The following is a 217,534-nucleotide window of genomic DNA, read 5'->3' as shown; positions in this document are numbered from 1 at the left end:
ACAACAAAGCTACTGCACTGAATAAAAAGGGATGATGTGATTGTTAACATTATGACAATATGACTTTCTTTTGGAGTTACTGGATGTCAGGATATTAAATGAGCTGAACCAGTTATGCTGCATGTAATATTTATAAAAGTCTTTGACTTTTAGATGTGTGTGTGTGTGTGTGTGTGTGTGTGTGTGTGTGTGTGTGTGTGTGTGTGTGTGTGTGTGTGTGTGTGTGTGTGTGTGTGCTTTTTAAACAGGATTCTCTAGCCAGTAGGACGTGTCTTGGTGCCTTTGTCTCCAGAACCGCCCATTCCTCTGAATAGATCAGGTTTATGAATTCTCTCTGTCACACACACCATTAGCCTCATAGCATTATAGCTAAAGTCATATTTGAAAATTTTCAGAAAAGAAGAAAAAACACATTTTTTAGTGTTTATAATTATTATTTTTTATTTGTATTTATAATATTGTGTTTAAATTATCTATATTATTGTAATTGTTAACTTATTTATCTTATATTTAAATTTCTTTGACTAAGGCATTTATGCTATGAGGCTAAAATCATGTAAAAGATAACAATGGTAAACCAGATTTATAAAAAGACAGAGAGCATAGACAGAGAGTCATGCAGCATCTTTTTCTTGCGTCCTTTCAGTGAAGTGTGTAAAAATGATAAAAGCAGCCGAGAGGAGTGATGGAAGGACATCATCAGCTGTTCTGAGTGTATGATGCAGAATAAATGAGGATTCTCCGTAATGGCTGCTGACATTGGCAAGATGAATATTCACTACCTGTTAAAAATCTAATTTGCCACCTTGTCATCTTTACGTCGGGATTAAAATGGAGCCGAATCTGATTTTTCACAGTTTAGATAGCTAAAGAGAGATAAGGCCTGTGTCAAACAAGCAGAAAAATCTGATTTGAGCAGTCACTGTGAATCCTGCCAGTGTAGAGATGAGTTTCATTACAAATTTCCTCAGGCAGTTTCAGCATGGCTGACGCATCTAAATTCCCGAGCGTCCCACACTTGCCCCGCCATGGGAAATTTAAGGAGAATGCAACAAGGATAAAAGAGTGGAGGGCTTTATAAGGGACGGATAAAATGAGCCGGTGTGTTATTTACGAAGGGAAAGTGTCCCCCTCAGTTTTTGTTTCTCTGCACTCCGTGTCATTTTGTGATTTTAAATATCATCACTGCAGCCATTTTCTCTCCCTGTGTGGACTGGTGTTGCTGAGCAATCACTCCTCATCACATCACACACACACTTCCTCTCCTCCGCTTGGCATCTCTTCAGCCCTCTCCACTTTCCATCTTCCAAGCAATGCTGCATCTTTAATATTGTATTTGTCTCGGAGCTATTTGTTGAAGAGTTCCCCGATTGTTTTTATCTGAAAACTCAACCTCAGATACTTTATCAGCAGCACGTAATCCTGCAAGCTTTAAAGTATTGATTTACTTATTTTGGACTCGTGCCTCAGTGGTTAAAAGAAAGACAGGGTGACTGAAGGCAGATGTTGATTACGTTTAAAAGGAGAGCCTAGCTCTGATATCTACAGGACCTTTCGGCTTGCAAAGAAGCTTTCTTGTATCTCTGCAGAGACATCATTTTAGCAGAAAGGCTGCAGGGACAGAATTATGCATGCCCTGTACTGGACCATCAAGATGAGAGGGGCTGACTAGATTGCAGAGTGGATTTAATTTCAAACGGTCATAACCTCTAGGTAGTGACAGGAGAAAAGGGAAAGCAGATACAAGTAGTTTTCCTGCCTGAAGACAAGGTGAGAACATTTCTACGGAGCATTAAATGAAGCCCTTTGAGAGTCAGAGCCGTCAGTCTGAGCAAATTTACATTTTCCATCTAACTAGTTGAAAAACTTTGTCGTCACATTAACAAAATGGTGATAGATTCAGTGTCAGAGAAAAACTAGATCAGCCTGCAGAAATTACATCCATATAATCCCAAAACTTTACCCTTATGTTTCAGGTGATGGCACTTTGCCCCCTTTGGATTTGGATTTTAATAACTTTCAGGTTTGATGTGTTTGAGGCTTTATCTTTGTGACAAGCATAAATATTAATAGAAAGTTCTTAGACGTAACAAAGGTTAAACCTATTGGTGCTGTAGCTAGTACAAACATTTAAGGTACATTTTTTACTTTCAGTTCCAAGATTTAAAATTAAAAAATCTGTTGCATGCTGACCACATACTTTTCTATCCACCAACTTACACCGGCTTGGTGTTCAGTCCAGCATGTACCAAGACTATAGACTGTAAAAAGAAATGGACGTCATCTTGCTTGGCTCGAAGTGAGGTTTGTGTAGTGAAGATTTGGTCCCCCTGGTGGCTGGCTGCAGTATATCTGTCTCTCCAGTCATTCCAGATGGGCTGTGGGTCAAACTTAAAAAAATTAATACACCTCTTGGAAATGTTTCTCACGTCCGATTGTTGTGGTGATTTGAAGATGTCAGTTGGCTGTCTTGTATTCAAGTCCTTATTTTATTCTGAAAAGTTTTATTTTCTTTAGTTATAAGAGGTCAAAAACAAGGCTTTACATCACGTTTAGCAATGATAGACAGCTGCCGATCTTGTGTATTTTTTTTTTTTTTTTTGGAGATTGTAAAATATGTCGGGAGGTAGAGTCAAGACGTGATTTGACTCTCGAAAGAAAAAAAATATGTATATATTTTTGTAACTCGGCTCCACTCAGATTCTCCCTCACAGTCTCTACTGCAGACTCTGGCTGCAAAACTGCTATAATGGCGGCGCTTGTGATGGAAAAATTTTGGCTTCAAAACCGTACAATGGTAAATGGTAGAGCCACGCTGTCCACTTTATAAACAGTCTATGGGCAAGACAGCCAGACAACTGGAGTTCCCTTGATTCCCATCCAATGTTGAGCCTTTCATTATTTATATTGGGCTGTAAAACCTCAAACCTCTTGACTCCTAGTCTACTCTGCTTGTTATGCAGTTTTTTTTTGTTATAGTCAAGACTATCTGGTTTTGACATGGTTTGTTTTATTTTGAAAGTCAGTTGGCGTTTTTGATTGGTTCCTGTGCATGACTCCCTGTCCTGATTGATCTGCATTTTGTAAATTAATGTGTCACTGCTCTGGCTTTCAGTAAAAATAAGAGCCTTGTGTATCAAATGCAGAGAGCTCTGACTTGCTGCAGTAGGGATGCAATAACCGAACAAGTCCAGTGCGAGTTGACACATTGACTCAGACAGGAATCTATCAGATCCAGTGCATTTGGTGTACTTTGACCAAAAGTAACTGCACTACACAATCAGACAAGTAGAGAGCAGGAGGAAAGAGACAGAGGACATTAAGCAAAGATGATGCATACAAGGAGACAGACAGGCTGACATCCTCGCATGTAATGCTACAGTTCGCCTGTGCTGGTTTTGATCGTGCTTTATCATTAGTAGATTCATTGACTCATCCGGTGAAGATTTGACATTAATAGACCTAATTTTTATCCACCCAATCATTCAGTTTAAGTTTGACTCAGAAAATATTTTTTTGTAGTAAAAGAGTTATCACAGTTTGAACTTGGGAGAAGGGCATTGTGTCCCTACAATTTTGGGTGAGACCTTGTGATGAAAGCTGCGGAAAAAAATGATGATAAAAGATGATTAAATGAAAGAAAAATAAATGTTATAGCAGAATCATCGCCCTGTTCCTAAATTCTCATTCCATTTCCCTCCCTCCGTCATATTCAGGATTTGGTGCTCTACTGTCCCTGCTCAATCCCAACCCTACGGACACAGCGCTGATATTGTAAGAGGGAGATAAAAGGTAGAATTCAAGGACACTGGCATGTATAATAGATTCCTGTAAAAAGGAGATGTACTGAAATATTGAAAAGTTTGAATGTGTATATATTATGTGACAGGAGAGAGGAATATTAATATGACAGAGTATTAAAGAGTGACGGACACAGAGGTGAATGATATGAGCAGATGAATTCTATCAGGCTTTATGTGTTGAGGTAGGGCAACCAGGTGTGTGACAAAGAGTCTGTTTATCTGGTTAGATGTGATGCCAAGGGCTCTTTGAATTTAAGATTAGGATATATATCATCTTAGTTTACATCTACTTTGGATTTTGTCTCCTTCAAAAAAATGAGAATGGATGGGGAACATAAATCCAGAGGGAATCATGTTTGTTTGACCCTGAGAACCAAGACCGTCATCAGCATAACAAGATATCAAGCACAGTTTTTGTTATAAACTGCCTAAATCTGAAGAAGAGGCAGAATAGCATGACACCCTAATAAGTTTTCAAATTGTCTTCCAGAGGAGGTTGTGATAAATGTTGGGGTTAGATTCTGATATTCACCAGAGACAATAATTCACATCACATCCTCTCCCATAGGTCTCAAAGGTCTTTAAGAAGAGACACTGACTGATATCCTATTTTGTTGTTTAGCCACAGGGACACAAACATTTATGTCTAAAAATAAAACTCATCTGCAGGATGGAACTTGAACCTCTTTCATGAATGAACTTATGAGATGTTCCAGGTTATCATAGGAAATATTATCTTATTCGTACCAGCCATGATGTAAAGTTTGTAGATATAGCCATTTGTGCGCACACGTTCCAAGTTCTTATGTCTGCTGTGTGTGATTAGAGAGAGCTTTGGGAAACAGATCTGCACCCTTACCTTTCCCACTCCCCTCACATTTATCAGACTTCTCTTTCTCCTTCCTGTTTCCCCTTTAATTCCTGTTTAATGCAGCCCTGGTTTCATCAAAGTCTGATGATGATCTGAGTCTCATATTTCAGACTATTTAACACCCCTGCGTTAATCTTGTGAGTAGAAACTGGTGTGGGAGAAAGGTCTAAAACATCCACTTCATTACAGCTTTATGACCCAGCACTGACGTCCCATCTGCCACTTACTAAATCATTGTGAAATTTCATCATCTATAATTCATTCAGACCTAGGAAGCCGGGATCAGGCCGAGGTCAAACGTCCATGCTTCAACTGCTCGTATAGATTGGAGCAGGGGGGAGAAATTGCAGAAGAAAATTTGGTGGAGGTGAGTCGGTAGCTGCTCTGCCAAAACACCAAAACATAAATCACAAGACCTTTTTTCTTTCTGCACCATGGCTCAGTCTTCAGGCTAAATGAGGAGGGATCGTCATCACATCTCTTTCAAACTTTTCACAACCAGCTTACTTTCCTTTTCTGTCCTGGGGTGAGATTGCTCATGGAGAGAAAAGCAGAAGTAAAATTCACCTCCAAAATCCCCCCAAAATAGTCCCTGTCAGAAAATAGGAGCTGGGATGAAAGCCTTGGTTTGGTACAGCTTGTCTCCTTTTAGTTATAAAAAAGTCTGATTTTTCAGAGTCTGCTGGGAGATTTTTCGACTGACTGAATGAGTGGAACCACATGGGAACTACCTTTCATGAAGTCTCAGCCTTTTTTCAGCTGGAGCCTGTTCCACTTTAGCACATCCTTTCCTCACTTCCGTTCCTCTCTTTCCATAAGTGAGCTCTCTGCTGAAGCCTTTTCAGATGCACAGACTAAAAAAAAAAATTAAAAAAGGGCCCCTCTGCTCCTCTGTGCATGAGCAATTCGTTGAAGGAAGGGAACGGAGTAATTAGAAGGGGATTGGCTCTCTCAGCTGGGACAGTCCTGCCAATTTCTGCTACTTCTGTCGGGTAACTAAGGAGCAAAAGTTTTAGAAAGTGTTAGCAGTTTAAGACCTTCAGTACTGCCTCCACTTCCTTATAGAGCAGCAGAAGACTGTGACATTCTTCCTGTTTTCAGTCACTTAAGATGCAGGCTATTAAACCGCTACCAGACAAGGCTCCAGCTGACAATACAGACATTCACAGCAAAACTCAGAGAGCTATGGTCGATTGTCGAAAGCACTGAATTGTGCATGCCTCACATGAGAGTACAATTAAAGCTTATATTCAACTGGAAACAGTGCAAAGACACAAGTGTGGGACCTGACTGGAAGAAGTTTCAGTTGAAACACACAAAAAAGAAATCACTGTGGTCTAACTACAAAAACAGAATAAGCAAACGTTGTGACGCCGGGCCACCAAAGTTCAGTCACCTGTAAACTTTGGAGCATTCCACCTAAGGAGGTGAAATGATGAGTCAGGGTGAATTAGTTCAGCTACATACTCCAGAGCCACATACTGTAGCACATAATGCAAATCTGCTCTCCTGCCCGGCTGAAATATCTTTTTTTAATACTCTGCAGCAAACGGTGTCACGACTCTGTCCATGGTGCTGATTGTGGGAACACGGACAGAGGAGTCGCCTCAGGCTCTTAGTACAGTGGAGGGTAGGATCTCTGCTGCTGAAGCACAATCTGAACACTTTATAGCTCTATAAATATGATCTGATGACACTTAACATATAAGATGTTATATTGTGATGTCATATTCAGTGACCCTACATTAATCGACCAATGAAAACGGTCTTGAAAGAAACAACATGCGAGAGAAATGAAAACATCCTCTCATGGGTCAAAGATTGGTGCAGAATTAGAATATCTTCTGTTTTCTCTATCAAGTGTTCATTTATTGAAATCTTTGAGTGCTAAAAAGTTTGCTTGCTTTGCAAGGATGTAAGTTAGATCTCTTACCAGAAACTACCTCAGCAGGGTGGATACATACCCCTTTTTCCATCAAAGAACCAAGTGCTCGTTGATTCTAATCATGTTCTTTTGAAAAACCAACTTGGTTTTTCATCTGCAAGTAGTCAAGTTGGAGCCACTTCATTGCATCACTGTAAAATGTCAGTAGGTCATCACATAGGTCACCGTTTACCCTAGAACACTGTGCAGAAGCTCACAAAGCAACAGTGGAGAAAGTCATTGTATGTATGCAATTGATTATCTTGGCTTTGCAAGCCTACATAGTAATCCAGAGCCAAAAAACTCAGCTGATACAGGCTCCCTATCTTTAGTGATGGCTGATCAAGGCTTTGTTCAAACTTTGACACTTTTTTCAAAACATTTTTTGTTACTCGCGACTTCACAATTTGCTTGAAAAGGACACGTGTAGTGGTCAGGAATATGAAATCCAGTGGATACAGATTACCGTTTCATGAATTGTTTGCCTGCGCATTCCCTTTCCAAAACACTGAAAGACTGTGTGATTACCGGTGGATACACTACTAATGATTCATTTTAATATAATGTGTATTATTGGCACTGGGTCTCCTCTTCCAACCACTGCTGGTTTAGTTTCACCTCCACTTCAAGTTTTGAAAGAGAAGCTCCAACAAAATAACCATAGACTGTATAAAACATGGACATAGTCTCCCTTACATCACCCATCTTTTTCTGAAACGGAAAATGAAGCACATTGGCTATAGCGGCCATGTTGGTAGTGGCAAGGGCTTTGTGTAAAGCTATAGGGCGCCTGTTGGTCATGTGACCCTGAGCTGTGCCTCTGATTGGTCATGCTCGGGATCTTGAGTTAGAAAAAAATTCACCCCCCTTACAGTGTGTGCCAAAAATTAGCGACTCAGACAGGAGACAATTTTTTGAACCAGGCTGTAAAAAGGTTAATTTCTGCTTTGAAAATGGCTTTTTTTTTGGCTTGGTTGGACTCTGGTACTTTAGGGGCCAGCCTCAAGCGGACACTCAAGAAACAGCAGGTTTAAGCACTTCCACATTGTCTCATATTCTTAGACCGGAGGTTGCTGCTTGAAAATAACGGATAGCTAGCTTGGAAGCTTTAAAATGGCTATGTTCCACGGTTATTAAGATAACCCCACCCCCTGGGGGAGGTGCTGTGCTCTAGCCCAGAAAATAGTTGGTGCTTGCTAAACACTAGTGTTGCCAACTTAGCGATTTTGTTGTTATTTTTAGTGACTTTCTGGACCCCCTCCCAGTGAGAAAATTAGAAAAAAAGCAACTAGCGACAAATCTAGCAACTTTTTTGGAGGTTGGAGGCTCTGAGATCACTGTTTTCTCTCTTCCCCGTACAGAGAGCGACAGAGAGAGAGCGGCAGGGCTGTGCGCCATGTATTGTGTGTCTGGCTGGCTGCCTGGCCAGCTGAACACTACGGGCACTAGGACCGCTCAGTTGACAGGTAGGCAGCCTACCACCCCCCACCCCCGCATGTAGCAGGAGACTAGCAACCCACCCCTTGACAGAAAAAAAAAAAAAATCTGGCAACTTCTAGCAACTTTTAGGCGGGTTTGTAGCTACTTCCAATGCAGAGGAGTTGGCAACACTGCACCACTTTTTAGCACCGGGAGCTGATGCTTTGCTGGTGGGAAAAGGAAGAACCAGTGCTAACCCAGGCACTAGCCTGAAGCTAGCAATAATGCCAGCTTGGTCAAAAAGGGGTAAAAGAGAACAAAGTAAAGGGCCTTATGTGTCTGCTGAAATCCCACAGTTAGTAAGGGAGAGAAATTAAAATGTACCCTACTCGGAGACCAAGCAAAGTCATCATTTACCACATGTGCCATCATTAATTTATTCCGAAAATTTGCATTGTAGATCAAGAAATGTGTGTGCAGACTAACATTTGTAGATCTGTTCAAATCTGCGTACATACTCATACAGTATGTGAGACGACCTTTACATGTGTGTACGCTTTTGCAGATCTGCATATACAAATTTCTTGATCTATGTACAAATTACAGGCACTAATGCCTTTGAATTTGTGCATCATCTTTTGCATTTGCATTTCTGGATCTGCTTCCACGTTTCTGTATCTATCTTCACATGTGTAAATCATTTTGGCACAGTAATAGCTTCATACTCGCTCTGTGGCTATCAGCTTAAAATAACCTCTAAGACTAATGCAGTCAGACTGTAACACGCGTGCTGTGTTTTCTTTAAGAGAGTGATCTGTGGATTCATACTCATGTGCCAGATAGCCAAAGGCTACACTGAAGCAGACAGGCTTCTCTCTATATTTACACTGGGAGGATGTGGAACAATCCTCTATCGGATGATGTTTTGCCTTTAACCCTGCTCTGGGGACAGATATATTAAATGTTTGTTATGTATGTATGTGTGTGTTTGTTAGCGATGTCTGTGATCTGCCTTAACTTAAGAGTTGGAAAGAGGACAGGGTAAGCACATAGCCGGTAGCTACAGTGTGTCAGCACGAATAACACAACGGAGGAAGAGAGAGGGGGAAACATACATATGCAGACGCACTCACTACGAGGAAGAGTTTGTGTGTGTGTGTGTGTGTGTGTGTGTGAGGGCTGCAGATAATCAACCCTCATAAGATTCAGTGGAAGAAGAGAGCTGACCCTATTTCACCTGGCCTTCTCTCTCCGTCTTCCTCCCTCTTCTCTCTGACTGCAAAGAGCTTACGCAGGTCTTTTCATTTTCGTCCATGGTGTATTTTGGGAATTTTCCCCCTCCTCTGCCTCCTGCCTTATCCTCTTTTCACTCTCAGATTTGGAGCACACACGTGTGGTGGCTACAAGTAGGAGTGACGAGAGCTGTTTAGCCACATGAAATCCTTTCATGTTTAATTAGATGAATAATGTTACCGTGAGAGACAGACTGTAAGCTAAAAACATAATATGACACTCCTGCTTTTTAATTAAAGATCAGAAGGAACACTTGCACAACAACAGCATCTTTAGAAATGAGGTGATTACTGGATTTGCTTTTTTGTTATGCTAAATTATCTCATGGTTTGGTGCAAATTGTGTGTAAAAGTCACATGAGGCAGATGAGGGATGCTTAAGAAAAGTGTTTTTTCAGAGCCACTGAGCAGTCTGAAGAAGCAGTTCTCTGATAAAAACCGAGTTCAGTCATCTTTTTTAATTCAAACAGATGGAAAAATGTGAGACTGCGTTGAAAAAGCAGCACAAGATTTGTATCTCAATGTGCTGATGATTGCACATTTTACTGGAAATGCTGGTTGACTCTGATGTACATTTGCATTTGTCAGATGATAACTTTGACAGGATTTTCACAGCTCCATGGAATCCGAGCACAGTTTACCTCCAAGCTCAGCGGCCCTGGGGATACAACTGTCACTGTCCATACTGAGACTATTTTTCTCCCCCTGCTGTCGATAGCATCTACCACATGGCTAAATAACTCATGGAATGGTCGGACCTTGGGGGTTTGAGGAAAACGCCTGGGACTGTGAGCAGTGGGGCTATGTCAGATGAATACAGTTTAACAGACGGGTTTGAAGGAAAGAGGAAAAAATAACTGATTGTAAAATCTTTGTTTGGATCAACAACATCCCACTACTTCTTTTTTTAGCATGTATGTTCTTGTACCTAATGTGACAGATTTGGAGGTGTTGCTTTGCCTAAGTCACAGTGACCTCTTACAGTGTGTTTGTGTGTATGTGTGTGTGTTCAAGGTGAACAGAGCTGATAGCTGATGGCAAGCTGAGTGCTGACGAGACAAACGTTTCACCTTCTCTTGTTTACTTTGCTCCCTGTTTGTCTCACTCCTGTTGCATCCGTGTCCTTCCTTCACTTACACACACTGTATTATTGCTTGTATTACACTTTTAGCTGTACAAGCATTTTACAGCATATTAAAACAAGGTTGTAGATTTATCACAGATTTAAACCTGCTGTCAGAGTTTGTAAAACTAGAAAGCAAGATATGACAACATCCTCTCTATATTTGTTCTGCTCTTCCACTCTCCATCATCTTACACATCTCTCTCTTTCTCCGGCCAATAAGAGCAGATGACTTGATTTCATGCTCCACTGTTGGAATACACTCTCATAATTACCGCCGTGAGAGAAATGAGGGATAACGGATTCCTCTTCTGCTCCCGTTCTGCTGGTCACACACTAAATTAATTACACAGACAAAGATGACGATGATGATCTGGTTATTAAACAGTATTTTATGTTTAGAAAGCATGTAAGTGAGCACAGATTATGTTATTTTTTGAGATAATTATTGTTTATCAAGTTCTTATTCATACGTTTTGTCTCTTCTTTAATTGCTTGCAGTTGGAAATGAGAGTGGAAACATCTAAAAAGATGTTTGCTTTAAGATCCTGTTGTCATTACAGACTGAAATGAGCTCCAAACCAAGACTTGAGGCTTTAATGTTGTTTGTGTTTTGCACATTTCTTGTTATCGTCCCCATCTCCTCTAATGTGCACAGTCTTCCTTCCTTAAGTTTCTCATTTTCTCCCCTCCCCCCTCTCTTCCTCACTCTTCATGCCTCTACGACTCTCACTCACTCATCTCCCATCCATCCTCTCATTCTCCTCAGTCCCTCAGCGGCCACTCCATTAACCAGAGGGTCACTTTTCCGGCTGGTTAGCCCAGGTCAGATTTCCATCAGGTTGCTGACGTACAATACTGTCCCGACAATCTGTGTGTGTGTGTAGGTGTGTGTGCGCGCTGACAGACAGGTTCATTTGTCAGTTTTACTCCCGTCTTGTCCTCTGGTGTGATGTGCACCGCTGCTGTTTGCATGCATTTAAAAGAACCATTAGATTTGGCCTCTGCCTGAGCAAATCAGCCTCACCTCATCACATGAAATGCCATGTTTACACACACTTGAGTTGTTAGTGTAACTTTTACAAGGGCAACTTGTTACTTTGACACCTTGACTTCTTTATGAATGCACATTACTTCTTACTACATTTTGAATCTGAACAGCAATAAACTGTGTTTGTGTATATCCCTGTGTGGTTTGTCTCTGTGGTGTAGCTGTACCTGTATATTGCATTACCTGTAGACTGCATAAAACATGGATGTAGCCTCCGTGACGTCACCCATCTGTTCCTGACACCGTGAAATGAAGCCAACCTGCCACATTTGCTATGACGCCAGCTGTGAGTTTCCTTTTGAACAGCTACAAGGGGCCCGACAGTCACATGACCAGAGCTATGTCTCTGATTGGACAATCAAATGATCCTAATAACTTCTAAACCACAATGTTAGAAAAAATTCACTCATCGTACAGTGTGTGCTGATAGCAAAATCAGCATTCTGGACCCAAGCCGTTATTTGAACCAGGCTGTAAATATGCTTTTTAATGCTGTAAAAGTCAGTTTTTCTGGCTGGATGTGTACGTGACTTCCGGTCTTTCTGCAGCCAGCCTAAAGCCAATTCTCGATGAACAGCAACTTTTAGCACTTCCGCATAGGCTTCAATTTTTCTAACCAGATGTTGCCCATTGGTTGAAATTTAGCCTTAACTAAACTTTAATGTCATCAAAGAGGCAATATGTGGTACAGCACAGCATACAAACATTAAAAGCACATCAGATATGCACAGCAAAGATCGCAGAGCAGACTTAACTTGGTTTAGACTGCGTCAGAAAGTATTGACAATTCCTCGACTTAAGCCTGTATGGTCATTGGGTCAGTGCGTGTATTAAGTGTTTAAAGTGTTTGAAAAAAAGAAAAAAGATTGCATCATTCTTGGTGTTTTGCATAAAACAAATAAAGCAAAAATCCAAGCTGCAATCCAAGTGAATTTATTCTAAGAAAAAGCATATTCAGTACACATTTCAGGCCTCCTCATAAACTATTTGGCTACAACCAAGATGTGAGGGGTGAATGATTTGTAATCTCTTTACTCACCATAAACTCTACCTGCTCTTTAAATGTTCTACACATTTGCATTAAGATTACCAAAACATTATTCAAATATGTTTTGCTTAAAGTTCATCCTCAGATTGTGCTGAAAGAGCATTTTGAAATTGTCAGAACACCCCTCTAACTCACTCAAACATGGTACCTCCCACCAGGTGATAAACCAATGGCAACCTGTGGTTCTGTTTGTCAGTTCCTGGTTATGAAGTGGGATATCAAGCACTCTGGAGGAGAACAGGTGATAAACACATGCTTCATATAACACAAGGAACAGTTATTAATAAATACTTTAGGCAAAGAAATAATTAGTGTGTGTCTTTTAGTAGTTTTAAGATAAAACCTTTGCAGTCTTTCTGCATTAAGATCATGAGGTTGTTTCTAAAGGAGTTGTCACTCACAGTGGTAGCATGCCAGGCTAGCTTTGACGCAAGTATTTCAGGAGGCTTGTGTTCCAAAAAGAGTGACTGTGTAACTTCACAGCATTCAAATGTGTATTGTTCTCTACAGGATACAGGGCAGAGTGGAGATGCTAACAGCTGAGCTCCACGAACACATGAGAAACAAGAGCAAACTGCACTGATCTGCAAAAGGTATGGGTGCGTTTATGCTCTAATATCATTGGTGCTACTGGTTTGTGGATCTGAAGTCAGTGTTTCTGCGATTTTCATCGGTTCATTGGCTTTACCTTGGTTTGACAGCTTTGAGTGGTTTGGTGCTCAACAAGCTGTGTAAGAGGCAGCATTATTATTCAACAAGATTTGGAGGTTGGTGAACAGTTTGGTGAGGTCTGGCAATTTTGATGGTGGTTATAAGCGGTCTAAGAGTCTTCTAGCAACAAGCGTAGTTTTCCTTTATTGTATAATGATGACGAAATCATAAATAGGTAGAAATGGACAGAAACAATAGAAATAATGTTCTGATTGGTTTTGATAATTTTTTTAATTAACCTGATAATTTTAGTCAAGAGAGTGAACAAAATCCCTGTTCCCTCCGTCATCCAGATCTGCTGTACTACGAGGCTCGTTATCAACTCGATAAGTGAATCCGACTGGGATCTGTGCGCACACACATAAAATGGGCGTGGTTAGCGGCCCCGGAGCATTATCCACAATGGAGAAGAGAGCAGCCTACTTTACAGCGGAGGAGCAGCAAATAATCCTTTAGAAATACGAGTAGCCTACTGCAGTATTATCCAGGCCAGGAGCAACACTATTGCAGCCGCGAGAAGTCGGAGGGATTGCTGGCAAAAAATCGCCAACTTTGTGAATGCGTAAATTTCCTAAATGCTGATATTAATAGACCTATCTCATCATGTGACGACACTGCCAGTTAGGTCCTTATTCATTTATGTTGTCAGTCAGTGTGTGTGTGTGATCAGCATCATATCCGACCTCATAATTAGAAAGAGTCCACTTTCCTACAAATCCCAAGGAAAACGCTCATCATAGGCAGTTTTTATTGCAGATGCAATAGCAGTGGGGAAAAAAGGACGTGAGAGCAAATAAAAAATAAATATAAAAGCATTCTTCAAAGTGGTCAGTATGAAAGATTCCATTTGCACACATTTCTACTTTTCCCTGACAATGTCTCAGTCATGATGATCAGTAAGATATTGTTTGTTCACAGGCCATAAGAAAAAATGTTGGGCCAAAAAGACAGGGGGCAGTCCTGCGCCGGAGGACTTCACTCCGGCTGAGCAAATTGGTCAGTGAGTGGTCTGTCACACCCCGTGAGCTCTTATCCTGGAACTTAACCCGCTCCGGACCAGGTTTGGCGTTCAGAATCAGTTACCGGGGCAACGTGTCTGGATAAAAAGAGATCCACATTCATAGTACGGAAAACCGGAAACTTATCCAGGAAGTTATCTCTCTAAGAGCTAATCCAGCTTCATAGTACAGGCACCTGATTCAATGATCAGCTCATCATCAAGCCCTGCTCAAGCCTGATAACGGGCCATTCATTTGAATCGGGTTTGATGGAGTAGGGTAACATCTAAAACATGCAGGGCAGGGGTACCCCAGGACCAGGATTTGGAAACACTGACTTAAAGTATAATAATAATAATTTTTAAAAAATGTAATACAACCCAGGATGTAATAACCAACCCAAAATTTAACAATGCTAAGTCCATATTCTAATGAATTTTGCCCAAAATGTAACATATTCTCATTACATTTCTGTAATTAAATTTCAGGCTCAGCACTTTTGCTTTATCAATCTTTTTTTTTTTTTTAACTTTTCAGGCTTTATTACATTTTTTTTTAATTATTATTTTTACATTTTGGGTTGTTGATGTATTTTGGATTTTAACAAGCAGTTTTCAACTTTTTTTGGGGGCTGTTTATATCTGTTTGGACCAAGAGGTAATCCATTCTGAATATTACTGACAGCATACACTGTATGGGGGGAATTTAAGATCACAAGTTTGGATAAACTGCAACACAGCTGTATAAATTTTTGATTAGAGTATTGGGTTTGCTTCAAGAGAAGGATCTGGCTCACCAGTGAGCGATTACTATTCATACTGGCTTTGGTTTTCATTTCTAGCAGTGTTTAACTTCTCTCAAACATAGTTATGTATATTCTTTAAGGCTGAACAGCTTTAGTGAGCATTCATTTCAGCCTGTTTCAGCGCTCCACGCCACAGGCCATGTCTGCAGTCAGCTTAGTTTGTTTGATCCAGTGCATGATTAGCCTTTCTATTGCTTTAGCCTGTCTCATTTAGCTGAATTTCATTATGTTCATTTAGCTTCTGACAGGAGGTAGAAATCTCTCCTGCACTCTCTCACCACCTTATCTACCGTCCTCCCTTTATCCCCACTCCCTCATCCCATCCATCTTTCCTCCCCCTTCTTTCATCCGTCCCGTTTTAGATGGAAATAAGTTTACCCGCAAGCAGAACAAGAATGATTATTATTATTAATGACTGTGTGTGTGTAAGAGTGTGTGTTTGCAGGAAGGACTTTGCATCATTTCAGGGAAGGAATAGAAAATCTAAACTTCCTTGAAATGTGAGGTCATTTCAGGTGTTTCACAGTAAAATCAGAGAAGTTGCTTTTGTTGTATTAAGTGTTTGTAATTTGGAAGATTTAATTGAATTATTGAGTAACCTTGTACAAACCCTCTGGAGTTTTGTAAAGGTGATGGTTTTCATCTTGTGCACTCTGGAAATACTTCATAGGTGCACAAACATCAGGTGAAATTTACCCCTTGCAGTCAGAGTTAAGAATTTATCCAGACCACACTATGATGATCAATAATTTGGATTCTATAAGTAACTCATAGAGTGAGAGAAAAACTGGCCTCCATAAATATTGTTCCAGGAGTGAAGTCATCTGACATTTAAGACTCAGCCAGCCATAGCCAGCCAGAATAGTGTGTGTTAGTGTGTGTTAGAGTGTGTGTGATATGTGCGGGCAGACAGAGGAGCCCACAGGGCACGCAGCTCGCACAGAATCATTATTTAGTGACACACAGATGACGGGGTGGCCTTAACAGGGACGCCAAATATACACATGCAGACTGAATGACACTCACACTTAGACAAACATGACACCTTTAAGACCTGAGGTGGAAGGGGTGTAACAAGAAACAGCAGCAACAGGGCCTGCTGCTCCCGCAGGGCGCACAGAGCAGGGCTCAGCCAGCATTTGTTGTTACCTGCTACACAACACAGACAACGAGATTATTACCACCTCATTGCTCCTTCTAATATAAAACCCTTTACTGTTTGTAAGCAGTGGCGTCTGCATGTCAAACAGCACAAGGATGATAACCACTGAGAAAATGCAATTTTACTAACTTTCCTCAAAAACCTGTCCAGAAAATTTGAAAAAAAAAAGTATTTTACCCCCTTTAGAATTATCGTAGTTTTTTTTTTGGTCCTTATAAAATGGCGAATGTCACAAAAACTTTTATTCAGTAAAACTGGTGGCTGTTTTCCAAACCGCCTACTACACTAGCAGTGCCTACTATTTTGGCTGAAATTTTGTATGTAGTAGGAAAACTTGCAAAATCTGCAGCATGCCAAAAATCCCTGGATGTCCCACTGATCCAGGAAAATTCTCAGTATGCAACGGACCAGTCTACCTGGCATACTGTTTCCCACAATGCACGGCGCTAACGCTGTTTGTCTATGCGGTGGCAGGTTTCGGTGAATGACTGCCATCTACTGGAATTAATCAGCATTAAAATCACAACACAACACCAACGTTAGACGGTCCATGAGATAGAAGTAACTTCCAGTCGTAAAAGAGGTGTTTACTTCTTTAAATTCATTAGCCCATATAAATCACTGATTCACTTTATAAACCTGTTTTGTATATTTATATTTTGGGCAAAAAACCCAACATCATCTGTAGCTCCACCTTCCGAGACTGGAAACCAGACCCAACAGAACAGTCATACTACATACAACATACTACAAGCAAAAGCAGTAGGTAGTATGAAGTGCCTACTACAAACTACATTCAAATGTAGTATGTAGTAGGTGGTTTGGAAAACAGCCATTGTCAAATAAAATCTACCAGGTTCTTAAGTCAAACAATTCCCAAAGATCACAAGAGGATCCATTTCTCAGTTCAGCATTTATTCTGGTCACAGGTTTACAGCGCTGGTCCTAAAAGAATGAGCCTCGATAACCGGAGCAATACAATTTTATGACAGTCATTGTTAGCCTATCCAGAGGTTGAGTTTAACTAAACACCCAAGAGTAATTGGCTAAAAAACATGACTAACACCACTGTCTCAACCAACAGCTGGTGTCAGGTTTCAGATGTGCTACCAAAGAGTGTTACTGTTGAATCAGAGCATGGAGCTAGGAGACTGGATGAAAGTTTACACAGGGTCCAAAAAACCTCACAGACACAAGCTGGAGACAGAAGCTATCCTTCCATCTGCCAGATAAATATACATCAACCCTGAGACTGTACAAGAAAACAAGATTAGATAAAATGCTGAGCTATGTCGATTATTATGAAAATACAGGATATAACAATCGTTAATTTTTCAAGCAGTTGTGGTATCATTTTTCAAAATAAGTATTTATTGCATCCAAATAATGCATGTTTACCAAAAACTTTACCTAAAAAGTTGACAAACCGCCCAATTCAATGAATGTGATTCAAAAAATTCAAACAAAATCAAGGGGTCTCTAACCTATTTAAACTGCTTTTTATATAAACCACAGGTCTGAAATCAAATTGTATAGAGGGATTATTTGTTTATTAACAACGGCGGATGCGCGCCCAACTTGGGTGCAGAAGCACTGCGGAATATAATGGTTTGTCAACCCTTGTGGAGGAGTTAACCACCAAAAAACACATTTTTTAACTTAATGTCATCACTTTGACAGACGGTAAACTGCTCCCAGGTTTGTGAAATAGCAGTGAGTGGACAGAAGAAATCAGCGAGTGAACAGATATTAGGTGGACAGACGTTTTTAGCAGAGAAACCTAGCGTGTACACCCAAAGTGGAAACACAACTTTCACTCAATGCTTATGGCTGCATTATCTGTGGACACTTGTCAGACTGTGACATACCAGGATGTAAACATCATTTCATGATACACCCTAATTTTACTTTGCTCATAAAATCCATTTCTGTTTATCATAATTGATAGGTTCACTCATTATTTACAGCCAATATTGAGTCCATGTTTGGTCAGGACCTCAGCCCCAAACCAACTTTTTCATTAAATAAGCAAAGTCTAATCTGTATTTTGAGCATCAGCAGTTATTATTGCTTGCTTGCAGTCAAACCTGGCTAACTGAGGTTGGATAAAGAAGACACATTTAATTACACTCTCTGCCGTTAATCGCGGCTGCCGTTGGCTGAAAGTCACCAGTTAGCATAGTCGCCATTAATGACAAAACGCCGGTTGCGCTGTAACGGTCGAAACTTGACAGAAGTTGCCTCTATTGTGTAGTATTGTTTTTGACGGCTGTCTACATTAATAAACGTACATTTTGATGCTTCTAACAGGTTGAATTTAGTGTTAAAAAAAACGCTTACTTGTCTGAATGAATGGAGCTAAATGCTGCTTCTGCGGTTGAGATGCGTGCACATCTTTATGACGTAGACTGATGATCCTTCATTAACTTACATTTGTTAGGTCTAGTCTAACATTGCACAGAAAAGCTGCACAGACAAGCTGCACATCCCCCACTTTAGACTAGCAGCCATCACCGTTTGTCTGATGACGCTGCTCCGAACTGCTCTTGATTCTTCTTGGATTTATGTTAACCTGAAGAGGGCTTAATGTGTTCTTCACTTTGACACTAATTTAGGTCAAAGATGATGTTTTTGTAAAGCTTTACTCTGAGTCTATGACCCAGGCTTTGAAAAAACTGCATGCTAAAAAAGCGAACACACACATGTTCACACACAAATCAACAGACGTGGCTGGAGGCTGCAGTGTGTGATCGTAAGCCAGAGAGAGACAGAGACAGAGAGAGTCAGCACAGCTAAAATTACAGCCCTGTCACGCCGAATCAGTGCCAATGACTGTGTGTGTGTGTGTGTGTGTGTGTGTGTGTGTGTGTGTGTGTGTGTGTGTGTGTGTGTGTGTGTGTGTGTGTGTGTGTGTGTGTGTGTGTAAGAGAGGAAGTGTTGTGTTTGCCTAAAGACACGGGGTAAAGTAAACAAACATGCATGTATACACACATGTGGACGGTACACAGAGTCGTATGCACAAGCGTTGTGATGATGTTGTGCAGTCAATAGAGATTAGTTAATAGGCAGATCAGAGCGAGGGTCTCTATTATCTACACAATACACACACATTTACACACAGACCCAGGCATTGTGAGATAAGTAATTACATTAACATTTAACCCTTTAGACCCAGGGAGAAATTTAAGATGGGAACTGACAAATAAGAAGAGTCACGCCTGAAATACACCAGATATGTCTTCAGTGCGACTCTGTTGCACTGCAACTCCATTGCACTGCATTTTGACTGCATTTGTCAACTTACACTAGCTACATGTTCACTCCAACAAGCTGTATGACTGACAGACAGCAAGAGTCACGAGACCAAGAAGTTCCCCCACTTCCCACTTCTTTGATAACTCTCTCTTCATTCATGTTGGGCTGTAAAACCTCAAACCTGTCGACTCCTGGTCTGGCTCCACTCATAGTGTCTGTTCGTAGTCGTAGTCAAGCTAAATACCAACTGATTTTGGCATAGTTTGTATTTTTTTGAAAGTCACTTGGTGTTTTTAGGTAGTTGCCGGTCACGACTTCCTGTCCCACTCATCTACCCTACGCTGAATTTATGCGTCACAGCTCCGCGTCTGTCAAAAATAGAATAGCTGTGTATTACCTGCATCATGACAGACCAGCCACGCAGTTGTACTGCAACAGAATAGATCCTGTGTAAGTTGCACACACATTGATTTGAATAAAACCTATCTGATCCATTTGCCGGAACACAGACGCATCCAGGGTGTTTTAGCCGTAACAGTTCCCTGTACTGACTGATTTGATGACATTTAGTCCTCTAGAGACAGCGGTTCATATTAAAGATTATCTCAAAAAGCTTTAAAAAAAAAACAGGTCTAAACCTTATAACATTATAGTATTAACAGAGACCCAACTTCAAGAGGATACAAGTAGACTGATCTCACGTTAATCAACTATAAGTAGAGATTTTGAAGCATTTAGTATGGGACAAACTTCTTTGAACAGGCAGAAAACTAAAGAAAAACCAGGCTCTTGTTAGACAGACGTCTGCTGAGCCTGTGTTGGGGTTAAAGAGAGGGATAGAGATAGAGGAAAAATAGACAGTCATAATTTAGCCGTCTGGAAAGGCTTCAGTTTTTGCCTCTCTGGACTTGCTGCTGCTCCAACCGCCAAACTACGATTCTCAACAAACATGAGTCAAAAAGCTGAGTATAGTGGTATAAATGAAGACATCTGCCTCCATTCAACATAAATTAGGTTCATATTCTTTTGTCGGCAAACAACCAGACGACTAAAGTGTCCTTCAGCAAGAAACTAAGAGCCCTTTAGCTTGATGGCGCGCAGGTCAACATGCTGCCTCTGACCTCCACGTCCCTCAGAGTTAGAACAGCTCAGCAGAGAATGAAACCACACCGTCTGTCCTTTGTGTGTGCCGTTTTGAATATTTGTGGTTGTGTTTGTGTCGACTCTGTGTGAGAGCTTGTGCTGACATTGATGAATGAGGTCTACATCGGAGCAATCTGTTAGCAAGGCTCCATAAAACAGCTACAAATCACTTCTGGAAACATGTTTCTGAAGAGGGTCTCTAATGTCAGATGTTGTCTTGTGTGGGCACATCTGTGCATAAATCAGTGCCGATAGGCCCTGTGTGTATGTGTTTTTGTGCGCGTGAGATATGTAGGTATGCATTCAGTAGCACTTAAGATTACGGCCCACATCTTACAGTGTAGTTTCTCGTCTCTTACAGTGAAGTTTCCTCAACTGTTGGGGTAACTCTCACACATGTACCATGACATTTTGCGGTATCTATGGGGTAGTAAAGCAGGTGTCTTACATTGTAAGTCCTGAAGTCTTACAGTGCAGTTTCCCGTATCTTACCTTATCAGGACTGTAATTTTCCTGGACACACGCTTTTGCTGTGCAAACTTTGATGTGCCGCTTCCCCTTTAGAATCAGTATGGATACAGATTATGTAGACCAGTGATGAACTTAAACACTGTAATGTATTGATGAGTATGTTTCACAAAATAATGACAAGACATGCAGATGTATAAAATATCTTTATAATCTTATATCTTTATAATTTTATAATCCAGCCTTGTTCCAGATGTTGACCAGCAGTTACAGGTAAAGTGCATGGTTGTCGCAGTGAAACTCCTGGACAGTTAGACAGTAAGCAAAGGCAAGGTTGATCTTAATGGCTGGTTTACTTAAAAGGTGAATTACTATGTGGGGTGTCTGTGTGTTTAAAATAATAAAGATATTTTATATGTCTGCATGTCTTGTCATTATTTTGTGAAACACATACTCATCAATACATTACAGTGTTAAAGTTCATCACTGGTCTACATTATATGTATCCATACTGATTCTAAAGGGCAAGTGGCACATCAAAGTTTGCACAGCAAAAGCGTGTGTCCAGGAAAATTACAGTCCTGATAAGGTAAGACACGGGAAACTACACTGTAAGAAGCAAGCGTAACTACCTCATAGATACCGCAAAATGTCATGGTACTTGTGTGAGAGTTACCCCAACAGTTGAGGAAACTACGCTGTCAGAGACGGGAAACTACACTGTTAGACGCAGGCCGTAATCTGAAGTGCTACCATGCATCCTTGCCTGGTTTGAACTCTCAGTATGCTTCCTTATATCCAATGGCTAAATCTACAATACTTACATCACTGAGGCCTGGGAGCAGATCAGTCCCTGCACCCTGATAATATTTATTGTGACAGTAAAAGAAATGAAAATGTAAATGTGCTCCTGAATAAATGCATGTGTTTCTGTTTGGGCTGTGCAGCTGAACCAATATGTCAAGATTAGTTGCATGTGAATCGTAAAGACATCTTTAAGAGTCTCACTGGAGAGCTGCTGGTTGGTTATTTCATCAGGACTATTGTCAGTCAAGTCAACTAAGCCCTTATGTGGGCAATATTCGAGAGTATGAAATACACTATATGTGTCTCTGGTCTGGCTCAGACAATAATTCTATCTGCATCAACTTACACTGGATTCCCTTTGTTGTGGTCCAGCTGCATCCCTGCTCCAGCAGGTCGCAACAGATACGCAACTGTCCTATTTCTGCTGTATGCTGGAGCTGTGACACTTCACATTATTACCTTAAAAAAGGCCGTGGCCTTCAAAATAAAAACAAATTATGTCAAAATCAGATTGTGACTATAACAAGAAACCGACAGTATGACCGCAGCCAGGATCATCAATGGAGTGAAGTGCAGGAACTCCTCAGTCTCCCATCTCCAGCCGTCTGGTAGTCCTTACTCGTGCTGAACTGAACTTGCAGCCTGTGTGAGCTGACGGATGCAAGAGCAGGCAGTCAACACTCAGTGTAACCGAGTTGGACTGTAAACACATCTGGTGTACTCCCGGCTGATAACTTCAAAATGTAACTTTAGAACAGAAAAAAAATCCCCATACATCATGTACTGATAGAGAAATAAAGTATTTCAACCAAGCAGCAATCCCCAGTCTAAAAATATGAGACAGTGCAGAAGTGCTAAAATCTGCTGTTTCTTGAGTGTCTGCTTGAGGCTGGCTCTGGAAGTACTGGAAGTTATGTACACACCAAGCCAAAAAAAGCTGTTTATAAAGCAAAAATTAACCTATTTACAGCCTGGTTCAAAAAATTGTCTCCTGACTGAATCCCTAATTTTACTATTTGCACACACTGTAGGGGTGTGATTTTTTTTTCTAACTCAGCAGTTCAGAGGATATTAAGATTGCAAGCTCTCCCAATCAGAGGCACAGCCCAGGTCACATGACCGACAGGCGCCCAATAGCTGTACCCAAAGCCCTTGCCACTACCAATATGGCCGCTATAGCCGATGTGCTTCATTTTCTGTTTCAGAAAAAGACTCCCTGGGAAGATGTGTTTATTTCTGCTGTAAAGATCAGCTTTTTGAATAGGTGTGTATGTGGTTTCCTGAGTTTCTGCAGCCAGCCTCAAGTGGCCACTCCAGGAACTGCAGATTCTAACAATTTTGCATCAGCTTCATGTCATTTTCGATGTTGTATTTTATTAAAGTCTCTTTTTACTGGGTGCCAACAATAATGAGCCAAAATGATGAACATGTTAAACAAACGTGCTGAACTTCCTGCTCAAAGTAAAAAGCCTCACTTAAAAATAGTACACTCATCAAATTATCTGGAATTCAAGTTAATACCAACATTATTGAGTTATCAAGCAGCTTCAGAGTGTGTGTATGTGTGTGTGGGGTAAATAAGGTCCACTTTGACAGTTACCTTCACTACACGCTGAAGGGCAAAAGCACCGCGTTGCTCGGCCACCTGGGAAATGTTCCTGCTCTAAACCTGGAAACAGAGGCGAGATCGTTCCTTTCATCTCTCCCCTATTCTCGCACCCCATTTTCTCCTAACTTGTCATCCCCTCTTTTTTTCAATCGCTCCCTCTACCACTCTCTAACTCCCTCTCATCTCTCTCATAGCACCTGTAATCCCCGCGTCCTCCCTTAATCAGATCCTAATAGAAAAAAGCTTGCTGATGTCAGCACCGGTTAATCACAGCTCTCTTCTTCTCTCTCACTGTCTCTCCCAATCGCTAACTCTTACCAGCTCCTTCACTCATTATTTCATATTCAGAGTGAGTATTGGGAGGGTCCACTGCTGTGTCTTCTGGATAGTCGGAGTCTGACGGTGATTATTAAACAGTAGGTAGCCTATAGTCCAGAATCTGGAAACAAAATGAACGTCTGAAGCACTTGTGTGCACATGTTGTCCAAAGATAGTGTACATTACCTCCACTCAAGAAAATGAAAAAATTGATAAAGTGGACTCTTTGCTGGCGCGACCAAGCCTGTGTGTGCTTCCTTGTAAAATGACTAATAACTCACATCCTTGTGACTCACTATATCTTTTTAATGACATCTGCCAAAACGCACGTCACTTTCCATCCTGCTGTCCCACCCCCTAACGTCTGTTTGATTCTTCTGTGTAAAGCTTTTTTTTTACTGCCTTTTAGTGTTTAATACACATGCTCACACACACATTATAACAGAAAGTTTTCATTTATTTGTTAAAGTATCAAAGCAGCATTTCAGGGATCAGTGATGTGCGACAGGAGTCAGCATGCCATCCATTTGAACGAAACACATTCTGGTGAAGCTTCACTGCTGGAAACTTATTACTGTAGTCAAAACTGAGCAGTACAGCAAGTTATGAAGTTATCAGCATTTTACTGCACACAGCTGGTAATATTTGCTAAATTCCACCATCGGTGTGAGTTTACAAGCCTTCTCCTGAAGCCTCTTGCATTATTTGGGTCCTAAAATCATCAAATTCTCATCATTGTTCCATCTTTTATTGCAGGCATCAAATAAAACCATACCCTCTCTTTTTCAGTTGAGCAAAATAAACAGATTATTGAAGTTCTACAAAGTCAGCCCTAAGTTCCCTCTATTGGTCCCACTGCATTATATTCCATCATGTCTAGGACATTTTGACAACAAGGTCTTGTGTTCCTACATTTCCCTTCAGTTTAACAGTTTAACCCCTATACCTCCACAAGATTTCTGAAAGCACTTAATAGTAAATGAATGAATGAGTAATTTTATTTCAATCAGGAGCAGCAAAAATTGTCATAATCACAATCATGGCAAAATGAAATAAAATAGACTGACCAAAAAAACTTTAGGCCAAAGCAGAGCTTAAAGATGCCAAACCCTTGATTCATTTCTTTAAGTCAAACAAACAAAACCAGATTTAGGAAAAAATATTGGAAATGTGGAAACATAGGGCAGTTGGAACATTGGATTTTCTGAACCTAAGCACGCTTCCTTATAACAAACCTTTCCATCACCATCAGTCCAGATAGATAAAAAGAGAGTAGATAGTTTGAATGTTTCCAACCTCTCACCTGCCTCCACTCTGATATTCAGTCTCTCTTGAGTCATGAGTCTTTTTCACAGTGTGGATTTTTCTTTGGAGGTTCACCTGACAGTCTCCCTTTGACACTTCCCTCATACATCGACAGCATGTCTGTGTTTTATTGGACAGTAAATCACTCTAGCAATGCACCCTGAAAGCCCTGGTGTTGGTCGGCTGAGCAGGCATGTTTCCTGTATTTACGACATGTCCCGAATCATCACCGTACCCTTCATCTCCCAGACGAACATTGTCTTATCATTCTTATTCATAGTTGCTGTATGATAAACAACAGAATGTGTCAGCTTTGATATATAATAATAAACAAAAAAAAAGAAGATTGGCAGGACTATAATCAAGTAATCTGATGACGATACAGACCACACTGCCCTCATGTGTATCGGAGGAGCATTGCAGAGCAACACATCTATTCAGAAGTATGTAGAGCTCACACATGACTCATTTTAACGTTAAATATACACCAAATCTGATGACATCTTTATCTGGAGAACATTTACAGTATCTGTGTGTTTTGCTGGGGCTGTGTTTGGCTGAGTGTTAGTGTGAATGTTTGAGTCTTTGTAGAAGAACTGCTTCTAAGTATAAGTGACAACTGTGTCCAGAATGTCAAGCAAACTGTCGCAGGGACAAAACCTCAGGGTCACTCAGCCATCTGCTCTTCTTCCTCATGTATATATGTAGAGAGAGAGAAAGAAAGTGTGTGTGTGGTGAATGCAATATATTTGTTGTTGTGCAAAAAGTCTTTGTGTTAGCTCTGAGGAACAAGATAGTTGTAACCGAGATCTGTGTTTGCCTGTGTGTGTGCTCGCCTGTGTGTGTGTGTGTGTAATTGGCATGTGTAAATGAATTCGCCATTACAGCGTAATGGCCAATCATTGTGGATAGGATCTTAACGTCCGTGAATGCGCAACATTTGAAGCATGAAAGTAATAAAGCAGGAAGTGGAGGCTGAAACTCACTTAGAGTAAATGTGATGCATGTCCCTCTTAATTACCTGCTGCTCTCTTTTTGAAGAGCTCACTCTCATCAATTACACACTGGCAGCTTTTTATTGTGCGTCCAGCCACCTGTCAGGGATTTTCAATTCCTCGTACGGCAGCCGACAGATGTGAGCAGCTGTTGGGTCCATGGTTAAGTTTTGATAAAATGATACATCCTGGAAAATGTATCATCCAAAGGCGTTTGTCACACGTTCATCACAGTGAGGTCTTTGACTGTGAATGACTTTCAGATACCTTAAAAAGCACTTTCTATTGTGCAACAGTTGCAGTTTCTAAATTTATACCAATACATCATATAAAAGGACTAACGTACCGACATCTTATCTTCCTTCAGCCATACACTCAATGGCCACTTTATTAGGTACACCTTGCTGTTACCAGGTTGGACCCCTTTTGCCTTCAGAACTGCCTTAATCCTTTGTGGCATAGATTCAACAAGGTACTGGAAACATTCCTCAGAGAGTTTGGTCCATATTGACATGATAGCATCACACAGTTGCTGCAGATTTGTTGGCTGAACATCCATGATGAGAATCTCCCGTTCCACCACATCCCAAAGGTGCTCTATTGGATTGAGATCTGGGGACTGTGGAGGCCATTTGAGTACAGGGAACTCATTGTCATGTTGAAGAAACCAGTCTGAGATGATTCCAGCTTTATGACATGGAGCGTTATCCTGCTGGAAGTAGCCATCAGAAGATGGGTACACTGTGCTCATAAAGGGATGGACATGGTCAGCAACAATACTCAGGTAGGCTGTGGACTTTAAACCATGCTCAGTTGGTACTAAGGGGCCCAAAGTGTGCCAAGAAAATATCCCCCACACCATTACACCACCAGCAGCAGCCTGAAGCGTTGATCCAAGGCAGGATCGATCCATGCTTTCATGTTGTTGACGCCAAATTCTGACCCAACCATCTGAATGTGGAGCAGAAATCCAGACTCATCAGACCAGGCAACGTTTTTCCAATCTTCTATTGTCCAGTTTTGGGAGCCTGTGTGAATTGTAGCCTCAGTTTCCTGTTCTTAGCTGACAGGAGGGTCACCTGGTGTGGTCTTCTGCTGCTGTAGCCCATCTGCTTCAAGGTTGGACGTGCTGTGTGTTCAGAGCTGCTCTTCTTCAGACCTCGGTTGTAACGAGTTGGTATTTGAGTTACTGTTGCCTTTCTATCAGCTCCAACCAGTCTGTCCATTCTCCTCTGACCTCTGGCATCAACAAGACATTTTGTCCCACAGAACTGCTGCTCACTGGATATTTTCTCTTTTTTGGGACCATTCTCTGTAAACCCTAGAGTTGGTTGTGGGTTAAAATCCCAGTAGATCAGCAGTTTTTGAAATACTCAGACCAGCCCGTCTGGCACCAACAACCTTGCCACGTTCAAAGACACTTAAATCACCTTTCTTCCCCGTTCTGATGCTCGGTTTGAACTGCAGCAGATCGTTTTGGCCATGTCTACATGCCTAATTGCATTGAGTTGCTGCCATGTGATTGGCTGATGATGTAAATCTCAACTATCCTCACTCATTTACACAAATATTTCCACACACATCATTTCCCTGACTTCATATGGAAATTCTTGTCAGGTTTGATTTCTTAACCAAAAGAGTCTTGTAAATAAAAACCGACCCTGTCTCCTTGCTGCTAGTTTTCTTCCCTGGTCCCTGCATCACTTTGCTGCTTGCTTCATGCCCTTGCCACGCCAAGCTAAACTCTTTTCTCCCTCTCTCTACTTCATGTCCTCATCTTTTCTGCCACCCCCTAAAGTCTAAGTGTGTAAGTTAATGACCTTGCAGTAGAAAGAGAGTAAAGACAGAAAAGGAGAGGGAGAAAAAGGACAGATGAGGTGGAGGAGGAGGAATGTTAGTGATGCAGAGCCCTGACTTTTCTTTGTACTTTGGAGAGTGCTCTCGTTCTCTCCTCACTTTGTTTCTCCTCTCTCTGTATGTCGAACACTCCTGAGTACGAGTGTGTGGTCGTGTGAAATGAAATGTCAAGTAGTTGTTCCTGATTGTTCGGCTAAAGCAAAAGCCAAAATGGAAGGAGGAGGAGGAGAAGGGAAGAAGTGCAGGGAGGAAGAGCGTGATTAACAAAGGAGGAAGAGGGAGAGAGGAGAGCAGAGGAGAGGAAAAGAAAGGAAAGGAGAAGGTTTCCTCCCCCTCCTCTCCGTGTCTCTTTGAGATGCTCCAGAAGATAACAGGGTCAGGGATGGAGGGATGAGCAGTTGGAGGACAAGATAGAAGATGAGAAAAATGATGTCGGAGGTGGAGGAGAAGTGACAAACAAAGGTTGACACAACAGTGAGGGTGTGTCAGTGTGTTTCCCTGCATGAGAGACAGAGTGTGTGTTTGTTTATACGTCTGCATGTATAATGTTTGTGTGTGGGCCATGCATGCATACATGTGTGTGTATTACATATGTGCATGCATGTGTGTGTGGCTGTGTGGAGAAACAGTGGTCAGCAACTTCCATTAAACTCTGAGTGTGTGTTTGAAGATCATGTGTGTTTTTATTTCAGTTTAAATGTGCATGTGTTTTCAAAGTAGGAGAGTGTGTGTGTGTGTGTGTGCGTGTGTGTGTGTTTCCTCCGAGTTATTTTTAACCGCGCGTCAGAGCTGGAGGAGGAGTTTTACTCCAAGTAGGTCACAAGTGGTGATCTGGAATAAGGATAAATAAGGATAAATAAAAGACACTTACCCAACAGTTTGGTGTTGCCGTGGGCCTGTGTGAGATTTATTTAAGCACATGTGACTCTCAGGTGATCACACACTGGTGAATTTACATGAAACAGTGCAGACACACACATGCTTTGTGGTGCTTCATGATCAGCAACCTTTGAGATGATTTCATCAGCAAATTTTGCGATACAGTCAGCTGGAGAGAATAAATTTTTACATGATTAGGAATTTGTTTTTAAGATACCCTCAGTGATGATAGTGATGACGATGATGATGAGATGACGAGTACAAGTGAGGTGAAGTAATGGTAATCAGGGAGCCATAAATAGCTGAGGCTTTCTTGTGTAATCAGACCCGTCTCATCGCAGATTGTCAAAACACCAACGCTTTGTCACAACCCTCAGGGTCCCAACCAGCCACACAAGGTACACTTCAGCATCAGACTGACACACACTGGGGTTTAGCGTTTAGCTAACTACAATAAAAAATCCAAACATGGTGAAAGAAATCAGTCACACAAGGGAATCCTGAAACCCATAGCAAGCGGTTAAACAACTTAGACCAGATCTTGTCCTTATCTTAACCAAAGAGTAAGTGCTGAAAAACATTAACTTGTTGGAAAATGCAAAGAAGAGAGAGCCACGCTTGGAGTTTTCTCTTTGAATCAAAAAACATGAGAAAATTCACTGAGGGCTCACTGCTTGCAGCTGTCAAGTGCCGTTGAAATTCAGAACAGCTGACTGATGGATGTTAATTGGACAATGTAACTACAGCTGATTAGTAACAGCTGTTTGAGAACAACCTCAGTTTAGTCAAAATCCTGAGGTTGTGAGCATCTCTTAGCAGTTAAGTGTGCAACAATGCTCTGTTGGCATGTTAGCAAAATGTGTTCAAACTGTGTGTTTATACAAATTTGTTTACTCAGAATACACAAGCTCTTCAGGTGATCTCAACGAAACTTGCTGAAATGATGAGGTCATCACATAAGGATCTCCTAACTGCTTCATGACATGTAGGAGGGGTTGGCCCATAGACTGTGTAAAACATGGACGTAGTCTCGCCGACGTCATCTGTCTGTTTTTGAAACGGAAAATGAAGCACATTGGCTATAGCCGCCATATTGGTAATGGCAAGGGCTTCGCCTACAGTCATAGCTGTGCCTCTTATTGGGGGAGCTCGCCATCTTAATATCCTCTGATCAGCCGAGTTAGAAAAAACACACCCCCTGAACAGTGGGTGCCAGTAGAAAACTGAGTGACTCAGACAGGAGACGTTTTTTGAACCAGGCTGTAAATAGGTTAATTTCTGCTTTGAAAATGGCTTTTTTTGGCTTGGTGTGTATGTGACTTCCGGTACTTCCGGCCACTACCGGCCTCAAGGGAACACTCAAGAAACAGCAGATTTTAGCACTTCCGCATTGTCTCATATTCTTAGAGGTTAAATGAGGTTGCCACTTGTGTGGGCCCCAAACAACAAGTCCACCCCAGACAGGCCTCCAGAGGGCTGGCCAATCAGAGGGAAGGGATTCATGGAGTGGGGAGCCTCAAAGAGATGGCAGCTAAAAAGTAGTGTTTCAGACAGAGGCTGAAATGAGATTTTTTTTAAACGGTGATCTCTGTGGGTTTTATGTTTTTGAACTGTTGATGATTTGAAGTTGCTATGGGAGCACTCAAGGGACAGCATAGATACCTCAAAAAGCATAGTACTTCCTCTTTAATGTTCTGTAAATTCCCTCTCCAGTTAGTTTTATTCAGAAAAGCTGTGTCTGTCAGCTGGTTACAGTATCATGTTGCAGGGCCTTGGGTCCTCAAAAAGCCATCAGGACTTGCAGAACATTCTTGCAGCAACTCCAGGCTTGGCCGTAGGGGAAGCTCAGCTGCAGGTGACGCTCCAAGGCAGCCCCGGGCCCAGCTGCTGTGTTCTCCCTGATGGATTTCTGGAGGTAGAGTGGTTCACGTCAAACTTGTTTGGACAGGTCTGAAACAGTTTTGTAAAATTGTATTCAGAATTTTTGGGATGTTTTTTTTTCCCACCTGTTTTAAATCAAAAACAGTCCTCATTTTCATGCAGTAAGTTGTATTTGGTGGCATGTCTCTGTTTTGGGGCTTTCCGCCCTCCCACACGCCTGTGTAGAATGCCAAAACCTGAGGTTTTTAACACCAAAGGTTCAATTGAAATGCAGTCTTCTTCACAAAACAGTGGGTATAAAAGTTCCCCCTACTTTTTCTTCCAAAAGGCAACAGCAGTCTGAAGAATGACACAAACTGATTTCAGACTTTATGTGAGTGGCTGATGTTCAGATATAGAGATTATAAAGATTTGTGATACATTCAGGGCTGTTTTCACTTCATCCTAATAACATTCAGGGATTTTGGCGGCCTTGGCAGATAGATGCACTCTGTGTATTTGTTCCCATATACCCTTAACTGTGCTCTCAATCTTCAACAAATGCTCCAGCAGAAAAGCAGAGTATAAACAGAGCTCTGGAGGAATAACCTTGAGTTACCTGACAACCGGCGGTTAGCTCTCCAGAGGTGCAAGGCTAACATCTGCCTCTCATAATGATGCTCTGCGGTGGATTTGAATAGAAGTCATCAGAAAAGTCGTTATTCATATAAAGTTTAATCTGCTTCTTTTATTTGTATTTAGTCCTCCTCATATGTTGTCAGTTATGAAATAAAATTATCTGAATTCCTCTTCTCTTTACTTACATGTGACATCTTGAAGCGACAAACATCACTGCCTTCCACATTATTCAGTGTGACTGACCCCACAGTTCAGCCAAAGGTTGTAGAGCCTGCAGTGGATGATGAACCTCACTCTCCTGTCTTTCCTGATTTACCCTCCTGTGTTTGCTCCTCTTCTACAGCTCATACACTCCAATGAGCTTCTGAGAGGGCCTATCTATATTTCAGAGGGGGAAGGAGAAACATACATGCAACAGTGAGGCGTGAGATTGGAACAGACAGAACACACTCCAGTAAAATCTAGACTATGTTCTGCTCTTGTGTACAAACACACTTTACATTAACACCTGGAGAGTTCCCAGCTCTGAGCTGCTTCTAACAGAGATCTTAATGATTTATCATACTGCTCAGGATCTTTGTACTTATACTTTAGAGTAAAACCCCATCATCAGCTGTAAAACCTGGATATAAAGATTAGGTATGTTAGATAAAAACATACGTTTTTCACCAGGGAGAGGAACAGCCTTCTTGTAGCACAGTTAAATGCACTTTGCTAACATTGTGCCAGCACGAAGTCCAAGCACTTCAGTCTCTCACTTGACTCATGTTGCGGTGAGTTCACACTAGGGCTGCAACAAACAACTATTTTAGTAATCGATTACTCTGACGGTTATATTTACAATTAATCGATAAACATGCGTTGTTATTTTAGTTGATGGCTATTGTTTGCTTAATGATATATACACAAAGAAACAACATATTTGAACATAATTAAACTGACCAGATGCTACATTTATAAAGAATAAAAAGTGATATGAATGTATTGTCACATAAAGAATTAACAGTATGGGCAAAATAACAGAAAAGATATTATGTCATCAGATTAAGAACTTAGTGGGCCAAAAAGGCAAATAATTAAAAGTTTCCTCAATATTTTCACCTGAGGGTCAGAAAGTACACCCCATCTGCCCTACCACTATCTGTAGCAGCTAAAGCTAATGCTAAAGTTGGTTTAATGAACTCCTCGTGGTTTTCAAACAGGGTGACGATTTAATAAAAAGACAAAATGAGTCCTAAAAGACATACCATGCAATTCACAATATATGAAAAGAGTGTATGTGGGATTTTGTAGCTACTCACCTCACTGTTGAGCTCCCCGGCTCGTCATCGATGAGCCCAACATGTTAGCGATTTAAGCGCTGGATCACTGCAGTCGTACTGCCGTGCCAGGAGAGGTCATTTTTTTGTCAATAAACACGTTGTGTGCTTTTACTCAGTGTGAAATACTCCCAAACTCAGCAATTTGTTGGACAAACGGCTTTTCCAGCTCTGCCATTACTTGTGTGTTTACGCATTTCCCTCACCTGCGGGCTCGGCTTCTCCTCCACCACGCTGATCTGTTTACATGTGACATGTACAGCCCTGCAGCCCAGGTAATCTACACTCCAGTCAACTAGGTGGCAGTAATGCACCTTTAGCCAGTTGCCAACTGCTAAATAATCCAACAAAATGGAAGAAGACAAATAAACTGAAGAGAAACTAATACAGTAATGACGCAGCACAGTGCATTACTGATGGAAATAATTTGCTGATGCTTTTACTAATTAATTTTATCAATTCTATCAATTTGTTGTTGCAGCTCTAGTTCACACTGGGTGCTAACTACATTATTTACTTGCTTTATTCACACCAATTTGAATTCAGAATATTTCATCTTTACTCGCTTAATTCAGGCGAATAACATGCTCCCTTGGCGTGCTGCCCGCTTGAGTGACCAAAGACATGAGGCTGGTTGTGCTAACTGGGGCAGTGCTAACTTGTCAGTACAACCAATAGCTTTAATCAAAGGACGAAGGTTTTTACAACTTGGTAGATAATCCTATCTCTTCCCATGAAAAACAACTATAAAAAAAGGTGGTTATTATACTGCTCAGTTCCTACACACAACAATATTAAATTATCCTCCGCTCAACTTGTTTTGTGTTGAACATGTCATTAATTTGCATCATTCTGTGCACATAGCACCCTGTTATTTATATCTTTCACAAACTTATGGCTAATCCTGTCTATATACTGACTACTGAGGACTTCATTTGGTTTATCTGTGAATACATCAGGGGTGGAAAAGCTGGTCTCCGAAATGATGTGACTATTTTTTTTTTTTTTGAGTTTCTTGTCTTCCTTAACCTGTCCAGAGAGCAGACCTGTGTTCCCAGACTTCTAAGATTGTGTTTTCCAAAATCTGTTTTTTTTTTGTCTGACTTTAAGGAAATGAAATCAAGAATAACTCTTTCAATCAGCCTGTTTTAATTTCTCTTGGGATTGTGACAATATCTGCTGCTGATGATCGTAATAAATTTACCCATTCATTAATTCATTGTGCTGTTCTTCTGTAAGTGCTTTCAAAATTTCTTGTGGGAGAGTAAAGCTTCAATTGTAAACAAATGTAGGAACACAAGACCTAATTTTGAAAATGTCCCAGAAATGTGGGACCAGTTGGCTGAGGGGACATGGTGCTGACCCTGAAACACCCCATTCACAGGTGTCTACAAAGCCATACAGGTTAATAGCTTTAAACTATTTTTTTCAATCTGCTCACATTTAAACCTCAGATGAAATACTTTGATTTATGCTACAGCTGCAGAACAGCAGAACTCAGAACGCAGGACTGAATAAATCATGGATGTGGTTTGGCCTAAATTAATCTTGCAAAGCAAAGTTCACAAAGGTCAGTAGTGTTTATACTTTAAAAGTTAGGGAAAGGTGAGGTGGTGGTGAGCTGTCTTTGAACTTTAGATCCCTATGATTACATCTGAGAGGGGTTATTTGGACCTTCACCCAAAGATCACATTTCAAAAGCTGAAATCTGACATCAGCTGTTAGAATAAAGACGTCGGTGTGGCTTCTCACTTTTGAAATGTGACATCAACATTCAGACCCTATCCCTCAGGTATCTGCTGTACTTCACACTGAAGCTCAGGTATCCTGTTGCATAAAACCTTCATTTTATTTCCCTCTCTACTCCCTGGCTTTGTAAATCCCAGCAGCTCTTTCTGCCAGCCTGGCGTCTTCTGGAAATGTGATCTCAGTCTGTGTCACTTTTCTGTAAACACAGTCAGAAGTGTTAAGGTCACTTTGTGTGTGTGTGTGTGTGTGTGTGTGTGTGTGTGTGTGTGTGTGTGTGTGTGTGTGTGTGTGTGTGTGTGTGTGTATGTGTGTGTGTGTGTGTGTGTGTGTGTGTGTGTGTGTGTGTGTGTGTATGTGTTCTCCAGTGATAAGAGGAATAGACAGAGACTGACAGGTGGTTCTGTCGGCCATTTTATCACCTTTGTTTTTCATTGACGCTGCATGTTGCCTGCTTAGCACACATATCTCTTGGGAGTTTGTACGCGTTGTGGTTTCAGAGTTTGTGTTTGCACTGAGATGAATCTGCATAAGCTTCATAGCTTGTTTGTGCCACTTTCAGCTTTGGCTTGTCTGGTTTTGGCTGATCATGGCTTTGCACATTTCTCCTTTAACGGAAGGACAGACTTCCCCTCCGGGTTTGAATAAAAATGTGACTCTTTCAAATGTAACCTATTTTGATTTCTTTCTCTCCCTCACACACACACACACACACACACACACACACACACACACACACACACACACACACACACACACACAGACACACTCTAGCATGTCAGAAAGAGCGCCACATTGACAGCAGGACTGATGGAGGAAGAAAACAGGGATGACAGAGAGAGAAGGATGGAGACGAGGAGGGACACACAGGAGGATAAAGAGAAATGAGTTAACAACAGAGCACACAAAAAGAGTCATACTTAAACAGAATTGGTGTAATGTAAACAGCCCTGATAGCCCTACTTATATTTATACTTTCACAAATATTCATTCTAGTTTTTTGTGTGAGCCTTTCATCTGATGTGAGGAGCAACGACTCTCAGTCCTCATCCATAATCCCATATAGATGCAAATGTGGCAGCGAGCTGCAATCTGAAAGGAAAACAACAAAATGATTAATATTTAACGGTACACACAGAGAGAGGAAATCAAATATGATTTTTCTAATGATGCTGAAATTCACCTAACAGTATCACAGAACATTCAAAAGTCTGAGAGGATTTTTCAGACCTAAAATTTTCACAAATTATTTAAAAATTCTTTGAAATATATTCACAAAGTCTAACAAAATCTGCAAAAGCTACAGCCTCCAGCTTTTGTGATCCAGCTCTGACTCCGGTAAAGGCCGGTTAACATAATATGATATTAATGCAAAGGTACAGATGTCGAGGAAAGAGATTCAAATTTATGCCTGGCTCTGACCGGGCATTTTTATGCATGCAGTTTAATGGCTCTGAAAGTAATATCTGGAGGAAATTCAAGGATAAGACAAGGATGTTTAGTCAGATTTGAAACATCTATCTTAACCGGTGGACCGTTTTGTAAATTGATTATGAGGCCGTGCTGTCACTGCAGGCAGAACTGCTCATTCATTTTAAATCACTCGTCCTTTTTTCATCATTTATAATCTAGAGGATGGTTAAAGCTCCACTTCGTTTATGTTTGATACAAAAATGTGCTTAGAAATCCATTCATTCAACTTAGAACATCTGTGATATCCATCATGTGCCACTAATATTCTGATTATGGATATTTTCAGTCAGAGATGTGCTGATCAAATTTTAGAGTTATGAGTCACTTTAACTGACATTATTTCACTCTAATATCTGCAGTAAGTAACTTACTGGGAAAGATCTATTGGTACATTGTTGCTAACAGTAAAGGATTGTGGGAAAAAACAGATATTACAGCAAATTAAAATACAGTAATAATTATAATGTAAAACTTACAGGAATCTTTTTACAGTGTAGTGAGTACAACATAAAAAATAGTCGTATTGACTCCACACATTGAGGATTATTTGGATGGCCTAAAATTGTCTTTTGTGTGGCCACCCCCTTAACAAGGTGTAGTCGTTGAGTTTTAATCCTCAAAATTTCAAATTCACCTTCTGCTTCGTCTCTTTCTTGATTAAAACGTGATGACAGTCTGTGTTTGGGTCCTTTGTCTGTGTATCTGGATGAAAACCTGTTATTACCAGACCTTCAGATGGAAACAGAGAGGACAGCAGCTTTACTTAGACTGCGTCACTGATTTTCAGGTGAAGCCAAGGCAGCATCCAAAAAATGAAAAACTATTTAGTGTGATTGAAAGAGAAGTGTCACAGTGAAAAGAAGAGTACAAGTTGTCTGAAAAGGTGAACAAACCAGAGGCCAACAGACAGGCGGCAAACAGACAGACATGCAGGGAATGAATAATGAACTTGGGACGCTCTCTTTCCTCTGCTGTTGGGTCTTTTTTTTATTACCAACATCTTTTCCTCCTTCAGCCTCGGATATCCCCAGATTCTATCCATCCCCCGACCTTACGTCCTCCCTCTCTGCTTCCACTACTCTCCTTCCTCTCCACCTCTGAGCGTGTCTCCTCTCCTGCCCTGTGCTGCCTCTTTTGCCAGTTTTCTGTCTCATCCTTTCATCTCTGTTGTTCTCCTGCCTTACTCCCCCGTCCTCCCCTTCTCCCCCCTCCCTCCCTCCCTATGGCCGGCTGTGGCTTTAACAAAGTTTGAGTTGTGAAAGTTGAAAAGTTGAGCTGATTGGTCAGGCCATCACAGAGCTGGAAGTTGCACATAAAGTATTTACACACACAAACACACACTCACTCAGAGAGCTCTTCTGTGTTCTGCTTCGCTTCCCCTAAAAGAGAAATTGTAGCTGGGGGCAAGAAGCTGAGCCTGATGTTATTATAGTCCAATGGAGAATGAACAAAAGACATTTACAATTGTAAACTTTTTGTTCAAAAGAAAAAGAAAAAAAGTTCAGCGAAAAACAGAGAAAATAAGAGAGCTAAGAAATCTCATGTTCTATTTCTTCCCTTTCACCAATAACAGAAGTAGGTGAGGATTTACTTTAGCATGCAAAGAAAAGGAGGAAAGGAGTGACGTAGGAGAGGAAGAGGAGAAGGAGGCACTGCAGTTCAACCTCCAAAGCCTCCTTCATCTTCACCACTCTGTGTTTTTCTTCCTCTCTTCATCATCCCTCTCTTACTCCAGCCTGATGAGATGCTTTCTGACACGGCCACTGGCTGAGGGTTCCTCAAGACATCTGCAAAACACACAGAGAAACACACTTACACACTAACACAAACACTAACACACAAACGTACGTAAAAACACTCAAAAATACCTTCATGACACATACTGAGACACTTTTCCACACACATGCATGCACGCACATACACAAGTAAAGTCCTAAAACATATAAACATCCGTAGAATCAGACAGACAGGAAAAAACAACAGATAGAAAAACAGTGTTAAGAGGAATAATATGTTTAACCATGCACCAACAGAAGTGATTTTGTAACAGCTGCTCTCTGATGTATCAAGAAGAAATCTTAGTGTCAAACAAACCATAAACACGGCACATCTTTACAAAAGTGACTTTTTACTTTACTTCATTTCCAGCTCTGACATTTATGCCAGTAATTTCTTGTATAACTTTTCTTTTGACCTTTAATTAGCTCTACTTAGCATCACATAACTCTAATCTACTGAGTCACACAAACCAAAGAGGTGTTCAATATGTACAGACCAATCATTTGGCCACAAAACCAAGATATGAGAGCAGAGTTTGTATCATGTCAACAAAAAATAAAGTGAAAGATGCTAAAATGCCAAATTTAAGTGTTTATTTAAAATGTACTTTGAAGGGATTTTGCACTCATGTGGTGATTTCATGTGGTCACATCTGAAAATACCATTCAGTCTTGGGTTTGGTCTTTGTCCCTTTTGTTCTACAGATTCTTTAAGAATCTTTAAATGACATAATGTACTGAAGGTGATGAAATCCACTACAGCCTGGCTCACACAACAGGATTTCAATAATCTTAAAAATTTTTGAAAAGGGCTGTTCCCTCTTTTCCATGAGCTGAATGCTATGCTTAGCATAAATCGTCCATTAATGAGCAGAGCAGCATAACATAATGAGGCACACACTGACAGGCAGGGTCGTGTCCAGACTTTTTGACTTGTGTGTGCCTATACTTCAGTATTGTCTATTTTTATTATTTGTACTACAAATATGGGATCAACAGGCTACAGATTTGACAAAAAAAAGAAAGAAAGAAAGAAAGAAAGAAAGAAAGAAAGAAAGAAAGAAAATGAAACTGATAAAAATCAAGCTAGACCAAAACAGAGAACTTTAAAAAATAATAATTTTAAGTTAAAATTTAACTAAACAGTACTGTAGTGCATTAAAAACAATACAGCATACACTTTCTTTAGTTACATTTTAAAACTTAAAATGTAAAAAAAAAATCTTTGATTTCATGACTACTAATAATCTCTGCATGTTCCTTTATAACAAAACATGTCAACTCATATTATTCACTGTAATCTTAATCACACATTTTTTTCAAATCATGCAGCTCTGTAAGGCAGTGTGGGGGTGTTGTCAGCAACTGTTGGATGTAACCAAAAGAGTATCTTGTAATCTACCTTAGTTACTTTTAAAATCAAGTAATCAGTAAAGTAACTAAGGTTCTTTTTAAAGGAGTAATCAGTGATCAGATTACGTTTCATCAAACACATTAGGAGAATCTTCAAAGATTATCTTCTTAATCTTAGTTGGGGTCAAATCAGCCTGAGAGCCAGGCTTAACTTTTTCTCATTTTACACTGCTGGACATTATTCTGAAACTGTTGAAATATTTGCTCACGCAGCCTCTCACAGAGTTTCCTTTCTATACTTGGTCATGTAACGGACCTGTTGCATTTTACCCTCATTAGCTGGGAGATGTTTCTCCAGCTGTTTCTTCTGTTTCTGTTTGAGAGCTTCAGACACAGAGTGTTCACAGTCATCTGCCATCATTTATGCTTCTGTATTGATGCCACTGATGTGTCGAGAGCTGTCTGGGTTCACGGCTGATTCATTAGTCGTGGCAGCGGTCGGCTCCTAAATGCAGCTGTGCCAAATTCAAACAGTCAAGTGTTTGAAGAGAAAATCAGAGTCAGAGGACAAATCCTCTCTCTGTGATTTCAAGATTTATTATATACTGAGGGGGTGAAATCCTCACTGTTATACAAATTACCCTTCATCTTGCCATTTCTACTTGTTCTTCATGGTGACTTCTTAGAGAGCAGAAACAGAATAGATGTGAGAATGCTGTATTCTTCCATGAGGGCAGACAGAAAAAAAGTTGAAGAGATCAAAATAGGGGGGAAAATGGACATGAGAAATGGCTTTGATTTGGATCAAAGACTTTCTGCTTGTGGGTGATGAGATGATGTCATATAATTATGTCAATCCTAAGGAAAAAGAACAGATACAGGCTTTGATCCCTGCTGGAGATTATTTGATGAGAGAATAAATCAGACATGTTAGCATTTATGAGAGTTCGCCTCTTTCTTTCTACTTTAAAACCACTTTACATTTTACCGCAGTCTGACCCATACAGACACCAACTGTGGGCCTCCAAAATCCTCACTCAGGAGCTAAGATATTGTGAGAGTAGCTTTTATCTTTTCTAAAATCTGCTCTCACCTTTTAGGGACTATTCTTTGAAAACCATTTGATGTCCCTGGATTGCAGGTCGTGTGCTTACATTCCGCATCAGCTGATTTGTCATTGTGTAAAGCCTTGGTTTTGGTGTGATGTTGTTTTGAGGTCTGAGTAGGGATGGGTACCTTTCACATTTGAAACGAAACGGTACCAATGCCCGGTATCCTGCAATCTGTATCGGCACTCAAGGGTACCAATTTTCGGTACTTTCGTGTGTCTTTATATGGTGATAGATATTAATTTGTTTGACGATAAAGGATGCGTTTGGGTACAGAAACATGGTACCGTTTGACTTTAAGAGAACTGGTACTTGGTGCCTGGTACAGACCAAATTAAGTCAGTACCTCTACCTAATTTGGTACCCAACCCTAGGTCTGAGGGATGCACGCGCACATACACACACACACGCACAAACACACACACACACATACACACACACACGGGCGCGCGCACACACACACACACACACACGCACACACATGTAAAACCAAAGGGAAAAGTTCTGAAGCATCACATCCTCTTTGTTCACCTATGTGTCTTCAGGTTTGCCTCAGGGACTGTTGGTTGTTTATGACTCAACTATTTCTGTAATATGTGTATATGCTTGTGTGTAGTGTGTGTGTGTGTGTGTGTGTGTGTGTAGTATTTGGCTTACTGACTCACCCCCCTTGTGTCCAAAGAGTGATTCTGCTGACTTTGGTTTTATGTCCTTAATCACCATGTGTGTGTTTGTGTATGTGAGTGTGTGTTTGTGTATGTGTGTGAGTTTGTGTTTATTGCTTCTCTCTGTACAGTGTATCCTTGTTTGTATGTCTTTAAGTGTGTGTGCTTGTCCCTGTGTTCATGTGTTGGCTAATAGGTTTTGTCAGTGTGACTGAACTGAACTGGGGTCAACGCAGCTGATTAAAGGAGCGAGCCATGCCGCTCATCTTGGTCTACCTCTCCATTCTAAGCCTCCACTTCACTGGTGCTCAGATTAAAAATTTACTGCTCGCAGTCACAGACAGTAAATCCACTGCTCCACATTATTAAAAGTTTGAATGTCCGCAGGCTAAATGAGCATCTGAACTAGTATTAGTGGATGGAGATGGATGGAGGGGAAAAAACAAATTCACAGACTGAGGGATCATCGTGGAGTCCTGAAAACTCAACACTTCTCGATTGGCTGCATTAATGTTCAGTATCTAAGTTTGAGCTAGACAGACAGACAGAAACATTATGAGAAACCATTTTAGCTTCCTTCTACCAAAGTTTTTACAAAACTGTTGACTTCTCTTCCTCCAGAGCAGCTATTCTTGTGCTGTCCTCTGGCAGAAATCTAACTGCAAATGTCGTCAGGTTTGAGATTTTTGTTTTGGCAAAACAAACATTTTGGAGTTCTAAATTTAAGTTTTAAAAATGGTAAGGTTTCGGTTTTAAATGTCACAATCCAACAAGATCTTCCTGAGCAGACTGTCAAACCCACGGATTTTTTTTTTTATCTTGTCAACATATTTATTTATTTATTTGTAGGAGGAATGCATCTTATTTAACATTTTTGTAAATGTGACAGAGTTAGCCTAAAAGACAGTTTCTCTCTGTGGGCACACTGAGAAGAACAAAATTGATCAAAATAAAGTTACACAACAAGAAATAACCTAACAGAAAAAGGACATTAAAGAGGGGGTATTCTGCTGGCTCATATTGTAAACACAGTGTTTTTGTTTGGAAATAGTACAAGATCTTCATGAGATTCACTGAAATGATGAGGTAATCTCAAAAGGATCTCCTAATTGGTTTAAATTGTGTTAGCCCTTAGTTCCATCCTCAACAGGCCTCCATAAGGCTGGCCAATCAGAGGGAGGGGGGTTTGCGGCGCAAAGAGCCTTAAAGAGACAGGAGCTTCAACCAGAGGCTGAAATAAGAGTTTTCTAAAACACCAGTGTGAGACAAACAGGATTTTTTTTAACTGTAAATCATGAAAAAGTACTCCGTTGGAAACCAGAGGGCCTTTATTTGACCAAAATGAATCCAGTCACAGTTACCAACATACTGACTCTGTGAGTGAGTGACGTCAGGTTTTACTCCACCATCCTCGGTCTATTAGTACTGATTCCCCCTTCGTCTCCTATCCCGTCTCTCTATTCCTGTCAGTGTGAGCAGAGCTGGCACTTGACTGCTCACACAACACCACATACATTAGTCACTGAACCCTCTGTCTGACTGGGACACACACACACACACACACACACACACACACACACACGCACACACACACACACACACACACACACACACACACACACACACACACACACACACACACACACACACACACACACACACACACACACATTATATAACTGAATTTATGCCTCACAGCACTTCCCAACATCTTGCTCACACATTTGCTCTCCTGTTTACAACATGTGTGTGTACTGTTCTGTCTTAGTGTGTTTCCATGTTGGTTTTAAGGTGTGTGTGTGTGCGTGTGTGTGTGTGTGACTGTACTGTATTTGTATGTTGTTGAGCCGTTCTCTTATGATGAGCAGTGTTGGCATTCTGTTGTTGCTGCATCACTCTGCAGTGCTTCCTCTGTATGTTGTGCATCAACACGGGTTACTAATAGCTTGCTCCCAAACCTTCTTGTGAAATAATTATTAGCAGCTGAGAGAACTCTGCTTTTAATTGAAACACTGTTTAAAAAAAGGTTATTATCTGCAGCAAAGAGGGAAATATGAGGATAAAATTAATCTGCTGTAAAATCGTTCCAAAGTTGCTCTTACATGTGAACAAACTGAATGTTTACGAGGCTCACTGGAAGTCCATGCAGCTGTAGTAATTCTCTTTTACACTCGAGTAAAAGCAGCAACGCCCTGTTCAGACCAGAAGTGGCCTGTCTCACGTCATCGCCTCTGCATATGTCCCAGGATGCACCAGGGCCTTTTGGGGAAGTCTGGATATTCTTCAGCTCACAGAGCCGACATCAACACAGCTGTACAGTCAGTGTGAGTCTGAGATATGTCGTTGACTGGGTCCATATTTGACATGTTTAATTAGATGAGGCCTTCACGCCACTTTGGTAATTCTTGTTTTTACATGGCTGAGTTGTTGTGGAGCCCTGGTGAACACCAGAAGTGGTCCAGCGTTGTGGCAGCGATGAATTATTGTGAAATCAATGACAGTTGTACTCCTGTGAACTGTTTTTCCTCTCAAACTCTTGTTGTTGTTTCCTTTTAAACTCATATCAACCCAAATACCAGGTCACAAAGTCATTGCTTTTCATTACAGTTTGATGTTTTAGAGTTTATAAACCAAAAATGTAATTCTGGATGTGTCATCCCATCCTATTAAGACCTTTATTCGCACCTTTCATTCAATCTTGACTCCATTTTCCCACAATTTGTAGTCCAGGTTGCTAGACTTTAAACTGTTACCAGAAACATGATAATATTTCCCCAATTTCATCCCTTCTCTTGGTCACTGCTGCAGATTACTCACATCTTTCCAAATGGACATGCCCTTTCAAACCAGTTTGATCTCTGTAAACCTTCTGTCCCATTCTCAGCTCTGAGCTTTTTGAACAGTACTCCAATCTCTTTGTCAGTCAGGCTGCATTCTTCAAGGCTTTTAAATCAGAGCGCATTCACAGAACAGCCTGTCATTACTCCACACCTGTAACCACTATTCTAAAGCCTACATTTGTCCGTCTAATGACAGTGATGGAAGTGAACATATCTAACCCTGGACAAGTTTCTAATCCCGTCCAAAACCTTCTCATTTCTCTCTTGCTGCATCCTCTCTTCTCCTGTGTTTGGCTCCTTGATCTAAGGAAAAAATAAATGACAAAATGATGACAAAGCAAGCAAATAAATACCGGCACAAAACAGAATTCGCTTGATCGCAGACAGTTAATCATCCTGACTCCACAGAATAAAGCGTGCTTGTGTCGAGAGATAAAAGTTTAGTTGGGAAGGTTAAAGCAGATGTGCTCTTTCAAAGTGTCAGTGTTCTCTACAGAGGACCGGGCTCTCCACCACTTTTAAACTGTGACCTAAAGGCCAAAAGTGTGACCAAACCCATCTTCTCCCAGGTGTGACTGTGTGTACTATACGCAACCCTCACTCCCCCGTGCAACTAAACCTCAGGCCACAGCTATAAATAATGGAGCTTGTTCTTGTTCCCCTTTTATCACATGCCTGCTGCAGTGCTGCTGCAGCTTAATGTCCTGCCCTCAGTCAGTTTTAGCAGGAGGAACTTTTTTGAGGATCTGCTGGCTGCGTTTCCTTCACTCACGCTGGATGAAGCAGCGTCTGCGTGTGGAACGCTGGGTCGTGTCTTCAGCCTGACTGGGCTGACATGAGATCAGATTGAACACCTGATGCAGGATGCAGTCAGGTGCGAGAATAGGAAGTCCTTGTTTACATGCTAACACACAATTTATTCACTCACAAACCAGACTCACACTCTTCTATGTGTATGTACTGTACAAAGTGTCCTTGATGCAAGGCCTGAGGAGCTATTTTGAGTGTCCCACTTAGGCAGCGAGGCAGCTAAAATCCATACATCTTACTGTGGCATTGAGACAAGAACACACATGCACACATTTCACACTTTTGCACCAATCTCACACATATTTATGTCACATGATACACATCTTCGACCCTTTGCTCTTGCGTTTTTGCCAATAAATCCATCTCTCTAATAAAATCCTGCCTAGAGTTGTGTGGCCTACAAATTACACATTCATCCAAATGATTTTCCCAGCATGCATTGCAGCATTCCTTTTCTTAATCAGACAGAATCATCTGATCAAGATTCAAGGAAGAATGACTCCCAGATTTGCTGGTAAAGCCATCACAAAATCATTAAAGTTGATGAATTATGGTGACAAAGGACGTTCAGATGTTCCAGTCGTTTGTCTCAGAAGACAATATTTCAGATTTATACTGTGTGAAATCAAATGGTTGAAAAGTTTTTTAATCTTTCATCATCATCATCATTTAAACCCTGTAAACATGGCTTTTCTCCTGCAGGGTTTGGGCTGAAGACTTAGTGATGAAGAAAGAGTGGAAGATATATAGGATTCCAAACAAGGGATGAAAGACACAGAGAAACAGAAACAAGCAGAAATTTTATCCTTTCTTCATCCCTCAGAGAAACACAGTAAGACAGGCACTTAGGTAAACTGACTGAAGACGGGAAGGACGAAGATAAGGGTGAGGATAGGATTGAGGTGTTGACAGGAGCGTTGGAAAAGAAGGTTAGAGACAGTGTTGATAGAAAGAGGGAGGAAGAAGCAGATAAATGTTGCCCCCACCCTCCCCCAGGGGAAAACAACAGGATAACAAGGGATTGGAGGAGGCAGCTTATGCAGGTGGATGACAGCGAGGGGACAGAGCAGGTGCAGGGATCAGTGGTGTGTGAGGAGGTAAAGGAGAGGTGAGTAAATGTGCAAGAAAGAAAGAGAGTGAGAAAAATAAATCAGGTCAGAGAGCACAACCAGGGGGGATAAAATTAAGCTCATATGGAAATGATGAGAGCTGCAGTTCTTCAAGTGTCCACTGGAGACTGGGTCCAAGTGAGTCAGTTTCACTTAGAAAATAACTGTTAACAACCTGGTACTAAAACAGTTTGACGTTACTATGACAATAGTATCTATATATAGCCTTGTGATGTAAGGTTAGATTTGCTTAAAATAAATTTAAAAAAGATCTGCTCACATTTAAATAAAGGATCTTCCGCAAGAAAAAAAAACCTTACCCTGACAGTGGATCCTTTTATTCTTTACAAGCAACTTAGGAGTCATTTTGGCTCACTATACATTGTAGTGGGCTGCACTGTGGAGCATTGGTTAGTGCTGCAGCCTCACAGCAAGGTCACCCATTCCCACTCTGGCGGGTGGGCCTTCCTGTGTGAAGTTTGTATATTCTCCCTGTGCATGCGTGGGTTCTCTCCGCGTACTTCGATTTCCTCCCACAGTCCAAAAACATGCTCGACGGGTTAATTGGTCATTCTAAGTTGCCCATAGATGTGAGTATGGTTGTCTGTATATGTGTCAGCCCTGTGATTGACTGGTGACCAGTCCAGGGTGTACCCCTCCTCTCGCCCAATGATAGCTGGGATATAGGCTCCAGCCACCCGCAACCCTGGACAAGGTTAAGTGGTTCCAAAAATGAATTAATCTTGTAATTAGAAATTGTTATGGAATCACAGGGTGAATATGGCTGATATGAAGTATGATAAGACTTGCTTAGTTTTGACTTATTGCATTCTACCCAAAACATTACAAAGTGTGACGTTAAAGCAAAGTGTAAAGCAAACTGTGTAAGGCAAACTTCAAAGTGTAAAGTAAGTGTGAAGCACAGTGATAAGTATAAGGCAAAGTGTAAAGAAAGTGTAAAGCAAACTTCAAAGTGTGAAGCAGGTGTAAAGCAAAGTGTAAAGCAAACTGGAAAGCATAAAGAAAAGTACAAAGTGTAAGGCAAACTTCAAAGTGTGAAGCAAAGTAAAAAGTAAACTGCTAAGTATAAAGTAAATTTTAAAACAGGAACTCTTACCCCCCTCTCCATTTATATACCACCATAATGGAGCTGTTCACAGGAAATGTCTGAATGAACAGGTTAGGTCATTTGTGCTGATGCATGCACTCACCGGGATGGGGTTGGGACATGTGTGTTTGGGGGCACTATTTTTAGCACATTTTTAGCATATGATAACACAGCACCTGCACACCTGTCTGTTCCTTCGTGCCACTGTTAAATCTGCCTGTGCCTGTGTGTGCCCTATGCATGTGTGTCACTGTGTGTGTGTGTGTGTGTGTGTGTGTGTGTGTGTGTGTGTGTGTGTGTGTGTGTGTGTGTGTGTGTGTGTGTGTGTGTGTGTGTGTGTGTGTCTGTGTGTGTGATGGCCTAGAACAGTAAAGTATGCCTTTTCCTCAAGCTGGGTTGATCTCATTGTGTCAAACTCTGGGCTTTGACTAATCACTCTCAAATAAGAGGAGTCAGCAAACTGTTCCACACAGAATAACATGACCACAGATGTACGTTTCTGAATCCATAGTGCTGACTATCTCAGTACGTCTGTCTGCTGTCTGTCTCTGAGAGCCAACATGTTCACAGCCATTCACTTAGTGTATGGATGGTTGAGTTAAACTTGTTTTCCAAAGCTGCTTGGTACCCCAGTCACTTCTATTCAGGCATCAGCTTGGAAGTTAATAATAAATGTCTTAAATAAGCATCTTGCATTAAAATGGATCAAACAGAAAGCATCTACATCATGTTCTGTCTTTGCTTGTTAAACAACCAGTGGTATCCCCAGCCATCATCATTTGGCTCCATAACCCGCGTTTTATACTGTCTGTGGCGTATTTGTTGGTCCAGTTTGTGTGTTTTACATTTCATCTCCGGTGTAAACATCTCTTTTAAAGCTCACATTTACTGTCACCATTCTCATAAATAGTGAGGAGCAGGTGCACGCTTCTGTGACTGCGTGTGTGTGTGTGTGTGTGTGTGTGTGTGTGTGTGTGTGTGTGTGTGTGTATGTCTTTTGAGTGATTGCAGTTCGACCTTTCCCTCTGGCAACCTCTTCTGGATTGCACTCAGATCAAGATGGCAAGTTCTCTAAATGTGTGTGTGTGTGTGTGTGTGTGTGTGTGTGTGTGTGTGTGTGTGTGTGTGTGTGTGTGTGTGTGTGTGTGTGTGTGTGTGTGTGTGTTTGGGGGTGCATGAAAGTGTGCTTTGATGGATGCCACAGATCATGGCTGTTGGATTGCGCTGGGGTGAGCACAGCCTAGCCAAGTCATATCAAATTAACACACACACACACACACACACACACACACACACACACACACACACACACACACACACACACACACACACACACACACACACACACACACACACACACACACACACATGCACCCTTCATGAATGGATGAATGAAAGAACGCTCCGATGATTAAGAATGATTGGAAAGTGGTCTTGTGAGGGTGATTTGGTTTCTCGCCCACATTCTGTGTATTTGTGTGTGTGTGAAGTGTGTGTGTGTGAGAGAGAGAGTGAGAGAGAAAGAGTGTGTTGTCCCTTAACAAATGCACCTATAAAATGTCTATTTGAGTGGAAGATTTCTTTTTCGAGAGATATCCATCTGCATGTTTAAACCAGATCAGTGCAGCTTTTTTAAAAACAGAATTCTTAAACAAAATTCATCAACCCATCCTTCTTAGACCTTCACTTTCAGCTCACATTGCACTGATCTGTATTATTTGTGCTGTATTATTCATCTACGGTCAGTAAAAAAAAAAAAAAATCCTTCAGGCTGTGTATCCTTCATGTTTTCCCATTATCAGATCTTTGTTTGCACATCTGCAGGTATGTAGCGAGCGGTTGTTGATGCACATCTCTTGTCTAGCCTCACATTGCGTCATCTCCCAGCAGGAGAGTCACGAGTGCTGCTGCTGCTGCTGCTGCAGCTGGTCTCGTCAGGTTGAGACGCAGTACGCACCGCAGCCCACTGGGGGCAGTGTGAGCTATGCATGACACGCCTGCTATCAGAGTCGAGCAGCAGCAGTACTCTGAGCTTTGCTCTACTGTGAGTGTGTTTGGTGGGTGTGTGTGTTGAGCACAGCAGAGCACAGCACAGCGCAGAGAGGGGGAAAAGGATGGAGGGGAGAGAAAGATAACAGTTTCCAAATAAGTAAAAAGGTGCAATCGCTTTCCTCGCACGGCTGCTAATTAGCTACTTTCCTGCTCCTGGGAATCCACACTGCAGGGCCAAATATGTGCTTGCTGTGTGATTTCACAATTCTATAATGTTTTACATATCATTTTAGCATTAATTCTCCACGGGGCTTATGCTACATAACCAAAACCTCTGAGACACTTTTCAAAAAAATGACTTTATGACCCCCCTTTAGTGGAATCTAAAAGTGGAACATGTTTTTTCCTGTTCATCACATTTCTTAGAAAAGCTTTTCCTGGCATTTGTGTTACCAAGCTGCACATGGGCACTTGCCAACTCCCCCCACAAGTGTCACATATTTCTGCTTTCAGCATGCTGCCCACACAACATGGGTGTTCATGTCGCCATCAGTCAACACATGAGTGATCAATGTAGACAAGAATGTCAGTGGAGTCACAGAGACGCTCCTCTGAGGGAAAATTTATCAGTTATGGTATATCTGACGAGGGTTTAATTGTCTCTGCCTATTAGCTGTTCAAACATGCCATTTACATGTCGCAAGAGCCCTGAGGTCCATGCAGCTCTTTTGATACTGTGATCATTATCCAACAATTCAATGCAATGACTTAAAGCTCCTGTGAGGAATTTTGAGAACTATCAGTGTGGATGAGAGCATCAGCAACAGCATTGACAATGCTTATTTTCAGGTTTTTTGTGCCTTCTAACACTATGAGGAGATGATTGCCAGCAGAAACAGCCGTTTTAAACCTTCACCTCAGAGAATATTAGCAGTTAGCAATGTGGCTAAGGATGGGTACCTTTCACATTTGAAACAATACGGTACTGATTGACAGGTATCGGGCATCATTATTGGTACTCAATGGTACCACTTTTTGGTACATTTTTGTGTGTATGTGGTAAAAAAATGTCAGCTTGTTTAGTGATAAAATAATACATTTTTTCAATTTCACATATTCTGCAATGATGTGTTCATGTCTAGTATGGAAAATTGCCTACTCTTACACTCTGTCACAGTCACTCAAAGATGCATTTAGGTACCTAAACATGGTAACTTTTGGTTTGACATGAATCGTACCCAGTACTTTTGACAGAATTTGGTTGGTACCAGTGGCAATTGCTCTAAGACTTTTTTAAGGGAAGCTCAGCTTCCCATAAAATGTCCCAAAAAAAGTGGTGATATGTACTGCTGTGTGTACATTTCATTGACAAAATATGAGCTAGAATTCCTTCATCTTTGGTTCAGAATCAGCTACCTGTCACAGATAACTGGCTCCACCTCCTCAGTTATCCCCGCAGCGTCTCAGTGATTTAACTTAGTCGGACGCTGAGCGTCTTCTGACTTCAGCGGGGAAGCGTAGAGTGGGTTGTTCCACTGTGGAAACTGGACGGTCATTGGATAAACCCTGGGCTTTGTCGCGCCCATCGGACGCTCAGCATCTCTGGGGGTCTATGAGGCAGTGGGCTGGCAGGACGCTGGGCTTCTGCATGATGATTGGATGATCTGTCTGAGGCTGAATCCCTTTTTGATTGACAGTGAAATGAGCCAGTCAGCGATCTTGAAGAATAACCCTCCACCGGAGCATCTTCTGAGTTCTACAGTCAGTTTTTCTGGACTGATTCGGAGGCTTTACCGATCCCCAGGGAGTTTACCTTTCTTAAAAACCACAGGCATTGTGTTTAAGGATTCTCTCTCTTTTCACCAATAAGCAGCTGCAGCTGCAGCTGCGGAGTTTCCCCCACTGTCACTCACACTTACAGCCTGTCGTAGTCTCACGTAGCAGCTCCAGCTACTAGCAAGCTGGCACTGAGGGTAGGATTTACATTTAAATAAATAAACAAATTCATAATGTAGGCCGGAAAAAATGAGCTTCCCCTCCTTGACTGACCAGGAGCCCCCACTAGTTGGTACCCATAAAAGTAGCTAATTTGGTACCCATCCCTAAATGTGGCGGTTGATAGACTGTAGGGTCAAAAAAAGCAAGGAACAAAGAAAAAATTCAACTTCAGCAATTCGTATCCATAGTCACTTAAACAACAAGAAAATCCCCAAGGGTTTTGAGCTCTTCAGACTACATCATCTTTCCGGATTGGTCATGGCTACACTGATTTAAAAGTATCACTCACGTTAAGTATTTTAACCTGTTGGATGGTGGAACCCTGAAGACAGCTGAGCGCCCACTTTGGGAGCACACATGTAGTTTGAAGAGTTTATATCAAGTAAAAGGACAGTGTTTTCAAGTACAAGCAGCACATCTGGATGAGACAAAGGGAGTCAAAGAGAATCTCCCTCATTACCGCTGAGACCGGAGGCCTCCATGTTTCAATCGGCTCTAAATGCACAGATGAGAGCCAATCCTGGACGTCTGTTAGTGAGAATATGGGTCAGTGTGGATAAGTGTGCATTCTCTCCATCGTCATTAGCGTCGGTATTCATCGTGTGTGTGTGTGTGTGTGTGTGTGTGTGTGTGTGTGTGTGTGTGTGTGTGTGTGTGTGTGTGTGTGTGTGTGTGTGTGTGTGGAGGAACATGTGTTATCTGAACACAGAGGGCTTGGATTCAGCATCAAAGGCCCATTCACAGTGAAGTGGCAGGGCTCCCTCTCTGCCTGCCACCAGCTCTAATTACTCATTCACACTGCTTATCGCCAATCAGCATCTTCTTTTAGCTCTCGAGAGCTAACACACACACATACTGACACACACACACAAACAAATACAGACAAACAAACATGCCCAAACAGAAGCAGAAGTACATTTGCATCTTCCCTCCAGAAAAGATGGCCGGGGGTATAGCGAGTATATCACAACATAAACAGCCTGAAGCTCCTTCAAATACAAAGACATTCAATAATAGAGTTTGATGCTGGAGCATGAAAGTTTAAAGGAAGCAGTGAGGAGCTCAGGAAGCAGAGGGAGATCTTTATACAGGTACATCAAAGGCTAACTGAGCAGGAGGTTTACATTTGCTGGTGTGATTAAATCGTACCATTAGAAAAAAAACAAATTAACATCACTTTTCCCTCAAAATGCAAAAAAACTGAAATCTTAATCTCATAAAGATTCAGGGTGTGCACAGCAGGATGCGCTGCAGCAGAGAGATTTTAGGGGAGCTGTTGTGTCTTGCCAGGACACTGAGGCCCAGAATTTGCACATGTTTTTGGATGCTGCATAGAGGATATGAATGTGGACTCCCTGATCTGGAAAAGCAGAGAAATCTCTCGCTGTGAGCGGCAGAGTTAGAGAGAGCTCACTTGGGGGTTAGCGCCTGGTCAGATCATCTTTTTCCAGGTCAGTGTCCACGCTGATGGGACGGTGAGCATGTGCACCTGCCTCAATGCTGTAATTCATGTGTGGACTTGGTCAACTATGTGCGACACATGACACATTTTAACTCCTCTGGGATTTGTAGTTATCTCTGATATATCGTCCTTTTTTCACCTTCCCTTAATGTGTTTACCTTCCCTTAGAATGGACTCCCATTTTTTTTTTTCACCAAGCATCAAGAACAGTTTGTCACATGACCCTGCAGAAAAGTGAAAGTGAAAGAAAGCATTGACCTTAAAGACAAAGGCTTTCTGCATATTAAACAGCGAGTGTTTGGAGCTTGCAGATGGTTGAACCTCTGCTTGTACAGCCGGCCATTACCATGTTCAGATCCACTGTCACTGCTGTCACCACAAACCACACACACACAACTGAACACGCACGTACAAAGAGGAGAAAAGGGTAAAAGGGGTGAAGCTTTTTCTTCTTTCTTCTAAAGATAAAGGTCAATGTGGTTGCTTGGAGTCAAACCGGTGACGGTGATACTCATCCCAACATTCAGTATGGTGAAGGTCAATCAGATGTTCTTTGGCTACAGTCCTTGATTTCTCCTTGCCAGTCAATTTCTGTCCAATCTGTAGAGATGCTTCAATCAATTGTTGATTCATTTCAGGATTGAAGTTTGTTCTATGACTGCCAGCCAGTAGTGGTGTTGCCAACTTAGCATTTTTCATTTTCAGAGGTGGCTATTTTGACTTTTTACAAAGCAAATATTTACAGTAAGTGATTCATTTGGCTGTTAAAGTATCAGTGTGTCATTTGTTCATTCCATATCTGTTTTAGAATCCAAAATCAGAAAACAGATATTGACTTGTTATTTCATTTCTCGTTTTCAAATCAAAAATCGGGAAACAAATAATGGCCTATTTTTCGCTGTTTTGATTTTGTTTTGAAATTTAAAAGAGAGTATGAGAAAATGGAATTATCATGGGATTTTTGTTGTATTCGCTTTTGGTTTGTATCATTTTTGATGTGCTGTGACCCAGAAGCTGTTGACTTTTTTCTCATGGAGGCCAGTCTTTAACCGCTCAGATCTTGAAACCTATTCACAGAGATAGAGAAGGCGATATACACTGAGTGACATATAAATAGACCACTATGGCCACACTAGAACAATACGCTGTTATTCAGCAGTTGTTCGAAGCTGGTAAGACCCACACAGACATTTCGGAGACGCTGAAGGAGATGAGTGTCCGGAGATGCTCTGCAATGAGTGTCAGACGTTTCTGCATCCAGCACAACCTCAGGCGGAAACATCATGTTACTGAAATCTGACACGCTTCCCCTCTTTAACAAGCATGTACACATCTGCCATCCTTGACAAAAACGTGAACTAATAATAACTGTAAAACATAGCTGCTCGATTCACAAATCAGTGGAATCACCCTAAAGAGACTGACTGACCTTTCTAAGAAAAAAAAAGTCAACAACTCTGGGATCACAACACATCTAAAATGACACAAACTAAAAACGAATAGAACAAAAATCCCATGATAATTCCAATTTCTCATATTCTATTTTTGATTTCAAAACAAAATCACAACAGCAAAAAATAGGCTGTTATTTGTTTTCCAATTTTGGATTCTAAAACGGATTTGGAATGAACAAATTATACGCTGATATTAAAGGAAGGCAGAATAAGTTATAGTGAGGAAATGTGACTTTTGAGCAGAAATTTATGAGGAATCATTTTGTCCACAGGGGGCACCAAATTTGACACAATAACAATAATAATAAAAATCCTCACTGTAACTTTAAGGTTAATTAGGCAAATTAATTTTTTCATCAAAAAAGCAGTACACAGAAATGATATCACAAGGAGGCTTATCAGAACTCCTTTTTTTTAAGAATAACAGGAGTTATAACATAAGTGATGAAGATTAGCTACTGATAAACCTCCTGAAACCACCTCTATGTACGTTTTGTTCAACTGACATGTATCAGTTGCAATTTGCTGCTCATCACACATTTCTCTGCTCTCTCCTCTGTAAGATTGGTTTTTATGACATTTATTCAGCCAAGAATTTTCAAGTAGGGATTTTTTTTTTTTTATCTTGAGCTGGTTGAGACTTCTGAATACAGACAGGACTGACAGCCGCAACTCACACAGCCAACAAGCAGCCAACATGCCAGTGATGTGAAACTGTATCCTTACTCAATGTTGTCCATCTTACTGTCAAAATCTGCCCAGTGGAGCTGATTTGTTTAGTTTCTGCTGGATTGTAAATTTATCAACTGTTGGAGCAAAGCGGAGAGTTACAGCAGACCCATCTGTCCAGTCCATGTCAGAGCTGCTGCAGACTGAAGTATGTGATGTGGTAGACTTGTATAGGGAATGTTATGAAGGGTATAAAAATCTTATCTGAGATGTTTTTTTGGCCTCAGCCTTAAGATTTTTTTTTCTGTTCTTCCTGTTTAAGTGCTTTATTTTAAATCTTATTTGAATTTTGGTTTTGTGTTGTTACTCCTGACCTTCTGTGTACATTGAAAACCTGTCTGCCTTACAGTAGCCAACTCTGGGCTTTCTGATCACCAAATAAGCAGGTGCCGGTTAGCTAAAGTTTATTTACAGAACTCTTTCTCTTCACATACCTGATGACGGCTCACTCTTGGAATAACAAGAAATCCCGACACTCCGCCAATGACCCCTTTCAACATTAATTAACACTTCTTTGTCTCACCAGAAGCTGTTTCCCTCCCTGGGACTCCTGGTGTTTCTTTGTAACCTTTCTCACCAAGTCAAACAACACAGCATCTCTTTAAGGTGTCTTATCAGGTGACTGCAGCTTAAAATTTGCAACAGCTGCTTTACAATACACACAGCTGAGAAACCACCTGCTCCTACTTTGCATTCTGCTGTAAGTGACATCAGTTGATGTGTGCGTGCACAAATGTCAGAGGTGTATGACGGAGCTGATTGAACCACAATCGGACAATGAATACCAATCTGTGCTTCTCCAATCTGTTCCATTCTGCCACTCTCCTTCTCTGTCCTTGTGCGAGCAGACTTTTAAAAGCAGACGTGTCTGTGGGAGTTATGACATAAAGACAAGACATCCCAGGAGTCCTTCACTGGGTGCAAAGGGTAACTAACAAGCTCTTAACTTCAGACAGTTTCTCAGACATAGTTATGAAAAGCTCATTTTTAGTGTTTGCACCAATCAATCTGTATTTATGTCACAACTTATAATAAATGTTATCTCCAAACACTTTACAGAGAGAGCAGGGCAAGACTGTACTCTAATACAATATTGCCCCACTGATGCAAGCCAAAATCACTTAACTATGGGCTTCATCAAAAAGAGAAGTTTACACCTAAAAAGCGGAGAGGGTGACTAGACACCTCCTGGACACTGATTGGTTAATCATACTAAAGGATATCCAATAGAGGGGGTAATGTATTTCTTTTCTGTTTTTATATTGTCCTTCCGATATCTCTGTTGTGGTTTAATATGATTCAAAGCTTTAAAGCACACCAGGTTCAAGCACTCTAGAATCCTCCTCAACTGTTGCCATATAAGGTTGTCATCATAAGTGTTTCTGGTTTAAATTGACAGTTGGAGACATACATCTGCATTGTTAGGGTCCTATATTTGACCCAGACAAACAAAGACACAACCAAAACATCAACACACAGTCTGAGGAGAGGGTTCAAGGCTGACTCAGATACTGACACACATGTAGAGGCTCAGAAGAGATGATTGAGCAGAATTATTCATGTAAAAGTTGACTTTGTATTTTTTAGGAAATCCTGCAGACACTACCTTTAAGGCTCTACCTGTCATAGTACCTGTAAAAACTTCAGATTTCTCTGTCTCGCCCACCATTTAATTTGACAGACTTCGGTATTCATGAATGGACTTTGTGTTTAACAATTCCAAATTTTGAAGTCTTTGTACTCTGTAGGAGTGTTGTGAAGCTTTATACAAAATAGGATGCACAGACCTACAAGATGTGTTTAATTCATCTGGGTAAAACTCATTCAAAAGACAAATCTCTTTTCCTAAAGATTCTGAGGCATGTAGAAACCATAAAAAACAAACAACACAAGCTCCATGTCTGTAAAACATTAAGGATTGAGACACTGAGCCAGCACCCTGAACACTAACTCAGTCCCTGATTGTGGTCAAAATTTAAATCAGCTTTTTTTTTTTTTTTTTTTTTTTTAATGAATCTTCATATCTTTCTCATTAATACATCTAAATATCCGAAATAAACAGAGGGCTTTGGGGTCCCCGTGGAAATAAGACTCAGACAAACAGAGCAACACAACAGAATATTAAACAGGCAGAGGTGTCACACTGTTTCCAGCGATAAGAGCACACGTTCTTATGTCAGGCTTTCACATGAAAGAGCCACAAAATACCTCAGGGAGGAAGCAGCCTGGAAGCATACATTACAGTTCATGACTCCCTTGATAGGGTGCACATAAAGCAGGCCTCACGGTCATGTGTATGAATTTTGATCTCTAAATGTATCACTGAACTCTTTTGGAGAAAAAATAGTAGAGATGTGAACTCACCTTCACCCTCATGGAACCCTTTATCAGTAATCTCCTTTGACCAGAACATTGACTTAAAGGCCCTATTTACACAACGTTTCAACTGAAAACGCTAAAACGCAGTGAAAAAAATCTGTGTTTGCATGGAAACGCTGAGGGACTGAAAACCCTGTAATAAGCTTGCCAGGCCTGTAGTTGGCACTATATCTGTCTTTTCCAGATGCCGCTTTTATGAGATCTTCACTGAAGTAGAGTTGAGTCGATCATCTGGTGTATTGGGGAATACTAAGTGCAGAAGTGGAGTAACAGATGCACATTTTGTTGAAAGACAGTCAGCAGACTCAGCAGATTAAGCAACACAAGCACAACATTGTAGTCTGTGAATATCATGACAAAGGTACTGTCAGCGTTTCCACTGAAAACGCCGGCTTTCTGTTTATATGGCAACGGTGTTGGCAGCGTTTCAGAAAAATTCCACAGAGATGTTGTTTCAAAAGTTTGCGTTTAAGGCCAGCTAAAACGCCCCTTGCGTGTAAACCCGAGGCTGAAATGCGACAATACTTGTGTGTTTCACACTAAACCCTTGTCGTGTGAACAGCCCCTAAGTTACGACTTTCCCTCCTTCATTTGCTGATACAAGGCTTGAAATTCATCTTCAAACTCTCTGCAAATTGAAGGGTGAAGACACTTTCCAGCTCTCTCTTTATGTCTGTCTCAAAGCGAGAATCTTTAATGTCTCCTTCTCCCTGTATATCTCACTTGCTGCCTGCTTTCCGCCTCCATCCGTCCCACCTAGTCTTCACACACTTTTCTTTGCATTTCTGCCTTTGTCTGAACACTTGTGTTTCCATGGCTGTCAGAACAAATCTCAAAACAAAACCTGACTCCAATGTAAAGTATTGCAGAGAGAATGAAGGGAAGAAGGGGGAACAAAGTAAGAGAAAGAGGGAACAGAGAGAACAGCAGGGGTCAGGGAAGAGGCAGGGGAGGGTCAGGCTGCCTGGAGCAGAGTTCACTCTTGTTATTTTCCTCTTTGATTCTTGTTTCAGTTCCCACTCTTAATTATTTTGGTACTTTCGCTGCAGTTTGTAGACACAGACTCATGGTTTTGCCCTGCGGGTGGAAATGCAGATGGCAAGATGCTGCACTCCTCCCTCATCCCTCACTTCCCTGCTCATTTTTCCCTCTTCTCCTCTCCTCGGCCTAATGAATCAAGAGAATTAATTAGAAAAACATGAAATTAGAAGCGTTGAGATATGAGGGCAGATGAAGGAAGTGAGTGTGGGTACAGAAAATGAGTCCTTTTTTTGGGGATGAGCAGTAACTCTTTTAATTTCTGTCCATTGCCTGAGATCTGACGGTTTTGTGCGATGTGACAGATGTGTTTATATGAGTTGTTCTTAACAGTTAATCAGCCCCCATTAAACAACATTTTGGCGGAGAAATAAACTGTGCAGAGCTCATTTAAAAAAGCTGTCAGTGTGTGAAAACAGTGTTGATTTGCAGCAGCACTTTCAGCTTGGAATTAGTAAGCGTACAATTATTCTGCAATGTCTCAATAAAAAGAAAAAAAGGATTTTTTTTCCATTTTTTTAATCAATAAAAACAAAACTGTGCATCATATTTGATGCCTGCTCACACAGCTGTGTCTGAACTACTCCAAACAGCACATTTTCTTTCTGCTGTTTCTGATAACCTGCATTTATTTTGTTTCTTTTTTTATTGTTGTTGAAGTCAAACTTTTGATTGAAATTCTCTGGGAATTGTATTTTCTAGTTTGTTATCAGTAACTGGGGCTATTGATATCAGCATCTTACTCTGTGACTTACCTGGAAGTGGCATGTGTGCCCGTGCTTTTACTTTTAAAACACAAAAAATGTACATGTTTGTTACAATTTAAAGATCAAAGTGAAACCGTCATCGTTATCAGACCACAGGACAGTTTTTTTTTCACTTCCCCTCAGTCCATCTCAAACAGGTCCAGGTCCAGAGAAGTTTCTGGTGTTTCTAAACCATGTTTATGACTAGTTTCCTCTTTACCTGGAACAGTTTGAACCTCTATCTGTGGATATTTATAGTGAGGAACTGAGTTCACTGATAATGGTTTTTCGAAGAGCTTTCGAGCCTATGTGGTAATTTCCACAACAGAGCCATGTCTGTTTTTTATGCAGTGCTGCCTGAGGGGATGAAGATTATGTCCATCTGGTATTTGTTTTGATCCTTGTCACTTTTTTCAGTTTACACCAAGGGGCAAAATCGGGTTAGTAGAAATGAAGCCTATGCGGAAGTGCTAAAAGTTGCTGTTCATCAAGAATCAGCGTGAGGCTGACTGCAGAAAGACTGGAAGTCATGTACACACCCAGCCATAAAAACAGACGTTTACGGCATTTAAAAAGCACATTTACAGCCTGTTTTAAAAAAACAGCTTGGGTCTTAAACATTGATTTCACTATCGACACACACTGTATGGTGAGTGAATTTTTTTCTATCTCTGCGATTTAGAAGTTATTAGGATCATTTGATTTTCTAATCAGAGGCCCAGCTCAGGTCACGTGACCGCTGGGCGCCCTGTAACTGCTGGAAGAAAAACTCATAGCCAGCGTCATATTGAATATGGCTGCATCCACGGATTGACTTCATTTTACGGTTTCAGGAACCGAGGGGTGACGCGGAGGCTATGTTTTATGTGTCATACACTCAGGAAGTCCAGAACATATTCAAACATTTTGAATAAATGACTGACAACATTATTTTTCTATTATGTTTTTCTAATTTATTTAGGAATACCTCTATCTTTTAGATGATATTAAGATGCAACTTCTCAATAAAGTTACCTGCCATTCAGCGGTTTGTTTCTGTATCCTCACTGAATCCTGCTCGTCTCAGATTCTTCCTCTTTAAAAGACCATGGTCAAAAAGCTCTGACATCTGTTGTCAAAAGACATCAATTGAGTGTGAACTGAAGCGAGAAGAGAAAGAAAATGATTGTGCAGATTTTTTCTGACAAGAAAGAAGGAGACCCAACAGATAGTGGAGTCAAACACACAGTCAGTTTGACCCCCGGTGTGCATGAGAGGAAGAAAACAGAACGGTGGGGTAACAGGACTCGGGACGGGAAGGATGTGTAGGACCAAAGCAACTTAGCATAAACCAAAAAGTCTCTAAAGTTGTAGCAGTGCTCTCTGTGTCTCATTGTGCTTACGTTGATGAGATCGCACTTCATGTAAACAGATGCTTCACGATGACGTAGGCAGGCCATGCTTGTGTGTGTGTGTGTGTGTGTGTGTGTGATACCTGCTGAAATCTAGTTCATATTTGAGAAGTGTGACCGCTGGCCGTACTCTTCAGAGGGAGAACGGCGCTTCAGGGGGGCCATCGTGCTTAAGTACTGCACAGTTTGGATGGCCAATGTGACCCCGCCCTCAGTCTCATCTCTTCCCTTCAAAACTCCCACTTCTCTTTTCTTTTTGCTTCTCTCTCTTGCCTCCTATTCCTGTATCTTAACACCTCACCTTCAATCTTTTTCTCCCCTAACCACGTCACTACCCCTTCTTCATTTATCCACTTTATCCCCCTCCCTTTACAAGCATCACCCTCTCTCTGTCTCTCTCCTGCTCCTGCTGCCAGTATGCCCTCTCTCTCTAGCTCCCTGAGGAGATAGGGTACAAGGGTTTCTGATTTTGAGCCAGGGTAAAGATGCATCAGACAGCGACAGCTGTGTGTCACACCAACATGCACAAACACACACACAGGCAAACACACAAATGCATATATTAAGTGATGGATGTCTTGGTAGAAGGTTAATTCAGGGAAATTGAAGTCAGTGTGTCACCTTAGGGTCATTTGTTTTGAGCAGAGAGACCCCAAACTGAAAGATGAGTCTATTACATGACAGATTGTGTTCATTCAGCAGAAGGAGCTCCTGAGTCACTTGGGTGTCTCACTCTCACTACTGTCCTGAATTTGGTTGGACTTTTTCCTGTTAGACAAACTGTTCTCACGCCATGGGTCTTTGATAGAGTTTTTGAGGATGTTTTACCTCCCCTAGAAACAATCCTGATGATCGGCGCTTGAAAATAAAAGCCTCTAAGGGTTGTCAGGATGGCAATGGGGTCATTGGCAGAGTCGTTGACCTGGTCCCTTAAGGCTGATTTATGCCTGATGCGTCTGTGGGGTCCGTGCAGCTTTTTGCGGATGAATGACATTATTTTCGCACCTACCCCTCCTTGCGGGGTCCTTTTTCACATTAAAATATTTCTGCCGGCCCTCACGAGATAATTTCTAACCTGCCGGACGGAGACGCGCGAAAAAGATGGGGGAGTGCAGAAATACAGGTATGACTCCTCACGCAGAGATCACCACGAGGTAAATAACTGATGGCTTGAAATTGCGGTCACTCTCGGCAGAGAAGATCAGTTAAAAGGACCTAGAAATGTGTTGTTAACAAAGGCAAATTTCTTTGTTTCTTGTTCAGTACTCTGGTCGACAAATGTTTGTGATACACCACCACCTGCAGTTTAGTAATGGACACCAACGGACGCCACACGGCGTGTCAAGAAGCATAAAAGCGTCACACATTCTTTTGTGCGGGTCTCGTGCTTCTCATTTCCACACGTCATGTTAGTGCGGGAATCATAACACAGCCCTTGGAGTCATTGGCGTCACATGATCCCAGGTGTGAGTGCAGCCTTACCTGCTTGCATTGAGAGTTCAGCACTGCATTATACATCAGAAATTGGGGGGGGGTCTACCGATGTGTCCCGTTGTTGTGGGCTAGGCCAAGTCAAAGTCCCGGGATGTTTTATCAGTCCCAGTCCGTCACTGGAACCAACTGTCCATCCCATTCTCAACGCTCTCCAAAAAACCTTCCCCCAAAAACCCTCTTAACAGCCTTCCCAAAGAATCCCCCCCATCTGTCTAGCAGAAACCCCCAAGGCAGAAACAGCTTGTTTTATCTCCTAGATTGGTAGAGGTGTCATCTGTTCACGTGATCTGAAAGACATCCATTTCCCCAGTAGAACATGGTGATTAGCTATCTTTTTTGAGCAACTGGAGTTACCTATTAAAAGTGCAGATGTATTTTCTGAAACTGATGCTAAAGGTTTCGCTCACTAAGCGTCTTTTCTTGATCAATATAAACATCAAAACATTGTGTTTGAAATTTGGAAGTGCAGAGATCAAGTTTTCCCTTTGAATTCACGGAACAAAATCTAAAAGAAGAAAAACAAACGTGGCCTTGAGGTGGAGGAGCACTGGGAGAGCGTTTCAGAAACCTTCCTCTTCTGTTCCTGAGCAGCATTATGAGTTACTGAGGTTTACATGTTGGCATGGGAATCAACTTTTTGGAGCTTATCTGGCCTTAGTCCAACTCCTTCTTTTCAAAGGTGCACACTCTAAGAGGAACAGAAGCTTTAACAGGAGCTTGATTGCTTTCATGGTGCAGTGTTTGTGCCTTGATCCAAGGCCCACACCCCTCAACAGCATCACCTCTGCTGAACTGTATGTTACATGCTGGAGTGAGATGCAGAAACACCACAGCAGACAGGTAAGAATTTTGTCCAGAAGCTTTAGAACAGATGTCACTGCACTTTTTATCCTTGATGGGGAAACAGTGAAGCTGCTGGAATCTTGGCTGGCAGGTTACAACAAACTTCAGCTTAGATAGCATCATCTGAGCACTTAGACTGTGCCTTAACATCACTTATTTCATAGTCAGAGAGGTTGTACAAGGCCCATTTGAACAGACTGGGCTTTCAGCTAGATGTGTGAGAATGCTGCTTTCTCTGTGCTGAGGTTTCAGAACTAAACATTACAGCAACATCTGTTGGCAGAAGATGTGATGATTGGTAGGGGTTGGACAGTAAAGCATATCCAAAGGGCTTCAGAGCACAGGACACATTGTTGTCTTGATTTTTGCCAATTTTCCTGCCCTTACGTGTTAAGGTTTCACCAGTCTCTGCTGTGACATGTGTGTTCTTTTGTGTGAAGCTCTCTGTGAAGGTGTGAGCCTCTGGCCCTTTCCTGAGTATGTTCCTCTGACAGGAAACAGACCAAGTAGACTTATTAAACCTGCACAAACAGAACCTCCAAATGTCAAACGACAGCCCTCCAACACCTGCACAATCACGCCTACCAAGACTGACAAATAGAGCTCTCCATCCTGCCATAAAGCAGATTTACTCAAACACATAACTGCAAATACTCTCCGTATACCATAAAAACAATTGGCCATATGTATTTACAGCACACATAAACACAAACAAACGCAGACACCAGGAGCTTATCACAAGTTTGCCAGAGGCCTTTGGAAATGCCAGCAGATATCTCAACAAGGTGTTGCATTTGCTGCCTGAAAATGCCACAAGTTGAAGACAGCGAGATGAAGGAAAGAGCAGCTGAGAGAGGGAAATGGAGGAAAAACAGATGATACGGGAGAAGGCAAGAGAAATTGAATAAAAAGAAGTAATAACATTAACACAGATTAACATACTTTGATTCAAAATTTAAGAGGCTATTACAAGCTAATTTCGCTAAACACGCATTTAAATTCAGGCAGAATAGCAAAATTGATAGCTTAATTAAATTCTGGAGGGAGGGGAGAAACGGGGAGCAAACTGGGTCAATGGAAAGAAGATGGAAAAGGAAGAGAACGCCAAGAAGACACAACAGTGACAGAGAAATAACCACCTTGTCTTTGATGTCTTGTGCGTCAAATTACCAAAGCAGTGACACAATCTGTAATGGGAATTCCACATTTCCATCAGCCCTGCTTTCTCACTCCTGGCCCGACGTTTGTCGTCACAATGATTCTGCAAACATGAATCGCTTTTCTTTCTCTCCTTCTAGACTGGAGTTTTTCTTCCCAGAGGATATAAAACTTTACAAAGCAGAGAAAACCTACTGTACATATTGTCATGAATATCAAATACCCCCCTACACACACACACGCACACCTTTTACCGTTTTTAAATTGCCTGAGAAATAGAAAGACAGTCATGAACCCTCCCTAAATTGCTGAATCTGAATGTGGGCTGGGAACATTATCTGCTGCATCTCTTTCCTTAATTCCCTTTTTATGGAACCAATACCCTGATTAGATAGACTGCTACCCTAATAAAGACAAGGAGATCATTTCACCACCAAAGAGACTGTAATTTGTTACCTGCCGTCTCCTCTACCTTTCTTCTTCACTCATAAATTGAGCAGAAATGACTGTTTAGGAGTCTTAGTCAGCTGACAAACTTCCCCCTTTGTGTCTTTGTTATTGAGGTTTGGGAGGCTGTATGAGCTGATTGAAGCTACTTAGAGCAGAGTTTGAAAACATATGGAGGGAGAGCTGTTCTACTGCTGATTTAAGGCTTGATAAAGGGAATGTATTGCTGCAATTCATCCTCACTCAAAGTTTAAGGCTCACTAGGCGCTGTGCCGACACATTGCTCATTTAGGCAGCAGAACATACAGGAATACACACTTAGACAAATATTACAGATGGATTGGGCCTGTACACCAACCATGCTGCTCTGCAATGTGGTAAATGATACATGACACATCTATATGCTGTAAACCATTCTAAAAATAGCTTGAGATCTTAACAAGATCTTTACAACACCTGTTGGACCATGATGCATTGTAGAGGTAGGCCAACAAAGTATGCCCATAGCGCCACTGAACGGGGATCTTGAAAGAAAAGTAGCTAAAACAAAGTGCATCAGATGGAGGCTGAAATGAGGGTTTTCTAAAACATAAGGATACTCCTTTTCCGTCAAAAGAACATATTTTAATGCTAGTCAAATGCTAGTGCTAGCGCTTCAGTTGTTTTAATAGTTGTTTCTCAGAATCACTTTGATTTTCCATCGACGAAGAGCCAAGTAGGAGCCACATCATTGCATCACTGTAAAACATCAGTAGATCACTGACACTGTAACAGGCTTGGTGGATTGTTTGTTAGTGTTAGATAACGCAGTGTTATGGCCTCTGCACACTGAGTTAGTTTTTTCGTCCGAAAGTTACACGCGTTAAAAAATAAATTCCATCCTATGTTATGTCAGTCATGCTTGCGCACTCGATCTGAAACTTTTGTCCGTAACTATTTTTTCGGAACAGGTTCGTTTTTTTTTGTGTTTTTTCGCATCTGCCCAGCTCATTTCCTGGGTAGTTTGACTAACCAGAGACGCTGTACGCTACTTGCTACATCACATTTTCACATTTTCTGACATATTTTCTCTACACATTTTGGGCCATGTTTAGATGATGAATAAAGACTCACGTATGTGTGTGTGATGGTGTGTCTGTGTGCCTGTGCCTATAAATGTGCCTGTGCCCCCATGGGCATACCTCAAACATACCGACAGCTGCTGCTTAATCAATTGCTTGATCACTGCTTGGTGATTCCATTTGTCTTAAATTTTTGCAAATAATACAAAATGAACACATTGGAGACAGTGTGCAAGATATCTGTGCGGGACATTTTTTTTTTTTTTTTTTTTTTTTTGTACTACCGATGCATCCGAAAAAAACTGACTGAGTGTGCAAGACCTTTACTGTTAAGAAGAGGCATTGTGTGCTTGAGAATTACAAGGCTGAAGTGAATGCATAAACAGTGACATTTCAGTAGCCAGTGTTTTGCATTTGTGTTTGTGTGCTTTTCTGCTCAGATTTTTGGAACCAGTTCATTTGACACAGAGTACGGTTGTTGCTTTGGTTGTTGTTTTTTTGATGTGATTATGGCCAACAGTGACTCATATTGAGCGTTCCAGTAAACCATTTCAAGCTATGAATGAAACTCCAACAAAATAACAGAGGACTCACTCAGCAGCTTTTTACAACAGCTGATCATTGGTCTAGGTGACCCCACCTCTGGCCGCTAATGTAGTTGGTTCTTTGCTCTGGCACAGCAAGAAGTTGGTGCTTGCTCAGCACCAGTTTTATCACCTGGAGCCATTGCTTTGTCAGTTGATATACAAACAACCAGTGCTAACCTAGGCACTAGCCTGAAACTAGCACTAGCACCAGCTCTGTCAGAAAGGGGCATAAGGGAAAAATATACATTTTTTTAACTGCAAATTATGTAAAGCTACAATAGGGGCACAAGAAGGACAGAATAGACTTTGAAAAAAACACAGTGCCCTCTCTTTAAAAACTGTGGATCTCTCTTTTTGGGTTTGCTTTTCTGTCCTTGTGGGGACCAGTTGTTTTTTTTTCTGAGGTTTCTGGGTTTAGCTGCTGCAGACTCAAACATTCAAAGCAGTGGAAAACAGATTCTGTGCATCTCAGTTTTTAAAAGCTGTTCTCACTGAGTGTATTGCTAGACTTTGTAAACTTGAGCTGAGGAAGGACAGTAAAGAGCATTTTCTGATAAAGTTAAAGAGCATGTGTTGTTGTTTATTCTCATTTCCTGTTGGGGTTTGATTCAAGATGACTCAACCCTGCTTTCTAAAACAGAGTTTTTAAAAAGTAAGAGGGGAGGGAAAAGTTCTTCTGTTCAGATGGATTCTGCTGTTTCTGACTCATCCAGCTGAGGTGTGAGCGTGACTCTCGCTGTATGAAAGTGTGAGAACACCAGTATGAAATACCAACCTCTAACATTTAAAAGTTCTAATTTGAACACAGTGAAGAACAGCATGGTGTGTGTGTGACGTAATTGTCTACGACACATCAGGCTTCAGGGGAACTGGCAGAGTCATGATGTGCAGCCTCATATTGTATGGAAGTGATGTGACAGAGTTCGGTGCACACACAACCAACACACACACACAACAACAGACACGCACACAGTGCAAAGTGTCACACCACTGGCATCATATCCTGGTCTTAAGTGCAGATGAGTAAAGTCTCTGCATTTGGATCTTGTTGTTGAAAAACAGTCATTGATCGTTTAAAGAGAAAAAGTAAATCTGATTATCACAACATCACCTGCCTACTCTCGGCCTCACGGCGTTGTGCAGCCCACACTTTACTTCTTCTACATTTTGCCCTCAACTTCACTTAAATCCGGTAAAACTCCTCTACTTTCCTGTGTCAGTTATCAGCTCTTTGCACCGTCTGACCCAAATGTCTGCTTACATGTTACACTTTGTAGGATCACATTATGACGGCCATTTACCGTCTAATCTTCAGAGCAGTAATGATGTCTGTTGGCTGCTGCTCGTGGTGAAATTGCATTAGGCTATTGGGTTTTGCACCCATAATGGAGCGTTTCCTGCTGCTCCATGAAAGATGATGTAATTTCTCCTTTAATCTGGGCCACATTGGTCTCTGTGGACTGTAAATTTGCTTGCAGCTGCATGCGATATTAACCCAATTTAACCTCGTGTACTTTACTCTCTGAAGGTGGCTTCGGGTTGAAGCTTTGTTTAACTGTTTTGGATAAGTCTGAGATTTCATTTTTATGTTTCCTTCTCTTTTTGTGGTCACAGTTTGTTCCCTCAGAGCTGGGAACATGGCCATTTACTGTTAATTATTGCTTTTATATTAACTTAATACAGGAACATTAATCTGAAAAATGATTATTAAAAAGTTTAGCTTCTATTAAATTCACTTTTCTTTAACCCTGTCATTTTCACAATACCTAATCACACTGCTGACACATTAATATGAGAAAATCTATGATAGATAATACAAATCTGAGTCATAATGGTGGTCACACTGGCAATCCGTACTGTGCTTCAGCATGTTTCAACCTTAAAGTCCAGTTAATTTGGCCAGTGTTACCCCAAGTGTGCTGTGCTTGAGCACTGTTCACTTCTTTCTTTGGCACGCTTTGGAGAGGTGGGCTTCAGTTCACTTTATGCGGGTAAAAGCATACGAACATGAGGTATGATCCACAGGCTATAATCGTACCAAAAAGTCACTAAAGTTGTAGCTGTATTCTCTGTGTCTCACCGTGATGACTCTGATGAGATCAGGCTTCAGGATGACGTAGATAAAGTCGATAAAGTCCTGACACCACATGATGCAATGGTCATGGCCCTCTTTCAGATATTGGATGAAAATGATGATTTCATAAAAGAGACTGCTGCACTTTGGAGAGCAAGAGTCAGTCACATGCGGGACATAGTTTCAATTGCGGGACATTGGAAAAGTGATTAAAATGCTGTGCAGTCTCATGCAAAGTGGGACACCTGGTCACCCTACCTGGAACAGGAAGTAGATGACCATGATAAATTGTTTCGCTGCGTTTCAACACAAGAAACAAGCATCACGACAATCCATCTCAGCCAGTTTACCTTAGCAGTAAAGGACACAGCACTGCCTTTAGAAGTCTGATTCCTTTTTCTGCATGTATACACAGACAAGACTAGATCAACCACTGTGACTTTGTCGGACCATAGTTGAACTGCTGCATGTACGTTAACCCCTTGATGCCTGTCGTTGCAAATTTGCGACATACCCTGTCAGGTCTTGATGCAGCTTAAATGACCTTTGTATCTCATAATTATCTATTGATCTATAATCTACACAAACTAAAGATTAATTGAACATCTGTAAAAATGTGAAAACACATTAAAACAATCTAATTCAGGCAGTAAGGGGTTAACACTGACTGGTGTTTAAGAAAAAGAAACTTATTTAGCCTCTGTCTGTTAGGCCTTCTTTTAGCTGCTGTGTCTTTAAGGCTCCCTGCTTCATGAGCCCCCTTCCCTGTGATTGGCCACTCCTTGGGAGGCCTGTGGAGGGTGGAGATATGAGCAGACCTTGGTGTTTGAGGCCTGCCCCTCCAGCGTGACAAGAACCAGTCAGGAGACCCTAATGTGATGAAGATCTTGTGAGGATCTCATGGAGATCTTGTGCTATTGTTTGACTGGGTTTTGGGTCATTTTCAGCTATTATAGTAAATCATCCAACACCCATGTGGAGGCACTTTGCCACACAGATGCTCCGGAGTAGAAATAAAACATTTTTCTTCCACTCAGCCTTTGAACAAGAACAAAAAGAGCCTCCTCTCATCTCATAACCAGCAGCACATAATCCTAAACACTTCTCACTTTCTTCTTCCCTCTTTTTTGCAGCAATGTTACCCCCTGTCAAGGCTGCACAAACTTGTGTTATTACTCTAAGCCTTTTTCTCCAGCATGCCTTAATGCTTACTCTCACACTCCGACACCGAGCATACTCGTCCGCCGGCGAGGCTTCAATCAGTCTGCTGTTAGCTGTTAAAGTCTTTTTAATCTGTGCCGCAGAAGAAGAAAGATAATTGGAAACAATCAAGGAGAAAGTAAAAGGCACCGAGGCGAGCACGGTTCGGAGATGTCGGTGTGGGAAAACGTTGTCTTTTATCTCGGTGAGACAAAACAGTGATATCAAACATAATGATTTGCTCTTCACACACACACACACACACACACACACACACACACACTACACACGCTCACAAACAGAAGGAGGGATGATTGTTCAGCTTATCAGTGTGCAGTTTTTTTAGAGAGGCAGTAAGAAAACTAAAAAAATAATTAAGCTATGAGAAATCAAGCTGTCAGGTTCAAACTCTATCTTTCCTCTTCTTCTTCTCCTCACGCAAAGGCAAACTCACTGAGGCATTTGTTTAACTCAGAATCTATCCGAGAGGGCACAAATTATTCTAGCAACAACCCAAACCTGAATAACTCAGAATGTGTTCCTCCTGCTGTGATGATGTTGTTTCTCTCTCCTCTTCTGCTCAATTGAAATGCAAATGTATGCAACCCTCCAAATTTCAGCAGCGCCTCCTGATACGTTATGTGCTGCGCCTCCGGTGGACCACGTGTTCATCGAGCTGTCAGTCAAGACAGCTGTCAAACACACCACTGACAGGGTCGTGTCAAACACACCACTGCCAAAATATCAGCATCAGACTGCCTACGAAACATACAGCACGTATCGCTTGTTTCAATGTGGTTGAAACACGTCGGTTAGATAAGACGAAGAGATGGAAAGACATGACGATAGTTCTGACTTGATAAGAGTTAAGTCAAAAGATAGAAAATCATGAATTTATGCAAACAATATATGGGGATGAACTAGAAAAAAACTCTCAGCACAAGAAATCCTTGAGAGAGGCATAGATTCATTTGCTCTGGACTGGAGAACAGCTTGTCCTGAAATACTGCTGCTCCTCAGGTGTGGAGTTTCTCTTCCTTTGCTCTCTAACTCCCCTTCAGACATCTCCACTCGAGCTGTCCCTGGTGTGGGCCTGTAATTGCTCTGATTATTGCTGCTGTTACAAGTAAAGGATCTGAGTGTTTGTGGATTATTTTGAGTGGTCTCCTCTCTGCTCCAGCTCAGAGGACTCAACAACCTTAAAAACAGGAGCACACTGTGACTGATTTTTGTGATTTTAACAGTATTTTACCTTAATATCTGCAGAAACTTGCAGATAAAGGTCTTATAGGTATACGCCAGCAAAAGGCTGTTGGGAAAAAAATCAGTAGAGAAACTTTTGATCAAAATAAAGCAATGATACAGTAAATGAGGATACAGTGACGATACTGTCAATAATTTACCGTAAGTTACAGTAAATTTAGTTACAGTTTCTATGACGTCACTCATCAGTTTCTATCACAGCTTTTTGAGGCCTATCTCTATTAATTGTGAAAATTTGAGGTATGAGAAAAATGGAATCATCTAGCAGTGATCAAGCAATTGGTACTGAGTAGTCAGCGTCGGTAAGTTTGAGGTATGTTCACACACACACAGGCACACACAGACAGAGACACGCAGACACACATTCATCATCAAAACATTGCCTTAAAAAGCATAAAATGTGTCAGAAAATGTGATAGAGCAAGTAGCATACGGTGTCTCTTGGAAACGAGCTGAGGGGGATGCGAAAAATGCAAAAAATTGAACCTGTCCTGAAGAAAATAATGACGGGCAAAAGTTTTGTGTGAATGTGAAAACATGATTGACTCAACATGGGATTAAAATTCTTTTTAAACGTGCACCAATTTCAGACAAAAAAAAAAAAAAAAAAGCCTAGTCAATGTGCAAAGACCTTAAAGGATAAGTTCAGTTTATACAGTTTTTACATTGTTTATAGAATGAAGTAGAACAAAATACTCACCCAGAAGGTTTTCCTGATCCAAGCAGTGCTTCGGGAGATATTTAGATCCAAAATCGTGCAGCAGACGTCCGTATAATGGGATCCATCGGGGCATAGACAGCGCCGCTCCTAAAACTGCATTAATCGTCCAAAAACTTGTGTTTTTCACCAATACTCCATGATGGTCCGCTCCGGGTTAGATATCGATGATCTGCTGATAGCTGTTAAAGAACTGCATATGCGCAGTCGGCTCTCCAGAGAGTACTGCGCATACGCAGTACTCTCTGAGAGCTGACTCCTTTCTTTGAGGGACAAATGTAAACAAAGTCTTCGTCAGTTCAGAAGTCATTACAGCCACACAGCGCTGTCTGACTGCAGCAGATGACTAACCCCGAGTGAACTATGATGGAATATTGGTAAAACATACGTTTTTGGACGATAAATTCAGTTTTAGGAGCAGCGCTGTCTATTCCCCGATGGATCCCAATTTACGGACGTCTGCTGCACAATTTTGGGTCTAAATATCTCCCGAAGCACTGCTTGGATCAGGAAAACCTTCTGGGTGATTATTTTGTTCTTCTTCATTCTATAAACAATGTAAAAACTGTATAAACTGAACTTTTCCTTTAACAGCTATGGAGGACGTCAGTCAAGTGAGCTGTGTCTCTGATTTGGTAAACTCCTAATCTTAATATCTTCTTAACTGCAGAGTAACTGAGTATCGGTGTAGTTAAATTTAGTTTCTTAGTACAGTTGTTTCTTTTGTTTTCTTTCCTTTTTGGGTTTTCTAATTTCTTATCTTTTACTATTGATGTTAAAATTTTTGGTCTATTTGGTTTGTGTTGAGTCCATGGGAAAACATGTTTTTGGTAAAATTTGTTTCCATGAACTACCTTAAATAATTTCCTTACGTCCCTTTTTTTCTCCCCCCCTGTATTTAATGGTTCTTCTTCGTGTTTAATTCCCTTTTTTTTTTTTCTATGAGAAGTAAAGAAACATTTGCGTTTATTCTATATTGTTTATTTGGTTGTTTTGGCAGCACGTTTGATTTGCATTATTTATCTGGAGGCTACCGCCCATACTACTTAGTATAATTAATATTATTTTGTGTTGTGTTTTTTGTTATCCTTTGCTTAGTGCAACCCACAGATCCCCTTTTTGATTTTGACCCTTTTTATTTGCTGAGAGCTGACGGTGGTGGTTCTTGAAGTCCTGTTGGTGGTTCCCACTTATTGTGTTCTGTGTATCCCTGGACTTGAGTTGTTTTACAGAGTAAGTGTTGGTGTGTGTGCCATGAGTGATTGGGATGCTTTTCTTCCTTAGGATCCCAGCTCCTGTTCCTGTAACCACAGCACCATCTGTGAGCCTCAGCACCTAAAAAAGGTTTTCCCTCCGCTGTCTGTGTAGTGATATTTTTATTCACTTCTTTTTACTGTTGTTAAAATAAAGAATTTAAGGGAACCTGAAACCACATATCCCAGACTATACAGAATAGAACAAACCTGAGTGCTTTAAAATATATATACATATATTTCTTTGGACGATATTCCCAAGGTGGCATTGCATGAATATAATTTGAGACAAATTGTATGGTTATGCCAAACTAAAATTTGACCTCCTTATACCCCCGAGTTGCCACATGAGAATTTGATGTAAAAGAAGCATCTAAGCGTTTGAAAGCTTTGCAGCGTGTTTGCCGTCTCTGAGGTCATACAACTCTGACCAGTGAAGATGAAACATCGCTTGAATCCAAAAGCGAGAGACAGACTAATAAGATGTGTGAAAATATGTGTTTGGTGTAATTAAGTCAGCAGATATTGTGACATTTCATCAAATTCTTTATTTGAACTGTTTGATCAGTGTGTGAGATTATTAAAGAGAAGGTGACTGCGAGAAACCTGCAGCTCCGTCTCCTCATGAGATTGAGTCTGTCTGTGAGGAAGCATTGACAAGTAAATGAAATTCTCTATCTCGTCATCCCCCTCCACACACACACACACACACACACACACACACACACACACACACACACACACACACTCCCTGTGCAGTTGAGGCCTAGACTGGAGACAAACATTCAGAAACAGAGCCAAAGGGATTTGGATGGTATATCTGTGTTTTCCCTTCACTGTGACAAACAGCGATACAGGAAAACCATGAAACACACACAGGCAGAGGAGAAAGGGCTGAATAAACAACAACATAATACCTCACAACTGTGATATGTGCCATGGTGCAATACGTATCCACCTTGTTAAGCCTCATCTTTGTCAGAAACGACAGCAGCTGCATGTTGTCATTTTCAGTTAGAGTTAACTTTGTTAATAAACTTAAGTTAACAATCTGTATCAGATCTGACGCCATAGTGAGAGGTTTTTGAACAAACCAGTTGGCAGGATATCTCCACATCGGGAAGAAGAATTTCAGGGATGTACGAGCATGTTTTTCCTCCTCGAGGTGATTACTCACATGAGTGTTGCTTTCCACGGTTTTGGCAACACTTTAGGTGACGAGAGGTTATTGCTTTGCTGTCTTGCACTTAAAGCAGGTACTGACCTTAAACAGTGCAATAAAAGAAGACTGAGCTCTGAGGCTACAAGGAAAAACACTGTAAAATGGATAAATGCTTAGGGCTAAAGGCTTTTCAGTGATTTAAAGCAGTCAATGTGAGAAAGGGCAGGTGGTGGTATCAGCACAAACCTCTTTTTTTGAAGGTAAAGAATATGCAGAGCAGGACATGATGAGGATTCCAGTTTGCAGGGATATTTTAGAAAGTTAGGTTCATGTTTAATGACGCACAAAGGCTGCTGTAGTTCCAGGAACTTCTCTCAATAAGCAATTCGTTTGAACATTTTTGGTTTTCCATCAGCAAAGAGCAAAGTTGAAGCCACGTCACCGTGCCACTGTGTCACTGTAAAACGTCCGTACGTATCTGCACACATAGCCGGTATTACAGAGTTGGTGCTGGGAGTGCTTAAAAAAAGGCAGGTTTTCTTTCTTTAATCAGCTGCGCTTTTTGTGGTGGTTGTGACATTTTTTTTTCACGACTGTCTGCTACATGGAGTGTGTGTGAGGGCATGTGTTTGTGTGTCTGTGAACGTATCAGGGTGGTTCTCTGACATGTGCAATGCAGAGAGCAGAGGAGAACTGTGAACCAATGACCATGAGGCAGAAGTACTCATTTAAAGATGGAAAGCCCCAAAAAGCATCTGAAAAAAAATGAGCTGTGGTTTCAAAAGCATGACAGAAATGTGTGTGAAAGCCTTGGAGATCACAATCAAGGCCTGCTGCCCTCCCTGGTAATCCACCTCCACTGGCCCTGCCTGGCTGTTCCCTGCGACCTCGTCCTCGACCTCCGACTCATGTTCCCAGAGGTCTTCCTGGGGATAATGAAGAGGTTGAGGAAAGAGAGGACCGCAGAGAACTTCCATCATTTCTCTGGCTCTGCCCCTGCCCCGCTCTTTCCTCCTCTCTATCAGGCTCAAAACTCCACTGAGGAAAACACAGTCGGACTCAGTGATACCCCGTGCAGGCAAATCCAGCTGAGAACGAATATTTACAGAACTTACCTTCAAAATCTGTCTCCTCAGCGACTTTCAGCCAAGCCTGCTCCTTTTTGTCCAGTCTCTGTAGAGTACACACGTCGTATCGTATAACTCCGGATGATGACACACCACACAGATTATTTTCTCCACCATCTTCCGGCGGGGTGGGAGTCAGAGCAGGTGGTGGGAGCATCACACGTCATCAAAACAATGATGTTGTTGGGGAGTGTCATCGCTGATTGGCTGCCGTGGCACAGCCTCATAAGACTTAACGTCGAAAGTTCAATATTTTCAACTCAAACGTAGAGGCGTCTGACACCCCAAACGCGTTCAACGCACCGTCCAGGGCGAATCGGCATCCAAACACGTCTTTGCATTGACTTTGTATGTAATCTCAATGTAAATTCGCGTCCGGTGTGGCCGTACCATAAGAGAGACAATGCACTGCTTCATGTTCGCTTCCGTTTTAAGTTTTGAAATAGGAAATGCTAGCAAGACGACAGACGACTTCCTCGACAGCTTTTCATTTAAAAAAATGGCTGTTTTCCACCACTGATCGTTGGTCATGGTATCCACAACCCTGGCCCCTGATGTAGTAGGTGCTTACCCCTGGTTCAGGGAAGAGTTGGTGCTTGTTAGGCATCAGTTTTGAGCACCTGTACCCAGTCCTTTGTCAGTGGAAACACAAAGAACCTGTGCCATCACTATTTCCATCTTTGTTGAAAAGGGGTAACAGAGGCCTGAAGTTCCATGTAGATTGCAGATCAAACCAGTGTTGAATAAAGAAGCAGTATTTGTTGCTTCCAACACAACACTGGTTTATAAAAGAAGATAAATGTGGACCTTGCATCATGCGGTGCAAAGCGTTCTCATCATTTTGCTATTTGTTGTGATTTAAAGAGAAACCATCGATCATATGTTTTTATATCTGACGCAAACAGCCCAGAGCTGTGTGCAAAGCCTCTCTAAACTTTATCTGTGCCTGCTCTGACAGAAGGCTCTGCAACATTCAAGTCTCTGTAATCCTGTCATACACACAGAAGAAGAATACATTAACACATGTACGATGTATAACTGCATATGTTCTTCACTATGCACACATAAACTGTCCCTGGTTCAGATCCTTAATCCTAGCATCCTTATCACGCCATCACGTCCTTTGATATGCAAAGTAGGCCTGCAGAGCTTTGACGGAGGCAGCACGCTCCACCATTACTGTTAAAACACGAGGGAGAGCCAAGCGGGGAGGAAGAGGCAGCTGAAGAGGGAGTGAGGGAAGGGAAGAGAAGGCCTGGAGGCACAGAGGTGAGGAGGGAGTGGAATGATTGAGGGTGGAGAGAATTTAACGTAAGGGAGAGGAGAAGGTGAAGGGAAAAAATGAGTTTGGCCATGACATAAAAGCAGACCATGCAGGCGAAGTTATCTCCCCGAGCACCTGGTTAGAGGGAAGCTCCACAGAGCGCGAGAGTGGGGGAGAGATAGATATAAGAGGGGTGGAAAATCTCAAAATGTGTGGCTATGAGTTTAAAACTTACATTTAAAGGCAGAGATTTACATAGAGCAGAAAGGGGGCATCAATATCTCAGAATAGGGTCGCTATAAATCACTGTGAAGAACTGCAGCGATTCCCTTTAAGATCTGACAGCCATTTTCATAGCTGTAATATGTTTACTCCTTTTTTGGCTGCATTAAAAAGCACTTCCACATCCTCAGGGACCTTAAGTGGTGTGCATACCTTAGAAATAGATTATGAAAAGCAAAGACCTTTATATGTAAAAATGGTGGGTTCCACATAAATCCACGTGAATTTCTTCACCTTTAGCCTGATACATCTGCATTTATGTTTGCGAGTTCATAATCAGTGTTGTCACAGTTACTTTGAAAAAGCAATCTGATTACTGATCACTGATTACTCCTTTATAAAGTAACTTAGGTACTTTACTGACTGCTTGATTTAAAAAGTAACCAAGTTATATTACAAGTTCCTTTATTGGTTACTTTCAGCAGCTGCCGACAACACCAGCTGCAGAATACGGCAAAATTGTGTGATGCAACTAAAAAGAATAACAATATGAGTCTACATGTTTTGTTTTAAAGTAACATGCAGACATTGGTAGTTGTGAAACATGTACTTTACAATTAAGAACAAAAATATTCATTTTATACAGTTTGAATTTTAAAAATACACCTAAAGAAAGCCTTTAAAGTACTATTTTTGATACACTACAGCACTGTTTAGTTAAATTTTAGATTTCAATTATTTTTTTTGCTTGGTTTTAGTCTAGTTTGGTTTTGATCAGTTTAATTTTTGTTAAAGCTGTAGTCCGTTGATCCTGTATTTGTAATACAATAAGCAAAAACAAATGTTATTGGAGTGTGGGCTCATATAATCCTCAGTACCCTGCTCAGGGCTAACCTGACACACCATACGAACAATTTCATCTATCCAACACGGAAATATTTTACTACTCCATCTGCGTAGCAGCTCTCCAGATTTGTATTCAGAGGTGGGACCTTCAGAAAAATCAGCAGCTGGTGATTGGACGACCGTTCTGATTGACACTCTCACCACAGACCAATCCACATCAAGCCACGGTATGACGTATCTTATGTGCACCACTGCTGAGAAACAATAGATGAACAACTACAGGAACACGGGAAACAGCTGCGATAATGGCGTTTGACGACTGCTGCCATTTTTGTAAAGTTAACTTAAGAATCAAAGAATGCTGACAAGTACGAAAGTCTGCTGACGTCTTGTCTGTTCATCACTTCCACAGCTCCCGCAGCTCTTCCCTGGTTGGGCTGGTTAAAATTTAGCTGAGTGCATTGGTCAATGAAGCCTGGCAAGATGGATCTGCAGGATTTCAGAAACTGAATCAGGCAGCTCCATCTGCTCTGCAAGGTTAGCTCAGGGTACCCCAGTCTAAAAAGTCCGGGCACACCCCTGCTTGTCACTGGGTGCCTCATTGTAGCCTAGGTTATGTTGCTCTGCTCCTTAACAGATGGATTTGTGATAAACTGAGGGTTCAGCTCTTGGAATAGAAGGAGTTACAGTGAAAGACGGGACTCACCTTTTCCCCAGGTAAAAGTCAAACAACTTCTCAAGGGTTTATAGCCACAGAGCGCTGATCTCTGTCTAATTGATTCCTAAATGTTTCAGTCAAAGATCTTAACCAAACTGCCAGCACAGAATGAACAACAAACTGTAATATTATCATCTTTAGCTGACAAATTCAAAACAGTGACTATGTTTCCAGCTAGAAAACGCGCATCTTTCCTCTCTACCTCTGTTAACCTATGCGTCGCTGGCTGATTTTACATGAGTTGCCCTCATGCTGAAAACATTATGAACATGCGACTCTCGTCACTCCCCAAGGCACAAGAAAATAACACTTTTTTTTTTTTTTTTCCAAGAAAAATGAAAATGAAAGTAGCACACAGTGATTTGGATAAGTAACATTAATCTGATTCCCGCATTAGATTGTTTGTTACCGGAAAATCATCATCGGCATCGCAGTCTCGTGAGACCATTGATCCCTTGTGCCTCGGGGTTAGGAGTCAAGGCAGCGTCTCCTGTGGCTGTGGAGGCCAATGCGTGAGAGGCAGACTCGGCCACAGATGTCACAAGTGTAGGTCGGTCCCGTAGATGTTGGTGGTGTAGTGGTGCCCTGTTGTTTCTTTCTCTTTACTCTCTTCGCTTCCTGGTGTTCAGCCAGAGTGTCTTCAGTCCACCGTGCAGTGCCTGCTGCCACTGGAGACGGTCCTGTGCCACATCTTCCCAGGTGATGGGGCTGATGTTGAACGTCTTGAGGTCTTGCTTACAGACGTCCTTGTAGCGTAGATGGGAATGTCCTGTGTGCCTCTTGGATGTTCTTTGGCAACCGTCCGTCGTCTATCCGACGGACATGGCCCAGCCAGTGGAGTCGTCTCTGCCTCAGTATAGAGCGCATGCTGGGAAGCTGTGCTTTCTCTAGGACTGCCTGGTTGGTGATCCTGTCCCTCCAGGTAATGCCCAGTAAACGTCTGAGGCAGCGGAGGTAGAAGCTGCTTAGCCTCTGCTCCTGGTGGGAATATAGGGTCCAGGTTTCTCTACCATACAGGAGAGTGCTGATGACACAGGCTCTGTAAACCTGCACCTTAGTATGGACTGTGAGCTTGGTATTGTCCCATACTCTTGCTGTTAACTTCCTGAAGGTTGAGGCTGCTTTTCCTATGCGTCCACTGAGTTCAGAGTCGAGTGTCAGGTTGTCGGTGATGGTGGATCCAAGGTAGGTGAAGGTGCTCACAGCTTCCAGAGTATAGTTATTGATGGTGATAGAGGGTGGGTCATCGGTTCCCTGTCCCATCGTCTTGGTTTTGTTGAGACTGATGGTCAGGCTGAAGTCATGGCATGCTTGGGTGAACTGGTCCATTAGAGTTTGCAGGTGCTCCTGGGAGTGTGCTACCACCGCTGCATCATCAGCAAACAGCATGTCCCGGATGACAAGTGGCCTGACCTTTGTTTTTGCTTTTAGGCGGGCAGGATTGAAGAGGTTGCCATCTGTCCTTGTGTAAAGATAGACCCCTTCAGTTGATTTGCTAAAGGCTTGGCGCAGCAGAAGTGAAAAGAAGATCCCAAATAGGGTGGGGGCTAGCACCCATCCCTGCTTGACACCACAACTACCGGAAAATAGTGCTTGAAAAAAAAATGCAAAATGCTTGCTTCCAAACTTCACTGTCTCACTGTACGAGCAACAGCCTCTCTCCAGAAGACATGACTCAACATCCTGCATGAAACAGGGCATTAGATGTGTGTAACACTAAGTGCATATGACTTCATAATGAATCATCAGAGTACTCAGCCTAAAAAAAAACTGAAAGAGAGAGGTGGAGAGGTCAGGCGTGGTGAGGCAGAGTGAGCCAGGCCATCAATAAGCAGATAAAAGGAGCAGAAGTGAGAGTGAGGCAGACCAAAGGAAGAGCTAAAAGACTGAAAGACTCAAAGAGTAGATGAATGGAGGGAGGCAAAAAGAGCTTCGAGCAAAGGGAGAGGCGCAGATGGAGAGATGAGGAAGGGAGGAAGGAAGATCAAAGGGTGACTATAGGGAGGAGAAAGAGGGGGACAGGTAAACAGAGTTTGTGTTTGCTGTAAGGAATGAGCAAGGCTGCAGTGTAATAAATCACAGAGAATAGTCATTTGGACAAGTTATCTGTTCCACTTCTTGGCAATGTGGCAACAAACACGCACACACGCTCACAAAACAGCAGCCAACAAATCCACAGAGGCTCTATTTAAGGAAACAAACAGGAGTTGCTGATAAAGGAATAATTAGAAAGGGTTTGAAAACAATGGCAGTAAAATCTATATCGTTCAGAAGATTTAGTAATTAACCTGTGAAACCTTTCTCAGGCTTCCTTCTCTCCTTCTCCTTCTCTTTCTTTCTTCCTCTGTGGAGAGATAGAGGCTGGGGTTGCTCACTTGTCCCCCAGCAGACATGGCTAATTGAATACAGAATCAACGCTTCTCCGCATTGCTTACACGCTACACATGCTAAGTACCTCTACAGAGGGAGAGTGAGAAGTGAGGCTGAAGGGAGAAGCTGTAAGGTGAGGAAAGCGAAAGAGCTTTTGGGAGGGAAGATATTTTAAATGTGCAAAGAAGTGTTCGTGGAAACTCTGGAAACTGTGACAAAAAGGCCGGTTCCCCTGAGATCCAAGAAAGGGTTTTCTGAGCCTTTAAAACGAAATCCAGAGGAAAAATTTCCCCATAACACCTACACCAGTTAGTTACAATATTAGCTTGAGTTCTGGAAGCCTTCATGGTACATTAACTAGGATCCTCCATCCTGAACAACTGCAGTGTGTGCCGTATACCGCAGGGCTTGATAGCTGCACCATCTCTTGATAAGTTGCACTGCTTTCTTTATGTCCACATATATTCTGATGCAGAATCATTTAAAGGAAAAAGCTGTCTGTTTTGAGCTATCCTCCTCACAGACTCCTCAGTGACAAACCTTTATTTACCAACGCTCAGCCCTGCATTCTTCAGTCTGCCAGCCTCCCTGAACAAATATCTGGATCTCTCCGGCTGGCAGCTCTCGTCACCAGCCACTTGTTCACGTTGGCTTCTTTCCACTGTGCTCCGGGAAGGTAGTGCACAGTGGACTTGTATGAGCTTGTAAAGCTGGAAGCTGCTGTTGGTAATTTGAAATGAGCTGGCATTGTTACGATTTGTCTGACAGAACAATGAGCTAAGAGCCATTCTGAGCTGCAGAGTTGTGTCGACTCTCAGTGGGTTTGTCAGTACGCGCCAGCCTTTCACAGCAGGGAGTGAAGATGTCATGTTATTATCAAACTATGGTGTAATGCTGGGTCATGCATGGTAGCCAGGAATCTGAAAAAGACATTCACATGGTTTAAGTTTCAGTGTTGAATCATTTTTTGTCTTTAAGAAGACGCCTGGAGTGAAGCGAAAGCCGGAATCTTCAGCTTGGATGCATGTCTTTTCATGTTATTTGTTTTCTGCACATCTACCTTCAGGGGTCAGACCTCAGACAGTATTGATCAACATATTGAGCATGTGATCAATGAACAGCTCATTATTGATCTCATCCAGATTATAGAAAAACCACACGCTCTTTTCTCATTCTTCTCCCACCCTTCACTGTCAATCTTTCCATCCGTTTACTGACTTCCCTTTAGTTGTCTCACTCTCTCAGAAAGTCCTCAAAATCATTACCAACACCTTTGATGGGGAAAGAAATGAGGCTGCGACTCAGTGGAGTCACAGGTCCTGCTGCCCACATGCTGCTGTGTCCTTGGGTGAGATATTTCACCTGTTTGCTCTGCCCTTAGAGTGTGAATGTGATGTGAATTGGTGAATGTGCCATGTGATGTAAAAACACACTAATAAAACTCAGTTTACCACTGTGTAATATATTGGATCTTCTCTTTCTCCTTGCTGTTAAAGGTCCCATCACATGCAAAAATCACTTTATCAAGTCTTTTAGTGCAATTTGTGGGTCTTTGGCTTTCCACCAAGCCCACAAAATGTGATATTTAACAACAAAACCTGTACTCAGTATTGCTTGTGAATGTAAAATCCTAAGACCTAAAACAAGCTGTTTGGATTTTGGGGATTTGCTGACGTCAGCGATTCCCTTTTTGACCAATCAGGAGCAAGTGTGACCTGATTAGTCCACCAGAGCAGATACTCCCGAACCCCCTCCCTACCCACTCCCCTCCCCGCTGCTGGAGAGAAATCTCTCCAACAGCGGAGAGGAGAATGCCGAAGTTGAAGCGCCATCACTGCTTTGTTTTTGGCTGTAAACGGCCACATCGTTCCATGCACAAGCTTTCCATCTCGGAAGAAGACATGTCTAAGTGGCTGGAGTTCCTAGGCTCTAATTTCGTAGACCAGGCGCAAGCATAGGCGCACCTGCCCTGCGCCGGCCTTTGCGTGCGGACAGGGTGTGACAGGCACTCTTTGCAAGTTTCCTGCAGTGCCAAGAGGGGCGCAGTCAAGGCGCAGTGAGGCGCAGAGGAACGCAAATGGCAGAGAGGGAGGAGAAAAGCCGTGAGTGGGTCTAACACAGCCGAGTGCTCTTTTCACCAATCAAATGAGCACCTCTCCTCGCCTTTAAATGCACTGCGGGCAAGGCGCAGCGTCTGATTGGTCTGACTGATCCTTGCCACCGCGGAAATTGTGCTGGAAAGACCCGGTAGTGGAGACGGTCAGAGCCGCTGTCCCTGAGCAGGAGAATGGACAGCGGGGCGTATCGGAGGACACGAAGCGCGTCACCTTGTGGGCCAGCTCCCCGGACGGTTGTAATCTGTTCCTTTGTCATTAATAGGAGTACAAAATTAAGAGACAGTTTCACAGCTGGCTAATTCATTCAGAATACTTTTGATCCACCTGCACTCCTGGTTTGTCATCGCCAAATAGCAGAACCTTTGGTGATATACTGTATACTCTCCCGGTGTCTCCAACTCATCCTCCTTACAATAATGTACTCCATCTTTTTTAGATCAGGTTAAAAATAAAGACACTAATTATGTGCATTTAAATAAATTGTTTATTATTATTATTATTAATGGAAACTATCCTCTCCAAAAATAATTCCAACAATTTCATTTTATTTTTGTGTTCCTTCATAATTGCCTTAACTTCCATTTTGAAGTAGAACATGGACAATAGATTTCGTTGTTTTCGTTGTTCTGTTCCCTCCACAATGAGTAGATCCAAATATAAAACTGAATCCACGTCCTCTGCTCCATAGATTACTCAGCAGTCCCTCTCCTTGTTACAAAACATTACAATCAATTCAATTATCATCAGAGGAGGAAATGGAAGTGAAATGAAGGTGAGTAATCCTTCTTGCTTTTGAAAACTGCCGTTCTCCTTTACATGCATCTATAGACCTACACTGTAGGATTAGAAGAACGTAGGAGTGGGCTAAATGAGTAAATGCTCTGTGTAATTCTGGCAGTCACGCCATTTCAACCTTCTCTGGTGTAGCTTTAATGACACCAAAACATACATTGAAATATGCAGATTCCACACACTCAGCATGTAGACCGATGACAGTCCTTTTTGTCTGCTGCTGCTTTAGTAAAGACAAAGTGCTCGCTGCTGAGCCGATTTGGAGCCAGGCTGAAAGACAGTTTGGTTTGTTCATTGATCTATGGGAGCACGGGATGCTCTGCACACAAAGTCATGAGCATAAAGAAAGGATGCTCAAACAAATATGTCATCAAGATTGTGGAGCCAGCCTCAAGTGGACCCTGAAGGCATTGCGTTTTTTTTCACTATTTTTTTTTAAATCATACAGATTTTCTATTGTTGACAGCAGAATATAAATAATACATTGATAAACTTACACAGTGATGTGGTGGATTTTAAAAAGCTCAAAGGCACTAAAAACATCAAACTTAAAGCAGAGAATCCCCAGCTTTGATTTCCAGAAAGAAGAAAATATTTTTTGGGAAAGTGTCTATTATTAAACAGAAATGCTGTTAGTGGTTTATTGTTTCAGTGTGAAGATTGTTAAATGCTCTCACTGTGTCCTCTGACACAGCTCCCCAAAGGCACATTAAACACAGTCTGCTGTTTTTGCTTTTAAAGAGTGTTCATGAAAAGTTTCTGACTCATTCTTTCCAAGGCCTCTCTGGACCCAGAGATCTGTCGGAGAGATGTTCTGATGGTTTATGAAACTTTTGAAGTCTTTGTATAATTGATAAAATCATTCTGTAAACTAACTCTTACCAAGTGAGCTTAAAAGCTAGAAGCTTCCATTAGTGGTGCTGCGATATGAACTCAAATCAGGCCGTGAGATTAAAGTGCTGCAAATTGTTTCAAAGCAAGCATCCTTCTAAAGTCAGTGATAGTGCTGGATGACAGATGGGGATTCAGCGTCAGAAAGGAGGTTGAAAACAGGAGATGTGGGGATGTGGTGGAGGCAGTGCAAGCAGAGGGCAACCTCGATAAAGGGATGGAGAGCTTGAGGAGAAAAGAGAGGAGAGGATAGAGGGCGAAGGAAGGGATGAAGGTTAGAGAGCAGAGAGGAGTGTTGAGATAAGAGGTAAAGGGGATTGAGGGGGAACAGGATTACCAAACCCCTGCCTGCAACTTACAGGCACATTGGAGAGCTTAACAAGAAGAACATAAACAACCACATGGAGAAAATAACATCTGACTTTCACCCTCTAAAGCTGCAGCTGCTGAAACTGCAAGAGCAACAAAGTGTCTTCTGCAGGGAGTCTGAATGTGATGTGATGGGATGGGATCATCATGGACAAGATTTAGGGTCAACGCTGCATTTAGTGAAAACATGATTCCTAAGCAACACTGGCAAACATTGAATATATTGACACTTGAGCTGATTCAGCCACTAGGCTGAATTTTAGATGTGATCAATAAATGACTTAAACTTGAAAAGACCAGGGCCTGTATGCATGTCCAGCCATTATATTTAACAGTAGTAGATCCTATCATTACAGGCGCTAACAGCAGGGTTACTGCACCTTGTTTCACAAAGTTGCTTTCATGTTACGCAATCTAAATTTTGAGATTAGAGAATTTGCCACACTTTCCCTATGTCCTTGCTCCTAATCTTTAAGAAATGGATCGGGACAGTGTTGGCAGTGATGTGGACGCTCCAGATGAGCCAGAAGGCAAGGCTCACAATTTACCGGTCAAACCAATCAATGTTCCAACCATAGACCGTGAAATAAATGGATGTCATCTTGCTGGGCTCGAAGTGAGGTCACCACAAAAACTGCTCCCCCTGGTGGCTGGCTACAGTGTAGGTCAAAAATCCAGCTCTCCAGTCATTCTAGAGGGGCTGTGGTCAAACTTAAAAAAAAATTAATACATCTGGTAGAAATATTTCTCACATCCGATTGTTGTGATGCTTTGAAGATATTTTTGGGCTACCCTGTATCCAGGTCGTCTTTTCTCTGAGGAGTTTTGTTTTCATTACATGTTAAAGGTTAAAAATGAGGCTGTAAGTCAAGTTTAACGATGATCGAGAGCTGCTGTTCTTCTGTATTTTTTTTGTAGGTTTTGTAGGTTGTAAAAAATGTCAGTAGGGAGAGCCAAGATAAGAGTAGACTCTCCAAAGAAAAAAAGTATCATATTTGTTATCACCAGGCTTTACTCAGATTCTTTCTGAGTGTGTTATTGCCTTCATTGCGCAGACTCTGGCTGCACAACAGCTGCCATTGGCTTCAAAACCATACAATGGTAAATGACAGAGCCATGCTGTCCACTCTATATACAGTTAATGGTTCCCCAATGACCACAAGCTGTGGGTAGTGACTGAAAGGACGAGATTGCAAGTGGCTAAATGAGCTTTCTCCACAGGGTGTCTGGGCTCACCCTTCAGACATCTGGGAGAAGCTCAGAGTAGAGCTGCTGCTCCTCCACATCTAGAGGAGCTAGACAAGGTGAAGCTGAGATTAAATAAATGATTAGCTGTTACAGCTGTTTGTTCAGTCTATATTTTTATGACAAAATCTCAATTTCTTCAGCAGAATTCCTTTCTTTAATCCTTTCTCAGTAACACCTTTACCTCTCGCTATGTTTATGTAGTTATGTGGAGCACAAGAATGTGTGCGCAACTTGAATCTGTTGGGTTTTCCAGCAAGTTTCCTGGACTCCCATGGTGCATTTAGATGATTTGACAATTTTTGGCACTAATGCATGCAGCTAACGCTATGACAAAATAGGCCTTTCCTTATCAATACAATATAACTAACAGCCCTCTTTGTCTATTGATGAAACATGCACATGGGCCTAGATCTTTAAGGTCTTCAAAAAGAACCAAGGGATGAAGACACAATTTTGAGCATTTAGAATCAGAGTTTAAATAAAAATATGCGAAATAGTTGGATTAGCCAAAAAGATTCATGCACTTGCATGTATATGTTGACTTGAATTCAAACATAATACACCGAGCTAAAGTGACACGACTTCATGATTTCTTTTCAGCATAAAGGTCACTGTGGTGTGGATGATGAGTGTTTACATCCTGCTCCACGACTCTGCTGAATGTAGTGAAACACTGCCACAGACCTCACACACAAGCAACCAAAACACGCAAGCATGCATTGAAACATACACCCATGCACCAAAACACACATCCAAATCTGGAGAGGAAGTGAGCGTATTAACACTCCTTACACGTGCACAGACCTACTCATATAGATGCACCCTTGGGCCCTGCTGAGCAGTCATTCCCATGGTAAATAATAGGGATTTGACTTGAAAGATTACTGGGTCTAAAACTCTGTGTGTGTGTGTGTGTGTGTGTGTGTGTGTGTGTGTGTGTGTGTGTGTGTGTGTGTGTGTGTGTGTGTGTGTGTAGGGAGGGAGGGAGTATGTGCTGTCGTTGCCTCCAGCAGCTACTCATCAGGAGCACTAAGCTTGATAAGCGATGTGTGTGTGGATGTGTCAATGATTGTTTACATCACTGACAAAGCGTTTGGCATGAGTCAAGTTATTTGCACACTGTGTGTTCGTGGACACCAAGGTGAAGTAGTTTCATGAGTAGTTTGTGTGTGTTTGTGTGTGTGTGTGTGTGTGTGTGTGTGTGTGTGTGTGTGTGTGTGTGTGTGTGTGTGTGTGTGTGTGTGTGTGTGTGTGTGTGAGAGAGAGATAAAGAACAAACCAGGTTTTGACTGATATGACTAATGGCAAACATTTTATTCATTCCCACCTCTGTCTTTGACGTTTGGCCATACACACACACACACACACACACACACACACACACACACACACACACACACACACACACACACACACAATCACAATCAGAATCCAGAAATCTATACTCACACACATGCTTCGAAGCTTTGTCTGTCAATACATCCATTACACGGAAGAAGGCGGGGAAGCTGCAATACGTCAATTCCTCTGTGAAGCACATTCATATTTTCCTCACGTTTGTGTGTGTGTGCGTGTGTGTGCTGTCATCCCATACATCAAACCAGTCATGGAAAGTTATAAACCAGCCTTTCACACCTCCATGTGCCGTAATGCTCATTTATCTCAATTTCAAACCCCTGACCCTCAGCTGTAAAATGACTGACCTTTACCATCAGCCAATCAGAGGCAAGCATCAGCAAAGTGAAGAGCTACCTGTCCAATCAGAGCAGAAGCATAAAACCAGGGTCAGGGAGAGACTGCAGAGCCCTGGAGAGAATGGATGGAGAATAGTGAGTATGTTTCTGCGTATACTTGTGTGTATGTGTGTGTGTTTCCTGCAGGCATGGCTTACCCAATCACTTGCCATCAATGTTTCTGTCAGTCTGCCAAGTAAAGCCCTCAGCGGTGCCATTGTCTTTATAGCGGGCCAAAGACAGCCACACACACACACACACATTCACATGCACACATACATGCACACACTATTCCAAATCATCGCTTATATTTTTGTTGTTGAGTGAGATCGAGCGGAACATTTGCACAAATTCATGCTCACACACTGTCACGTAAACACACTGTCATGTACAGCACTCAGGTCTAAAAATAGAGATTTATTTATCTGATTTTTTTTTTTTAAATCCAGCTAGTGAACACATTTTCTCTCTTTAAAAGTAGGGTCTACAGGATTTTTTGTTACTTGTTAGCCAACACAGGTTGACACTGGGCTCCTCCCCCTTGCATCAGTACCAGCGGCAGTACATACCCACAGCCTCAGACCATGACTGCATGAACACACTCAATAGCCCAGAAACCACCTGTGACATTGTGTTTCTACATGGGAGACTCGTGACCCATGTACCAGACTTTTCATGTTAGCACAAGCTAATCACTGGGTTATTTGAGTCATACCTGCTCAGTAGAAACCCAACTCGCATCACTCCTCATCCCATGCTGCTCTCAAAGTGCCTGAAATCGGATGATTTAAATTAAGCCAAGCTTCCCCCTCAATTAGAATAAAGCTTTATCTGTTTCACTCTGGTTGTTTTTCTTTCTCAATGCTACGCTCTCTACCGTAATTGCTCCTGACTCCCCCTGACAAGTAACCACGCTTACTCCCTGCCCTGAAACATCCCAAAACAACAAAAATATCAACAATTTCACAGATGAGAGGGTTTGAGGCAAACACTGACACTGACACGCAAGTATAGAGGCCCAGGGGTGACAAGTGAGCAGGATTAACTGTCTAAAAGTTGACATTTTATTGTTTAGGAAAATCCTGCAAATCTGTTATTTACACCACACATGCCTGTAAATAAGGAGAGCTAGCAGTGACAGAGAGTGGAGCAGAGACACACACACAAAAAGAAACATGAACTGTAATTAAAAGAAGCAGAATTCATGTTGACATGTTGACCCCGGTCTCATACATGATGGTCTTGTGTGCTCAAAGTCTACGCCCTGATATTTAAAGGTCTGCACATGACCCACAGATAATATCACAGGGATCTTAAAGTTGATGTAAACACTGTCTTTTTTCTCCGAGGCTTTTCTTAAGGCAGAAAAACATTAGCCTTGACTTAAAAAGTAGGGCCATTATAAGTCTTAAAATGATTAGCTTCCTTTTTACAGGCAGTCCTATTATTAAAACATCAATAACTGTCTCCAAATGAATATATATGAGCCTGTAAGGTAGCACTTAAAACAGAACTAAGATGGATCCAAATTCGCCCTGCAGTTGTTCACCTCCTTTTAATCACCAGCGCCCAGCTTTTTTTTCCTCCCCTCATAACGTTACCCTAGCCTTGTTTCAGTCCCGACGGCCCGTCCTGAAGGGTAAAAATACTCTTTTTCGTCTTCCCCATTTCTCCCTGCATCTCTTGCTCGCCTTTCTGTAACACCACCCAGGAGGCAGGTTGGTAGCACTTTAGATTACAGCCCGCGTCTTACAGTGTAGTTTCCCGTCTCTTACAGTGTAGTTTCGTCAACTGTAGGGGTAACTCTCACACATGTACCTTGACATTTTGCAGTACCTATCGGGTAGTTACGCTCTCGTCTTACAGTGTAGTTTCCCGTCTCTTACAGTGTAGTTTCCTCAACTGTAGGGGTAACTCTCACACATGTACCTTGACATTTTGCAGTACCTATCGGGTAGTTACGCTCTCGTCTTACAGTGTAGTTTCCCGTCTCTTACAGTGTAGTTTCCTCAACTGTAGGGGTAACTCTCACACATGTATCTTGACATTTTGCGGTACCTATCGGGTAGTTATGCTCGCGTCTTACAGTGTAAGTCCCGGAGTCTTACAGTGTAGTTTCCCGTGTCTTACCATGAACTTATCAAAACAGTGTAATTTTCCTGGACATATGCTCTAACTATGCAAACCTTGATGTATCACTTCCTCTTAAGAATCAGCATGGATAAAGATTATGTAGACCAATGATAAAGTTAAAAGCTGTAATGTATTGATGAGTATGGGTTTCACATAATAATGATATTCAGACGTATAAAATATCTTTATTTTTTTATACACACAGAGACCCCACATTGTAATTCTCCTTTTAAGGTACTGATCCATTAAGATCACACTTGTCTTTGCTTACTGGCTAACTATCCAGTATTTTCTGTTATAAATTGCCTCTGTTCTTCGTTGATGTGTTGTAAGCATTTTGTATATAATTTTATTCAGGCAACTTGGAGGGCAGACCGGGGTCCTTAGGATTTTGCGTATTTGCGTTCATGCCTTTATGCGGGCAGCCTGGGGTCCTAAAAGTTGTATAGCCCGAACGGAGATTCCGCGATTGTTTAAAAGCATCTTCAAAACATCTTATAAGTCATCAGTGATGCATTCTTGAGGAAGTAAGTACTTTAATAGCTTACAAGTTATCTTTAAGGAGTGTTGAGAGGGGAATAAACATTTAGTTTGTTTGATTATGTGGCAGGAATTTTGGCTCTTGTTTCCCTTACGTTGCACTGCTAATGCTAAATAGCTAGTGGGCGCATCATTAACGTCTGGTAGACACTGTCTTTGATTCACCTTCTGTTATTTATTGTTTCAGATACCATACACTGCCAACCCTGTTGAGATGCACTACTGATAAGTGGCTGTTGGACGTTGATGTCACACACATTATTCATCCTCTTCGTTCATTCATTCTCCATGCATCCGGCCGTTGCTGTAATGCTGTTTCTAAAAGGATACATAAAAGACTGAACTGTGAACTGTGGATCTGCCTTTACTCTCTGACCGGAGTATCTGTATGGATAAAGTGTCCAAGCATTATTCATCATAGAAACACAGATGTCAGTAGCTTCAACAGTTCCACTGCAACAACCCAGCACTTTACCTGTAACTACTGGTCAACACCTGGAACTGGACTAGATTATAAAATGCACACTAGTAGAGGGTAGTTAAACATTAAGTACAGCGAACAAGTGTGCACTTTAAAATCCAGCCCGGTTCCAGTTGTTGACCAGTAGTTACAGTAAAGTAGTGGGTAGTTACACAGTAAGTAAAGCCAACAAGTGTGCACTTTAAAATCCAGCCCGGTTCCAGTTGTTGACCAGTAGTTACAGTAAAGTAGTGGGTAGTTACACAGTAAGTAAAGCCAACAAGTGTGCACTTTAAAATCCAGCCCGGTTCCAGTTGTTGACCAGTAGTTACAGTAAAGTAGTGGGTAGTTACACAGTAAGTAAAGCCAACAAGTGTGCACTTTAAAATCCAGCCCGGTTCCAGTTGTTGACCAGTAGTTACAGGTAAAGTCGTGGGTAGTTGCACAGTAAGTAAAGCCAACAAGTGTGCACTTTAAAATCCAGCCCGGTTCCAGTTGTTGACCAGTAGTTACAGTAAAGTAGTGGGTAGTTACACAGTAAGTAAAGCCAACAAGTGTGCACTTTAAAATCCAGCCCGGTTCCAGATGTTGACCAGTAGTTACAGTAAAGTAGTGGGTAGTTACACAGTAAGTAAAGCCAACAAGTGTGCACTTTAAAATCCAGCCCGGTTCCAGTTGTTGACCAGTAGTTACAGGTAAAGTAGTGGGTAGTTACACAGTAAGTAAAGCCAACAAGTGTGCACTTTAAAATCCAGCCCGGTTCCAGTTGTTGACCAGTAGTTACAGTAAAGTAGTGGGTAGTTACACAGTAAGTAAAGCCAACAAGTGTGCACTTTAAAATCCAGCCCGGTTCCAGTTGTTGACCAGTAGTTACAGGTAAAGTAGTGGGTAGTTACACAGTAAGTAAAGCCAACAAGTGTGCACTTTAAAATCCAGCCCGGTTCCAGTTGTTGACCAGTAGTTACAGGTAAAGTAGTGGGTAGTTGCACAGTAAGTAAAGCCAACAAGTGTGCACTTTAAAATCCAGCCCGGTTCCAGTTGTTGACCAGTAGTTACAGTAAAGTAGTGGGTAGTTACACAGTAAGTAAAGCCAACAAGTGTGCACTTTAAAATCCAGCCCGGTTCCAGTTGTTGACCAGTAGTTACAGTAAAGTAGTGGGTAGTTACACAGTAAGTAAAGCCAACAAGTGTGCACTTTAAAATCCAGCCCGGTTCCAGTTGTTGACCAGTAGTTACAGGTAAAGTAGTGGGTAGTTACACAGTAAGTCAAGCCAACAAGTGTGCACTTTATAATCCAGCCCGGTTCCAGTTGTTGACCAGTAGTTACAGGTAAAGTAGTGGGTTGTCGCAGTGGAAGTACTGGACAGTTAGACAGTAAGCAGTGGCTAGTGTTAACTTAATGGCCGGGTTACTTAAAAGGTGAATTACTATGTGGGGTCTCTGTGTGTTTAAAAAAATAAAGTTGTTTTTTTTTACATCTGCAAGTCTTATCATTATTGTGTGAAACACATACTCATCAATACATTACAGTGTTTAGGTTCATCATTGGTCTACTTTATTCACCATACTAATTGTTAAGAGGAAGTGGCACATTAACAGCAAAAGCATATGCCCAGGAAAATTACACTGTTTTGACAAGTTCATGGTAAGAGACGGGAAACTACACTGTAAGACGAGAGCGTAACTACCCGATAGGTACCGCAAAATGTCAAGGTACATGTGTGAGAGTTACCCCTACAGTTGACGAAACTACACTGTAAGATTCCAGGACTTACACTGTAAGACGAGAGCGTAACTACCCGATAGGTACCGCAAAATGTCAAGGTACATGTGTGAGAGTTACCCCTACAGTTGACGAAACTACACTGTAAGAGACGGGAAACTACACTGTAAGACGCGGGCTGTAATCTAAAGTGCTACCGGCAGGTTTTATTATTGGAAGCATTTAGGAGTAAAATTTGGAAGTTGTGGCTGGGACTGAGGGGCCGCACTGCAGGCAGGCATGGTGCATGTGGGATATGGCTCTCACACTCACACACGCACGCACACACACACATACACAGAAGTGAACAGATGTGCTGATGATGCTGCACTTTTACTACCAAGCTCAACAGCACAATATACACTCACCGGCCACTTTATTAGGTACACCTTGCTTGTACCAGGTTGGACCCCCTTTTGCCTTCAGAACTGCCTCAATCCTTTGTGGTATAAATTCAACAAGGTACTGGAAACATTCCTCAGAGAGTTTGGTTCATGTTGACATGATAGCATCATGAAGTCCATCCATGATACGGATCTCTTGTTCCACTACATCCCAAAGGTGCTCTATTGGATTGAGATCTGGGGACTGTGGAGGCCGTTCGAGTACAGTGAACTCATTGTCATGTTGAAGAAACCAGTCTGAGATGATTCCAGCTTTATAACATGGAGCGTGATCCTGCTGGAAGTAGCCATCAGAAGATGGGTACACTGTGCTCATAAAGGGATGGACATGGTCAGCAACAATACTCAGGTAGGCTGTGGACTTTAAACCATGCTCAGTTGGTACTAAGGGGCCCAAAGTGTGCCAAGAAAACATCCCCCACACCATTACACCACCACCAGCCTGAACCGTTGATACAAGGCAGGATGGATCCATGCTTTCATGTTGTTGCTGCAAATTCTGACCCTACCATCCGAATGTGGAGCAGAAATCCAGACTCATCAGACCAGGCAATGTTTTTCCAATGTTCTATGGTTTACGTTTGGTGAGCCTGTGTGAATTGTAGCCTCAGTTTCTGCCTCAAGGTTGGACGTGTTGTGGGTTCAGAGATGCTCTTCTGCAGACCTCGGTTGTAACCAGTGGCTATTTGAGTTACTGTTGCCTTTCTATCAGCTCCAACCAGTCTGATGATCCTCCTCTGACCTCTGGCATCAACAAGTCATTTTGTCTCACAGAACTGCTGCTCACTGGATATTTTCTCTTTTTGGGACCATTCTCTGTAAACCCTAGAGATGGTTGTGTGTGAAAATCCCAGTAGATCAGCAGTTTCTGAAATACTCAGACCAGCCCATCTGGCACCAAAAAACCATGTTACATTCAAAGTCACTTAAATCACCTTTCTTCCCCATTCTGACGCTCGATTTGAACTGCAGCAGATCATCTTGACCATATCTACATGCCTAATTGCATTGAGTTGCTGCCATGTGATTGGCTGATTAGAATTTTGCATTAACGAACAGTTGAACAGGTGTGCCTGTAAAGTAGCCTGTGTTATATGATCAGTCTGCACCTGAGCTCCAATTTTTAATCCAGGTTACTTAGAGTTTGAGTTTTTTATGTTCGTCCAGTCCCGTGTTTTGTGTCTGGAAGTTTAAGCATCTATTTTTCCTGGTCATTTGAGTCATTTTGATACAAAAGTGTTTGGAGATATTTATTTGGAAAGAGTACGTATTAACAGAGAATGCTTGAGAGCTTGCGTTGGTTGTCGAAATGGCTCCATTTCAAACAAAAGCCTCCCTGTATGGGGCCACAAAATGCAGCAATTTTAATAGGAAGAAACAGCGGGTGAGGGATTCACAGCAGGCTCATGTTTGATGGTGTATCCAGACACTTCTTATTAGCTCATAGGGTCATGAAAACTCACACTGCTAATCTTGTTATCCGCTTTGTTTCCTAACAGCCCTTGTAAACAGAACATTTTATAAACTCTCCAGTAAAGATGGAGCTCAGCGTGGACTTACGTCACACAGTTCATCTGCTGCTGACCAGAGAAGAGGCAGAGCAAACACAAGCCAAATTCAACATTTACATCCTGGTAGAAAAATATTTTCATGTCTTCAACATCTTTACTGAATGCATTTTTTTTTTCTTTTTGATAGGATCATGAAATGTCTCATCATGCCTTTTGTGTCTCTATTTGTACACACAATAAAGACACAAAAACACCCCAGTTGGATCCCTGAATGCATCATGAATCTTGATTTTGTTCCGCTGTTGACTTGTCAATTAGCTTTTCTTCCAAAGCTTCCTCATATTCTTAAAGGCCACCTGTCTGTGACACATTAATATCCGTTTTTGTGTCTTCCCCCAAAAAAGCATAAAATCATGTCTTTTCAAACACACTCCTCATTTCATGCTCAGGAAAAACTACAAAGGGCCGGCAGTCTGCAAAATGTTCATTTCCATTCCGTCTTGGAGCCAGTTATTATAGCATGACAAGCTCTCTCACTCATATTTAACAGCCTGGGAATAAAATTATACAACCCAATATTCTTAAAGGCCTAAAGATGCCGTTATCAGAGTGGCACCACATAAGTCAGCAGAGGGAGAATTTAGGAGGGGCAGAGGACGAGAGGAAAGAGTTTCTGATGTTTGACCCTGGGTTGAGCTTCCATCCCAAAATAATGGAGGCAAACAGAAAGTGAATGTATATTTAAGGATATCATAGCACTACAAATTTACTCTAAAATCTCTGCGATAAAAATATATGCTGATTTTTGTTTTTACCTCAGGGTTTTTGTTTTTTTCTCTCATCTGTGAAATAATTCAAGTGAATTTAAATTTGTTCTCCTTGTTCTCCTGCTTCTATAGTTTAAATTTCACTTTCCACTGATGAGAAAATCCACTGCAGACTGTTAACAACATCTTCTGCCATTTAGCGTTTTTAGCATAAAGGTTATTATTACCCCACTGCTTGTTTGATGAACGTAGCCTTTAAACCCAGCCTGTTAACTGGTCCTTTTGTTAACGAAGCTGCATTGTAAAGGTCAACCAGTCCAGTCTTTGTCACTGCAGGCAGTAACCGTTCAGAACTGACGCTCTCATTCTTTCTGACTGTGAAGCAGCTTTGAAACACTGACTGTAAGGAAAATGCAGATTTTGGGAACGTGTCGAGGCGATCTCATTCATGCAAAGTGTTCACATCCAGATGTGTGAACATATTGTTGTGGAGAGTGAATTCAGCGCTCACAGGAGGTTCCTCCCTGTTGACGCTGGTCTCTCCTCCCTCCTCATTTCCTCTGTTTAGTGTGATTTATCTACTCTATTTTTTTCTCCCTCCTTCCTCCCTCCCTCTCTCTTCATTTCCTTCATTAATTACACTGATTGTTGTCCTTTTCTCTCTTGGCCTGGATCATTATTCATCATCCTCATCCCTCTCTTCCTGTCATGATTTATCACTCCACTTTAACATGTTGAACTTTCTACTTCTGCCTCTGTTCCATGAACTCTTCTTCACCATTTTCCTCTCTTTTTACCCTCCTTCATGATAAGTCTGCAACCTAAATTCTGTCTTTCACACTTTCCTTTTCATCTCCTCCTCTCTTAAACTCTGCATACCCTGTAAATCGCTCTCTCTTATCTCAAAGCATCTTATCTCAGTGAAAGGAGGTCTATTTTATCCATGCAGATTAATTTGAGCACACAGATGATGAATTTGCAAAAAGGACAAACATGGTAGAGCATGAAAACACCAATAATGATATATCAACATGTCTCCATCTCCTCCCCTTGTACTAAAGCGAAGCCAAAATACGTCCTTTATAGATACAGAAGCCATTTTTTTTTTGAAAAGTGACCTCACAGGTTGAGCCACAGGTGAGTCATTTGTTGGGAGCTTTCAGGAAAGGAATGATGCATGAAGGAAGTGAGGATGTCTAAGAAAAGGAATAAAGAGCAGGAGGATTGATGGACGATTGATCTCAGGTTAAAGAGGAAGAAGAAGAGGATACCAATAGATGCTTCTTTTTTTCCCTCTTATCTGATTGGTTTCTCTGAATGTTGCTGACTGTTGTGATAATTCTGCTGCTGCATTGATCCTAAGTCACTCTGAATAAGAGCTTTGGCTAAAAGGCTGTGACTGTAAATTACAAGGTGAGAAACAAGAACACAGGAAAACAGAACGCTGAGAGTGGCAATGATGGATGGATGGATGGATGGATGGATGGATGGATGGATGGATGGATGGATGGATGGATGGATGGATGGAGGAATGAAGAGAAAAAGAGATGAGTGGAAACATTTGGAGGGTTATAGGCTTAAAGTGACAGTGATTACCTTCCTAATTTGCATCTCCAACCACACCTGAGTCACAAATGAACCTGTTATTTTACGCTGACTGATTTCAACCTCATCACACAGGAAGCTCAAATTGTCATGGATGAATATGTTTTAGTCAATTTTAACACTTTTTGTGCCCATAATTTCTGTGACAGTTAAAAAACAAGAACTTAATTAGAGTTTCAGGCCTTCCTTTGTGCCGTGGAATATTTAGTCACTTGTGATATATAAGGGATGGGTACAAGTACTCGTTATATTTGTTATATGTGTGACCCAACTTTTTGTTTTCGCCTAACTGAATATACTGGGTAGGAAAATAATTAACAAGATACATAAGATGACTTTCCCAGCCATGGCTTAAACACACCGCGCCAGCAAAAACAACTGTTTCATGGCAGCCGCGGGCAACACTGTAGGAACACACAGTGTTACATGCACCTGCTACAAGCCAGTCAAGAAAAGTTATTTCTGGAAGTACTTTAACAAAAATGATTAAATGAATTTGCAGTGTAAGATAATTCTGGTTAAACTTGCAATCTATGGAACAACTAGTTTGATGCTTAACCATATACGTTTAAAGCACAAGGTGAAAATAGGGCAGGCAGAAAACAGGTAGATTCACATCATATGCTAGCCATGTTACCTCACGTCTTGACAAAACCAGAGCAGAGAATATAAGCCTGCTAGTAAGCAAAGTTACCAACTGAAAACATGTACCATTTAAGTTTTGTGGAAGGAAGAAGCTTCAGAGAGCCAATGAGGTTTATCGAACCCGAGAGAAAAAGCCACCATCACAAAGAAAACCGGAAAAGTGGAAAGATGTAGGTGAAGTCTAGAATTACAGTACAAAAGTTCCATGTCTAAAGGACCTTTTTGGTTGTTTTTTTTAATGTATAATAATAATAATAATAATAATAATAATAAATATAGCTGCATGCAGCAATGACGGGCCCTCGCCCCGCGGAAAATGGTCCGTTTTGGGGTAATTCCCAAGCGGGCTAAGTGCAGCAAAATGTGCCTCAAGCAAGAGCTCTGTGTATGGATGAGGTTGTTCCCCCGCAAGCAAGCATACATGGTACATTGAAAGCATAGTTGATATGATTAGTGTACCATAGGGGGAGCAGCATTATCACTGTAATTCATGTCAACAGCAGTCAGGAGTGGGAGTGACTTCATGTGTGTAAAATTTGGAGCAAACGTTAAAATGAATGTAATAATATGATCAAGCATTTCCAGTGGGTGGCGCTATTGCAGTAGCAGATATTTGAGGTTATAGAAGAGTTGGGGGATGGACTTTCATGGTGTGTGTGAAGTTTGGAAGAAATGAGACCTTAAATGACTGAGTTAGTACTACTTCCTGCTGTGTTTTGACATTAGCGAGGTGAAGCTAGTGCCATAGACACACCCTCGACCTTGAGGACATGAGCTGATTTGTAATGCTTTATGAAGGCGTGCCAGACATTTGCAAGTTAAATGAAAAAGAAAATGGCAAAAAATGAAGAGGCTATAAATCAGAGAGTAAAAGACATGAGTTCCTGTTAACAGTAAGGGGCGCTGTAGTGTTAGATGAAAAGAAGTATATGGATGTGTTGGAGATGGGAGAGTTAACATGTGTGTGCATTTTGGGCCTGATCCAACATTGTACAAGAGAGCTATTAAGATTTTCATGAAGTAGCAAAATGGTGAACTTTGGCGGCCATTTCTGGCCGAGCCATACAAGATGATAAGAATTGTATTGTAAGTGTTCATCTTCAATGTGTGTAGTTTCCACAAGGCAAGTTTGGAGTTCATCTTAGTCCAAACCTGGGAGTAGTTCATTGAAATACATAGCCTATAAACGTAATTTTGGCAATTTCAGGCCATTGCCATCAGGAGGCGTTGTAATTTCTGGGAGGAATAGGGACATGGCTGTGTCCAGGGCTTAACACTGAACATGTGTGTAATTTTTGGTGCAGATTAGACAAAGTTGAAAAATGCCGAACTTTGAGCCCGTGTCCTAGCCAAACGGAAAAATATTCCGAAAATTTAGCTATGATTATTAATGTTCAATGTGTGTAGTATACACATGCCAAGTTTGGAGTTGCTGTGACAAAAGCCCTAGGACTAGTTCGTTCAAATGCGTAGGCTACAAATCGTCAAAATCCCATGTTTACGTGCTAATAGCGAAGTTCGTGTTGAGAATTCACGATAGTCATAAGAGACTTTTTTGTTCATCTGGGCATGCTTGTTATACCCACCAAATTTCAAGGCTGTAGCTGAAAGCAGACCAAGGGGCTGCAGTTTTAAGCCCCTAGGGGGCGCAAGGGGGGATGAATTTTTGCAGAGACAGTGGAATCATAAATTTTTCGCCGAGTTTGAATTTTGTGGCTAGGTCATTTCGCCTTTTTTTCAAGCCAAAGGCACGCAAAATGGCATTGTATTGGCAGAAACAAAGAAGAAGAAGAAGAAGAAGAAGAAGAAGAAGAAGAAGAAGAATAATCCTAACAGTTACAAGAGGGCTTCGCCCCCCGATTCTCGGGGGCTCGGGCCCTAATTATTATTATTATTATTATTATTTGTAGTAGTAGTAGTAGTAGTAGTAGTAGTAGTAGTAGTAGTAGTAGTAGTAGTATATTTAAAGCAATCAGGTATACAGGGGTTACTGTAAATCCCCATCTGTAATAAAAAAGGTGACAAAATTAAACATTTGGTTTTGCACCTTTCAAAGAATGGGGACTTGTCACACGCTGATGTTATTAGTTATAAGAAGATCAAAGAACAATGGAAACTGAAGAAAATGAAAGAAGCAAAAAAATAAAAAAAAAACCACAGGGAAAGCGGGAGAAGTTATGGAAGGTGAGAAAAATAGATGAGAAGGATCTGGAGGGAAAAGAAAAAAGGATGAAAAATAGCAGTAATAGAAAAAGTAAACCAAGATGTGTAAGGAGAAGAAAAGGAAGAAAGACAAAGCAGAAATGAGACAAAAAAGGAGCACAGGAAGAGAAATATGTGCAAAGTAGAAAGGAAAGGAGTTACAGAAAATGAAAACTACAACAACAACAACAAAAATTAAAAAATGACATGACAACGAAGAAAACGAGAAAAAAAACGTACTCAATTTGTTTGTTAGAATTGTGTGATGTAGAATTCTTGTGTGATGTAGGCCTGAGGTGTGCTATCGTTTTATTGCATCCCCTTTGCTTAATGTGATTGTCTATTCAAACACACACACTCCACACTCCTGTTATTTATTTGAGTTGATACACTGAGTGACAGCTTTAAGTTAAAGGCTGTAGTTCTGTGTATGTGTGTGTGTGAATAGAGTCCTTTAAGTAGCCTATATAACGGTTGTGATGATGAAGTGTGTGGATCCTCAGAGTCAGTGCTGCTCTGAATAATGCCTGAGGATGCATTTAGACATCCTCAGTGCCACAGCCATCCATCAGTGTAATGGCCTGTTTAAATGATTCTGAGTGTGTGTGTGTGTGTGTGTGTGTGTGTGTGTGTGTGTGTGTGTGTGTGTGTGTGTGTGTGTGTGTGTGTGTGTGTGTGTTCAGGTTTGTGTCTCTGTTGAAGCGACTGGGTGTGACTGTGTCTGTGGTTGCAGACAATTGTTTGGTACAGAATTTATCTATACTCGTTCTTAAATGATGCAGTGAGTCACATCATTTCTGAAACAGGTCAAACTTTGGATTCAGGTGTTATTCATCAGACAAGTTGTGTCTGTTATTTGTCCCTGTAGGGCAACACCCCGGAGACTTTTATTCTGCGCTAAACAGTCAAGTAAACAACTTTTTGCAGGGAGAGACAACCGATTTATTCACCTTGGAGCTAACAGGATATTTTACCAACCTAGAAGCAGAAATGATGAGCTTTCTGTACCCGACAGTCTTTGTGGTTGTGTGACATCGGTGTACAGATGAAGAGAGTAATGAGGAATCCTAAATTAAACTTTTATTTCTCCCCTTATTAGCATCCTCAGCTCCATCCCGGTCACTTCCTCATATCTCCCCTCATTAAAGAAGTCACATCTCCTCTCTTTCTCTCATCCAGCTCTTTCATTTCAACCTCTACTTCCCCTTTAGAGAGCTTTCATTCACTTCTCGCACTTTCCTCTCTTTTCACCCTGCCTTTCCTCTTTCTCCCCTTTTCCCTTTACTTTACCCCCTTCTCTTTCTCCCTTTCTCTCTTTTAACATGACCTAGATTCTAGCAGCAGCCAACGCAGACATCTGGGCTTCAGCTCACGTGCCAGAGACGGCATGACACCCCTGCTGGGGGGAAAAATAAAAAGAGGGAGGATGGAGCGATGCAGAGAAAAGGGAGAGGGGTGAAAAAGGGGCAACGGGGAAGGAGAGAAAGAGATGCAGTGATTATAGGAAGCAGGAAAGAGGAGGCAGAGGAATGGAAAGAATCGGACTGTGGTAAGCATTTAAGCAAGGAAAGGGAGCATGTGGTCAGATACTTTGAGGTTGCAAAAAGTGCATTCGAGGGAGTGAGAGAAGAGGAGGAGGAAAGTTGACACACATAAAGCCGGCTGTGCAGGCAGCTGGCGCAGAATGGTCTTTAGCTATTAGCTATTAGAGTTAGCTTGGCTTAGCAGGGTCACGGTGACCAGGGCAGGCTAAGTCTTGTGTAATGTCTACGCTAACTACACATCATGTCATGCATATGCAGATTTAAAAAAAAAAAAAACACTTCCAGCCTCATTTTTTTATCTCCTTCTTCCTGTGTTTGTGCGGATACAAGGCTGCTGGAGCAGGATCTGAGCTGAACAAGTATTTGTCTTTACTCAAAAGCACTTTTAGAAAAAAAAAAAGCAACAACCTCAGATTCTATTTGTCAACGCTATTGTGCCGCCTTATCTAACACGAGACAGAACTGGGTGTGCGAACCTGAGCGGGAAGACAGTTCATTATTCGGCTGCAGACAGATTAGAGGAAGTAAAATAGAATCCTGTGATTCTGGAATAACTCGGCTGACAGAAAGACGGATTATTGCTGCTGTCACCTGGTTTAATGTTCAACATTTTATCCGTTATTCCCTCCATCAGCAGCACTCTTTCACCTTTTGGGTCACTTTATGCTCCCATCACTCCATTGGCCCTCATTTTTCAATCCAACATAGGGACTAGCGCAGATTTGGGTTTAGAAACTAGCATACGGCAAAATTCATGCGAAACTTGTGAATAGAATAGAATAGAATAGAATAGAACTTTATTGTCATTGTAACAAATACAGCAAAATTAAAGTCACAGCAGCAATCAAGAAAACAAAAGTAAGAAAGTGTATAGAAAGTGCAAAAAGGTCCATAAGAAAATAGATGCTGACAGCTTGTCCATCATTCTCCAGTTCAGCCAGCCTCCACCTCAACAGGGTCCAGGACTGAGCTTCTTCGGTCATGCTCCATCTCTGTCTCCTAGATCCTGTCTGCTCAAAGCAGGTGAAGCTCTTCTGATGTTAGCACCATTAGCCATGTCTGTGAATAGCATGATACTACTCTGCCCTCTGGTATTCCCTCTGTTGCAGGGTTAGCATGGCTAGCTCAGCCATCTTATTGGAGATAGATCTTACATTCCCAATAACGATGGATGGAAGGACAGGTCCATGTTGTCACTTCTTAGCTCACACCTAAGAACCAGCACGTCGTCCTCACCTCCTTCTCCTCACCTTGTGGGAAGACATCAGGCCTTGCACCAGTTAGCACTGACATGCTACAGGCTGCTAACAGCTGATTTCACATGTAAACAATGCAGCCAGGGTTACATGTAGGATCTCCAGACAAACACAGGAGAAAAAGTAGTAAAAATATCGCTGAAGCCACAAAACGTTTGGTGTCCATAACCAACAAATGAGCCATACAAAGTAATGATCCACTCCAAATACAAAGATTACGAAAAAGAGACAAAAAATTACAAGAAATAGACAAAAAAGAGAGAGCTGCTGCAAAAGGCAGCCATAGCCGACAGGGCGGTGCCTACCAACCCTGGATGGATGGGTTTTTTTTTATTCTTTTTATTTCTAACACTTCAATGCAACAACTGTGCATACCTGGGCCAGTCACACAGTCGTCATTTTGGTCATAGTTCAACTGGCATAACCCAGAGATAAAAAAGAGACTTCTCTGTCCTGAAAATCGACATCAAAGGAACAGAGATATGTAAAGGTCATATTTTTCCGTTTTCTTCATGTGGTCATGTTCACCGTGGGACTTCTCAGTGTTTTTGTGCTTCCCCTTTCACCTCCTCCTAACCTTACTGTATTTCCCCTCACTACAAGTATCCACCAACCCTTTCCATCACCCTCATCCAGTGTTCCCGTCATGTCTAATCACTCTTTGCTGCCATTTTCTGCCAGCTTCTCTATCCCCCCCTTTCAGATCCTGCAGGCATCCTCCAGGTGGAAATGCAGGATGCTTTGTCTTATCTCTGTATTAGAAAGGTTTTAACATGTTCGCTCATAACTGTGTGTTCAAGTGTGTTCGCATGTATGACTAAGAGCGTATAAAAGGAGGAGATAAATACTGGAGATGGCAGATCACCATCTGCTCCTGCTGAAACAAGTGAAACTAGAAGCAGACTGTTGATCTGTAAACCAACAGAACATGCTCCAGAGTTTTTATGACCTGATTAAAACTCCATCACTAACCGGCCTTTAGTACGCCAAGTTACTGGGTCTGCTCTGTCAGACTTTAAAGCGTCTTGTCTCAGCCACTTTAACAGCTTCAAAGTGTTTAATGACATTATAATAAGCTCCTCACTTGACGTCAGAAAGTCCCTGTAGGGTTATTATACTTTTTATTATTTCAGCCCTTCGTTTGTGAGATTGATGGTAACAGTGAAGTTTTTAGCACCTCAAGATTGAATTTTAAAGTTTAAATCCAAATTTTTAAACCACTCTCTGATATTAACAGACATTTGATTTAGAGTAAATATAAATATGATATGTTATGGAACAGACTGATGCTGTCATTTAAAATTAGGGAGATATTTCTACATTTTGTTCATCTGGAAGTGAAGTGGAGGAATCTCATACACATGCAGGGGTTTTATCTTGCATAACCTTAAATTAACTCTGGTAACTTTATTTTACTGTATGAGCTGTGTTTCCTTCTGTGGCTTTTTCAAAGTAAAGTTTTTGATGAAATCATACAAGGGACTTTTATTGTGAAGAGTTTGTCAAGTTGAAAATGTTTTATCTTGACAAACAGCGACAGTAAGCACTGATTGATGAGGGCAACATCCGCTTAAAAATAATGAAGCCTGTGTGGAAGTGCTAAAAGTTGCAGTTTGTTAACAGTCCACTTGAGGCCGGCTGCAGAAAGACCAACAATCACAAACACACCTTCTTCAACAGGAGGTCCCCAGACTCCATCAGAGCACCACGAGAGCCAAGACCCAAAATACGGTTCAACAACAACCTTACAAGAGTTAAATTAGCTTTAAACTGCACCAAACAGCCAGAAAACAAAGTCAGGATTAAAGAATAAGTAGGAAAACAGGAGAAGAGGAAAAAAAGAGAGTAGCTCAGAGAGATCACATGTAACTGGCTTTACTGGTCAGAACTCCATGCAGGGAATTCTGGGAAATCTTCTCAGCACAGAAGCACTGATGGTGTTCACAGTTACAGTTTAGTTTAGTTATGCAAGAAGAGAAACACTTTGACTGACACTTCCACTGACTCAGCAGCATCTATTTCTGTGATACTGTGTGTGTGTGTGTGTGTGTGTGTGTGTGTGTGTATGTGTGTGTGTGTGTGTGTGTGTGTGTGTGTGTGTGTGTGTGTGTGTGTGTGTGTGTGTGTGTGTGTGTGTGTGTGTGTGTGTGTGTGTGTGTGTGTGTGTGCGCGTACAATCTCCCATATTCTCCAGCAGCACAAGGTGCCCTTGATTGAGTAATCGTTTTGTAGCACGGTTATGTTTGTGCGTGTGTGTGTGTGTGTGTATGTGTGTGTGTGTGTGTAGTTATTCCCGGCCACCATCTGTCCTCTATAGGCTGCTGATCATCCATCTCCCCATTAACTGTCAATCACTCCACTCCCTGTCGACATCTTTCCTCTCACCGTCTCAGCTGCAGAGCTTCAACGCCAACGCCGCCGCAGAACAACGGATGCTGCAGAACCAGGAATTGGTTCTGATCTCTTTCGCCATCCAGCCGTTTGAACGCTGAACTCAGAGTTAAATTACTAAGATTCTTTACTCTTTATGTTTTGGGCCAAGCATGCGTTGGCTTTGTTTGAGTACATTTTCAGAAAACTGCTCAACAGTAAAATCTTTTCTGCCCTGTCTCTTCCTCTCTCGTTTCCCCCCTGAAAAAATTATATTTGGTTCTCGTAAAATATTCATTCCTCTGTCACAGCACTGGAGCCATGAATCACAAAGGGGGGGAAACCAAGACAGAGAAAGGGAAGAGTAGGAATAAGATGGATACAAATGTAATGACAGAAGAAGATAGAGAGTGGAGGTTGTGAAGGGGACGTGTCGTTTATCGGGCAGCGGAGGTGCAAAGGGCAGAAAGAGACAGAGAACAGTAACAGATGAAAGGAAAAGATTCCTTTCTTTCTGTGAGACTGGAAACAGAGCGTTAAAACTCTGTGGGTTGTCTTTGTGTTGAGTTAAAATGACCCCACACAGATTCATGTGTGCCTTTTTATTAAGGCACAAATCCGGTCAAGTTTGGCAGACGTCCAACACCAAAAAGTGTCTTCAACATTTTTATTTGGAGTACAATGAACCCCAAAAAGTGAGAGCTGTTCATTCAAACCCTAACTATGTGCACCAATCCTCTGGGGGATTTGTTTGGGTTTTCCCAGGAGATGTGCAGTTATTCTCTGAAAAGCTGCCACCTGGGTATTCCGTGCCCCTGTTCCAGGATCAGCACCCATTTGTCTAAATCTAGCTTTTGTTTCACTGTAAAATATGAGAACACATCCTTGAAAATGAAACAGAGCGTGCTGCTTTCGTTATAGCTCACCGCAAGGCCGGGTCAGAAAGTTTGCAAACAGAATATTCTGAGATGTAGAGACAAAACCTTCCTGAAAAAAATTTGCCTTGGAACATTGAATACTGTACATGATATGCAGCCATAAGCAGATGTGCAAATGTTACCTTCTTTATGGCCTCACAGCAGATCATCCCAAGCCCTGCAGGAGCAACAATTTGTGCAGGAGGAACAGAGCCCCCACTCACCTCTACACATCTAAAATCGAATGTAATGGATTAACTATTAGTAGTTCAGAGGCAGAGAGTTAAGATGCTGATACACAGATAAAGTGAAGAGATGGATTAGCATCCCTGATAAGAATTATCTCTTACAAAGAGACAAAAAGAAAGAATACAAAATGGATGGGGTATTAGAAGTACCTGAAGGAAGGAAAGAAGAAAAGGGGGAAAAAAAGTTTATCGAGGAGAATTTGTCACTGCAGGAATCCAGTTGGGTCACATTCACTTTCATCTTTCGTGTTCAGTGCAGCTCAAACTTTATCCCTCTATTGCCTCCAGTTTCTCCTTCTTGCTCCTTAAAAACAGTGAAAAGACGGCACAAAGAAAGGGGAATTCAGGACAGATGGGAAGGAGGGAATAAGGACACAGGGAGGGAAAAAAGAGTCAGCATCATGGGGTTTTTTGGGGGGGCAGGATTAGGTGGTTACTGTGAATGCAGCCTGTACCACGCACATACCTAGATTCTATTCTTACACACTCACACACACACACACACACACACACACACACACACACACACACACACACACACACACACACACACACACACACACACACACACACACACACACACTCACACACACACACACTGCAGAAGGCCAGGGCTGTGAGGGAGGTACTGTACATACTGTGACCTAGATGGTTAAAAGTAGGCTGGAAAGAACTGAGAACACAAACACATATACACACATGTACACACACACATGCAGATGGTCAGTGTGAAGTATGCAGGTGTGTTATTTCATGTGAGCACCATGTGGTGATGCAGAGTTATGATGGATGGCGATGATGACCAAAGGGGTCCTGTTTCACCCTGAAGGTTTCTGACACCTGTTCACTAAGCATGATCCTACTTCCAGCCTTGCAGCCTAGATGGACATAACTTTCACTAAAGGATAATGTTATTGAGTAAAAAATGATGTACGTGAACAGGTAAATATATATATATATATATATATATATATATATATATATATATATATATATATATATATATATATATATATATATATATATATATATATATATACATAGTCATTTTGATTCCACTTAGACTTCCAGGGCTACTCTCATCAGCCTCCTTCAGGAACAAAGGAACTTTAAAAAAAATTACCTAAAGAGGGGTGGGACTCTGTAGAGCATAGAGTTCTTCTGTAGAGCACTTTCACACAGACAGACGATGTTCTGCACACATCTTACGGTGTGTTGTCAGCCATAAAAGTCTAAAGCTACAACAGTTTCCTGGAAAGTGTTGTAGGACTAGAATGGAAAAGATGTTTTAAAAAATGAAGTTGGAGGGGAAAAAAACATTTCGAGCCACAAATTGGTAACATAACTTTCAAATCTGTCAGGAAAAAAACAGTTTGTGGAGAGAAATAGTGATTTGTGAGACTTTTTTTGTGTGTATTTTATCAGATTAACCTGCAATTTTGCTAAATTATGAGGTGGCTATTTTTGAGATTTACCATGAGAAAAAAGCCCTGTTTTTGACAAACTTTACAAAATATCTAGCATGTTTGGTTTGTAATGCATTTTAAGGGATAGATTTGAAACAGAGTTGCACACAGTTGCAATTTTTTGAGGTTGTAACGTTACAAATTAGCAAAGGTTGTTGTCGTCTCTATGACTTCCACCCAATGTCAATACCATGCATCATGCTGACTGTGCTCAACTGCATCTTGTTTCTAACAAATTTGATGCTCTTTCCCCAAATTTGTCTTTCATAATAGAATATCAGCCTGTACTATCAACTCCTTTAATGCATTTTATTATTATTTTCATTTTTTACAATGGCCCTAATTTGCTGTTTTGTAATGTTGTAGCTTTTTTTCCATTGATTTGTTTTCTATCATCTGTTCAGGCATTGATCAGAAAAAGATCTCATGTTAATGCCTCTTGGTGTCTTTGTGTTAAAATAATGTTTATCAGTGCACACTGAACTCAGTGGATAGGTTAGAGGTAGCCACCTGCTGAGTGCCAGAGAAACTGGAAAGAAATGAAGACGGAGAATCAAGTGTCCCCTGTATCCTACACTCTTTATCTCAGTGAATTCACTGACTCCACCTCTTCATTCTGTCAGTCTGACTCTGACCTCTGTCCCACCTGATGATGGCCTGCTGCTGATTTGTCACCCAGGCCTGGCATTTGGCTGATGAGCAGTTTGCCTCTCGGGCTGCGAGTGCGTCCGTCTAGACGGGTAAATCTTAGGCTTTCACTGATTCCCCTCTCCTCCTTACACACAAAGGAACACACACTCTTTCTCGTGTTTTTCTTTTGTTCTGTCTCCAACGGTTGTGTTAGACAGCCGACCTTGAAGAAGCCGTTTGATTTTGGTCCATGCTGTTATTTGTGTTCCGCTGGGATTTTTGATTCGGTGGGGCTTTTTGTCGCCCCTCTGATGCACTGTTCTCACTCTGTCCTCACTCACTGCAGTGACTCCCTCCTTCTCTGCAGGAAAAAACGGTGTTACAAGCTGCCATCTACTGCTCAAAACACAGTACTGCAGTGCTGCTGTGCACGTCACCAGAATGGGAAACCTGCAAGAAATCGTCTCTGGCAAAAGGTTTATCCCTTCTTCTTTTGCAATAAATTTTAATGTAAGAGCCTTGATTGAAACTTTCTGGACATTTTAACTTCTGAATATATCACAGGAAGCTTGAATACTTTGTTTTCAAGATTTTTCCCGTAGAGACAGGACTGCTTTTCACAAAGTGGGAAAAAAAAAACAAGACAAAACAGAGAAAGTGAAGTTTCTCAGTGATAGCACATTGTAAGCGTTTGACTGAGGAGGGGGACTGCTAGGTAACAGTTTCTGAATCTGTGGCACATACACTTGTGTAAGGGATTTGCAGATTAGAGACCCACAAAGCCAGCGCCTGCAGAGTACAGCTGCGCCAGCTGACAGCCAATAGAAAGCGAGGGACCCCGTGAAACAAATGCATATCCTCCATCATTTTGTGTTAGGGCAAAGGCCACAGCAGGGGCGTGAACCTCAATGAATCCTCATGAATAGAGGAATGAGTACAGTATTGATCTCTGTGCACAGATAGGTCAGGAAGGCTCAGCTGTACGACAGCATCTCTCTGTGAGGCTGGTTGGGGCCCAATGTCTTGCTCAAGGACACTTCAGAGGAGCAGATGTTTGCTCTCATGGGACTGACGTGCATCAAAAAACCCATGGGGTGAAAACATACCACCCTGCTGCCTGATGGAGAGGAGTGGATCACTGCCTCCGGCAAAAGAGGAAGGATACAGCTGCTCAGTTTGGGATTCAGTCGGCTTCAAAGATTCAAGAGTGTAATATTCTGCCAAACTCGCTCCTCTTTTAAATGTGTCCGTCCTTTTTTCCATTCATGAGCTCATTGCTGGGTTCGAGCAAATAAAAGAGCAACCATGAGCTCTGACAGCTTTGACTGAAGGAGTCAGATAATCCAATTACCACTGACTAAATTCACTGATTCGTAGGTTTTGTCTCATATGGCAGGTAATAATGTTGGATGGTTAAATTCAAGACAAGTTGTGAAGGTGTCTGTGGATGTTTTTGTGGAGGGGGCGGGAAGTGGGACAGCAGAAGTGACTGCTCAGCCTTCTGGAGGTGTTATGAGCCTGATTAAACATCTGTGGTGATGTTGTTTACAGCTCACTCACAAATTAACCCACAACTAAACATTGAGATCAGATAGAAATGTAAGGTGGTTGTGTGAATATATAGCTTATGTGCTTTGCTAATAGTATTATAAATGTGCTCATAAGGCCACAGATCGCCATGTATAAAGATGAAAAGTGACCACAATTGAAGGTAATACTTGTGCCAAATAATAAAAAGAATTAAGTGTGTGTAATTCTAAAAACTAAACTCAGGAATTGACTTTTGTAGAGTTTAGGTATATGTTTCTTTTAAAGTTGTGAGGATAAAGGGATAGAGGATAGGGAGAAGTGTGGTTTTAACATTTCTTTGCAGACCGTGATGTGTGGAGGGGCGTGGATAAACAGATGAAGAATGCAGGTCTCAGATTGCCCAGAGGCAGAGAGGGATGCCAACAACCAATGACGAAGAGAAGACACCCAAAAAGACTCATCCTACCCTTAGAAAACCATTGTTAGCCTATATAAGGGTTCGATGGGTAGACAGACAGGGTTCAGGAACGAGACCCAGCACATGTTGTCAGGGAAGCATAACTGAACCCTGATACTTGTTAATAAATTCAAACTCATCCGAGAACCAGGCCTCCTGCTTATCCTTGTCCATTAACGATTGGCACAGAAAGAGGCGAGAGAAGTATGGAATCAGATTAATAAATTTTAAGGTGTTTTGGTAATACATGTAGTACCTCATTTCCATCATGGTGAAAAAAAGACAACTGACTCTTTACAGATGGCTTTTATCAATCATGGGCAGGAGGACTTCTTCAGCTTTTTAAAGTTCACAGTGTGATCCAAAAGGTCAACTGAACATGGCTGTGTCACTGATGTTAACAGGTCTGTTGACTCATAGTTTTCTTGAGTCATTGGACTTGGTGTTACCAAGGCTTTTAACCTCATTCCTCCTGGCTCCTGGACAAAAGTAGAAACATTAGCCTTCGTGGTTCTTCCTTATTTCAGGGTTTTGTTCAGGAGTGAGAGGAAAATGGAGGGAGAGATTGTCAGATGGAGCTGGACAGCATCGGCAGTGATGCAGATGCTATACCAGTTCACTGTGGTGAAGAGGGAGTTGAGCTAGAAGGCAAGGCTCCCATTTTACTGTGTAATCTATGTCCCAACCCTCTCCTATGGTCACAAGCTGTGGGTAATGACCAAAATAACTAACTTGCTAAAATGAGCCTTCTCCACAGGCAGAGTAGAGCCAGATAAAGTGGTTTGGGCATCTTGTGAGGATTCCTATAGCACACCTTCCAGGTGAGGTGTATCGGGCATGCCAATCTGGGAGATTACCCCAGGGTAGATTCAAGACACAATACAGAGTTTATATCTCTCGGCTGGCCTGGGAGCACCTTGGTATCCCCCTAGAAGAGCTGGTGGAGGTGGAAGTGGCTGGGGACAGGGGCTGCCCCCGTGACCCAGACCTTGATAAGCAAAGAAAATGGATAGATTAACGGTTCATGCTTATACCAGTGATCATAGCAAATGAGCTAACAGTGCTGGTGACCCATGGTTGTTGGAGTTGTAATTGGTGTCCTGACTTCTACTAGGGTTTCTAAATTCAACCAAACTCAGATAAAAATTTTAAAAATTCCGATGGTCTTGACAGTGAAATGGTAGTCAATGACGCTTACAGGACTGTTGATGGCCCACAGTTTCCTGGAGTTGTTACAATCTGTTTTTTTAGGGGAGTTGTTGGAGTTTTGCTACCAAGGCTGTGGACCTAATTTCTCCTGATAGATGGAAAAAGCTAGAAACAATCCTTTGTGTTTCCTATGTTTGCCACCATTCATGGCACATAAACAGCAGGTATTAAAGAGGACTGGTAGCCCAAAGGTCCCTGGAGTCGTCAAAGAATGATTGTAGTTGTTGTTACAGAGGCTGATGACCTAACTTCTCCTCAGTGCTGGGCTGAATATAACCCTGATGTGTTTAATGTGTTTGCCACCAGTCGTGGTACATACATAGTGGATAGGGCTGCTAACCCATCATTTCCTGGAGTCGTTGGAGTAGTAGAAGAGTCGATAGAGTTGTTCCTAGTGACTTAGCTTCTTCTACGGTTGCTGTTCCTGAGTCTGGTGAATGGAAAAGAAACACAAGCCTCTGTGAATCACATGAATTGTGGTTGTGAACTGGCCTGTTGATCTGTGGTTGGCAGGAGTCATGAGGGAGTCAAATTTGTTGTTGCCAAGCCTATTAGCCTTTTTTTTCTCCCATATACTTGCACCAGCACTGTCTGTTTTTGTGTTCATCACACAAATACAGAGAAAGATAAGGGCATCTGAAAGTTATTTTGGTGGGTCTGGCCTTTTTTCGTAGAACTCTGACTTCAAATTAGTGAAATAAAAGTCAGAATTTTGCAAAAACAGGTTGGACTGTAATTAAAGCCGGTAATTTGAGGAAAAATAAAAAAGGTCAAACCTCTTAAAAACACTTTGCATAATGCTCCTCTGTATACTGGAGATATTAAACCTGCAGAAAAACAGTGCAAACCAAATGTTTTTCACTTAATGAAATCATGAAAAATGTTTACCTTCGAACATCTGTTTGCCCCTCTTCAGTGGGAAAAACTTAATGTACACGGTGACGTCAGAGAACACTCAGAGAGACGAGACCAGGCATCAAAGATGGTCATTTTGGGTCACAGGATGGATGGTTTCCTGAGTTTCCCTACTGTGTTTTGCTGCTTTTCATTCTGACTTTTGACTCTACATTTATATTTCAGGTGCTTTGCACAAGCTTTTATGCATTAAGGTTTTACAAGTGCAACCAAAGAGTAGGTCTGGAGTCCTAGAGCTGAACCTGCTGTTCATTATGTGTTTGTGCCTGATATGACTCTGAAATGGTCACATGTGTAAGAGCGATGCAGAAATTACAAGATTATAGAAGATGATTAAAGGGACAGTTCAGTTTTTTTGAAATGGGGTTGTATGAGCTCTATGTGACCACTAAGGACATTAGATACAGTAGAAAGTTGTCTCTTCTCCCTCAGTAAGACACAAACTGTAATCGATGGTGACAAGGAAATAGACGCTAACACGGAAAGACTGTACCAAATTCAAAGGCTATTTTCTCTGCCTACAAGAACTAAAATCAAAAAGTAATACCACCGTTTAAGAGCGCGCTACATAAAATATTTTTTAAGTGCATTGAGTTTTCGGAAATATAAACATTTAGTAACATCCGTGGATATTTCCTCTGTATTCCTTTCAGTCGCAATCTGTAGTAGCTCCTCTTCTGTGTACTCCGGTTCACAACCGGCGCCCGAAGCATAGCTTCCTACAGCTGAAAGGAGGAGGGGGGACGGAGCGCACTAGCGCTGCGCGGAAGGATACATGACCAGTTAGTTAGGTCCGGATAAATGTTTATATTTCCGAAGACTTAATGCACTTAAAAATTATTATATGTAGCGTACTCTTAAACTGTGGTATTACTTTTTGATTTTAGTTCTTGTAGGCAGAGAAAATAGCCTTTGAATCCGGTACGGTCTCTCCCAGTTAGCACCTATTTCCTCGTCACCAGTGATTACAGTCTGTGTCTTACTGAGGGAGAGGAGACACCTTTCTACTGTATCTAATGTCCTTAGTGGTCACATAGACCTCATACAAACCCACTTCAAAAAAACTGAACTGCCCCTCTAAAGGTTTGTATTAAAGGTCCCATATTCTGCTCCTTTTCTACAGTTTAATATGGATCATTGATGTCTTCATGAAATGGTAGTAACATATTTTGGTCCAACAAGCCAATATATCAAGCACAGCAGCATTGTTTCCAGGCTCTCATAGCCCCTCTGTTCAGAATGATCTGATTTAGTGGGTGTGACCTTCATATGTAAATGAGCCACCTCTGATACCGCCTCGCTATTCCGCGTCACTGAGAGCGGCGCCACGAGCTCCGAGTGCACAATGTTTAGAAAACAGCGAAGCTCTTACTGTAACATTACAGGCTAAAACAACAGGCTAACCGCAGCTAAAGTTAGCATCCTGAAGCTAACACAGAGACATGGGGGACATTGAGGAGAAGCTCTTACATCTGCTCCACAGCATACAGCATTTAAAATACTCACATTTCCAGAGTCCGAGGTTTGTTGGCAGATGGTTGGTAATGCGCCTGGATTCAGGACCAGTCTATTCGCTAGCCCTCTGTTGTACTGTCCAAAGTTGGAAAAGCAGTTGGCCTTGAATGACTAGCACACAAATGTACAGTTGTACTGAGTGTAACTGGCACATTTCCTTGATAAATGAACTTTTGCCACTTAGTCTCGTCTTCTTCCGAGATGGGAAGCTTGTACATGGAACTATGTGTCTGTTTACAGCCAAAAACAAAGCAGTGATGGCTCTCTAACTTTGGCATTCTCCTTCCCCTCCAGCCGCGGGAAGAGGAGTGGGTGGGGAGGAGGGGGTTCAGGGGTATCTGCTCCGGTGGACCAATCAGGTCAGACTCGCTCCTGATTGGTCAAAAAAGGGAATGGCTGATGTCCGCAAAATCCAAACAGCTTGTTTGAGGTCAGGATTTTACATTCACAAGCACTACTAAGTACAGGTTTTGTTGATAAATATCACATTTTGTGGGCTGGGAGGAAAGCTAAAGACCCACAAATTTCACTAAAAGACTTGATAAAGTGATTTTTGCATAATATGGGGCCTTTAACTTGTGGGCACAGAGAATGACTTTAACAGGGGTTTTTTTTGTCTTTAACTGGAAATCAATGTGTTGAGGTAGAGATATCAGAAGAAAACAGAGAAAAAGAAAATTAAAAGTAAAGGAAAAGTTTACACAAGAGGAGATGCAGGTGTTATATTTTCTGCAGGATGATAACTCACTCAAACTGTCTCTGCCAATCTCCTATTCCCTCTCCCCCTTCACTCACTGAGATAAACACACACATAAAACACACTCACACACTGTCCTGCATTTATTTCTGCTTTACAGAACAAACATGTTACACACACATCACGACTCTGCTCAGTGAAACCACTCAGTGGTGCAGAAACCCCGACTCTTTCTCTCTTTCTCTCTTCCTCTGTGTGTGTGTGTGTGTGTGTGTGTGTGTGTGTGTGTGTGTGTGTGTGTGTGTGTGTGTGTGTGTGTGTGTGTGTGTGTGTGTGTGTGTGTGTGTGTGTGTGTGTGTGTGTGTATCTCCATCTGGCAGAACTAGACAACATGACTTTTCTCTGCTCCTTGCTGCAGTGAAGCACTCCAGCACACTCTAAAAAGGCTGAGGAGGCACATAAGAAAATAAGGAGCTGTAATGGCCTCGTAGACGATGTGAAATGCTTGATCAACTTCACTGCAGAGACGGTGGAGCAGTTTGTACCTGGAAGTTAACACCAGCTTTAAAGAACACATTGCTCTTCTTGATGCTGATGAAACAGAACAGCAGCTCTGAATATGTTCTCCTTTTTCAAGATGTTAGATTAACAGCAGTCTCTCTTTGTGAGGTGTTTTTTGTCTGATGTGATTTGATTGTTTAGGTTTTCTGGGATAGTTTTTGGTCCACCTGTCACCCTCTCACTAAATTTCCTAAACTCTGTTCTGTCTTAAAGCAACAAAGGAAAAATATGACTGTGAAAATTAACACCTGAGGGACATATCACCCATGTTTAATCCATTTAATGTCCTAAACACATAAAAGGAGCACAAACAGACTGTGTCCTCCTCCTGAAACATCACAAAACTTGGTTTCAGTATCCTTTCACATTGACCAATGAGCTTTGATCTGTTGTTTTTAAAAACTGAACTTTGGCTTTAATGAGCCGTGTGAAACTTTCATAACCTGAATCAATATTTTTGTTTGGCTCTTTTGTAACACGTCTGGAGATATTGATAAAAAGATTCTTTCCAGAAGTCGCCTGTAAATGAGTTTGCTGTCAGCTCAATCACTTTTCATCACATCTGACTTTCATCTCAGCCGCTCATCTGTCTGTCTGTCTGTCTGTCCAGAGTAACCTCAGTGTCGCTCTCTGAGGCTGAGAGGAAGAGACAGGAGACACTCCGGCTGAGACAGATAGAGAGCGACAGGTCGCTAATTTGGATGAGGGGGGATTTCAAATGATGGGGGCCAGGAGGAATAATCAGGGTTTAGTTTTTATCTAGATTTAAGTTAGTACAACATGGCATTTGCATGCAGACAACTACATCAGTCGGTGTGTCTGGAGATATGAATTATCAGTGAAGTTACAGAGCTGTGTGTTGTGAGGTCAGAATATGGTCCTCTTGATAACAAGGTCTTCAGGGTTTTCTGCTTCATTCGCTGACAAAGCGCCTAAGATGTGTTGTGCTCTGACGTTTTTTTATTTTTTTCTGAAAGGTTTACGTCAAAGTTGAGAAAATCTCCTGCAGATGTCTCACATTTCCAGGAGTGACAACAGGCGACAGTTGAGGCAGTTCACTAACTTACAGTTCCACTTAAAGTACCAAAAAACAACAAACCCACACTTTTATTGGTTCGCCCTTTTCTTCCCTCTTCTTCTCTTTTGTTTTCCCTTTAAGGACTCTGTGCAGAAATACACTCTTTACCAGGTGAAGCTTAGCCTCGCGTCTCGTCCTGCTTGTCCCCAGATGTCAGACTTAACAGGGGAAAGAGCCAGATAGATATGGAGCACTTGTTTGTGTGGTCAACTTGTGCCCTCCTTTTCCAGTCTCAAAGTGCTGGCTCTGCTCTTCTGCAGAAGGAGGGTGAAGAGGCGCAGAAGGACAGAGAATAACTTCACCCAACGCTCTGGGAAGCAGGGTCAATTATGACCAACTCCTCCGCCCTGCCCTTCTTATTACCTCCTCAATTTTTCTTGCTGTGGCTGTCAGGCACTTTTAACCCATCTGGACCAATAAATAAGTGTAGGAGTTGACATCAGCGTGTGTGTCAAGTATCGCTGACTGTGTCGAAGACTTTCTCCAACAAGGCCACCACTGCAGCAGAAACCAGTAATTAGAGATGGGAATTACAAGCGTTCACATGTACACAGTATGTATACATGCAAGTACCTGAACAGGAGCAATGAGCCTCTGAGGACAGGGGGTGAGCCCATGCAGAACAAAAGGTTATTACCTGAAACACTTATTTAAACAAGGAGGAGGGGAACGCTGAGAAAGAGAGAGAGTTTGTGAACGCAATAAGGCTCTTAATGGCGAGGAGAATATTAACAGGGTGCGGAGGCAGTCCCAAGGGCATATGCAAATCCAAGCCAAAATGCAACAGTAGGAGGCCAGATGTGTCCTGTAAGCCTGTGTTTATGTGTTAGCGCTTATTCCTGTGCACAGAGTCGAGCTCCCATCGAGACAGAGTCAAGCATGATGCACATTACTCTGTGTGCTGGTTCAGGGAGTAATGAATCACCTTGAGAAAGCTTTGTAGGCTGTTCAATTTTACAGTCTGATGACTGTTCATAACAAGTCAATCAGAAGACAGGACACTAAAGCAGGAGGTGCATTACTTTGACAAAGACAGATGTAAGGTTTAGCTCTCAAACTCTGATTTGGGATGCACAAAGCGGTGATCGAGTAAGCTGAGGGAAACAGCAGGTAATTGGACTATTTCTCTGTATCAGAGTTAATTTACCTGTCAGCTTGATAAACAGTCAAATAGAAAGGTACATAAGTTCGAAATGTACCCCACAGCTCACTTCAGCATGAAGCTCGCTCTGCTAATTTCCCAATATGCAAAATGTTTAATGGCTTACTTCCCCGAACAAGAGGCTGCTTTTCTCATTTAGATTCTTGTCTGAAATATGATTAAGACCCCTGGTGTACATTACGAAACACATCCAAGCGGTATTAGGATTATACATTTAGAGTTGACTCTGAGAAGTCAGACAGAGGATGATCAGTCCTATTTTCTCTTATGAATCTCAATTTTAAAGGTGCACTCCACTGTATTTATGGGTATTTATCAGAGCAGACTTGATCACTGGGAAGTCCAGACTCAACTAGGTGACTTGATTATAACACTGCAAACAACTACACTAGTGTATGTATGATAAAATTTCATATATTGATGTTGACTTCTGGATATGGGCTGCACGGTTAGCGCTGCAGCCTCACAGCAAGGACCGGTCACCAGTTCGATTCCAGCTTGGCCGGTGGGCCTTTCTGTGTGGTGTTTGCATGTTCTCCCCGTGCACGCGTGTGTTCTTTCCGGGTACTACAGCTTCCTCCCACAGTCCAAAAACATGCTCACCAGGTTAATTGATCTCTGAATTGTCCCTAGGTGTGAGTGTGTGCGTGAATGGTTGTCTGTCTCTGTGTCAGCCCTGCGATTGGCTGGCGACCAGTCCAGGGTGTACCCCGCCTCTCGCCCAATGACAGCTGGGATAGACTCCAGCCACCCGCTACCCTGAACAGGATAAGCGGTTAAGAAAATGGATGGATGGACTTCTTGATATAATCACCCATGCTAAATTTGCCATCCTAGCTCAGACCAATAATGACTCAACCTAACTTTTTTTTCACAACGACACAACGAGAAGTGTGTGTATGTGGTTTCTGGTGCCTTTGTAGCCACCCTCAAGGAGTCAGTAGAAGAACAGGGGGGTTGAAACTGTACATTCTCACCTGTGAAATCCTCACTGGCTTTCCTGTTGTCCATTTAACTTCCAACAAAACAAACAGCCCCCTCTGCTGTTCACAAAAAGTATCACAATTACCATATTGACCCAAATATAAGACAAGTTGGTTTGGGTTTTTATATTTTTACTTTTTCTCTAGTCAAAAAAACGTGGAAGGGGGGGGTCTTTTAAGCCAGTGACCTCACGGACAAGAAAGGAGATGAGAAATGGAAAGGCAAGGTGACTGTCCAGACCAAAGTGGACCAAAAGTTGGACAAGTTAAAAGACAACTGAGGCAAAGTTATGATGCTAATACCAAGAAAATTATGGTCAATACAGCAGAGACCTTAAACAACTGTCAGGAAGCCAACAAGTATGGAGTTACGGAGTGTTATGTCTGGAGATCGTGCGTCAAAAAGAGCATCTGAAAAATGATAACTGTTGAAGAAAATGCTTAGTGTGGTCCTTGAAACAGCTGTTTCCAAGAGATTGACAGGAGGGTGTGCGAGTTTTTTCTATTTTTGAGAAACGTTAATGAAACTATGCCCATGACCAGAGCGATAATCAGAATTGCATTTGAAATACAGATCTTAGTGATTGTATTTAAAGCCAAAAATGAAAGCATTCCCTCTATTATTTCAATGTTTTTCCCCAGAATTTCACTAAAAAATAGTTTCTTTAAATAAAGTAGATTTTGGTTATCAGAGTCTTTTTCTGAAGATTGGTCTTGAATAGAGGGCTGTTGCTCTATATTAGGGTCATTACGGTAGTTGTTTTTTTGTTTTTTTTTGAATGTATTTAAATAATCTTTTTTATTGCGTTGTGAGTTATTGTTTCATCTTTTTTGCAGTAAAGCATGAGATTGATTAAAATTTGACAAACAAGTTCTCTAAGAGCTTGGATGAGGTTTTGTGTCTGAATTTTCAGAGGTTATTTGTGCTTGAGTGGAATATAATAGAACACTTCCCTCATTTTTCTATCAAACCAGAGATAAGACTCAGAACAGTTTTTGATTGGATAATTAAACTTTTATCAGCCTCCACATGGGAGCATCATAGCCGCCCCTTGATGATCAATAAATATTGATGGAGGGATCATCCATCATTTATATCGCCTTGAGAAGGGGTGAACTACAAAAAACCTTCAAAGATGAAAATAAATATCATCATTTGGTGCTTGGTGTCTTTCAATGAGGAGGATCTTTAGGATACAGTTATTCCAGGATATATTAATAACTTTGTTTGTATAAGACTTTTAAAAACAAGTTAAAGTGCTTTGACAAACAGTCAAGACATAATAACAAGAAACACAAGCTTCAGCAAAAGTAAAAAAGAAAATAAACAAAAGGTTTACTCTCTTAGAAAGTCTTGGAAATACTGGAGTTTCATATGACATGTGGACCCAGACAATACAAGAACCATGTAATATACAATGAGACTATGATGACCAAAACAAGAGCTAACAACATCAATCAGCAAGAAAAAGAAATGGCAACAAAAAGAGGTTGAGAGCAGAAAATAGGACGGCAAATATAAATAGACAATATTACAAGTGTTAGTAGAATAATAAAATGATAGCATAATAATAATAATAAAAGAGATAAAATAATGAGTAAGGGACTAAATAAAAAACTAACAAGAGAGTAAAACTCAAGATAGAAATAAAAGAGATGAAACATAAAAGACAAGATAAAGGACAAAAAGACAAAAATACATCATTTTTAACTCCAGTATCTGATTGGTTAACTTCAATTAACCCTTTAGCTTCACATCTCTGCCATGCTTGGTTTTGTTAAGGGCAGCATCTCAGGAAGTTAAAGACAGGACTGCTCTTAGGGGGTATCTTCACTGTGGCCCTTCGGCTGAGTTATGTGGTCATCTGTTCAGAATCGACATAATAACCTCCAGAGCCGTGTTTCATGGTGTGTACTGGGATTGAGGCTGTGTTGGGCAGTGGTTTACATCAGCAGTGACAAATTTATCATCCTTGGGCCGTCAGCAGTCTGTCATTGTCTTTACAACCAGAAGCCTGCAGCCGCCACAAGGATCTGGCAGATTTGTGTTTATGTGTGTGAGAGGGGGACTGGGAGGGAGAGATAGGTCTCCCCGGGGACCCTCACCTTAAATAACCCCGTATCACACGGATGCAACAACATAGAAAACATACTTTACACCAACACTGTAGACTTCGTCCTTTTGCTTCACTGTGCTCTTTCACTTTGTGGTCATGCACTGACCTGGGTGTAAAATTCCTGAATTCCTGTTTTGCAAAGAGACTGAGGCACTATTAGCTTGAAATCAGTATAGGGAACTTCTGGCATCGGTGTTTGTTGTAGTACATTCACACAGGATATGCAAATGTTTTTGTCTATTTGCAAATTTTTATTTTTATTTATTTCTATTTATTTATTTATTTATTTTATTTATTTATTTTATTTATTTATTTATTTATTTATTTTTTTGGGGGGGGGTTATTGAGTTCATCTGAACTTAAATATTATTCAAGTTTGGTATATAAGGGTTGGATTGACAACAAATTTTTAATGCAAAAAATGACACGACCACAGCATGTAAAAATGTAAAGATGTGTGATAAGTGCTTTCACTGTTCAATACTAACACATGCAAAGGTCTTATACTCCATATTCAACACAAGCACTGTTACACCAGTAGTTTGGCACAACTCTTCAAAAGATAAGTATGTTTTCTCCATACTTATGACATTTTTTGTGGTACCTTTTTTTTAAAAAAAATATCTTTCTTTTTGAACACCTCTTGTACAACGTACATTAACTTACCTACGATAAAGTTTTGTAAACTGATGATGGTTTCATAATCTGAAGTTTTGTCTCAACACAGAAAGGCAGCTCCTCCTTGGTGAGAGCACCTCCTTGCTGTCTGAGATCCTTTTTAACCAGCACCAGCTTTTTGAACCACGTGAAAAATTTGGGGCAATGAATCATCTTATGTTTGTGTATGAGTGTGTGTAAGTGTGTGTCAGTGTGTGTCGCCATCCATTTGCTACATGTCTCCTCGGTGAAATCGAGGAAATGACAGTTTGGTTTGAAAATTAAATCAGTTTACTGTAGACGTGGAGAGGTTGAGCTTTTTCTGCATAATGGTCCAGAAATAGTTCACGATGAGTAATTTCAGAGGAGACAGAGTGCCTGGCAGGTCTGCTCAATGAGCACTCAGTCTACAATATAGTGACACATCTCGTGGAGTGAAAATAGGAAGTTAATGAAAGCACTCACGTACAGGCAGAGGCAGAGTGATTCACACCATGCTGATAAATGTAATTGTAGAGGGAAGAGTTCAATTGCTGCCTCTAAAATATGAGATTTCGACAAAGGCCTTCGACACCAGTATGGGTATTATTACACTTGACATCTTATTAACATCCACCCTTTACCCCCTGAATGCCTCACTGTCTCCTAAGCTCTTCCTTTCCGTCCGTCTTCTCATCTATCCTTCTGTTTCTCCCTGTTTTTCCACAGGCTTACCATTACATCATTCATTTAAACCACTCCTAAGTGATAATTAAGCATTTCAGCTTCTACTGGGTTACAAAAACATTCATAAAGTGCTGGTTAAGTGTCCTCTAAATCTGTGACTCACAGTCAATTTGAAATTGAACATATCAAACTTGACTGACTGTTTGGGAGTTAGTTACATGTGCAGAGATCTACTGTCATGTTTCAGCTATCGCGTTAGCTTCTGACTTAGTCTGTCCAGGTGGCAGGTGTGATAACTGTGCACTGCTCCTCTCTTATAGGGGGAGTACTCGTTTCTGAGATGGCAGTGGATGTTGAAAAACTCACAAATGCCTGCTATTAATCAGAATTTTAACAACTAAAATCTTGTATCCACAGGCTAACACAACCATTAGCATGCTAGAAGCTAGCCTCTAAAAAATATTCACATTTTGTTAATTAGTTAAATAAATCCCAATGTTGCCAATCTTACATCCCTGTGAAAATTTTTAGGAAACTGTCTTGGAATTTGCTAGAAATGTTCTACTCCTTTTCAACCCTGATGTAAAATCTTTGACTGAGGGGAACACACATGCTAGCTCTTGCACCAAGTGGGAGAATAGAATAGAATAGAATAGAATAGAATAGAATAGAATAGAATAGAACTTTATTGTCATTGTAACAAATACAACAAAGTTGAAGTCACAGCAGCAATCAAGAAAACAAAAGTAAGAAAGTGTATAGAAAGTGCAAAAGGGTCCATAAGAAAATAGATGATGGCAGCTTGTCCATCGTTCTCCAGTTCAGCCAGCCTCCACCTCAACAGGGTCCAGGACTGAGCTTCTTCGGTCATGCTCCATCTCTGCCCCCTAGATCCTGTCTGCTAACAGCAGGTGAAGCTCTTCTGATGTTAGCTCCGTTAGCCATGTCTGAGCATGAAGCTACTCTGCCCACTGGTATTCCCTCTGTTGCTGGGTTAGCACAGCTAGCTTGTCCATCTTATTGGAAATAGATCTTTCGTTCCCAATAATGATGGATGGAAGGACAGGTCCATGTTGTCACTTCTTAGCTCATACCTGAGAACCAGCACGTCGTCCTCACCTCCTTCTCCTCACCTTGTGGGAAGACATCAGGCCTTACACCAGTTAGCACTGACATGCTACAGGCTGCTAACAGCTGAGGTCACATGTAAACAATGCAGCCATGGTTACATGTAGGATCTCCAGACAAACACAGGAGAAAAAGAAGTAAAAATTTCTCTGAAGGCACAAAAAGTTTGATGTCCATGACCAACAAATGAGCCAAACAAAGTAATGATCCACTTCAAATACAAAGATGATGAAAAAAAGATGAAAAAAATTACAAGAAAAGGACAAAGAAGGGAGAGCTTCTGCAAAAAGCAGCCAAAGCCAACAGGGCGGCCCCTAGCCTTATGCTCATCATTAGCAAAAACAGTTACACAGTGTAACAGTGAAAAAGTCAATGCAAAAGTCAAAGTCAGTAGTGCTGAAGTCCAAGTCCAGGACTTGTAGATCATAAATCAATGGAAAGGCTCTCTTATTCCAATGTATGGAAAAAATATGTTAGAGAACAGTAAAAAATTACTGGTTATTGCTGAATTTGACTGGATCTGTTCAGGAGCAGAAGAATCAGAGTTTTAGTGCTGATCTGTGTTAAATAACAGCCTTTCTGTTGCTCCCCAGCCCCATCCCACCACGCTCACCCCCTCCTGGCCTGTCATGTTGATAAATAGAGACCTGAAGTCCACAGGGGGGTCTGAAAGCTGTGATTAGTTGAGATTGAACCTGTCAGAGGAATACACACACACACAAGCTGACGAAGCAGAGGGAGGTGACCTGAACACAGACGTGGTCACATCTCCTCCCAGATAAACACAGGAGCTCGGCCCCGTCGATAGCATTGACAGCTGCAGCTCCGAGGGTCAGTGTCACAGTTATGGATTATACCGAAACTCTGCAGACACACGGCACCGCTGTGTGCCTGCAGATGTGATGTTTCTGCACATCATCTTCCATTGTAAACCTTTACACTGTATGCAACAAAGACCTCAGTGGCTCAATAGTCACCTGATTTTATCTGGGATTATGACTTGTGCTTAAAAAAATTGTTTAACATTTGTTGCATTAATAACCACCTCTTACAAAACGAATCAGTTGTCCTACTTTGTGCAGCTTTGCTCACTGTGTTTCTTCATCTTTCATCCCCCTGACTAAGTCATGTCAGTTATGAGGTGTACACTCACTTTCCACATAGATGACGATGTCTGCTGTCATGCGTGTTAAAATATGACAACTTAACCCTAAGTACAAGACCATCCTACACTTTTCAGGTTGGTTTCCAGAAACAAAAAGGATGTATCTTCTAGTCAGTAAGGTAGCTTTACCTAACTTTCTGTAAAGGGTTGATAAAGAAACATGAAAAAGGAAGATATGTAAAAGAAGAGTAGTACATTAAGAAGGGCTGATGTTGCAAAGTGAATACAAAATTGTTTTAAGAAAAGACACAAGAATAGAAAAAAAGGAAAGTAGTTTCATGCTTTAGTTCTCTCTCTGAACGAAGAGGGAGAGGTGGAAACTCTAATTAAGGATAAGAGACTCTTTCTGTCTCTCCTTTCTTTTGTGTGCCTCAGCAACTTTTACAGCCCTTCTTTTTTTTACCCGGCTTTTTTTTCTCATTTACTGCAGTGGCAAGCATATTCCCCCACTCTCTGTTCAGAGCCTGCGGCATGGGGGAGTGCTGTACTGCCTCCTCTCAGGGCACACACACACACACTAACAGAGGGAGAGAGAGAAATGCATTTTGCCCACAAACTTGAGCTGGTAACTTCAGTATTTTGGGGGGCAACAAATAAACATGCTCATGTTTAATCATGTGGAGGCATATTCACATAAATATTTGCGCTGTGAGAGCCCCGCTGGGCGTCAGCAGGGGGTGTAGGGTTTAGGGATGACGTGATCGCCTCTCTGATCTCTGCTAATGTGTTTGTTTTCCAGAGAGAGTTAACGAAAAATGGAGGAAGCAGTGGGATGGAGGGGGGAAATGAAGTAGATAATAAGGAGAGATAGAAAGATGCATTAAAAAGAGGTAGGGATGGGGGAAGATGAAAGGTGGAGGAGAGGAGAGGTGAGTTTGAGAAGTGAGTGAGAAAAAGGGAATAAGAGAGGAAAGGAAGAAAAGGAGTCAGATGAGGATAAAGGAGAGATGCTTTGGATGTCTTAGCTAGGAGACTATTAGCATTCACACCCTGATGCCTCCCCCTCATTCTCCCATTGCTCCCTCTATCTTGTCCATCAGCTTCCATCTAAGCCTTTAGGGTGAAAGATGCAGTAACACGCAGGCACATCTCCTGCATACACAAATACAAACAGCACAAACTCATTTTCTTTAACATGGCAGGGAATTCATTTTTTAACTTTGTCTCTTGGCAGACTCCAAAACTGGAGAAAAAAAAAAGAAAACCAAGCCTCACTCTCCACCTCTCTCTTCTTTTCTCTTGTTTTTAGGACATTAGCATGGTTTGATCATAAATCTCTCTAATAGTATCTGATGGGCTCTCTATAAACCCTTTTTTTTCTCCTCACATCTTCATCCTCTGCACATCAGTTCATGTTTTCACTTCTGAGACCAGAGCTGTCATTGTAGCGCAGTGTGACTCACTGAGTCACAGAAACATTGACTCAAAGAGGAGGTCACAGCAGAGAGAAAGTGAGTGTTCAAACCACTCATCAATCTTCAACAGATGAGGAGAACACAAAGAATGACTGATAGAAAGATGTTTTCAAAGAAAAAAGCCAAAGAAAAAACTCTGAGAAAGATTACTCATTGGTCTGTTGGATGGATGGATGGATGGATGGATGGATGGATGGATGGATGGATGGATGGATGGATGGATGGATGGATGGATGGATGGATGGATGGATGCATGGATGCATGGATGCATGGATGGATGGATGGATGGATGGTTGGACAGATGGATGGACTCATAAATTCTAAATCAATCAATGAATAATGGAGGATTGATGATTGGATGATAAATGGATGGAGTCAAATTGATAGGTGGATGGGTTTACAGTCAATGTTTGAAAGAAGATGGATGGACGAAAAAATAGATGTATTTGATGGATTGATAAATAAATGATGGAAGGTTGGATGTTTGGCTTAAGGATGGATGGATGGATGGATGGATGGATGGATGGATGGATGGATGGATGGATGGATGGATGGACTCGTGAATTCTAAATCAGTTAATGGATATTGGAGGATGGTTTTGATTGGATGATAAAATGGATGGAGTCAGACATTGACAGGTGGATGGGTTTACAGTGAATGTTTGGAAGAAAGGTAGATGGATGGATGAAAAATAGATGGATTTGATGGATGGTTGGCGTAAGAATATTTTGATGATGGATGGATGGGGTGATGGGTTGGGGAATGGAAAGTGGATAATTATATGAAGAAAAGGATGGATGGATGGATGGATGGATGGATGGATGGATGGATGGATGGATGGATGGATGGATGGATGGATGGATGATCAACGAATCTTTGGGAGATTGGTCATTAAATGGATGACAAATAATGCATGATGTCTGGAGGATAAATGGATGGATGGATGTAAACACAACAAATGATGGATAATTGACGAAGATGTGGTTGATGGATGGTTGATATTTGGATGGTGGATAAATACTTGGATGTATGTATGTATGCATGCAAAATAGATATGTTTGATGATGGATGAATAAATGTTGGGATAGTGGATGTTGAACTGATTGATGGATGGATGGAGTGATGGGTCTGTGGATAAAAAATGGACAATTAAACAGTAATGAATTAGAGGATAGATAGTTGGATGATAAAAAAGATGGGTGGATGACAAAAGTAAGGACAGATGAATGGACTGACTGATGAGTGGATAAATGATCAACAAATGTGTGGAGGATGGATGGATGGATGGATGGATGGATGGATGGATGGATGGATGGATGGATGGATTGATGGATGGATCACAAACATGATGGTTGGATGACAAAATGTGCAGTTCGGTGGATGGATGTTTGGATGACAAATGGAAAAGCTGAAGGATGCATTTTGGAATGTGTGGATGATAGATTGAAACATAGATGGACAAGTGGTGGTTAAATAAATCATAACAAAATGGAATAAGCAAAAGAACTTGCTCCTGTCTGGTTTTAGCTAATCTTGAAGTTGTTATGTATGTATTTGTGTAACTTCTCAGCGCAGGTTTTTGCTGTCTGTGTGTGTGTTCTTAAAGAAACATGCCTGTTGTATTCTGTGTGTAGTAGTACCATGAACACGCTCCATTTGTATGTCTGAGTGTGTTTTGTAACAGAATTATGCAAAGGACAGACGAGCAGAGGACATGTAAGAGGCTAAAAAGGTGTTAAGTGAAAAGGTTAGAGTGAGCCAGAGGAGAATCAATAGACAGGATGTTGACATGGCCTTCCTCTCATCCTGTGTTAAGCACACCCTGGTGGTTTGTGGCTAAGAAAACATACACACATAGAGACACACACACATGATAAACACACACTCACAGGGTTGAGTGCACTTTGTAATGTATCACCTGGGAGTTAACAGGGATCATACATATCTTCTACTCGGTGTGTGTGTGTGTGTGTGTGTGTGTGTGTGTGTGTGTGTGTGTGTGTGTGTGTGTGTGTGTGTGTGTGTGTGTGTGTGTGTGTGTGCGTGCGTGCGTGCATGCGTGCGTGTGTGTGTGTGTTCCTACACCTCTGTGAAGTTACTGTGCACTATAAAAATTCATCGGCCCATTTATCACTCTTATCCCTTACTTATTCCCCATTTCCTTTATTTATTTATTTTTGTTTTGTTTTTACCTGCTGTTCTTCAGGAGCACAAAGGAGGTTTAAACCAGCGCCACATTCCCTCTTTATGTTTGTGTAATCCATGTGCCAAAGAATTTATCCTCAACATCCTGGAAGCTCTTCTTTATTTATTGAAGTGTAACTCCTTGATTTCTTTTTGTTAATTTTTTTTTTTTTTTTTATATAAGTTTCAGACCAACATCTACACAATGGAAGAGCTGCCGTAGCAATTTGGACACCAGGACTTCACTATCTGCCAAGTACAATAAAAATACAGGAGTGTGTGGAGACATTGCTGCAGGACATAAATGACAAGTCATAGGGACAAATTGTACTGCGACAGCAGCATCTAGCTCCAGTGGATGGGTACCAAAGACAGACCTACATCTGTAATGATATGTATGATCATGAGGTGGTGTGTGTGGGTCTTGAAAGTAGTTAAGAAATACACTTCATCCAATACTTTTTATTATTTAGACAAAAGCAGGTTGAATTATTACAAAAGTGAAATTACATTGAAACCAGACATCAGAGGGCAGGAATTGCTTTGTTATCTAATCTGGTCAAAAAAGGATGATCTTGTTTTCTCAAACCTTGACAAGCAGGTATACCTGTGTATCATCTGTATATGAGTAAATCAAAACACCATGCATTAATATCAGTCTTCTTTCACTCTGTAAGGATTGAGAAAATATTTGGAAACTTCTGCCCGCCTGTAAGAAAACAGCCCAAAAAGTTTGAATTTCAGTCTAATATCTGACAGGGCAAAATGAAAATCATAGTTAAGATTTCCAGGGGCAGCAGTGTGGTCCTCACTGACAGTCATACTGGGTGGCATGTTGAAAAGATCACGGAAAGCCGTCCCCTCGATGCTCTGCTCATGAACTTGATAAATAGAGAGAAAGGACGTGTTCGCACGCATTTCGACTGTGTGGCACTTTCTAGAGGACCCCGCTTTTAATTAACAGCAGCTGCAAGAGCCTTTTTTTAACGAGGGGCTCTCTTAGACCTAATTACTTGGCTTTACTTTTGCACATATGAACTCAAACACACACACATGCAAGCACACATCTCCCTACTTGAGACCAATTAGAGATTCAACATTTAGAGCCTCTTTCTATCTGCCTGACTCTCTGATTTCCTGTTTTCCCTCCTCTGGTGTTTTCTTATAATTGGTCCTTGTAGGCTCTGTTTTTTTTTTTTTAAAGTACTATTTACTTTGGTTTCTAATCTTCAGTTTTAGCTTTTATTGCATATTCCTACATTTCTTGCCGTAGCCTGCAGGCTCTCACATTAAACAGCGTCTGACACTAGTGACTCACACAGCATGTTTTGGCTTTTCGACAAACTCATTTTGTATCCTTGAAATTGTCAAACCCAGGATGTCTTTTATGTTTATTATCAGTGTGATTTGGCTTCAATTTCACTGGGCAGGCTGATTCATGTCAGCTTTTATAAACTGTTAAAACCGATGACTCAATCCAGATTCACAAGGATGCTTACAGTCGACAAACATTACAAAAGCAAAGTCCAAAATATTGTGCCTGTATAAACGTGAAGCCTTGATAGAGTCGGCATTTGTTTGATATTGTGGTTTTCAAAGGCAGGAAAGTTTTTGTGTTCCAGGTATTGACTCCCTGATTTGATGCCTGCTGAAGGTCCTTTCATTCAAACTCATGCATAAATTTGTCCTTTTGAATGCAAGCTTAGACTTCTGAATTTTAAACTCAAATGAACTGTTCGTCTCAGGCAGGCATTTACAACAGTTGCTCCTAAAACAGAAATGTGTGATTTTTTTTTTCTTAAGCAGTAAAGGTATGGGATCCTGTTTGTGACGCCAAAACGTACCCCTTTACGTCTAAAAAGTCTTGATTTTTTTCTTTTTAGTATGGCTTAAAGACATAGTCACAACTCTTAAATAGAACTTTCAGGAACTTTCACTTTGATTGGCTCTCCTCCAGTTCCGCTGTCATCACCTCTCCTTTATTGATCGCCTTTCATCTGCTCACCCTTGCATTTAAGCCCCACTTAACGCCCCTAAACAGTGCCGAAAGCTCACTTCTGTGGGTTGTGGTTTTTGAGAAGAAAAAAATTCTGACGCTGCATTCTCCCATGGCCTCAGGAACAGGATGAGAAATATCCCAATTAATCAACAGAGCGAGTAAACAAAGGGGGAAAAAAACCTCTCGAGTCCGGTCCACTCTGTGTCTCCTTTAATCAAATCCAGCCCAAAGACCCTTTTAACAGCACTCTTTTTTTTAATGCTAAATAAAGCGTGGAGGGGTGAGAAAGTCCCCTGGAGACGGTCTGTCATCTGTTGGGCTTGTTACTGGAGTGGAAAATTAACCTCTTCATCAACACCTGATACAGAAAGGCAGCAAGGTGCAGACATAGGTCCATCAGGAACAGATTTCCCGTTCGGTTATTTCTATCTACAAGCATCAAAACTTGTGTGAAAAAAATCCCACATTCTGTCTCTCTATCTCTTTTACTATGAATGAAACACACTAAATGAGTCATGCTTTTGGAGAACCAGACATTTTGTTCTGTCAGAAAACATCTTGTTTCTTTCTCAACAGGGTCTCTTCCTTTTAACAATTAAAAAAAGGCTGGATCTCTGCAAAATATGACGTGCTAAAACTTCAAATACTCATGTCTTTGCTGTTCTGTAAGGCCTTACTCCTTCACTGATGAAAGCTGCTGCAATTGACTCTTCCTTGCTAGAATTCTTTCTCTCCATCTCTCTATCTCTTTCTATCTGTATCTCTTTCTTTCTCTCCGTCTCTCACCCACACACATGCACACGCTCCTGCCACCAGTGTCCTCATTAGGGCTTCCTGCCACTTCAGCACTTTGTATACTGTCTGGTTTTAGCAGAGCCAATTTAAATGACTTGCTTGTACATTTGAATTATTTAAGGGTAAAGTTTGGCATTTGTGAGTCATTCTGGGGTTTTTTTATTCTGCAGTGAAAGTGTAGGTACAGATAGATGTGTTTATTTTTAGATATAATGTGTGGCTCCAGCATGTTTCAGTCAGTCTGAGCAGCTTCCTCTGCATCATGTAAGAGTGTTAGTGCTACTTTACACAGTGTCGTGTGTCAACAGTCATATCACAAACACAAGACTTAAACTTGTTCAGCTTTTCCAGCTCTGCGTTCCTGTTTACACTAAGATTAACAGACATCTTGAAGTAACCAGTGCCCAGGGCAGCAGTTTGACTGATGCTCACCCTGTCCTGTAACCCTAGAAGGGTCTTTAATGCTGCTCTTCCTGCAACTGAAAGGAAGGAGTGAGCTGTACCAGTGTCATATCCATAGACTTTGAAAAATAATTGGACGTCATTTTGCTTTTTTTTGTCATTTTGCACCGCTAGAAGTGAGGTTGCCACAAAAATTCCCCCTGACTGGCTGCAGTATAGGTAAAAAAAATCTGGCTCTCCAGTCATTCCAGATGAGTTGTGGTCAATCTTTAAAAAATTACTACAACTTGTGGAAATGCTTCTCACGTCCGATTGTTGTGGTGATTTAAAGTTTTTATTTGGCTGCCATGTATTCAAGTTCTCTTTTTGCTGAAAAGTTTCATTTTCATTAGTTATGAGAGGTCAAAAACAAGGTTTTTATGATAACTTTAATGATGATTGACAGCTGCTGCCCTTGTGTATTTTTTTCAAGGATCGTAAAATATGTTGAGAGGGAGAGCCAAGAAGAGGTAAGGCTCTTGAAAGACAAAAAATATATTAATTTTTGTCACCTGGCTCTACTCAGATTCTCCCAGAATCCCTCAGTCTTTACTGTGCTGACTCTGGCTGCTGTATTTTCCATACGGCCTATCCTGTGCAGGGTCGCTGCACAACTGCTACCAATGGCTGCGCCGGTGACGAAGGTATTTTAGCTTCACAACTGTACAATGGTAAATGGTGAAGTCATGCTGTCTACTCTATATACAGCCTACGGTCGTATCACTGATGCTCACTCTGTCAGAATGTTCTTTGCTGTTGCTCTCCCTTCCTTGATTTTTTTGTATCAGCCCCAAGTGGATGTTTTGGTTGTTCCATATCTTGCATGGAGATACTATAAGCTAGTTGTTAACTTGATCTGAAAACTGTTGTTGTCTTCTGTCTGATAATACATTTGCCATTAACAACAACTGTGAATTCTGTTTTCTTCAACATCCTTTAAATGTTGCAATCATTCAATCCTTTACTAACATATCTTCCTTATCATTTTGTTTGTCTGCTGAGTCCCTGTGATACAGCTTTAACTTGGCAAAGCTCTAATATTGTCGACCCTTTGTGAACATGTCACCTCGATTTTCCCTGATGTTGTTGGTGTGTGTGTGTGTGTGTGCATGTGTGTGTGGGCGAGTCTCTGTCTGAGTGTGTATGTGAGCGGGGGCTTGTTTAATCCGACGGTGTAAATGATGTTTGACGTTAATGAAATGTTTAATGAAGCCATGGCTGCAGGGCAGGAGAGAGGATAAACATGCATTGAAAAAACTCACTTACACCTCAGCCACACACAACTCAGTGCACAGAAACAAGTGCATGCTAACAAATTTACAGATGAGCGTGTACATTCAGCCCACAGGAGCAAACTGGGAAAGTACTTTTGCCTTTTACTAATTCTAGTCTATCTTCATGTTTAAACAAATCCTAGGTGCACATTGTGATGCACTGTATGCATCTGTGCTTTCTGCGCTGATCATCAGAGCATTACATACTTTCAGCCATCCCCCATTTAAATATGTCCCTTAAGATGGCAGGTGTATTTAGCTCTGCTTTTAACCTTTCACACAGCCTGGGCTCGCAAAGCGAGAGGTCTGTGATTTGCAAATACCTGAGTGCTTGGAGGGCAGCCAGGGCACCTCGGGCAGGGCACCTTTGCTTTGCTTAGACCATAGGTCTACAAATCAGGTCCTCGAGGCCAATGCTTGCTGAATTCTGCTGAGGTGTTTTCATTTGGATTTTCTAATCAGAGACTGGTTAGCAATGGATGACAGCTGGATGCAAGTTGAGGCAGTGTGAAATGTGCACCACTCAACTTTGGATAAAACTTCAAAGGCCAGGTGCAATGGCCCAGTTGTTGAAAAACACCAACAGAGGGCCTACTTAGGAGCCAAAACATATGCAAAAATGCCCACTGGTTGGGAACTCATACTGAACTGATCTCTTGGGTGTAAAAAAAACTCTTGAGGCCCAATTGTTTAAAAAAGCAAGTTGAAGTGCCCTCTTTGAAACAAAAAATGTGGTTGGCAGGAATACAAAAAATTGCCCCCTTGCCTGGTTAAAACATAATAAACTGCCCCCTTGGGTGCAAAAACCAGGTGGCAACCTCCGGTCTAAGAATATAAGACAATGTGGAAGTGCTAAAATCTGCTGTTTCTCGCGTATTTGCTTGAGGCTGGCTCCGGAAGTACCCGAAGTCACACACACACCAAGCCAAAAAAGCCATTTTCAAAGCAGAAATTAACCTAGTTACAGCCTGGTTCAAAAAACGTCTCCTGTCCGAGTTGTTGATTTTACTATCGGCACCCACTGTTCGGTGGGTGATTTTTTTTCCAACTCGGCCGTTCTGAGGATACGAAGATCCCGAGCTCCCCCATTAAGAGGCACAGCTGAGGGTCACGTGACCGACAGGCGTCCTATGGCTGTACGCGAAGCCCTTGCTACTACCAATTTGGCCGCTATAGCTGATGTGCTTCATTTTCCGTTTTAGAAACAAACGGTGACGTCGGAGAGACTACTTCCATGTTATATACGGCCTATGGCAAAAACACATGCTAAAGTGCCCCCAAAAAGACATGGAACTCAGTTTCCTCTTTATTAGGGATGGTTTTCTTTCAAATTTGGAAACGATACAGTAATGATGCCCAGTAAATAGCAATTGGTATCCGTACTCAGCAGTACCTATTTCTGGTACTTTTGCGAGTGATATATTTTCGTTGAATAATAAAATCTCAAAGTTTTTTGATTTAACATATTCCATTCATTCATTTTCCATACCCCTTATCCTGTGCAGGGTCACGGGTGGCTGGAGCCTATCCCAGCTGTCTTAGGGCGAGAGGCGGGGTACACCCTGGACTGGTTTCCAGTCAATCACAGGATCAATTTAACATATGATATTTCTTAATACAACTTGCAATGCTGTGTTCATGTCCAGTATGGAAAATCACTAACTTTTCCACTCCCTCACAGCCACAAAGCTGTGTTTAGTTTAGGCACCTAAATATGGTACCGTTTGATTTTATGTTAAATAGTATTCAGTATTACAGACCAAAATTCAGTCAGTCAGTCAGCCACTACCTCCACTCAGATGCCTCAAAATTAAATGGAAACCAAGAGCAGTTTGTCTCCTTTCTTTTCACCAAGGCTCTGAGATTGTTTGTTTTATTTTTAGAATACAAACTTGCGTGCGATGGGCAGCGTACCCCCACCATGACCACCCTCACGTTGTCTTCGCTGCCTCTGAGTGGAGCACTTAGCTCCAACTGCTCCAGCTGAGCTGCTTGTTTTTAACAGCAAGGTGCAGCTCCCAGGTGCGACTGTGTCTGTGTATCTGTGTGAAAAACAGGCTACAAGCTCGACAAACCCTCGCCTGAGTAAATCACGGAGAGAAAAAAAAAAGAGACTCCAGCGGGGGGAGAGAAGGTGCTTTGAAAGGCAGATTAACATCTTTCTTGTTCTTGCAATCAGCGTCAGCAGCGCCAGAAGGAGTGCAACCTTACAGGAGATGAAGTAGAGAGAATAGGTTTGATTCAGGGGAAAATTGCCCATTACAGCAACTGCATCCACCATGCACACACACATGGGTATACACAATCCAAGTCACACATGCAAAGACAATAGGAGGGGGAGACATTGAGAGAGTGCAGAGAGAGGAGAAAGGAGATAGCAGAGAAGAAGCAGGTGGAGGGAGAGTGCGAAGATAAGAGTGATAGAACAAAAAGGAGTAAAAATGCATGTAGGGAGGAGTCATTAATCTTTTAGGGCCCCTTCCTCTCTTCTTCTAAATTGCCTGCTATTTATAGGCTGTCGTCGAGGGCTGCACCCAGGTGTCCAAGATGCTCTCATTGGTCCAGAGAGGGGTCAGAGGTCAAGTGATTTACCTCCAATCGTAGACCGTGCGTCTCCTGTATAGATATGTGTGTATGTGTGTATGTGTGTGTAAGAGAGGAAGACGTGGAGAGTGTGAAGTGATGTAACTCTACTGTGAATGTGTGCGTCTCCAGCGGCTTCATTATCCGAGCCGGAGAATCACACACTGAGGCAGCACCATCACCTTTTAATGGCACTATTTGCAGTGAAAAATAGAAACGGATGAGGAAAGGCAGTGCACATATAGGCTCAAGTTAAAGACAATATTTGTAATCAGTAACAATGCATCAAGTTCTTTGTAGCTATTAGTGCTTGTTTGTCCTAAAAATACAGCAGAAAGTGTCTGATAAAGCCCCGGAGGAAGAAGGCTATGGGTTTGAAACTCTAACAAATTGTGTCCCTAGACTTTCCACACTGAAAACATATATAACTTTTATGTAAAAGCTAAAGTCTATAAGAGTAAGAGTGCAGATTACAAGAGCATGGCTCGATAGCAGAGAAGTCCAGGTGCAAAATTGCCCTGCCTGCTGTCCTGATTTCTCACCCACTGAAAACCTTCAGAGCATCATGCAATAAAAACTGACCTATGGACAAGCCCCCACCACTCGAACAAACAATGAACATTCAGTGATAGGCACTAAAGCAGGTGTCACAGTAGAGGGGGAGTAGTGTTAGAAAGACACTTTTATATTTTTTTCCAGCAAAGCAACAAAATGATGCCTCAAATACTATTTAGAACAGATGGAGACATCCTTGTTAATTTTATTCATGTTGAGTTGATGATGTGGTCAACCGCAAAATTTTACCTAAGGTTAGGAAAGGGAAAAAATACATCCTGTCACTAGTGATGGGGAAAAGACGTTCTTTCCGTGAAATGAATCATTAGAAACAGTTCATAATAAAGATTTGTTCACTGAATTGCGAATCAGAATTTTACAAGCTGAATCATTTTAAAATGTTGTGTTCTACTTGTGATCAGACTGAGGATGGCAAATGAGCTGAGAATTTAGAGGGATAAAGCTACGGTTTGCAAACAGAAAAAAATACAATCAGATATATTTTTCCTTACAGTTCTGTTTACTTCAATCAGTTCACAATTGATTCACTGTCAGTGAGTCATTTGAACATTTTTAAAATATAGACCAATGGGATTGTCAGTAGTTTCTACCTGGCCAATTAATATTATTCTTTTTTTCATATTATTTTTCATTTGACCTGATTAGAAAGTACAAAATATATATAATACAACACCTCATTGCATATGTCTTTTATTTGGGTAGGAAAACCACAGACTGTATATAGAGTGGAAAGCGTGGCTCCGCCATTTACTACTGTACGGTTGTGAAGCTAAAATTCCCCCGTCACAGGCACAGCCATTGGTAGCAGTTGTGTCTGCGCAGTAGAGACTCTGAGGGATTCTGGGAGAATCTGAGTGGAGCCGGCTGACAAAAATAATTATCTTTTTTTTTTTCTTTCCAGAGTCTAATCACTTCTTGACTCTACCTCCTGACATATTTTACTATCCCCCTGAAAAAAATACACAAGCTGTCAATCATCGTTACACGTAACGTAAAACCTCGTTTTTAACCTCTTATAGCTACTAAAAAACGAAACTCTTCAAAAAAAAAGAGGACTTGAATACAAGGCAGCCAAATGATATCTTCAAATCACCACAGTAATCGGACGTGAGAAACATTTCTACGAGGTGTATTGATTTTTTAAAGTTTGACCACAGCTCTTCTGGATACTGCAGCCAGCCACCAGGGGGAGCAGTTTTTTGTGGCGACCTCACTTTGAGCTGAGCAAGATGACTTTAATTTTTTTTTTACAGTATATTAGTCAAACCTACAACATGAAAAACAGTTGATGAAAGTAAATCATGTGTAAGTCTGTAAAATACATTTATAAGTCTCTCCCCCTAAGTCAGCCATTAAGTGAGTGATTTGTATCAAAACTCCCTGTTAGATCTTTTAATAAATGAAAGTAAAAGCATAAGGCTGCTCCAGTTTGTTCTCAGGTCACTGAGTCAGTGACTTGGACCACTGTCCTTAGCCATTGGACAGTTAGGACAAAGGAGAACCTGAACTAGAATCCACGGGTAAGAATAGGACATTTCACTGGACAACTTGCCTCCTTAGTTCCCAAATGTTCACAGAGTGTTGAAGGTTTCTTCAGATCATCATTGTATCATCTATCATCTTTTCACTTTGTACGATATTCTGCTTGGCTCCAAATCCACCTGCTGTGACAGGAATTACAGAAGCCTCTAAGCTCAGCGTGTTGACATAAACCATACCCATGTTGTCTCCTATAACAGGTACACAAAATAGTTGTAAGAGAAGTAAAATTTCCATCTTCACATCAGTTCACACCCACCGAGTCCTGAGAAGATTACATGTCAACTAAAATGAATGAAAACTCCTGTGTAGGTGGGCTGAGCTGGGCATTAAAGTGAATGACTCATATGAAAAGGGTTTACCTCATATTCTAAGAGCAGAAACTTTTATATTTCACCTAAACTAACAGTTTTAAGGCCAAAATAGGGGACAAGTGAGAAACAAATGTGATCCAAACCGTTCCTCCAGGCCTTCAGAGGGTGCTTTAAATAATTATCTTGTAGCGTCTCCAGCTAGATTCATAGTTAGATTCTTAACAGATGCTTTGATTTATTCTTTATTTCCTTATTTTAGTGTCATAGATCCACATAAACCAAGTGAAAGATGTACAGATGACTATAACCAAAGCACAACTGCAGTAGCCCAGACATGTGCACACGTTAAAAGCATTTAAAAATCTGACCGTGGGATGAAACAACCAGAACATCAAAAACAGTGTGTTCCTTAATCAGGTGCTTTAAATAAATCTGCTGGACTTGAACCCACGCAGAGCCTTAAACTTTCATATCTCCCTCATCGGTGTCACCGCTCGCTTCCACGCCAAGCTCCGGCAGCCGGTGTCCTGCAGGGACAGCCGCTGTCACGACAACCACAGTGCATGTGAAGGCCAATCAGACGAGAGCCCCGGCCCACGTCAGGTCCCATGACGTCTGTGAATCACTCGCTGTAAACTCTGTGTGTGCGTGTGTGTGCATGTGTGTGTGTGTGTGTGCGTGTGTGTGTGTGTGTGAACAACCTGCCCACTGGCTGTAGTGTCCATCTTGGCTGCGTCAGTGTGTTCTAACCTGTCTGAGCTGATGGTGTGTGACACCCTCACTCTCCCTTCAGTCTCTGTGTTTGTGTGTGTGTGTGTGTGTGTGTGTGTGTGTGTGGGGGGGGGGGGGGGGGGGTCTCCTTAGCCACACATTAACACTTTGCAACACTTTAAGTTTGGATGTATCCAAAAACTGACGTGTTTTTTTGCAGATGTGTACTTCATAGCTGCTTGTGTGTGTGGGTGTGTTTGTGTGTTTGTGTGTGTATGTTTGAGCCAGAGGACTTGTAAGAACTGGAAGTCTGTTTGTTTTGTGCTCGTCATTGATTATGCGAACGATGATGCTGTTTTAATTGCATCTATGAAAATGTATCCTGACAGCTCAAAAGTGTATGAGTGTTTTTGTGTGTGTGCGTGTGTGTGTATTTGTTAGTGTTAGCATTCTTTAGCCCTGAGGGTATTATTCTCCTTTCCACGATGTAGAAAGTTTGCTCCTCATTTGATCTCAAAGATTGTGAAGCTGAAAGTAGGGCACATCAGTAAGTACACATTAGCAAACACACTCACACAGAGCACTGGAGTATTCATGTCAAGAACAGCACGATGAAGTTAAAATGATTAAGCAGACCAGATCTCGGTTTTAATGTGAAGGCCCGTCAGAATTAAGTAAATGAGCTTACAGATACCTGAGGTCAGAAAATTTCAGGACAATCTGTCATTACAGCAGGTGAACACTGTGTCACTGCCAAGAATCAGAAACCAGGTGATTGAGCCATCTTTTATCCCTCCTTACTACCTTTACCCCCTTCCTGCTGTTCTCATATCCACAACTCTTCCAGAAAACCTTCTGAAGGTCACCTTTGTTCCCCGAAATGCTCGTCTGAGTGGAGCCAAGTCACCCACACAAACACCAAAACTAGCACTACCTGACATGGCTGAACACAGCTGGACATACACATTCATACAAGAATCACCATGAAGGGCAGAGCCTGTCTTCATTTATCCCAATAATCCCAAACACTTTTTTCTTTTACCTTTTGTTTCCTCTCTCATGCTGAAAAGGGTAACAACATCCACAATCTCTCTATCTCCCACACACACACACTCATATACACAGACTTAGACCAAGTCTGTCAGTCTGTATGTGAGTGTCTCCTGCATGTACCCCCAGCATCTGCTGCTCCTGTGCTTGTTGGTGAGGCTCTTATTTTAGCTTTCATTTTGATAGAACCTTCTGGAGATGCTGTGCCGAATCAAATATTCATGATTGCAAAGAAAGGAAACATCAAACTCTGTGAGCCTGCTTCCTGAGCACACACACTGACTGTGTGGTGGGGAAAAAGACAGAGGGGGGAAAGATTTACTTGTGCAGAAACACTGAAGCTGAGAGAGAACTAATCAGATGATACAAACCGGTCAAAAACCAAGATAAATGTTATGACAGCCAAGTTAAGTCATGAAACAGGCTTTCTTATTTGGATCACTGTAACCTAGAGGGATGGGGACTTTTTTGGGTGGTGGGGTGACTTTGGGATTGAACCTTTACAAAATAAGACTTCTGTATAAACAGGAATAAACCTTCCATAAGTATGTGTTTGTATTTGACATGCTCTCTGTGGTGTCACAGTCTTTGCTTTCTTTGAGAGACTACAGAGCTCAATCATTGGCTCCCTCGCTGTGTAATATCTGTCAGGACACGCAGCTTGACCTTTTGATTTCTCCTTCTCTGTGTCTCCTGCTCGGGGAACCTGAAAAAACTGGAGCTTTTAGATTTAACCTTTTACTTTTGAAAGCTTGCTTCTTGAAATATTAATGCAAAATCTTGTCAAACAAGGATGTTGCATTAACATTCCTAACAGAGTCGCCATGGTCGCTGTTTCCACTCCAGTCTACCTGTACAATGCTCGCAGGGAGGTTGTGGTGGTGGGGGGGTGTTATGTTAAAATTGGAAAGGACAACTTACTCCCTGTGGCTTCTAAAGACATCCATTAAAACAAAACCAAAGAAAAAGATACACAAATAGCAACTCAGAAGACAGGAGTCAGGAAATACTCAAACACAAGAAATGCAAATCAAGAGGTAGCACGAAAAGTCTTTAACTCAGACTTGGTCTTCATGAAGTGAAAGAAACAGCTGACCTTTTTTTGCTCTCTGCTTTATATTCTTTAAAAACACAACTATGTTTTTCCCCATCGTCACCAAGTCTGGTCAGAAGTAGCAGCTAATATTAACTCACTGGCTGCCACTGACTATAAATGTCATTTCAATTACCCGAGATCGCTCAAAGTGAGTTCACCACTAAGACTTTTTGTTTTGTTTTTTTATAGAGGGGTTCCACTTTTTGAGACCCTTTTGTTGGGGTGCCAGACAAACTGATTTGACCGCCAGAAGATTGATGACCAGCTGACCTTTAAGGCTCACATGGCCTCGATTGCTCGATTTTGTCGATATGCCCTCTATAACATCAGGAGGATCGGACCTTACCTGGCACAACAGGCCACGCAGCTTCTGGTATAAGCCCTTGTGATATCACGTATCGACTACTGCAATTCCCTCCTGGCAGACTTCCCTATGTGTACATTTAAACCTCTGTAGATGATCCAGAATGCAGCAGCACATCTGGTCTTTAACCAGCCCTAAACAGCACATCACTGTTAATCTCGGTTCTCTGGCTTCCAGTGGCAGCTCCAATCAAATTCAAAGCTCTTCTTCTGGCTTGCAAAAAATTGACAAGAATGGCCCCTGCCCAGCTAAGATTCCTCATCCAGGTCTACAGTCCTTTTCGCCCACTACACTCAGCTTGTGAAAGAATCTCTAAATCTCTAGCCAGACTCTTCCCCTCTGCTGTGCCCAAACGGTGGAATGAATTACCTAACAATCCACAGAGTCTTTTTCTACTTTAAAGAGATGTTTGAAAGCTCACCTGATCAGGCAACACTTCAGCACTTAAGCTGACTCTTCTCCTCTTTGTCCTCAGGGATTGAATGAGACTCAGCTCGTATTGATTTTTCAGCACTATTGGTGAATGTTGTTGAAGGTTGTAGTATATTGTTGCAGCAATTAATTGTGGTTTGTTGGCTAGTGTATTCTACTCTACCTTTAAAAAAAAAAAAATCCTGCACATAATGGCAGCACCTGCAGCCGAATTACTTATAGCTCTGTTGTCGCATCAACTAGGTTTTCCTTCTGTCTAAACTCTTGCTTGTGTTGTACATCATTTTGGACAAAAGCGTCTGTGAAACTGTTGAACTGAAACTGTAGAAGATGGAGGTACAACACCATAGGCTGTTGATTGGTCTGCAGTGTCACTTATAATCTTCACTTACAATCATCACTTACTGTGCAATGGCGGTGGCTGTAGTTCCCCTTGTGGCACACAGCCTTCTCTGACGAAGCTTGATTGTGCTTTGTCACAAAGAACCACATGGAAAACACAAAGAAGACGACTTGCTGGATGCCTTTCTTCGTTGCTCTTTGTTTACTGTGCCAAGTTTTTCTTCTTTGTTGGATTTATTAGTGGGGTATCTCATTGCTATAGCGTATACCTGTACCAAACTGTGCTGATCCATACCAGACAGCTTGGTGGAAAAGGCACTTCAGTTTTAGTTTCAGTTTTGAAAGGAACCAGCTAAATACTAGATCGGACTGTTTTCTCCTTTTAGCAAACTATGCTAACATCAACTCTGCTCCATAAGAACTACAATCTGATTCACTCTCAGTGCAGTAAAAACAGCCTACAGACTCTCCGTTTGTCTTAATTTTCAACCTGTTATCAATTTTAATTATGGTTATGCCATCTACCACAGCCTTATGTAACAGCTCTTAAGCCTAACTATGTGGCTAGTTAAAAAACAAAAAAGCACTGGAGCCTGATGCATTAGAGTTACATTTTACTGCTTTACATACACATACACATCCCTTTATGTTAAACATGCTCTGAAGTCATCAGTCATGAGCCTAGCCTCTGTGCACTTTGCTAATTGTTTGCTCTGCGCATATTTTCCCTCAAAAGCAGCCAGGTTTTTCTTTTTTTTAACAGATATGATTTTTCATAGTAATTGCATCGGTCCGTGTGGAGTTATTCTAGTTGCTGAGAGGTGAAAGAAAAAGCAAACAAAATGAAAATAAAACGAATAAAGTTCAAGGGGCTTACTCTGCAGCTAAATGATAAATGCTGGCTGGTGAAATGTTTCAGGGAAATGATGTTTAAATAAGTTAAAATACAAGAAAGGAAAAGCAGAGACGGCTCATTTGTTTGTGCAAAAAGCCAAAGCGAGGCCGTGAGCAAGTAAAAGGTGCAGTGGGACATGTAATTTGGGATTTTACTCTCAGAGTTATTTATACTGAAAATGTCGTGTTGTTTATGGCCAGCATGTCTCTCTTGATTATTCGCCCCTGAACACACGCACATGCACTCACTCCTCCCACGTTTCCTCACCTGTCCGTACAATTACTACATCATGATAAAGTGATAACACAAAATTATGACACGCTTTAAAAAAAAAAAAAAAAAAGAAAACTCAATGAGTCCAGAGAATACACACAGACAGTCTCCGGTGTAAACCAGACACTGACAGTAGTGAAGAGGCTATTTTGGTGTCTCCCTTTGCACGTCCAGGTTGGACCACTACAGAGGGCTAGAGAAGAGGACAACAGGCAGCAGAGACAGTGATAACAGCAAGTTAAAACAACAACCATATAAGATTGATGTGAGACTAATTCAGTTGCCAGTAGCTCCTGTGGCTATCAAACTGTTCTGCAACCATGTCTGACAGCACAATAACAGCAGAGAGAGACAGACAGTAAGAGAGAGACACTAAAATGAGACTCCAGTGGATCTTTCTACTCCAGGGTAAAATATGGAGACATTAATATGCAAAAATGCCATAGAAATATGCTTTAGTAGTGTCCTTTGAAGATGTTCAAACTGAAACAAATATCAAACCTTTGGTAAAATTACTCTCCCTTCTAAAAAAGGGCCAATCTGGATGAAGATTGACACAGCTCTTGAATTTTTAAAGTAATTCTAGCCTACAGCTAAATGTAGTTAGCACAGCTGAGCATAAAGATGGAAAATGGAAATGGAAAAACAAGCCTGCATCTTAACTATGATAGGAAAACACATCAACAAAGTTCTTCAAAGTTTAAAGACTCAGTAAATATTACAAAGTGTCAGACTGATGACAGTCTGTATAATTAATGGATGTTGTCTCCATGACATCACCCATCTGTTTCCAATAGAGTTCTGAAGTCCTCTGTTGGTGGTGGCAATACTGAAAAAACAGAACTCAAAGGGGCTGTTAGGGGTTTCTAAACGATCTTGAAAAAGTCTCCCTTCTAGATATATGCCCAATTGTAATCCACAGAATGACATTATCAGCACCAATACAGATAATTCTGAAATGCTTCCTTTTAGCTTCCTGTTCAGGTCGAGCAGGACCAGGTTGATTTACAGCACATTTAAGTCTCTATGACAACACCACACCAGCTGATGAAGTTTAGAAGTGAGAAGAGAGATGCTGAAATCAATTTATTTGATTAGTTTTCTCTTAATGGAGGACACAGAAGCCTAACTGTCAGATAGACTAAGGACAGAAGAGCAGAAGAAAGCTAAACGAGAGAGTGATAGTGCACAAGCTAAAGTTTATAAAGGCTAAACTGTTAGTGATAATGTTCATTCCAACACACAGTCAGCAGTTATTCTGCAGTGGTCTGTTCAAACTTGAGAGTCTATCAATAAGATGAAGAGTGAGGCTACGTTAGCTCTGCTTGGTAGATGACTGGCCGGACATGACCAGGATTCACTATTGTTACACATTACGGACACATCTCAGAGCACCAGACTGTCAGTAACGCTACATATGGACGGCTAATAAACTATGTACAAACTGACTGTGTTTGCGTGTTGTCACGTTTCAAACCGACATGCTTCATGGCTGTACTGATAAATACTTTGCCTTGGCACGTCGTATTCAGTTAGAAGTTGTCTTGAACAAAGAAAATTTGTTTCAAACCAATCTCCATTTAATTTCAAAACAAACACACGTGTTGTTAAAAGTCATGTCTTTACGACAGTGTGCATGAGACTCCGGGCCAGAAGGTGGCGAGGCAGTCCAATTAAAACAGATCCTCTTCATAGCATCTTTAAATAAGTTATGAAAATATCCTGGACTTTATCCTAATTTCCCCATATTACATCTCTCACCATGCAAACACTTCAATAGATAGTTGATATTTTGGAAGAACTGAAAAATCACCATGAGGTCTCAAACCAGGCACAGATACCATCAGAAACAAGCCAGCACCAAGAGAGTCTGAAATATAATAAATGAGAAAACTGAACAAAATAACCTGCTTTTGTTACAGATGGAGCAGATGTTTAACCTTAGGCTGCTTTTCATGTCAGTCTGGTGCCAATAAAGAATAACTGCTGTAAACAGCAAATAAAAAAGGAGCTAATGAGTGAAACAGGTGCAGTTAAACAGAGCGACATGTGTGCCGTGAGGCCAGAGACAGCATCCTCTGAAGCAAGCACTTCCAAGGTTCCTCTAAATGGGTTCATAGTTCCTGAATCAATAAAAAAGGGGAAAGGTTCCATCAGTTCTTAGCACTACAAAAAAAGTTCTATGTGCCTCCTTTTCTCTGTGTTAAAATGTTCAACAGGCCTTCTGTTATGTTGCCCTTTATAGTCTCTAACTCTCCTGGGACCAACATAGTCCCTAAACACTCTTTTATTAAGCCTCCTAAACTGTTGATTTGCCCTGACCTCTGCAACATATGCTGAATTTGAATAAGAATGAATAATCTGCATAAATGAGCTTGAGCAGAAGGTGACTGAAGGTACGTGTCAAGGAATTGCTTCTGCCTTTTTAAAGCAACATTTCTGTGTTGTCTAAGTCCTGTGTTAGAGAGTTTTCATCTGTTCCAAGGTCCCTGTGTCCTCCAGGTATCATCCAGCTGATGTCACAGTAAACCATTTAAATGCTTTGAGACTTGTTTTCCAAATGGAGCGTGATTCTTTCAGAAAAAGAAAAGCTGCAGAGCCGATTTTTCAACAACCTATCGTTGGTATTTCATGGGAGAGTGAAGAGAGCAGGTTGTGAGTTAATGATAAAGGTCGGTGTATGCAAAGGACAAGCCTTGAAATGGTGATTATACAAAGACTGGTAAACACAATAAACCAACCTTAGTGCACCCTGGTTGGCCCTGAATGTCATTTACAATTAAGCATCGCCCTCTAGTGTTGCTATGGTGAACATCAGCTGCAGTAATACACAGAATGTAGAGCAGCAGAGCCTTTGAGACAGAGCTGTATCCTTTCAACTGCCTGTCTTTCCAAATGTCCATCAAACAGACAGTCAGGGAGATGGCATGTTTAAATCTCAGGGCTAATATTGCTGTGGTGCTTGGTATAAGAGCAGGATGAGTAAAATGATCTGGACTGTGTGTGAGTGCAACATATACTTCTTAAGATGTATAAATCTAAAGATCTAGGTAGGAAATATTCAGTCCTGTGATGGAGGAGAGGTGGTATTTTCTGAGATAAGGTTTTGAATTCTTTTCTGTGTGAAGACTTTCATCACATTCAGAAACACACTGTATTTATGCAGATGTGACGCTTTTTTCATCAGCATGGCAGCTACCCTTACAGTAGTTGAGTGCATCCAACAGTAGAATGACTACCTGCAGAGACTTGCACCACTGCCCTCTGCTGGTGGCTTGCTTTAGAAGATTACTGAAGTCATGAGCCCCATTTCCACCAAGCAGCCCGGTTTAGATCAGTCCGGTTTTGTACAGGCTGGTTTGGTGAAGTCTGGTCCTGTTTGCATTCCCACAGCCAACCGTGCCCCCTCGTAGTAGGCGGTGAGAAAAAGCAACATAGTAAACAAAGGGCAACAATAGAAGACATCTAGCACTTCACCTTCTTTGTGATTGGCATGTGGCTTTTTGTTACAGACTGCAATCAAGTTTTGTTTCAGAGAAGGCCATGTGCCACTGTTGCACGGTAAGTGACAATTCTTCCAACCAGTCATCGGACTGCCGTGTTGTAGCTCCACCTTCTGGGATCGGATCAGTTTAGTCTGGCACCCCTACGGAAGGGTCTCAGAAAGTGGGACGACTTATCTCAGTTATTTGGGGGCCTGTCCCGGGATTGGTCAGTGGAAACGCCATAAAATGCGTGCCATGCTGAGACAAACCAAGCCAAACCACTTGGTTGAAACAGGGCTTGAAGTTCTGATGAGTCTCTTTCGGTCAAACCACAAGGTTCCTTTACTTTAAAGAGGGGGTACCGTGCTTTCTTTATGTCTTTTTTATGTCCCCTTGTTGCCCCTATTGTAGCTTCACATAATTTATAGATCAGAGATCCCCATTTTTCTTACACTGGTGTTTTGTTTTGCTTTTTTAATCTTATTTCAGAGTCTGTCTGACATGCTGCTTTTTGGCTGCTACTCCACAAACCCCCTACCCCCTACCCCTTTATTGGTCAGCCCTCTGGAGGTCCGTCAAAGGCTTAGTTATGGGTAGACCTTGGTGTATGAGGCCTGCTCCTCCATTGTGTCAAGAACCAGTCGTGAAATCCTTGTGTGATGGAGCAAGTCTCGTGATGATCTTGTGCTATTTTCAGAACACAGCACTTAGAGCAGTTTACAGTCAGATTCAGGGATTTCTACAACATATGAATATGAGCTATATCAAAATTTGCAAATGTTTAGTATGAAGATCCAGCATTGTTACCTTATATCCCTGTTTAATATGGTAAAGCAGGATACCCCCTCTTTAAAGTGTACCACTGTTTTCTTAAATATGTGTCACTGCTTGACTAGCATGATTTGCAAAAGGGATAAAAAAAATTACACACCCATTCACAACACCTAATCACCACCAACTGACTTGTATTTGATTGAAATAATTTAAAAAGGGTCTTTAATCCTTTTCGAGTGCCCCAGATATATTTGATATGCTTCTTAGCATCATGCAGCCAAACATCACAGCTCAAGAGTTGTAATTATACAAATTAGATTCTGTCTTAATTATCATTGTCTCAGTAGATTCTAGTGGAGCCAGCCTTCTTCATTTCAACTCTGACTGATGGGAAATAACACATAAGGTAGACATTTATTACAACATCTAGACTTTGAGTTAAATCAATGAAGGGATCTTCAAACAATGATAGAGCCATGTCTCTTCGGCATTCTGTTTGAGCATGCTTGAGTTTCTCCAGATTGCAGCATAAATCTGTTTTTCAGACCGTGCACCGACTCCTTGATCTGCCAGGTGATTAAAGCGTCTGTCCACCTCCCTGAAGCTGCAGACCTCTGAGCCGAGGCCGAGTAGCGGATCCATCTCCTGTCACTTTAAGGAGTGACAGCGTACAGGAATCAAAGCGGGGGCTGTTTAAGCTTGAGGTGCAAGCCTTTATCAGCAGTAAGTTTCATTTGTTCACATGACATGAGGCCCATTTAGTCCAGTAACTGTCACTTCTTAAAGACACAGTGCAAGTTAAGCTTTCTTTACCTGTTTATAACCCACTTATCTGCTCCTGTTTTTGAGTAAGAGTCCTGGACTCTACTACACTGGTGTCTTATACTGGCCCTAAAAGCTTTAAAACATGCTCTGCCTTGTAAGTGTGCCATGTCTGCATCTTTCTCTGTAGTTGTATTCGTGCCCTGTCTCCTAAAACTGGGAGTTCAGCTGTGGAGTCAAATAAAGAAGAAGGAGAGGTCAGGAGAATATAGAAAGGTTCTTAGTATTCTATATATTTCAAGAGTTTAATGGTCCAGAGTTAAGTGTAAAATCGACCAAAATTGAGATGACAAGTGGACCATTTTCCAGTGGCCCTTTGTGAGAGCATTAATATTCCCGAACCACTTTCCGTTTTACAAGAGGAAGGGGACTGAAGAAGCAGGTCACCGTTCTGCAGACACTTCACTTTAAAACTTTAAAGAACACATTTGCTCCCTAATCACATCTCTGCTCCACCTCTGCTTTTTTTTCCATCAGGCTCCTCTGCACCATCTTCTCCTCGCCTTCTTTTCATAAGCTCCCTCTCCTCCGCTGTCAGCTCTAATTAGGACACTGTGTGTGCCTGTGGTGTGTGTGTCGGTGGGAATGAGGGTGTGTGTTTTTAAGTGGTCTTAGGAGGCCGATCACTCAGCTGTGTGTCTGTGCTGTGTCCTGCTGTGTGAAGGGGAGACACACATACATGCAGAGAGTAATGCTGATGCATGGAGCAAGTGTTGATTGTGGCTCTAATGACTCCCTTTACGGTTTAGCTCCCACTCCTTCATACACAGCCAAATATCAAAATGAGCCTGACTAAAAGGAATCTGCTGGTACAAGCTTTGTGTGAGCTGATTGATGGATTACAGTTTGCAGGGGAAAAAGAACTCACAGGAGTCCTGCAACCAAATGCACTGTTATAACAACATGACCTTATTAGTAATAACTCTACTCTCTCTGATGTCCTGAACATGCATACTGAGAGTTTTATTTAGCCCTTTTTTAAATGATCTTCAATTCTTATAAGTGTAGTTGAGAGCAAGGTAAGTCAAATTCACTTGACAACTCAAGAAATACATATTGTGTTGAGATAAAACTACCAAAACAAAAGCTGAGATTAACTTGTGATGAGTGAAACTTTAAATTAACTTTTTTGGGGCCTGTCTCTTGAATATGACTTTTACTAAGTGTCATGAAATATTTCAAAGACATTGGACACCTCGCCCATGACATTCAGTTGGAGAAAACACCTCTATCTTTTTCCCTAACCCTAACCACAACCCTAATCTTTTTCCGTGGTCATGTAGATTCTGCAGCAAGAAGAAAAGTCACGGCTTAATGCTGAGCTCTTATGCCATCTGGTGGTGATGTTCACAAACAGCAGTCATGTAGTAAGTACTTTTGTATACAGAAATTTTCTGGCTTCATTTGGATGTAACATTTGCAGGTGATTTGAATTCACTTTGCTATCTTAGTTTCAATTTATTTGGCTTCTTTTAGAAAAAAAAAACTAGCTTTTTAATGAAGAGTTTCTCAGAATTTCCAAGTGAAAGAGTTTCAAAGATATTTTTAAACCTTTCCTTTGCTGAAATTGAAAATACAGATTTACATTGACTCGTCCAAATGGCTGCAAAGAACTTGAAAATGAGGACTTTCTCCTCTTCCTTCAGCAGTTTTGACTTTTTATGCTACTAACAATAGGGATGAACTCGAACAGGCAGAAGTGAAATGCAGAAGCTGGTTTGAGTTGCTATAAGTTTTTCTTCACTCAGGTTGGTTGTGACACATATATCATGCCACAAAAAGGCGGCACTGTCTCTCAAGTTATGGTATAGAAAAATATACGTTTGGGATCAGAGCTCACCAACATTATCTGCTCTGGGGTAAGACAAAACTTGAGGTGAGAGGACTTTCCTGTTTCTTTATGTCAAATTCTGCTCTTCAATAGGCTTTTATTTAATGGGCTTATAACAAAACAATTGTTACCCTTAAAAAGTGTGAAGTTATAGTTCACATTGTTGTTCCCCAACTAGTTGATACACAGTTTTAGCCTTGATGCTCGCAAATAATTCTAGTTGGAGTTGATTTTCATTCACTTTGGGGGTTTATTGTCACATGTACATGTTATACAGAGTGGGCTGACCTAAAAAAAAGTCTCCTGTTCATGTTCCTTGTTCATTTTGGGTAAAAATCCATTAAGTTATGTGGCCATTTGTCAACTTGTCAATGCAGTTTAAACTTTCGAGGTTAGTTCTACCGAAAGTTGGTTCTTTGAAAGATGTTTTTTCTCATGGGGTTGGTGTGTCAAGAGTCACTTCTTTGTTACAATGAGTTGGAAAATCAGAATCTATTAAGCCAACACTTTCAGCTCAAATTTAATGTAGGGATGACTTTTGAAATATCTTTCAATGATGAGCAATTCACAGTGTAGTAAAAAGTGTGATAACCAACCCTGTTCTCCCCTACCTTAGTTTTGGTGTACTTTCCTCTCTCAGCTGTGTTATCAGCACTCTTTTGTGTACTGGAGGAGAAAATAGCATGCACTGACTTTTTGTACTTTCAAAACACATGCAAATGTTCATTAGCAAGCACACACAGTCAGCGCGCTGGGTTCTTCCTCTGTGGCACAGTTTCCATGGTTTCGTTCTTGGACTGTGACCTGCCAAGTTGGACATCAAATTAAATTGTGTCACGAAATAATTGAATGTAAATACAGCTGAGACAGACATTTCAGTCATTTGAATAAATACTAAAAAGGGCCTGAAGCTGCTGGCATAGACTTGATGATTCCCACGATAACATCTTCCTCTGGATGATCATTCAGAGAGAGAAACATGACTAAATGACAGATTTGGCACATACGTGAAAGTTTTATTTAGTGTAAAATACATTTATTAAGATTTACATCTGATTTAGCAATAAAAGCACCTGAATAGAAATGCAGATGAGGTTTGTCCATTCTGTTGTTTTGATGTAATTCACATCTGTCCACTAGGGGTCACTAACTGAAAATAATTTTACTTGTTGAGCGCAGAAAAATCTCTCAAATCCCAAAACTGCTAAACAAACTCACAAAACACACAGTAGACGATGTTATATGAAAGAGAGAAGTATTTTCTGGTTTTCAACATCAATTCTTGATTAAAAGGAAATTAATACTTTAACATGCATTTAAAAATCATTTGCTAAAATAAAAATAAAAAAATTAAAAACCAACACATTTTTGTTTCTCCTTCAGAGGATCTTCTGCTGAAAAAAATAATAGATAGCACATCTCACAAAGAATAACTCACAATCACAAACAAATCACAGGTATGATCTAAACAAGATTTTTTGTTCCTAAAATCAATCTTCTTTCAAAAAACTACTTTTATTTTTGATTAAGTGAAAGGAATTTTCAGAAAGACAAGCATTTGCATGCAAACAAGCTTAAATGTAAAGAGGATCATTCCTAAGATGACAACTTTTCATACACAAATGCACCACATATATCACAATCTTGACCTCCAGTATCTTGTTTTGTTTTCTGTTTTTCAAGTATGTTCTTTTGATAGTAGAGCAAATCTCCAATTTCCCATGTTTTATGAAACTTCATTACTGTTGAGTAAGATACAATAAAGACTTCTTTCCAGTCCAGAGTTAATACAGCTGATGTCCTCAAACAGTTTCATCTCAAAACTAAGAGAAAAAAAATCACCCAGTGCTAATTTAACATCAGACACCACCCAAAGGGCTCCAGATGAGAGTGATTCTTACATCTTTGCAGGCATGATACAGCAACAAATTCAATGCTAAATGCAAAAGCTAACAGACCACATGAACATCAGCCCGATGAGACTTCATTACTTCATACGACCCCCTGTCACAAAAGAGTGGTATTTAACAATAAATAACTGCTTTTTAAATCACTTAAGCCATGATAGAAAACACACCACAATATAAAAGAAAGAAAAAAACATCTGTGATTCAAGTTTGCATGTTTCTATGTGGTCTGAAATATCACAGCACATCACTAGTTCCTTAAAACAGAAAGACTACAAAGGGTTTATTCCTACAAACTACACCTCACTATATTTCCTTCCTACATGCTGCAAAGTAAATTCTAGCTTTTAACATTTTCAGACTAAGAAATAGTTGTTAAGAAATTCACTGAGCTATACATACTTAGAAAATATGTACACAATGAATTCCTTTCACTGTAGCTTCACAAAAAAAGATGAGGTGGACCTTTTCGGAAAGTCCAAGGTGAGTCTAAGGTTAGACAAATCTTTCACTTAATCTTCTGTCCTTTCTGATCAAATGGGTTCTTTGTGGGAATCGATATGGGGACACAAATCAGAATGCAGAAAAGCTTCTCATGTCTTGAGTAAGCAGGATGGTTAATGTGTGTTCTCATTAGGTGCAGCAAAGAGTTTAAACAAAAGTGATATTTTTCAAATTTTGAACTAAAGGTCTAGTAAAATCTAGGATATAAATCACATCATTCGATATAAGGTAGTGTCTTAAGAGGAGTACCTGAAAGGAAGTACTTGTCTTAAAAAGGACTCCACACATTTTATGTTCTAAATAGTAGGGATGTAATGATTTCAAAAAACAGCTCTGAGTAGCTCAGGAAGTCTGAATTCTTCATCATCCACCACAGATTCTGTCTTTTGGGCGCCGTGTACGCAACAACGGTTTTGGGGTGAAATGCAAAAGTTTTGTTGCGTTTCGGCCTTGTGTTTACACGGAAATGGCGTTATAGCCAACCTAAAACGCAAACTTTTAAAAAACAGCTCCCAGAGTGGAATTTTTCTGAAACGCTGCCAACACCATTGGCTTGGAAACGCTGACGTCACGCTCCACTTCGCCCAAGCACATACAACAGGACAACAGTATCATTGTTACGATCGTCGCAGACTACTGTGTTCTGCTGGTACTGCCAAATCTGCTGACTGTCTTTCAACAAAATGTCCATCTGTTGCTCCACTTCTGCACTTAGCATTCACCAATACACCAGATGATCGGCTCAACTGTACTTGGGTGGAGATCTGCCAAAAGCAGCTCCTAGACAAGACCGTTATAGCACCACCTACAGGCCTGGCATTCTTACTACAGCGTTTTCAGTCTTTCAGCTTGTAAACGCAGATTTTTTCACTGCGTTTTAGCACTTTCGGATGGTGTTGTTGTGCCTTGGTCGTCAGTGATAAAATGCCTGATTTCTTGAGTTCTCCAACTGTTTTGGCTTATTTCATAAACTTAGACTACACACCTACCACACTCAATGAGTAAAACATTAACCAGAAAAAGAAGTTCATGTAAGTATTTGAGGTTTTGAGTCCGTGGGGGGGGGGGGTAAAATTCAATCTCTAAAAGCTTCTAGGTGAATTGTCCTGTTCTAAACCTGAGAGGTGAGATTATTGCTGATTTGTCTTGTAGATTTTTTTCTCTGATGGTAAAAAAATACATCAGTTACAAAGAAACATCTGCATGTTTGTAAATGTCTCTTGGATTACTGTCCATTTGTTCCTATTACTACGACTGAATATCTGTGAAAAGCACATCTGCACATCTATTTGCGTTTCCTGAGCACCAGGTACATGAGGCCGCCAATGAGCGTCATGGGGAAGCTGATCCAGGCGAGGACGTAGGAGGAGCCGTAAGAGCCTTGTTGAAGACTGGCAGCATGGAAGCTCTGCTTCTGTGCTGTGTAGATGGAGGCTGCGACCATCACACATAGAGCTGAGAAGAGAAGAGAAGAGAAGAGAAGAGAAGAGAAGAGAAGAGAAGAGAAGAGAAGAGAAGAGAAGAGAAGAGAAGAGAAGAGAAGAGAAGAGAAGAAAAGAAAAGAAAAGAAAAGAAAAGAAAAGAAAAGAAAAGAAAAGAAAAGAAAAGAAAAGAAAAGAAAAGAAAAGAAAAGAAAAGAAAAGAAGAGAAGAGAAGAGAAGAGAAGAGAAGAGAAGAGAAGAGAAGAGAAGAGAAGAGAAGAAAAAAGAAGAGAAGAAAAGAGAAGGTTGATAATGAAGACATGAATTATTGGAGCACAAATCAAAAGCAGTGTGGAACAGGTAAAAGTCAGTGTCACTCACAGGTCATGAGCTGTATAATAGCAGTGAAAATGAATCTCTCTCCTTGGTTGAGCTTGAAGAGCTGAAGGATGAAGACAAAGAAACTGACGCAGCACAGAATGGTGGCAAGGATCATGGCTGCCTGGACAGCCTGCAGATATGCTGAAGAAAGGAGAGAAGAGGTTTTATATCCAACCATTTGTCACAGTCAACACACAGGCTTCAAACTACAGCAACACATTGGGCCAATTCAAAATGACACTTTGCTCCTTCTCTAGTTTAAGGGAGGATGATGTGACAGTCCTTCTGTGCTGCCTGGTGCTGGTTGTAAGCTTACGCCACCTGTCTTACCTGCATCAGCAGTGTGACTGTTCTCCAAAGAATAGCAGGTAGCATTGCAGGCGTACCACAGGTCAACATAAAATGCATCACCTCCGGCCGGTGACACCACCCACCATGCCTACATGAGGAAAGAGCACAACAGGAGTTAAAGTGCCTGCTACTGCACTGTCATGCTGTCTTGTGCTCACACTTGGTTTTTGCTCACATTGTGGATGGTTGCGACGAAAAGCAGGATGGCTGCAGCCAGATGGAAGAGGATGATGAAGGCTAGGACGATCAGCATGGCGGCAGTTCTATGGGGTTAATCTTTCTGATGGTCGCTGCTCGTTGTCAGCACAGGTGAGGATCTTATAGTTGGTCTCAGAAGCTAAATGTCCTGCTGGATGTTGTTTTTCTGTGGTGGTGTTGGTCGTACGGCTAGATTACTGGTCAATGCCAGTCACACAAAACAAACCTGTTGAGAGAAATATAAATGTTAAAGTGTTCTAACAAAACCAGCTTCATACACTCCAAAACTGAAATCTTATCAAGTGTTTTTGTCTTATTTTCAGTAGAATATTCCTTTTTAGACTCAATATGAGCCAAATTCACATGACCAATCCAGAAAAATGTCTTGTTAAAAGTTATTTAAGGACAAAAATGAGGACTGAATTGCCCGTAACCAGTAAAAAAAATCTGCCAATGGAACGAGAGAAAAGTTACTTGTATTAAGACATTGTTCTAGTCTCAAGGAAATTTTCAAGCAATTTTTTCTTGTTCCATTGGCAGATTTTTTTACTGGTTACAAGCGATTCAAACCTCATTTTTGTACTCTGATAACTTGAAACAAGACATTTTTCTGGATTGATAAGTTGAAAGTGGCTCATATCGAGTATAATAAGACAATTTTTACTTAAAAAAAAGACAAAAACTCTTGATAAGATTTCAGTTTTTTGCGGTGTAAAAAGTTATTCCCTCAACTGGCAAAAACATTCATCAACATTAAACTCTCCTCAAGGTTTGAAGCTCTTTTTCAATCTTCACATAAACTAAAATAAACTGGCTTCAGGGATGTGACAGTGAGTTTGTTACATAAAACCATGCTTATGTTAGAGAAAGGTGGTGTGTTTGAGTAAACTTGAGTAGAGTGTTTACACTGCTTTGATTGTTGGTTTTAGTCTTGACTTGTTGATGGATGCAAGGAGTCCACAGTTTACATACTCAGATGAGCTACCTGAGCGCTTTCTAGTTAAGCTGGGCTGTGTTTTATAAAATACTGAGCTAAAAGTCTCTCCTATGAATGTAACTAAAAACTCATAAAGGACAAATTTCTCCAGGGCAGTCACAGACACTGGAAAAGCCCTGGGAGGGTGAGGAGGTTGGGAAGCATGCGTAGCGTGTAAATCACTTTGCCACAAACATAGTTTAGTTCTCTGACATCACTAAGCTTACAGTATATGCTTTGCTGAATTCAAACTTCGCAAATTTCTGGGTGAACATAAAATTGCATGCCTGCACACATACACACACACAAGCACACACACACATGGGCTCAATTACAACAGTCTAAACTTCCCCCAAAGTAGTAAAGAAGCTGAGCCGGCAGAGACACAAACATGTTAAAGCACATGTGAGTGCACACACACACACACACACACACACACACACACACACACACAAACCCAGGGCCAGACAGCAGAGGAATTAGCCCTCTCCGCCAAAATGGAGTCACAGTAAAAACAGCCTCTCCCCACCGACAGGAAGCAGGCCACAGTTTTTGTGTGAGCATGTGGCCGCGGGTTGTGCCAGAGGATCGGCCTCTCCTGACTGAGGTGGGACCAGGGTAAAACAGAGGGGAGTGAAACATCAGGAGTAAGCTCAACACTTTGATTCATGAGGCGCTGAGGTTTTGCGGTTCAGACGGGAATGTAAACAGCAACAGTTTCTGCTCCAAATGTGGCTGAAGCTGAGGAATACAAGAACGTGGCAAAAGAGTGCTTCAATTTACACCTGAGCAGACAAATGGTCATGTGTGAGGCTGGATTCAAAAATAGGTCTTTTCTATAAACAAAGCTATAGCAGTCAATAAATACAACATTTTGCTACTTTCAGTTGACCAATCAGGCTTTTGGTTTAAGAGTGGCATCAGATGCAAGATGAGTAACGACAGTAGCGAAGAGAAATCTATTCACTAGATTTAAAGGGATAGTTCAGTTCTTTTGAAGTGGGGTTGTATGAGCTCTATGTGACCACTAAAGACACTAAGGCCGGTTGTAGCCTCCTGTAAGTTTGATCAAGTATCATAATTCTTTTGTTTGTACTCTGGATTGTGAGGCAGCGTAGGAAATTCAAAATGAGTGACTATGACAGCGACGATGAAGTTCCATTCACTTTGAAACCAAAAGGATACCTGTATGAACCGGAGTACACAGAAGAAGAGCTGCTACAGATGGCGACTGAAAGGAATACAGAGGAAACATCCACGGACACTGGACATCAAGTTAGAGTAGGAAATACTCAGTGGTGTAAATGTCTGAGCTGTGACTCAATGCCCACGGATGCTCAGTGTTACTTCTGCCAAGAGTGGAACTTGGTTTCAGACACTCCTCAGGATTTGTCTGAGTTAGAGGACACTGCTGGCTCTCAAGCCGTCTGTATAACTCATCACACAGATTTCCCTGCTCTTCTAAATTCTGGAGCAGCAACAACAACAACAACAGTCGTGGCAGCAGTAACACTCAGCATCTTGATGTCCAGTGTCCGTGGATGTTTCCTCTGTATTCCTTTCAGTCGCCATCTGTAGCAGCTCTTCTTCTGTGTACTCCGGTTCATACAGGTATCCTTTTGGTTCCAAAGTGAATGGAACTTTATCGTCACTGTCATAGTCACTCATTTTGAATGTCCTACGCTGCCTCACAATCCTTAGAGTACAAACAAAAGAATTACGATACTTGATCAAACTTAAACAAGGCTACAACCGGCGCCCGAAGCATAGCTTGTTTACATTCCCAACAGCTGAAAGGAGGAGGAGGGACGGAGCGCACTAGCGTTGCGCGGAAGGATACTTGACCAGTTGATTAGGTCCGGATAAATGTTTATATTTCTGAAGACTTAATGCACTTAAAAAATATTATATGTAGCGTACTCTTAAACTGTGGTATTACTTTTTGATTTTAGTTCTTGTAGGCAGAGAAAATAGCCTTTGAATTTGGTACCGTCTCCCCCTGTTAGTGCCTATTTCCTCGTCACCATCGATTACAGTCTGTGTCTTACTGAGGGAGAGGAGACAACTTTCTACTGTATCTAATGTCCTTAGTGGTCACATAGAGCTCATACAACCCCACTTCAAAAAAACTGAACTGTTCCTTTAATGCAAAAGATCTCAGTGTTTGAGTCAAATCCATCTGATCTGTAAGAGCATTCTCTAGAGCAGCAAGTACTCTGTGTACAAACACACAAAAATATACACACACATAGCTGAATTTTACACTGTCTGCAGCTGGCCTCTCATCTCCGTGAAAAAATCTAGAGGAGGAGCTAGATGTGAAGGAGGAGGATCAAAGAAGGGATCCCCCTTGGAGAAAAATGGAGGGGAGAGATGATGTACACACAAACATGTAAGCTTCACAAAACCACAACTATTCAGCCTGCACAGAAACTTCAGAAAAATGTAGGACTTGCAGCCACATTTGCCACATTTCGTATGTGCTATTCATGCTGAAATGTCATCATGTCTGTTCATTTCAAAACATCTGGTATTCCTCAGGGATCGTTGGGGATCTCGCTAGGACTCACCTCGAGCTCCATGCAACAGCTGCAGGCACATACAGCATGCCTTATGTCTGGTATGCATGTTGTTAATTTTCACAGATCATCTTGCTTATCTTTCATCAAGAAATTCAGTCACACTGAGGGCTTGATCCATTCACTGCGGTGCGATGGTGACTGAAACAAGTGACTGACAGTCCTCATCATGCATAATCCTATTTTCATCATTTAACAGATAAACACAGCAACTTCTAACCACTTCTACTAAGTAGTATGAAGTATGATGAACTAATGTTTATGGGTCATTTTTTAACCCTTTTTAAATCCAAATACCACAGACGCTCACTTTTCTGTCAGCGTAACAACCTGATTTATGCCTCTGTCACAGTTTCCCTCAGGGTCCAACTTTGAAGAAACTCTAGCACAACACTTTTCAGCAAAGGTACAGGACAGCTGAGGTAACAGAAGAGTTGATTTGTGGCTTATAGATTCAGTCTGACTGCAGCCACCTCGTCTGACACATTCACCAACACTCAGACACAGATGCTGCCATTCCTCCTCTCCACTCAGCCTTATAATATGAGGCTGGGGGGACAGCAAGAGTGGAAGTGTGTGTTTGTGTGTGTGTGTGTGTTCATGGATTCCCTTGCCTGGTGGAAAATGCTGACTTCTACCGTCCTTTTTTTTTACTCTTCATAAAACACAAAGCCACAGACTTAACTGGGCCTCTGAATCTTACTCCCCCGTCACTCTCACTGTCCCACTCTCATCTCTGCCTCTTTCTGCTTTGGCCATGGAAAAACTGATTGAAGGGGAAAGAATAAAAAGCCAAGGCGGCTTTTAGCAGAGCCCTCTGACCCCTTTTGAGGTTGTGGGGTATAGAATCAAAATGCAATATTTCCTTCCACAAACTCTCTCTAGAAAAACCTCCTGAGATTCACGATCAGATAGTTAACTTCTTAATTCTTTTGATTTTCCAATTTACTCAGCCTCACTTGTTACTGACTCAAAAAGTTACAGATTGAGCTCTCACATGTAGCCTGGGTCGAGTGCTGTATTGACTGATCTGTAAAGGTGTAACTGGGCATGGAGCTTGTGTCTAAAGTCAGAAAAAACACTGATAATTTGGACTGGTTTGTTAAAGTTAGACTTTTCTAACGCAGTCTGTCTCAAGAGTATTGTGGGTCCGATGTCCCCAGATGTGACCTGTGTGTCAGTATATCTGTGTACATAACATGAGCCAAGCTAAGGCTTATTTTTAGAGACAACACAAAGGCGCATCTTCCTGGAATAAAGCCATTGGCCAAACAAAGCTTTGTTTAGGAAGAGCATACACAAACTTGCGGACACACACGCGCACAAATCTACACCAACCCGGGATCACAGCTTGTTTAGAATGCATCATCGACGAGGCAGAGCAGGTATGGAGTAACAAATACAACCAGAGTGCCTGTTCAACTACAGTTTGTTACATAATGAATTTAGAAACACAAGCTGGCTGCTCACACTCTAAAACAGCCTTATGAAGCAGTCAGCAAAACTGCATGACAGATACTACAGGGTATATGCTGAAACCCTGAGGTTAAATTCAATAGCTTTTTAAGACTTTTTTAAAAACCTTTCAAAAAGTCTTAAGACCTTACCGTGACTTTAAGCTGCTGTTAGCAACCAATCTTTGATGATTGTAGTTTTCATTTTAATATAAATTAGATAAGCTGAGAAGGAATAAAGCTTGAAAGTATAAATGAAACTAAAGGCAGGTTAATTGACATTCCCATTACCACAACAAGTAACACTTATTTAAGGCCAACTTGCATAAAATACATACGGATGGCTACTAAACTACTGTACAAACTGAGTTAGTTGTCACATTAGCCTATGGATATGTTGGGCTGCTAGCGCTACATATAGCCCGCGCCTCACAAAATTACAACTTTGCTTGTTGTCACGTCTCAAACAACAGCGCTACGTAACTGTATTGATAAATACCTTATCTCATTGCGTAATATCCAGTAAAAAGATGATTTTAACAAAGAAAATTTTGTTCCAAAACAACTGAGATCAGGGGAAGCTGGGGGAAGCCTTCTCTAAAACGTAAGAATCCAAGAACGAAGGTCGTCAAAAGTCCGAGAAATTTTCTCAGGAAGCTTGAGAAACTCTCATGATCTAGAGTGAAATATTTTGAGACGCTAAAGCTTTTTCTAGCTCCCCACACTGGTCTGTGATGAGTGTGACGAGCAAAATGATCGTCCAATCACCAGGTGTGGTTATTTTTGAAGGTTCAGACCCTGAAAACATTTTCGAAACAGATGGACTATTTCTGTGGCGGATATATGGAGCTGTCCGTCTGGTGTGTCAGGTTAGTTTGTAACAGTCACAAGGAGAAAAATAAATATTCATGGATACTTTTGGAGTCAGAGCTTGAATACCAATAAAATTTAATACCTCTTTTAAGGGCATTAATTTTCCCACAATTGATTTATCAACATTTAATACTTTTTAAGACCCGGCGGACACCCTGTACTACAACAGCTCGGCTATTTGCACATTATGCTCAACTAATAAGAAATTAATGTAGCAGTTTAGGCTGAAAAGATCGAACGTGTTGGGTGCATTCAATGTCACTGCCTGGATCCTCTGCTCTTCACATTTTGTAGTTGAACTGTTGAACGAAAAAGGCTGCGCAATTGTGTCTCACAAATTCACAGATTCATGGGTAAAAAAGACCAACACTTGATTTGTCAACCTTAAATCAAACCCTAAAACTTTCCCTTAATTCCTCACCTTCTTGCCTCTAAATCAGAGAGGAAAGGATCTTCTTCTAAAAAGGCTAACAATGGGCTGAATTTCAACGTCTGGAATTTGAGTTATGGGAGTGCACAAATAATAAATTCACAGTCCAAATTGGAAACAACAGCGTCATTAAAAGCAGAATTTTTTTCACAGGGTCATGGGACCTGCTGATATGAGAACTTGACATTTCCTTCATTTAATCCAAACAGCAAAGTTCACCGGTCCCTCTGCAGTTTTCAAAATAAATATTTAAGTTATGTTAAGTTTCGTCAAATACTGGGCGTAATGAAGAATCCACATGACATGCATTGTTCTAAACAATGAAGCCTGTACTGAAGGAGAGAGCTCCCTGTGTATTAAGGCGTGTGTGTGTGTGTGTTCTGCATGGCTCCGTCAGGAATCTGCACCCTAAAAAATAACAGATGCACGAAATCGTTTTCCTGCTGGGTTTAAAGACTTCCCCCCGAGACAGGAATTCTTTCATGTTGGACACTAAACATGGTTTTTAGGTGTGCGTGCGCACAAGTGTGTGATGGTACGTTTTCACACACATTCCTGCAGTGACAGCGTTGAGGAATGACTCCCACATGGCAGATAAATGTAGTGGAACACCTGACAGACTCATCGCCCTGTTCTCTTTCTGTAATCCCAGTGTGTTCACACTGCGCTTCCCTGACAGTTTTCATCCATCTACACCTTTTACTTTTCGACTGACACCTGGACGAACACTTTCAAATATCACACACCTTGCTCTTTTTGCTTTATCCAGGAGAAACTGACTGTTATTCCCCCTGCAATTATACGATACTTTCCAACCTTATGTTTAGTGATGCAACACAATCCAAAGCCCACATGGCACAACAACGTTCAGGTACTGAGACGACTTTTCTGCAAAGAAACTGTGAAAAAAGACTTGAGGACGTACTGGATATAAAAATCAGAGCTGATACTGATGTTTGGAACAACTATTTGGCAGAAAGCATGAAATTTGATTCTACCCTCCCTTTAAAATGTCACTACGACATGTTTTACAAACTGATCATCCCAGATCTTTCTCTTTAACAGTGCAATACTCCCCCCTGCCAACATTTCCTTTTTTTTGACAATGAGAACAAATCAAAAAACCCTTACCCGAATCAGCAGTTAGCTGAACTAGACTTCCAGCCTTAAATTGATGCCATAAAGATGGAATAAGGGACAGATTGTCAATGGCTAATGGCATAATTTGCACACATAGCCTATCATCAGGTCCTGTATCGAAACTTGTTCCATGTGCAGGGCTAACCCTGCACTTTCTGATTCAATGCAAAGCTAGTCTCATGACAAGCCGTGTCCATGCCTCCCAATGAATGAAGTTGTTGATGTTTCAACCACAAGAGGGCGTCTTCTTGTAACAAGGTAACAGCAGCAATGAACTGCCAAACTGTAGCAAAACTACAGTCCAACCATGTCATCAATTATAAATAATCAATAGTGAGAGGTAAATGTGTGTTAGAACTCAATAAACTCTAAGAAATATACAGAAGCTAGAGGTGGACATGTTTCCCTGTGGTTTAATTACACTGTTCTTCCATGACAATAAGAATCTTACAGTTGTTTTCTCCAAATGTCGACTTAATTTTCTCGTTATCGCAGGATAACAAAGCGAGTTCTCCTGTTATTACAGTTTTGTTTACATTATCTCAAGCTCACAAAACATGTTTCCTCTTGATAACAGGGTGAAAACAGAGTGAAATTCTGCCAGTCTAGAAAACAAAACAATAAGCTGGTTAATGAAGTAGGGCAGGCCATGGCATGACATTCTACCACTGTCAAAATTTATGCGGTTATTTAAGCCTATTTCTGTTTGTTTCATGCTTTTACAACTCTTGGTATGAGTAAAAATCTAAAAAAAAAAAAAAAAAAAAAAAAAAAAAAACTATTGAGATCAACTTATTATCCTTGGGAAACTGAGTAGTGTGTGAGAATTTCTTCCCAGGGCTTGTCTCTGAAACTATTAATTCAATTTACTTTGACTTGTACTTTACTTTGAACGTTTCCTGTCTATTTAATAGCAGACTATCTTACTACACAAATGACTGGTGTGTAAAAAAAATTACACACATGACGACATCCCGAGGAAAGTTTCGCATAAAACTTTCAGACCACTTGCAGATACAACCAAAAAGCCCTTATTACACGTGAGATCATATATGCAGCCATGGCACGAATTATCGTAGAATTAATTTCAGTCAGGGTACTGGTAGTAAATAAGAACCGTGAAGCTATGAACTCATCTTGAAGATTTAATGTCATTATTTAAAGATTTATAGGCAAAATAAAGATGTTATAGCAACCATATTGGATTTGAATAAACCATGAAAACCACATCGTACCTTCAGAGCAGCAATCAGACAATATGCAAAGTAAAAAAAAAAAAAAGTTTACGCACCGAGTTTTTCACCGTGGAGGCAGCAAAGCAGATGAGTTGTAGATGTGGCTTTGTGACTGTTAAAAGAAGGAAATTAAGGAGTAAAAATGAAGGAAGATACTTATAGAAAACGAAACTCAAATGTGGTTAAAGGCAGCTGAAGTTTCTGGTGCTCGTCCCTCAGAAAAATTTAGAAACGCTGTCGTCGTGAGCGCGCGAGGGAGGAGGACTCGAGCGTAGCAGCTGGGTGTGGTCTGGAGTTTGATGTCCGCGCGCGCCTATGTGCAGCCCCGTCACACGAGAGGGTTGCTGGCAAGGGTTTACGGCGAGGTGGAAAAGTGGGTGTAAGAAAGTCATTAAGGAAGTGAGAGACCTAAAAGTTTCCTCTTATGGCGGACTGACTGAACAGGATGAAAGAAAACTGAGGAAAACAGGGGTCAGGCGGAGGGAGAGGAAAAGGAAATTAACAAGATAAAAGTGGATGAAATGTCAGGAAGAGAAGGATTTGAGGAATGGAAAAAAATATATATTAAAATAGAAAGGTAACAAGGGCAGATGTTGCACACCAATTCGAAATAGTCGGTCCTTATAATAACAATAAAAATATAACAAGCTCAAAATCTAATGACTTCAGGCTTAATATTATGTTATGTACAATTAAGGGTGTGGCTGATTTGACTGGTAGGTGTTAGCCCTCTGAGACTACATCCATATGTCATACAGTCTATTAAACATAGAACTTAAGTTCTGCCAGAGGTGCACCAGACTAATAACAAGCCGTAACATTATGCTTTTTTCAGTATTTTTTGAAACTTTTCTAAGGAATACAATTTAACACATGATTTTGACCCATGTCCTTGTCTAACAGATGTTCTGCTATTTTGGTCTTAGCAAGGGGAATATGTTTCTTGGATCACTATCAATTGGCACATTTAGTTTTAATGTTCGAAGTCAATGTGTTTGAAGGTAATTCATTTAAAGTGAAAACACTTAAGTGCTTTGTGAATGTGTACACCATATCACACCCACATCTAAAGGTGTGTCCGCTCTGGGGCTGACAGCAAACAACTCACTGAGATTGCACAAAAACCCTGATAACTAAAAAATCCACTCTAAGACCAGTTTTACACCATACCAGGTTTACATTCAAAACTCACCACAGGGTCTGTGTCCTCTGCTCAGAGGCTGGATGTTGCCAACGTGATGGGATGGTATTCTTTTGTGCAGTCATGAGGAGACATACCCAAAGTAATGAAGAGTGCATTGTTAGGAAGTGATGTGCTTTGCATTTTTTATACACAGGACTGGACTGCATTGCTAATGCATTAATCCATACTGAATCCAGACTGAAGTGGTTGGACCAAAAACAAAACTTTGGACATTTTATCTATCTATCTATCTATCTATCTATCTATCTATCTATCTATCTATCTATCTATCTATCTATCTATCTATCTATCTATCTTTGATAACCTGATACTAGACAAAAGCTAACTCTAGTTTTTTAGTTAACATCACCTGATAATGACTGTGTTATCTGGCCAGCCCTCTTGTTTGCATTTGCCTGCAGACAGCAGACAGAAGAGCTATTAGCATTCTTGCACAAAGCCTCAGGATGACCTGCCCATGTTGCTAGTGACCATGGACAAAAATCCTCGTAAGACCACAAACTGCTTCAAGAATGTGTGCACAAGTTCACATTATGTCTGTATGCTGTGCACACACTTTCCTATAAATTCTATAGGTTTGCTGAATGACATGTGCATTATCATACACACACTCTCACTGAATGTGTTGGAATGAGTCTGCTGAGCTGATGATGCAACACTTAAAACAACAGACCCTTATTCGCAGTCTGTTTTCTCTTTAAATTTTTGCCTGGCATGGACAGCATGCACAAACACTCATTCAAGAAGTCATGACAAGAGTGTATGGCTTCTTTCACACACGTGGAAGTTTATTGACTTCTAGTGCTGCAACCAACTGAAGAATGTCCAGTCTGTACATAGTTTATGTCTCTCCTTGATGACTAAATCTGGAATCGAATTAGGAATTTCAGTTTGATCCTGGAAATGCTTCGAGAGAATGAGAAAAATAAGACCAGTGTGGGAGCATCTGTAGTTTATGAAATCTTTCCATCACCTTTAAGTGTGCTGCACTCTTGTTGTTTGTTTAAACAAGGTATCACTGCACACAACAGCACACAGACATGCAGATTCAGGCCTACAGCTCATACCTGTTTAAACAACAAAGCAATCCAGTCATGCTCTCCACCTCAGGCCACTGACCCCCACTGCCTCTGCTCTCATTAAAACACACTTTTACTCCCAAACACACACACAGACACACACAGGAGTAGTGGGAACAGGTTAAACCTCTCTGGCAGGTGTCAGGTGTCCATCAGGTAAACACACTGAGGACCCACACACAGTGTACATCGCTTCTGACTCATATCATTTACACACTGCTGCAACCTATAATTGTTGAAACAATCTAAGCTTGAGCCTTGCTGACATGTTAAAACAACCTCTTCTGGATAAAATAAATTTGTGGAAAGTATTGCCCAGCGGCAAAGTCTTGCATAATAAAATGTGGAAGAGGTCCAACTGACAGCCTTAGTGCTATTAACAGAAAATTTTACGTTTTTTTAACCCTAAGCCTGGGACTGCTTCCTTTTTTCACCCTCACCCACTGTATTTTAGCTTATTTGAGCTAGAGTAGCACCTCCCGTATGATAGTCTTCCTATCGTTTATTCCTCCGTGGTACTTCAAGCATCTGGATGCATGCCAGACAAATACAGACACGCATTAAAACACACACACACGCATACACACACACACACACACACACACACACACACACACACACACACACACACACACACACACACACACACACACACAGGCCTGTCAGGAAGCACACCCCCACCTCCCCTGTTCCTGTTTCTCAAAGCACGCATGTCTATGTGTGAGTGTCTGTGCTTGCTGTGTAGTGGCCTGCTGCTGTAGGCAGACTGAACAGCACAGGATTCAAAAGAACCTCACACATGAACATGGTAGATGAAAGTACAGGAGGGACGGTAATTAGAGAGGGGATAATGTATGATGAAAACAAAAAATAAAGTAGCAAGTAAGCGATGTGATTGTGGGACAATGCTGGCAGTTAAACTGTTTTTCTACACCTCCCATCCTCTTCTCAGAGGGAGGGGCCCGAGTGGTGTTCACAATGATTGTAGATAAATGTGAAATTACTACATCATCAGGGAAATTTATGAACGAACTTTATGAAAACATTTTTCAGACTCAGATTTCTACTCCAGGAAGTTGCACCAACACAGGGATACCAGCAGTACGAGATGCTATAAAAACTATCAATGTTTACTCCAATTTTATTTGTGTATTGTGTATGGGCAGCAGGTAGGAGACCCATGGTAACGTTAAGCTGACTGAAATATCAGAAACTTGTCTTCCTTTGCTTTAACCTCCACTTTTATTTTCTCTCAAACTCCAAGCATGTCATGACATTTGTGGATGCGTGTGTGTGTGAGACAAAACCAGTCTGATGAAAGCCCCCACTCTGCTTTCCATAGCATTTGCATCCTCAGACTTTCATTCATTTGCTTAAAAGCACCCGCCCATACGAGACAACATCGTTTGAAAAGAGAAAGAAAATCAGAGCATCCTGGGATTGAATTTACAGCATAAACTTGAAAGGATAAAAAATGTGAGTGTAAGGTTCAGAGCTCAAGCAGTGTGAAAGCTTGTGTGTTTGTGAAAGGAGAAACACAAGAGGGCAGAGCCACTTGAACCAGACAACTCTACAAGGAAATGAGCACAATCAAAGAAAGCCAGCGGTAAAGATCTGTAATTTACACAACTATATCTTATCAGCACTTAACACAGGCACACCTATGAACACACTCCCACATACATATACTCACACCCTGACTGTGAAGGAGCTTTTTTGTTTGAATGTTCTCCTCCCACAGTCATAAAACATGCGCTTTGGTTGGTTACTCTAAACTGCCCATAAAGGAGTGTGAATGGTGAGTTAGACCCAAAGCTAGCTGGGGAGAGGGACGTCTGTGTCTACATGCTTCTACCTGAAAACTCACCAGTGTAAATTCATATAAACGTGTATTTGTTTATATCAGACCTATTGCTCATGTGGAGATGTTTGTAAAGCAGGAAATGCAGTGTGTACGTGCACCAGGGAAAACCCCATCCATCTGCTGTAGTACTGTGTCACTACAAATAGGACACTAGCCTCGCTAATCTTCCTTCCTTCCTTTACATAAACACTTTGCCACATGACTACACCGGCCGCAACCCACTCCCCTTCCTTGGAACAGATATATTTTAGTTGTCATCACAACTGCTCACCAACTGTCTAATTCTGACACACAATCATATAACAAACACAGACAGAGAGACAACAATGGCTATTCTGGGCTTATTCTGACAGCTGAAGAGGGAGCAGCTACACATGACATCTCATCCTCACTGACCTCTGACCTCTCCAGACCCTGAGTGAGTGTGTGTGTGCTTTTCAGATATGTGATGGATGCTGTTTGAAGTGTGAAGGTTTTTGGGCAGGTTAAAGGTCAGGTTAAGGTATTGCAGTTCCACATTCACTCAGACTTAAACTGACTTTTTATACATTGTGAAATGAAATCTCAGGAGGGTTTCATTACACACACTCTCTGAATGTGTTGGAGGTGAAGACAGATTGCTAACTTCTGCCAAATGTTGTAGATATTGGTCTGCATTTATCAGCCTGTGGTGGCAGGCTGAGGTCAGGTTACGAGGTTGTTTTGGGTGAAGGAGCTGGAGTAGGGAGGCTGTCAGTGGTTTGAGTTGTGGGCTGGTGAGATTTAGGCTGAAGGGTTGAAGCATGAAGACTGAGTGGATGTCTGGGATTCTTTGGCTGCAACCTGAATGGAGTAACTGCCAGAAATCTAAAATTCCTCATCTAAAACACCTAAACATATGTGGACTTTTGCTAAATTATGCTGCACAATACCACCCAATATACTGCATCCTTATTCCATTTCTTTATTTTTTTTCATGCATTTACAGGAGACTACTGCAAAGATGTTTGATGGTTGATGTATTAAATGTGTGCGTTAAGGTTATAAGAAGTCTCTTTTTCCATGACTGACTTCTGATTGTTGAAGTGAAATTCTGTGAAGAGGTGTCCACAATAAGTCCTACTTAAATCACCTGTTCAGAGAGATTTAATGGCAAAACTAGACAAACCAGATACACACAACACACCAAAGTGTCGCCCAACAAGGTGCAGCTAAAACATCTAAATTAGTCTCTGAGGGGACGACCTGACATGACCCCAGCAGCTGAGGATTTCATATGAGAAGGAGGAAAGAGCTGGAATGGAGGGAGGAGGAGAGGAAAAGAAATGATGGGGGAGAAAACTGGTGAGATAATCTTACATGTCAGATTTGCTCATTCCCCCTGCTGGGCTGGTGTTTCTGACCTTCAGGCTGACTCATTAATTTCAGGAGGATTGAAAATTCAGTAATACCTCATATCCAAAACATAGAAAGCTTTTTTAATAATTTATCCTGAAGAGCAATGATGAGCGTGAACATAACATAACACTGGACAAGTGAGCTAGTATGCTTAAAGACTAAAACACACACAAAAAAACACAAGTTAGGATCTCCATGATTGTAGCCTTTCTGTAAAAAAAAAAAATGAGTTGAAAATAAAAGTGAAAATACAAGAGTGTAAAAGATTAATTTATGCATGTAATCCCTCACACACTTTGTTTTTCCTGTTGTACTTCATTATTTTTCGCATCATGTTTGTTAGCAACCATGCCAACAATCTTTTTCCATAAACTGCATACTTCCTCTTTCCTCTTAAGTTGTGTGACATGTCTGCACGTAACTTTCCTCCCTCCAAACACACACACACACACACAAACACAAAACTCTATTTGCTAATATGCTTATAGAAAGTGTGTAAGGTAAACTGAGGAGCATGTGTGTGTTCTTTTGTTGCCTGTGTAAAGACTGCAGGTCCTGACATTTTGCTGAGTAACTGTGACCATAATCTGTGTCTCTGTTTGTCTCTCTGTTTGTAGCAACACACAACCAGCTGAATGGACAGATTGTTTCTGACATGATAATGATGAATCCACTAAACTCTGTACAAAAAATTAACACATGATGTGATTTCTCAAATTGTGCATAACTGTTCATAACTTCAAGACTTTTTTTCTGCAACATTTCATGATCAAACACAAGAGCTTCCCATTGCATCACATACCATCCTTGACCGTAACTAAAGAGGCCTCTTGACTTGTGTTCTTATGCAGATTAAGCTGTGGCATTAAAAGATTTAGCAGAGTGCTATAGGCTGGATAGCATCCACCTTGAGTGCCTTCCTTATTGTGAAGGACCAAATTCAACTCTTAAGTCTCGTCCACTGAAGGATCAGGGAGGCATTGAAAAAAAGAACCTTCCTCTCCAAGCTGCTGTTTCAACCTGCACTGTTGTTCTCTTCTGCCTTTACTTTCATGGAGCCTCGAGGGATGAATTACACGGCTAATGACAAACCTGTGTGTGCTCCCTCTCACTCCCTGCTCACTCTGTTTATGTCTGCCTCAGTCTTTCTTTTGATGTCCTTTTATCCAGCTCATGAGGTTTCCTCTGATGCGTTTCTATGCAAACTCTTCTCCTAAGTGTCCATTCAGAAAATGATCTCAAGCAAAACACCAAATTCAGTTTGTACAGCCACTGTAGACAGCTAGATCACTTCAGAGCTTAAGTTACACAATTAGTGCCAGAGACAAAGAGATACATGTTTGAGACAGTGACAGATGTGAGGAATGGATGAAGGCTGTTTGACACAACTGATATGTACACTGAACACTGTACCTTGTTCTTTACAGTTAATAAAAAGATGTTTCTTGTGCCCTGAGCGGTGTGTCTGTTTTAATAGCACTAAGTCACTAAATTTAACTATCACTAAAATTGAAAAATCTGGACAGATCTCTGTTCAAACATATCCCATCTCATTAAAATTTCCCTATATGAAACGATTGTGGTCGCTCAATTTTCAATTTGCTCTTAAGTAGCACAAATTGAACTACGACTCAACTACAGCTTTAACTGCAAGTAGTTTATAAGCTCAACTGTATGCCTACAGCGCCCTCTTGGGGATTGCACAGCCATCCTGCAGTAATGTCTGCATTAAGTTGGTTGTCTGCTTTTTGTTCAGTTAAAGTTAGTTAGTTTTTTCTCACACCTGAGCTTTTATGGCATAAAGCAACACTTTTCGAAAATGAAGAAAGAAAACATACTTGATGTGTACAATAAAGGTAGTTAGTAGCCTAACACGTGATTGTTATTAAAAATAAAAAATAAAAAAAAAGTTTTTTCAAAATTATGTTCTCTTAAACGATAAGTCATTTCTTTAATTCACTACAGGCCCTCTTGAGGTTGATTGGTTTGCAGCGCGGCTAAAGCTGTCTGAAACTTATTGTGTGTGTGTGTGTGTGTGTGTGTGTGTGTGTGTGTGTGTGTGTGTGTGTGTGTGTGTGTGTGTGTGTGTGTGTGTGTGTGTGTGTGTGTGTGTGTCCCTTTTTTAAATCTCTATTTCATATTTTTTGTTTTAGAAATCTGCCATTGCCAGTTTCACTGAAATAATATGCGGAACCTCCAGCGGGGAGGTCTTTAGAGGACGGACACTAGTGCAAAGATGGCTGACGTACCGGACAACGCACCTGAGCGTGAGTTTACAAACATTTTATTTTGAGTCTTGGAGACATACGATAGAGTCAAGTAGAAGCGGTTTGTTTGTTTACATAATGGCTGTGTTTTTTTTCTTTCCGTAAAGCACGGTTTAAATAACCACACTAAGTGTTGATGTATTGACGTTCGCTTTCGGGGTTTTATTCCCAGGTGTTGTACCTGACGGGTTAAATGTTGTTGAAGTTTCCCTTAGCCTCGAACTCTGGAGAGGAGGTTTTTAGATTTAGAACAAAATCGTCAGTTGAACTGTGAAGTGTAGTGACGCAGTTACTGAATTTATTTCAGCCATTAAGTAAATATTGGTCATTCTTTTCATATTCAAACAAAAATGTAAAACAAAATGAAATTAAAATTAAATCCAACCTTACGTTACGAATAATTTACAGGTCCTCCCGAGATAAATGCTGAATCATACTCTGCGTTCACGTGATGCTCAGAGGCCCTCAACTGTGCCCTCAAGTTTTGATCCAAATGTTTCTACGAGAATGCAAAAAGCTGTGGTGTAACTATCTAATTCTCTATATATTATTCCACATTGGGTATTTGAATACATTCTTACAATAACCCAATATTTATCGTAAAGGACCATTCCGAGTAATGGAGCACAGCTCTTGCCAAAATAAATGTTTCTGGCGTTCAAGTCTGGGTTTTTATTGCGATTGTTCCTGTGTAATGTGATGTCAAGCCTGTAAAGTTGGCTTACAGGCTTGTAAGCCAACTTTATAGGCTTAAGCGCTGTTGTATCGAAGTTTTGGGAGCTAACAGTTATTGTTTCTCAGTCGGAAACCTCTCTTTCCGATTATTTTGGAATCACGTGAATGCAGCCGCGATAACAAAGTTATCAGCGTCAGACAACAGTGTTAAACATGACGGTTTCATTTCACTTCATGAAATCTTATTGGTCTGTTGTTTACTACTAAAAATACCAGAATAAGGGGCACACAATAAGTTCCTTAACCACCCTGTCCCCTTTAAATGTCAATAGAAATTATCTTTGATCTTTTAAAACAATCTTACATTGATATTTGCTCATATAACCCTATGCAAACCCATTAGTCTAGTTTTATTTGTTTTGGTTCAGCTCTGTTGTTTAAAGCAGTATTTTTCAGTATTTTGTGACAAAATGAAGCTGGGTGTTATTGTTTTTATGTGTTTACTTGAGGACTCTTTAATGAAAAAACTGCAATCAACCATATAAACAAAATCACTGAAAGGTTGACTTTGCCGATACCTCCCAGATTGTCCAGGCACAGCAAGTGAGCAAGCTGGGAAGGCATCATCATGTGCAGGCTGTCCCAACCAGAAACTGTGTGCTTCTGGGGCCACCAAGGCCCCTGACCCTGGTAAGATGACATATCATTTTGAAATAATGAACACTTTATGTAAGGCTAAAAAAAAAAAACCTTAACAAGAGAGTGCTGAGAAGATCTTTCACTTTTAAGATTTTAAAATGTTTTTACTGTTGCAAAAATCACCCAATCCCTCCTTCATCTCCACCTCCTCATCCCATCTCCAGCCATTGCAGAGATAGGAGAAAAGCTGTCGACAGTCAAACACAAGATCTTGGTGTTGTCTGGAAAAGGAGGGGTGGGGAAGAGCACCTTCAGTGCTCACTTGGCTCATGCTCTCGCAAGTGACAACACAAAGGAGGTAACAGTTTGATTTTTAGCTCTATAAGATACAGAGCCCCCAATGAGGAGTTTAAAAACAACCTTTGCTCCATCTCACGATCAAATTTTGTTTGAACTAGTTACTGTGAGATGACTGTTTGCCACCAGGGGGCTCTGCAGACCTGGTTTAATCAAAGTTTTAGGTCATGAAGGTTTCTAAACCAGTTTTTTAAAAAAATCATATAACCAGTAGAGATTTTAACATCAACCTTTTGGATGTAACATTTCACATGTATCCAACTAGAAGAAATATTTACACAACATTTTCTTGATGACTTGATGAGTGGTTCTGATTTATGCTTTGAGGGATGGTTTCATGAAGGTCCTACAGGTCAAACCTCATTATTTGCGCAGCTTCCTCACCAATAGGACTTACTGAATAAGATATAGGCTCTGCTGTAGCAAATCAAGACTTTTTTTTCTGTCAGGTGGCTCTCCTGGATGTGGATATTTGCGGTCCATCTATTCCTCGCATCATGGGCTTAGAGGGGGAACAGGTGAGCAGATGAACTCATGGCAACACACACTGAAGTAATCTGTCTCTGTGATTTGACATGTGGTACCACACATAAAATAGAACAAAATCCTGATTGTTGTACAAAGGTCAAAGCCCACTTTGAGATGTCCTGTAGCATCTTGTACTCACAGTACAGACATCTTCTTTCATCATCTTCTTTGGTTTCTGGTGTCTGCAACTTGTGACCTCTCTCTGCACAGGTTCACCAGAGCGGCTCAGGCTGGTCTCCTGTGGTGAGTCAGTTCACACACAGCTGCCTGTTTTACTCTTTTTTACTTAAACATGGTGTTTTGGTACAGTTGTCTTTGCATTACAATTTTTAGTGTGTCTGAGATTAAAGTCTTTTAAAAAATAACTTAAGAGAAACTGACAAACTTTAACAACATGTACTGAACATTTTTTCTTTCTACTTGTCAGTAAAACTATTTTTTGGCCTCTAATATTGTGTGTTGTAGTATGTGGAGGACAACCTAGCTGTCATGTCCATTGGCTTCCTGCTCAGCAGCCCTGATGATGCTGTGATTTGGAGAGGACCTAAAAAGAATGGTACCTTCACTGCGTGTGTGAATGTGTTTGTGTTTTCCTTTAATCATAATGCATTAGGACAAGGGATGGGTATCAAAAAACGGTTCCTGTTAAGTATCAATGAAAAAATGGTTCAGTCAGTCAACATCAACAGTCTTTATGCTTAACAATTCCTTCATCACTTTTTTTTTTAGCAATCAGACCTCACGTTGACTATTCGCCCCAACAGAATTATATCAAAATACCAACAGGCAAATGTTTTCTAAACAGGAAGATAGAAGAAAAGGGATGCGCTGGCTGACTTCAGCATAACTACGGCAAGGTTCCAAATAACTTAAAACATTGCTATAACTACTTATACACTGCTAGTATCTAGAAGTGGTTATGGCCTATTTTAGTCAATAACTTATAACAAAACAGTATATCAGTGTCATGTGACGTTCGATTTTTTTAAACTTATTTTTATTTATGTCCAGAGATATCCCGATTCATTGACGAATTTCTTTTTTTTTTTACTTATTGACTCAATAAAATGTTGACCCAATGACGCAAAAAACCTGTAAAGCAGACTTTTAGTACAGTTACAACATTCACAGGACAAATTGATAAGGGAATCGATAAAGAACGGGGATAATAAGCTGAATCGACATGGGCATTGGTATCAATAAAATCTTATCAATGCCCATTCCTAATTACCGTTGTAAAGCTGTGTGTGGTGTTTGTCTAAAATTCAGGGATGATCAAGCAGTTTTTGAGGGATGTGGATTGGGGAGAACTGGATTACCTCATCGTGGACACGCCTCCTGGCACCTCTGACGAACACCTGTCCATTGTCCAGTACCTGAGCTCCACCCATGTGGATGGAGCAGTCATCATTACCACACCTCAGGTAGCACACACGCACACAGGCCAAGTCGTAGCCTGTAACAATCACAGCACAGTGGAAGGGAAAGTCCACCGTCTCACACTCTCTGATCTAACCACGGCTCCTTCAGACACTGCATTTCCTAGAATTAGTTTCAACAGTCTTGTTTTTCAGGTGTTTGCTTAATGAGAGTAATTATGGTAGTACGATTTAAAACCAGTCCAAGAAAGCGAGAATTGCACTTTGACTCAAGACAAAACTGAAAAATGTCTACACCCCCATTTAGACTGTTATTTGTCCTCCACTGACATCTTATCCTCCTCCGTCTGCTGTGGGGGACATTTTGGGGAAATGAAATGAAATGATTGTGGGGAGCTTGGAAATTGTTCATAATGGTCACAAGTTAATAACTGTCCTGGAAAGCACCTAACATGTTTTTAGTTACAAATATGTTTCTGAATTATTTTCTGCGAGTGCAAAGAAAGGATTTATTAGAGTTGTGTTTTATTCCCAGGAGAATAACTGTTTTAAGAGCATGATGTGCAGCTCCTGAAGTAATTTTTTTTAACTGCTTATAAAACAGGTTATAACGGTGATAGTCATACCTGTAAAAGGCCTTAAAAAGTAAATATCAACTCTCAGTGTTTTAATTGTTGGTGTTAGACCTGTAGCCTGCAGGAACAGCAAATGCCCACAATGAATTACACATTTAACTGTTACAAGACAGCATTTTGAGAGTTTTGGTCAGTAAATAATACCTTGGTCTGTACAGGACAGGATTATTGAAGAGATAAGATATAAACTTTTGTCTACAAGAGGCGCCAAAATCAATCTGGGCAAGTTTATTTATGTAGCACATTTCAGCACAAAGTAATTCAAAGTGCTTGACACAGACATACAAATAATCACTGAAAAGGTCAGCAAAACAATGAAAAGAAAACGATTGAAATCATAAAAGACAGCGTTTTAGAAGTTCAAATGTTGTAAAACAGATTTTAAAACATAAGAGTTGAAGTTACAGAGCTGAGTTGTGCAATAAAATAGATAGTAAAATGATTTGTTTAGCATTCTAAACCAGATGAAAACTTTTAACCTAAACCAAAAGTTCCTTAAAAAGCCCTTATAGAGGAAAAACCCTCTACACAAGTGGCCACCTTTAGAGTCTGCTCTCATATAATAAACTTGCAAAGGTCATAGCTATGAGAGTTATAAAACGCAACATGACTTCATATTAAATTTTGATCCGGCTTTTCTAACAGCCTTTTGTTTACTCAAAGCACAATAAAAGGCAGTAAAAAAGTTGCAGCACTTTCAGATGTTATGACAGTCCTGTAGTGTAGGAGATGGAAGAACCTTTGTGCATTTACAGGCGTATTCTGTAGTTAGCCAAGATGTCTGACTCCTGTCCTGGAGATCTTGTCTGAACGGACAAGTGTTGCTCAACATTTTAGGCTAACATCTGTCGTGTTTTATTTTCTAGCAGGTCCACAGACTGCTTCTTTTTGGCTAAATTGTGATTTCTTTTCATCCATTACCCTGTTATTTAGTTTTTCCACGAAACTGAATGAACTTTCGGTGGACAAACATTTCCTGATTCTGAAACGGGTCAGGACTCATGAGGTCAGACAGCAGAAGAATCACTTCCTCGTTCCTCTTGCTGGCACTTTGCCAAAACTGACCATGCCGGAGTTGGGAAGTACCAGAGCAAAGATTCTTCACATGCCTTAATTGTTTTTACACTCCCGGATTTCCACACGTGGATGTGAGAGCTGTTTTTCCTGAAGGGAAGCAGACTTACAGCTGTGGGAGGAGGGAAAACTGTTTACGATAACCCTTTCTCTTTCGCTTTTTTCGCCGAGGTCTTCTTTCTCAATTTATCTCTTTTCTCCTCTCTGGTCTCTCTCTGTGTCCTCTCTCTTTTTATTATCTCTCATTTGGTTTATGTCCTGTGTTGAAGTTGCATTTTGGAGACATTTATCTGCACATAGACAGGTGAAGGGAACCAACACAGTCCAGCATTTTTAACACAAGGCAGCCAAGATCCAAGAAAAACAAGCAACCATGAGGCCATACATGACCGCCTCACCAAACCATCCGGGACTGTCAGCCTGAATATTATTGACTGCGCTGTGAATGATCAACAGAAGCTCATTGTTGTCAACACAGCTTCTAACCACCAAGTTAAACTCCCAACAGCACTCATGCACGTCATAGCTTTTTGTCAACACACTGACACACAGTAACCCAGATGTGATGGTGCTCAGCATTTCACTCTGATGGTGCTGGAGATATTTTGCCATGTGCACATAACTGAGACTTGAGCTTGTGGAGTTGTTCCTTTGGATTACTGTCAGGTCTTGTTTGAAGTCTCTGTTTGCAGAAACAAACAGTGGTATCTGTCCCATGTAAATGATCCTCCACAGGTTGAACGCACATTCAGAGATCAGCCTGTCACTGTCTCATTTTTGGGCACAGCTGTGTCAGTAAAGATGCCCTCACCTGTGGCACAGAAATGAAACAGAAATCTTGGGGATGTCTATTTTTATCTGGCAGCACCTTTTCCACCGTACCAGACTTGTTTTGTTAAAGCATTCTAATGTGATAAAGTATTGCTGAAATATGTAAACAAAGCTCTTCATGAAAGCATCAGACTGAAACAGAAGTATGGAAATCAGGTGTAGGCGGCCACCTCCCACTTTTAAATGGCAGAAAAACACAGGTGTCTCTTTGTTTCCCCTTGAGCCAAACATACAGCACCACCCACTTTTTTTACAGTAACAGCAGAAACAGCTGGTGTAGATGAGCCTTTATGAATAATTAACTGTGATATTTTAAGCTTTAACGCATTTAAGAATCTTTGTCACTTTCTCTCTGTAGGAAGTGTCGCTGCAGGATGTGAGGAAGGAGATCAGGTTCTGTCAGAAAGTGAAGCTGCCAATCATTGGAGTGGTGGAGAACATGAGCGGCTTTGTCTGTCCTAAATGCAAGGTACACAGTGATGGGAGATAAAGATTTAACCCCAGTGAGCTATGTGTGACCACCTTTTTTTTAAAAGCTGCATCCTCTACAGAATTAAGTGCAGCTTAGAAAAACTTCAATAGGGATAAAGAAACTCTAAAAGTTGTAAATTCTCTCTGTTGTCTCTTGTAGAACACGTCACAGATCTTCCCTCCCACCAGCGGGGGCGCTGAGAAAATGTGCACAGATTTAAATCTGCCGCTTTTAGGAAAGGTTCCTCTGGACCCCAGGATTGCACGGAGCTGTGACGAAGGAAAGTCTTTCCTCAGCGAGGTCCCTGACTCCCCTGCTGCTCAGGTCTACCAGAGAATCGTACAGAGTGAGTGTGTACAAAAACACACTGATGCCCAAGCTTTGTTTTGCCAACCTCCGTCTTTATCGTCACCCCGAAGCCGGTTTTGTAACTTTTACTTACCAGTTTAAGGAAGTTGGACGCACATTCTGGCTTCCAGTGAAGTCCCCTCTGATTTTTGATGACTGCATGGTTTACTTTTTTATCTCAATTCTCTATTAAATGCCCTGAAAGAAGAAGTGATCACCTTACAAATGGGAAGCAGATTCCGACAAAGAGGAAGAACCACAAATCGAAATTTAATACACCATGAGATAAAGTTTAAAAATCAAATGTGGTTTGTTTGTCAGAGGGTTTACTCGGAACACACGCAAAGTTTTATCCAAATCATCACAGTCGTCTCTTTCCTCCTACAGGTATTCAGGACTACTGCTCCAACCGTGTGACGGAGGAGCACAGCAACACATGAAGCTGGACTCAAAGTGGATCAGGACTCAAATGAGGAGAGCTGGCCAAAAGAAACGCACAAAGAAAAGTTGTTAGAGCCACTTTACAAAGTCTGCCAGAGGTATCTCCACATCTCAAAGAGATGACCCGCAGCTGGTCAGTTGGGTCAGATCCATGAGTGTGTTGAGACTGTAAAGAAAAGTTATTATATGATCTTTTGATTGTAAAAAATGAGGACTTTTTTCCTTTGTGTAATAAAGTGATTTAGAATAAGGTTGATAAACAATGACAGGAGCACTTTGCAGCATGCCATTCCATTTTTTAATTTAGGTAACATCAATAATCGACATTGGAATCCCCCCCAATTGATCAGGACCAAACAGAGAGATTTAAGAAACATGGAGGACTCCTCTGCTGAATTTTTTGATGGAAACAAACAAAGAAAAATCAATGATAACAAATCTCTTTCCTCCATGAATTACACAATTTTATACAGTATGTTTGAAGTATAATGAAAAATAAAAAATAAAATTAATGTTTAAACAGCTCCATTACTTGCATGTCTGCAAACAGCGGGTTTCTTGTGCACACAAGCTGTAACACCCAAAGCATATTCTCTGAGCTGCAAGGTTACAAATTATAAATATTTTTTAATTTACTTTACTTGTAGTAGGAAAATTCATATCTCTTATCAAAATGTCCGTCCATGTGTGTACGTGTGCGTGTGTTCTTGTGTGTACTTTGACACACATACAGTCGTAGTTCCTAAAGGGCTCACTAAAAAACACATGTGAAACTGCATCTGCATCCTGCTAACAGACAAACAGCAGCTAGAATTACACCAACAGACTGCTCTCTCATGTAGAACACCGCGGGTTCATCTTAGCTCATGTTTTACTCTAGGGATGGTTGAAGCCTGCTCTTGTAGACAGAGATGTTTTTGTAGATATATAACATACGCACCCTTTACAAGATTCTCTGTTGTGAGACTGAGAAGGTGAATCATCTCAATAATATGTCAGGTTGATGTGTAATGTTTTTATTTCAGATCCTAAAGATGTGTTTACTTATTTTTCTTGTTGATTTAAAACTATTGACATACGCAAGGTCGTGTGTAACTCTACAGTTAGCCTGTTTGGGTGGTGGAGATTCAGCCAGTGCTTCTTTTGTGGATTCATTGCTTCAACACTGGAATGAGAGAATTGTTCGTGGTTTGAGGAGTAACCCTGTGAACTGGAGACTTTCAGACAACTGGGTCCCTCTCAAATGTCTTTAGATTTACATTCTGATACTGATCTGATGAGGAGATTTGAACATTTAAATCAAAAAACTAACTAGGACACATTCCCAAGGATTTCTTCTGTTTCCACAGCTGATTTTGACTCCAACTTTACCAACACATTAAGCTGAGGGTCTCCAGTTTATGAGCCCACTCCTTGAACTGTAACACCAGGAGCTGATAGAGACACATTCACACTATCAGGTTCACACGGTTTATTCAATCAAAAACTGATGAGCAAGCAAGGGCAGGGGCTCATAGAAATGTTGTTGCAACAATTCAGTGGCTTATCAGAAACGATAAAAAAAAGCTTTCAGTCCTTAAGTAGAAGTATGATTCATGGTCCTCACTTCCTAATAATAAATCCCTGCAACCAGCCTGTCCCACGTACAATCACACATGAAAAACTGAACCATGTGTTCGATACAGAACTCCCCCCAAACTATACAAACACCTCCCTCTTTACATAAGAACGCCTTCTGGATTAAAAACATCATTGTGTGTCTGAGAAAACAACCATAAAGGAGTCAGGTAGTTTCTCTGTAGAAGAACATCAATGTCGCCATGGCCCAGTTTGAGGCAGTTTTAGACAGAGTGCAGCTGGCTCTGTCACAGGCTACTCCTGCCGAGGTCCAAACTCTGATCAACGGTTTAGTGAAGGCCCAGATCGTCTCAGAGGGCTACGCCAAGAGCTTAAGCCTTCACCAGCTTCACAGAGGAACCGTGCACAGCGTCAAAGCCTGCAGACCAGGATGGGAATGGAGTCATTTCCAAGGATCTACCACCTTCTGGCATCTCCACCAAGCTCAACCCAACCTGGTGAGGAAATACAGCTCATCAAGGAATGAGGAATCAGCTGGGACGGACCACAACCAAAGATCAGAGTCATGGATCGTGGATGAAACTGACTGGTCTGAATCAAGACTACATCCGATGTATGATGAGCTCCTCTTCAATGGCGCACAAGACTTCCAGCACAGCTCTGATGGTTATCTGACAGAGCTGCTGAGAGATGAAGGCAGGCTGGAGAAGGGGAGTTCCTCAGAAGAAAAGGAGTGGTTACAGCAGGTGGCCCGGAGGATAGCCATACCTCTGTGGCAGCACTGGGACCAAGGACAGAGCATGTTGCTGCCTCTGCTTCCTCATACGACCGAAGGCTCTTCCACAAACGAAGTCAGACACAAAAGCAGTGGAGCAGAATGTCCTGGCGTGAGTATGGAAGAGGAAACAGAGCTTGCAGTAGCATGCAGGTATCTGGATTTCTACGGTGATGAGTCTTTCAGCACAGAGACAGACATCACAAAGTTAATGGAAGGCCTCTGTTTTCCTGCGCAACAACATGCTGGAGTGTACACCGACCATTTGGAGATCCCTCGGACATTAGGACATGCCTCACCTGAGATTTCGTCTGCAGACACACACAACACCAACAGGCTGGAGGATGCTCTCATGGTAGACAGCACAGAAGACCTCTCTTCTCTGTGTCTAGCTGAGGAAACATGTATGAACACAACAAACAGAAATATGAGTTTGACCTTAGGTGCTGCGTGTGATGCAGAAAATGTTCACTGGACTCCTAACTGTACAAAAATGTGCAGCAGTGACAGAAAAAAGGACTCTGTTGAGAATAAAGTGGACAAAGATTCGCATTGGGGTAAGTTTACACTTGTCACATCATGGCTGCTTTTGCTTTCTGTCCTCCACCTGTCTTGTAATGTGTGTTTTCCTCCACCACTGGGTTTAAATTCTTGGCAGCATCAACACGGATAAAAAACACGTTTTCTTTCCACAACAGACCCTGAGGTGCTTTCGGTCCCCTCTTTTTGCTCTCCTCTAAAAGTCAACTCTGTTCCACACCAAAGAAAAGGCCCAACCTATTATTTTATTTTGGCAGTTTGGAGAGTTAGGTGTGCCTTAGTTTCAGTTTCAGTTTGAGTAATTCCCAGGGATACAGGAGCATAAACAAAACATTGCAAGGGCGGAACGCTGCTGGCACAGGAAACGCCAATAGGCCGTGACACTGGCAGCACTAAGACACAGTTTGTATTCCCCACATTCCTGAGGTGGACGTTGGTTGTAGGTGTTGGTCTTGATATTACACACAGTTTGAGTTTATAAAACCACAGGAGCTTTAATTCAGCGTTCACACTTAGAATACTGTAGTATTCTGCTGCAATTTGGTTTGGCACAGTTTGGAATTGTTTCCATTCCCACCTGTACAATCCTACTTTTGGTGCCCTTCCGTGTACCTATCTGACCCTGGAGAACGGAGCTGAAAAATCCAGATAAACTGTTGGCTGTGAGAGTGGAAGGGTGGGAGAGAATTCTTTATGATTATTTCATGTAAGGACAGTTTTTATGTGTTATACAGGTGTCAGATTGGTCATATCAGGAAATTACTGAGTTTGAAAACAGGACACTAGCTGAGCCGAGGGAGGGGCTTAGAGAAAGATGGAAGCAGAAAGGGAGATCACTGAAAAAATAGAATGGAATAGAATAGAACTTTATTGTCATTGTGACAAGTACAACGAAATTGAAGTCACAGCAGCAATCAAGAAAACAAAAGTAAGAAAGTGTATAGAAAGTGCAAAAAGGTCCATAAGAAAAAAGATGATAACAGCTTGTCCATCATTCTCCAGTTCAGCCAGCCTCCACCTCCAAAGGGTCCAGGACTGAGCTTCTTCAGTCATACTCCATCTCTGTCTCCTGGATCCTGTCTGCTCACAGCAGGTAAAGCTCTTCCAATGTGGCGTTAGTGTCTGATGTTAGCTCCGTTAACCGTGTCCGTGAATAGCATGAAGCTACTCTGCCCTCTGGTATTCCCTCTGTTGCTGGGTTAGCACAGCAAGCTCGTCCATCTTATTGGAGATAGATCTTATGTTCCCAATAACGATGGATGAAAGGACAGGTCCATATTGTCAGTTCTTAGCTCACACCTGAGAACCAGCACGCCGTCCTCACCTCCTTCTCCTCACCTTGTGGGAAGACATCAGGCCTTACACCAGTTAGCATTGACATGCTACAGGCTGCTAACAGCTGAGTTCACATGTAAACAATGTGGCCATGGTTACATGTAGGATTTCCAGACAAACACAGGAGAAAAAATAGTAAAGATATCGCTGAAGCCACAAAAAGTTTGGTGTCCGTGATCAACAAATAAGCCATACAAAGTAATTATCCTCTCCAAATTCAAAGATTACGAAAAAGAGATGAAAAAATGACCAAAAAAAAAAACAGACAAAAGAGAGAGAGAGCTGCTGGAAAAGGCAGCCATAGCTAGCAGGGCAGCGCCTAGCAACCAAAAAATATTCCCAGATGACCTGATTTATTAGATAATTAACACAGTTTATCTGAAGCCAATATGATTCATGATGACCTTTACAATGAAAGTTTCTGTTCGCACGGATAATCAGACGTAATGCATTCTGAACAGTCTCATTCACAAACATTAAGAAACATGCACCCCCAAATGAAAGTTGTAACAAAGCTGTCGCACAGCCAACACACACAGGGCCGGGGTGTAGCTAGCCTGAGTTTTACTGAATAATATGACGTGTTTATGTTTGCCCTGACCTTGCTTGACATTGAGAGTTAACAACCACTGTTATAGTTTCTAACCTATTAGAATCAAGTAGAGCCAAAGCAGGGTGTTTAGTATAGTAGTTGTATGATATAAAGGATTGATAATAATTCTGACTAAAGATTCAGACAGCACATCAAAACGATGAAAGGCTGGGTTAGTAGTTATCTGCGATGCAGGGAACTGGACTTTACACATCCATGTCGGCTTGATTATTATAAATGACTTAATGATGTATTGGAAAAATAAGATCTGGCAAGAAGACTTGTTGACTTTTGATCATCTCACTTAAATACTGTAAATTATTTATCTTCATGCATTTAAGTGAAATTTGCTGGATTATAAATACTTTCCATTAGTGTTGATACAGTCCTAAAAAAAACAATGTAAAACTTCCTTGTTCTCTCTCTCTCTCACACACACACACACACACACACACACACACACACACACACACACACACACACACACACACACACACACACACACACACACACACACCACAGATCATTAGTGGTGTTATACAACAAGCGGGCCAACAGGTGCTGGAGGTTGGTGAGAGTGTGAATGTGTAAGCTCCTGGCACAGACAATCTGGTTGGCAGAGGTTGACAGGTAGGACAGGTACTTTCCACCACAACCAAAACTCCCCACACTTCCGCGTCCTTCACAAGTTTGTGTTTGTTTTTTTTTTAACAAGTTTCAACTGTCAAAAGGTTTATGCAAGCAGTCCAGGGAGCTTTTATCTAATATCAAGAACTCTAAACTGAACAATTGAAGGATGAGTGACGACACTGAGAGGGGGAAACATGCTCAAAAAGTAAAGATGAATACAATGGAGGTAAATTTCAGATAGAGGATAAAATGATGGAAGGAAATAAAAACAAAATCTTCATGCACATCTCTTTAGATACATGAGCTTTACTGCTGAATCATACATGACGCAATAAATAATAAGCCAAGAAAGTGTTTACTCGCAGAGTTATGAAAGAGTGAAAACAACTAGGTGACTTTTGATCAAGGTGTTGGTCATTCTGCTTCCATAAGGGAGGGAAGCTGCTTCCTCTGGCAAGGCTTTTTTATTTGACAAGGATCAGGTCAAAAGGAGAATGACAACTGCACGAAACCAGCTTCGTCTTTGCCAGATCTTTGCTCAAAACCTGTTAAACTGTCAAAGAGAAGGAGATCCTTACTGATATCACACTGCTGCCCATAAACCCTCATTTCAGCTTCTTTATGTCAGCAACTGCCTGAAATGTTTTTTTTGCAGCATATTTTTGAAAAATACCTGGAGAAAGGACATTTCAAGAAATCCAGGAGGTTTCAAGACTTCAAATAATCAGCTTGAAAACTCCCTGTTTTGTTGTTCAAGTCAAAAATCACAGCCAAGAATGAAACAGGTGTATGCTACTGATGTGGCAGCTGATAGTGAATACAGAGAGTGTATCATTTTTATTTTTGTGAAAACACACCCTGTGTGTCATTCCCTGAGGTGAGCCTTGCAGTCAGAAAGTCTGGACATGCCCCTGATTATCTTCATCAATAGCTCCGAGGAGAACAGGTCATGCTGGTACTGTTCTCTTATTATCAGTTAAGAGAGGTACCTAAAGAGGTCATTGTCAGATATGTTTGATATGAGATAATCAAAGAATTATTGGTTTATCTTCAGGGGATCAGAATCAGTCTCATCCAGACTTGGCTCATCTTTGTGGTGATGCTGCGGACTTTTCTGAACTTTCCCCAGCTGTGTTCAAGATCTAAACTGAAAGTAGAGTTAGATTCTGAAACAAGCTGCTGCCGTTAGCCCCCCATCACAAAGCACCAAACTACCCCAGCTTGGCGTAACCACACGAGCAAAGTGAAAGTAAAACAGTTTATGTAAGATGCTCTGCGCTCTAACTGTAAGAGCAGGTCATTCCAGGTTGAGCGCAGCGGCGGATGCTCTTAAAGTGAGTTACGGGGAGTTAAACGCACAGAGATACAGGATAACGGGGTTTCTTCATCTCCTGACCATCACTCAAGGATGATCCAGGCCTGCCTGGCAGGTAAGTGCGCTTCGGGTTTGGTTTGGGCAATGGTGCGCGTTTGTGCCAAAATGCGCATTGTAGGTATAAGATGTTTCTTTTTTTGTTTACATTTATTTTATTCAGTGGAGCATGTGTGAGATTATCTGACGATAATTATGAGGTGCAAACGTTTTTGTTTTTTTTAATTATTTTTGTAGTGCGAATGCCACCTTAAGGTATTTAAATGGTATAAACTTAAAACTTGCCTTCTACTTGTTATTGATGTTTATTTTTGTCGCCTTCATTTGAATAAAACGCAATTACTTCGAGATTTTTAAAGGTTGACGCTTTCAACAGCTTAGGTCTGTCTTTGCGCTCCTTTGTGGCGACGCGCATGTGCCGCGCATGAGCATGGTGGCAAACACCGCTCCAGTGCACAATACCCGCCTTTTTGAAAAAATAAAACTTCCATAACATTGCACAAAAGGTTGATTTCAAATCATATTCGAGGGGAAATCCTGCCTGAGAATGAAAAGAAAAGTGATTTCTGAAGTGAAGTGACTTTGCACTATTTTGGCAACATCAGGCACGCAGGCAGGGGTGTGTCAGGACACATGAAGCAGAAACAAAGAACTCACTCACTAGGGGTTATAGAATGAAGCTTAGGTTATGTTTAAGCCACTTTCAGACCTTTTTTTTCTAAATTTTGTTTATATGCAGCATACCTTTGCATCACTTGGTTTTATATTGTTTTTAAAATCAATGTTTGATAAACAAATCTTGCACTCTTAACACTTTCTAAGACAGTGCTCAAACTGTAACTCAAAGGAAGGGTCAACATATGCAAAACAATCATTCATCACATCTCACAACAAGAGTAGAAGTTATTTTCGGTGCAAAGGCAGCTCTCATTTAACAGTCATAGTAGTTTCAAAATGTCTCAGAATTATTAATAAGCTGAGTTTAGCAGTTAGTGTTCACACTATTACTTATGGAGAGTATCTGGTGTTTGAGAGTCATGTGATTCCACTGAAGCTTGGTGTGGACCTTATGTTTTTTGTCTTCTACACCAAATCAGATGCTGTCTGTCAAAACCATAAAACGTGACGCAACATGACACCTCTCTGCCTTACTGAGAGACTATTCTAATATGTGGACCCAGAGCTTTTATAAACAGCAAAACCTGAGTGTCTTGGTGGCTGCAGTTAAATTCTTTCACATTTACTAAGAGGGCATGTTTGACAGTGAGAAATAATATGACTGACGAGGCTGCATTCACAAGCCAAACTAAAAGCTTTATCTGGATCTTTATCTTTCACCAGCCCACCTGAAACCACTGAATGCTAAAAACAGTCACTCTTGTTTTGTCTATGAACAACTCAAATGAAATAGGTCATCGGACCGTTTAGTGTCTTATTATTCGAAAAGTAGTGAGTCATCCAGGTCAGGTAATCAGCAGGGCGTTGGTGGCAGCATTTGTTGCTTTTCGATTGACTTTGACCTCTTTTTCACTCACTTTATTTTGAGCTAAATTGTGGGTTTGTCAGAGAATATACTCTGTCTGGGTTGGACAGTGTTAAAGTTTCAGTGATGTGACTTAGGTGTACTCATTAAGACCATTAAAAGTCAACGAGGTCAGATAGAATGGGAAAAATCCCTTCTACTATTTTGCAATTCATTGAATAAGAAATGTTACGTAAATGCCATTAATTCACATTTTCTCAGGCCTGGCTCAAAACATGATTATTTTTCTTTATTTCAATATAAAACCCACCATAAGACAGCAACAAACAGCACTCAACCACTTCTGAGCCAGCTGATGCTAGCTTCTATCTCCCACAACCTTTCAGCCCATTACCCCCAAATTTTGCATTACATTTTGCTAACCTGTAGTGATGCGACTGTAAATGTGACATAGCCTGGATAACATGTCTCAACATGAAGCACAAAGGGATAGCATCAGCATCAGAGCCGGATATTAAAGGCTGCTCTGTACTAACTCAATGGTTTCTTTTGTGGCCAAACACAATGAAAAGCTTTGCCTTGATGTTTGCTTTGGTTTGATAAAGTGAAAGAGAAATGTCTTCAGTATGGGAACCAGGGTTGCATATCAGTGAGAGTCAGGGCCATTTTGTCGTTAATTAAAACGCAGCAAAGCATGACATCCCTAAAAGGCTGGGTTTCCTTTTTTTATCTTCTGTTTGTAACAAAGAATAGGACCCATGTGCAGAATAGTGACTATTTCTTTTACAAAAGACAAAAAGTGAAGGAAAACTTGTCACAGGTTACACAAAAAACTACAAGGACACTGACAGGGAGAAACAGAAACTGTAAACACAGATAAAGACAATGGTGACAGGGCACACAAGGGAGAGAAAAAAAGTGTTTCAGTTTATAGATCTAGTGGAATTTAACCCCAAATGTGTATAAAGTAAGACATAAATTACTTTAAACTGACATCATATATTGTTCTTCATCAGGGAGGGGAGTTCAAATTCAAGGTGTCAGTTTAACCTGGAGAAATTATGTGATTGAAAAACTTTAAATAGCGTAAGCACTAGTTTGAGTTTAGCTGCTGGGCTGAAATTGAGGCAAAGTTTTATTCTGTTCAAAATTGTATAAAAAACAAAGATTTGTAGCATGAAGTTGAACTTCGAATGTCTGTGTGCTCAGAAGGATGAAAACATCTGTATCTATGGGCATCTTTGCTCAAGTCCACAACTACATGTCTATTTCTGTGTTTTTGCGATGTCCTGCGTCAGTGAATTTGCAAACCAAAGAGCTCTTTCATCTGATAGCTCAGCTCCACTAAAACAGGACCGCTTTATGACACATGCATTTCACAAAGTGTATAAAGAAGCACGAAACACTAACAGCAGCGCAAGTCGGTCAGACGCTACCACAGAGAAAGGCGAACACTTGACTGAGAGGTGTTAACAGAAATGGAACATGCCAATCTAGAAGTTAACCACAGACACAGACACATGCAAATAAATAAAGCAGTGCTCTGTTTGCAGGTTTGGGTGGATAAGTGGCCTCATCAGAATGTCGTCTAGCTTCAAGCTTCAGTTTTATTTTTTGTGACAATTTTCCCAGGTCTCTGTCTGTGTGGTTTTTTTGATCCTTTAAACAGGATTCTGTAAGTTTCCTTTGATTAATTCCTGTCTTTGTGTACTTGCTCGAGATTTTTTGCAGCTGCAGGAGAAAGTCCACAGTTTTGGGCTTTAGCTCTATCTGTTAATCTGTTATTTTCTACAGAGTAATAACAGCTCAACAACAACATCACAGCAAAATGTCAACAGCAGCGTTGAAGAATGAGGAAATTCAGAAAACCAGTGTGGGAACATGTGCAAAGCTTGATCGCAGGAAGCAAAATAATTCTTTCAGCTCAGCAGGATGCTTTCAACCCTAATTTCCTTTTCATCTGTGTGTTTGTTCTCAGGTGCCACGATGCAACACCTGGAGCAGCTTGATCAGGACCTGATCCTCTCTCTGGACGCAGGCGATCTACCAGGTCAGTGTTTTTCTTGATGTGTCAAAGCTGCAGGAGCTCTAAAGTAAAAAGTAAGGATGAAAACATTGGTTATGAAGGAAAAGATGTCAAAGCTCAAATTTTTTAGAACAATGCATCAACAGTGAGACGAGGTCAGGATTGGGTAATAGACCAGATATCCTGTACGCTGGTAACTGAAGGCTGGAGCTGATGCTGCATCATCCTGCCTTGATTCATGTTGATAAAATTTTAGTGTTTGTTACATATTTAATTCTTCTTCCTTTTATATTCACACAAACTGTTGCTTTAATGATTCTTATTCTCTTTCTTTTAGATGATTTATCTGAATTCTTTAGTGAGGATTGCTTGAAGACAATAGGTAAGATACAACCAAACCTCACAAAAAAGAACACGAGTCCTAACATCATCATTAATGTTTTAAAAGTGTACAGCGTGTGATTCAGTTTTTTTTACAAAAAGGTTTATGGTATTTTCCTCTCACAGACCCTGACGTCCTCTTTGGGGATCCCTGGCTGAACTTCGGGGAAGAGATAATCAGCAGTAAGGATTTCTTTCTCTCACTTTTTCTCATCACGATGTTCGGAAAAACAAACGTCATTCTCACAATTTCCCTCCAGTCCGCACATTTAGAAGAATAACAGACATTTCTCTGAAGCTTTTGCTTCACTGACTCTTTTGTTTCCTCTTTTCTTGCACTTCAGGTGACACTGGTGTACCAACAGAGCCACCCAGCCGAGACAGACCCCAGCAGAGCCAGAGTGATGAACGTAGAGACAAAACCAACAACAGGAGGAAACGACTAAGAGGTAGATGTCCAAACTAAAGACTTGAGGATCAATTGGGGACAAAAATGCATCAGGGTAATTTTATATTGTTCCTTTTTTAGCCCCCAGGTCACAGAGAGGCGATGATGAAAACACACCAACCAGACCAAAGAGGCACAGAGCAGCAGGTGAACAAAACAGAACGTTTTGTGAGAATTAGGTTAAAAATCCTTCAAATTCAACATTTTGTTAAGAAGTTACTTTCTGCCTGTATGATAAGAGAAAAACATGCAACAGATGATTAAATTTTCCAATATTTCAAAAATAGTGAGAGGTGGGATAGAAAGAAATACATATTAGAAAAAAATCTCCTCCTCTCGTTACATATGGTTCAAGTGAGGAAGAAAACAGCTTGTAGAAATAAAAACAGCTGCTAATTTAAAAAGGGGGATTTAAAGAAAACTACAAAAAGTCAAAAGTGAGAAGAGGTTTGATTTTTAGACAACTTATTGAGTTTCAGAAATCTAAAATATGCACAAATCAAGAGAAAACAGTGGCTGTCTGTAACAGAAAATCTATCCAACATCAACTTTTTTTTCTGGCAAAATGCTGGGAGGCTAACATGCTAAGAAGGGGATGAGCTAATATTTGAGAAGAAACAGTTGTGATGGTAAATGAATGAACTTATGTGAAAGCCAACATAATCAGGCTTGTGCAAAATGTGTAAACCTTAACAAATGTGAATCACATTGTAACTTTTGTTTCCTGCAGGACGTCTGAAAACGAAGGAGGCTCAGGCTGATTCCCCTGTGAGCAAAGGTATGTTTCTCCGATTCCTGCAGAGAATTAGTAAAATTCTGAGGTTGGAGAAAGTTGTTTACAAAGTCAATTTTTATTTCATAATGTTCTTTTCCACAATGGACTTTTTATTTGATAATGTGATTTTTCAGCATGACTTGGTCTGTCAATCAAAGCCAGTTGAGTTATTGACTGATTCTTTACTTAGACATTGCAACAGCACTTGCAGTATCGATTCAAACCTGGGGACTTATCACCAATGCTGAGAAGACTGACGAGCTAAACCCGGAGTGCATGACATACTTATGACAGAATGGCTGCAGGAGAGAAATTAGTTTCAGAGTTGCTCCTCAAGCAGCTGAGAGTGGAGGTCTGCAGCTGGACCCCTCTTAAACTTATCAATCCTAAAGGATCAAGCAAAGTTCTCACCCTCTAGCTTTGATTGACAGGCCAAGTCATTCTGATGAAAAATGACATTATGAAATAAAAAGGCCATTGTGGAAAAGGACATTGTGAAATAAAAATTGACTTGACTGACTTAAAAAGAAATTATATTAATTATGTGTGTGTGTGTATATATATATATATATATATATATATATATATATATATATATATATATATATATATATATATAAGCTTTGAAAATGAATAAAAATCATTATTCTAAAAAGCATGAAATTGTTTGAATAATTGTAACCAAATATTTATTATACTCATTTGATATTAAAGAATAATCAAACATTCGTTCATTCATTCATTTTCTATACCGCTTATCCTGTTCAGGGTCGCGGGTGGCTGGAGCCTATCCCAGCTGTCATTGGAATAATAAAACATATTTCATAAAAACATTGCTTTATTTCACAATTTAATGGCCATATTATTTTTTGTCTATTATTTAAAAATGTTGTTTTTATCTATATTTTTTATTGTGAATCCTTTGGGGTTCCATAGTAAAGATCTTTAACTATCAAATGTAAAAGAAAAAAATCCTTTAGTAGGTTATGATATAAACATGTTTGAACCAGAGTCAAACTAAAATCAGTTTAATAACTTAAACACTTTTAAGAAAGAGTAGATTTATTTTTCCTTTACTTCAATCAGCTGACTAGATGAATATGATACAGACTTATATGTCAGCTGACTTAGTGACAGACCCTCAAGGGTTAAACAGATGTTGGCTTTGTAGTCTCAATCATAGCCCTTAAATTCAGAACTGGAAACAGGAAGTAGAAGTCTAAATCTGTCTGATAAGAGGTCAGGTTGATGAATCGAAAGAAGAACTCTCACCTCAGCCAGCTTCCTCACGAGTCTGCTGCTTTAAAAACTCCTCTCTGTGTTGAAAACTTGTAATAACGAGTTAATGCTGCAATCACGTGGTGTCAGACAGATAGAAAAAAAAATTCTGAATTGGAAGTTGTGCGTAAATGCCTGCTCAAATTAGAACAACTGAAAAGAAGAACTTGGTGCTGGCCTTACTGAATTTACGTCATGTTTATCAACGTGGCAGCAAATATGTATTCAAATTGTTAATGATCAGAAACTTTTTATTGAGATATAAATTGTATCATAGTAACACTGTTGGTTGTTGTAAACAAAGAGCGACCAAGACTCTTTGAAAACATAATTTTACACTGAAGATAAACTCCACATGGTAAAGTTGAACCAGACTTTTTGAATTTGAAGTAAGCCAACAAACGTCCCTTTTCCATAACTTGAAAACAAAAAAAATCACAGACTGTGATTTTGCCACTGCTTCTCTCCCAGGCACTGACACAGGATCAGAGCCAAGTCCTGCTGAGATTACCAGCATCCCCACCTCTCCACCAAGAATCCTCCACCTCCATCCCTCCATTCAGTTCATCACCATCCCAGAGGCTCCACGATACCATGTTGTTCAGACCCTGAGTATCTCTCCTCCAGTCTTAGGTCTTCCTCTACCCAACACAGCTGCTGCTCCTACTTACATACTTGGTGAGTAACCAGAGTCAGGTTTTATCTGATTGTTGCTGATAAAACAGCTTATGTGCTCCTTCTTTATATTTCCATGAAGTACCTGCTACATCACCACCACCCAGCACACACCAGCTGCCTCCACACTCTCCAGGTGAGCTTCTGTGATGGTGCTTTAGTTTCTTTTAAATCCACATTTAAAATTGAAGGCTGAATTCTTCCCAGCTGCTGAAACAGGCTGAAATTTTCCTTCTCTTGTGGTTGTAGTTGGTGGTGCGGTAGCACCCATTCAAATGAGCTCATCCCCGCCAGGATCTCAGTCAGACTCTGCAAGCAAAGCCATGTCTCCCCGTGTTGCTTCCCCGCTTTCTCCCAGCTGTGGTGTGTATCTCTCCCCTCTCTATCTCCTGGCTTCGTAAAGTTTAATCCATGTGACACATTTTACATTTTATGGTGTCATGCATTTCAGAGTCGTCTCCCTGCAAGGAGTCATCTCACCCACAGTCACCCACCATCCCTGAGGTTCCAGGTAGGTTCCTGATCCTTTGCTCTAATCTGTTTCCTCAAAGTATAAACTATGGAGGAGGTTTCATTGTGTTTTTTCTCATAATTTCAGGGGCTGTAAAGGACTACATTCAAGAAGCCAAAGCCTACATGAGTCAGTCCTGCCAGGATATGGGAGCAGGGCTTAATTTGGCCTCTCATTACGTGGAGGTACAAGTGAGCCAGAGAGAGATCTGCTCTGGAAAAAATACCAACAAGTCCCTGGATAAGGAAATGCTCAGCATAGGAAGTATGACGCGTCAGAAAAGCATGCTAAGGGGAGATCAGGTAAGACTGCCTTTACTGGTCATCTGGTGACGTGCTTCCTGATCTCAGGGTTGTAGCTTGCAAATAAAGGGTCAAAACATATTGCAAGTAAATCCTCGTGTTACCTTTTTCCACTCAGATCTTCGAAGGCTTAAATGGAAACAAACCCAGACGCTACATGTTGCTGCTCGGCGGTGCTGGCGTTGGAAAAACCACCCTGATCAAGAAGCTGTGTCTCGACTGGTCCAAAGACCGTTTCCCACAGTTTGACTTTGTCTTCTTGCTGGATGGCAAAGGTCTTGCTTTGAGAGAAGCAAACTTTAGCCTCCAGACTCTGTTATTAAACTACTCCTCGTTTGTCCCGTCCTGCACAGAGCCAGAAGAAGTGTATGCGCAGGTCCTTGCAGCCCCAAAGCGAGTGCTTGTCATATTTGACGGGTTCGATGAGATGCGGGACTATGAAACTCTGCTCCAGACTCAGGAAAGAGACTTGGTAGCATCACTGCAGAAAGACAGCAAAGCACAAAGCTACACAGTGAGACAGTTGTACTCTGGGATCCTGCAGAGGGTCCTTCTTCCAGGCTGCACCCTGCTGCTGTCAACCCGACCGAGAGGTACTGCCAACCAGCTGCTGAGACGAGCAGACAGCCTTTTAGAGATGTGTGGCTTTACCCCAGGAGACGTGGAAACATACTTGTCTCAGTACTTCACAGATTCTGCTCTGAGAGAAACTGTATTGGACTACTTAAAAAACTGCAGCTATCTGCAGCTCCTTTGCTGGATCCCAGGTCTGTGCCAGTTGGTCTGCTTGGTTTTAGAGCACGTCAAAAGTTCAGAGGAACTACCAAGAACTTTCACTGCTCTCTGCCATCAGGTGCTTCATCTTACTCTGGAAAAGGACAGGAGGAGCTCTCATCCACAGGCTGAGGTTCAGACATATTTATCTGCTCCATCTGTTGAAGAAGCACAGCCACAGATCTCACGTAGTTCACAACAAAATAGTACCAGGACAAAGTCTGGATCAAAAGCTTGCTATCAGTCTCGCACCCAACGAGCAAGCAGGGCAAAAAAGCACAAGAAAAGAGGAGGAGTTTGTGGTGAGGAGTCGAGTAATGAAATGGACAGAGCAAAGGAAAGAGAGCTGCTGAGCCAACTGAGCTCTTTAGCTTGGGAGGGAGTTAAAGCAAGCTCCTCCCACCTCCCAACAGGACGCACCATATCTGCCAAACTGAGAGCATTCGGTCAGAGGATGGGGCTCTTGCTTCCTTTCCACCTTAAGAGGAGGGAAATGACCTCAAGTGAGGAAGCAGAGGAAAGAGAAGACAGTAGAAAAGGAAGACAGATGGTGAACTCTTGTGACTCAGATGATGATTTCTTCCTGTCATGGGCAAACCCTTTTCTGCAGAGTTACCTGGCAGGGGTCCATCTCGCTTTGTCAAGGTAAAAGCGTCCAACAACAAATACATAAACTTTGATAAATTCTTTTTTTCTAAGGTTCAACATCCTCATCCTCTCTTGACTGTATTCCCTCTCTGTTTCCAGGACTGTATCAGATCGGATTTTTCTGCAGGCCCTCCCTTTCCAGTCCGGTCCGAAGGGGCGTCGACGACCTCAAAGAGAGGAGCTCGAGCTCACTCAGCGGTTTGCTGTCGGACTTTTGTTCCACGACCACAGGGAGCTGCAGGGACTTCACTCATACACTGAGACAGCTTTCAGAGATATGGTGGACAGCAAGCAGACTGTGTTACAAAAACACCTTGAAAGTCTTTCTCACGGAGACCTGAGCCCTGCCCAGGTTCTCGAGGCTTGTCACTGTGTTTACGAAGCCGGTAAAGGAAGCATGGACAGCTGCGGCTCACCTTTGGCAGCTCACCTTGCAGTGAATCTTCCTGAAGTCCTTTCGTTTCATGGAGTTCCTCTTACTCCCCCGGACGTGTACACCCTGCAGAACGTTCTGGAGAGAGGACGATCTGAAGGAAGATGTTTCTGTTTGGATCTGGAGAATTCTGGGATTCAGATCTCTGGGCTGAGGGCTCTGGTGGGACTCAGCAATATCAACACGTACAGGTACAGGTCACAGTGGAAAAACACCCTTTAACATGTACTTTAAAATGTCTTCTGTCCTTCACAGTGAGGCTCTTTCATTGACTGGAACATCTTGGTTTTGATCTTATTTGAGTTTTTACTTGTGCACAGAGAAAACTGGTTGTTTATTTCCTGGTATCCATGATGACAGCTTCTATTATGATCTCTGCAGTTTATTTGTGTAGGCATCTGTGTTGAAATCTGAGGGCACTGTGGGTTGTTAAGCCCCATTTCCACCAAGCAGTCCGGTTTAGATCAGTACGGTTTGGTACAGGTTGGCTCGGTTAAGCCTGGTCCTGTTTGCATTTCCACTGGCAAGCGGGCCTCCTCATGGTCAGTGTAAGCTGGATTCCGATAGCCGCATCAGTTAAATAATGGCGTGACGCCATAGCAGCACGACACAGTGTACCCCACTAATAAAACCAACAAAGAAGAAAAATGAAACACAGTAAACAAAGAGCAGCGATGGAAGACATCCAGCAATTCGTCTTCTTTGTGATTGGCATGTGGCTCTTTGTGACAAAGCGCAATCAAGCTTTGTCTCAGAGAAGACTGTGTGTCACCAGGAGAAATACAGCAGTCAACAGTCAGCAATTTTGTAGCTCTACCTTCCAGGATCGGATCAGTTTAGCCTGACACCATCCATGAAAAGTCTTGTTTCCACTAAGCAGACCGGTTCGGTTCGTCTCGGTAGGGCACACATTTTGTGGCGTTTCCACTGACTTATCCCAGGACAGATCCCCCAAAAAACGTGATGAGCCGGCCTACTTTTTTGGGGCCCTTCTGTAGGGGTGCCAGACTGAACCAATCCGCTCTTGGAAGGTGGAGCTACACACTGCAGACTGTTGATTGGTCAAAGAATCGTCACTTACCCGGGGACAGCGGCTGCATTTCTCCTGGCGACACAGACTTCTATGAAACAAAGCTTGATTGCACTTTGCATCAAAGAGCTACATACCAATCACAGAGAGGACAAAATGCTGCATGTCTTCCATCGATGCTCTTTGTTTACTGTGTCGTGTTTTTCTTCTTTGTTAGATTTATAAGCGGGGTACACTGTGTCACGCTGCTACGGCGTCACGGTATTGTTTAACAGCAGCGGCTTTTGGCATCCAGCTTACACGCCACCTACCACGAGAGGGCACAGTTTGCTGTGGAAACGCAAACGGGATCAGGATTTACTGTACCAAACCCAGCCAAACCGTACCGAACCGACCCGGACGTCTTGGTGGAAAAGCGGCTAAAGGGTCCCAAAATGTGTGACAGCTTGTCATGTGCTATGCTGAGACAAACTGAACTGAACCGCTTGGTGTAATTGGGGTTTTAGATGCCAACACTGCATTGAAGACAACCACAACCACAAAAACAAGAGCCTTGAAAATCTGATCACAGCTGGGACACCCAAGTCCATGCAAACTCACTCTGTGGATGAATCTGTTTTTACTTTTCCAAATCCAAAAACAGAGCATTGAATGTGCATTCAAGTGCTTTAATAAAACTATATACACAGCTGGGTCACAAGCTTCGAAATGATCCACATGGTCTGTTTACACTAGTCTCCATCCTTTGTGTGCCTTGCAGAGCGTGCATCGCTGATGTCATCACTTTTTGGGAACAGCTGGCACAGAGAGGTGAGGAAGAGCTCCTACAAAGGGCAGTCTCCAGATTTAAGATCCACCCCCTGAAAGCCACACAGGTGTGTCACATAGAGCACCTGGCTAAACTGGTGAACATACATATGCTGAAAAGGCTGTCAGACAGGTAATGCACCACATACACAATGATCATACATGTATACTCCGAGTTAAACTTTCCTATTCCTGATGAGTGTGTTTTTTTTAGTTCCAACCAATCAGATTCTATCTTTGAGGACGGCGTCCCAGCTGTCAGAGAGCTACACAAGTTGGAGTTTGAGTGAGTATCTTCTCAACGTGACTGTTGATGAGGACAGTGATAATGATAATCATGGTGATGACGGTGTCTGTTCTTTCAGGCTTGGCCCTGAAAATGGTCCACTGGTTCTCCCCAGGCTGTGGGAGCTCCTGCCTGGTCTGCACAACCTGCAGCACTTGGAGTAAGTATAAACTTCCCGGTTCTCTCTCAGAGAAGCATCTTTGTATAAATGTGTCTTACATTTTCCTGACAAACTGTCTCTCTCTGGGTCTCACTATCCCTCAGTCTGGAGAACAGTAAAATAGGAGACAAAGGAGCAGAGAAACTGGCTGATGCTTTGGTCTCACTCAGTAACCTTGAGATACTCAAGTAAGTCCTCATTTCAGCTAACAAGCTAAGCTGGATAGCATCTTGCATGTGGTAGATGGTTGTCTGTCAATAAGTGAGGTTCTGCAGGAAGCTTTATTGAATAGAAGAATAGAATAAAATGTGTTTTTAGTTTCATTGCACAATGTACAACAAACTTCAGTTGGATTTCAGTTCAAAGTGCCTGCTGTCTTGTATCAAGACATAATTCTTTTACAAGTAATTCAAAAATCATTTTGGTCTTTTTATATCTTAAATAAGACTGCTTTTTAAACAAATTTGGCACAAACACTTGCTTGGTTTCAGCTCTTGCAGAGTGAAAAACAATCTCTGTCATGTTTCCTCTTATTCCAGTTTGTCACAAAACTGTATTGGAGACCAGGGAGTGACAAAATTAGCAGAAGCTCTAAAGGACCTACCCAAACTGCATTGTCTAAGGTTAATAACAGAAACACACACAAACACACACACAACCACAAATATCTACTCTACAATACCCAAAATGGCTCTTTGAATCCACTCATTTTCACCTTCCTCTTCTTTCCCTTGTTGTTGCAGTCTCTACAGTAACGTGATCTCTGATGAAGGAGCAGAGGGTTTAGCATCCATCCTCCCACAAATGGCATCCCTATCAGAGCTGGAGTAAGAACATTTAACTTTGTTAGACTTTTCTGTACATGTATGTCCTACTGGACAGCATGAGGGAAAAAAAGTATCACTGTATTTTTTAAGATTGTGGCGGTATCACCTTATCTCAGTTTTTTGCCCATAAATGTGTTAAACCAGTGGTTCTCAAACTTTTTTACTGCGCCCCCTTTTGGAGATAAAATTGTTTACAGCAGCCCCACTCCAACCGCTACCAAATTCAATTTTAGTAAAACATCTAGTTTCAGTCTTAGTAAAAATGTAGTGAATAATGACTTTCATGCGTTGTCAAAAAAAAAGAGCCAAATAACATATTTTTTAGCAGATTTTCTTTGACACTGACTGAAAAAAATAAGTAAACTGTCACTTTTCTGGATAGTGTTTTTGAATTTGGGAGAATTGGGGAGAATTTTATTTTATCTTTTTTATTCTAGCTCAGTAATTATATTCTTACAAATCTAATTAATCAGATTTTTACTTCTCCTCCCCTTCACAACCCATGATAAGATCTTTCAGGGCTTATTTTAGTTCACTGTATTGAGTATATAATAAATCACATTCATGTTCCTCATGTGAAGATGTGACTTTAAATTGGGTTGTTTTTTAAATTGTGAATGGCAGTTAGCTGTTAGCTATGGAGCTAGTTGCGGTGCTGAGAGAGACAAATAAATGCTGCACATAGAAACAGAAACATTAAAATGATATTAAAAGTGTTAAATGTTTGTGTGTGACAGTGTGAAGTACAACAAGTTCACAGATGCTGGAGCACAGAGCCTTGCTGTGAGTCTGAAGAGCTGTAAAAAGATGAAGACCTTAAGGTGAGAAAACTTGTATGCTTCAGTCTCTGTCAAAGTAGCTCACTATAAGTTTAATCTTTAATCTAAGTAACCATTTTTTTTACCTCCTTGCTTCTTTTTTTCATTTCCTCTTAACCTAGGATGTGGAACCAGTGTGTGCCGTACGGGGCTCTAGAGCGGCTGAAGCAGCAAGACAGCAGGATCGCATGGCACTAGACTGACATGAATGCCTTCATAACCTGCAGCTCACATGCAAACTTCACTACATGATTTATATCTCAAAGAGCACATCAGCTAAAGCCTGAAGAACAAATAAACAAGAGGAAAGAATGCACTAAAATAAAACAAACACTCCTTTGCTGCTTTATCACTTCATACTCCCTCAGAGTGCAGAATAAGTCTGCACTTTTAGTTGCTTGTGTGACTATAAATTTGGGGTTGATATTCTTAAGCATTATTTGCACTTAATGAAGTTGGTTGGTTTATAAATCACTGTGTTGTTTCTGTATACATGTTTTTGAGACACAGTATTGTTAATTTGTACCTTAATAGATTGATTAACAAGGCTGGCACTTTGATGTAATACATTTTTTTTTAATTGTCTCGTGTTTTTTTCTTATTTTGAGTGTGTACACGTTTGTCTCCCCATTTTATAAACAACTTCTTTAAACTTCCCTCTAACAGGTTTCTGTTCTCTGTTTAGATGAAGGTTGACCTTTTACTGTCAGAAGGTGTTAAAACTTCATTTTGAGTTTAAAGATTTAAAAGTTTAGCAATCATGTAGAATAACATAGGGCCTTGCTTAGTTTTTATTTATTTGTTTATGTGTGTTTGTAGGATGCCAGAATTAAAATAAATCAATAAATAAATGTAAGGGGTAGCTCTTACACTTTCCAGAGTTTTCAAAAATGTAAAACAACGGTTTTAGCCCTCAAGCATGACTCAGAATACTTTTTTTTTCAAACTATATGGGATTGGCTTCAACAGGGGACAAATGTTACGGGAAATTTTACCCAAAAATGGGAAATCAAATTTGATGAAATAATTCTCGCATTGTACACCTTTAAATTTTTTTTTTTTTTTTTTTTTCACTTAAATCAGTCAAACTTCATGTTGCAGGCAGCATCGCTTCTCTGTTGATCTCCTCATGACGAGCTGTTACAAAACAAGTCAAAGGGAAGTAAACTTTTAACACCAAAGCCTGCATTTGGATAACAAAATACTTTTTTTTTATTTCATTCCAACATCTCGAGATTAAAACAAGTTAGGTGCTTTTTAATAATGCCAGCTGACGAGCCTCTGGTGGGTTTCTACATGTGGCATTCAGAGCTGGTGCTGGGTGCTTTTTCCTGCACAGCTCAGGGGCCACTAGCTGACAGAGGGTACGACACAGAAAACTCATTAAGTAGTTTTCTGAATACTCCATGATCCACACTGTGTTCAATTCAGAAAGCAACCTCTTTGAGACAAAAGGGGAGGTATTTTACAGTAAATGAAATCTTTATAAAACCTGCTTTGACATGAAAAAACAGTAAAGAACTAAAGTTATTTTTTCTAAATTTCACCAAGTAATAAACAGCTTTAAACACTTGCCATTTGTCTGATAAATAACTGAATTTGAGGCGTGGTGCCTTAATTCCTTTCTCTCTAAAGGATAAAAAAAATCCAACATGTTTCAATCTACATTATTTAGACTGAGTGACTTTTAATAAATGCGTCTCTTTTCAAAAACTGTTCAAAAATTTGCGTCAATGATCACGTAGAAAATAATTGCCTTACAAAAACTTTTGCACCCAAACTCAGACTTTGTTTAACAGTGGACAAAGAAAACCAGCTGATGATGGTGAAATCCTGGGAGCAAAATCCCAACTGAGCAAGTCGACTTCAGCCTCCTCACGTCAGCTCTCAGCTGATCACCAGCAGATGTGTGAGAAGTTTACAGGTGTTCCTGTCAGGAACTTCCTGACACCTGCTGATTAGTGAGGCAACCTGTGGACCAGATCTGGATCTCTTTCTTGACAAAACCACTTAGGTTTAAATAGAAACACACAAGGTTTGTAACAGACTCCCTTCAAATACTTCAGACTTCAGCTTTATTTCTATCAGACACATTTTAAAACTTAATACAAACTAATGCAGAGAAATGGTTTGTTTTTTTTATTTGATATTTTTTTATTTGATATTTCTACATCATTGACAGTTTTATAATTTTGTTACTCAAAATACACATACACTTCAGGAGACAAAAACAAACAAATATTGGGGGTGTTGTTTCCTTTTTTTGTTTTTTGATTGTGGGGAAGCCGGATCACCCGGGGAGAACCCACAAAACCCATATTTGTTTGTTTTTGTTGTTGGTGGGGAAAGAAGGAAGCCACAGGAGTGACTTTAGGTGTAAAGGGGAGGAAGATGAGACTACTACTGCTCAATCTCAGTTGAACAACAAGCTGCCTCCTCCTCCTCCTCCTCTTCCTCCTCTCTGCTCTCATCCTTGTTGTCAATTTTCAGCTCTTTCTCCTCCTGTTCTTTGAGAGCTATCAGTTCTTCCTTTTTTGCTTTGAGGCGTCTTCTGAGGGTCTTTTCCTCCTCTGTCTCCGTTAGGAAGATCTTACACCATAAGCTTCTCTTCTTTTTGGTGATGACCTGAACCAGCTCGGTCTTCTCCTCCTCCAGCTCTTGGACACGGGTCAGTAGCGTCTTTTCTTTCTCGGCCAGCTCCCTTTTTTCTACCTCAGCTTTCGCGGCTTTGGTGGTCAAGGTGGTCGCAAGCTCCGACACTGTGGTGTTTTTCACCACCAGCTTCTGGAGTCTGGAGTTGGTGGATTTGTTGTCGTCCTCCACTTCTTTGACTTGGCTGAGCAAACTCTGGTTCCTCTCTTCCAGGGCTTTGTTGTTCTCTTCTAGCTCTTTCATTTTGGCCATCAGAGTCTTATTTTCCTCACGGATTTCCTCTTTATCCACCTTGGCTACTTGGGCTTCAGTGGTTAAAGTGGTCTCCAGCTCAGACAGTCTGAGGTTTTGCACCTTGAGCTCCTGGATTGTGGTTTCCATAGAGCTGGTCTTCTCCTCAGACTCAGTGACTCTGTCAGTCAAAGTCTTAATATTCTCCTCCAGACTCCTCTTCTCCTGCTCCACCCTGCTTAGCTGAGAGGTAAACTCTTTTTGTTTCTCCTCCATCTCTTGGGAGAGCTGTGCTTTGGTCAGGGAGAGTTTCTGGGAAAGACCCTCTTTCTCGTCCGTGAGGTCTTGGATGATGCTGTTGCTCTGGTAAAGTTGTTTTCCGGCTTCCTCCAGCATCACCTGGTTCTCTTTGAGTCCAGAAACAGCCCTCTCTTTCTCCTGAGACACGATGTTTATCTGGTCTCTGAGCTCAGAGATTTCCCGCTGCTTCTCTTCCTCCAGCTCTGCCATTCTGACCAACAGAGTCTTTTCTTTTTTGATCGTCTCCTCCTTTTCTGCATCAGCTGCCTCGACTCTGGTGGTCAAAGTCTGGTTTTTCTCTTCCAGATCAGTCTTTTGCTCTTCCAGCTCTCTGGTTTTGGCCATCAAAGTCTTAACTTTCTGAATTAGCTCTTCTTTGTCCTCCTCAGCCTTTTGAGCCTTGGTGGTCAAGGTGGTCTCCACATCAGACATTCTGCTGTTCTGCACTTTGAGATCCTTGATTCTGTTTTTCAAAGATGCCATCTCCTCCCCAGACTTGGACAGTTTGTTGGTCAAAGTCTGGTTTTTCTCTTCCAGATCAGTCATCTTCTCTTCCAGCTCTCTGGTTTGGGCAATCAGAGTCTTATTTCTCTCAATCAGCTCTTCTTTTTCCACCTCAGCTTTTTCAGCCTTGGTGGTCAAAGAGGCCTCCTGCTCAGACAGTCTGATGATTTCTGTCGCGAGCTTTTCTCTCTCCTCCTTCTCCTTGGTGAGCTGGTCTTTCAGAGCTTTATATTTCAGCTCCCAAGAATCCTGTTTTTGGCTCTGAGTTTCTTGGCTCTTGAGCTGGACTGTGGTCTGGATGAGGCGAGTAGAGAGACTGTCCTTCTCCTTTCTGAGGTCCTGGATGACGCTGTCCCTGAGTTGAATCTGCTTCTTCACTGTCTCCAGCATCATTTCAGCGTCTTTGTGCAGAGAAGCAGTTTTCTGGCTCTCGAGAGACGCCTTGAACATCTCTTCTTTGAGCTCAGAGACTTTCTGCCTCTCCGCCTGCAGCTGAGCAGAAACCTTGTCTATCTGCTCTTTGTTGAGGCGCTGGGCAGCCTCCATTTGCTCCTCCTTGAACTTTAGGTTATTTTTGAGCAGGGTGATCTCAGTCTCCTGCTTCGAGGTGGTTTGGATCTGCTGCTGGAGTTCATCTTTGAACCCATTTTCTCTCAGGTCCATGAGTCCCTCCAGGCGGTTGATCCTGTATTTGTAATTATGGATCCTGTAGCCCATCCTCATCCTGTCGCTCTGCCACTCTTCAGCCTGCTCTGGCTGAGGATGGTGTGGTGTATTTGTGGCACCATTCATAGGTTGAGTACGCTCTTCAACCTGGGCTGATGCAGCGCCACGTCTAGCACGGTTTCTCCTCTGTGCGTTTGAGTTCATGTTTATCGTCTGTTGCAGAGTGTTGTGAATTGTAATCTCTGTAATCGTCGACGTTGTCTCTGAAGTAGTTCAAAGTGGAATGAAATGGGGTGTGTAAGGTTAGAGGAGGTATAGGCTTAGGGACCAGTGACATCACAGTGACTTGACATCACAATGACTATGACATCACAAGATCGAGACAACAGCAGAGTCCGGAACTTCCTCCACCTTGTTTACTTTTAAAATCCAACAGTAAGAATTTAATAACAAGTGATAATATAATAAAACTTGTAGTTAAAACATTTCTTCACCAGATGAAGCTTTATAAGTCAAATATTGGCTCATAACCTTCTTTCTATGCCATGTTTGTCATGTACATCCATGACTTTTCAGACTTTTAAATCCTTGAGTCCAGTATGATGTGAAACAGAGTAATGGGAATGTAAACAGAGTAGCTGGGGAGTTTTAGGGCATGTTGAGGGCCATAATATTTTATTACAGCATGTAAAGGCTCAAAATGTTGAAGCTTTTTCTTATGACTTTATAAAACAAACCAATAAACAGAGACACAACCTTACTGTCTTTACCAGGAAGTTCTCAGAGGCACTACACCTCTTTGTGCATGAACTGGCTGTAAAGGAGAACACATTTCTATCGATGTCAATCAAACACGTCCTGTTTCCCAATTTTTGAAGGATGAGAGAAAGTTGAAATAACTTGAGCTCTTCAAGATGATATTGCTGCTGCCTTTTCAGTTTTATTTTTGTTTTAATTTACTTTGGTCATTGATATTTTTATTCTATTTATATTTGTGTTGTATTTTTTGGTTATTATTTTCTCCCTGTTTCTATATGTTTTTGTCTTATTATCTTAAAATTATTTTGTTGTATAGTACAGTTATACATCATTGCTTTTGCTGCTATTATTATTTTTTAAATTACATGTTAAAATTTGATAATAATTATTATTAATTTTTTTTTTTTACATCTTCTTTTTTTCACCCCTTTGTGTCAAAGATACAATAAAGATGTTGTAATCCTTCATCAATGAACTTATATTTTGTACAATAAAATCCCCTGCCTTGGCCCTGAAACCAGAAAAATTCATTAGAACTGAGGCAGCATAAGCCTAGAAAAATGAGGCCTGTGCAGAAGTATTAGAAGTTGCTGTTCATCGAGAATCCGCATGAGGCTGGCTGCAGAAATACTGGAGACCAAACACACCAAGCAAATACACTGACTTTTAAACCATTAAAAACTTAGTTGTAGCCTGGTACAAAAAAGGGCTTGGGTCTGAAACACTAATGTCACTATCAGCACACACTATAAAGGAGCTGAATTCTCTTCTAACTTGGCAGATTAGAAAATATTAGGACTGTCTGATTGTCCAATCAAAGACACTCACATGGCTTATGGTCGGCCTACAAAGTGACGTCAGTTACAACTTAAAAAACTGCAGAAATTAACATGTTAAATGAAAGGGATAAACACAAAGATATGAGCCAAAGAAAAAGAATATGTTCAATTTTTAACTGTGATAAAGATACAATTAAAAACAAAATGATCAAAAGCTTTTGGTGAATGCTGTTATAAAAAGGCCACTTAATAATAAACACTGATAACTTTGTCTTCCATGAAACACACAATAATTTCTTTCTTTCCCTTTTAGCTCCTCTTGGAGCACCCTTATTATATGTCAACATGTTTCAAACATTAATTCTTCTGCACAAAAACACATCATATCCCTCACACCATAACCAGGGCTTGACATGAACTTTTTTTGCTCACCAGCCACTGTGGCTAGTGGTTTCCCAGAGCTACTAGCCACTCAGCATTTTCACTAGCCACAATGTTGTTGTTGGATAATTATGGTTAATGTGATTAAAGCGGATGATGACATGCTAAAGTTTACTTTAAATAGATTTACAACCTTTTTGACCTTCAAATGACCCCTGTGCACACTCAAATAAAGACTACATAAACTCTGAAACGGTTGTTCTCCTTGAATACAAAAACATGGACACTATTGTAACAGAGTTATAAAAGGAGGAGTTTATCATTGCATTTAATGAAAGTTGTGAAGGTTGAAGATTAACTGAAAAGATAAAAACTGAACTGAAAAATCTAGCTAGAAACACTGTCTGCTTAAATATTTATTTACAGCAGTAATTTTCTGGACTGTAAATCACTCTGGAGTATTTCTGCTTATTATGTCCGTTTATCATTGTAGTCAAGCTAGATATTAGCTAATTATGACCGTCTGTCAAAAAAAGGATGGCTGCGTCCTGCCTGCAACACAATGGACCAGCCACATAGCCGCACTGCAACAGAACGGATCCTGTGTAAGGTGACAGATTGATTTGATTGAAACCTATTTTAGCCGCCAGGACCAGACAGCTGTGCTTCAAGCCCTTAATCTGCCACAGGTGTCTGCCTCCAGCTCTGAGATGCCTGTGTCAGGGATAGGGTCTATCTGAGCTGTCCTCTTTTAAAACGAGGCTCTTTTGTAAATACAAATAAAAATGCAGCAAAATAAAGTACTGATCTTAACTTCAAGCTTTATCTAAAAACTTGATTTGGTTGAAAATCTTGAAGGTGTTACCCATCTCCTCTGAAAGACTTCTTCAGTTCCTAACAGAGCGGTGGACTGAGCTAGAAAAGCCTCTGAAGGCTGCCAGTACGGTTGTAACATCCCCATCAGTCCCCAGATCATCTCAGGAGCTAGGTCAATGACTTACCCATTGCCTCTCTGACAGCCCTTAGACTGTTATGACCTATAAGGGCTTCAGTATCTCATCAAGTTTAAAGAGTGTTTTGGGTTGTGTTGAAAACCTTTGCCTCTAACAGAGCCTGGCCGTTTCTGAAGTTTTGAAGTTGAGTGTAGATTCATCATCACCTGCTGTTCTTGGTCAGACACATGAATTTACTCACAAACATGTTTATTTTTGTTTTTACTTTAATCTTAAAAGTTACAGCAAATATTAACTACACACACAGCTGTTCATCAGACCTTTACATGTTGTTGAATCATTAGCTTATAATAATCCTACTCCAGACCTCTTCTGGTCCATGCCCAGTAATAGGATCAGATATATTCCACAGATTTATATCATTCTTTATTGGTTGAGTAATGTTAGATGAAGGGCTTTATCTAAAGAATTTAGCACCAGTGATGGCATTAAACCAAAGGCAACCCTGTGTCAAAACATTTTGGGACCCTTTCTGGCTTTTAGCTCTTTCTCTTTTTAAGCATCTCAATATACATCCGGAGCGATTTCTGAATGGAGTCCTTTGTGATGAAGCCGACAAAGTTCTGGATGTCCGCCTCTCTTTTAGACACTAGCTTTTCGATGGTTGGCTTCCTCATCATGGACTTGGTGATCTGTCTTGCATGATCTGCAAAGGGAAAAGATAAGAAGTGATTCCAGGGAGTGGATTGAAGGGATCTGTACTGGTCTTTTAATAGATTCTTGTTCAGTAATTACATTTGCTATATTCTTTTTTGCACTTCAGTTTGAACAATATACAAACAAAATGTGTGAAGGAGGATTTTAAAGTTCTATTATCTGAGTTGATTTGGTTATTTTTGGTTTACTGGTTAGTTGGTCTTATTTCTGGCATGCTATGTGGTGGCATTTATTGACAAATAAGACATCAGTGATTCTAAAGTATTCTTCAGCATTAACCTCCAACTCAGAGATGCTAAAATATTCAGATAGTACCTGGGATGGTCAACCACTTTTTCATGGTCTGAGCAGCTGTGGTGAGGACTTGGTCTTCAGGGACCAGCAGGTCCACCATTCCAATCTTAAGGGCATCTTGGGGGTTGTAGAGCAACCCCAGCTCCAGGGATATCTCTGAGGTTCTGTGGCCCACTGTGTTGGTGAGGGTGTCCTTGAACCTGCACACAACATCATTTTTTTTTCTTTAAACAGTATAATAAAGAAGAAGAGTCATATGATTCATGGCGAACAAACTTTCAGATTCTCGGATATTATCAGCATAGCATCAGTGGTCTTCGTGTTTATAAGTTCTTACCAAAAAGGTGCAACAATGCCGAGCTGGGTTTCATTGAGGCCAATGGTATAACGAGGGTTGTCTGCCATTATTCTGTAGTCACATGTCAGAGACATCAGGCAACCGCCTGCAGGACTCGAACCCTGAAGAAAAGTGACAAACACACATTTAGTAGTTATCTACACATTAGTGCTCAGATTTAATCCATCCAATCAACACTTTTTTTTCTAAATATAATGGGTTATCCTCCGTTTCTGTCTCTGTGTAGATGTGGTCTTTTGCATACATTGATTGCAGCTATGACGACCATGTTGGAGCTGTAGAGTTTTAGCCACATTTCCTGAACTGCTCTCCAGAACTCTCCACAGCGCTCTGGACTCTTCCCGTACATCTCCATGATGTCCAGACCAGCTGAGAAGACCTTTGGCTGACTCTGAGTAGAAATGACAAGCACAAATGATTTATCATCCAGCAATAATATTTTACACAATGCAAGCATGAGGATACTTCCTAACCCTCCAGTAGAAAGATTTGAACAAGATTTGACCATACCGAGGTAAGGATGAGGCCTCGACAGCTCTTATCCATCTCCAACTTCTCCACATTGATACATATCTCAGTAAGGAAATCTAAACTGAGGCTGTTGACAGGTGGATTCTGCAAGTGCATCACCGCCACACCTACAGAGAAAGAGATATACTCAGCTGATACTTTGAGATATGTGATTAGAATTAGAGAATAACGTTAAAATCTTTACCTGTGCTTTGGTCAAACTCCACTTTAACCTTCGGTGTGGTGGAGTTGTTCCTCCTCTGAGCGACGAAGGCTGGAGACACACGCGCTGCACCATGGCTGCTGCAGGAGGACAGCTGGGACAGAAGATCTACTCATACAAACACAGAAATACAACAGGACATAGGCTCATTACTTCTTTAACCAATAAAGAATAAAAATCATGTAATGCTAACACATCATTAATTATATTAAATGCCTTTTTCAACTTTCAACTAATCTCTCTTTGCACAAGATTAATTGTCTGTAGCAGTTCTTGACTCATCACAAGCATAATCAAATATTTCAACCTCATATCTTTTATGTTGGCCATCCCTAACAAAAAATGCAAATTATTTGACTATGACAACCTTTTAAACATTAAACTGGGCAAATTGGTCACTCTAAATTGTACTTAAGTGTGAGTGAGTGAGTGTGTGTGAATGGTTGTCTGTCTGTGTCAGCCCTGTGATTGACTGGCGACCCGCCTCTCGCCCAATGACAGCTGGGATAGGCTCCAGCCACCCGCGACCCTGAACAGGCTAAGCGGTTTGGAAAATGAATGTATGAAAAAAAAAAAAGGGTTGCTGAAAAATCTACTAAGCTCAAATTTTCATATGGCTCACCAAGTGTTCCTTAAATCCTTAGCATATTAGCCGGAAATTAACGCGTTAATAATGTAAGACACTCACAGGAGTAAGTCTTAAGCATTAATTTATGAGAACTTCTCCTTTGCCCACTCCAAAAGTCAGTAAGAAGAGGCTTCACACGAAAATAAAACGTCAAAAGAAGTCATTGAATTAAAAGTTGAGAGCCTGACTGTCCTGTAACCTTTGTCCTAGTTTCTGCAGCTAACACTGAGCTCACACAGCTAGCAGCCAGATCACCAAAAGAAAAGAGACTCAGTAGAAAGAAAAAAAACAACAAGAAGACGCTAACTTTCAAGTCATGCATCTAGGTGTGTTTATAAAATGTCAACATTTACGATTCCTTACTTGAAACGCCACACTTGTTTCTCAGCACAGCTCTCAATGCCATCATGTTTTTAGTTCTGTGGTGAGCAGCAGCGGGGTTGCCAGGTTTGGGTGAGGGAAACATAAAGAACAAGCCAATCAGCCAATGCCTAACAGTGGGGAAAAAACAGCCAAATGCCGCAATAATGTGTGGTCATACTGATACAAAAAGTCTTTAAATGGTAGCTATATCATACATTTTTACTATTAAAGAACATTATCATTAAAAGTAGCCTAATACCGCGTGAATACCGCGTGAAAACCGCGGACCTGGCAACCATGGTAATTCTTCTTCTACTCTGATTTGGATGTTTCGCTCGAGGCTCGTCTAAGAAGCATGCCGCCATCTGTTTACAGGGGTAGAGTACTGAGTGTAGATACTGGGGGCAATTAATATAAATGCTCTCAATTTTTGGTTAGAAAACTTGAAGATTATGTAGAATAAAAAATATATACAATATTATAAACAGGACTTTTTAAAGCATTGGTCATTTGTCGTCTTGTCTTGTCAACCTAGAGCAGTTTTTCTTTTTATTCCAGGGTTTTATCCTGATTTACAAATTAAGTGTTATACATAAGACAACTTTAAAATATAAGGGGGAAAAAAAGAAAGGATAAGGGAAATGAGCACTCTTACTTTTAAAATTCTGAGGCTTCTTTTTCAAAAAATACATATGCGACTATAACTATGACCATTGGCCAAAATGATAAACAGACCTGTGTTGGGCACATACTTCAAGCCCCCCTGCCTAGCAGGGACACGCCCCTGATGAGAGGGCAGAATGGGTGAGCGAACAGATTTTCTTGGAGTGTAAGTCACAGCAAGCGTGTGACTACAGCAGGTGATACACTAAGAACTGAAGCTCCTCTCAGTCAGTGAGTGCATATTTTTCTTTTTTTTTACCTTGTATTTACTCAAGTACTTTTTAGTGCATGCTTGCATGTAATCCCTTTTTGTCACTGCAGTTATCATTGATGTGTTAGTGGGTGCAAAAAAATAAATTGGTTGAATTTTAAAGTGGTTGGTTTAACAAAAAAAAATTAGCAGGACAGTTTGGTTAGGTTGAAATGGGAAGCTCTCTGTTATGTAGAGACATCTCTTTGTACCAATTAAAGCTATCTTTTAAGGATTTCAGAGATTCATTCCCCCTGCATGTGAATTGCACGTGTCTATTCCTATACCAAAGTTTAAACTTTGAGTCATGCATTTCCATATGATTCGATGTGATGTGTTTACATTTCTTGTTTTTCTTTTGTTCCGACCAGACAGACTTCCCCACCCTCACCGTCCCATCCATGTAAGCTGTGATTGAGTGTAATAGGAAATCCATTACTGTGCGTCACCCCAGCATCCCGTAACCTGGGGAACATACAACGCTTCTCCCTTCTTACACCTCTCCTGTCCTTCTCCACCCCATAGCATTATGGATTTTATGGAGCTGGGAGACATGGGTAGTGGATGTGAAGATGAGAACTGTGGCCTTTCATCAGGCTCCCTCGAGGACTGCCCCAACCAAGAGTGCCTATGGGAGGAAGCTGATTTTGGTTTAGTGGAGTTAGGTGAGTGAAAAGTTTTAGTTTGTTGGTGAGAAGGTTTTGGCTGGTTATGAAACTGACTGAAATCAGCAGTGATACCAATAAATGATGTTTAAAAGTTGCCAATATACAAGTACTTAGTATTTGAATATGCATGGTGGAAATAGATTGGCATTTTAGGTTTTTAATGGTAGCTTTACATATGGAATACAATTTTTTAAAATAAAAATAAAATAAATAAAATGTAATTGTAATTTATTAATGAATAAGAATTCATACAAAGTGGATCTAATGAAACATATGATATTTGATGTTTCAGTGTGTGTGACTGTCATTTATATCCCACTGATGCTCCTCGGTCTCCTGGGGAACATTTTAACAATTCTGGTGGTTTGGCTCCGCCCCCACATGAGAAGCTCCACCTACCTTTACCTGAGCAGCATGGCTGTCAGTGATCTGCTAATACTGCTGCTTCTGCCTCTGGATCTGTATAAGGTACAGACACACACACACACACACACACACACACACACACACACACACACACACACACACACACACACACACTAAGTGTTTCAAGTGTCAAGTGTTATTGCCTTTAATATTCATGATTAGGAATGGGTACCCTACACATTTGGAACAATATGGTACCGTTGACTGGCACCTGGTATGGGTACTGAGTGGTACCAATTTTTTTGTGTGTGTTAATGTGGTAATAAATATTAGATTGTTTAATGATAAAATCTCGAAGTTTTTCAATTAAGCATGTATTTCTCTATATAAACTTGCAAGGCTGTGTTCATGTCTGGATTGGAAAATCCACTCCTTCACAGTCACAGGGATGCGTTTAGGTACCTAAACATGGTACCATTTGATACTATGTAAATTGGTGCTTGGTACTACGGACTGAATTCGCATGGTACCCATCCCTATTCATGATATGTATGATTCAGCTGAAGGTTGTGTCAGGGCAGATAAAACAGCATATGACACATTCATGTTCTTGTCTATTCCATCCGCTGTTGCTTTCCCCTCAGGGGTGTACCTGCTGTCAAATGACATTATCTTCCATTACATCCAAAGCTTTGTCATACCCAGAGTATCATCTCTGCTACACAATCACATTTGAAGATCAAATAAGGTGTGGGAGAGAAACAAATAACAGTGTGCGGTTTTGAGAGTCTATGGGCAGAAAAGTGCGGCTCAAAGCTCTGACTGGTTCTTTGACCTAATGAAGCAAACTGAAAATGTGCATTACATGTCATAAAGGTTAAATCATTTCTCCATCTCTCACAGCTCTGGAGGCCCAGACCCTGGACATTTGGAGACCTAGCCTGTAAGCTGACTATGTTCCTCTCAGAGTGCTGCACCTTCTGCACAATCCTCCATATCACTTTCCTCTCCATTGAGAGGTACCTGGCAGTCTGCTGGCCAATCACAGCCAAGACCCTGGTGACACGCCGCAGAACCAGAGCTCTCATCGGCTGCCTGTGGCTTAGCGCAGCCATCAGTGCAGCGCCGGTGTTGGTCATGGTTGGGGTGGAGGAGGTCAGGCCTGAGGAGCCAGGGCTTGGTGGATGGAGGGAAGACATGGGGTGGACAGGAAGAGAAGAAGAGCAGGGAGGCTTTAATAAAGATGGAAGAGAAAGAGGAAGTGGAGAAATATTACCAATGGAAGGAGAAGAAGAGGGAAGAAAGTGGGAAGGAAATGTTGGTGAGTTAAACTGGTTAGGAGAGACAGGAGAAAGAAATGAGGGAACAGACAGGAAACAAGGAGATGAAGTAAAAACTACAGATGAAGGAGGAGGCAAAGAAGAGGAAATTCAGGAGGAGCAGCAAGAGAAGGTAGAAAAGGAGTATAAACTCGGAGGAGGGGAAGAAAGTGGAGATGAAGGCTGGAGTTTCCCTGACAGCAGAGAATGCCGCTGCACAGACTACGCCGTTTCATCCGGCCTGTTGTCAGCCATGATGATTCTCTCCAACTTGTACTTCCTGGTACCTTTCTGCATCCTGGGACTGGTTTACAGCCTGATTGGACGGACACTGTGGCTCCGCCCACAGAGTAGCCGAAGAGACCAGAGTCACCGGCACACTGTCAAAATGCTGGGTAAGAAACTCACACACACTGCCACACTGTGACAGGAGCACACAGAAACTCATGCTGGAAGAGTAGAGACTGATGCTTTTTCTCCTTTTGTGGGTTGAAAAATATAAACAAGATGAAACATTTAGACAGAAATAACCATGAAGACCGTCATTACATCTGTACCTCTTCAATTTCTTTGAGATCTGAGGTTATGTTAGCTACTCTTAGCTGTTTGGTGCTGAAAAAGCTTAAGAAACTCCTTGTTGGAGAGGTTGTTGAAGGTCTTGTTGAAGACCACAGCTGAACTTATCATCAAGTTTTAAGACTGCACAATGGGGTCAAAGTAGATTTTTTTAATATATATTCTATTTTTTCCCTCAAAAAACAAAGCGTAAGGAAAAGAGTAATACTCGTAAAATGGTGGTAAGTTTGTAAGACAAAAAAAATAATGACATTTGCGGGAAACAAATTAAAAAAGTTTAAAATCTGCAAGAAAAAAATGACAAACTTTTTGGAAAATAGTCTATGTTCTTCCCTTTTCTTATCACAAGTATTTTCCCATAACTTCTCGCCATTTCACAGATTTTCTGCTGTTACAAACAAATTTGCAAATCAACTTCAAAAATTTGTGACTCTCAATTTCTGTTTCCATTTACTGATATATATTTTTATTAAAAAGGCCAATTAATAAATTTAGAGCTGCAGGACATTTTTTATCTACTTTAGACTACAGTTAATGCATTTTACACTGGCTGTACAATACTTATACTTGTTTTTTAATATTGTTGACACTGTTAAAAGATTTCTGTCTAACCTTCTTTTCAGGAGTGATCGTATTGGCCTTTGTCCTCTGCTGGCTGCCCTTCCACGTGGGTCGGACCATTTTCTCTCTTTCACAGGGCACCAGCACTGAAGGACAGGAAGTGTATACCTTTTCAGCTGCACACTCAGAACTGAGAAATCATTCTAAAAGCACGGACAGAAACGTCTTTGATTTAGATATAAACATAGATATGCATTCGGGGGATGCAGAAACTGAGATGCACCCAAACACTAGCACACGACATGAGAACATGAGCACAGACCTCCACATATACCCTCAATTTATAGCACACACAAGAAAAAACATCATGCAGAACAGCACAGGCACTTTTTCAGATAATGACACACAGAGAATCACAAACACACTACAACAACCTTCAAATACTAGTTTTGTCACCAGCACAAACCCACACAGGTCACACTTTCCAGATGAACTCAGACTCGCTAATATGTCATACAGGATGCAAATTTGCAAGGACTCACATGAGAACAAACCTCCTGCCTCAGGAACAAGCCCGTACCCTGTGACACCAACCCACCCTCACAGTAATATACCTTTCAACGTAACGTACACTCACCCTGACTCGTACTACTTTTTGTACTATCTCTCTCAGTATTTCAACCTGGTGTCCTCTGTCCTCTTCTACCTTAGTGCTGCTGTCAACCCTTTACTGTACAATCTGATGTCCACACGGTACAGACACGCTGTGCACAGCCTTATACAGGCACGCTCCCACACACAGACTCCACGTCGGCGCACGCTCACAGGGCAGCACTCTGCCACTACCACGCTGTAAGGGACGAGCACTGAAAACACAGACACAGCAGTCAAAAAAAGGCAGAAGGAAAAACAAAACAAGTCTTTAATTTTATATTTTTTGGGCAGGACTCCTTAACAAAACACAGCTGATAGGACTTCTCAGTTTTAAAAGGGCTAAAGTTCATTACTTAGCAACTCTCCTGCTTTATATTTACAATTTGGGGGCTTGATTTGTTGGACGTCTCAGCTGGGGTTAAAATAGATTAAGTTTTGTCCTTTCATAAATTGCATCCCAAAGGCCTGTAGACACACAATAGTGTAAAAACACAGCATAGGGGTATCATTCAGATGAACATGTGACATGTCTTGAAATAAAATATATTACGTTACATGATCTGATATGTCAGATTCTACAACAAAAGCTTTATTTGATTCACAATGCGGCTTTTATCACCTCTGTGAGGGCAGTTGCGTCTGGAAGACAGTTTAACCTCAGGCTGAGATAGAAATGATTCAATTGTGGACAATAAACCGTCCATTCCTGTCATCAAAGTTTTTTCTCTGTGTCTGAAAAAAAAATCAGATACAGCACCTCAGCACAGATAAATATGATACATTCCAAAAATTAAAAAAATGATCTTTCTTTATCTTATGTCTTCTGGTTTTGTTGCTTATGTATTTGTATTTGATATATGACTGTTACCAACGTATACTTTGTAAAATGCAATAATCTTTTGGTGCATCCTTTGGGGGAACCATTGAAGATGACTGTCTTGGTTAATTTTGTCCAAGCTTTGTTTGCTAGATGCTTTTAAATAAAATGTTACCAGCTTTTAAAATGCTGTTCTGTCCTTTGTGTCTTCTTTTATGCAATTTCTCGGCAAAATTTAACATTTTATTTGAGAATTAAGTAGAATGAAGTGACATGACAAAACTAGGTAATGCTAAGAGTCCCCTGTGTGGACAGGCCGTACAAGAGACAAAGAGCCAAGTCCTCATCTTTGATTATAAAGTGCTGAAGAGCCAGAGAGACAGACAACCATTTAAAAAATCATGGGAAAGGCTGAAAAAGCTTTCTGTTGGCTCTGACTAAGGAGGTGGGAAGAGTGGTGAAGTCAGCTGGGCACAAGTCAGGGGCAAGAACCCCCCAAACCGAGTCCCTTAGGTGGGTGTAAAGTAGAGTGCACAGACTTTTTGAAGGGAAGGGACAAAAAGGAAAAAACAATCACATCATACAGCATGTTCTTGCCACTGAAGAGAGCACAAAGTTTTATATCTTATCGAGGGCACTTTAGCATCGGTTGTTGCCTCCCAAGGGGGCAGTTAATCATGTTTTAACCAGCTAAGGGGATAGTTCAGTGTGTTTTGCCAACCAAGAGAGCGTGTGTTTTTCATCTACCACTGTGAGCGTGTGACTTTTGGATCACTAACAATTAGGCTAAGGAAAAAATAATGCACAGTTTCTCCTGTCGCTCTTTTTCTTCTGTGACCTACCTCAAGATGGCGCTGCAATTCAGCAGTTTGAAGGGAGCAGTTCGACTCCTGCTGAACTGCTTGTTGTGAGCACCTGTATTAAAAGATCTGAAAATAACTGAAAGTCATATTAATATGTGCAATGAAACATTTAAGTGACACATTAAGGAAAAATCATCCTCATCGAGGCGTGCAAGACTGAAAGTTCACTCGAAGCCTCATTTCACTGTTTTCTTTTTAACGGTTCCTTTTCTGTGTTCACTGCGTTCATCAATCAAGAGCTAATCCCAGAGATCTCCATCCACTGTCTTGTTACTCTCCCCCTGTGCCATGGCTGACGTCTACACCAAACAGATGGATGTGGATAAGAGGCGTCAGCTTTTTCATGGAGACACTGAAAACGTTCAACATGCAAGCTGCGAAGGCACATTCTGGTTTGCCAGATGAAATAGTGTTTGAAACACAAACAGATTTCAATCGTACAAATTAATATCTACAGAAAAGCTTCCTCTCATATCAAGAAAACACACCTCAACAAGAGGTGTAACTCTTACATTTAGCATCTGGCTTTTTAATCATCTTGCTGCGGACACACACACACACACACAGGCCTAATTTCATTTGGTGTGTGTTATCCAATAAGTGAAATTCACTATAATACAAAGAGAGTTATTATCCAACTCCACAGCTCCCTGAAGCTTAAATCACCCTCCCATTCCTGGATAGAAGAAGGCAGAGGAATGATGATGTGTTCCTGTGTAAGATCGATGTAACAGATAATGATGTTATAATTCTAATCCTGAATCACTCTGATAATAAGGACGAGCATCTGTGGAAAACACCTGTTACACATTAAGTGTCATAAGGCACCAGCAGTCAAAACCAAGGCATCATAGAGGATTGGTACGATGTGGATAGTTTCTGTTCTGTTAACTATGTTTTGGTAAAAGGTTGTTGTTCTTTTACTTGGTAAGCTGCATGCACAGACTTTTTGAAGGGTAGGGATAGGTTATACATGTTCTTTAGACATGTTTATTATATGTTAGAGAAATAGTACATTATATAGCCTTAAAACAGAATAACCAGACAGACTACTCAAGTTGTTTTTTTTGTTTTTTTTTAACACGCAAGAAGGCCCTTGAGTGCATGTTTTTCAACAATTGAGCCACAATAGCCGTCCCCCTGAGAGTATGTTAAGTGATTTCCAGTGCTTCTGCGACCAGCCTCAAGCAGATGTTTGATGAACAGCTTCACATTTCAGACTGAAGCCTGCTGCTTGGGTGAAATGCAAGTTGCCCCGTGTGCCACTTCTGGTGAACAAAATACGGGCAGCAGGATGATACAAACGCCCTGTAAAGGCACTTCACAGTGAAGCTCATCAGAATCCAGATGGGCAGCTGGGTCTCAGTGGAACAATCTAAGCAAGTGTTTTAGTCTTATCTTAAGTAAAAAAGAGTCTTAAAAGACTTTATGAGCTATATTCACCTGACGAGTCTAGAAAAATATCTTTAACTAGTTGCTGGACCAGTGGTCCCAGCAGTTTATAAATGAGTGTAATAAACTGGATACACCCACTAACACCTCTTTAGAGAGCTAATTCATTTGTTTCCCTCAATGTTGAACCAGTCGTTTAATAATTAACCATGGTTAGGCAAATAATCTGACGAATCAAAGCAGTGAAAAAGAAAAATGAACATCATTACTCGCTCATTTCTCAGCCTTTATACTATAGAGGAACAATACTTGGAGGGATTAAAACAAAGACATGTTGAATCACATGGAAGTGAGTTGAGACAATGAACAAACATAAAAAATAATTTCATGGATCTTTGATGAAAACGAAAAATTCATTTAATATAACCTAAATTCTCTACATATAAATGATACAGTGTTTATTTGTATAAATATATATTAGCCCTCAAACACCATTTTCTTCCCTTGGTGCCCCCCCTGCAAAGCAAAGGTCTCTGCAGCCAATGATTGAATGATCTAATTATTAAGCGGTAGGAAGCAGTGAGCTGTATTTACTACCAGTATTCATGTCCTGTAGTGTTACAGCTCCACAGGAGAGTTTTTCAGTGGACACCTGTGACATATGGAGCAAATTAATTCAATATGGATCTGGCACTCAGAGGGGAAAAAGACTGGGATGATAAATTCAAGAAGGAGACATGGGCACACTGCCGCCTGCATACACAGACAAACATTAAGCCACAATATCTCTCGAGGTAGATTTCCGAGGAAGCTACTGTTTCATCGCCTGAGGATCAGCTTTGCATTAAACAGTTTAAATAAACCTGTTCGTATGAAACACTTCCCTAACCAGGGAGATAATGAACTGTTCTAGAAAAAACTTGATTGTGGAATACAAATTATCCAAAACCCTGCATCTTTAAAGACACTCTTTTGATATCTTTTGTTGGTTATTTTAAAGGCCTTTATACCAGTGCAACCAGTAGACCAGTTTAACATGTCTTAAAGGGTGTTTCCATAATTCATGGTACCTGGGATATGCTATCACTGACACAACCAGTCCAATAATCTACTTTAGTCTCAGTGAGGACTTTTTAAGCAATCTATCTGCAAGCTATATGCCTGATCATAACTCACAACTTAAAATGAGATTATCAGCACTAAAACAGGTTATTTCCAATAAATACTATATGCTTTTTCCCAGCTTCCCAGTCAAATCAGACAGGACTGATTTACATTCACATAGTCTCTATGGTAACATGTTTTTCTCTGCTGAAAAGGATTTTTGGATTAATTTTGTAGTGATGGTGGACACTGGAGCTGGACTGTTGAAAAGAAAAAGGACAGAAGAGCAGAAGAAAGCTAAAAAGAAGAGTGACACAGCACAGCAAAGGCTAAAACGCAGGCTAAGAGTTTAGGTGGCTCCGGAAGTACCAGAAGTCACACACACACCAAGCCAAAAAAAAAAAAAAAAATTCACCACAGAAATAAACTGTTTACAGCCTGATACAAAAAATATTTCCCGCCTGAATTGTTAATTTCAGCATTGGCACACACTGTACCGGGGGTGATTTTTTTCTAACTTAGCAGTTTATAAGATATTAAGATTGCTAGTTCCCCCAGTCAGATGCCCAATCCAGCTCATGTGACTG

At 41.1% G+C, this 217,534-nt stretch overlaps 5 protein-coding genes across 5 annotated transcripts; 3 read left to right on the top strand and 2 right to left on the bottom strand.

Annotated features, from left to right (window-relative positions):
- Positions 1-12,721: 12,721 nt before the first annotated feature.
- Positions 12,722-177,432, top strand: nubp1 (nucleotide binding protein 1 (MinD homolog, E. coli)). Its single transcript, XM_074697383.1, has 12 exons — positions 12,722-12,772; positions 13,042-13,124; positions 169,420-169,533; positions 170,794-170,898; positions 171,072-171,205; positions 171,654-171,722; positions 171,943-171,975; positions 172,198-172,288; positions 173,002-173,156; positions 176,010-176,120; positions 176,283-176,469; positions 176,859-177,432. The coding sequence occupies exons 3-12, from the start codon at positions 169,503-169,505 to the stop codon at positions 176,909-176,911; spliced, it is 969 nt and encodes a 322-aa protein (XP_074553484.1). The 5' UTR covers positions 12,722-12,772; positions 13,042-13,124; positions 169,420-169,502; the 3' UTR covers positions 176,912-177,432.
- On the bottom strand, positions 149,300-161,981 carry emp2 (epithelial membrane protein 2). The gene is made up of 5 exons (XM_074696631.1): positions 161,799-161,981; positions 153,033-153,281; positions 152,837-152,945; positions 152,507-152,647; positions 149,300-152,159 (listed from the first exon to the last, which is right to left on the bottom strand). The coding sequence occupies exons 2-5, from the start codon at positions 153,108-153,110 to the stop codon at positions 151,990-151,992; spliced, it is 498 nt and encodes a 165-aa protein (XP_074552732.1). The 5' UTR covers positions 153,111-153,281; positions 161,799-161,981; the 3' UTR covers positions 149,300-151,989.
- A 2,298-nt stretch (positions 177,433-179,730) lies between the features above and the next one.
- On the top strand, positions 179,731-197,894 carry ciita (class II, major histocompatibility complex, transactivator). The gene is made up of 22 exons (XM_074696900.1): positions 179,731-179,822; positions 187,196-187,267; positions 187,581-187,625; positions 187,751-187,807; positions 187,969-188,073; positions 188,154-188,219; positions 188,803-188,850; positions 190,597-190,803; positions 190,883-190,936; positions 191,050-191,163; positions 191,252-191,311; positions 191,399-191,613; positions 191,732-193,032; positions 193,135-193,659; positions 195,259-195,438; positions 195,520-195,591; positions 195,671-195,751; positions 195,856-195,939; positions 196,291-196,374; positions 196,495-196,578; positions 197,316-197,399; positions 197,519-197,894. Exons 1-22 carry the CDS (start codon positions 179,759-179,761, stop codon positions 197,592-197,594), a joined length of 3,678 nt encoding a protein of 1,225 aa, XP_074553001.1. The 5' UTR covers positions 179,731-179,758; the 3' UTR covers positions 197,595-197,894.
- Positions 197,895-204,898: 7,004 nt separating this feature from the next.
- Positions 204,899-207,827, bottom strand: eci1 (enoyl-CoA delta isomerase 1). Its single transcript, XM_074696355.1, has 7 exons — positions 207,715-207,827; positions 206,706-206,831; positions 206,501-206,628; positions 206,235-206,381; positions 205,970-206,091; positions 205,654-205,832; positions 204,899-205,327 (listed from the first exon to the last, which is right to left on the bottom strand). Exons 1-7 carry the CDS (start codon positions 207,815-207,817, stop codon positions 205,161-205,163), a joined length of 972 nt encoding a protein of 323 aa, XP_074552456.1. The 5' UTR covers positions 207,818-207,827; the 3' UTR covers positions 204,899-205,160.
- A 1,329-nt stretch (positions 207,828-209,156) lies between these two features.
- On the top strand, positions 209,157-212,973 carry LOC141809371 (growth hormone secretagogue receptor type 1-like). The gene is made up of 5 exons (XM_074696361.1): positions 209,157-209,292; positions 209,588-209,763; positions 210,565-211,375; positions 212,180-212,263; positions 212,774-212,973. The coding sequence occupies exons 1-5, from the start codon at positions 209,157-209,159 to the stop codon at positions 212,971-212,973; spliced, it is 1,407 nt and encodes a 468-aa protein (XP_074552462.1).
- Positions 212,974-217,534: the final 4,561 nt, after the last annotated feature.

Source organism: Halichoeres trimaculatus, unplaced genomic scaffold (genome assembly GCF_033239565.1).
Source record: "Halichoeres trimaculatus isolate MK-OKI-2021-1 unplaced genomic scaffold, fHalTri1.1 fHalTri1_scaffold_20, whole genome shotgun sequence".
Classification (NCBI taxonomy): domain Eukaryota; kingdom Metazoa; phylum Chordata; class Actinopteri; order Labriformes; family Labridae; genus Halichoeres; species Halichoeres trimaculatus.
Note: the sequence above shows the minus strand (reverse complement) of the source record. Positions and strands in the feature narration are given on the sequence as shown.

What these genes read in the sequence shown, in the direction of transcription:
- emp2 (XM_074696631.1), bottom strand. Translation starts at nt 153,110, where the DNA reads ATGCTGATCGTCCTAGCCTTCATCATCCTCTTCCATCTGGCTGCAGCC. An exon ending in CAGTCACACTGCTGATGCAG is followed by an intron (nt 152,648 to 152,836) that starts GTAAGACAGGTG and finishes TCCTTTCTTCAG; the next exon opens with CATATCTGCAGGCTGTCCAG. An exon ending in TATTATACAGCTCATGACCT is followed by an intron (nt 152,160 to 152,506) that starts GTGAGTGACACT and finishes TTCTCTTCTCAG; the next exon opens with CTCTATGTGTGATGGTCGCA.
- nubp1 (XM_074697383.1), top strand. Translation starts at nt 169,503, where the DNA reads ATGGCTGACGTACCGGACAACGCACCTGAGC. An exon ending in CACCAAGGCCCCTGACCCTG is followed by an intron (nt 170,899 to 171,071) that starts GTAAGATGACAT and finishes TCCCATCTCCAG; the next exon opens with CCATTGCAGAGATAGGAGAA. An exon ending in GAGAGGACCTAAAAAGAATG is followed by an intron (nt 172,289 to 173,001) that starts GTACCTTCACTG and finishes TCTAAAATTCAG; the next exon opens with GGATGATCAAGCAGTTTTTG.
- ciita (XM_074696900.1), top strand. Translation starts at nt 179,759, where the DNA reads ATGTGCAGCAGTGACAGAAAAAAGGACTCTGTTGAGAATAAAGTGGAC. An exon ending in AAAGAGGCACAGAGCAGCAG is followed by an intron (nt 188,220 to 188,802) that starts GTGAACAAAACA and finishes TGTTTCCTGCAG; the next exon opens with GACGTCTGAAAACGAAGGAG. An exon ending in CACCATCCCTGAGGTTCCAG is followed by an intron (nt 191,312 to 191,398) that starts GTAGGTTCCTGA and finishes TCATAATTTCAG; the next exon opens with GGGCTGTAAAGGACTACATT.
- eci1 (XM_074696355.1), bottom strand. Translation starts at nt 207,817, where the DNA reads ATGTTTCCCTCACCCAAACCTGGCAACCCCGCTGCTGCTCACCACAGA. An exon ending in GGAGTTTGACCAAAGCACAG is followed by an intron (nt 206,629 to 206,705) that starts GTAAAGATTTTA and finishes CTTTCTCTGTAG; the next exon opens with GTGTGGCGGTGATGCACTTG. An exon ending in AAAGTGGTTGACCATCCCAG is followed by an intron (nt 205,328 to 205,653) that starts GTACTATCTGAA and finishes TTCCCTTTGCAG; the next exon opens with ATCATGCAAGACAGATCACC.
- LOC141809371 (XM_074696361.1), top strand. Translation starts at nt 209,157, where the DNA reads ATGGATTTTATGGAGCTGGGAGACATGGGTAGTGGATGTGAAGATGAG. An exon ending in TTTTGGTTTAGTGGAGTTAG is followed by an intron (nt 209,293 to 209,587) that starts GTGAGTGAAAAG and finishes TTGATGTTTCAG; the next exon opens with TGTGTGTGACTGTCATTTAT. An exon ending in TCTTTCACAGGGCACCAGCA is followed by an intron (nt 212,264 to 212,773) that starts CTGAAGGACAGG and finishes CGTACTACTTTT; the next exon opens with TGTACTATCTCTCTCAGTAT.